The sequence below is a fragment of the Sphaeramia orbicularis genome, chromosome 15, assembly GCF_902148855.1.
Source record: "Sphaeramia orbicularis chromosome 15, fSphaOr1.1, whole genome shotgun sequence".
NCBI classification, from domain to species: domain Eukaryota; kingdom Metazoa; phylum Chordata; class Actinopteri; order Kurtiformes; family Apogonidae; genus Sphaeramia; species Sphaeramia orbicularis.
The window spans coordinates 23517338-23764917 of record NC_043971.1 but is presented as its reverse complement, the minus strand read 5'-3'; the positions used below and the strand labels follow the sequence as shown (position 1 = coordinate 23764917).

The window sequence follows — 247580 nt, the reverse complement described above, 5'->3', positions numbered from 1 at the left end:
CCCTGTATTAATGTGATTTTATGTATTGCTAAATTCTGTTTTCACAAAAGCAAATGTCAGAAATGCCCACCCAACTTTTGTGTTTTCAAAAATGAACTCAAACTGTACATGAAATCCTTAAAATGAATGAAAAGACCCAATGCTTTAAAACTTCACTCTAATTTATGTGACATTCCCCTGGACTCAAATGAACAATGACCTAACCTCCCCTTGCAGACTGATTTTGTTTCTTTTTTCTTTTTTCTCTCTCTTTCTTGAAATTTAATTGTTCCCATTTGTTGCTGATGCACATTCACAATGCCATGTTTGTTATAAGGCACTGTTATACTGTTATTTTTGTATATTTTGTCAATAAATATTTAAAAAAAAAAAAAAAAAAAATTACATGTACATATATTTCATCGGTTTTCCCAACATGCATTTCATCTTAGATCCCTGGAAAGCAGTGCAGAGTTTTGACCTTTCTCCTTTAAACCATCATCATACAGATGCAGAGACAGGCAATAGGTAAAGTTGGCCAGTAAAGAAAAAAAATCTTTATATATTTACTCCACTATATCTCAGAAGTAAATATGGTTGTATTTTTACACTGTTACATTTCTCTCAAAGTCAGATATTTGTTCTTTTTTTAAGATTTTTTTTTTTTTTTCACACTGAGTATCAAAACAAGTTTTACATTCCTGCAGGGGGGCCTCCAGGGATTTGGGGCCTGTGAAAAAAATATCACTTTGGGCCCCACCACTTCAATGTCGCAGACCATGCAAACCCTAAAAGGATTGAGTAAAGGCTTGTAAGTGCTGCATTATGTAATAAAGGTGCAAAATGTAATGTAGTAATTTTTCACCTCATTATGTTGTAACATCGCATTTTGTAATACCACGTAGCATTTTGTACTGAATTGAATTGACTCATCTTATCTTATCTTACCTTACCTTACCTTACCTTACCTTACCTTACCTTACCTTACCTTACTTATGCCTTCCCACATGATTTCATCTCAGTAAATATAAGAATAGCTTTTATTTTACCAAACACGAAACATTTTGGGGAAAAGTTCAAAAAGATAAAACATGTTTTTTGTTCTGAACTTTATCTGGTATCCCTTTGTATAAAATTATATTGTATTTCAAAGCAGCTCCACATCCTGCAAATGAAAATGCAGAAATTGTCACTTACACAATTAAGCTGCAGTATTAATAATATTAATTTGGAATTAATTTGTGATTGACTAAAGTAACAATGGCCAGTGTGAACAAATTTCACACCTACATATCCAAGAATATACAAAAACACTTCTAATTCAGTTGATAATGCTATGTCTTAAGTTTATAGGCTCTACGATTAACAGATGGCTTTCCTGTTGTCTAAATGTGCTAAGTGATGAGCTTTCAATAGCCGACCACACTGACTGTAGAGTATCTGATTTAGAAAACAACTCATTTTAATATTTAAATTGAAGAGGGAGACACTGAAGCTCTCTCCTGTCAGTCACTTTGCCTCCAGCTGTGGCATATAAATGCATCTAAACTAAATTACTTGCCTCTCCACTCTTTTTCAGTTATAATTCTTGCCTTGAATACATGCTTGCTGGGCTGAATACATAATTTAAGGGGAGATGTTTGGGAGCTATATTGGGATTGTTCATAGATGATTGCAGGTTGCACTTACACTACCTGTCACATGAAGTAAAAGTGTGGATAAAGTTTCTGCCTGTGAAAATATATCAATAATGATGAAATACAAAGATACACAAATGTTAATCAAAATGTACTGTATGAGTGCAGATGGGATTGGACACAACTGCATGTGAAAAATGCCAGAGTTGTTTTCTTTTTTTGTTGGCAGATCTTGAAAGTCACTGAAGATTGAACAATACTCAGGAAACATTCATTGGCATGACCTTGCAGTGATAGAGATTGCTCAATACAGGAAATTGATCAACATTTGACCACGATAGAGACCATAAATCACTCACAAATCAGGGGATGGAATGAGTATGCCTTTTATTAACTGGTCAAACACTGTAAATATTCATATAGCCTAATAATATGCCAGTCCTTGGGAAAGCACAGTAGCAGACAGACAGACATCTTTTGGACAGACTGCACTTTCAGTCACTGGGACTGAATATTTGAACAGTTTACCACTCAACAGAAAAGACTCACAATCATATGCCTCCTTCAAATCACAACTTAAACATTGGGTGAAAGAAAACCAAGCCTGGGACGATCAGTAGATTGTCCTCACTGTTGTTTTGTGTGTTTTTATGATGTTTTGCCTTTTGTCAATTGTCTTTCTTGTCACCTGCCTAGGGACTACAGATGGGAATTAGCACTGTTGCTACAATCTGGCATGTTTACTGCTGCAATTGTTGTAGATGTTCATTAATATGCACTGTCCTTAATAAATAAATAAATAAATAAATAAATAAATATAGGAGGCAGAGGATAGTTTTGGTGAAATTTCTGATGGCCAATTTCATGTGGATGTTTTATGTTTGGTTGGAAGAGAGTAAAGTGACCTATGCTATACCCTCACAAAAACTGAAGAAACACTGGTTAAGACCTGCATTTCTCTGACACTGTTGTTAGAAATGAATGTACTTACTCCAGGATATCCTCTTTTTTTTTCTTTAAAGGCAGGAGGGAGCATGTCAAAAACAGCCACAGGGTTCAGTGTGGCTTCTCCATTTGCTTCAGCAAGTATCTGACTGTTTAAAAGCATCTGGATTTGGTAGATGGCCTTTTTTAAATGAAGCTGCAGACTATAGATTCAGTATTAGATTACTGCATCAGATAACCAAATTCTTGTGACATTTTGTTGAATACAGTGCATAGTGTAAGGGGCATTTATAGCATTTGAATGATTCATAAGCTTTAAATTAGTGACAATTGAGCCAAATGTTTCCCCTCTTGATGATACAAAATATGATTTAACGCATTTATGAATGGAATATTGTCCTGACGGGTGGAACCAGAACCTGAGAACTCTGTCAAAATGGTGCTGAATCAATACAGCTATTGCAATAACTAATGAATATGTGATCACAGAGTTCAATAGGGATCACCAGTTTTCTGGCCATTTGGAAGTTAAATGCTACATTATAGATGCTAATAAACAGAAGTGATTATTTTCATTTCCAGGTTCGTGAGACTGCAGCAACTATTCACACCAGCACACTTTTACTGCCTGTCATTATTATCATTATCTCTGCTAATTTGAACATTGTCTTGTCAATGCCACTACCCTGTGGTGCACCATCCTGTAGTTTTATACTTCATCATCCCTGAACCTCCATGTCTTCTATCGCTTTCTTTTTCTCTCCTTTCTTCCACCCTCATTTTCTTTTATCTCATCTACCCTCCTGCACATGCATATCACAATAACAAAATAAAATGTTATCATCGACCATTGCGCTTATCTTCATCAAGGACATTAAGTTTTCATCCATGTCTCTTTATCGGTTTGTTTGGCTCTCAGTAGGTACACAAAGCGACTAAACTTGGTGTGAGAGTAGAGTAGGGTTTTTTTTTTCTCTTCCAACATTATGATTGAGTTATGGGACTATGGGGCCTGCTTAACAAAAACATCCTCAGCATGGTATTGTGTCCATAGTGTTCAAAATGAGTCATTTTCATTCCCATGTACTATTTCAACTTTGCCTTCATTTCTTGAATATCCACAACACAATACCATTTAATGACCAAACAAGTGTGGTTGCAATCAGAGCTCATTTTGTATGCTGCATGCAAAACATTTTAAAACTGTTGACAACATACAACTCACCAGATCAGCATAAGCCTGCGGTCACTGTATTAGTGGACACTCCCTCTGTATGTATGTGGGACATTTAGGCCATAAAATATGCACATAATATGCCTGAAAAAGCTTACAAGGAATAGCTGTGAAAGATCAAGTTACTGAAGTGCTTGAAATCTGCAGAGCTAAAGGGGGTTAAACTTTAAGTATAAGTTAACAGTAATGTATCCCAAACCCTTTAACAAACTACATGTCTTGCTCCTGCTCAGGTTTCTACTCTTTGACTCTTACTCACCCCATTAGAGGGCTAGACATGTGTCTCTTTACAGTACATTGCAGCTTTTGTGTTGCAATGCAACAGCAATGTGTACAGCTGCAACAGCATTCTGATTAAAGCCATGCTACTATTGTGACAGTGGAAAGGTGGGGAGCAGGAGATAAGATGAGCCTGCAGAGGAGCGTCCTCAGTTTAACTGCTTTTACTGCATAACAACACTGTTGCTACCACAGTGACTTGTGTTTTGTTTAAATATGGTGTCTCACTCTTCAGCTCTAGCAACACACTTCTGGTTTTACTGCAACTACAGCAGTTTGTGTACAACCAAGACATATCCCAGCTGTAGTGTGAAAACTCTGGTGAAACTTGATCCACAAACTGCATCTCTGTATAATGGTGACAGATAGCACAGTTGATGACCCACAGACAAATGCTGGCTCCAGTTTCAGCAGTCATGTTGCTGTGTACTGTATGTGGACCTTCGTAAGCACGCAAGAAAAGAAAGACAGACTACGCAGCCTAATTTGGTCTGCGTTTATATTATGCAGTACCTGATTGGTGGCGTGATGAAATAGAAGTTACACACCCACACATACTTAGTGTGGGCATAACCTTTTTGGTAGAACCATGGGAGGGTCTCGTTCATGCTGCTAAGAGACATTTGAGTCATACCAAGACATGCACGCACATGCACACAAGCATGCAAACACACCTCTTTTTATATTCTATTCAATTCATCCATCTGTGACATTGAGATATGACTCAAAGAGAGTATTTAAAAGCTCTGTCTTAAAGAGTTCTTTGTGATCAACTGTGAAAATGATTAACACCAGCAGAGATTATATTTGAAATGCATAAATCTAAATTCATTTGACTTTATCATGGTGATGAATCTGAGTTAAGAGCATTATGTTTGAAAAGTAAGTTGCTTTTCCAACATTCTTCTTTCTGAGGCAGAGATCAGTTCAGTTGGTTCCCTCAGTCCTCGTAGATATACTAAATATGACTTTAATGAGTAAATACTGTTGTGACAATAGCAAAAATAGTCTACATTAAATAATATTATTCTGAGGAATACAGAATTTTAGAGCAAATGTTCGAATAAATCCACACACAGATATTAGGCACTAACTTGAGAATGTGTATGAATGACCAAACTGTGATCTGATTAAAGTAATTTAAAAGTTAAATACAATCATGACAACTCACTAAATAATACAAAGTCTTACACAGAACTTTCCTGACCTATAAAAGTATGTTTCACTTAGCGGCCCCTTCCAGTGTTTATGCTGCTGACACACTATGGGTTCACACCTACTGTAATGGTTCACTAACAGCACTACCGTACTCTAAAGGTTTATGTGAGACAATGGTTAGTAGTGTGGGGCACCACACAAAGATTTGCTTTGTGAATCAATGCAGTCTAGAGGCCTTGAGCAGGTCCTTGTCCATGCCTGTGCATTTGCATTTAAATTGCATCGCCCACACAGTCTGATGCACTGCACCTGAAGACACACTGAAGGCACTGGGATGAGTTTCAGCACAATAACACATTACTACTGTATTTCACAAGCAAACATAAGACGAGTGAGATCAAAAACAAAACATTCCAACCTGGTTTGTGTCTGTTTTTTCTCATGTGTGCATTTCTTATTCCCTAAAGCTCAAATCATGTGGAATGCGAATGTGAATTCCTACAGGGAAAGTTACAAACTGTGTTTTGTCCTTGCAAATTAATTATTCAGCAGCGACTCTATGTTATCTTGTTTCCTTTGACCAACATAGGTGTGGCAGACGCTATTATATGAGTGGCTTGGTCAAAGAGTAAGAACAGGTTACATTCTTGCAAAGGGAGTCTCCTTAACACTCATTAACCAAAGGGACCCATTACCACTGGTATTACTTGCATTTATGTGGTTGACTGATTCTGACATAAACAAAATGCCTTGTACTTGACTGCTTGCCCTCGTACTCTGCCATTTGGCTACAGAAATGCATAGAAATGAATGTACATCAGGAGGTAGCTCGTAGTTTGTAAAAGTAATTGAAGACCAGTTCAATTAGATTTGATCCTGTGGGGACGTTGTCACAAGAGTGAATGAAGGACAGGCTAATATTAGACACATGGACTAAGAGTCTGCCAAGACGTAGCCTAACACAGAGACTTTTAGAAAGTCTTTCATAAGATCCACATTTTTCAAGTGAATATCAGCCTCTTAACTCAAACAGTGGAAATCTTTGAAGTGATGGTACACAATAGCTAAAAGTTCTTTTGACTAATAACAAAAAGCAGAAATTCTACAAAGGGAAAATGTTATTTGTTGAAATAGGACTTTTAAATTATCCAAAAGAGTCATTACAGTTGTTTGCAAAAGGTATTAGTTAAAATCTGCATAAATTTATCTCATATACCCATTGTTTTTACAACTGGGACAAACAGAAAATTTTGTCTTTCTCTTATCAATAATAAAAACCAGTATACCACTGAATATACAATAGCGCTTCCTCTGTAATTTAATACAGCTGTTGTACCTTGTTAATAATTGTATATATGACTCATATCTGTTACAGTTTGGGTCTTAGTCAAGTTTATAATGTCTGCTGATCTTAAAACTGGTGGTGGTGAACTGTTGTTTAATGAATGCAAAATAAAAATAGATTATAGTAGCAGCAGACTAACCAGCAACCAGCATCTTCAAGCTCTCATTACTATAATACATGTAAATATGCTTTTTTTTTTTTTTTTTTGGAATTCATAATATTTTCTTTTTAGTAGTGAATCACTTTAGATCATTTCCTTTGTTAAAGCTTTTCTGCACCCTTGAGATCTATCTTGGGGTTCAGGAATGAATTTGGAATTTCAATCTAATGAATGAAAATATTGCTGTTGCACTCCTAATATGTTACAGCTATACTTGATCTCCCCTATTTGAGAGAAAATTTGGAGTTGTCATTATTTATAAGTTAATATGTTAGTATTTTACAGGTCTGGGCTGCTTGAGATCAAATTGGGTTCTATGTGGCTCCTGAGATGAAATCAGTTTGACACCCCTGGACTATATACTTTATTAGATCACTTCTCTCAGCCCATTAAAGTTTGTATATACACCAAATTGATTATATAAATGTAATAGCAAGCAAGCTACCATACCAAAACAAGGCTGGACAAATAGGGGAGCTACAGGCTATATGTATGTATGTTTATATTTAGAGCTGTATGTGTGTCTGGGGCACCCTGAAAGCTAAATGTTGTGGGCCCTTCCAAGTAATTGTTTGGGGGGGGATGCATGGGGATGCGTTCCATAACTGCTGTAACTACCGTAAGTGGCGTAAACCAAAAGTGAAACTTAAGACGCTTTGGTCATCCAACTCCTAGCTTCTATGCCTCTGTTGTACGCCGGAGATTACACGAAATTTTCACAACTTCTAACTTATATCCACTGGGCCGCCTCCACTGCTCTATGTTTCCCCCTCCACTGCTGGCCCCATGAATTTGTCATGTTTACCCCCCTTTGGCGACATACCATATGTGTGTGCACATTTAGAGCTTTATATACAGTCGCGGGAAAAATTATTAGACCATCAAAAGTCATCAGAAACAATGGTTATGCAATCAAGTACTAACTCCTGTGTGTATCATGTGACTATAACAGACAGAAAAGAAAACATGGAATGCCTTAGAGCACTGTTTTTGTCAGTACAATGCCATAGCTACTGATGCAAGAACTTAAGTGATTTTGGTTATTATCAAGAAAACCATGGAAAACGGCTAGATATCAGCTCTGAAATTAAACTCTTATGAGCTATTTTGTTGTTATCATTATATTTGTCCAAACAAATATACCTTTAGTTGTACCAGGCATTAAAATGAACAAGAAATTGAATAAAACAAGGGGTAGTTTAATAATTTTTTCCATGACTGTATTTTGTAATATTGATCATTTCTTCCCTGCTGCTTTTTCTTATCCTTGCATAGAGCAACTGTAACCACACAGCTTCTTGTGGGATTAATAAGGGCGTTTTCACACAGCGTACTCAAGTCCGTATCCGAGTACGTTGGATCCCCAAGTCCGCTTAATTTTATCCATGTGAATGCGACCGTTCCACGCTTGAGCACCATGCCCAAGTCCAGTTGAGAAGGCAGTCCTGGGTCCGAACTGCCCGTACTGCAGCATGGTACATTGTCATGTGAATGCGATCTGTGGCCAAGTCCGGAAGTGACCTAATCACCATTCCGACAATAGAAGCGACCCAATCACCACGAGAAGATAGATGTCGCTCCTGTTGTCTCCTGAAAAAGCCTCGGATCCATGCAGCATGGGCTGGCCTTAACAACCAAACCTCTAAATGCTTAGTTTTAGTTTAGTTTTAGTTTCTTTATATCTTTTATCTTCTTCACCGTCGAATTCAAATAAATCCAAGACAGGACTCTGCTGCTTTCTCCCAACTTTAGTCTCCATGTTTCCACATAGAGTAGGGACGAGAAGACGCCTAAACGACAAGTGACAAGAAGTGACGGACTGTTAAATATCATATGGTGCCAGCAGCTAAAATTGCTTGAGGGAAATAAATCGATTTCATATCAATCCGACATTGACAAAGATGAAAACAAAGGGAATTTTATCCAGAATTTTTATACATTTTAGTTAGTTTTGTAAACACACAATACAGTTTCAGTTAGTTATCCTTTTTTCTTTTAATTATAGTTTTTATTTATTTCAGTTAACAAAAATGTTTTTACAATTCTAGTTTTCGTCATTTCGTTAGTTTTTGTTAACGATAATGACCTTGGAACGTATCCATGGACGGTACGGACTTGAGTACACTGTGTGAAAACGCCCTAAAGCAGGGGAGTCAAACTCATTTTCTTCCGGGGGCCACATTCAGCCCAGTTTAATCTGAAGTGAGCCGGACCAGTAAAAAAATTGCATGGTAGGCAATAAATGACAACTCCAAATTGTTTTAGTGCAAAAAATAACATTCAGTTATTCCAATATTTACATTTACAAACTATCCAAACAAAAAGAATGTGAATAACCTGAAAAAAAAAGAAATTTGGTAAGAAATATAAATACAATTTAATCAATATTATGCTTCAACTTACCGTTGATACATATGCAAACAATTTGGAGTTGTCATTTATTGCCTACCATGTAATTTTTTTACTGGTCCGGCCCACTTCAGATTAAATTGGGCTGAATGTGGCCCCTGGAAGAAAATGAGTTTGACTCCCCTGCTTTAGGGTGTTTTCACACAGTGTACTCAAGTCCGTACCGTCCATGGATACATTCCAAGGTCATTATCATTAACAAAAACTAACGAAATGACAAAAACTAGAATCAAAGAAAAAAAAAATGGTGTTGTCATTATCTATAGGTTATTATGATATTATTTTTGAGTTTGATGCCCTAACTTGCACTGTGCAAATTCATCCCGCGGGCCTTTGGGGGGCCGGTGTCCTGTCGAGCCACCCTACCTGTCGAGTTGAGCTACCTAGCGCTACTGAGCATGTGCATGCCCCTAAGAGTTTTCACAGTTTAAATGCCCATCAATTTGTGCTACCCCAGCAGAAGTGAGTCATATTTTGTACGTATACTTCTTTTATTGTGCCTTTTGAGTAGTAAGCATGGAAGTAATTATGTGCACGAAAGATAGACATAGAATATTGACGTTAGATGATAATAGCGTAAGGAAGTTCTTATTGTATGATATAGCGTTAAGTACGTGGGTCAGGTGGGTGTTAATGGCATTTAGGTTATTGTTTAAGTTAGTTCAACAGACGCCAATAATGGTAGCCTACCATTTAACTGACTAAATCTATGTTAACAATTCCTGTAAGCAATTACATGTGCACAAAGGATAGATGTAGAATATTGAAGTGAGATGATAATAACGCAAATTATGGTGTTTCTATAGTAGGAGTTTTATTTCATAGAAGTTATAAGCCTGTATAAATATGTTACCTGTAGTGGGAGCTTTATTTGATAGAAGTTATAAGCCTGTCGAAATGAGCTTCCTCTACCCATATTCAGATGAATAAGTAAATAATGGTGTTTTTCTACAGTCGAAGCATTATTTCATTTTCAAATAGGCGTGTCGAAACGTAAGGTAGCATGTTTTGACGGGGTAGCGTCAATCGATGGACGTCGCTGTCGATATAAGCTACTGGTAGCTTACTTCGACGGAGCAGCTCAACTCGACAAAACGCCGGTTTTGGCCCCCGGGCCGCATGTTTCACACCTGTGCCCTAAAGTATTGTGAATCTGAATGATTTAGGAATGGCTGATTTTTGCTCCTGTGGGCCGGATTGGACCCTATGGTGGGCAGGTTTTGGCCCGCGAGCCGCATGTTTGGCACCCCTGATATATAGACCATGTTCTGGTACTTTCATTCTATAAGTAAGAGCAATGGAATTCTGAGAGTTACTGTGTTATGATACTCATATTTTGTTGCTCCCATTAATATTAATCAGATTTTTATATAGTGATGTGTTCAGTGCAGTCCATTCATCTCCTTTAGATTAGCCCGCAAACTGGCTAGCCCGTGTTTCCTCTATGCATACTGGCGCAACACTGGGCATGTGTATGAAACCGTAGTCCATCCCCGCACCCCGCCCACCACCCTCCCTCTTCCCTTCGGTGCGTCTCGGTCCGCCCGCAGCAGTCTCCTTCCCGGCGAGGTTCCACTACAGAGATGGCTGCGAAAGTGTGCAGATCAGTACTCCTGTTGTCCCGGAGCAGCGGAGCGGTGGCCGGCAGCCTCCCCGCACTTGTTGTCTCTTCACAGCGACACCATCAGCACATAAGACCGGTGAGTCCCAGGACGGCTGTGCGTGTACCGGATGGGGGGGGAGAGAGGTGTCGGTCCGGGCTGGACGAGAGAGAGAGAGGGGAAGGTGGAGAGGGAGAGAGAAAGCGGCTGCTGTGGCGGCTGGTGCTGGTGCTGGCTAAGGAAGTAGAGCTAACTAGCCTCAAGATTTTTCCGTTCATGCCTTTTGCTCACATTGTGCTGAACGGAGGGGTGAGGCACGGGATGAGTCATTATATGTTCCCTGATCTGGGCTCTTGTTGGGGTATTTTAAAGATTTGGCTTTAGCTATGCAGTTGTTTTTTTTTTTTTTGTTTTTTTTTTTGGAGCGCCCATGTTCACCCCACTGGCGCTGCCCCGTCGTTTACTGTAACTAGCCTTCATTCACACAATGCCTTAGCCTATTTCTAATCTTTTCCTCTTCTTGCTGCGTCCTTCAACTTTGCTGCTGCTGCTTCTCTAATTGCTTGAGCCCGATCCATTTGAAGGTGATGGATTATTTCAGGATCCGCAGCAGATGTTGGGATTGCATTGAGTAGTATGGGTGTCTTAATTCAGTGTTACTGCAGTAATGATGTAGCCTGTAGCTGGTGGTTGTCTGCAGGTTGTAGTTCCTAGTTGACAGTCCATGACCGATGCTTCCCCCCCTCATCTCTGCGCTCCTCTATGGTGTGTGAAATGCAGAGTCTGCGTGTGGTGGTGCAGCAGAAACTCAGAATAATGAATGTCTGCCCAAAGCTCTAGAGGAAAACTACAGTTATGTGTATGTGTGTGTGTGTGTGTGTGAAGAGAGAGAGGTAGCTGTGCTCTCTGTTTATTCATGCACACACACACACATGAGACTTCACAGAAACATGGAAGCCCACACACTTGAATGATGTCAGACTCTCCAGCCAGCCTGCTGTTTCTCCCCTCCCTGTGGGTGTTTCCCGATTCAGTTGGGAGATCCTGGGTTTTCCTGGAAGCTGATGCAGGTCCTTTACAGAGACACTGTAGCAATAGATGCAGCCTCATGCTTGCAGTAGCAGGAGGGCGATTACAAAAGTGTTACTACAGTATAGTAGTTGCACATCTTGTTCCTGCCGTTGAGACCTGCCGCCTCGCTCAAACTCTGAGCCTTTCCAGCAGCAGACTGAAGTGAGAGAGAGAGAGAGAGAGGTGAAGCACAGGATGGAGTTGAATGCCAAAGAATGAGGAAGTCATTGCAGCTCAGGGCACTACCTTCTAAGTAGCTATGGCTTTTGTGACTGTATTTTTTTTTTTTACCGCACAACCCAGCCCTTTTTTCTTTTTTACCGCACAACCCACCCCTTTTTTCTTTTTCATATACTCTGTGATAATGATCTTCTTTCTTTTGTTTTGATTTTTTTTCCCTTTTCTGTTGTAGTAACACACACTGGGCAGAGGCTTTGTGAGTTAAATGAGGCTCACCTTCATGTCAGACAGGCCGGTCTGGAGGCTAAGCAGCTGTCAGAATAGGAAACACTGGTTCCACATCAGCCTCTGCTGCTGTCACCCACTGTGAGCTATTACATTAGAGCACATTTACCCCCGTGGAGAGGAAATATTCACCCTTCTTCTAAAATAAGTGTAGGTCTATTCAAACTTTAAGTGATTTAACAGGTTGACTTGCATTTCACTGTTTCTCAGCAGAGTGGGCTCTAATAGGTTTTCATTTTATTTCAGTCAGCTCAGGTTGTAGTTTTGTTTGCCTGTCATATTGTGTCTTTATCCATTGAAGCGTAGCTGCTGCAGCTCCTATCGTAGGCCTGTCACTGTGTGACAGCCAAGCTTCTGTATTCATTTGTGAGTCGTTCACTGCGGTGTGGGCACTCTGTTTCTAGAGTTGTCTCTATAAAGCTGCAGTGGGACACATGCTTATGACTTGCCATTAAGCATGTCTGTTTTATGGAATATGTTCTTTAGAAGACAGAAATATTCTGTTTAGAGCTAAATTTGGAGAAATGAATAGGCTAAATATTTTGATTTGTACCCCATCTGTGATGCGTTCATGAACCCAGTGATGCAAAGCAAACTGTGTGTTCCAGAGGCTCACATTTAACCCACAGTGGAGTACTATTGAGTCAGCTGTCATATAAAATACTGCTGTCCTGAAGTGTGGCAGGGGAGTTGAATCATTGTGAATAAACTGTCCCATAAAAAACACTGTAAATCACAAATACGTGCATTTGCATGTAATGCATCTAAAATACAAGGTGAATCTGGGAGTGTCCCACCAACTGAGGTCACATAATGACCCTTGAATTCTTTGTTTCCTTTTAAACCGACATCTTCATTAAAGCTGAGCACTTGGTGACTGTGGTGTAGTTGGGCCAGGGGGTCTAACCCCTCTCCTGCCTTTTAATCCAATCAGTGTAGGAGTAAACTAATTTATCCCTGCTGCTTTCACAGACTCACTGCTCAAGAGTTCTGGATTAGTGAGATAAGAGAGTGACTGCCAGCTTGTGGCTGTTGTCTGCTAGGAAGGTGATAAGATGGTTGAATGATTGATAAACCTGTCCACAGAAGCAGTTTAATTACTATTATTCTGTCCTTTAAACTGGTTATAGATGTTATGTATAATCTTCCATTAACTTGTGTGGCTGGGAGTTGAACTATTGTATGAAGGCAAAAACATTTTGACATCAAATAGTGAGTTGAATGTCACATTAGTTGTCATTTATGGAGATTATGCTCATTAAACTTTTCTTTGTTGGGTTCAGAGTGTGATGATTGACAGGTGTATCACTCTCCTGCTTGGAAAAGATTGTAACTGATGGCATTTCTGTCTTTAGGCCAAATCTGATGATTGCGTCTACTCTCATGTCTGGTAACACTTATTGACATTAATCTTCATAATCTTTTTTCTGTACAGCTGTTGTGATTCATTTTCACTGATACTGGGTTACTGTACACAGATGCTATTTTAATGGCATCAAGGGTTTTCTGTAGTGAGTGGGAAAATTGATTGAAGATTTCCTGAGGGCTTTCATACACTCTGGCTGGACTCTGGGGGGGGATGATATGATAGTATTTCAGATTGTCAAAGGTGTAGTTACAAACATGACTGATGAGTGATCCAGATGTTGCATACACTCCGTATGTTATGCCGTTTTCCTGTTTCTAGTAATAATCTGCATCACTGCTGTTAAGTTACATTCATTAGCATCTGGTATGTAAATAAGACCATCACAAAATGGAAAATAAAAGTCATGAAGAGGCAATGTAAATGGAAGGGGAAGCTGACAAAATAAGCAAAACAATATAATAAGCAATTGAATATTTTACAACATAAAGCGTTTCTAAGCTGTTAGAAAGAAAATAATGCAGTACAACTACATAGTATATTATTTCCAACTGAGCACTTGAACATCTGAGGAGTTCAGTCCACTCCAGGCTGCCCACTTTTCAGTGTTTGAATTAGTTTTCGATAGTGGGCTGCAGAGCAATGGACAGGAAAGAGAGAAGAGACGACAAATCTTGTATTGCCTGGCAGCCTTGTTAGTTCACTGTGCCTCAGCAGCACCCTTTCTTTGGCAGGCCTAACTCTATATACCAAATGACTGCATTTTCACAAATGTGTTTGTCCTTTTTGGAGGTCATCGGTGCAAAGTAAGATCTAGAATTTGTCACAAGCTATGAACCATGTGTGTTTTCACTAGGGCTATGTTGTCATCCCATTATATCCTTTGTTGTGTTGCTAAAGGAGCTTTTGCCTGTGATGTAGCTGTTTGCTGTCCTTTTTAGGCAGGAAATTGGGGTAAAAGGTGAGTGGAGCCTTAAAGTAAACATGTTTATCATATGGTTATTAGGGCAAACAAAAGCTCTTGTCAGGTAATATTAGTATAGACTACACTGAATATTAACCCTCGCAGTCTGATGTTGTGCAATTCAGTGTTCCTGTGGTTCCTAATTCCAAAAAACAAGTTTTACATTTACATAAATGTTCAACAACAGGTGTGAGTTTTTATTCTTCACAAGAAACAGTCTGTCCTAGTTGATGCTAGATTCTTTTTGAGTACTATGATGGAATGACTTGGCTTGGACATAAATCAATACATGTAAATATTATATCTTTCCACACGTTCCCAGCTGTTTACCACACTGTTATCTTGTTGTTTGTCAAGTTGTAATGCCAGCCTGCATAGATATCACTTGTATATCTACAGTACTCATAGCATATAACATACAGCTGTGACTGACTCACATTTGTCACCATTGTCAGCATGTCAAACACAAAGCACAAAGAATGCTTAGAAATGTATGTCTTTAAACTGGTTGAACCTGCTACTCAGTTGGTCATTCACAGTTATTACATAATCACCTTAGTACAGTTATTTTGCATAATCTTGATAACTGTCTTTATTCACCTTTATAAAATAATCTGAAACTAACAGAAATGTAATTTTATGTATAGTCTGTCTGTCTTATTTTTTTTAACAGTTTGAGTTTCTAGTACTTGGCCTCTGACTGCATCAGTACTTGTTTAGCAGGTTTATTTGCCTTCTTTCAGGCAGAGCAGTTCGGTTATGTCTCATTTTTACACCACGCATTGTCCCGCTTTCTAAAGAAAAATGCTTGTTGGCATCTCAAATGAAACAGAGATGGTTCCAGTTACTTCAGCTTCTAAAGAATTACTTCCAATGCAGGGGGCACTCAACCTGACTTGCATAATATCCAATGTCTGCTGTTGTTCAGGATCTGTATGGCTTCAGCACAATGCTATTTAGGCCCATCCCACAGTCATTCTCAGTGTGTACATTTACAATACAATTAGGCTGAATGTCTGTGACTTCGGCTCAACCAGACTTCAGTGCAGTGCTTTTGGTGAAACAAACACAACAAATACAATGCTGTAAGTGCTAACGCTCTTAAAGGTTTTCTAGGAGTGGGTCATTATGCTTCATTTGTCGTATGCTTTATAGTGATAATCACATTAGAACATCTCCTGTCTTTGTCTTTATTGTCTTAAGTAGCGCTGCAGCTGCGGGCACAGCAGCTTCTAATGCAGGTATTTTTACACATGCCACATGAACAGCTGTGAATTTGACATGATACGACTGCATCATTTTTCTAAACCAGGCCTTTTTTTTTTGGAGAATTCATGACCAAGGAGATAAACCCTACTCCCCCTTAGGCTTCACTGTATCTCTAAACATATGCTAATGTGTGTCCTGTTTCCCCTGTGCTTTCTTCCTGTAAAGTCCCTGTGAGTCCATTGCATTACAGCACCTGCTAAGTATTGTAACCTTTTCTCACACTCACCAGCTGTTTGCCCTGTGGTCAAGTGAACTGTCCTGGAAGGTGAATAGGTGCAGAACTGGAGTCTTGCTGGACTATGTTCTGTTTTTATCAAGTCTAGAGGCTGCAGCCCCCATCTGTCTCCTTGTATGTGGAGTGATTATTCTACTTCTTCAGCTCCTTATGATTTACATTATGGCCACACACTTCTGTAATCTGCTGTTTATTATGGAGACGCAGCACCGTTGTAATGGATGAGACAATTGTGAAGGACAAACTTCTCATTAGTACTCTGGATGGGATTTCACCCTTGATGTATTAAATGACTGGTGATCCTCTGCTGTTGTCGTAGAGTAATTAGCTGCTTCACATGTTTCCGTGTGGCCCAGCGTGTCTCCAGTCAAGTCTGAAAAGGACATTAAACTAGGCCAATGTGTGTAATGTGATGATGGATGGAAGCAACGCTTGGTTACCCCCCTCTCATCTCTGGGACGTCTGGCTGGTGGCGTCCTCTGCCAGTAGGGCAGGTGAGAGCGCTGCTAGAACCTGAAGGTCATCAGCAGCACAGGCTCTCGTGCAATCAGGTACGGGACCGGGCTCATTGTTTATGACAGCAAAACAAATCCAGGGTCCAAATGAACATTGTAAATTAGACTGAAGGTCAGCTGGGCTCAAATATGTCAAAGAGTGTTAGACAGTTATGTGAAAGCACTGCTAGACTGACGTGTTGTGTTGTCATTTTGTGCAAGTCTGGACTAGTTTGTCTTCTTCACACTGTGCCATCAGCTGTTTACATGCACAACTCTATTGCAGCATTACAGTAAATATATTACTAAATAGCTGCAATCTCTAAAGAGTTTAACATAATTCTGTTTTTGATCTACCTTTGGATTCTGACTACTTCGTGTTGTTTTTTGGGTTAAACAACATTTTCATTATTTTTAGGCTATATTGTGTTTTTCGTGTAGATTTATATAACATCTTAAAAATTGCATTAAAAGTTTATACCTGCAGTCTAGAGGACATTAAAAGGCTTTAAAATAGGGCCACACATTGGAAAAAGCTGCCATCGAAATGTTATTTTTGTTCAGATATGGATAGATAAAAAAATGCAGGAATTTTCATCAGACAATTTGAGTAGCTCAGCTTGGACAGAATTAATCACACTACAATGACTTTTTGTGGTTTAGTGCATCTGACACAGAAATAGAAATATTACCCATAAAGCTGAAAAATAAGTTTTTACTTTTATTATGATCCTTTTTTAAACTTTTAATGTTAAACACAACTGGTTTCAGTGAAGCAAGTATTTGAGCACTGTTTGCTGCTCTTTTGGAATAATTTTGGAGGAAAATTGGGAGGGAGGAGGGGTTATTCACCATGAAGTCACTATTGACAAAGTACGTTTGTTTTTAATACAGTAAAACAGATAGTCTAGAGCTTTTCATTTTGTAACCAAATCTTCTTTTTCTGTGTCTTTCTCACTCATTTTCAGTCAGTGACCCTGTGATTTTACCAGTGTGTGCATGTGGACATTGTGATGGCAGTGCTGTAAAATATGTTTTCTAGACCTATTTCATTACAAATGGAAAGTGTGTGAATGTGCTATAGTGCTGCTTTCATTTGTACTTTTTTTTTTTTTTTAACTTGTTTTAGAATTCCTTGTGGCGTCCACTAGTGCTGCTTCACTCTCCATTTACATCAGTGATACAATGGAAGAGATGCATTTCTTCCTTGTTTCGAATCGATTTCACTTCATTCACGTTGTGCAGACTTCAGTCTGATTGAACTTTGTCCTCTGAAATAACACAAATCTCCAATGTGGAGCCAATTAGAGAGCAAGGAGGTGGGGCTGACCTCTCCTTCAGGAATTATTGATTGTTTATGCCCTTGTTAGTGGAAGTTCATTGCGAATTAATACGAGCAGCAGCAGTGTAGGAGAAGTGGCTGCGTTGATGGACATTGCTTTTGGGTAGTCCCATCACTTTCATCTTGTGAATGTTGTTTTATCTGTACACAAAGCTCTGCCATGTGGAGACCCTTGAGCATACACAGTCAGTCAGTGAGTGCAGAATGTGATCTTAAGTTAAGTTATCGTCTTAATTAAAACGAAAACAGTAGTCAGATTATTGTGTGTTGAACCATTCTGTTCTGTGTTCCTCCATGCTAATCATCTGTCTCTTCAGTGAAGTGACAAAATAAACAAAAAGAGGGGAAAAAAACAATATGGCATATGGAAAACGACAGCACCATTATTTCCACTTGTGCAGTAAAAGCAGTAATTCAGTAATAGATGGGCAGTACAGAAAAAGGAAATCAGGCATTGTGCGACAGCTGGCACAAGAGCTGCAATTGGCTTAAAACTAAACTGTTAAGCAGCTCTTAATTGGAGCAGGTACCGATTATGTATGAACGAATCCTGTTTTAGTGATGGAGTAATGGCTGGAACGCTGGGTTTGTGTGATGTGAGGATTCCCTCGGCCTCAGGCTCACCTTTCTCACTGAGGGGAAACTGGGTGAGTAGGGCTGCTTCTCATTACTGTTCTCCCATCTCACTGCCAGCACAACTGTAAGGATTATTGCATACATCTAACTACCGAACACCATTTGCTTCAAAATTGGAGTTTTACGCAGAAGGCTGGCACCCTGTTCCCAGCAAAATTAGCAGATCACTGCACAAGTGAAAAATGCTCAGTCAAGTGTTAAACTACTTTTTTTTTTTTTTTTTTTTTGCACAGTAGCACTGCTGCCACTGACTTCACTCAGCACATACTGAAATTTAATGAGCACAAACACTGTATGTTTAAATTAGGTCTATGAGGTACAGGTTGTTACTGAAAAAGAGGTTTTGAAGATCCCTGAAAGCAAATTTTGAGTATGACTCTGCATTTATTTATTTGTTTATTTGTTTACTTACCAAGACATTGATTCTCTCTCAAGGCCATTTATTTAACTGTTATGTTTCTGTCTGTTTCTATGGGATTATTTGTAATTATTTGGACATTTACATGTTTTATTTTGTCTTTGAGCACATCATATTTACTTATTTGCTTAAAATCCTGCTCTTGGTATAGATAATGTTCTGTGTTATTAATAGTTCTATTTAAAAAAAGTAGGGTTTGTAACCACACACCTATGTTTCTATCTTAATGTCCCCATTAAATGAAAATATTAATAAAAAAAAAAGAAAAAAGACTGAATTACTAATGCATGTCTCCAAGTCACTTTTGAGGAACATGTGATACATTATGGCCTATTTCTACTTTATTAGGTTAAAATTTAAACAGACTGGCTTGCAACACTTTTTCAGATGTTGAAGAGAAGCCCTAAAAGGCAAAAACAGCATACAAATTACCAGTGTTGACTGTGTAAGAGGGACCCCTGCAATCTAAACAACACTAATAGCGCTCACTTGTATGCTCATAAGTATTCCTTTTGTTCCATCTTGATCGATGCACAGGGTTAATGGCAGAAGGGCTTGACATTTTCAAGTGTGTTACACCTTTTTTCCCTGGTGATTTGACAATACAAGCCAGCGTGACTTCTGATTAAACTGGTTGAATTCTGATGCAGATGGATGGATGGGGCTGCTCCGCTGGTTAGAAATGTGCATGCATTTCAGAGTTGGGTGCTTCTATGAAACTGGTCCGTAACAACAGGACAGAGAGGCTAAAAATTCAAACCAGATGTAGAATAATGTTATGAAGCAAGTTTGGAAGCACTTTGGGTCTTTTTAAAAAATAAGTATTTACTGAGATAAAAGAGAAACAATTTTTCAGATAAAACTCATTTTTATATTATTTTTATATTATTTTAATACAAAAATCTGCATGTAACACAGTAAAAAGGACACAAAAATTACACGCTACAATTTTTTAAAAATATCTTTTTATTCTCTCATAGGTACATTTTTGGAATCGAACTAATTATACAAGGCAGACTGTTTCACAAAAATGACCACTGTTGCAACATCATTCATGATTTATATGTGTTTAAATGGGCAGGTTCTCATGTATTGCAAATGGACACGATGGGTTACATACAAAACCTCGAATGAGACTGCCGATTCATGAAAAACTTGCATCTCTGGATTAGAAAAACCACTAGGATCGACACATTTAACACAGTGTCTTTATTTATGGTGCTATATAAGACCATTTCAAGCCATGTGGTCCAGGTAAAATCCACTGACACCTAGGTTTTTTTTCATGTTCCAATTTTGGTCCTATTTTTGGCCCCAATATTTGATTAAAAATTCATTAATTTTGGGATGGCTCTGAGCAAGAGAATATTTTTTTGCATTTATCTGAGGTCATCATTAGGTACATCCTGGGGGGAAATATGTCTAAGTTTCTGTTTTATTATTGGGTCTAAAAAGCTGGCAAAGTGCCAGGTACCAAAATGTACCCAGTTTCATAGAAGCACCCAGTTGTAAGTGTGTGCTACAACTTGCTGGTGTTTGGTGTAAGGTTACCAGGGAAATGAGGGTTTGACTGGTCATGGTTAACAGGATCTGTGGAGAGCTCTGACATCATCCTTGTGTCGAGGTCATTGTGGGAGTGTGTGTCGACTTGAGTGGAATTATCTCTCCATGGTGGCTTAGTAAGGCACTGTGCCAAGCAGGACGCTGTTTGTTGTTTCTTTAAGCATCGACTCACATTGTTTCTCTTTACCCTGGGTGGTTGGCATACATTAGTCACAGCTGCCACAATGAGGCTTCTTTAAAGTTGCATCCATATACTGTAATTCTACTCTTTCTACCACATAAATGAAAAAGCCTATCGACATGACATTCTCCTAAAAGGAAATATATGTCAAAGTGAGCATGTCATCATTTTCTCATCATCAAAGCAAGTCTGAAATTATCCTGTGTAGATTTGACTTTTAATAAAAAAAAATATGAATCATTTCTTCCCTTTAAAGACACCTACGGAGTATTGCAGACTGATAAATTGCATTTGTTGTCAGTGTCATATGAATATGCATGATAAACACATCGCAAACAAATATTTTATACGTAATAGATTGCGTTAGACCAATTAGAAACTATAGGCAGAGGTTGCCACTGATAATGTGATTGTGCCACTGAAAATAGTAGTAGATTCAGTTTGTCTTATTTCTGAAGTAAAATATAGTCAGTTTTAGCCAATCATGTCTTTTCAGTATCAACAGTTTTAGTGGTAGAGATGGGAATGATACAGCCGATTAATCAGCTATGCTATTTTTCCTCCAAACTGTTGACCTTTAAAAATCCACTATACATTGATCTCTGCAATGGATAAGAAAAAATATTTTATTTGCATGCATTATTGACTTCTCTTGGCTCAAATTGAAGTTTTAATTGGTCTCATCATGATCTCTTATGCATATTATATGAGTTCTAATAATTATCTGATTGAAGTTGAAGACAAAATACCAGATTAAACAGTGTGGCTACTAGTTTCCCCTTTTTCTTTATCAAATGAACACTTTTTGAATTATGCAATCAGGAAATATATAATTGTCTTGTGTTTTTATCAATGTATATGCCTACTGTGTAGACACACAGTAGCATTTGTAGGAGGTCTTATGGGAACAAATGGATCAGTGTGGTGAACCCTTTTCCCTCTACAAGAAAGTTTGATAGCCTCCTTTCTGCACCAGTGAAGTAATATTTCTACTTGATAAAAAACAGCACCCACACAACACAAATGACAGACATTCTCAGCAGTGGTTGTGAGAAAATAGGGTTTTGTCAAGAGCTGGAGGCAGCCAGCCCATAATTCTGTATGCAGAAAAAATCCCTGGCAATGCATTCACATTCAGAAAGGGACATTTGACCTATCCGATGAAGAAGTGAAAGCCAAGAACTTCAGCTATTTTGGATTTTTATTTATGGATTCAGAACAGATGGCGTGTTACAAGTGCAAGTATTGTGTGTAAAATGTGATGTAAGCAGTGTACCTGAAAGACCCTGACCTGTAGAGCTAATAGGCCTATACATTCTTTAATAATCATTCATTGCAATTCTTAGTGTTATCTAAATGTTGAACACTCTTATCACACATTGTGTATGTTTCTCGTACCTCCAATACTGTTGTGCTATTAATATTTTTACCTCTGGGCCCTGTTTTGTTTTATCTTGTTACTCACAAGAGGATTCCTACTGATAGAAATGTACTTTTGTTTTGATAGCATTTAACACATTTAGCCTGCAACTAATAATGAATATGCTAATAGGATACTCTGAAGGGAAGCTTTAAGGATTTTGTGAGGTGACAGAGGCTTAATCATCAGAGTTTTATAAAAAAAAAAAAGCCAAGGTGGGGTTGAAGGGGTTGTACTCTTTCTACATTAAATTATTGAAATATACCTAGTAGACCTAAACATTTCACCAGAGTTTTCAAAATAAAGTTTCCTGAAGTTATGCTGGAGATACCACTGTATTGGATTGTAGAGATATGAACTAAACCTGTTTACTCTGATGGACGGACAGATTTATGTGACCACTACAGAGAGTAGTGAGTCACTCTGCTGGTCTCCTATGGCCAGGAAAACTCATGCAACAGGGCCTTTGATCAGTGCATCAGAAAGTAATGAAATGGGATGAAAACCACTAAGACTTCTGGAGTCAAAGAAAGTGATAAAAGCTAAAAGCACTGTTGTTTTGACTAAAGCCCTAAATGAACAGAATGGAATTTGATGCTTAAATCTCATCATTTCATTTGATTATGAGGCTTATGAAGGTATAAAGTCATTATGTGATGCTAACATCTTTTCACTGTATGTTGATTGATGGTTCAGACTAAACTGTGACAATTCTGACCTTGCTTGGACAATTCCAGACAGATCTTTATTGCAGCTACTGACAACACAAACCTCACAGAAAGCAGAGGTGATTTGTAGTTTTACTGTGGCTGTTTTCTGTCTAAAAACAGAGCTAAGATAACAGAGCTATAATGTAAACTATCAGCTGATGCAGCACATGAAGATGATAAGACAGTGTTATTTTGATCGACTGTCACAATAACTAGCTATGAGTTTTAGTTTCAATAAGAAAACTTTATGACGATAATACAGATATGTCTAAACAATGACACACATTTTACTCAGTGAGTGATAAAGTCTGTGGCTACATAGCCTTAATTCATTGGTGGTTTTGGTAGCCTTAAGTAGAGCTGGGTAAAAAAGATCGATTTGATAGATTTTGGATCTATTTTATTAAAATTTTGTGTCGGTGAGTAATAGTGGATGAGGAAGGATGGGGAAAACACCTCTGCGGAAGGTCCTCCCGGCCTCAAACATGAACCCACAGTGCGGAGCAACTGGCCGCCCAGACCATCTGGTCGGCGGAGGCTTTCCGAGGCAGGTCGTGGAAGTCAGTCGTTCTAGGAATATTAACTTGGATCCATACTCAGCCATACGTGACAGTAATGCGCCTTTATGCTAGAAGTCACCAGCCATAAAACAGAATAAAGATGATGAAGAAGTCCATTCTGAGCCACAGTAGAAACATGGGAATGTTTCTGTCCCGTTCATTATTTAAGAGCAGATTCAGGTATTTACTGCTAAAATTTCATATTCATTTCCTTTGTATTGTCATTATTTATACCAGTATTGATGTGTGGCATAGCTGTGGTAGTCAAATATTCAGGTTACAGCTCAAAATTGTACTTTGGTATCACTAAATGAATCTGAAGCAATCAATTAATACTGACTCGAATCAATATCAGATTGGATCAGATCGAATCGTGATCAGTCAATTCAGAACCTTATGAATCGAAATTGAATTGATTAAGGAAATTGGCCATGATACCCAGTTCTAGTCTTAAGTGTGTTCTGTTACTCAGTTTCCTTTTGCTGTTGAGAATTTGGAATATCAAAACTACATGTTGCCCCCTTGAATTAATGATCTGTTTCCTAGGTAGAGGTGGATCTTCAATAATAAAAGAAGTTGTATTACAGAGGACACACAGACATAAGAGACTGCTTGACTGAGACTACATGCAATCTGAAAGGTCATGACAAAAAAAAAAACTCCATTGGTCACAAATAGTGAAGTGCATTCATGTGAGATGGGCTTTGCTTGCACCTCCCAGTTTTTGATTTTTGTCCCCTCTTCAGTTTTCCAATAACGGCCTGCTCTGTGTCTGATAAGAGCTGTCTTTTTTTCTGAGTGATGTTTGTGACAACGTAATTACACAACCAGAAGAAGAACTGAGAACTGAGCCTTAACTGAGATTGATCAGACTCAAAGCACATCCAGGGAGTCAATGAGCCCCAGAAAGCAAGACTCTCTGTTCGGCCCGGCGCCCAGTTTGTTTGCAATGTAATTACCTAGATTTGAAGCAGTGCCATGGTAGACACAAACACACAGGGAATTCACCATGGATAAAAGAAACAAAGATGCACACCTCAATGAACTCTAGGCCCTCAAGTCCCATTGTATTAACTGTAATAATAAACTGGACAGTGCAGACCAGTTTTGCATCCTTTATAGGTCAGGATATGCTATTTTTCTGATCTGTGGGTGTGAACAGAATAGTCTTCCTGTTTTCCAGTCACCTCTGTACATTTAACATCTAGTTTTAAATAGACTGGACGGTCTGAACTTTGAGCCTCGTCCTTTTAAATTAACCCCTACATCAAGTGGATCGATGATCGGAGACACACATGAAACAAGCATGACCGATCCAGGGAGCCGTGTTGAGGCTGTGCGTGGCCATGAGAAGAAGAGGGGAGGGGTCAAATATGCAGCAGAGTGGTATTGCAGGGTTAAGACTGTTTTTCGCTGTCTCAGCACTTTGGAACCTCATCCAGTCCTGCCAGTCATTTAATGATATTCTAGACAGTATTTCTATATGGACTATAGGTTTTGACCAGATAATCTTGTTAGAAGGGTATTGCAGAAATGCTGGTAGGCGTGGGAAATATAGCCAAATTATAATATCCCAATTTTTACTGTGTCGCAGACTTTTTAGTATTAATGCAGTATTAATGTTGACTGTGCTGCAGTGTTTCTGAGTTTGGTTTTTGCTTCTTATAAAGCATGTATTCTATTCCTGGGTAGGATTTCTTCACCATGTAAGCAAATTGATGCACTTGTAACCATTTTGTTTATCTGCATGCAACAAAATATCTACTATAGTGGCTTTTCCATTGGACATCTGTGCAAAACTTTACCGATATTTACTAAATGTCGAAAAAACAGAGGTGCGTAATATCGTTTTTTTTCATTAAATCACAAATGAGATGATTTGTTTGTATATTATTGTGAGATGATATGAGAAGTCATTCCATAAACATTGGGACATACATAAATATCATGTTGATTTACAGATATATTCATTAATATTATATATAACCCCTCTATCCCTTACTAAATTAAAAAATGATTCGGTTTCCTGGCGTGTCCACATATACCGCCCCATGTTTTTTAAAAAAAACTCTTCTTCTTCGCTTGTTGTAATGTGTCAACATCTGGGTTTTTTTGTTCACGTGACTCTAGTTCCGGAAAAAGGTCTTTCCGTCGCAGTTTTGCGTGATATACCAATTGCGCTACACCCGAAAAACCACCTCTTGCCAATGCGAAAACTTGTCATCGAAAAATGAGAGTTTGGGCAAAATTGTCTTTTTCCATTCCGAGTTATATTCGTGCAATTTGAGGGTCAGTAGAAAAGCGACTAATGACTTTACTTATGTCAAGTTTAGCTTCTATCAGAGTATTTTGCTAATGATGGAATCAAAAATGTACTCACACATACTGTATGTAATAATTTCCACAATAACATATATCACCGTACTTAGAGTGGAGACTTCTACTATGTAGTCCACTAACCCTCTCCTTCCTCAGTATTACTAAATCACAAATAAGTGTGTTTTCCTCTGTTGTAACTTCAACTCTTCTTTTTTAACCTTCTGATTGTTATCATGATGAGAAAGATCAGCTGTCGTCCACTTTATTTATTTATTTTTACCATCACTCTAATCTCTAAGTTAGGTCTAAGGCTACGTTCAGACAGAAGGTTTTAATGCACAATTCTGATTTTTTGGTGACATCCGATTTCTTTGTATGCTTGTTCATATTACACATTAAATGCGACTTCTATCAGTTTTGAGTATGAACAGAATGCGACCCTGAAGTGACCCACATGTGCAAAAGAATTCCGGACGTAATATGTGACCACACTGGCATGCACTGTGTTTACAGAAGTAAATATGTTTTTCCCACTGCTCCTCCTCCTGGGACGCAGAATTGTGGGGTTGTGTCACATTTCAATGACGTAAAGGTCGGATAAATGCGACCTGGCCATTCAGACTGAAGTCACATTGCAAAATATCAGATACGTATCAGATTTAGGACCACATAAGAAAGTGGCCTGGGTTGGATTTGGAAAAAAAAACATCAGATTTGTGCTGTTCAAACTGTCTTTAACAGATCGGATACAGGTCACATATGGACAAAAAATGGATTTGGGCCACATTTGCCTGCAGTCTGAATGTAGCCTTAGTCTTAAGAAAGTAAAAATTAATTCCAGCCTCAACCCCTTTTAATGGAGCTGCTCTATAATGTTAAAGGTTCACACATGTCCCCTACAGTTCCACCAAGTTTCATTTAAATCGATGCTGTAGTTTTTGTATAAATCCTGCTGACACACAAACAGAACGGTTCATTTCATTTGGTTGAATGTCAAAGGCATCATCTTTACTAACATTAATGTTTGTGTACGCAACTGTTTCATTGAATTGAAAAGGCATAATGGGAATATATGTCAGTAAATGTAATGTGCATACGCTTCCTTAGTATTTTGCTTGCGAGACCTATAAATTACATACTGTGTGTTAAGTGAATTTTCTTTGACACACTGATGCAAAAGAACCCATAAGCCATAAAGGAGCCCAGAGCAGTGATTTATGACGATGTCAAAATGTGACTAGGGATATGTTGCTACTTTATTATAATAGACACAGAAAAGTAGTAAATACAGCATCTTTCATCTTAGATGTTACAAAGCCCAGCTGTACTGTGGCTCAGATAATTTAGTTTTGACATGATCTTATTCTATGACCAATGTTAAAATAACGAATGCTCATATGGTGCGAGCCCATCATGGTCCATTCAAATCCTGTTCATTGACTTCCTGTGTTGTGGATTATGAAAGTCAGTTAGGACTAAAAGGGGCTGATATGAGAGATACAATCTTCTGTCTGCTCAAAGGCACCTCCGGGAAGCAGGGCAGTGAGTAAATTGCTTATGTAAATAGCCCTGCGTCTGTAATCCATTGTTGATGAGGTCTCTGACATGACGGCCACACGCAAAAGAATTTGAGAGATTCTTTTGTTCTCTGGATTAAAAGAGCATTTAACACTTGACTCGTAGCAGCATCTGGGCATTAATCTGTGAAGGTATATTCAATAATAGCAGCAGCAGGCGTACAGATAGGGCAGCGTTCGGGTAAAACAATGGCGACTTGCTGTCTTGTTAATGGTCATCTATAGGGAGTGTGTTTGTTAATGAAAGCTGACAGCTCTAATTGTTGTTCTCGGTCGTTGAGTAACGCCGTGCTGTTTGTAGACGCTCATCTTTATGGCACAACTGCAGTGTGGTATTAATAAGCATGGCATTCGCGTAGGCTAATGCTAATTACCGCTATATGCATGACTGGGGAGGACTCTTCCCTTGAGCTTTGACTGTGTTTTCAGACTGTGGCTGTGACTTTAACAGAAATAAGGTGCAGGGTTTTGTTTTTGTGCTGCTCATTCAGCAGGTTGAGACTGTACTGCAGGTGCGATAGGTATGCAAGAGAAATGAGAAATATGTCCTGTCTTATTTATTTATTTATTTTGCACATGGAAGAAGAAGCTGTTGACCTCAAACGTCTGTAGTTTTATCATCCCCGTTCCATTCACAGACCAGAAACAAGCACATGGCAGTCCCACGACCTTCTGCCAGAGAAGGTTATTGGTGACCCTGCCTCTCGCTGTCTACCTCAGTGTATTTGCATAATGCTGCAGGCCTTGGACCAGTTTGAAACACACACACTTCTCACAGCATCACACACATATTGCCTGTTTGTCTGTTTTTGAGACGGGGGATTGCAAGTCAGTTTTTGTCTTCAAAGCCTTTGATTTGAAATGAAGCTGTGAGGGGAAAAAGACGGGCAGCACAGAGAGGTGGAGATACTAGACATTTCCATTCTCACTATAGTGCTACTCATCCTTTGCCAGCAAGCTTGTGCTTCACGAATCTAAAAATAGGATGGAAGAAATGGTGGAGAGATCTTTGTTGGAGCATGCATTTCCATGGTGACAGTCTGCTGTGTTGGGCTTGTGATGAGTAAATCATTTTATAGGACGAGACTCTGGACTAGTTTAGGTTAAAGTATTTTTTTTCATTCCACATGATGTGCCTGCAGAGTGTTACCATAGCAGTCTGTAAAAGGTAAACTGAAATAAGCTTTCCTTGTGTATCAGTCAGTGTATACCTTTTACTAGGGATGGGAAGCAAGAACCGGTTCTTTTTGAGAACCGGTTCCCAGTAGCTCAGTTCCTTGGTATCGTTTGCCTGCCTGCTTAACAATTCTGCTTATTGACTCCACCTTTGTTGCACATGCGTGATGATGTCACATGCACGGTGCATTGTTTTGGTTTAGTACATAGCCAACATGGTGTTGAGGCAGAAACGCTCCAAAGTATGGCTATGTTTCACATGAAAAAATGACACTATGGCCACTTGTAACACTTGCAAAGCTTCTGTTTCTTCCAAGGGGGGAAATATCTGCAATTCATTTGCAGGAATGTCAGGTGTTTGATATGCTGCTTAGCGATGCTTGTCAATCTCGCAGCAAAGCAAACACCACGGCGTCATCCGGGCCTGGTTTGGGGGGAGGCAACAAATGCCTTGCCCCCTCAAATAAAAGTTTCCAAAGGTAGGGAAAAGGAAAATGAGGTGCATAACAGTGGGAGACATAGAGGAATTAGTAAAGCGTCTTAAGTTTTACATTCACTTTGTACGGTCGTATGGTGTGACCCCCCTCATCGCCACTTCTGTCACCGGCATGTGCCCCCTGGAACCGGGCCCGGCGTCATCTGCTGTTATTATTTGTGCATACTGTGTATTAGGGCTGCACGATTAATCGATTTTAAATCGAAATCGGATTTTTTAATCAGGACGATTTTTAAAAAAGGGAAATCGTAAAATCGATTTCATCTCTCTCGTGCCTGCGGGCCGTGCGCTTGCGGGCTCCCGTAGGCTCCTCCTCCTATCGGTGACAGCGGTCTGTCACAGAACTCCGTGCAATGGCCGGACTTTAAATGTGTTCATGAGCCCGCAGTACTTATAGCACTGTAAGCCGTGGCTTCACGCACGGATCCCGCAACTGAAATAGAACTGCATGCGGATCACTCATCTTCCGTTGTCCCGGATCCGTACCGTACTGTCTTCTTCCGATCCGGGTCCGGGTCTCGGGGTCATCAGCCTCAGCAGAGGAGCCCAGACAGCCCTGTGCCCACACACATCCACCCGCTCCAGGATAGAATCCCTCCAGCGTGTCCTGGGTCAGTCTATTCCACGCACGGATCCCTCAGTTTAAACAGAACCGCATGTGGATCACTTATATTAACCTGGTCCACGCACGCACGCACGCACGACTGATGCCTGTCACTGACTTACATTGGTATCACTTCTGTGGGCCCAGATACCCAGGAAAAAAATAAATAAATAAATAAAATAAAAAAACAACAACAACACACATATATATATATATTAAAAAAAAAAAAAAAATTAATTTAGTCCTCTTACTTGCTAAATTTTTCATTCACAAATGTAAGTTCTGTAACACAAAACCAAATATTATTTATTTTTTGAAAGATGTTGAACTTTATTTAAAGCTGTTAGATAAATCTGGAAACAAAAAGGCTATAAGAAAACATAAGTATTTGCTATGATTTGGACATTGTATTATAGTGTATTCCCCCTGGCAAACTTATGTTATTTTCTTGTTGCATACATTGTTTGTATACTCTATTTCATTCAATAAAGATTTAATTAAGAAAAAATAAACTTCTGTGGGTTCATCACGTGATACCATCACAGATTTGAGGTCAGAGCAGTGCCTTGCATTGTGGGCTGCTCTCGAAAACGACATGCTGACTTCTGTTGTCTTTTGTAGTTTTACCCAAAAATCTAAATCAAAATCGAAAATCGAGTTTTTAGAGGAAAAAATCGGGATTTTTTTTTTTTTGCCAAAATCGTGCAGCCCTACTGTGTATGTTATATTTTCTGTGCAGAGATGGAAATATAAAAGACAGTTAATGCAGCAAACCTGTTTGTACTCTTTTACTCCCTCACCCAATGAGAATTGATAAGAGAATCGATAAGGAATTGGATTGATTAGCAAAATAAATAATGGAATCGGAATCATTAAATTCTTATCAGTTCCTATCCCTACCTTTTACTATAGATGAGTAAAGTTTGATCTTTATCCCTATTAATCATGTCTTCTGCTCCAAAGAAATTACTTACTAACACTTCCTTCATGTTAAATTAAGTAACTGCTTTTGGGTTGATTCTTAATGTAAAAATGTGTATTTTTTTAATAAAGCTCCAGGTTACAGGGTCCATTCTACAATTTACAGCTTTACTTCTTTTCTTCCATAATAATGGGTTTCGTAAACAAGCCAATATCAGTGTAAAAACTGAAACATCCCTAATGGAATTCAGTCATAAATTAAATCATATTTGGACCTTGTGAGTTGGAATTAGTTAGGCAATTAGTGGTGAACGTATATTTCCCTAATGTTAACATCGCTGTCCTCCCACTTTACATGCTGACAATATGTAAAACACATGCATCACTGCCGTTTTCAGCATGCAAAATATGAGTGGAGAGACACACAGATGCAGGTGAAAAACATGTCACAGAGTCTGACTGTTTGTGAACAACCGGCAACTCATGACCCATTGGCAGCCGGTGTGAAGCATGTGAGTGTCTCTATAATTGCACTCCTACTCCATTATGTTACTCTTTAGGCATTTGAAGTCGGTCACATGTCCAGGTTGTGTCAGCTGTATTAAATTATGTGAATGTTTTGGTTTCAGCTGTTTTGTTGTGCAGCTGATGAGGGTAGCAGAGTGTAACAGAGCCATTGATTTAAGAGAGGGTGGGGTTTTCAGTTCCCATGATATTAGATGGAAAAAGTGCTTTCTTTCCCTTTACCAAAAAGCCATTCTTCATGTCTTTATGCATTTTGTTTCTGTTTTTCCACAGATAATATGTATCTGCACTTTTTAGAGGAAGCATTTGTTTTGATAAATATTTGCAAAAGTTTGCATAGCCTCTGGGTGTAGTGATGTCACTGCCAGTGCTTTTGTTCTGGTGTCTTTGGTCAGATAAAGCTCTGCTGAGGAGAGAAATGTGCAAGTAAAAACCTGGTCATATGAAGCCGCTGTACTGAGTTTGTATTGTTTTTGCAGAGACCCTCATGGTCAGTGGTGGCTGCTCATCTTTCAGAGAGGGGAAACTCATTGTTGGCTTACATAAAAAAAAAAATAAAAAAAAAAATCAAGTTATTTAAGCATGAATTCGGCCCTCCGTTCCTTTTTAAGAAAATGGTCAGTGACCTTATTGTACCAAGTAAACAAGAAAATGTTGAAATTATGTTAAATTGAAACAAGGAAGTACAATGAGTGTGTTTTATTTACAGTGCAAGAAATGAACAAGTAATTTTGTAGTGGTTTCTCTCTTGATTTTACAAGCAGAATGCGCAACGGTATTAAACTGAACTCTGTCAAGTGAAGGAGTATATCTCAAAATAGCTGTCCAACGGGATTCAGCCTTTCGACTGATCCTCCAATCAGCACGTGGAATCCTGGCATCCAGCCCAGCCGAGCTCCGCCCACAGCTCCATTCACCCCCAGAGATGCCGAGTGTCCGGGGCAACATTGTGGCATTTATCCAATTACCGTGCAGTTTTGAGGCAATGAAAAAAACTGTACCACTGAGTCCCATTGAAGTGCATGGACGCCGAGCGTCTACGGGCAAATGCATTAACCATAGATCGTATGAGAAAACAGCGCAACAGGAATGTATGAGAAGTGAACATCAAGTCCTTTGATTTGTGATAAAGCTGATTCTGAACAAACTTGCCTGTGAGATGAACATGTTCTAACACATTTGTAGTCAATGAATTGTCAACACAACCGTACATATTTAACCATTTAATTTTTTTTAATTTTAGGGGAAGCCGGGCTTCCCTTGCAGTCTATGAGAAATCACCACTGCTCATGGTGGGCTAGACAGTGTTATCACTCTACACAAAACAGATTTGTTGCAGAATGGAACATCAGTCCTGACCAGCTGACCACAAAGTCTCTTTGAGCATATGGAAAACTTCAGCTGGTACACATCTCTCTAAGACTGATATTTGTTTTCTCTGTGGTAATTTGCCTGCTGTGTATCCCATCTGCAGAAAATGTCCCTGTAATATACTGGGAGAAGACAATTATCTAGTTGTCAGACAAAGGTTACTTAGATATCCCTCAGTGCAGCAGCTGCATGGAGATTAAATGCTTGCCATTTTTATAGACACTCACATCCAGTAGAAGTGTGAAAAATCTCTGTAGTCTTTTGAAAGTACTTTGTAAATCTGACCTCTTGCCGTCATTGATGGAAAAAGTATTTGTGTAGTAATATAGAAAGTTGAGGATCTGATCCTTTGACAGATGCTTAAAGAATCGTTAATGGTTAAATCGTAATCAAATTCTGAGGCCAATAAATCCTCATAATTCACACCTATAATAGCCAGACTGGTTGTGTTTTTCTCCCTCAAGAAAAACAGTTGAGCAGGGAAGAGGCAGAAGAGCTGAGCTTAGCATTAGTGCGGATCAGTAATGTACCTCCAGCTGAGTCTTCAACTCTCTCTGCCAGAACCTTTACAGACCCAGGTCTTGAGGGGAACCCTGGGGAAATCCCAACATGGACATGAACTAGTGGAGAAGGTGAAGGATGGAATGGTGACTTATAGGCTAGTAGGCAATGAGTGGGGGAATATCCTCAGGCAGTGTTTTTAATGTTACATTACATGGAGCTGTCTTGTAAATCCAGGTATTTTACACAGACTTTAGGAGGACATGTCAAAGTCTCTATACCAAAAACTAAAGCTGTAAAATATGTGTGTGTGTCTTGCACAAGGTAGATTTGAGGTGAAAAGAGAAGAGAACTGAGTAAATATACAAGTTTCCGTAGCTTTTTCAGAAGCTTTGGTATTGCTGTTGCCAAGGTAACTCATTGCACACTGAAAATGTCTGTTTTCCATCCAAGTCGAAGGTTATCCATCTCTTTGTCTGTTGTCTTTTGTAATGTGTTACACCTCATCATGGCATCTCTTCCAGCACGATACAACACTGCTGTGCATAGAAAGCTGCCAGGCTACTGCACCGCCCTGCACTCTTTATTTCCTTCCATTCAGTTGGCTCTTTGGAATAAATGTGTAACGCTACGTTGCACAGACAGCGGTATTTTTCATCCCAGTACTGAATTATTGAATTGCCTATGAGGCTTTCTCTCAAATTTATATTTCTTTTGATACAATATTAAATATAAGTTATTATTTTGTCAAATGATTTGAGAAGAGCTGCTGTGGCTTAAAATGTGTCTTCCTATGTGCTTATTTTTCAGAAAACTCTATTAAGTCTTGACATCTTACATATAAAAATACTTTTGGCATCTCTAAGACAGTGGGATTGTCAGAGTATGTTGGGTTCAGCAGCTTTTTGTCAGACTTATGATGACTGTTTACTAAATCCTACTGAAGTAAAAGTGACAGGACCATATTTATAATGAAAAAACAACAACAACAAAACATGTCAGTGTAGGGTGCCATTTCTCTGTGGTTAACAGTTACTGTGTAATGTAATATCATGCGACAGGAAAAGCACATCTTTAACTTACCTTCATAATGTGTTTGAGGTTTTAGTTTCACCAAACTGTGGAAGGGTTTGTTGTTTACTCTCAACTAACCTAAGTGTTAACTAAAGTGTCTAAATTTTAACAAAAGTCATTCATGTAATATAAAAGAAATAAGAGCCGAAGACAAAAATCAACCCTTCACGGAGCTGCTCCACAATAAAAGCTCTGCAGTAATAGACTAATGGAAAACTTTTGATGAGCTGCACCAGCACAAACTGTTGAGTTTGCATTAAAGGTATATAACATAAAGTAGCTCCCAAAGCATATTGCAGGTCAGCACGGTCACTTCCTAATGTTTGGATGCAGTTGAATTCTATAAAAGCTCCCCACAGTGCCATGGATGAACTGTGCTGTAATGAGCCACCGTACGAAGGATATACTGTGGGCGAAAGGACAAGCCTTTTGGTCAAATGGTGCTGAAGGAGGATGTGAATAATCTTTTTTGGCACAAAATCAGTTAAATTGAATCTTTAAAATATAACTGATGTGCTCAGTCAGCCAATAAACAAGATAATAAATAAAAAACGTGCTAGATTGGGAAAGCAATTTAGCATCTGCTGTCAACGATCAGAACATTAGTAGGGGAGTTAACCACGTGGTCTGTGAGAATATTCCTGACTCTGCGTTTCGAATTTCAGAGGTGATAATCATGGACTGGAACCAGTTTAATGTATTTAACAGAGTGCAGTCTTGCATGCTACAGTGATGAATGCTTCTGGGTTGGGCATCACCTTAATTTGACTAAGCGCCAGAATATTCAGTGTTACTTAAAATTAACACTGTGGTAGGTCATTTAAATAATATTAATAATCAGCTAATCATTGTCTAATGTTTTCTCCTTACTGCAAAATGTTTTTTTTTTTATTACCTTAGATCACTGAATAGTCTCTTAAAAACAGTGTTGGAAATCCATGATGATGGTACATGCGTCACAGAGGAGTGTGAGATTTCAGAAATGTTTTCTCAGAATCCAGTCTGTAGTTGCAGAAAGTATTAATCTCCTTTTAAGCAGCCCTGTCCCGTCTTCAACTTGTGCAACGTGCTGCTAACCAACACCAACCGTTCCTGTCACATCACACCCATCCTCACATTCTTTTACTGTGTCCCCATAAAGTATAAATCGACTTCAGCATCATCTCTCACAGCACACAAGGCCTGACAAGGTCTTGGCCCCACATACATCTCCCAATTCCTGCGTCCCTATTCCACAAAAAGGCCACTCAGATCAACTGTCCAACGTCTTTTGTTCATGTCCCAGTACCTCCACATATCAAAGGCTGATTGTATCTGTACTGTTCAGGCTCCATCCTTCTGAAATGGTTGGATTTTTGGGTGGTCAGTCATTCCTAACATAATTATTTTCATCTCAAGTGATTTTTGGGTTTGTTTTATATCAGAATAAAGAAATGGACATATCTTAAGTTCCAAATGGCATTCTTTTCTTTCCTGAATTTATGAATATTCCCGTGGCAGGATGGGAAGCTTTAAGTGACCAGCTGTGACCCAAGGGCTGCCCTATGACATTACTGCATGTCACCGGGTAACACTGATCAATAAATTATCATTGTCATTGTGATTGGAACATTCAAAAGACTGTCTGGAATGAGGTGAATAATAAAAATGATTTAATTAGCATTCATTATGCATGCACTTGAATCAGAAAAAAAGCACAGCCTAAATGACGGCAACCTCCAGATGTAATAGCATCAAATTTGGTGGCTTTTGTTTATTCATCCCAAGTCATATCTTCATTGCATCATATAATGTTATTGCACGTCGCTAATTTTCCTCATATCGTGCAGGTCTGTCATGGTGTCAAATGTAGAAATGCTCAGAGGGGAACTGACAAGTTCTACCCCATGTTAGCCCCAGTTTCACCAGGGACACATGACAGGCCCATAAAAATTTGACTGATGTGGTTGACTAGAGTTACAGAACTGGCAAAGGGCTGGGCTGCTGCAGTGTTGAGAAACTGCCCCCCTTGGCCATCCTCAAGAGAGCAACTCAAACTGACCCAGTGGATATAGGATCAGGGTGACGGTTCCAAAGTCTGAGCAGACTTCACCTGCAGAGACAGTTTGCAGACATGGTGGGTTGGGCTATGTGCTCATGCAGCAGCAGCTGGTTCTAAGCAGATTAGAAAACCACAAATATGTAAACACATGCACATGTATTCAGCTGCCTGTGTAGAATTACTGTGCCACTTACCTTGTTTTGGAGTCCTATAAACAGTCAGTGTAATACATTGCGTAAACACTACATGATAGTATGCGCCGCTGTGTTTTGAGGATTTCAAATGTACTCCTCCCTAATATTATAATTCACTTTGACTATTCATATAGCTTTGTGCCAGTTGGTGCTTCATGCTATTTGTGGCTTTCATTGACGCTGAACGTCGCTGCTTTGTAATGATGGCACACTAATGCACACGCACAGGCCAACAGACATGCAGACGCTCACACTCTGACTGAATTTTCTCCTGTTTGGTCCGTCTTTTCCTCTCTGATGGGTGTTCACTTTGTCTCTCTCATGTACGTGTGCTTCCTCCCCCGCACGCCCACACTCCCACTCTTTGCGCTGCTGATCATCAGCTTTATCTCTATGAGGAAGATGTGTATATGTACAAGATAAAACAAACAACACATTCTAGTGTGTGTGGTTCCCCTTCTGAACATCGGCTGCAATCTTGTCACTGCAGCATGTCTAGCCTTCCTTATTTCTTCATATTCAATTCATTCTTTGCCTGCAGGACTTAATGTCCTTTCTTTTAAAGGTAGATACAATGGCAAGGACTTTAAAGTGTGTTAAACTTTGTGGTGTCTGTTCCGACATTTCCAGGCCATTCTAGCTTTCTAACATACCAGCTATGTTATTGTGGCCTCTCTGTTTGCCCTTCTCAGCTTTACTGGGTAACACCTGGGGCTATAATCAGGGAAATATTTTTAAGTTAGATGTAGGACCTTTCGAGGATGTGTCAGCCTTTGTGCAGTCTGCAGTCCCACCATTGTGTCCTATAGCATCCCCTGCATTCCTGCCTTTGTCTGTTCTCAGTTCCTATAGTCCTTAAGACACCTGGGGATGAAGCTGCTTTGTTGCCGTATTCCATTATGAATGAAGGCACTTTTCAGCCCTCCCATTCATCTCCTCTGCAGCAGGAGACACTGTGCTGTCAACCTCACTTTCTGCACACCCCCAACTTCATGACCCTGTTTATGCACAGTATGTGTGCGCATCCCACATGAACAGCAATTTAATGGTAGATAAGTTGTGCACGTTTGCATCATGTACATGCATGGGTGAGTGCATGTACAAGGGTGATAAATGGCAGAGGCAGACACTGACCATGCCCCCCCTTCCTTCTGTCTAGATTATATTTGTTTGCAGGAACCCTTCACCATGGCTCTGGCAATTTCTTTGTCCAACCCTGCAGCAAAGCACACATATGTGCATCTACACAATGACCGTCCTTGACAGAAAAAGATGGCAATTGGGTTCATTGGTAATGTCACCATCTGTCTATTGTGGTTAGTCTTGTCGTCCTGTGGGTTTGCCTGGGCAGGTTATTCCTGTTCTGTGTATACCTATGTCTTTACATCATGACATCCAGGCAGATTCTGTATGTGGATCAATCCTACTCAGCTGCAAAAGACACTCATTGGCAAGTGGTCACTCAGCCCCCCCCTTTACTCTGCATGTACAGGCAGTGGGTAACAGGGTCTGCTTAATGTGTTGGAAATTTCATTTAACTCTTCTCTTCTTATCTCACTCTCCTCATCTTGCCTCTCTGTGGCCAATGATGTGATTGCCCGCAGCCTCCCCACTTTCTCCTCATCTTACTTCTCCTCCTTGCCTCTCTTCTCCCCGGGGCTGCCTCTGCCTTTGCCCTACTAGTGAGGGAGAATGGGTGAGTGAGTAAGGGTGAGTGAACAAGCCCGACAGAAGGACTGAGACAGCAAGACATCGCCAGATGAGTGTAGCTGAATTTCTGTAACTTAGAGCTGGGTGATAAAACTATCTTGAAATGGGATTGAGATAAAATGGATGTTAATAGCAATGATAAGCTTTGGACTTTTTCCCTCAGTGCAGACAGATCAAATAGCTGATCACAAAGCAGAAATAAATACAACAACAGCCACTCAGCAGTTTTTAACTCAAAGTACACAATTCCTGCTGCTGAGAATTTGTTGAGCTTCAGGCAGGGCCTTAAATCTGAGACTCACCAGTTATAGAGATTTTCTGTTTGCTGTGCAAATGTCAGATGACCATTCACCATGTTGATGGTAAATATATAATTTGAATAAATAGATAATTATGCTAAATCTGTGCAATATTTTGTGTCACTCTTTGGCACTTCTGTCCTGCTTGTAAGTCAGACTGACACACAGAGACAGGACCTTTATGTTGCTTTCAGGCTCACCCTGTACATTACTTTGAATAGCCAAACGTGGTAAACTCAGGAATCTGTCCTTAAATAGGAAAGCTTTAATTTATTCCCCTTTGTTTAAATGTAATGTCCTACATTTGCAGAATATGAGCCCTTTCTCTTCAGGCTTTAGTCATTATCAGGATACTCTTTAAACGGCAGCATTTTCAGACTCTGTATCATTATAAATCCATAGAAAAGTCATTCTGTAACTGTACAATAAATGCCAGTGATTTTAGTTTATGACTCTCACTACTACTAACAGGGAGTCGCGTTTAGAGGAAAGACAAGACAAATGGCATAAAAGACCTCACATCATGCATTGGATGTAGTCAACATGCAATATTAAACAGCAGTGGACATGATGTAGGATATAGTATAGGGAAAGCTGTCCTTCATTCTGCTTTTTTTTCCAAGGTGGTAAGCCGCTTTACCATCTGCTGTGGTGGTTAACTTGTTTAACTGGGAGCAAATTACATTCCCATTAATTAGTCTGCAATCATCCCTCAGCAGGTTCCCTGTTCACCCAGCTGGAGTGATCTAATACTGCATCCATGTTTGAATTTCACACCTGCCCGACCCCTCTGTTATGTTATTTCTTTACCTGAGCAACCTGCTAAAGCCCCGCTCTGGGACAACTTATTTATTAGTTCACCTCTGTGGCCTCTCTCCACATTTAAGGTGACCTAAGTTTCAAGTTGAGGTTTAAAGTATGCAGGAACCATTTAAAGTGTTGCTTTGAGCGTGCTTTAAGCCTTGGTGGAATAATTACCAAATTAACCTTGCAGAAGTGAAATCTGTAATGTGTATTAGTGTCAGTGTTGGGAGGGTTACTTTAAGAATGTGTTTCACTATATGCCCTTAACTGTGTAATTTGTAATGCATTCCAGAGGATTATTTTGAGTGAATATTTAAAGTACTTTGGATTACTTCCATGCTGTTTTTGCAAGTAAGAGTGTGCATTCATTCTCACTATGGATATACTGATAATATTAATGACACAATGGCCAATAGCAAATGCTGTCAGTGTTATTTTCTGTTCATTCATTGTATTTTTGTTGTTATATATAGGCTAATGGAACTGTTTTAAAGTCTTTGAAGTCTTCATCAAACTCAATGGTAGACATTTCTGAAACAAGCCATAGCCTAATATACCGCAATAGGTAAATAACGGTCAGTGCCATCAATAAATTTTTGTTATATGGTGGTAGGTATTTCAGTTGATATTGGCTGATAAAATTGTCCGATGGCTGATGTGTCCCTGAACTACATAGTAGTGGTGCCTGGTGAACTGAAGCGAACCCAACAGTCACTCCAGCACAGCTGTAGAAGTGTAAGCTGTAAGTACTGAATATAGAAATACAACACCAGTTATCCATTTTAGCACACACAACATGAAAATCTAATATTTCCTGATTGTATTTTCTGCTGCATCAAGTTTGAAAGAAAAGGAAAAAATATAAAGATTTTCGATTTCAAAGGTCAATATGAATTTACAGTGCTATAGTAGAACATTTTATTTTCACTATACTTTCCTTTGACTCGCACAAAAACCTTTGGAAATAATAATGGCAGCAAATAGATGCTTTTGTCATCTTTGGAGCACGAAATCAGTGGGAAAAAAATGTAATGTAACCTAATATTAATGTAGGATTGCTCAATGCATTTAATCAAGGTTTTGTTAGAAACCAAGAAAAATTGTTTACCTGCAAGATCAACATTATTCCTCAGCAGACCTTTCTTTCAAAAATAGTGTTTTTCTAGTTATGTGTGGCATATAGTTTTCGTGTGGAAATAATATTCTTGAAACATGTTTTGTCTTCATCAAAATCATATGTCATATATAATACTGGGAAATATTGACCTTTAATTTGTTGGCCTTGTCACCCAGATCTATAATTTGTGAAAATGAATGCATGAATTTATTGTTCAGTTCATCATGTAACTTGCCTGTCAGGAGCTTACTAGAAATACAGAGCTAAAAAAGTGACATTTATGGGGTTTTAGAATATAATAGTATTCAGATTACCCCCAATTTAAATGAGTGCCACTTCACTTGCTTATATTTTGTAGGCTAAATACTAGGGACGTGCACATATAGGCTAATATGTAGTAGATAGCCACAATGGTAAGCTTTGTCAGCATCTTTTTTAAGTCATCGGGTGGGTGGGAGATTATGTTTTACTTCGCCGAGACATGGAACTGATGTGCTACATAAGTTAAGTAAAGTCTAAAAAAGTATTTAATGGTATGCGTCTGGTTTACCCACTCCTTGGTTGGTCTTTTTTTAAAAAAATATATACTGTATATTAGTTTGTTTTGGGTGGAGGGCACATGGTAACATTGACATCATGACTAATCGACTTAAATTCCAACTATTACTTTCTGCCCTGTGGTATCTAGGTTTATTTTTTTCATGTATCAAATTGTCAAGGCTAATCAGGTCTTGAGTAGATGGTGCTGAAAATACACCGTCAGAAACACACCCTCAGTTCTATTTGATTGCACTGTCTTCCACTGAGGTTCACTTAACTTAGCATCAGTGACATCTAAGATTAGTCATTAGCAAATGTGAGCTGTGAGGTATCTTACTTAAGGATATAACTGTGCTCTGGCTGCTTTGCTGATGATCCCCCTTCCAGTAATTAAGGCTTGTGCGGATCATGTCGTTTGAAATGTGGAATGTGCAGAGGTGACAAAATGCTGGATTCTGGCCTTGGCACAGAGCGTGGTGTAAAATCTCCAGTATGTGTGTTTCTGTGGATCAGGTGGCACTCAGGTGTCAGACAGCATGGCTGACAGCATGTGAAGCATGACGGATAAAGAGCTGGTGTGATTGGAGTTGGGGTTGGACCGCTTGCTGTGCACCAGGCAGAGTTTAGGGTTGACATGTCTGTGATGGGTGGAGATTGGTCCCTGAGCAGCCGCTAGCTCATAACACACCGTCCTATAAGTCAATCAGCAAATCAATATGTGGCAGCTAGCAGTCGCTGATTTTCTACTTGTGACAAGAATGGAGCATTTAACGTCTGCACCTCGAAGCTGTTTCACATGATGTAGGTGAACTCAAAGTACATGTTATGGTGTGAAATGGAAGAAATCCTTTCCTCTAGAGATTTTTCTGCATGGTATTACTGAGAATGTAAATGTCAGTGTCAAACTTAATGTACGGTTTCATATTGAGAGAGTTATAGCAATTCTCACAAATACACTATATATATATTTAACTTCTATTTATTCAAGTTGTATGACAACTTTACAAACAGTAAACAAAAAGTAAAAACAGTTGATAACATTAGAACTACAAAGATGCGATATAGATATAATATATGCTTGAGCACACTGAGGTAGTACATTATGTTTGCTCAGTAGCTCATACTGTATAGTAAAATGCAACACATAAGTATGTGAGTTGAGAATATTTATTTCTTTAGAAAGTGAAAAGGAAGACAATCAGAAAAAGCAAAACAAAACAAAAAGTGACAGATATCCTCCATGTTATGTATTCAAGTCCAAATAATACTGCACTCCCAAAAGTTCCAGTGGCTTCCTCCATTTCTGCAGGAAAATATGAGTCATTTTATTAATATCGTGTTCTAGTGTTACTAGGATCACAACTTCTGAGATCAGTGATTTCCACACAGGAATGGAGGGAGGATCTTCTCCAACCCATTTCACCATTATGGCTTTCCTTTCTAGCTTTAAAAGTGACTCCTCATTTTCTTTTAGAAAAGCAGGGACCTTCCCTAGCAGACATAAAAGTGGGTTTACTGGTACCTGTTGACTTATTGCTGTACTAATACTTAAGTATACTGCCTTCCAGAACAGCAGAATTTTTTTTCACATTCCCACAAACAGTGCAACCTAGTACCTACACAAGATTTACATTTGGGACAATGTGCAGAAGTTCCTGTTTCATAATCATTATAGATATATGTAGATATTGGGCACAATACTATGCAATACATTTTAAGGAGTAGAGGATGTCTACGAGAAACAAAAGAAGAGGGAAGAACACACAACTATTGTGCAGGTCACATCTAATTTTGTCGTCCATATTTGTATTCATATTTGTTTAGAATGCACCAGAAAAACTGAAATAATCAATTTATTGCTCAATACAAATCTATGCAAATAACAGATATCAGCTAAACAATACTGACATTGGCTGGAGTCATGTGAAGTTGGTTTGTTGATACAACACACTTTAGAAAAAGTAATGTAGACCAAAGAGCTGTTCTGAGAGATTAAACTAAGACACAACAAAGACATGAATAAGACAAGATACGCAAGTTAATAACAGTAAAGACCATCTCTAGGAAACCACAATACAAGCAGCGATAACAGAGTGAATCGATAAAATACATGTAGAATGTAATCAAATGACATCAAAGTTAAGTTAAACATCTCTCTAATCTTGATTCTGTCTTGTGTCTAGTTGAGTAATGCTAGATAAGAAGCTGGGTTCTGTTTTTTTGTCTTGTTTATTTCATACTTTGCCCATAGTCAGTTCATATGCTGCAGCCAAGAAAGGATTATCAAGTTATGAGCTAGCTGCTGCCGCCCATTGTACCTCTTCATCATGTCCCACTGTAACCTCATTGTGTTCTCTAATAGCAGTAATTTCAGCAAGTCACTACTTGCATCGACAAACACACATCGCATGGATCTTCTACATGTTTGGATAATTGTGACAGCCCTCCTCTGGCATGTTGCTAATGAACTGGAAGAACCGTTAAACCTGCAGTGTTTAATACAAATGTGTGAATATCACCATAAGTTGTGTGAGTTGCCAACACGCGCTGTATACACAACTGGATTTACAGCCAGTGTAAATAACACACCGTGCATGTTATCAGCAGCTCTGAGCCACTTGCTGCTACGTATGACTCTGAAATCCACGAGCAGGATAACAGTTGGAAACGTTTTGTGGCTTTTAAGCTGTTTTGTAAGCAGAAAATACGCCTGTCGTGTCAGTGCTTATTGTGTTGTATTCTCAAAGGGAAGCAACCAGCAGGGGCCATTGTGTCAAGAGATAAGGGGGTATGTTTTGAGAGTGTATACGTTGCATATGATGCTCCACAGTTTGTTGCTGTTGGTATCTAGTGAGAGCAGCTGTCATGCCCTCTGTGGCAATCTAATCAACAGAAATAGATGGGGCCTCACCTTGGTGGGCTGCAGGCTTGGCAGAACGCAGAGGTCACAGAAATCGTCCTCAAAATTACTCATAGGTTGAAACATATAAGGCTAAATGCTCAGATGGACTTTTACTTATGTCTAAAAGGTGTCAGTTCTCATGGGACTGAATATATGACAGGTTTTACTATTGTTTTATTATGTGAGTATGTTGTATATATACTGTGATATCCTCATGTAGTGGCCTGGGCCTTTATTTACCTTAGCTGCAGAACGTACCAGGCCTTTATTTGTTGGAGGCTTATCCCCTTATACACTACTGTTGCACATGTGCCTCAGTTAGGGTTGTAACAATGTCATGGTGTTGCGATTAATTGCGATTTTAAACGTCATGGTTAATTAAAAGCATCTCATAAAATACAGTAGATTAAGAGCGGAACCAAAGATATGCCAATATGTGCTTCCAAAATCAAATCAAATCAAATTTTCTATATATAGTGCCAAATCATAACAAATGTTATCTCATGACACTTTACATATAGAGTTGGTCAGAACCAGACTCTAAGCCATTTCACAGAAAACCCAACAGAATCCTCCAGGAGCAAACGCTTGTGACTGGTGACAGTGGCGAGGAAAAACTTCCCTTTAACAGGCAGAAACCTCGAGCAGACCCAGACTCCTGAAGGATGGCCGTCTGCCTTCCCTGCTTCCAGCACGGAACAAAAGCAACATTACACAACCTGTTGTTATTCCACCTGTGAAAATGACAGAGAAGGAACAGGCTGACCGTCCTGTCTCGGGGGGTGGACGTCTTTCTGAATTGTCTTGACCATAAATATATTTTTGATGTGGGCTCACTTTCCATAGAGTTTGCATTTGCTACCGTCATTTACGCAGCTTCAGGCTACCATTGTCCAACCCATTCACAACACTGTGGCTACATAGCGTTGGTAGAGTAAGGCCATTCTTCTCCATCAGTTCAGACTGTCACACAAGCTTCAGGAGCGTTCACTTATGAATTGATGCAGTAAACATGCTCTGTTTGATCACAAGGCAAACTGCATAAAATAGTCTGACGTGCCTGTAGAGTGGGTCTGGTTATAGGGGGGCCAAGAGGGGACAATGCCCCTTTAAACAAATGTCCTGCCCCTTCCAATGAAAGTTAGCAAAGTTTCAGGTGGTAGGGAAAAGGTAAATGACTTCACAACAGCAGGAGATGTAGAGGAATTAATAACGCATATTAAGTTTCACTTTCACTTTGCATAGGGACATACGGTCATATGGTCTGTACGTACACATTATGAGGTACGCACAGCATGGACCACACCCTGCAAAATAATTGTAGTAATTGTGAAATCACAATTATTTCTCTGATGATAACCATAGCACCAAAATCTCTAATCGTTCCATCTCTAGCCTCAGTATTGCACTGTTTTTGTAATGAGGTGCTGTATCAACAGTCTTTGCAAATCCACATTGTTACCTGGTTATCTATGATCCCTGATGTTCATGGATCAATTTGAATTGCCTGTTTCAGTAATGGTGTTGTTAATTTCATGACACTCTACTGATTTTTGGATTATTTTTGTTTTGTTTGGATTATCAGTTGGAGGAACTGATCAATAGTACCATCAGTAAAAATAATCTATATACTTCACCACTGGAAAATGTGTGCCAATTATGTCTTAATGTCACTAATTTACATCATAACAAATTAACAGTCTCCATTTATTTAGTATCTGCTTGACAACAACACAAGTAATTATTATTTTTTTATATAATTGTGATAAATCAAGGCAGTATGGATTATGTTAGAGGCAGGCCTTTATTGTGATTTCCTCTTTTTATTGTACAAACTGTCATATTTAGTATAAAACCTCACTTTGATCTGCTCACATTTTCAATATTTCTGCAAACACAACTCTTTGTTAACTGTCACAAAAAGCCCTGTAGTGTTTCAGTGGATAGAAACCATTTGATGCTTAACAGAGCTTGTATTGTGTGAATGTTGTTTTCCTATCAAGCTTGTAAAATTCTGCTTTTTTCTACACGTAAACTTATAGTGAAATTGGGTAGTAACACTTGAGACTGATCTAGAAGTGTTGGAAACAGATGGATTATATTATTGAATATAATTTAGCTTGTACAAGTAAACATTGTTCTTTACTGGCAGCACTTTGAATGGCAGCCACCAGACATTTATACACTTTATATTTTACCGGATTATATTTGAAAACCAGCTTTAGTTTCTTTGTGTCGACATCGATGCCAGCTATTATTTGATATTTGGCTTGTAATTGACACTCAGTTTTTATTTGAGGAAATACAGTATGTGTTATTGACTGTGCTACCAAATCTTAGTTGAAAAGGAATACCAAGTTATTTGCAAAAAACCTGCTGTGTTTAATAATAATTCCAGAAATTCACATCAACCGTGTTCGGAAACTGAAAAGACTGACACGTGTACATATTGCAAATATTTTGTGATTTGTTTTTAAATTAATAGTTGATGTGTATTTATATTGTATTTACAACCATTTAATATATGTACTAAAGCATGTTTATTAACTTAAATACATTATTTTGCTTATTACATAGCGCTATACTGCTGTATAGTATCATAACCCCATGTCAAGACACATATATTGGCAGATTATAGCCAATACACAATCTTGGTCACTACTATTACCAATAAACACACAAAGCAACAAATACAGCTTAGATATATACTAGTATATGTTCAGAAGGACAGTTTATCATGTTTTATATGAGCAAATACTTCTGGTACTGAATGTTGCACAGTTATACACGGACGCTGGTATAATGCGGACACACCTTATTCTGGTTCTAATAATAAACTAAAATAACTGATGCAACTGAAGCAAAGGGAAGGCCAGTGACAGTAAGTTAAGCTTGTGTGAGTCAGAAGGGACTTCACTGTTCAGAGCAACTGCTGGTCCAGAGTTTACCTGTCTGCGGGGAGCTCATTATTATGATGAGTGACTGTCATGCCCTTAAAAAATTAAAACAAAAATCTCCAAAGAGCAAAAAGAGCTTAAAGTCATCAGGGTATGTCCAGATGTTGATGTGAATTATTAACGCACATCTGCATTCAGTTATTTTGTGATACTGCCATGGGTAAAATAGGTTAAATGCATTCACTGTTCACCATAAAGTTGGAATTAAATATTTTTACCTTTTCTCATGAAATGATTGTGATAAAATGATTTATTCTAGATAGACAAAGTGTAACTTTAATAATTGCACCTGGTTAAAAATGATCACTGATCTGTATGAATAGGAATAAAAAGAGGAATGTGTCTGGAAAGAAAATTATTCCACCTTTTTTGGCAACAGTGTAATACTATGTTTTGAATAGGAGTGCACTGACACATAGAAGCATATTATTCTGGAACTATGTAACTGCGGCTTGAATTCACTGCCAGAATGAAAATGACTCAGTTTGGTTGCTTGGCAGACGCCTAGCTTCTGTAAATATTCCTCATTACAGTGTCAACAATTTGACAATAGCTGTTCCTCCTCCTCAGTAAAAGACCAGAGGAGATTCTGACACTTTTTATAGTTTTTGGAGTCTTGAACTCAGGCCTCTCCTATGGGTGGATGCAGTATGCCTGACATGTCGTAGATAAGAAACAAGCATTAATCCTATTGCAACATGTTATCAAAGTGCCAAGGTCCAGTGCATATCTTAGTGTTGAAGAAAATGCCTCAAAGTGTTAGTGATATTACACGTTGCTTAAGCTTTAGAGTATGTTCCAGTGTGAGGCTTTGAGGGTGGTCAGGCATCACTCGAGGGAGCTAAGAGTCTGCTCTGATTTAGTGCTGAAAATCCTGTGTCAAACAGCATTATGATCACTGAAAAGTCTGCTTCATAAACTGGCCACAGTACAACCTTTTTAAGAATTAATTTGGCAAGAAGAAACTGAGAGGCGGAGGGGGAAAGAACTGTCATGAATGCTGGTCATAATGGAGCACCTCCACTGTGGCAAGTACACAACAACCAAAAAAAAAATTAAAATTAAAATTAAAATTAAAAATATAAATAAATAAATAAATAAATAAATGAATGAAGTATACATTTTTAATCACATTAATCACAGGGTTAATCCATGTTAATTTTGATAGCCCTAATATATATGTATATATATATATATATATATATATATATATATATATATATATACACACATACAATACAAGGTAAAATCTCTCACATTCATCTGATTGTGGTCCTGGTGTAAAGGTCTGCTCCAGGTGGTGAAACCCCTGATGGTCACAATGCAAGCCCTGTCCTGAACTGTCAAATGTGTTTTACAGAGGCCAAAAGTCATTAAAGGAAAGGTAATTGTGTGTGTAATAACATGTGGCGCCTGTAGATATTTAGTATTCATCCATTCCTAGTGTGAGGCTCAGATAATGAAAAGGACACAGCAGATATGTCATTAGAGAATAACTGAAAAACCACAGGACTCTTTTCACAGACTAGCATGGTGATTACTATTGATTAACGTGTGTTTATAGCTACATTACATGTCAGCTGTTTGCTCGGTCAATGCACACCTGGACAGCTGGACCTGAAGTCTGTGTGTGTATTATCGTCTGCTTCCTGATAAAACCTGCTATGTGACTTTTGGCAAATTTTACAGGAGAAACAAAAAACTGTTTATATAACAGGAAACTGTGAAATATGATTAAAAAAAATATCTGTTCCTTCAATGTTGGTACTTATGATGGAATGTAAACAACTTTCACAGGAGACTGAAATTTGAAGCTATAATAGGGGAGATAGCAGGTTTTTATTCCCAACCAAAAAATGTCACTTAGCAGGTTTATCAGGAAGCTGACGTTACGCATGTTCACTCTGTGCTGGACTGGGCTTCCTCTTTTCCCTTCAGAAGAGGTGGATTTTCCCTAGGTTTGTGGAGGCCTTAGGTCCTGTGATGGCTTTTGTTGTTTGACAAAAAACAGTGCATTTAGAAGATAGTTCTAAGAAACATGAAGTACAATCGGCTTCTTCCCACAAAAAATTCTATTTGGGCAAATCGAGTGTTTTTTCTCCCCTTAGTAGTAGAGAAATCTCAGCATTTTTCAGTTTTCTTATAATGTTAAGGAAAACCCTGGGCAAGAAGAATATACTTATTAGCAACCAAATATTCAGAATGCAATAATTATTGTCCTTCATAACTGTTCCATTCAATAAAGTAAAGTGCAATGCTTTGTTTTCAACGCAGCGTCCTCTCTCTATCAGTGTTCTGAGACATATTGAGGAACTTTTTGTTTTGAGATAATGTGGAGAATTTCAAATTATTTCTCCAATATGTTAATTTTTACTCCAAATACATATTGGTTCTGAGTTAGGGATGCAGTGGTTGCAAAAATATTAGCTCATACCAATATTGAAAATAACATTTTGGCCGATAATCATTACAGATGTTGCTGTTATTTATCTCCCTTTAACAATGAAATCTTTAAAAAGTGTGTATTTTAAAGTCCATCAACTCTTCAATACATTAGCTTTGAATGAATGCTCATTAAATCATGCAAATTTCTGAAAAAAAAACCCTTTATTTTAACAGGACTGATACATGTCTGCTACCACCATATAATACTCTAATAAAATCAGGTATCTCTCTATACTGATGTTCAGCTGACATATTGGTGCATTCATAGTCCAATTATCTTTCTTTTTTTTTTTTCTTTTTTTTTTTTTAAATCAGTAGTGGGAATCAGCCTTGAAAAACACTTGAAATTGACTCTAATTTGTAACTTAATGATTCTGTGTTTTCTGTCCCATCACTCAACACTACATTCTGGGATATGTTTTGGCTTCCTGTAAGTCTGGAAAGGATAAGTATTTAGTCGTGAAACATAAAAAAAACACATTAAAATCAAATTAAAAATGCATCGATTTTACCTAAATTATTTCCATTTCTCACCTGAAAATCATAAGGTTTGGGGCTATTGTAGATAAAAACCACTTTAGAAAATGTGACCTCTATGTTTTTCACATTTAATTATCTTCATTTGCTGTCTTTTACACACCCGGTTGAGCATATCATATTTTGGATCTGAGTAAATCAGGTCTTAAATGTTTCATTTTGCACACCTTTGCCTCTTAAATATGCTGGTAACGGTGCACGGTTTTGTGAAAGTAATCATCACATCTGACCTTTATGCTGCTTCCTCAATACATGCTGCGGAATACGGTTATTAAAAGCAGAGCACAGGCAGATATAGTAGAGGTTTATTAAGTTAGTTTAAACATTCAACATCCATGGTCCAGTATGGGTTATCTATGGCAGTGGTTCTCAACTGATCTGGCTTTGGGACCCACTATCACCCCTCAGTGACAAGCCGTGACCCAAATTGATTAAAGTTATACGTCTTGTATTTACTCAATGAAAAGATGGTGCATTTTGAACCTGAGATAATATGGAATATCATGGTACACAAAAGACAAGTTTAATGATTAACCAAAATGCCCGGCAGGTGGTGAGGCTAAAGAGAGAAATGTTCTCTTAAACACTAAATTAGGTACATTTTAACCAAAACCAAGAAGTATAATCAGTTAAAAATTAAAAGTGCATTCAGTCACTTATTCAAACATTAATCATAAAGCTGACAGCAATCAGAACATTTCAGTAACAGCCATTATCAACACACTTGTTTTCATGCAAAATGAATTCAGTTATTAAAGTGCAACTAGTGTTTGTTATGGAGCCAGAATGATGACTTTGATGTTTGATATTGAAAAGAAAATATTAAAAACGTGTATTGTAAAAAACTATAATGGCATCATAACCAATGCCAATACCTTTTTTGATTCCATTACAATTTTTTACAATATACGTTTTTCAATGCCAATGTTTGTTTTTCAGTTTCAGGGTGTGTTTTCAATGCAAAATTTATTTTCAATTTCAAACATTAAAGTCATCATTTTGGCTCCATAGTTTCTTAGCATTTTTTTTTTTTTTACTCAGGCAAAGACTCACGACCCACTGAAAATGGGTTTGCAAGCTGCTTTTGGTCGCGACCCACCAGTTGAAAATCACTGGTCCATGGGTGCGGTTGTTGTTTTCATTCAGTGTATACAGTCTCGGTGTTTAGATGGAAAAAAGCATCCCTTTTTTATCTCCCATCTTATTTTCCTCAGTGCTGGGAGGCAGGGAACATCTGAGTGTGTACACTAACTTTGAAGGTGAAAGTATTTTAGTCATTCCAGTATACCGTGACCTTCTATCTTACAGCTGCCTACACACACACACACACACACACACACACACACACACACACACACAGCTGAAAACACTCACTCTCAGACCAAACCAGTACCCAAATGCTCACACATCAAAGAAAAGATAGTTTATGTTTTCCCTCTGCACAATACAGCCGGCCCTTGTAAGCCCCTAAATCGTGGATGGTGATAATAACATCGAGCTAATCCTGCTCTAGGTGTGTTGTAGCTGCAGGCTGGTCAGCTCCTTTATCTCAGATTGACACTTCCAAATAGAACCTGCCTCTCACATTTTCCCCTGCAAACACAGGAAGTTTCACGTGATTGTCCTCCTGTGTTACACACTGAACCTCATCGTGCCTGAATTGCAGCAAAAAGGAAATCGTCCTTCCCTGTGACGAGAAGAATGTAAAAAACAACCTCCACTTTCACGGCTCATTATTTTAAGCCTCTTTTTAGCTCATACTGTAAGATCCCTGATGGTGCCTGCTTTGAAAATGGCACCAGCGCTTCTCTTTTCTGTTTGTGTTGAGATCATTGCAGTCGGTCTATTTTGAGCTAATGATGACACACCACACAACTTGTCTCTGTCTGATTGTGTGTTTTCTCTTCAGCAGGAGGTACTGTCTGCTCCTTTCTCCCATCAGACTGTCAGGAGAGCACATGGCCTACGGTCAGCAGCCCACTCCACACTCTTCACCCAGCCTCCCACTGCCCTGTCTCCACAGGTTAGTGTGTTTGTGTCCACAAATATACATGTGTGCATTCTGTCTATTACTAACAGGGTTCTTGCACAGGTCTTGAAAGACTTAAAAAGTATGGAATTTTGGGTGAAAGTCTTTTTAAGTATGTAAAATGTTTCTCTCATAGTCGAATTTTAGAGTATGCTCAAAGGCACATAATTTTGTAAGTAGTGCTGTCAAACGATTAAAATTTGTAATCAGATTAATCACAAGGTTGCTGTGGATTAATTTCAATTAATCACGCTTAACTATCATTCATTTTCAATCTATATTAATCGCGTTTCATTTTGCAGGAGTAAACAGACTCAGGAAAGAAGGAAATATATATGCACTTAATGTGTTTGGTGCAAGCTGGGTGACACGTTAGCCGAAGTGCTAGCAGAATTCTCAACCAATGTATGCTTCATGTTAATGTGGTATTTTAAGCTGGAAGTGCGTCGGTGAAAAGAAAACACCTTCCTGCAGTGTGCATAATACGTTACGTCAGTCGACTGTTTTGTCTTGTTTTTTTTGTTCTCGAATTTCCCGTTGAGAGGGCCAACGGGCTGTTTAGTGTCGTCTGTCTTTATCGGTTGGGTCAACTGCCTAGACGGTAACTCTACTTGGACAAACTGCCTGAAATGCATTGGCAGAGACGTTCAGAATCATTCTGCACTGCAGATGGGTTAATTGCGTTAAAATTTTTAATCAGATTAATCTTGATGATGGGATTAATCTGCGTTAACACGTTAATTTTGACAGCCTTACTTGTAAGATAAGAAATACATGAGGAAAGCATATAAAAAACCTGATATGATTTCGCTAACTGGTCGGTTCTGGAATGATTCTAGTGAAACTTGTTTGTGTGATATCCATGCACTTTTTGGATTTTCATATGTTTTGAAAATGTTTCTATCAGTAAAACATAATTTACTATGAATTATGCATTCATTCATTCATTCATTCATTCATTCATTCATTCAAATATTTATTAAAATGAACTTTTCTACTAAACTCAACAGGTACAATCTCAACCAAAAAAGTAGGCACACAAATATAAAAATACATAAGTCAAAGTACTGGGAGAAAAATAGCAGGTTTGAGAAAGTCTGGAGTTTGTATTTGGATAAAGAGCAATCACCCTGTACAAAAGATCTCAAAGTACAAGATTGACTTATTCTGCACATTATCTGTGGTCTCTAACACAAATCCATATTTATCAGGTCATCCGTGTGTGTGTGTGTGTGTGTGTGTGTGTGTGTGTGTCTACCTCATTGATGTAAAACGCTGTTGCTTTTTTACTATATTGACAACTAGCAGCAGCATCGTCAGCACCTCCCGACACTTTCATCACCCCGCTGCAGTTTTAAAGTCATTTGAAAGGTCAATAAGGAAATTGTTATGTGATCATCACGCCAAGATTTTGGATTGTTTTGGGCATCGGATCAATATAAGCGGACTGAATATTGGCAGTCTTGTAATATGCGTCATTCTGCCTTACGAAGCTGAAATCAGTCTGAGAATATTAACAGCTCCGCTTTAATGGGGAAACATTTATTGGCTTGTGTTTGGATAAAATGCATGAAAAAAATGAACTGTCAGATAGCATGCTCAGGTAGAGGTGTTTACAGATCTGTCGATATGAGCCAGGGCCTACCCTAATAATCCTGATCTCATTTTAACAGGGAATCACCTGTTGTTGTTTGTATTGTTTTCAGTTTACCTGTGATTAACATGCACGGCTTATTTAGTGGGGGCAAATCTGAATGGCTGATGAGGTCACCAGACAACAGCCTTTTGATAAAGCCATTAACACTGGAAATCTATTCAGATGTATTCATGTATCCTATCATTCAAAGCTTCTCCTCTACTGAGCTGGTTTTTGTTGCTGGGACTCAAGTACATGCTACATCTGCTACAAATCAGTACTTTGACATGAATGTATTTGGATTATAAACACCAGTAAGTTCTGTGGTGCCGTGTGCGACAGTGGAGAACAAGCTGTTTCACTGATGTGTAGCTTTGATGTGAAAGCAAACTTGTCAAAAGTGCTACACTGACTCATTCCACCAAGCCGCAGCTCTGTGGGTAATATATAAAACTTTGTTCGTTGTGTATGCACACATAATCATGTTGCAGCTGATATTTGGTGCCACATAGGGGACGTTTTCTTGTTTTGTGTTGTGTTCTACATTAGCAAAGTTGAACAGCAGGCCTGTAGGTTACAATAATAGCTTAATTGACTTGCAGATGTGTAATACACTTTCCTAACTGCCTGGTGCTCATAAGACTTTTGGACTGAATTTGTTATCTGTCAAAATAACAGATGTGATTTTCGGGATCTATTGCTCACTCAGCCTAAAAGTGTGGCATCAATTCATTTCTTCCTCTGTTTTAAGTTTGATTGATTATTGTAATCTGTCTATGGCGTACATTCAGGTATAATCACGAAGAGTTAGATTTATGGGGTTGTTTTTCTGTGCTGTCATATTGCATTAACTGTAATGAAATTTTTTTTTTTTAATTATTCTTTTCTGTCTGCAAATTGCCACAGTTTTTACATATATGTTGAGTAAAGTTTGACTTGATCTAACTTTTAAATAAAATGCCAGGTTTCATTACATTTCCATTTTCCATTAAACATCATTGAATTTCATGAACAGTGCAATTTAAATTTGAGCACATGGAGTCAGTTCTTGTTCGTCTATGTTATGTGTTGGAAACTTCTGCATGTTTCCACATGACACCACAGGGCAAGGTTTCATGTTAGTGTCCTTCAGATAGATCAGGACAAACCACTCATAAGATCCAGTTTTCTCTTACTTGACTTGGCCAGATCTCAACTCTTTACACTTGTCATCACTGCTAGTTTGGACCAGCCAAGATCCAATAAAGAAACACGCATTATGTTAAAAAGATCAGTTCAAGGTTAAGTGTGTACATTTTTCACCAGGAAGTGTGCCTGGCCCACCGACAAGCTTGCAATGGATGAAAATTTTATGATGAGAACAGGATATTTGTTCCTTGAGTGCTTGCAATCCTTCTGCTGTGGATGGCAGTACATTAGCTCATCTCCTCTTCTTTCTGTGTGTGTGTGTGTGTGTGCGTGTGTGTGTGTGTGTATGTGTGTGTGTGTGTGTGTGTGTGTGAATATGTGCATGTGTGCATGGGAGCCAGTGTATGTTTTGTGAGCTTTGTTGTGTTTCTGCATGTGTGTCTGTGTGTCATTGGACTATATGAAATGGAGAAGGCAGGCAGTGGTTTACAGAGTGGGGGGTGGTTGTACGGTGAAAAATGAGCAGTGGCTTCCCTTGGACTGTGTTTACATTGCAGCAGGCCGCTCACAAAGGCATTGGGAGAAGATTGGTGAATGAGAACAGAGGAAATGTATACATTACACACAGTGCTGTGAAGTCAAAACATCATCTGCAGGTCAATGTAGTATAGCAGTGTTCACGACGGGGTGAAACAGCAGAGATGAGAGGGATCCAGTCAATAGTCCCAGGCGTCCCTAACCCTGCCATGTGGCCTCTAGAGGGAGAGCTGTTTGTTCAGAGGGCAGGGGAGGGCGAAGACAGGAGAGGCTCAGCAGGGAGTGTTTACTTTGCCAGGGCATGTTGCCTCTGCTAGAACAGGGTTCTGGATAATGTTGTCATAACTGCAACAGTGGAAGATAAATCAGCAAAATGGTGACAGAAAACAGGAACTCTCATGGAATGAAAATCAGGTTGCATAACTTGTTGGCTTTGCCGGCATGAGCTCAAATGAGCCTTGTTGCATCTTCTGGCATGTATGCACTGAGTTTTTTCCAGGCTACACCTGTTTTTCCATCTCTTTCTTTTTCATTTCCTTGACATCCCTGTCTCTTGCTCCTGCATTGCTGCAGTACAGGCACTTGTCTCCTATTTGGCAGAGCTAGCTCTCCCTCCCTCACTCCCTTGCCTCCTCCCTCTGTATTTTCTTGGCATCCATCAGTTTGGCTGCAGCCTCCCATGAGGCCTGGTGGGTCACGGCTACACACACAGTGTCACATTCTGCAACACTATTCATGTATGGACCTCTCAACCCATCTGTGCCTCTGCTCTTGCAGATGGCAGCCATTGCAATTTAGAAAAGTTGTCAACCGTCACACTGACAGAAATGTGGAAATCTAAATAAAGAGGGAACGGTTTGTTGGTTCCTCTCTGTAAACTGTCCAATACTCAGAATTTATGGTACTTTGTGTGTATTATAGTACACAAGAGTATTCACATATTCAATAAAATAAGACAAGATTGTCAAAGATGTAGTGAATAAAGATGTAGTGAAAGTAGGAACTCTTGACAAGCACTTTGAACCCACTCCAGACTCATGTCTTCACCAAGTCTATGTAGAAGCATCTCTACTTAAACAGCTGTTCTCCTTAAACGTAGACAGGATAGTGATTATTACACTGCTTGAAAGGAAATTCAGTAAAATAACTTATTACACTGAATGTAGTATAATTTAAGTTTAAGTATTTATCTGCTGCAACTTAAGGTGTGGACTTGGACTAAGGATATGAATAGGAGAAGCAGAAATAAGCCTCCAGCTTCAGCTTCTTCCTTTTTCAGTTACAAAATGTGTTAATTTTATGTTTGTTTGTTTTTTAATATGTAGGTGTTTTGTTTTGTTGTTTTTTTTTAATATGTATGTGTTTTGTATTTTGTATTTAACTGAAATAAACATTCATTCATTCATTCAAATCATGAAAAATCATGAAAATAGCATAATTTTAAGGAAAAAATATCTGAATGTCTAATATTCAAGCTCATATTGAGCTAGATTTAATACTGTGTAACAGCAGGTAAAATGCTATGGTGTGCATTATATCCGTGCAGAGGAACTTAATTTTCCTTTCTTTGCTTAATGCAATATAATTTGATTATATCTAAGAATATTTTGCTTCTTTTTAGGGCTGTATGAACATGTCAGGAGATAAGAAAATACTTTCAAGTATTGCACGATTATTGCATCAATTGTGGAAAAACATTGCAAATTATAAATATATTAGAATATATTTACTTGCAAAGATTTCTGGCAGACAGTGATCCATTAATTTTGTGTTGAGTCTAAACCCTGACCTCTCTGCCACAACATTTGAAATTAGCAGCACTGGAACAAATATAAATCCAGATCACATTATTCTGATTGTATGAAAACATACTTTTCCATTTAGATTTTATACATTTGATGGTCTGTTTGTGTATGAAAGTTTTATTATTTTGCTTACAGTGTCTGTAATATATGGAATTGTTAACAGTTGTTTCATGATATGTTATTGTATTATGACACAGCTCTGCTATAACCCATACTCTTTCTGCGTGTCTTTGTAATTGACGCTGTCTAAAGTAATAAAACACTGTGGTTCTCTGGGATTTGGCTGTAAAACTGCAGAATGAACCTTCTACCTCACAAAGTGCAATGTACAGTCTTGTGTCACTTAGGTGACGAGTTGGGAAATGGCCAATTACTTAAAACAATGGCGACTTTTTCATCTAGGAGGCATGTGTGTTATGGTGACGGGGCTAAAAGTAGCTGGTTGTTCTAGTTCAATGACACATGGAACTGTTGGGGCAGATAGCGGACCTCCCTTTTCCCTCCCAAACTAACTGCTTCCTCCTCAAGCACATGCTCCCTCGGACAAGAGTACATCACCGTCTTTGTGTCAGTGTGCACATGTTTCCACTTCTTCCTCTCCTTTTATTGCTTCAAGTCAGCAAATATTTGTCCCACATCATCCATTTACACTGATTGGCCATTCACTGTGTGGAGCAGCTGCACTCAAGCTCGTAACTCAAAAAGACCTATTGTTAGAAAGAAAACCTAGTTTATTCTTGTAACATAATGTGATCATCATCTCATACTCCAATACTGGCCATTTCATATCCATATAACATATAATGATATGACACACTTGTAATTCAGTGAGTAAATACTTGGTGTAAAATGACTAAATGCAAAAACCTGTTTCTTTTTTTTAGTTAAACACACAAGTTAACAACTCATTCAATTATTTGTCTTCTTTGTGGAAACTTTATATTTTCAGTTGCAACCATGAAATAAGATGTAAAATATGTGAAATATAAATATGATGTATAGTATAAATATTTAGAGGTAGAAAGAAAAGCTATACATCTAAACACTGTGTATTTTCTGAACCAAGGTTTGTGCATTTGTTGTGTTTTATACCTTTGTTCCAGTTAGTTTTCTCACTACAATTTTGGAAGCCATTAACATCTTCTGCTGTCTTCGTCGATGCACAGTGTCTCCATTCAGAGCGGTGTTGTATCAGTGTATTGTAATTTTTTCCATGTTCCAATTATTGTTCTTCTACTTCTATTTTTTACAATGATAGTCCTTGATAACTTTCTGTGAACAGTGTGAAAGTCTGAACTCTCTAAAAAGTGTTTCCACATTGTGTATCAACCTGTTTTTAGACCTGTGAAATCATTTGCAATGATATTGAGTCACAGTAAAACAAGCAACGATGCATGACAACAACAGGCAGTGATACAGAGTAGCAAGTGTAAAGTACCTTTAAATTCCCCCCAAAAATTAAACATTAAACAAAATATAAAATACATGCATATAAAACAATTACAACTAGTGCTGCAACAACAAATCAATTAAATCGATCCAAATTGATTCTTAAAAGAGTTGGCAATGAATTCGCAGTCGATTTGTTGGTAGGGGGGTTAGAAAATATCGGTTCTGCAATATATCGCGATATTTCATTTCACAATACTGTATCGATATTAAAAAGTACTGTATCGATATTTTTAGGTATTTATTCAAATGCAGATATGGCGGAGGTTCATTTTTGTTTTTTGTTTTTCTTTATTATTTATATTTTCTTTATTATTATTTAACACCGTTTGATTAAATAATGTTTATTTGAACCATCCGAAAAGCACTTTTTACTGTCTGAGAGTGGCAGATTGTAGTTCCTTTGTTGGGATTGCACAAAATAAATGTTATGATACTAGTTATGAACTAAGAGAAAATGAACAAACAAAAAAATTACCTTCTTAACAGTATCATGATATATCGTGATATATCGTATTGTGATCCTAGTATTGTGAGTTGTATCGTATTGCCAGATTCTTGCCAGTACACACCTCTACTCGTTGGGTCTTGTGTAGTGTAACAGAGGAAAACACAGAACAGCTTAGGCTGAGGTTTCAGGTGCCGGGCAGCCCCGTTCGGCCAAAACTTAGTGCACTGTTTATGTAACAAAACTTGAATATGGAGAAAAAATGGCCAAAATCCCACTTCGCAGTACGTTTTGGCTAAATGGGGCTGCCGTGGCCACTGTGAACATAATGTAAACCTAGCTTAATATAGCCTACATGTCGTGATTTCTTTAGCCTACTAGCTAGTTAGACACTACTGTCATAATTATAATGTTTTCATTCGTCTCCGTTTATCAGGCCACCAGACTAACGTTACCTATCATTGACTGTAACTAATACATGCAACACTAGTTTGATAGCCTATAACCAGAGCTGGTTTAAGACTATATCTTGCTAGTCTCTAGCCATAACAAGTCTAGGTAGTGAACTAGCACTTGCTAACTATACCCGAAGCTATTGCGGAGGTGTAATCACTAGTGACTTGACTGCAGCCTGTTTTGCTTTGGGTTAAATACTGATCTTTGAGAATTGAGTCTTTTGTGTTTAGCTGATGAACCAATTAGTTATTAAAATAATCTACAGATTAATCAATTATTAAAATCATCATTAGTAGCAGCCCTAATTGCAAGGCTCTGAAATTGTGTGTGTGTATGTTGTGTACAATGTAGCATACATGTATTGTGTGTTTTACTTGTCTGTTGAATGAGTACACTGAATTGTACGGTTTTACGTTAACTATGTTGTTTAATGCAGGAACTAAAGCTATGATCTTGCATATTGGCATATATTGTGTTTGTTAATATGCATTGTCCCTTTGGGAAAAAAAATAAACTTCATAGAGGAAGGGAGGTTTAAGATGATGCTACATGAACTGGAACATATTTGATCTGCACCGATACCACTTGATTTAGTCAGACTAAAAAGTAGCTGTTGTTCCCCGCTGTGGTCTGGGGATTTTACACCTGCAACTAGTAAGTCTGTAAGTCTGCACCAAACAAGTGTGTAGGGGGGACCAGTCTGCAGTTTTCCGGTGTGGTTCAGGTTTCTCATACCTAAACCACATGCTTGCAACAAAAATAGCTCCACTTCTTTTTCTCTTGGCCAGTTGAAGTCCTTTTGTATCATGTTCGCTCTCTTTCATGTTTGTTTGTGTTACATTTATGCTCATGGTCTGCCTTCACCCAGGTGTAAGAAAACACTTTGAAATGCTAAAATATCGCAGTACAGAGTGGGATTTGCAACACAATAAAATAAGAAAGCATTAGAGCATAATTTGAAATGATAGTGTGTCACACAGTGAATGTCCTGCTTAAGTGTTGTAAGAAATGTACCTGAAAATCATTGTTGCTTTCTAAGGTGAGATTCATACCCCCACTATAAAATGAATCTGTAGCCAGACTTATTATATATGGTTGTTTGCATTCATTTACACTGACTGTTGCACACAAACGCCTCCTCTTCCCAGAGAAGCCAACGTAATGTGATTGTATATACAGGTTAAGTTACAAGTAAAATACCATAAGTGGATTTGAAGACCCTTGATTTGTCTGGCTCCTCACTGACACTGTTACACTGCACGCTGTAAAAGGAAGCATGTTCGTACAGTTTACCCCAAAGGCTCCAAAAAGGGGCTGATGATCAAAGCTGATGAACACACAGCGGTCGGATAGGACTCACTTTGACTTTACCGTCGACTGATTGTTCTCAACGGTCCCGACTCTTTTCAGTTACGCCGGGGGAAGAATGAGTATTGATGTAGGTTCAGGTTTTTACCTCTTTATAGTGTAGAACAGAGAAGTGGAAGCAGAGGGGAGGAGAAAAAAAGGAAGAACACAGTGCCTATTTCTCAGCACTGCTGTCAATTATTAACTCGGCCGTTAATTAGGATGTTGGTAAGAGCCTTATTTGCTTTGAGTAGCAACACAAAGTAGAAGTCGCCACAGCTGTCGAGTGTCATTTGTCAGCTGATCTGAGTAAATCCGAAATTGGCCTAATCTGCATTTCGCGTGAGTGTAAGGATCCCGCTTTCATTGAGGATTAAATCAGATTATCCTATCGTGGCACAGAGATCAGCAGCACTAGATGCTTGGTATAGATTAAAATTACCTCTAAGGCTTAGATGGCATCACTGAGTCTAATTACATTATTGATCTATTTGTATGTCTTTCTTATTTGATACTTTTTTGCAGATGTTTGTTGCAATAAAATGTCAATTAAAAGAGATTTTGCTTCATGGAGAGATGCTTTTAATGTTGACAGTGTCGTGCTGAGAGTCTGCAGAGTGAGGGCTATAAAGGCGGCCTGAGCTAGGGGAGTTTGCAGGGTTTGACAGAGAGTGTTGATTTATGGTACATTCCTGTCATTGAGGAAAATTTGGTATATAATATAGTACATAAATGCACTTTGCCTTGACTTGGGGCCTTTATAAAATACGGTCTGTATACAGGCATTAGGGATTAACTCTTAAAGACCTAAAACAATGTTTGTGGTGACTTTCAAATGACATTTTCTGTACATTTTTACATATTTATCAGGTTTTAATATAATCTCAGCATTTTGTATTTAAAAAAATCCTTTATGCTCGTAGATCAAATGTACTAATTATGTAGATCTCAAAAGCTCAAAGGTTATGTCAAAACAGAGAAAACTAAGGAAAATATTTAATTAATTAAACATAAAACAAGCATCTATAATCACTGTAATTGCCAGAGTATGTAAGTTTTAGAAGATGATGATGTTTCCATGTTCATTATGGAGCTTCTGAATGCCTAAAAAGACACAACTGATGGCACAGAAAAGTGAGAAACTGCATTTTACCTGAATTATTTCAATGTATTGATAGGATTAGTGGTCTGAAAGTTATTAAACATTTTAGATCAGTATATGTGTTTGGTTCAGTGGCTGTTTAGGTCTTTGAGAAATTACTTAAATAAGAAATTTTTGTGTTTATCATGAAATCAATAAGAATACTGTAGAGAAGCAGATTTTTTTAAAGGACTTTAGGACACATTATGAACACTTTTACCATTGTTACACCTTAAACTTATATTGATTGTACTCTATCTTTTACTCAGTAAGTCATCATCTGTTTGTAAAAGTTTAGCGCTGCAGCCTGGTCATATATCCTACACTACCTGCTGGTCATGGATACACCTTTTCCCTCAGGTGCACTCGGATATCATCACTCAATCATGTTCACAAGAGATGGAAAAATCTATTTAGTAAGTAGGATTTCAATGAGCTTTCTGGCATCCTCTGAGGTACAGACTGGAAGTAGGCAATCCCTATAACATAAATGTACCACTTACAAATGGCTTAGCAACAGAAATCTCCATTTAAATAACTTATACTCTTACATAAATCAACAATTCTGAAAATAGTCTTATAAGCATTATCACACAGTTAGAATATGGTGTTTATGTCAGCTCCTCTTTACCCGCATTGCTGCCTGGATTCGCATAAGGACTAGATTATTTATGTGTGTATAAATGTCGACACTGTTTAATGTCAAAATGATGAGTCCACGAAGAAAACACAGCCTTTGAATTTTAGGAGAGCTAGCATTTACAGTAGACGTCAAAGCAGCTTGGGATATTACCCACTGAACTCCAAAGTTTATTAGTGTGACAGGTCATTTAGGGCTAAGGGGTAACGGCAAAAAAATCCAAACAAGTGGTACCAGGCACAACAAACCCCACCCCTCGCATGTATTATTGCTTATTTTGGTATCAATCCAGCTGAAGTCATCATGTCTATGCGTGTGCTGATGTCAGCATATCAACTGCCTCTATATATGTGACAAGTTTGAAGTAAATTGAAACAAAATTTATGTTTTTGTAGACATTTGAAATTCTGCCCAATGTAAGTAATTGGGAGAAGAAAACATATTCTAAAAATTCATAAAAAATTTGAAGTTGGACCTACTTTTCCCAAACTGTAACCACATCTATTCTTGGTCACTGGCAATCTATAAACCCAATTTGGTATGAGTTCAACCAATTGTTTTGCTGCTACAGACATGTTAAATGTCGCCTATTATAAGTCAATAGGACAAAAAAAAAACATGTAAAAAAAAATCATAAAAAATAGAAACTTTAACCTACTTTCCCCAAGATGTAACCACATCTATTCTGGGTCACTGGCAATCTATAAACCCAAGTTTGTATGAATTCAACCAATAGTTTTGCTGCTACAGACATTTGAAATTTCACCCATTATAAGTAAATGGGACAAAAAAAGATTTAAAAAATTCATAAAAAAATTTAACTTAGACCTACTGTTCCCAAAATGTAATCAAATCTATTCTCGGTCACTGGCAATCTATAAACCCAATTTGGTATGATTTCAACCAATAGTTTTGCTGCTAGAGTGTTAACAATCGAACAAACAAACACAGAAATAAACCAAACCAAAAACAACACCCCTTGCCTCCCCTCGGGGGATGGGGTAACGATGCACAAATTGACAAAATCACTACCATTATGAAGGTCAGGTCTGGTTGCTATGCTTTATTTGTGCCTGTAGCTAGAGTTGTATGCAATTATAACTAGGTATCCATCACTGACACATTTTACAAACAACAGCAATGACACCAGACAAACATGATAAATGATAGAACAAAATACTCCACGGTAAAACTAAGCGCTGCACTAAAATTCATAGAAAAAAAAGAAATCAAATCACCTCTATCTTTCATTAGCGCGTGTCTGTTTTTATTGCATTTTCATATAATGTATTGTCAGAATAGGGCACTGCTCTGAAAGGCAGTGATCACACTCATTTGTAGTAATAGTAGCCCCTGGAGATTAACTTCATGTACATATTGTTAACATCTGTTAAAGATATTTTGCTTTGAGGAACCTGAATCACATGAAGCATATGGGAACAATCCATTAAACAGAGCAGAGCTGCAGCTGAGAGTCTGCGGTGGTAAAGAAGAGGATGATGGGACTTTTTGGTGCCTTTAACTTAGCTTAGGCCGAAGCCTGCAGAGAAGGGAAGAGGAAAATAAGGGGTGGAACAACAGCAGTGTGGGGTCGAGCGGTTTGAGAAGGCCCTTGGGGAAGATGGAGAATCAAATCGCATTGAGGGTGGAAGGAGTCGAGGAGGAGCGGAGGCACAATGGGCAGCATACTGATGATGAGGATTAAGATACTGTGAATGGGAGCGGGAAGACGGAGATACGGAGACTGTGGTTTTGTCAGGGTTTTAGCGGAACTGACTGGCACGCTACGGTTTTAGGTCACAATGCCGTTTAAAGGAAATCAAAGGGCAAAGATGAGAGGAAGAGCTGGAGGCGAAGGGGGACTGTTTTTAACAAAGTCGTCATCAGCCACGCGGTCTGATACGACGCTAACATAAGCTGACTTAATTACATTTTGCAGCAGTATCAGTCTCCTCTGCTGACTTGTGCGGTCTGAGTCAGGGTTGCGTATTTGTCATGAACCTTAGAGCTGGTGAGACAGAACAGTCACATCACATGCTGGCAGGAGGGTATGAGTTGCTGGTTTGGACCCTTTGAGATTTCAAAGCCGGCGCCGTCTGCTTATTTGGCTGCTGTAGCTCCATTCCCTTGACCCTGCAGGTGGGCAGGATGATGGACGGTTCACACACGCTGCTCCACTTTCCACAAACTATGTCCAAAGTCTGTGTGAGAGAAAGCTGCCATACACACAGCCTCACAGAACACGACCTGTGAATATTTGATGCTTGTTGTGAATGGCCCGGAGGCAGGCTGTAGTCGTTATTAACAATCTGACAAATAGGACCTAACAAAAAAAAAAAACTGGATACACTCAGCTTCGATAAAATTGTGTCTTTAAAAGTTGAGATACCCAGTGAACTCTCCTTCACTGAGTTAGCTTTATTTAATTTTAATACTGACAGGATTTTGCATAAAAAAGTTGTAGTGCAGACAGCTATGACTTAACAGAGCAGAAAAATCAGAAATAAGTTCATCTAGAGAACTAGTACGGTTAGGGATAGGAATTGATAAGAATTTAATGAGTCTAATTCCATTATCGATTTTGCTTATCGATCCGATTCCTTATTGATTCTCTTATCGATTTTCACTGGGTGAGGGAATAAAAGTACAAACAGGTTTGTTTGCATTAAGGGTCTTTTATTTTTCCATCTCTGCACAGAAAATAGAACATATACAGCATGCACAAATAATAAGAACGGATGACGCTGAGCCCACTTCAGGGGGGGTACGACCGTACAAAGTGAAAGTGAAACTTTAGATGCTTTACTAATTCCTCTATGTCTCCCGCTGTTGTGCACCTCATTTTCCTTTTCCCGACCTTCAGAAACTTTTATTTGAGGAGGCAGGACGTTTGTACCCCCCCCCAGAACCGGGCCCAGATGATGTCTTAAGTCTTAAATTTGATCATCCCTTAGTGAATACCTTTATTATCCTTAAAATTGATCATTAATCCTTAAATCTCACACTCGAAGGTCTTAAACATTCCACAGACACAATCAATGATATTGGAACATTTGCTTTAGAAATCTTTGTAAGGAATTTGTCAGATTTATAATTAGTATTTTTCAGTGTTTTTTTTTATCATAAAAGAGATGGGAATGTGTCTCCATCAATCATTCATGGGTGGAAGGGTTCAGGTATGAGCTACCGCAGTCTGAACGTCAGTAGCAGAAACATTAGTCATGGAGAAATGTGAATGGAACATAAGCTGGATTCAAACATGGTTAAGACTGGTTCAAGGTACTGTTATTAATGTGAATGTAAAGTCTTGAACGTGATTAAAGATGCATTAAAAAAATGTCTTTAAAGGTCATACATTTGGCTTCTTCAAACCTGCAGTTAATCCTGATCAACTGATTTACTCAGTTTGACTTACAAAAACGAACAAGGATATGCTAATTATCAGATCTTATAGTCACATTTTTATGTTTTTTAGCATTTGTATTTTCACTCAAGATTCAGTAAAATAATTTGTAAATGCTCTACTTTGGGCCTGATGCAGCTGCGTCTCTCAGCTTTTACCACTCTGTAATGTTGAGCAAATGAGAAAAGAAAATGTATTTAGTTAGTTCTTAGCACTCATATTCATTTATTATATTAATAAATTTTGTATAATTCCTCCACTTGTGAAAACGCTATAGTAATACTAATATTGTGCTTTCTTTATTTGATTTGACAGTCAACCCAGATGAAGTTTTATGTGGATGTAAACCCCAAAGCTTTAATATTTACTGTAAATGTATGTCTGTTTTTTTATCGGCTCTGATCGCCTTGGGCACCCAAAGGACAATATGGCAATACAATAAGGACACAATTTATGTCAAACTACATCTCAGATCAACAGTGATGTCTTTATATCCGTAGGGTGAGTGCATTTTTCTGACCGTCTCCACACTTTTTGCAGGATGTATTTTTTTTCTACAACACTGTAGCACAGTTGGTCACATAGGGATTTAGCATTTCTACTTTCTAGGCTGCAGATGTTAATTATTCCTGCTCTGTCCATTAGTCTTCAAATTGCCGACTGAACTGTAGTGGTTATTTTATTTTCTGACAGGGCGAGATTTGTTTTTCTTCATAATTCATGTACATAGAAGATGTAGGAGGCATAGATGTAAAACAGTCAGTGGCCAACTTCAGAAATTACGGTTTAATAATTCAGCAAATTTCATATCATCAGTAATGGTAAGAAAAAACACGAGTGCTTGCCTCCAAGTTGTTTAACATGGCTTTAAATTAATCCAGTGGGACCCACTTGCTAAGTTTAAGGTACATTTGTTTGTAAATGATTCCAACGGAAGACTTGAACTGGAGCAGAAAAGTTTTTCCTTTGGTCAGTACAAGCTTTACAGACATGTAGTATGAAGAAGTCCTGGGGTGGAGGCAGTATTAGGATGTAAAGTAGTAGATTCTGAGCAAATTATACCCAAAGTAGACTTGGATTGGACAAGGTAGACAAAGTTCGCATCCTTAAAAAGTCTTAAAGGAGTGATATTTTGCTTTTTTTAAAAATGGAATTATGCAGTTTAAACCATTTCCCTGTGGTCTGCATAAACTGGAAATGCTATGCTTGGGTCTGAATTCTTCATTAATTCAACTCCACAGGTTCATCTTCAACCCTATTTCTGAGTAATGACACCAGAAAGGTCGTTTTGAGCGCTGGCCCTTTAAATGCAAATGAACCACTTCACTCCCCACCCCTTCCAGGTTGTTGGCTGTGCTGCTCTGTCCCGTTCAACCAACAACTGAACATTTGAGGTAATCGACTCGAAGTTTGGACGTATTTTCAGTATGGACTACAACCACTGCTGCTGACAAACATTTATGTCGTACTCAGAGAAATGTTCGTCAGAAGTCTTGACTTTATATGTGCAAATGTTGTGACGTAACTACTTATAGATGTAACAAATTAAGCAGGAATTGAAACGGGTTGCAGAAATCCACTCAATTTTTGCCAAAATGAATATTAAGATAGCTTTGCAGCACCTAGAGGGTTCAAATTCATATTTTTGGAACTATTAGAGTCCAAATACACAAATAAATGTACCAAAGACTAATAAAAGTGGGTTTAGCAAAATATGACCCCTTTAAAACAGATTGACTTCATTAAGTCAAAAATAAGACAGCAAGTCCTTTAAAATATCTTGAAGACACTGGATTTTTTTCCCCTGATAATAAAACAATAGGTAACACCAGTTTTGTACTGAAAGCTTTTCATATTACAAGAGAATAGCTGAAACAAAAAGTCTTGAAAGTCTTACATGTAACTTGCCATAAGCTGTAGAAACCCTGAGGCAAGACTTGATTCTAAAATAAAACCCACTTTGATTTCTCATTTTTAACCAAGTGGTAAATATCAGGTGTAAAGGAGAGCAAATCATCAGATAAAATACCTCTGATACCGACTCAGTCTCACAGGCATGAAAAGTGGTGATACGTGGTTCAAGTCCTGGTGCTTCTAGCTCAGCCAAGCTGAAAGTGTTAGTTTGCTTCTCCAATAGACTCCCCCACTAAAATGCATTTGCTAGGTCAAGGTAGCAGCTGGTTTGTGAAGATGGCATACGGTGGTCTACATGGTCTCCTAGCATAAGACTGGATAGTCAACGTGAGGCTGTTCTCAATTAAAACCGGCAACAAATAAGTTTATGGGGTAGTCATGTGTACTGTACATCCCAGTATTTGTGAATCAGAAACCATCATTCGAGTACTCATAAAAGTTTATGGATGCAGAGAAAAGACACAATGCTGTAAAATTAATTCATTGTGTACACTTGACCTGTGTGTAACTATGCTCTACATGAGTCAGTTGTTCTGCACAGCCTGCCCTCAGCTATTTCAGCTGTGTCTGGTCCAGTCTGTGACTAGCATTCATTAGCCCAGTTTTAGCTCTGGCATGTCTGCGTGCCATATGTCCATGTGGCGCTACAGCAAATAAAACTCCTGAGAACACATCCAAGAGGGCAGAGACTTACAAATCTTTGGATTTTTCGCATTTCCATCTCCATCTCTACGGACCATCCAGTAATGAAGCTGTAGATGTGCTAGTGCTGCAGATGGATGCAGACTGAGGTTTGTAACACTGCAAATAGATATTTTGTGCAACTTCAACAGGAGCCTTCATGCACTTTGTTTGTCCAAGTTGTGTTCAAGGCATGATAAAGCAGAGGAAAGATTCCCTAATGAGAGAGAGTACTGTCAGTCCTCAACACAAGCATTCCCAGGCTCCGCTCCATAAATAACAGTGGCCCCTTCAGAAGGAATCTACAGTGGTCTGTGAAATAGTGTACACCTCCCTGAATGTCACCTCACATGCACTTGGAGAGCAGAGAAACAAGCGTACTGTTTCAGTGCCCGGTTAGATCTGTATCATGGGAAAATTGTCAAAACATAGACTTTGGTTTTGCCCATTTATGGAGGCAGCTGTCATGTTGAAGGAGTATGAGGTTATTACAGCTTGTCAGTAAACAGGGGGAGCGTGTTTGGAGAATGAGAATGAGAAGATGTTTAACTTTGAAGGAAATCACAGTCAACAATATATTGACCGTAATTTTTTTTATGCTTTAAGTATGTCAAATGGTGAGACAGGGGCTGTAAATAGAACAGAACAGAACAGAACAGAACAGAACAGAATAGAATAGAATAGAATAGAATAGAATAGAATAATTTCATTGTCAATGAAATTAGGAGTGCTACTCCAGTCAGTGCAGCAATATTAACAAAACACCAGTACTACAGAAAATAAGAATAGAGCGAATATTAAATTACAAAAACTAAAAATAAGATAAGAAAATACAATAAAAATGTTACAATTTAACAAGATGTTTGAGTAGGTTCTCGTTTGCCCAGGTCATCATTCGTCTTGGTGGTTCTTCTTGGTTCAACTGGACTGGTTTAGCTCTTTCCAAAGAGTACAATTTGACAAGGTAACATAAGAATAGAGCTTAGTAGAATAAAAATAAAACTGCACAAAATATGAATAGATGCAATTTACAGTATTAACAGTATGTGACAGTATGGGGGGGGGGGGGGGGGGGGGTTGTAAGTGACATCGTCGTGGATGCGTGTGGGTGCGTTAGCGATTACTGTTGTACATCACAACATTATAAACACTCTGGACGTACTCCCCCCTCTCACGAACTGGACTGAAGTCCATTGGGGGGGTGGCATATCATTCGGCACATCACCCCCCACCTCACCCCCCCATCGCAAATTTGTTTTGAGGTGGCAGCAGGTAGCCAATGATAAGGTGAGGGGAGATCACTTTCACTTTCTCACAGTTTTATCTACAGCCCGTCGTACTACTTGTAGAATGAACCCCCCCATCCCACAAATGTTTTCGGGCATGGGCGAGGCACCAGTTGGCTCATGATGCCGTTAGTGGGGTGTGGCTCAAAAAGGGGTTGAGAAACCCTGATGTGAACCAACTTTTTATTGATATCCTATGTATACAACCCATTTTATTTCAGCAAATCTGTCTGAGTATGGGAACAGTTTCCATGCCTGCAGGTGAAACCAAAATGTCACTGTGGAAGTGTCAAACAGTACTTTAAAAACTGCCTCATGATTCCCAGTTCAGATAAAAAGCAACTGTACTCTCTTGAAATTAAAATGTGACTTACAAGAATTGAATTTCTCCACATGTTTTGTCTCCACTGACATTTAATTAGTCTCTCAGCCGAACAGGGAAAAGTTCTGCACATACTTCACCTCATTAAATATTCAAGACTGGGATGACATTACATCATACAACTCCTCAAATCTGTCATGAAGGAATAGAAGTTGAAAGAAAAAGGACTTTTTCAAGAGTGAAATTTTAGTAATATGTGTCAGAACTGTGTGTAGCGGTACCTTTCTGATTATTCTAAAATGCTAGAAGATAGAGAATGTTTCTATTAAATTTCAAGGAAGTCAGTGTCACTTTGTTTCATTACTTGTTTTGATTGACAGTAGCCCGAAAACTAAAATGGCAAAACAATGAGAAGCAGAAAAGCAGCAAAACATTTCATGATTGTAGGTTGAGCTGTCATTTTTTTTCTCTTTGTGATATGTTTATCAAATTACACTTCAGAATATAATATTACAGTATATATTAAGTATTAGCAGAGGAATGCTAAACCATATTTACCTGCAATGTGGATTTAAAGCTGTGATTAGAGTTCAGAAAATCATAATTAGATCAGTTACATCTAACCGTACAATGTTTCTGTATCTGACTCTTTCCTGAGATATGACTCGGGGTCAGATTATCAAAGCATTGCAGGAGCTGAAGCAGGAGATGGAAAAGTGGAGCATCTTGCGCCCTTCAGCACCACCGATGAGAGATAAAGTGGTGATGACCTAGTACTAATGCGTGAATGCTGAACAAGTTTTTTTCAATGTGTATTTTATTAAAAGTGTTCATGAACTTTCAGTCCTGGAGGGAAGCTAATACAAAAACAAAAACATTTTACACCTTTTTAATGGACCTGTTAAAGCTCACACCTAGAAATCATGGCGACTTGACAGTGTATCCTGAGGCCAAACTTGTGTAAAACCTCTGCAGAATATTGCAGTTTATCTGTTGCCCAAAGCTGCTTCAGCAGGAACAAGCAGTGTTTTGTCCACAGAGGACCGCGGTGCTGTTTCAGAGAAACTGAACAGGGGTTTATGTCTCAATTCAAAGCAAGTTCTTTATCTCCTGGTATAATTAACGCATTTTGAGTGATGGTGCCAAAAGCTTTCGGTGATGATGGTGGGAAGAGAGGATAATAAGACTCGAGCCGTGCTTATTCAGCAGCATCGATTGGTGTTTGATACATGTGATGTAAAGGCCTCCACCTTTTCACACTCCTGGGGCTTAATAAGGCCTGGAAGGATCACCAGTAAAACCTGATAACGCGAGGAGTTACAGTACGGGTGTGAGGCAGAATTCACCTCCACTCATGGGATGTGTGTCTATAAATGTCGCTGAGATCTCACTTGTGTTAAAGAAGGAGGAGAACTGTTTAAGTGGAGGGAGGAGAATCAAAACAACAGAGTTCCCACAGACAGAAAAAAAAGAAAAGACATGGAGTTTAATTTTGTTGACAGTAATGAAATGGAAAAAAAAAAAAAATAGTGCTGTCAAACGAGTACAATTTTTAATCAGATTAATCACAGGGTTGCTGTGGATTAATTTTGATTAATCACGATTAAATAACATTCATTTTTAATCTATATGAACTGCATTTCATTTTGCATGAGCAAACAGACTCAAGAAAGAAGGGAATATATATGCACTTAACATGTTGGTCACAAGCTGGGTGACGCCAAAATGCTAGCAGAATCCTCGACTAACGTATACTTCGTGTTAATGTGTTATTTTAAGATGGAAGTGCTTTGGTGAAAAGAAAACTCCTTCCTGCAGAATGTGCATAATACTTTATGTTGGTCGACTGTTCTGGGCCAATGTGCTGTTTAACATCTTCCATCTTTATCAGTTGGATCAACTGTCCATTTGCGCATGCACGATGGTAACTCTTTTTGGAAAAACTGCCCAAAATGCATTGCCAGAGATGCTGCAGATGGGTTAATTACGTAAAAAAATTTTTCATCAGATTAATCATGATGATGGATTAATCAGTGTTCATTTTGACAGCCCTAAAAAAAAAAAAAAAGGAAGAGTAACCCAGTTGGATTTAGACATGCACATTAAGATCTTTTATAAAAGTAAAAAAGTAAATCTGGCCTTCAGATTATCATCGTTGAATCTTAGATGTGTACTTCAACGCATCGTACTGCTTTGTTTTCCTCTTGATGTCATGTGAAGGGCAAGTCTATAATTGTTTAAGAATACATTATGTAGATCAACATTTGTTCTTGTTGTAAATTCAGTGTGCACATCCAGATCATAGCTTCAAAGAAAAGCCATGTTGTTACAGTAAATAATTGAAATTCACAGTAGCATGTTTGCACAATTTCTTTGCATCCTGTGAGGCAGTATTTTTAGTGAAAACCCATTATTGAGTTGATAATACCATTTTAATTGTGTAATAGCGAGTCTGTTGTTCCCCAATGCTTAAAAATCGGTGAACCAAGCAACTTTAAGGCTGTTATGTAATAAAGAACAGTGTGTTTGTAATGGTGCCTGTTGTTTGTGAACCTATGAATGGATAGAGAATGACTGCTGTTACTGTTTAATAATCATACAATTAATTAACTGACATTAACTGAAACAAGGGATGTACTAATTGTTAAATTCTAGGCCGGTACAGATACCAGTCTTTGTGTTTTGTTTCAGCCCTTTCAGGAATGAATCAAACACAGATACACAAGAGTCGTCATTATGAAACCCTATCTGTCTCTCAGTCCTTGCAATCCCCGCTATTCAGTCACACATTAATGAAACAACCTTTGATATAATTCAGATCACCATCGGCCACTGCTATCTGAAAATGTCATCTTATTTGCAGATATGAGGACATTCAGCTGATATATAGCTCAAATAAAACACTTTTGTTCGTGTACTTAAAGGTTGTGAATAGAGATGGAGATTATATAACGGAGCTTTGAAAAGTCATAGAAAAGTTTTGAGATTTTTGTCTGAAAATGTGTGAGCAGAAAAATGAGATGAAAATGCCAGAAGGAGAGTGTGGAGGGGTCCTACGTCTAACTCTGCCAATGGAGGTGAAGGGCTGAATATTGCGTGACCTGCACTGACACAAGCAGCTAGTGCCATCTGGTGTGTGAGCAATTACAGAGGGTCATAGTGTGACCCTCACATCCATGGATATGCAGACTATAGATGTACACATTTTGCATGCAAGTACTGTTTTCAATTTCTGCCCTCCTCATCCTGTAAATGACCCGAGAAGCAAGTCAGAAAGAGCATCGTCCCTTACACAGCTGGGTACAATTGCATTCTTTGAGGAGCAGTGCTGTGAAACACACTGACTCCTAAGCTCAGGAGTGAAAGCCTGCACTGCTCTTTAATAATGCATCAGATTGGAGTGTTGTTGGAAGGTGGGGGTTGTGTCAGGGGTGGGTTAGGTGTGAGGGGTCCTACTGGGCCCTATGAAGCTGTGGTCTGCAGAAACACACGTGTCAGAGAAACAGTTTCATTCGCAGTCAAGATCTTATCCCACGGATTAAGGAAACCATGAGCCGGCATTAATTAATCAAAACATGTCCAGGGTCTGAAAGGCAATTTATTGAAATGGAATGGCAGATTAAGATGGAATTATTTATAGATTGCTGGAGTGGGGTTTTGATGTATGAAATGGCCTAATCAGGCGAAGGTTGTTTTCTCTGTCAACTCTGCATTGCAGTGGAGAGATCAGATTGGTAGAGGCTTTCGTGTGAAGCGTTGTGCTTTGTCACGGTTTCCCTCTCAATGTGTAAGCGGAGATTGCCTAATACTGTGGTGTTCAAGAATGGGACTGCAGATTTCATATCTGTTAATGGCGTTTACCAGGCGGGAAACATAACCGAGAAGAAAGGCGGCATTTTCTTCGTTACATAAGCTCGTCGGTGCTGAGGCGGAAAAAATGACTGATTACTGTCGCACTGTACTCAAATCCACTTTCTTCTGGAGCAATTGCAGAGTGTCCACCTTATCTAGGTATACACATGCCTTTGTCTGCACTTCTGCGGGGACTGAGAACGTGGCTGCATGCAGGGGATTATTATGAGTGCATTGCAATGAGCGCAGCTGTGTTTTTCAACTTGTTAACCCCACAGTGGGGAGATGTGGACTGTGAGGAGCTGAGTGGACAGGAGTCTGCCCTCGGAACAGAGGAGGTGACATGTAGCACAGCAGAGAGATCGAAAACTGAACACATCAGCTATAATGTTCTGGCCCAATGCCCTTTATATACCAGTTGGTAAACTTATATGACATGAATAAGATGTTTTTTGTTCTCGGTCAATACTTTTCTTGTTTCTACTATTGCACATTTACCAAATAATTACATTTTGTTTGTCGAACCGAAGCAACTGAAAATAATGCTGAGACTTATACTGTATTGGAACAGTTCAGTAAATCACACATCTGAATAATAGAAGAAAAGGGGGTCTAATACAACACGCTGTAGACATAATTACATATGTTTTCATTTTTTTATTTGTTAAATTTAATCACATTTTGTTATTGTGAAAAAACACAAAACTGAAGAGATAATTCATTATGTATTCACACAGGTCACAAATTCCATCCCTGCAATTGTCTTGCTTTGCTGCTAACTAATAAAAAAGATTTGGTAAAAAATAAAAATCAGACAAATGGTGCTTTAATACAGCATTAAAAAAATACAAATTACTGCACACACCACTGGATGCCAGTCAGCAGTCTGTTAAATAGCTGTAAGAGCATATCTAAACGAACAACACGAGGACAGCAAAAGCCTTAGGAGTCTCACCAGGTTAATGAATATGAGCATCATCTACAACAGGGTGTTTTCGAATTTAATAGTTCATAAACTGCAGTCCTCATGGCAATAGTCCTTAAAGATGAGTCAGCGAGTGTCACAGTTGATTGCTGGTGATTCCGCAGTTCCGTTCTTTTCACTCTCAGGAAGTAAACTGACAAAATAAAATGTTTTTATACGATTGTCACGATAAAAACATTTCTACTAAGCTGATTGGATTCTAATGAAAGTGAATATTCCATTAATGTTCCTGTTTACACATCGTGTGCATATGCTTATTAATGTCACAGCGGCATGATGTAGCCTATATTCATTCATATTTAATTCTTTATAGATATTGGCAGACACCCAAAAACTTGTTGATTTCCAGTTCTTTCACAATTCCTAAAAGTCTGTGTGTTTCTCCTTCTCACCAAAAATGTTGGCTTTTCTTTTCAACATACATCTCTGTCTTTATAAACTGTTGTGACGATTGTAAATAGGAAAGAGGCTGTTCATCACAAACTGAAGTAAGAACCCTGGTTGAGACATGTATTGTGAAAGTGCTGTTTAAAAACCACGTCTTAAAACACAGTTACGTCCCATATCTAAACCAGAAAGTTCTGTATTTATAATATGGCATAATTCAGAGTATTCAAACAAAATTAGAATATGTGAATTCAAGGGATAATAGTGGAATATAGAGTCTTTGTTTGACTAGTTATCAACCGTTAAATTAATCGATGAAATCATTCGTGGATTATCAAGGAGAAGTTTGATTCCAATTTAGTGTGCAAACATTCTGTGGAGAACAGAATGTTCTGCTTCTTCTACTCTTCTTCCGCAGCATCAGGACCAATACAGGCAGATTTTACAAGTTTCACCCCCTCAAGCAATAAGACTTTTGATCCTACAATGCCTCCCCCCTTCTTTCTTTTCTACACATCCACACAATGCACCTTCTCAGCTTTTTTCATTAAATATCCTATATTAGAACAATGCAATATCACCTGAAAGTACTTGGGTTTGCTGCTATATTGCTGTATAATTGCTGTACAATATGTTATTACAGTTTTATATTATTATTTTTTAAAACCAACTGCACATTTTTTGTGAACATTGACTTCAGTTTATTTGTACATTTTATCCTGTATATGCCATATTTTTATTGTGTGAGCCCAATGGCGAGACATAGTGCATACTAGATGGTGTATGTTTTCAAATGACAGTAAAGTATTCTATTACATCCTTTTTTTTTTTTTATGTCCCTGACACCACTGCCCTCTGATGACACTACACAGCCACGTTTGTTCATTGAAACCAGTTTATGGAATCATGTAATTTGTGTTTGGATCTTCTGCTTTTGAATTACAACTCAAGCAGGTCTGGAATCATATTGATCGGTCCCAGCTTGATTTGTTGCTTGTGGCGACCTCTGTCTGACCCCACCTTCACTTTTGGTAGTTTATCTGTCATGGTAACATAATGGAACACCAGTACCTCTCCATGACCCAACAGACAAAGGCTGGATCAGTTTGATGTCCTTACATTAGCGGGAAAAGATTTGATAAGAAGGTGTAATATGAAGATGAGACTTAAATGTGTGTCATGATGCTGAGGTGGTATATGAACATGGGATGGACTGTATATAGCTGTGTGCTTCAGTGAGTGATGTCATGAATGACTTTGTGTGACTACTTACCTTATCTGCTCTATAGCTGGTAGCCATGGCCCAGGACAGCACATTAGCCCATAGATGGATGCAGTCATTATGTAGATAAATGACAGAGGTTTCCACTGCCCCCAGAAGGCCACCATGAAACGGGAATTATGTCAGCAGCATTATTCCTTAGCACTGGCGCCCACTACGCGCTTTCACACATCATGCTTTTGCAGCGTTCTGCTTTTCCCTATGGTACGTCTGGAGATAAAAGGATGTTTTCAGAGGAAAATGAGATTCATAAACTACTGTCATTCTGTGTTTATTTGTTTTGATCCAACAACAAAGCCGAAAAGGAGCAATACATGCATGCATGCAATACATACTGCACGGTGGGTGGTTATGTAACTGCCTGGAAAACGAGTAGACGTGTTAAGACATCGCAGATTTTGTACGCTCTTAAGGATTTTTGCCACTTGCACCGAGCAAAAAAAAGAGTCCAGTCTCCTCTAGTTTTTTTCTCTGGCGGTACAAGCCTGGCAGTAGTTTCCATCCACCCTCAAAGCTGCTCTGCTAACACTTCATGAATCTGTATGACTGTGCCAGCAGAGGGGGAGGAGGCTAATAAATCTTGCAAATTTCTTCAAATACTTAGTCTGGACTGAAATGAGAACAAGAATGCTATTGTGTTGCTGGAATTTAACACAGCGAAAACCGTTACACTTCGGGGAGAAACTGGGAGTAGAACTGCAGCAGATTTGAACTCAAGTGTTGGCTGGTTATTTACTCCCCATTGTGTATATGATTATTTTGGCACACATTAGTGCACAATTGTAAACTGTCGTGTCGGTGATAATTATTCCACAATATCATAGCTGCAAGAACTCGACTTCACTCGAGACTTAATTAATTGCATTAATTTACAGGAGGGAAAAACAGATAATGGACTGTTATAGTTGATCTGAATACTGAACTAATCACTGCCTAAGTAAATAAAAAAAATACTTTGCTATTAGTACTATTATCTTTATTGTAATGCATTGATAATGCCATGTTGTAACCAAAAAATTGCCATTAGTTTAAGAATAAAACTAGTAATTTACCTGTGAAAGTAGCTCAAGTGTACTGTATATACATGCATTATTTTGTCACATTTTGTTTTTTACTACATAACCATCTGGAACCAAACAAAACAGTCACTATATAAAGAAACTTTGGTCCACAAGTCAAGAGAGTGGCCCCGTTGTATAATTCAGAAAAAGTACAATCTATTAAATTTGGAGAATTGTAGAAACGTCTCCTTTATGAAATTGATAAGTAAATGTTTAAATATTATTCATTTCGACAAATGATCTTAAAATATAACAGTAAAAGAGCTGGTTGTGGAGACTGCAAACAGCAAAATAGCATTTGTTCAGTCTTTTGTCTCAATTAAGGGACCTCAGATCAGGAATATCTTACCAGCAATACAAACATCAACTAATTTAAACGTTTTAATAATGAGCCCAAACTGTAATTCAAACAAACACAGGTCTTTGAACACTGAATCCTAGTGCTGATTTAAGCTGCCATTTAGCTCTTGATGTTGGCCACCATTGAGGCCATTTCTGCCAATACCATTTCTCTAAAATGCCCTAAGGCCTCTGATTAATCAACCAAACTGAATAATGGGTCTTACATGGGACTAATCTCTGGCATCACAATTCATTTCAAATACTATTCACGAGATACAATTCCAAAGCACAGTGATTCATTCATCTTCAATTTAATGCATGTCACTACATGTGCTTTTTCATCAGTTAAAACAATCCAGTCAGTGTTTTCAACAATCAGATTACAACAGTCTGTGATAGATACTAGAGTTCGACTGATGGCGGATTTCTAAAAGCGGAAAAAAACCCCATAACCAATTAACTGGTTGATACCATCTTCACTTCTCTGCACCAGAATTGTAACACTGAAAACACATTATACATTTCTGGAGTGAATTCTTTATCTCTATTAAAAACTGGACAATTGTTGAACTGATCATTCACGTCAAAATAAACTCAATAATCAACAAGTGGTGTCAGGTACAACAAACCCCGCCCCTTGGACATATTGTAGCTTATTTTGGCTTCGATCCAGCTGATGTCATCATGTCTGTGTGTGCTGATGTCGGCATATCAATTGCCTCTATATGTGTGCCAAGTTTGAAATAAATTGAAACGAAATCGATGTTTTTATAGACATTTGAGATTTTGCCCATTATAAGTAAATGGGAGTAAAAAAAAAGATTTAAGAAATTCATAGAAAATGTGAGGTTTGACCAACTTTTCCCAAAATGTAACTACATCTTTTCCGTGTCACTGGCAATCTATAAACCCAATTTGGTATGAATTCAACCAATAGTTTTGCTATTACTGACATTTGAAATTTCGCCCATTATAAGTAAATTGGGAAAAAAAAAAAAGATTTTAAAAATTCATTAAAAATGAGTCAAGTGAATTAAATTAAATGAATTCAGCCAATATTTTTGCTGCTAGAGTGTTAACAAACAAATAAACAGAACCAAAAACAATACCCCTTGCCTCCCTTTCGGCGGGTGGGGTAATAACAATCAAAAATTGTTGAACTGCAACAAACTAATCATATAGAAATTTAGGTAAGAACAAGTGTTTCAATTTCAGTTGAGGCACCCAGTATTAACTAGTTTCCATATCTGCTGTTACTAATAGTGTGTAATATGTCCCATCTGCGCAATACATGTGCCAAACCCATCTCTAATATAAACAACTGTATCTGTTTATTTCAACACCCATATTGGATCCATCTTGGTACATAAACATTGCCAAAACAAACAGATATTCCTCTGCAGAATATATATATATATATATATATGTATATATATATATATATATATATACACACACACGCACATACTACATGCAGAGGTGTGAATATGTACATGATCTGATTATGATCCCTGTATCACACTGCACCTTTTGTATAATTTGTCTTCCTGTAGTTATTACATTATGAAATGTAGTGAGGCTGATACGATATGAAGCCTTACTGTATATTTCCCTTAGTTTATTATATTTATTTTCCTCTCCTACTGCCTCCCCGAATACTCTGCATTAACTACACCGAAAGTGAGATTTCTGTAATTGAAGCAAAATGCACATGTGCACACAAGGGGGTATGATGAAATGCAGAGGGAGTTAAAGCGCAGTGCAGATGAGAATTGAGAGAAGATCAAACCAGTGCATCAGGATTCTATATGAGTAAGACTGAGATGGAGGAGGGAGGGAGGGAGGGAGGGAAGGAGAGATGGAGGGTTAAGGCGAGGGGCAACCCCCCTTTCTAGACGAGGGATTCCTTTACTGCAGTGATCAGCAGTCCCCCTCTCCCTCCTCCCTCCTCCCTCCTCCTCAGCAAGTCTACCCCTCCCCACCTCCATCCATGCTCCCAGCTTTCTTTTTTTACCTCTCTCTCCTCCTCTTCCTCTGTTTCCCTTCATCTCTTTTCCCTCTTTGGTGCCACCATTTCTGCTACACTTGCACATGCACGTTACAGTCGCATTTCAGTGTGGAGGGATGGTCTGCTGCAGGTTACAGTATATGCAGCACATGGTTAGGAACGCAAGCGCACTCGTGACTCACACCGTTTTACTCCAGCCTTCATTTATCTCTATCGCTCCCCTGCTACTGCTCCATTTATCCTCACATTCTCTCTCCTCCTCCATCTCTCCACACCTCCCTCTCTCTCTCTCTCCACGGCTCATCCGTCCATCTTGCCAGCCATGCTCGGTGCCCGCTTCTTTCTTTCTCTCTTCGCCGTATGACATTGATTCCAAGGTTGCTGTGCTATTGACTGCTGCTACGCTGTTAAATATTTCAGGCAGCGTTTCAGTGGCTGTGTGCCGAGGGAGAGGAGGAGGAAGAGAAGGAGGAGGAGGAGGAGGGGGGTGGCTTCACTCTTCACTCAGTCGCTTTGCAACTACCGCTGATAAACAGGCTGGTGAACAGACGGGTGGACACACACATACACATACACTAAGCCACCTGCAAACACACAGAGGTACAATCACAAGAACATGTCACATCAGACGTCATGTGCACAGATGGATATATAAACACTAGGTCTACATTTGCATATGCCTGTGATGCTACCCTGTTTCGAGGGAGCGTGGGTAGGCGCTACTAATGTAGTGGGCATCTCTATGAAATCTTTCCTCTTGGCTGTAACTTCTGAAGATAATGAATGAGGGAAGCAGAGTTGTACTGCAGACTTTGCAGTTATTCCAGACCAGCCAAAATGCCTTTCTCAGCATGTCATCTGATCGGCACCCTAATCACTGTTTGGGTTGTGCTTGGTAACACGGGACAGTAATCAGTATTCTCATTTAGGACACACAAACACTTTTCAGCATGAAGAAACTGCAGCATTCATCCATCTCCGGCTTCTGCCAGAGACATGAATATTGAAGTCTGAAAGCTTCAAAATCCACATGCATATGCACTTGTGTGGTTTTCACTGAGGCTGAGTTTATGGAGGAGTTCGCCGTAGAAGTCCTGCATCACTGCCGCAGTGGAAGCACTAATCTATCATATATTTTCCAGACTTATTTAACTCATTAAACACCATTTGTCACATTTGTAAATGTTTAAACACTGGGAGAAAGTTTTTTTTTTTCTTAAAGTTTTTAATATCTCTGGGGTGATGCAGTGAGAAGAATAGTAAATGCACAGTGAGGCCTCCATCTGGACCCTCGCTGAGCCTCTGTGTGGTGTGGATAATCAGTGTTGCATTGCAGGTGCCTACTTCTCCAGCTGTTCTTTTGTTTTGCCAAGAAAGTCTTTGTAGAAATACAGCAGGGTGGTTCGCTCTATGGCTAAATGATTTCAAGTGTCAGGTCCTGCTGTTGACGCATTCACAGTAATTATTACGATTTTGATCACATTAACCTGAACATTTATCCTTTTTTTCACTGTTTTAATGCTTGTGTCTGACTGGTTTGGATTGTTTTAGAAACAAATTAAGTAGTTTCACCTCCTTCCAAGGTGCATTTTGAACAAAAAAACTGATAAATAGTGAAAACTCCAGCTTTCACATGTATTATATAGAACAACCAAGTCTAACATTAGACCAATATGTTTCATCTTGTGGCCCTCATCAGGATGATGATACATCGATCTAATGTAAATAAACATGTCTATGTACATGCAGTTTAAAGTGCTTGGCAGACGGCTTTGACTGTCTGGATTCGATAGATGCAAAGATGTGACTCTCAGGCGGATTCAGTGACTGACAGCTGTGGCATTTAATCAACAGCCCCTGATTGGCAGCTTTTTGTGTCAGAGCCTCCGTGTAGTAAACTCAGATTAAAGGTGGTTCCACTGCTGGATGTCTCAAATGTGACAAAAAGAGCAGCCTCTTAGTTTAAATAATGAATCAGCCACATGGCAGCTCTTTGACTCTACACCCAAACTTTCACCCAACATACTGTGGTTCAGCTCCCGCAAGAATTTAACATTTTCCTTTCATTTTTTTCACAAATTTTAATATTATTTATAGTTTTGAATCATAATTTTGTTAGATTTCAGTAGGTGTTAGAAAGCCTTTCTTACTGAAGGGTTAACACTCATACAGTAGTATACAACACAAAGAGGTGAAGAGCATCTGCCTCCAAATAAAAGTACTCTAGATACTAGAGATCAACCGGTTTGATCAGTTTGAATGATTAATCAGTTCTGATTAGTCAGAACAATCTGCACTAATTAATCATCAAAATGAGCCTTCTCAAATGGAAATACTCACCATAGTCAAAAGATGGAAACTGCTCCCACCTAGATCTTCACAATTAGTTTGATGTTCATTCTTACATTAATGATTAATTGACTGGAATTTGATGTGTGATTCAGATTTATTTAAGCAATTTATTACGCTGACATAGTGTTTAGTTCAAGATACACCCTGTTTTTAATAAAGTGAAAGTCGTCTATTTGGGACATGCATGATATGTTTTCAGTATCAGCAATTTTTAGGGGCAGGATGATATTGGCAAAATTACTCGGGTATCGGCTTTTTCCCGCGACCCAACTATTGCTATCATATTGACCCAGTCTCAGCCGACCTCTGCTGGATTCTAAAGCTTCCTCTGTTGATGCCTGAATCACAAAGCAACTTTATCAGGGCAGCTTTCTTCTTGTTTCTCTGAAGTTTACTGTTTGCTGACTGCCCACTTTAGACCTGCTGTGAAGGGTAGATGACTGCTACAGTTTAGCTCAGTGCTTCAGATTCATAACGCGTCTGATTGCAGTGACAGCGATCCCTAAATGCACGCTCGCATATACCTGCTGTCCTTTTGCTCTTCTTTTGAGTTCCCAACTCTCAGCACATGGCTTTGTCAAAGAAATCATGAGAGCCTGGAATCTCTGATGCTCTAATTGAACTCAGTGAGGGTCAGCGGTTGCGTGCTTATCATAAATCTAATATTACTACAGCTCTTCTCAGAGAGGGAGTGCCTGCAGTGTAGTCAAATCACGTTGAAAAAAGGAAAGTATGAAAATAGCACCGACGTGCGTTAGTCATATGTTAACATGCTTTATATTTACACATCCAGTTATACAGCACAAAACTGTTGCAAAGAGCCATCATGTACTTGTTAAATACTGGAAGCACAGAAGAAGAGGTCCATTTCATGGGCAGAAGAAGCATAATATGTGCTCAAAACTGAAACATTTAATCAGAAAAAATGTGTTCTTGCCCCCTGGCACTCTCTCTCTTGCTTGATTTCCGATGTGTCATCCTCAGCCTCCCTTTCCTCTCTGAGTAAGTGTAAGGAAACCTGACAGCCCATCTCAAGCCTTAAAAGGCTCCATGGCAGCTCAGCAGAAAAAAAAGTGACGAGCTCTGTAATTTAAAGCATGTGCAGCACATATAGACACTCCTACTTTGCTGTGCTGACACTATACAGTAGCAACAGAAAAGATGAGGGTTTCCCCAAGCCTTGCTTGGCTGATTTCCCTCCTTCCTTCCCTCCCTCCTTCCCTCCCTCCTTCCCTCCCTCCTTCCCTCCCTCCTTCCCTCCCTCTCTCTAACATGAGTGGAGAATTCATACTGAACCACATTGTTGTTCTTTGAGCATGCATTTGACTGCCTTCTTTCTGCGTCTCCCACTTTGGTGTTTTCCTCTAAGTGGTGGTTTCTTTTTCTGTAAACTGGTGTATTTAGAAAGTACAGACTGTGTGTGTGTTTAATGCGTCATTTCTTTATAGAATATTTCCATGAGGAGGAAGCTGCAGTTAGATCTGTGAATCTGTGCTTGTTGGGTGTGGCTGCGTACTGTATGGAAACCTCTCCCTGAGACTGAAACAGAGGACGCCATTTTGTAACTTAATTCTCAAGGAGTCTCACTATTAAATAATTAGCCTAGTAAATGCGACACATTAGGATAGCATGCTGCATTAAAGATCCAGACTTTGAAACAGTAGAAATGTCAGATGGGTGGAAGCTGTATACAAGTGAAATAATCAGGTTGTTGCCCTTTCTGCTCCTGTCTGCAGGTTTGGAAGGGCGCCCCCTCATGGCATGGCCAGAGACTGTTGTGTTCCTCCGCTGCTCCGGAAGGTAAGACTTTTTTCCCCCTGACTTTACATGTTTCACACTTAGTACAGAATAAATACACTGTTGTGGCACCAGCTGTTTATTTCAAGCCATATGAGCTCTGAGGTTAAAGTCAGGGTTTCCCATTTTAGAGAAAACCCCAATTCCAGCATCTGCCCCCGTCCCAGACAAATAACTTTTGCATCAGAGAGGAATCCAACATTGATCAGAAAGCAGACTCTCATTTGGAGTTAACAGCCAGTAGTCATTAATATGGAATCTGTCTCGGGGAAGCAGCTGCTCGTCTGTGTGAGCCACTGAGAGATGGAGAGCTTCAATATAGGGAGGAGAAAAAGGTTGGGGGGACTGAGAGGAACAGAAGCATTGCAGAATATGCTGATTTGATTTTAAAGTGAGCTTTAATAGCCGCATGATTGGAGCAAAGATAGGCGGAGGATATCTGTATCAGTGTGAGATGACAGGATATGAGATGATAGAGGGAGCAGGTGCAGGTAAGGAACACTCCATATAAATGGCATGAGATTTTAAATTGTCACCGTAACAGATAAGGTGGGTCCAAATGAATTGTTTGTACCTGTATATAAATATGCTCGAGTTAATCTTGAAACTGAGCCCGGCTGACGCTGTTGGTACAAGCCGATGATCCTTCACTCCTTGATGTGAGCCCGAGCACAGATCTGCTGATTCACTGCAGTGGTCCCGAGGACGAGGCAGAGGTTGCTGGGTGCAGCAGCAACAAGCCAGCTTGGATCACATCAGCTGTGGGCGCCGCAGTAACACACTGCTCTGTTATTAGGGGTCACTCAGCATGATAATGATATAAGCACTTTATTAGAACCACTATTTGGTTGTCCACTGCTGGGGCTAGATTAGAAACCATTATTTTTATGTTAGAAGAATCAAACTACACTCAGCTCTTTGGATAAACATCCCTATTTTTATTAGCCTGAAAACATAGTAACAACATGTCAAACAGATAAATTGCGATGTGTGCCTCAGTACTTTTTGACTGTCAGTCCCATCACACTAGGATCGTTTAGAAAATTTTTTGGCTTTCAGAAATATCAATAGTTGGCATCAACGTATCGACACAACAGGTCTGTGAAGGAAAGGTTAGCAATATTATACTGTATTGATCCTCTGGACAGTCAATAGTGGGCCTGTTTTGGCAGCAAAGAAGCAAGACTGTATCTGTGTCTGCAATAAGACTGTTAGTCACAGACAAGTGTACGGACCTTAGGTGAAAATCCCATTAAAGGGTCAGTTTATGAGAATAACACTGAAAATTCAACACCAGTTATAAGAAATTAAAACTCAGTGAATATTGTGTGAAGCATCTGCACTAAGGTGTGCTTTTCCCCTGTAGTGATCTGAGTACAGCCATGATTATATTTTTCCCTGTGCTTTTAGCTAACCTGACACTAATTGTAAATTTCTGCTTTGATGCCAAATCAATAGCGTGATAGTAATAAATTCAGTGCCAATACTGAGTTAACATTAGTGTGAATAAATCTAAGCACAGCCTAGGACAGTTGCTGACATGTTGCCAACCTTGCATGAATCGCTGAATAATGTTTCTGAAGCAGGTTTACTCCACAATCTGATTATGTAAATGGCTGCGGAAGTAAAAGGCTGTTTTCTTCAGTTATTGTTTGACTGACAGCAGTGATTTCACACTCAGCCAGAGTCAGATCTAGTGTTGGCAGATGCGGAGGATGATCAATGAGAGACGTAGGAACGTGAAGGAAAGCAGCGTCAAGAGCTGAGTCTGGTTAGAATGCACACTCGCGGCCAGTGCCTCTGCTCCTCATGTTGGACTGAGGACAGACAGGACGCTTCAGTGACTCGTGATGCCTCTCGAGGTACAAAGGGGTATTATGAAATGGCAAAGGCCATAGCTAGCTGGATCGTATGGTACCTTCAGAAGATGTCTCTGCTGCACAATACATTGATGTCTCTAGCATAATGTTAAATTGGATATTTTGATACTGAATTTTTGATTATTTTCAAATAAATTCAACAGATCACCCCTTTAACAATATGCTCAGTTTGAAGACCGTTTATAGTTGGAAAATGTCTCTGCACAAATATCTTGCAGGAGCACTGCATATGGACAGCAGATGGAGTGTGTTGAAAGGAAGGGTTTGGTACCAGGCTTTGGCATCAGAGCTCCTTCTGCTTCAGCTTTAGGTTTGACCTTATCTGACAGGTGCTTCTGCTGCTGCACTGACACCTTCTGGGTTTCTAACCATGCTCTTCTGTATAGTTGACCAGAAATATGCTCTATTTTTGGAGATAAGGCCATTCATATCAGCATAGCCCCAGAATGATGCAGGGTTTTATTGTACTGGTGCACTGTAGACTGAGGAAACCTATAGGCTCAGCTGGTTTTATAGCTTGAGTGTGACATTCACATTTTTATGTAGTGTTATGTACAGTAAATACATACAATTAAATGTAAATGAAGTAAAAGCATGTATGTGCAAAGTATATAAGAAACCTATTAGACAATGGGATTTAGTATATCGACGGATATACACAAGATATTAGGTCAATCAGTCAATCAATCAATCAATTAAATGTATTTATATAGTACCAAATCATAACAAAGTTATCTCATGACACTTTACATATCAATACATATGCTCGAAACCAGACTCTTAAGTCAATTTACAGACACCCAACAGAGTCCTCCAGGAGCAAACACTAGGTTTGTTGCTTTGGCAACATCTCGGTCTCTGCATGAAGATACATTAAAAACTTAGGTTTATACAGATGAAAATGTCAAGTATTTACTGTGATCTCCCCTTGCACTTAAGATGTCTTGAATCATTTGTTTAGGAAAAATAAGATCAGATTTACTACGCTAACCCTATGGTTTAAACACAAAATTGCATTCAACACATTGGATTACTGTTTGTCAGGACATTTTTACCTCCCCCAAGAGGTATTGTGATCACTTTGCTTTGTGTGCGTGCGTGTTTGTTTGTTAGCAAGATAACTCAAACAGTTATGGAGGGATTTTCATGAAATTTCCAGGAAATGTTGATACTGGCACAAGGAAGAAATTATTAAATTTTGGTGGTGATCGGGGGGGGGGGGGGGGGGGGGGGGGGGGGGGGGGCAAGTTATCTTCCTAACAAACAAACAAATGCACTGGAGGCAGATCTGTCTTGGCGGAGGTCTGTGCTCTCTGAGTGCTTTTCTTGTTTCAGTTCTATGCATGTCTTTGCTGTATTTTCTTTGCTATATCTTAATAAAGAAACTGAAAACAAATCTGAATGTTCATTACAACCCTGCACAAATAACATAGATATAGTTGGACTTTTGCTAAGTGTAGTATCTAGTCCATGTTTTAACATACAGATTTTACTGTAGTCATTTCTTGTATGTTATAAACTTTGTATATCCAGACGTGCATATATTTGAAAATAACACATCCCCTTACAGGTAACTTCACTGTTGATGCAGTAGCATTAATTCCATTTCTTTTTTCTGCTTTTGTGACATTTGCCTCCTGTTGTGTCTCTTGTAACCCACCCAGAGGTGACAGTGGTGTATCAGAACGGGCTGCCGGTCATCTCAGTCAGTTTGCCGTCCAGGCGAGAGCGCTGTCAGTTCACCCTCAAGCCTCTCAGCGACTGTGTGGGCGTTTTCCTGCAACAGCTCCAGGCAGAGGACAGAGGCATCGACCGGGTAGCCATCTACTCCATGGGTATGTAGACTACACACGCTTACACACACCCCCATGAGATCCTTTTAACCTAGCAGCAGCTTACATATATACACGTGCTTTAAGGGGGGGTCGTTGTATTTTTATACCTCAAAGTGTTCCCACTGATACGATTGTGTGTCAGAGTTTAATACCACCACATGCTTCATAACATGATTTTTCAGCTGTCGCCCTCCTCAAAGAGTTCATCAAACAAGAACAACCCGCACTTGAAATCTTACCAAGTGCTCCTGCGTTTACCGCTCATGATAATCCGAAAGCAACAAACCTGATTATCAAGAGGGTGAAGGGTGTTTGAAGTGGATACCCATCAGCGCTTCATACCTGACTTACTGCCTCTCTCCCATTTGTTTCCCTCTCTCCAGATGGAGCGAGGGTTGCCTCCTCCACAGGTATAGACATCCTGCTGCTGGATGATTTTAAGCTCGTCATTAATGATACCACACATCTCGTGCGGCCACCGAGGAGAGGTGAGGACCATACTGCTGGAGAGTCTTGGATTGTAATTTAACCTGCTGTGCACGTCAGATTAGTATCTTTAAGATTTACTAACATGATGAATTATCACCTATCCTACTCAAGCTGCCCTTGTATGGTATACTGGTGCCTAAATAATATCAGTCAGAAATGAGACTGTACTAATACTGTATGCTTTTTGTTTTGAATATAACTTTTGCTATGTTAACACCCTGCATGTACACCATGTAGGTGTGTTAAGAGAAATATTTGTACACGTTGCTCAATCTGTTTTTGTTCAGGAACTCTGGTGTTGTGATTTTACATGGACAGAAATGGAGACACACCCACATTTGCTTCCTGATTTGGCCTTATCAGTAACTGCCTACCCTTCTCTGACTTGCCCGTCAATGAGTCATGACCAGAATGTGACCTTCTAGAAAAAAACCCCCCAAGAAATCAGCCTTTACTACCAGCTGTTAATTCAACACGGATGCCACATTACTTGCTATTCTGTTCCTGTTGACTCTTCTAGCAGTTGTTGTGCATTTAAATGTGGGATTTTCTGATGCTACTACTAACTACATTCACTTGCAATACCTCCTGTGGTGTTACCAGCTTCTCTGGTCACGTCATACGCATTTTAAAACACTTGAAAATAATTTTATTCGGCTGTTGCCTGAGTCCTTGCATCACATTTAGGGTCAGTCACAGTAGATAAACAGAAACAATGGTATGTACTAAATACTGTCTCTGTTTGTTCATGTGTGTGTTTGTACATGACTCAGAGCTGCTGCCTCACGAGGAAGCAGAAAGGCTGAATGACGTCAAATTCCTGGTTCAGCAGCTCTACACCACGCTGCGCATCGAGGAACACCAACTCAGCAAAGAACGTGAGCTGATTGGACGACTGGAGGACCTCAACTCTCAACTCCGCCCCCTTGAGAAGGTCCGACAACACACGTGATAATGTGAATGATTTTCTTCTTGGCTGTTCAATTTCTTGTCTCGTGGGGTGATCATATGGCCAAGTGGTTTGGATGCAAATGTCCCAGTTTTTCCCATTTAGCTTTGTCTCAGTTTTCTGTCAAATAAATGAAAAAATACACAAAAATTTATCTTAAATTAACACAACAACTCACAATAGGTTCAATTACGCTTTCGTTATCACTGGCGCTGGCACTATGCAACTTCTGGGTTCGGGAACAAACCCCGACACTAAAGAACTACAAAATTTTACTGCTTTACAGTATATGTCACAAGTGTCACAAGTGTTTGCTCCTGGAGGATTCTGTTGGGTTTCTGTAAATTGGCTTAGAGTCTGGTTTTGACCAACTCTATATGTAAAGTGTCATGAGATAACTTTTGATGTGATTTGGCGCTATATAAATAAAATTTGATTGATTGATTGATTTGATTGGTTTTCCCCTGTAAGTCTCTTTGGAAAAAAGCATCTGCCAAATGCATAAATGTAAATGTAAATATGTCACCGATATGTCACATAATTGATTTTCACATGCAGTGACCGGAGTCTGGCGTTCCAGCTTTTGAGCTTTTACGTTCATTTTTATGGGATAAAGGACATGAGCTCCAGGGGAACGTTTGCTTCCAAAAGGATTTTAAGGACTGTTGTGACATGGCTTTCACCGTGACATGGCTCACATGGACCACAACTCCGAACTTGCCACTGATAGCTTCGGGACCCCCTTCCAAATGAATCGCAGTACTGAAGTAATAGGCAGGGAGGCGGGATATGTCTGTATATTAATGAACGATACTGCAGAACAGATCTGTACACCAGACACTGAACTTTTGTTGGTGTTATTTTTACCTGCCCCAGGAGTTCCCTCTCCAGTTCTAGGGCAAACTGGAGAACCAGAAAAAAACAAACGTCCTGCCCCCTCAAATTAAAGTTTACAAAGTTTCAGGGGGTAGGGAAAAGGTAAATGGGCTTCACAACAGCGGGAGACTTAGAGGAATTAGTAACGCATCTTAAAGTTTCACTTTTAAGTTCTGTGGTGTTACTTTAAATTAAACGCATAAATCTGGTAAGTAGCTGAGTAAGAACCTCTTACTGCCTAAATTTATTTACAATTGTATTAAAAAAAAATCATTATTTTTGTTGTTGTCGAGCATCTGAATATTGTACATACAATAGGTATGATGCAAATGATGCAAAACATTAGGCATAACCATCAGAACTAGTGAAATACTAATTCAAGTAAATTTTCCAGTCTTAGGTATGTATATTATTTTATTAATGCTACTGTTGATCAGTTAATCCAGTCACCAATCCAAACAAAACAAAAATGATCCAAAAATCAATAGAATGTCATGAAATTAATAACACTGAAACAGGTAGTTGAAACTGACCCATGATAACCAAGTAAAATATACATTCACAGAGTGTTAAGCAGCACCTCATTACGGCAACAGTGGAATTCTGAGGCAAATTTCTGAGAATATTCTACAGATTATAAGATGTAATAAGACAAATTTTCCCTGACAATTGGCTCCAAATTCTGAAAGTAGTTCATTCATTCATTCCTTCATGCACTCACTCATTCATTCATTCACTCATTTTGTGATCTGCTTAATCCCTGAGTGTGTCATAGAGCTGCTGTAGCCTATCTGAGCCACCCTCAGAGAACTCCACACATACATCACCCGGCACAGTGAAAGTCATTACAGTGATTGAACACACTTTGGAAATGCTTATTTTTCAGTGTATTATTAAATCAGAGTGTGTTCTTGTATACCTTTGTTTAGCAGGAGTGATTGCTCATGCTTTTTATCCCCCTGGCATATAATGTGGAGGAATATAGCAATCGACATGTTTATCCTTGTAAGCAGAAAAGGTCTTTATTTTTTTAGTAGTTGAACCATTTTTTGCACTTATCTATTTAAACTGAGCGATGACAACAGTTCTGACAGATATGCCTTAATGGTTATGGCCAAGGTTGGGATCTTGGCAAAACAATCAATATTAAATCTTACTCTGCAGGTAAGTGTTTAGAATGATCACAGTTTCTTTTGACACTGTTGATGCACTATTTGATTTTGGGAAATTATTGCCCCTGTTTCTGAAATGGCCTCGCTGACTGTTTCTGTAGGTGAGGGAGGAGTTGAGTAAGAAGGCAGAGCGGCGTACCACCTGGGTGCTGTGGGGCGGCATGGCGTACATGGCCACCCAGTTTGGCATCCTTGCTAGGCTGACCTGGTGGGAATACTCCTGGGATATCATGGAGCCTGTCACCTACTTCATCACCTACGGCACAGCCATGGCCATGTACGCCTACTTTGTGCTTACACGCCAGGTAAGATTGAACAAACCTCATACACAGTGTATACACAGTAGTACATCATCCATATATAGCTTTCATATGTATCTTCTGTTGCTGTTTGTGGTGACATGATACAAAACCTGTGCTGGCACTTTACACTGTACTGGTTATTTCTGGTCATTTCATTGTGATTCATTATGTAACTCAAGTTATTGTGTACTTTTAGGGTTTCCCTAGCATTTGGACTAGCTTTCACGAGTGGGTTTTATTTAATATTTGCAAAACTGGAAATTAATTTACTTCATCTATGAAGAGATTTGCTTGTTTGAGCCGCTGAAGCTGTTTTCAGACCGGCCAGCCCAGTGTCGGAGCCAGTTCCCGCCCCAGTTACACTGGGAACCGAAGTGCTTGCCTACCATTATGTGAGCCTGTGACATGTCATCGATAGAGGGCATTACTTCGCCACCAAAAATAAAGGGGAAAAAAAGGGAGATGTCGTATTGCTACTGTTTTGTCTCTCGACACTTACCGTAGATGTAGTAGGACTGATGTATAATGGGATAGGTTGTAGGAGAAAAACCGCATGTCTGCAAGTGAATGTACAAGTGGCAATGAAGATGACACAGAACCCTCAAAAGATGTTTTTATTTAATGCAACACAGAACTTTACAACTCCGTTTCCCAGCCATTTTCCACACTCATGTTTCTTGTTTTTTTAATTTTTCCACTTATGACCCAGATCAACCTGGTGACGTCTACTCATGTCATCACGGTTCGCTTAGAAAAACCAAGTTTTACTTGGAGCCCGTCGGGAACCGTATTTTCAGTCCCCGAACGCTCTGATTTTTTTGATGTGAACATGTCGGCCGGTTTGAGATTAGGTGTGGGAACTGGCACTGGCACGGTTCTCTATCAGCTTGACAACAACTAAAAAGGTGAAATCCCCTTCCAGTGTTACTCCATGGGACACTATCTCAGAAAATAACTGTGCTGAACTCAGTGGCTAGAGACAAATGATATGTTGATACTGTTTGACTTACGTCAGTATTTACACATAATTATTTTTGTCAGTTCAGAAAAAAATTTAACATGTCAAGAAATTTGCAATTTTTTATAAAACTGTTAAAATACATAAATATAAAGAGTACACACGTAGAAACACAGATGATATCATCTTTACTTGCTCTGTCCACTGTCTGTTCACAGTCATTGTTGAAAGACTTCCAATATAATCCAACTTGTAGTGATTTTACATCTTAGAACTTTTTTACCTCTGTCTCAAAGAAGCAAGGTGAAATATGTCAAGGTAGTGGCTGTCATGTTGGTCATGAATGTCACATGAGACAAAAGACGTAGTCCAATGAGCTGTTTCACACAAAACTGGATGTACTTTAATAATCTTTACCTCAAAGTGTGATTTTACATGTAAAATTATATTTTAAATAGACAAAGATCATATACAGATACAGGTCCAATAGGTGCAAAAATGCTTTGTTTTTGTCAAATATGAACCCTGGTTTTCACAGCATTATAGTACTGTTTTCCAGTTGCTATAGTATTTCCTTTTACAACCTTTTTACGCAAATAAAAGGTTGATGTCATGTCACTACTGCAACATTTGTGTTTGAACTCAGGTTATGCAGAGTCAGTTTATTGTTGGAAGGCACTACAGCAAAAGCCTAAAATGGAGGATACAGAATCAGATAAACTGGTTCCTCTTACAAAGTGTTCCATTTGTGTCTCTTTATCACCTGCAGGAGTATATTTACCCCGACGCTAGAGACAGACAGTATCTGCTGTTCTTCCACAAGGGGGTGAAAAGGACACGCTTCGACATTGAGAAGTACAACAAGCTGAAGGATGATATTGCTGAGGTACAGTTGCTAAGCGAGAACTGGATGTTTCATGATGTAAAATGAGTACTGAAGTCGCACTGGGGATTTACAAGTTTCTCAGTTCAATACTTGGATTTGTAACAGACATCTACACTCTACACAGCCCTAGTTTCATCCTTGCATACATGTTCAGCTGTACCTTCTCTGTGTCCCTGTCCACTTCCTCCAGGTGGAGTTAGATCTGAAGCGTCTTCGGGACCCGCTCCAGCTCCAGCTCCCAGTTCAGCAGCTCACTGGCAGTAAAAATTGATGGGAACAGTGACTCCCCTCCTCTCTATCTCCTACACCACCCCTGTTCCTCTCCCCTTTCTCCTCCTGACTCCCACCCCTCTCTTTTTCCCCTCAATATTTCTCGCTTTCTCTCCCCCTTCCCTACCACACCGAATAATCCCATCCCTTTTTTTGACAGTGGGAGTTTTTTTTTTTTCTTTTTTTCTCTTTTCCTTTTTACTTTCCTGACTGAAAACTCTAGTTTGAATATCAAATGAAATCCGCTGAATGACGAAGGATGGTGAGAATACCGGGAACTGAAAAACTCTCACAGCCAAAGGATGATGTGGTTGATAAAAAGGACAATGGTGATGGAATCAAACTGGCACTATGGATAAGCCTCAAGTCTCTGGAAGGACAGCCTACAGGGAACCCGGAAAAGAGGGAAGTGCTACACTTCTTGACAGTCCAGAATAAGGGACATACAGAGGGGTAGCCACTGTTGAGTGTGTGTGCGGGACTTTCTGAGTACTCTGGGATACCGACCCTGGCCACTCAGCGGGTTGACACAGCAGTGCAGTCTGTTTTCTCTACTTGTCAAACTGTCAACACACACCTGGTTCGAGACGGCTTCAGGGAGAGTCTCTATCCCATACATTAAAGTTTACAAGGAAGCCCTTGCCCCGCCCACTGCGGTGTGCTGCGGCTTGGCTGACTGCTGTTGTACATCAGGAGGATCTTTGACTTCCTGTGGCTAAACTCTGCTGCCTCTCCCTCCCTGGGCCACGCCTCCTCTGGGTGACGGACAGCTGTCCTCTTCAGTGTGACCTTCGTCAGGAGCCTGTCTCAACTTGCAGGATGTAGGCATGACAACAGGCAGCGCGCCTCGTTTCCTCTTCCTGTCGATATCCTGTAGCGGCATGGTCTGCCCATGTATGAGAGTACTACCGACAACAACATCACTGTGTGTTCTTTTATTCCAAAAAAATATTTTGGCACTTTTTATTTTAAAAGCCATAGTATATTTGTTATGAAAAGAATATAAATATATATATGTATACAATCAAATAAACAGACGACCAGAGGCTAGTTTTCTTTCAGTGGGGGGAGGAGCTCTTTATAAACATTTCATTAGCAGCTCATTTACATTTTTGGAAAATCTCCCACCATGAACGACTCCCTGCAACTGTCCAATGCACATTCTGTCACATACGCACACACACGCACATAAGGCATTATACATTCAACTTAACGTTTCATATGTTAGGTGACACAATGCACACAATAGACTAAATAGTCTAAGAAACACACCATATTCTGTCTAAGGGTATATGGGCTTATGGCTATAGCTCCTGAACAGCACCGTCCCTCCTCTGCAGACACTAGTGGGGTAAGCAATGTTGAAAATCAGGGTGAAAAGAGCTTTAATTGGAAATGAACAAAATTTGTGTAGTTCATGTCATGCGCTTCTAACTAAGATGTATAATAACTCCAAATGTGCTGTTGAAATGCTTTTCATATCTAAATGACAAACTCGAAGGCATGTCATGGTTTAAAGCTACAGATGACATGTATGCAGCTGTAGTAGAAAACCCACAGCATAAAGGGGGGAAATGTTTTCCAAATTGACATCAGTTCAATATTTGGATCCAAACCAGTTTTTGTTTTAGAATTAAAAGTATTAATACTCTTGAAGGGATAAAATCAACTCCAGAATACCACATATAATGTGCATTTCAGTATGTGATTTTTAGAAATCTCATGACCTGCAGTAAATGTCATTGATTCGTTGACGTTTTTTCATCCTGAAGTGTAGAGTGTTCTCCTCCCACTGTTGCTGTAATGCCCCCCCTCCCCCTGCTCTCTCGATGGCAAGGCAGGGTAGACTGCATGCTGTGGTATGCCCTCAGTAGAAATTTGTGAATGTGTAGGAGCATTATTGCAATTTTGTACTTAATTGGACACATTTATTTGCCACATCTAGCTCAAGTCTCATCCCCAATCAGTTAACTCAAAGGTTTTGGAAGCCATATATTTATGTTGTCCACTGCTTTGGGACAGTTACTTTAGGAACCTTCCATAAAGCTTTTTGTTCAGGGTGAGGATTGGTGGCCCTTTCTCTTGCTCTCTTTAATGTCTCCAAAAAAAAGGGGGAGTCTCAGAACTGTTTTTTAAATTTCCTTCTAGATCATATCTGCAGAGGGGAAGCACAATGACATGACATCCAGCACATAGACTCTAGTTCAGCATCATCATGTGTGAACAGTTGGCTGAATCCTACTGAAGAGATCCTTGTGTTGAACTGCAAAACGTCTATTTAAATGCATGATTTTAGGTTAAATCCACCCATGCAGATCTCAAAGCAGGATTTAGTCTAATCTGTTATCATGTATGTGTGCCTGTGTGTGTTATCTCCAAAGGAAACGGTGCCTTTAGAATGATCAATAATCTAAACAGTGTCCACAATGTAGCAATCTGGCAAACGGTGAGATTAAGATCGGTGAGTTAATCTCTTATTTGGACTGCAATCCTTCTATGAAAGAAGGCTTTGGGAGTGGTAATCAATGTTGTGTGGATGTATGTATGTGTGGGTGTTTGTTGAATTCAACGATGGGGGCAAAGTGCAAATCACCGCATTCATAAATCCCCCCGTCCCCAATTGCTTGTCAATAGAGGTAAAAATGAACTCCGTCCTCATCCCACTTCACAGCAGTCATTAGCTTTAAATTCCTCTTTTCCTGAGTAGCTAACACACACTGTGTTACACGCATGCACAAAAAAGGGACGGTGTTTCCTTGGAGATGTACTGTGGGAGGTGAGAGTTGAGGCCTGTCTGCAGTCCAATCCTCCCCTCTGCTGTTTCTACACACCACCTCTTTCCTTCATCATCACCTCCTCCTTTTTATCATACCATCCACCATTTATTGCCTTTATATTATCGTTTGTTTTCTCTCGCTTTATTTTCTTAAAAACTAAATATATCAACTATAGGGAACTTTATTATAAAGAGGGTGTTGCATGAATGTATGTTTACATGGGAAAATATGTAAAAAAAAAAATTAATAATAATAAAAAAAGATGATTTATCAAAAAAAAAAAACTGCAAAGATAATTTAAGAACGTTGTTTGTAGAGATTCCTAGTTATAAAGGGCAGCAGACAGGGCTGCCTTTAGGATCTGCCCTGCCAAATCTGACTTAATCCCAGCCAACCAATCTCCATCAAACCCCAGTCCCATCTTTATCTTATTTACTCCCACGAATCGCTTTTCTGAGTGTGCATTTCTACTCCCCGATAAACAGAACAACACCCTCTGTCTTTGGTGCACCTAAAAGAGGCTCTCTGACCTCTTGACCTCAGTCATTAACGTCCTGGATTCGAGTGCAAAGGAAGAGGCGCATACTGTTATCCTGCTGGGGAACACGTCCCATATGGTTTCACTCGTTCTTCTCTCCTGTCCTTTTCACCCACTCTTTGCCTTTTTTTTGTCCAGATGATATAATTCTCCATTGCTCTTTTCTGTTTTGAGTGTGTTCTGTTTTGAAAATGTCGTTCACCTGCACTTAAATACCATATGTTTAAAATGCCTAAAGAGTGAAGCAGAAACATAGGATTGAAATGATCTTGTACTCCATTCTGACCTCTTATTTGTTTTGTTTTTTTCTTGTCTTATTTTCTGTTGACATATGATGCTGTAATGTTGGCAAAAAAGAAAATGTAAAATCCTGTATCATTTATGAAATATGTATAAAAGAGAAATGTAATTCAATTATCAATAAAATCCTTATCCAGTTTTTGGAGCCGGTTTGTCCTGAGCTTTTTCTTCTGCCTCTGAACATGTGATTAACGCAACACATTACACATGTTTACAAGGAGAAGCTTTTTCAAGGTCTTGACCACCTAATCAGTCTTTCCTTGGCCTCCAGCTCTTCCTGTACAGGACATCCCATGAGATAGACCTGTGGGAAAACTCAAACACATTATGACTGTGACTAAATATAATGTCCTTCTGTTGCTGCAAATGTACCTTTTTGTCATTGAAGTTCAGCAAAAATACTTCCTATGTGATCAGGTAAAAATAAATGAATAATTACCTCACGTCTTTTTGACAAATGTTGCATTTTTTTAATCAACAAACCTGCCCATTTTACAAATTATTAGAGTACTCAAATATAGAACAAGGCACAAAATATAACACGAAAAACAGAGCCAAGGATCCTGTAGTCCAATGACATATTTAAAGACATTAATTGACATTCATTTGACCTTTCAAGGTCAACGGTTATGGCACCAAATGAAAGCCCATATGCAACTTCCTATCTATTGCCAATAGGAATTATATCAATATCTTCAACTGTTGAAGCTATAGCACTTTATAATGGGAAAAAAGTTCAATGGGGATTTTTAAAATTTCAAAAATTCATAAAAAATTTAAAAAATCAATATTTCCCAATTCTTTGATTGAAGTTGGTAGACCTGGCTCCAAGGAACCTCTGCTATGAATTTCAATTGATTCTGGCTGACAGTTTGGAGAAAAAGTTTGTACAAATCAGGACATGGGTGACCTTGGGTTTGGCCTTTCAAGGTCACTCAAGGTCAAAGGTCAGGGCACCAAATGAAAGCCCTTATGTGACTTACTATCTGTTGCCAATAGTAATTATATCAATATCTTCAACTGTTTTCAAATTACAGCACTTCGAAATTTTTCCCATCATAAACCAATGGGGATTTTTAAAATTTCAAAAATTCATAAAATATTAAAAAATCAATGTTTCCAAAATATTTCAGAGTCAAACCAACTTGGTAGACCTTGCCCCAAGGAACCTCTGCTATGAATTTTAATTGATTCTGGCTGATGGTTTTGGAGCAGAAATTTCTTGATAAATTGTTTACAGCCGGACAGACAACTGATACTGACAGTCTCCTCCTCCTCTCTGACCTCCTCTCTGCTCCTCCTCTTCCCTGACTTTCTCTCTCCTAATCTCCTCCTCTATTCATGCCCCAGCAAATACATGTTACTGACGTGACTTCTTCCCCGGAGTCTCTGTGCTTTATGTCCTCAGGTTTTCCCTGGATCATCCCTGGATCTGCGGCTGTGGTCCTTCTTCTCTCCTGCCTTCATCATTATCACTCACTTGTCCATATTGGCAAGGCAAGGCAAATGTATTTGTATAGCACAATTCATACACTGGGTAATTCACAGTGCTTTACAAAAATGGAAGAGACGAGTTAAAAACACACAAAACATAATCAATAAAGCATAAATAATAATCAATTAAAATAAAGTAAAATAGAAGAGTGCAGATAGAACACTTAGTTGTTTTATGCACAGTTGTGATAGTGTTTATTATATAGTTACATAGATGGTAGAGGTGTCTATTATTTATACTAACTGTTACAGTAGTAGTACATCCACTCTTAATACTTGTATTTGTAGTAATAGAATTAACAATTATGGACATTTTGTTGTGGTTATTGATAATTATACTAAGACCAGCTGTTATACTTTTTAACAGTTCAAGTTCAGTTTGCTGTGTATCCATAATGTGCCTCCCCCTGGGTCATCGTAAAGGGGGGATAAACATGACAAATTCATGGGGCCCAGCATTCCTGGGGGGCCCATAGAGCGGTGGAGAAGTTGTGAGAATTTCGTGTAAGCTCCGGCATACAACACAGGCATAGAAACTGGGAGCTGGATGTTCAAAGCGTGTTAAGTTTCACTTTCACTTTACACCAGTTACGGTGGTTACACCCCCACATATATATACCCCCCCTACTCTGACAGATACTTTCTTATAGCAAGGGCCCCCAACGTTTAGCTTTCAGGGGGCCCACAATTGCTAGCGGCACCCAGGGTCTCCCCCTACTTTGCCCCTTCTCCCCCTCTCCCCCAGTCTTTCTCTCTCTCTCTTTTTCTCTTCCTTTACCCTCTCTCTTTAACCCCAGCTGGTTAAGGCAGTCATCCATCCCCCAGGAGTCGGGGTCTGCTTCAGGTTTCTGTCTTTTAAAAGGAAGTTTTTCCTCACCACTGAAACCAAGCTCCTGGAAGATTCTGTTGGGTTTCTGTAAATTGGCTTAAGAGTCTGGGTTTGACCAACTCTATACATTCAGAACGCTGCTGCTCGAGTCCTCACTAGAACCAGGAAGTACGACCATATCAGTCCTGTGCTCAGATCTGTGCACTGGCTTCCTGTGTCTCAGAGAATAGACTTTAAAACAGCTCTGCTCGTTTATAAGTCTGCCCATGGTCTAGCACCAAAGTACATCTATGACATGTTGGTCCCATATGAACCATCTCGGACCCTGAGAATCTCAGGGACTGGTCTTCTGCTGGTGCCCAGAGTCAGGACTAAACAGGGTGAAGCTGCATTTCAGTTCAATGCAGCTAAACTCTGGAACAGTCTTCTGATGACGTGAGACAGACCTGTACTGTGACAATGTTTAAGTCCTGGCTGAAAACAGCTCTGTTCAACTGTGCATAGAACAACTAAAAGGGTTCTACCTGCACTCTTCTCTTTTACTTTGTTTTAGTTGATTATTATTTATGTTTTATTGATTATGTTTTAATTGTAATTGTGTGTTTTTAATCTGTCTCTTTTCCATTTTTGTAAAGCATTGTGAATTGCCCTGCGTATGAATTGTGCTACACAAATAAATCTGCCTTGCCTTGCCTATATGTAAAGTGTCATGAAATAACTTTTGTTATGATTTGGCGCTATATAAATAACATTTGATTGATTGACTGATACCAATAGTCCATTAGACCTTCGGGCCGTTGGTCTAAAAATTCAATTACAACACAACAAAAATAAAGGAAAAATATTAAAAATAGTATAGTGAATTTCTTTTTGTGAGTAAGAAAGTTGCATCAGCCGGTGCCTGAGGGGCTTGTCACCAGGAGGCCTAACAGTGTCTTATTTCCAGGAGTAATCACAAAACCGAATGGCATGTTCCACCTCATTTCTTCTAACAACCTTGTGGATTAATGTCTCCAATGATTTAATTACATATGAGAAACAAAAACTGCAAGCGTCAGGTCCATTAAAGCGGATTCTCAAAGAAAACATCCAAGCTTTCTCCATTTTCTGGCCGGGGATGGTGGTCAGGTTAACAAGCAGGATGAGGTCATATTCACTCCACAGCGAGATCTTTTTCTATTCTACATCCTCCTGTCGCCAACAAGTGAAAAATGCTTCAGAGCGACTCTAAGGAGATTAATCAGACTGGTTTAATGCAGCTGGAGATTAGATCATTTCTCATCTTTTCAGACCCTTTAAATCAGAAAGGTGGAGGATGTTGGTGAGAAAGACATGATTTAGGAACACACAAGTATCAAAGTACAAAGTATTGTAAGAAAGAAACACTAGTGTGCCCTTTTTACTTCTTTCTGTATGATTTCTACTTTTAACTTGCAAAACATGTCAAAGCAGCAATTCACACAGTGGAGAAAAGTCACAATAACAGAAGATGCTTAATGACTTAATTAAACACAGTCTACTGCAAAACAAGTAATTACTGGTTATTTAGTCTAAATGAAAATCACAGAGACAGCTCTTATATAAAGTCACCTGAGGCAATAATTGGACAACCTTTAATAAAGAAGAACTGATAGTAGTTAATCAAGTGCAATAATAACTTGGGTGGTTATTTTGTTTATTTATCTAGATCCTTATTCACTTCCGCTACACCAGTTCCTAGTTTTACCAGGATCTACTATCTCAAAATACATATATGTGCTTTGTAGAAAATGCAACTAAACAACAATTAAAAGTGACACCATAACATAGCATGGTAAACAGCAAAATCCCCAAATACTTCATGGATGTGTCATACAGTACAGCTTATTCTCTAAATATGAGAGGCAGTTTTATTTGGATGATGCTCTGAAATTATCTTCTCAAGAGAGGAATTTTGTCATTGGAGTCACTTGAATATACAGGCAGATGGCCACCGAACCCAGAGCCCGCTTCTGTCTGAGGTTTTTCCCTTCTGTAAAAGAAATGTTTCTCTTCATTGTTCACTCGTACTTGTTCCTTTAAGATTTTCCGGGTTTTCTCTTGATATAGTCTTTTTAAGGCCTAGATCTGAATTTTTGAAGAGCCTTCAGATAATCATGCATCATGAATGGTGCTATATACCTTAAACTGAATTAAACTGAACTGAACTTAATTGAATTGAATCGAATCAAATCAAATCAAATCAAATCAAATCAAATCAAATCAAATCAAATCAAATCAAATCAAATCAAATCAAATGATGCATTTAGCCCTCAAAGACCAAAACAAACACCACTGACCAAAAGCATCTACTGATTTAAAGTGTTTCATAACTTTTGATGCCCAATAATTCAGGTAAAATGTTTCTCTGCTTTTCAGCCACATCCGATGTGTCTTATTTCGACGTTCAGAAGCTTCATAGTAACCATGGAAACACCATTAAGTTCTGCAACAATGATTCACTAGTAACTCCTGTAGTTTGACAAATAACAGTGGTTCTAGACCCATGTTTTTATGTTCAGTTAATGTTATATTTTGCTGAAAAAAAAAAAATCAATTTTTCTTGTCTTCAGTTTTCTCTGTTTTGATGTAACCTTTGGATTTAGTCTGTGCTTTTGTGAACATCTACTAAAACTGTTTTTGCGCCGACTTCCAACTTATTTTTTCCTTCTGTTTAACCTTTCCTAATTTATTCATCACCATTTATTATAATATTATCCTCTACGTCTTGATATTTTCCTATATTTAATTTACTGATCATGTACATGTTCATAAGCTCAGGATAAGTTCAAAGGTAACAAGTGGTGCCAGGCACAACAAACTCCACCCCTCGCATGTATTGTAGCTTATTTTGGCATCGATCCAGCTGATGTCATCATGTCTATGTATGTGCTGATGTCAGCATATCAGTTGCTTCTATATATGTGCCAAGTTTGAAGTAAATTGAAACAAAATTGATGTTTTTATAGACACTTGAAATTTTGCCCATTGAAATGAAAAAAAAAAAAAGATTTTAAAAATTCATGAAAAATTTGAACTTTGACCTACGTTTCCCAAAATGTAATGACATCTATTCTGGGTCACTGTCAGTCTATAAGTCCAATATGGTATGGATTTAACCAAGAGTTTGCTGTCTACAGACATGTGAAATTTCACCCATTATAAGTAAATGGATTTTTTTTTAACTCATACAAAATTTGAACTTTTACCCACTGTTCCCAAAATATAATCAGTTCTACACTGCATCACTGGCAACCTATAAACCCAATTTGGTATGAATTAAACCAGTAGTTTTGCTGCTAGAGTGTTAACAAAGAAACAAACAAACTGAACCAAAAACAATACCCCTTGTGTCCCCTTTGGAGGGAGGGGTAACAGTGGGTGTGCTGGGCTTAGGTGGGTTTGAGGACGTGTGTGTGTACAGAGGAGACAGACAACGTACAAACTGAAACAATGAGAGGATGGTCCTCTCACTGGATTTGAGGAGCAAAACATCAATGGGTCAAGGTGAGGCAGATACATGACAACATGACACACAGATAAGAGGTTCCTATAAAGACAGGCCTCCCATGAGGACCAACGACAACAGCTACTCACACACCCCCAGGTCTGACTTTGGATTACATGAAACACAGAAAAAAACACCATAATGCTAATTCTGGTGATAACCCTTCTACTGGAGAAAGTTCTAATAGTGTCAGCTGTCGGTGAGTGTTACATTTTTTACTCTTTGTTTGCGAATACCACTAATCAACACTGATCTTCTGTCAACAATTCCCACAGGTGAATTTTGGAGCATTCTAAATAGTCTGTGGCTTTGTGTTAATTTAAATTAATTTACTACAGGTTGTAATAATTACATTAGTAATGATTTCTCTTTAACGATAGGCTCATTTGTTTCCTCAAACATCTGGACAACACACATTAAACATTAAATGGAACCAGTCACTGATTAAATCTGAGGTACTACTGAATATTTATGACAGTGTGTTAGTGGATTGACTTAAAATAAATTACAGTGTTCGTTTCATATTAATTTAGGGACATGTATGTCACTGTGGGGCTCACACACATTTGCATTTGGTCAGTGTTAGAAATGGATCCATCAAGACTTTGATATACTGGTCTGCAAAAACTCCTGATGGACCCAACATGTGCAGTTTTATGTCTGGTCCTGTGTTTTCAGAACATTTATCTTTAATCTTATTTAGTTAACCCATAACGACCCAGTGCTACTTTTGTGTCAGTTCCCAAATAAATATTTCTCTCTATTTAACCTTTCCTAAGTGATTTATCACCATTTATTCTTTTATTATCCTATATATTTAGCATTTTTTCCAATGTAAATCATGTATTTTCCTATATTTAATTTACTGGTCATATAGATGTTCATAAAAGCTCAGATGAAAGCAGAGGGTTATTGTATTACAATCAATGAGACTGAAGAATAAGTGACATATTTGGTAAAATCTATCATTAACTGAACACAAACCATGTCTCCATCCACTGTCATTGATCCAACTCCATGGGTTTTACTGGTGAATCAATGTTGTAGAACAATGTTTCTCAACGGGTTGGTACTGCCCCCCCCAGGGGCTGTTGGGACATCTTCGGGGGGCGTTTGGAACAAGAAAGCTGGGGGCACTCAGGCACAAATGGGGGGGGAGGCGTTAGTGACTGTTTTGCATTATGACATTATGCATCACTTGCCCCCATGCTCACATACTCCCACCCGGCCTTACACCCCCCCTCCTTAAATATTTGTTTTCGGGGGATGCCAGGTGGCCAATGATGAAGTGAGTGGGGCTTTACCTACTGAGTTATATAACCCACCACAACCAGGTACATCACATTACTTTTAGAATGGCGTACAACCCCCCCCACCCCCACCCCCACCTCACCCCCGTCACAATTTCTTTTTTCGGGGATGGGGGGGCAGCAGGAGGCTCCTGATGTCATTAGAGGGCGTTTGTTCAAAAAGGTTGAGAAACACTGTTGTAGAAGATGACGGTGTTTCCACCGTAACTACGGAGCCTCTGGGTCATATCTGATGACCATGAAAAGATGACAAACTGTATTTTACTTCAGTTATTCACATGTATTGAAAGGATTGATGGATCAACAGGTATTAAACAGTTTACATCAGTAGGCGGTTTTGGTTGCCAGTGGCTGTTTGGGTCGTTATGGGTTAATCTTAAAGTTATTAGTTTTACATGCAAATCAAGCTAATTACTGTCACAGACCCTGGTGTTTTGGATATTACCAGCCTTATTCATTAACCCAAAACTCTGCTGTTCCTTTGCAGCTTTGAGGCACTGACAGCTTCATTTGTAAAGATAAGAATCTGACTCAGGTCAGATGTGGCTCCTCGCTCCCTTAATAGCCATTTTAGTTTATTCTAGCCTGCCCCATCTGGAAGATTTAACGCTCCTATTAGCATATGGCCACATGAGTCAGCTATGTCCTCTGCCCCTCCTGCGTTGCTCAAGCTGGAACATAGTCAGTCAGTCGTATGTCTCCAAAAAGTGTCATTTAAGCTGTCTGTAGATCCAGGCCACGCATTGATCTTAAGGCTTTTATTGGAGCAGCAGTTAGTGACAAGATGGACTACCCATTAGTGGACAGTGGACTATCAGAGGAAATGATATGTGTGGTGTCATTGTGCATTACCATAAAACCAGATTATAAAATAATGCTGTTCAGGTTTTGTGATAACTGTAGTTTTATCACAAAAGAAGTGGTGCCAGGCACAACAAACCCCGTCCCTTGCATGTGTTACAGCTTATTTTCGCATGGATCCAGCTGATGTCATCATGTCTATGCATATGGTGATGTCAGCACATTAACTGCCTCTATATGCACTACAAACAAAAAGTTAAGGATATTTCATTTTTTTGTCTTTTTTTTGTCACTTTTGCCATCTGTAAATAAAACTAAATCTGGTCATTAAAAAAAATGTTTCAATTCCCACAAAAAAAGTAAAAAGTGCTGTGCAAGAATCCCAACTGAAAAAAATACCCCAAAAATTAAAAAAAATATCCTCAACTTTTTGTTTGTAGTGTATGTGCCAAGTGTGAAGTAAACTGAAACAAAATTGATGTTTTTAAGGATATTGGAATTTTTGACCATTATAAGTAAATGGGAGAAGAATTAAAAAAAAAAAAAAAATCAGAATAATTTTTAACTTTGACCTGCTCTTCCAAAAATGTGATGAGATCTATTCTGGGTCACTGGCAATCTATAAACCCAATTTGGTATGAATTCAACCAATAGTTCAGCTGCTAGAGTGTTCATAAAAACAAACAAAGAAACAACCAAAAAAACAAAGACCAAACTGAACCAAAAAACAATACCCCTTGCCCCCCCTTCAGTAGGTGGGGTAATAATTCAATGTATGTGTTTGCTCTGAGGTTGAATAAGAGTAAATGGCTTATTGATCTTTACTTCTGACCTGCATTTGGCCTTTCTTTAGATGCCATGCAATGAATACTATCTGTCCAAGGTACAGGAAAGGGTAAAAGTATTTTTATGTAGCGCAATCCAACTAAATGGAAAACCTTGCGTGCAGGTTATTGTGTCGGTTACAGCTCCTATAAAGTGTTATGCCCTGTCACGTTTCCTGGCATTGTCACTGAAGATGCTTTACTGCAGGATTATCACCATCCTTCTGTTTCTTCTTACCTGCTGATTCTCTGTTTCGCCACCTATGTTTCCTCCGTCCCCTGTGGCTTCTTCTTTACCTTTTGTTTTATATCTTCCTCTTAATTACACTGTTGAAAGGAGAGGCTATTGATTAAGCTGCACTTTGTTTACTCTGCTTGTTCACTTGTTTTCCTTATTCTGCACAATTCGCTTTAGTTGAAAGAGCCACATCTGACAGACCTCGTCGGATAAAGAGTCTTTTGTGGACAGCTCGTTGGCTTTTAGTTCGATTAGAAACGACACTGTTCTCAGTTCATCACTACGATCTAAAGGTTTTATATATTGTCCTTCTCTATCTACAGCTTGACTGAACATTGAACAATTGACTTGGTGTTGAAGGCACTCGAATCATTTGACTCACAAATAAGGAATAATGGGGAAAAGAAAGTGTTTGATTTAGGTTTGTGCTTTCTTTATCCTCTAAATTTTAACCCTTGTTTACTTAATCAACTATTGTGAGGAACATCTTGTTAACTTATTTCTTCTGTCAGTTGAAAAAAAATCATTATTTTAGTTGTTAATTTGCATAACATGTGTGAAAATGAATATATCATCGACAGCACTCGAGGAATTGTGTGGTTGTGTCCTTCTAAATGACAGATGGGGTCTGAAATTAGGAACCGTGACAAACATGAACTCACTCACTAGTTCCATCTATTAAAATGGAATTGGCAGCATCAGGTACTGTTTTTACTGGGGTGTTGCAGGACTCCAGTACATTGGCATTCAAAAATAATAATAATAAACCCACATAAACAGGATATAAACTGACTGACAAAGTCAGGAATTATTATAATGACAGACCAAATCAATTGTGACAAAAAGTTAACTCTGGAGTCTGAGTCGTTATTACTGAGGTTAATACTTTCTGTGCCTAAAACTTAAGGGTCAATAATGTGTTATTACTTTATTTTTTCACCATTCTGAGCACCAATATAATTATTTTCACCCCAACTGTACTCAGGAGGAGGCATATAATAAGGAAATTGATGGAATAGATATTTTCTTTTAGAAAGGAAGTGCAGTTTCTCCCAAAGGTCTATGGTCTTCTCACCCCATAATTGGCTTTTTGAGGTACAATGTGGTTTTATGAGACAGGATGAACTGAATTAGCAACACTAAACTGAGTAGAGAGCTCTGCAAAACCACTGAGGATGCAGAATCAGAGCTGTTTGTATCTACAGATGCAGGAATTCAGAGTGGAGTTCTTCATCTCTTTTTGATGTTTAATGGTGGATGACATCCAGGTGCATTACTGGATCCCACTGTGTTTGAGTGTGAATCACAGTTATTACCTCTTAACTCAAAACCCCCTAGGATGAGGGGTATTCCACTAGTTGCTTTTTCACTGTTAGGTGCCAATAAACATCATACGCTCAACCTTTAAAGGGGTTATATGTAGTATTGATACTCAAAATTATCAACAGCAGGGGGAAGTCACATACCAGAACACATTTATGACCACCAAAACCAACAATGAATCAACACAGTGTCTCCACAGACTGTATCACTCACTGAATAAAGGATGAAGTTCATTGTTTACAGCTGTACTGTGGTAATGTCAAGCTTTCTTTCTCAAACAGAAAACTCATAACTGGTCAAAATATCTTCCCATCGGTTACTGAACCAGCTGATAGTTTACATTATAGCTCTGTTTTTAGATAGAAAACAGTAAAACCACAACTCAGTTCTTTGTGTTGTCCATAGCTGCCCATCATGTGACTTTCTGAATCTGTGGTCAAAGGCCCTGTGGCATTGGTTTTTAACCTTCAGATGCCTGAGTTGTTGTTTTTTTGTTTTTTTTTTTAATATTCAATTTTGATATCAAGATTTCAAAAATCTGTATCTTGGAAGTGGTTTGAGATAAAGGCATACTGTAAGTGAGAAAAATATTGGGTATGACCTAATCTAATTTGCATATTATGACATCATAGGGCAGCAGCCATATTGGAATGAGTAACTTTTAGTAAAATTAAACTTTAAACATATTTACATGAAAGTTTATTTTGTGTTTTTTTGGTCATCTTATCCTGAAAATAATTGAACTTAAACATTTGTAGAAAATAAAATGCAGTACGTTTTAGTAGCTTTTTAGCTTAGCAGCAGAGTAGCCAAATCTGTACTTATCCATCAAAACTAAGACTAAATAAATTTTGCTTACATACTTACTAAACCAGCTCGGAACCACGCCTTTCATACTGGATTTTCTTCTTCACTTTGAATAGAAACAAGCCCTGAAATGGTGTTATGTCATGTCTGCCATCTATAGGTAGGAACAAGACTTGGAGCTATGGTTTGTTTCATTCAGTTATGTTGCTTGTCATAATATTACGACTTTGGCGCTTAAAGGGTTACCCTAAAGAGACCCACAGTGTGACTCATTCTACTGGTCACATAAATCCACTGGACTGTCAATATCCAGGATTTAGTTTATATCACTACAATCCAATACATTGGTGTCTTAAACTTCAGGGCTATTTATTCTAAATACACTGTTGATACATTTAGGTCATATTTGAATATTTTAAAGTAAAAATACATGTTACTCCTTTAACCCATAAAGACCCAGTGTGGGTTCCGTGGCAGTTCCCAAATGAATTTATAACCATTTATTATAATATTATCCCCTGTATTTTGCATTTTTTTTCCAGTGAAAATCATCTATTTTCCTATGTTTAATTCACTGATCATGTAGATGTTCATAAAATCTCAGAGTAAAGTTAAAATTTATTATATCAAAATAGAGAAAACTGCAGAAAAAGTGACTTTTTCAGCAAATTTATCATTAACTGAACATAAATCAAGCATCTCCATCCACCGTCATTGATCCAACTTTATGGGTTTTACTGGTGAATCAATGTTGTAGAAAATGACAGTGTTTCCACAGTAACTACGGAGCCTCTGAACGTCCAAATGTGTCATATCTGATGATCATGAAAAGATGACAAATTGCATTTTACACCAATTATTTACATGGATGGATAGGATTAGTGGATGAACAGTTTAGGTCAGTAGATGCTTTTGGTCGACGGTGGATGTTTGGGTCTTTATGGGTTCACTTTAATATTTTGAAAAAGGTATAAACTGTCGCTTTAAGACATTTCACATTGTACATTTTCAAGTCCCAGTGTAACCCTGTCTAAAACACACATCTAAATGACTCTATTTCCTGAAGATAAACAACCATGCTCTGTTTACTTTTGTGTGCCTCAGTCCTGGACCCCTGCTCTGCATACATTAGCCTGAATGAACCCTGGAGGAACACAGAGTACCATATCAACCAGTCATCTAACGTACCCCTGTGTGACAGTCACGTGTCTGGGGAATGGTACCGCTTCACTGGCATGGCTGGAGATGCCATGCCCACCTTCTGCATCTCTGAAAACTACTGTGGTACGCATGCTCCCATCTGGCTCAATGGCAGCCACCCCCAGCCTCATGATGGCATCGTCACCCTGTCAGTGTGTGCCAGCTTCAATGACAACTGCTGCCAGTGGAACGCCAGTGTGGAAGTGAAGGCTTGCACTGGAGGATACTTTGTGTACCGCCTGCCCAGACCCTCAGTCTGCTTCCATGTGTACTGTGGCCGTGAGTGTCCCATAATGCAACTGATCTTCATTTTCTGGTGTAATGTGACTAAATTTCCATTTTATACAACATTATGCCCCTATCTCATTTCATGTCAAAAGCAAATATTGTAGTTTTTACCACATCACTGTCTATAGGCAGCTTTCATTTTTTTTCAGATAGCAATTTTTCTTTCCATTTTTGTCCTGTGAAAACTACATATCTTCGAATGTGTTGTTTTTTTAATGTTTGTAATAAAGTGAAGGATTAAGTGTTCCTTTATGAGTGGAGAAAATGATCTTTCTCTTTAAGCCAAATAAACCTTTTAAAACCCAATTGGATTAGCTGGAAAATGCATTATCAGAAAGCTGAAAAAAGGCCTGTTTTTCTGAACTTATGAAAAGTGGACTTTTTATTGATATATGGGTGTCCACAGGTGCTTGACATCCTTGAAAATGTTTGAATTTCAATGTTGTGTTTTCAAGGTCTTGAAAGTGCTTGAATTTTTGTTGAAGTGCTTGCAATTCTAACTCTGTGATTTATTTATGTATTTATTTTCAATATTAACTCTCCCAGGTTAGATGTCAAGCCAAAGCTACTAACAGAGAGGTGATACATTAAAAAAAACCCAACAACTTTATGACAAAAAACAAAATTAGTGGGTGATCTCAGGTCAACTCCAGGTACTTTTTTATTTCAATCTTTGTCTCGGTACGAGTGTGCCTGAAGAACAGTAAGTGGTTTCCCTTTTTTTTGGATAAAACTTTGTGTTCTCCTTTAATTTCTAAATTTTTGCTTTTATGAAACACAATTTTAGATGTTTATAGCATAATACAATGTACATCATTGTGATAAAAAGTGAGAAAAATAGTATACTGTATACTGAATATACTGTATATATTCCTGTAGATCTGACCCCAATGATAAGGTGCTGTGCTGGAAAATTTTGAAAATGACCCTTAAAAGTTCTTGAATTTGATAAATATGTATGAACCCTGTGATATATGGCTCTCGTGGGATAGTGATACTACAAATATATGATAATTTTGTAGAATATGATGCTTTGCTATGGGTTAAACTATCCAAACACTTTATAACGTAGTTAAAATGAGCTCAACCTTAACACCTACAGCAGTAAAATGCAGTATACTCTTTAAAGCAGCAGGAATATAAACCCAAAGCATTCTATATAATGATTAAACACTGGCAGGGACCATTTCACTGCAAAATGAATACTTTTAGTTTTCAACCTTTAGGTACATTTTGTTAATAATACATATTTTACAACAAGAACTATTTATAGTGGAGTATGTTTACAGTATGGTATTAGGATTTAAGGCTCTGAATGCTACCCCCACAACTGAAAAATCCAATAATTTTCATCTCTTTATGTTTGCTGCACAGATTTTTATGACATCTGTGATGAGGTGGATTGCAGAGGCCCCAGATGTTCCAAGTCAGACTGTCGCTGTGCTCCTGGAACTGTCCTGGGACCAGATGGACAAACATGCCTGGGTGAGACACAGACAGACAGGCAGGCAGGCAGGCAGGCAGGCAGGCAGGCAGGCAGGCAGGCAGGCAGACAGACAGACAGACAGACAGACAGACAGACAGACAGACAGACAGACAGGAAGACAGGGGACAGATAATTTGTGAAACAGGCAAAGATACACAGCAGAGTGTGGAAGAGGAAATACTGCAGATAGGGGGTTTGTTTCTAAAAAAAAAAACACAACAAAAAAACAATTAATAAGGAAATCAATCATCTTGGAATTCAATTTTCTGTGGCATTGTTCTGGCAAAAACGTGGCTCATATCTCAGAGTGCTCCATTTCAGATAAGCTGTGTACATGCTATTCTCATTCAGTTACCCATGTATTGTGTGGATATTCAGAATACAGACATTCAATATATTAGGATTTTCCAAATATGACAGTTTATTTCTTTATTATGGACACTTTAAGCCTCCATTGTAGTTTTTTTTTTTTTTTTTTTTTTTTATCTCAGCTGATAACAAAGTCTATAGTGCTACTGATTTAGGGCTTTTGATTGTATCACAGTCTTCTCTAGCACACTGACTTCTTTGTATGAATTTATTGTTTTTTTACATCATAAACAGAACTTGTTCTTATTATGCCATTTTATACTTTTACACTTAACACCCATCTGATGTGGGAGTTTAATACAGAGCTTGAAGAAGAAAACAGCTACAGGGGTTGGACAAAATAATGGAAACACCTTCACCTCAAGATGATAATGCCCCAATCCATACAGCTAGAATTGTTAAAGAATGGCATGAGGAACATTCTAATGAAGTTGAGCGTCTCTTATGGCCGGCACAGTCCCCAGACCTCAACATTATTGAGCATTTATGGTCAGTTTTAGAGATTCAAGTAAGACGTCGATTTCCACCGCCATCGTCTCTAAAAGAGTTGGAGGGTATTCTAACTGAAGAATGGCTTAAAATTCCTTTGGAAACAATTCACAAGTTGTATGAATCAATACCTCGGAGAATTGAGGCTGTAATTGCCACAAAAGGCGGACCTACACCATAATAAATTATATTTTGTTGATTTTTTAAGGTGTTTCCATTATTTTGTCCAACCCCTGTATGTATAAAGATAAGTGCAGAAAAAATAACTGCAATGACAGTATTTTTTTTGCATTTGTTGATTCAGTTCAAGGTGGCAGTGTGTGTGTGAGTGTATTTGTATGTGTGTGTGTGTGTGTGTGTGTGTGTGTGTGTGTGTGTGTGTGTGTGTGTGTGTGTGATACACAGGCCGTTACACCTAATGGTGGGTGACAGCCATGCAGTGGGAACCTATCCAACCTGAAAACTGCCATTATCTCATTATTCAGTCATCAGCCAAATCTACCTTAGCCTGTCTCTGAAATGACTCCTTCTCCATCCCCTCACTCTCTCACACTCCTCCTTTCGTACCTCTTTATTTCACCCATCATTATTTCTTACCAGTCCTCTCAGTATTATAAACTGTGTTTTAAGGTCTTTTAAAGTTGATTTATCATCCTTTTCTCTGCAAGACAAAGTGAATTGCCTAGAGGTGATAAACTCCACCCACCTGGTACTAAGTGGATCAAAACTAGACTTATGTGATGATAATATCTGACCCAGGTGTGGTGTGTGTGTCCTGTACTCAGATGTGAACGAGTGTGAAAAAGGCAATGGCGGCTGTGCAGAGCTGTGTGTAAACACCAAAGGGTCCAGGCGGTGTGAGTGTGGGCCAGGTCGTGTACTGGATGAGGATGGACACAACTGTAAAGGTACTCATTTTTATGTTACAGCTGTCTCTGCTGTGTAGTGATAATTAAAGCAAGGGCAGGTACGGTTTGATTTCCACGGGCCTTTTCCTCGTCTTTGATCATACAGAGATGGCAGGCTGTCATGTTAACAGTGGAGGCTGCAGTCATGGCTGCTCCTCGCTGCAGGGCTCCTATCAGTGCCACTGTCCCCGAGGGCTGGAGTTGGGAGAGGACAAACACACATGTCAGGGTGTGTATCCGTTTGTGTGTCTGTGTATATGTGTGAAAGAGAAGCATTTAGTCAGCAGAATGTAGGACACGCTAACAGATATGCAAACTTGAATTCATCTGATACAAGTGGTGTCAGGCACAACAAACCCCGCCCCTCGCACATATTGTAGCTTATCTTGGCATTGATCCACTTTTTCATCCATATTCAATATTTGTTAAATATAAAAACTATATATGTGCGATGGTGACTGATGAAGGAATGAGAGCTATTATAAGATTGTTATGTCTCTCTATGAATGATATTGTACTGCTGTAATTTTCTTTAGTAGAAACAAATATTCATTTTCCATGTGATTTCCCTTTATGATACTTCTATTATATTCCATTTACTTGTGCCTTACTTCTTAGGGTCCTATAAATGTTCTGTTTCGTGGAAAAATTAAAATATCTAAATAAAAAGTTTAAAAATGTGCACAAAATTTCAAAAACAAGCTATCACTTAGATATTCTGCAGAGTGATGTCTAAAATTAATCTTTATATCTCTGCAACATCTTAAGTAAATTGAGTTAAAATTGATGTTTTTATAGCAATTTGAAATTTTGCCCATTATAAGTAAATGGATTTGAAAAATTCATAAAAAAAAAAAAAAAATCACAAAAAAAAAAAAAAGTACTTTGATCTGCTTTTCCCAAAATGTCATGACATCTATTCTGGGTCAATGGCATTCTATAAACCAAATATGGTATGAATTCAACCAATAGTTTTGCTGCTAAAGTGTTAACAAACAAATCAAACCAAAAACAGTATCCCTTGCCTCCCCCTTCAGGGTGCGGGGTAAAAATAATGGAGATGATAAAAATGTAAACATTATGGACTTCTAAGACCAATATTAGTATTTTTTTTAACACATATAGACCCAAACAGCCACAGGTTAAAAAAGCATCTACTGATCTAAAATGTTTAATGTCTGTTGATCCACTAATCCTATCAATACATGTAAATTATTAATGTAAAATGTAGTTTGTCATCTTTTCATGATCATCAGATACGACCCATTCGGACGTTCAAAGGCTCCATAGTGAACATGGAAACACCATCCTCTTCTACAACATTGATTCACCAGTAAAACCCATGGAGTTGGATCAATGACAGTGGATGGAGATGTTTGGATTATGTTCAGTTAATGCTATGTTTTACTGAAAAAGTCCCTTTTTTTTTCAGTTTTCTTTGTTTCTGATATAGTTTCTTATATAGTAACATCTACATGATAAGTAAATTAAATATAGGAAAATACCTGATTTTCATCCTCCTCCCCCCCACAAAAAACAAAAAAACAAAAACACAAAATAGAGAGGATGATATATGATATTATAATACATGGTGATAAATCCCTTAGGTCAAATAGAGAGAAAAATTCATTTGGGAGCGGCCCCAAAAGTGGCTCTGGGTTTTTATGAGTTAAATAACATTTGAGTGTGTTATTCATTGGCACCAGATGATTTTTATTTGCATTGACAAGGAAAACAAATATTTCTGCATCTTATTTTGTTGGAAAACATTCTGTCTGAAAGTGGCTGCAGTCCATTTAATGCTTTTTGTTAAAGATAATTTGATTTCATAGTCTGCTTAACAGCATCTTGTTTTCACCTCATGAAGGCAGCCTAGTACAAAAACTTTGCAAACATACAATTTCACAAATAGACACAGTGTAGAATATTCTTGGGATCCAATTCTCCAATTCTCTCTCTTGTTGCATAAAATATAATAAGTGCGAAGTGTATTTCTGTTCTGGGAATTATGACTAGTAAATGCTGTTATCGTGAAATGGGAAAAAAATGAAAAATAGACAATACTGGTGAGCAAAAATAGTCTCATTATTGCATAACTGGTTTAATATGGCATATTATGCAATGAATGATGGGTGATTTAAAGAACTAATGCCTTAACATGTCAAAATCAATCACCCAAATCTTTCTTCACTGCTTCAGTATTTGGCTTTTTTATGGACTAAACCCACAGAGAGATGTATGGTATCATGTCCAGAGGTATTGGGGCAAGTTTCCATATTATGTATGAGACTATAATATGCATGAATGTGTGACACAGTGTGAATATATTTGTCTCTCTTCATCTTCTTCGCCCTGCAGTACCAGTCCAGTGCGATTCCAGCTCTATAACAGTGTCAGTTCCTAAGGACCTTGTAGGAGGACTGGACCTGTTCCTGTCTAACTCCTCTTGCCGTGGTGTCTCCAATGGCACACACATCAACCTCAGCTTCAGTCTGAAGACCTGCGGCACTGTGGTGGAGGTCAGGCCCACTGTGTAGAAGTTCTGACTGAAAATACAAAGGATTTGGTCTCTGAAGTTAGGGATTATCTTAATTATAAAAGAAACATTTGTACAGAAGTCGAATATAATCCTACTTTTGTGATACTAATACCACACTGTGTGAATTGTAATTTTCTGCAGCTTTTTACATCTACTCAGCTACATCTCATCTGCAAATACTGTACTTTTACTTCATTTGTCTGATACTTTAGTTACTCAAAATAAAACTATCATGGTCTAACTGGAGACGACATTGTGACAAAGCTGTAAATAGACCTATTTTTATGAGCTTCTAACCTTAATAATAATATAACAATCTTTTTTTATAGAGCAGTTTTCTGTACAAAGTGCTTTACAAAGGAAATTGAGCACAAAACAATAAAACTCAGAAGATGAGAGACTTAAGATAGTACATAAAAAGAATAAAATAAAAATTGAGCTCTGATAAAATGAGGATATACCCTCTGGTAAAAGTGCGTTTTAAGACAAGACTTAAAAGTGGACACTGACTCAGCATTTAATAGATCCATGGTTCTAACAGGACAGCAGTTCTACAAACATATGATGATTTTATAGAATATGATGGATTAAACTAGTCAGCAATAAAGTCTCTATACAATTTTAAAAAATGTATTACAAAAGCAATTGATGAGATTCATTAATCAGATTTGTTCTATGTACTCAGTGATGATCAAAGTTGGAGTGGGATCATGTGCAGTTGAATCATTGGTCCATTGCTCTTCAATGAGAGATCAGTTACTGCAAATGTCGACCTTGACCTTTTGACTAAACATGTGGCACCACCTTCAACCAACCATCATTCTCCAGGTAGATGGTGCACCACCACACTGAGGACTGCATGTTGGTGGGTTCCAAAATCAAATATTTCCAGACTGGCGGATTGGAAGGGATGGTCCAATTCCCTAGATACCTAGTTCACCAGATATCCCTCCTCTTGATTTATGTCTATGGGTTTATGTTAACGATATCGTTTATTGCACAAGGACACGGCGAGGACATCAACAACCTGAAGCAAAAGATCACTGATGCCATTAAAACCATCAATGAGGCTATGCTTCAGTGAACATGGCAAGACATCGACTACTGTCTTAATGTGCTTCGCTCAACTAATGGTGCCCATAGAGAGGTGTATTAACCCTTTCATGCATGAATTATGAAAAAAGTATCTAGATTTTTTTTTTTTTTAATTTATTTTATTACTCGAAATTAGGCTAAAGTTGAAATGCATTTTGAATTTTCATTAAAAATATGGTTTTATTAAGAAGATATTTAACCTCCTGAGACCCAGGGAAGTACAAGTTTTGACTTTTTTTTAATTAAATATCCTTCATGGTGGACAGGTTTTTTTGGGGGGTTTTTTGCTCAGGAGGTTAACTTTATGAGAGAGAGCTGTCCAAATTCTAAAACTAAGATGATACTTTTTTTCATACGGTCTATAGAGACTGCCCCCATGTGGTTTGGAGAATATTGCCTTTATAACCCTTTGGAAAGTGAGCTTAACCCTTTCATGCATGAATTGTGAGAACCTGAGTCAAGATTTATTTTTTGAGTGTTTTTATTCCTCCTTAGCCATGAAAAAAACAATGTGATCGAGTTTCTATGGCGTTACAAAAATATCCACACATTTAATTTTTGAAGTAAAGACACGTGTTTAAAACCCAATATCGGAACGTAATATGAAAACAATGAAATAAAAACATTTTTAATGCTGCTAATCTGATGTCTTCTCACATTTTAACATATTCTAATGCTAGTAATTACTCACTTCATGGAGATAATATGCAAAAAAAAAAAAAAACTTTTTGTCTAACAAATACCAATTGATTTACATTCAAACATGTCACTGCAGATCAGGTTTATCAAGAACAACACAGTTACAGTAATGGTATGAATGTCAGTGTATGGGATGATGCATAAGTGTCCACTGTGTTGGCTGATATGGAACTAAAACAACAAAACCCATGAATATACAAGAGAACAGCTGTAGAATAACTGTCCACTGTAGTGACCTATGTATGAAAGGGCTAAACTATGTGTTCACAAATGTGGACATCATGCATGAAAGGGTTAAATGGGGCAAAAAAGAAACTTCCATATCTACTTATAGATCTACTCCACATCTAATTTCCACAGATTTCTCAATTAATTTGCTTTTGTAATAAATTTGTTGAATTCTAAAGTGACTTTATGGACACCCTGTATAACGTAGTTAAAAACAGCTCAACCTTAAACATTCACAAGAGAAAAACACAACATACATATTAAAACAGCAGTAATATTAATCAGATACAACAGTAAAATACCAACAGGGACCTTTTTACTCATGTGTTTTGGTGTTGATATGTACTTAATTACCTCCGCCAAGGAGGTTATGTTTTTGCCAGGGTTTGTTTGTTTGTCTGTTTGTTTGTCTGTCCGTTAGTGTGCAACATAACTCAAAAAGTTATGGACAGATTTTGATGAAATTTTCAGGGTTTGTTGGAAATGGGATAAGGAAGAAATGATTAAATTTTAGTGGTGATCGGGGGTGGGGGGGCCCACGGGGGGGACGCAGACCAGAAAATTTCATCAAAATCTGTCCATAACTTTTTCAGTTATGTTGCACACTAATGGACAGACAAACAAACAAACAGACAGACAAACAAACCCTGGCAAAAACATAACCTCCTTGGCGTGGGGGGGCCCACGGGGGGGGGCACTGATCAGCCTTGGCGGAGGTCTGTGCTCTCCGAGTGCTTCTAGTTCATCTTGTAGAGGAGTATTTTTCAGTGTGGTACTAGTATGCTTTCTTAAATTCTGGTATTATATTGTTGTTGTATATGTATAGTATGGTGTTATTTCTGCTGTTCTGTTGGGTCACCATTGCTTGAAAAATCCACTTAAGTCAGCTGAATTGAATGTTGTCACACCAGGTAACAGATGATAAAATTGTGGGGACCAATCTGGTGACAGGCCTTCCGAAGAGCAGCCCAGGCAGCAGTGGGGATTTGATTGTTCGCACCAGCAAGTTAGTGCTCCCAGTCACCTGTGAGTTCCCCAGAGAATACCAAGTATCTGATGGATACCAGGCAAGTCTGCGCAGCTCAGACCTGGAGCTGGCAGGCCGCAGTGAAGGAGTCTTCCCCTTCTCCCTGGAGCTTTTTAAGAACGCAGAGTTCTCCGAGCCCTACCGCACCCCACCTCAGCTACACCTTCACGACTCGCTCTTCTTCGGGGTGGAGCCCAAGGAAAGAGTGGAGGGTCTCTCTGCGCTGGTGGAGAGCTGCTTTGCCACTCCAGGCCCCAAAGCCGACCAGGCCCTCAAGTATTACCTCATCAAGGACGGGTAAAGAGTATAAAGTTAGTCAGTATTAGCTCTGATCTCAAGCCAACGTGAGCTGCACTTTTTGTTTTAAATGTCTGAGATAAACCACAAAAATGTTAATAAGCAAACAACAAACCCCGCCCCTTGCAAGTATTGTAGTTTATCTTGGCATCGATCCAGCTGATGTCATCATGTCTATGCATGTGGTGATGTCAGCATATCAATGGCCTCTATATATGTGCCAAGTCTGAAGTAAATTAAAACAAAATTGGTGTTTTTATAGACATTTGAAATTTTGCCCATTACACTGGTCTACAAGGAAAATGCTTCCAGAATAAAAGTAATGAAATTTTACCACATGAGAGTCACTGATAAAGAAAAATCAAGTCAAAAATGCTGGTTGGCTAAACTTTCCAAGATACAGCCTTGGGTCAAAATGTGAAACTCAAGAATTAATGAGAGAATGGGTTTGACTCAAAAGGAATATTTGTCTCAGAGCTACAAGATTTACTTCAAAACACTGTCTGCACATTAGAATACATTCACTTTACAGGTTCTATTTAGTAGAAAATTTCTAAAACTATTATATAAATATACATAAACCAATATATATGTGTAATAACACTTAATCATATACCTTGAAAACATCAGCAAACCGGCACTTTTGTCATTTATTTTCCAATTAATCTTATTAAAATACGTAACATTGAGCACATTTAATGTCTGAAGCAAATCATTTCTAAAAAATTGTAGACCAGTGTTATAAGTAAATGGGGGGAAAAAAAGATTAAAAAAATTCATAAACAATTGAAACTTTGACCTGCTTTTCCCAAAATGTAATGACATCTATTCTGAGTCGCTGACAATCTATAAACCCAATTTGGTATGAATTCAACCAATAGTTTTGCTGCTACAGACATTTGAAATTTCACCCATTATAAGTAAATGTGAAAAAAAAAAAAAAGATTCTAACAGTTCATAAAAAATTTGAATTTTGACCTGTTTTTCCCAAAATGTAATGACATCTATTCTGCGTCACTGGCAATCTATAAACCCAATTTGGTATGAATTCAACCAGTAAAGTTACTGCTAGAGTATTAACAAACAAACAAACCGAACCAAATACAAGACCCCTTGCCTCTCCTTTGGGGGTCGGGGTAATGAATGGAATTCTAGTGACCACAAGTTACAAACAATGCAACAATAGTGACTCAGGCTTCACCCTGTTCACTTCAGCTTTCACATTTGCACATTTAATAGGTTTTATGAGAAAAAAAATACCCTCCAGATGGAAATGTAGATTATATGTGTACTGAAAACCAAAATTAACCCTTTCATGCTTGAATTATTATAAAACTGAGTGGGATGATTACTCACAAACAAATAATTGGATTGTTTTGAGTGAGATACATATATTACAGTTGACTATTTGTTGAACAACACAACTTTAGTGATAAATGTTCATTTTTAGCAGAGTGTCCAACAACCTCTTTCCATAACAATAACATATGATTTATTGAGGAAAAGTTAATCTAAAATGTAAGTGTAGTGGGTTTTACACATAAGTGGTAATACCAATTATCAAATAATGCAGAAAAAAACAAAAAAAAAACAAACAATCCCTGTAGTAGATTTGGTTTTGTACTTTGGAGCAGCTGCTTTGGACTAATTATTGCTAATATTGTAGTTTTAACTGAAGTTTCAATGACACTATGCATGAAAAGGTAATTTTTTTTTTTTTCTAGAAATGAACCAATAAGCAATGTTGCGTTCACACAACGTAATCTGTAATGATTCACAAATATTATACTTCGGAAATGTATCTGAATTTTACTACATTCCTTCCTTCACATCAGTTTATGCAAAACTACATTAAAAAAAGAACACTATGGTGATTAACTACTCTGTATGCAACATTAATGCCAGAAATACATGAATTCAGGCCTTTAATAGCCAATGTGTCAGAACGATCAGAGTCAGCCGCTGTACTCGTAAAAACCCTTATCATAAACGACGGTTATAGAACGAGAAATTTCAGCTCCAAGAAATGTCAGATGGAAAAAGCCAGTAGCTGTGCACTTTGATTAATGTGCAGACAAAACAAAAAAAAGTGTTGATAGAAAACTTCAAACACACCACACAACTGCTTTAACATCTGGGGAGCACTCAGTTTTGTTCAACCATTTCTGCTCTTGTATCAGAGTGAGTTTTTCCTCTTGCTTCTCTGTAGACAACAGCACAGCAGGGCTATAATCTATTTTCACGATTTCCCATTAAAAATACAACTGTGTTTCAGGGCCAGGGGGCAGCTAACCTTGATGAAGTGGCTTGTTAGAAATATATATGGATCAGTGACTAGTGTGTGAAGATATCAGCTGCATGTATAACTCTATCCCCCTCTTTAACCTTCTGTTCAGCTGTATCTCAGATGAAACAGTGACACAGTACTCGTCAAAAGACCAGCTCTCTAAGCACTACCAGGTCCCCGTCTTCAAGTTCATTGGCAAGGACAACAAAGTGAGTAAATGGAGCTTGCTGTGAGCCAGCTGGCAAGTGTGTGTGTGTGGGCTTACAGCATGTAGCGTTGCACTATCTATCTTGTATGCATGGGCAGAATACAATGACTATGTGAAGAAGCCATTTTTTGCTCTGTCTGTATGATGTTTTTCATTTTCATTTCTGTTAAAAATACATTTGTTTCCTCTGTTCACAGCAAGTGTTCCTCCACTGTCAGGTGTTAGTATGTGGCGCAGTGGACGCTCGCTGTGCTCAACGTTGTCAGGGACGTGTCCGCAGGGACGTATCAACACGCAAATCTCAGGAGTCCTATACACTGAGTGGAGGCCCTATCTTTATCCAGCCTGAACAATGAAACAACATCAAGTCAAAACACAAATAGCAAGAAAAAAAAATACTAAACAGATCAGCACAACAAGCAAGAGTGCAAACATTTTACAGTCCAAAATGTATTTTACATGAAAGACATGAAGCAATCATTTCATTTTGTTTAATAATTAATTCATCATACATACTTAGAACAAAGCACCCTATTATGCTGTTCCATTTACAGTCAAACATGTACATACAGCTCCAGACAGACTTAAGAGACTGCTCCAAAGGCCCTATTCTGAATTCAACTGAAAACCTCTGTAATGTGATCAGTTTTATGGCATTAACAGCCAACGGCATTGTGAAAATCTAGTGGAGAACATGCCAAGAGGCAGGAAAGCTGTGAGAAAATCAGGATTATTCCAACAAAATATTGATTTCTGAACTCCAAAGTTAAAACTTTTCTTATTAAAAACAACTACAAACTTGCTTCCTTTTCTTTTCCTCCTAGTATTCTTCATTTTGTTGTTCTAACCAGTTGTGATTTTCTGCAAATAAATCCTCTTTTTTATTGGAATTTGGGAGAAATGTTCAGAAGTTTTAAATAAACAAACATAATCATTTTACTCAAACGTTGCTATAAATAGGAAAAGCAGCAGTCTCTTAATCTTTTCCAGAGCTGCTCTTATGTGCTTACAAGTCCATGTTTTTGCTGCTCTCAGTGTCAGTTCTTTAAATGACTGGAACCCTGGTTTGTGTGTCTTTGTCACTTTGCCCGGCAGCACAATTTACTGACATTAAAGTGAATGACATTTCTATTAGAAATCATTCAGAGGAGCTGCAGTTCATTTGTAACAACTACAGCTTGAAGGATGCTTTTCTAGGTCACACTTTCAGGCATTTCTCAGTCTTGATTAGGGTGCCCCGCTTAAAGATTTAGTGGATTTATGAAAGTGCTTTATATTTCATATCACCACTGACACGAGGAACATCCGTAGATGCATTCTGACTCATTTGCTTAGAATAATCGATGGCTGCTGAGCATGTCACACATTCCCATGTGGTGGGAAAGAGATATCAGCGTACTGGGCCTAGAAATTATGCATACTTCACCTCCCTGACAATTGATCTGCAGTTAATCATGCTAGTTAAAGCGTAATTAAGTCTGCATGTATTCATAAAAGAGCAACTAAAAAGGAAATAACTTACACAAACATTAACACAGCAGCTGTAATAAGCATTACATTTACATGACACTGACTTTGGTTTTGGAGCTTGATAAATGTTAAATAACAGCACACAGGGATCCTTTTGCACCATAGCAATTATCTCATGTCTTTTTATGTACAGGAAATTAATGCAGCTATAATATCCTCCCCATCAGGCACTTTGTTTGGAGTTATCAAAGTAATTTATGTTAATGGAGTTACGGACACCGAAAAAAAAAAAAAGAATGTAAAGTATAATATGCATGAACAATCAATGAATAATACTGATGTCATATTCAGATACTGACACTTCACTGCATAAATAAAACTTATTCAATTCCACTTTTGTGTTTTCTGATCATGACTTTTGAACTTCCAGGCTCTGAACCTGCAGAGGACTTGTGAAGTATTTCCACTTCACTCCACTGAATATGAGTTTTAGTCTTGAGACGTTCCCTGTGTTCTGTGTCACAGTTCGTCCTTCTCCTCGTCCTGACAGAAACACGCTGCCCTCTGGCTGTTCATGTAAGGTCTACAGCCAAGCGTCCACACTGTGTTGTAGAGAGCATCTGCCATTGACTCACAGGCTGGCAAGAGAACGCAGAGAAAAAAGGGAAACGAGGAATATAGAGGAGTTCAGGAGGAATAACAAGTTTACAACATGCCCCATCATTTGTAAATATCTCACCTTGAACCTTGGACCCAAAACCCAGACTCTTCTTCAGGTCAGAGCAGATGTCATGTAGACACGAGCGAAACTTAGCGTCGCAGTCGTACTTGCTTGTCCCACAGGTGTCGTAGCATATGTCGAGATGGTTGCAGCACTGTGTCATGGCTGGGATTCCTAAATCAAGCTGTTGAAAGAAAACACTGTATTGCATCAGAACAGGATAGTAAGAAAAACATTAAGTCATACTGATTGTAAATGTGAGCTGTTGGTGTGATAAAAAGGCCACCTACAGCAGCATTCACCTGGAATCCCACCAGAGAGGAGCTGCACCCGTTGGGTTCTGGGAGCTGGTATCCAGGCCGAGGTTGAGGAGGTACTCCTTTAGAAACAGAAGATCCATTAAGACGCTGATACAGGATTCTATATCTCTGTTCTCATGTGGGTTAGTTCACAGATAAGATGTAACTTAGGTTTGAGAACATCTGTATTGATTGTGTAACTGTACAACCATCTCCTGCACTGATAACCAGACAGTCTGACTTAAGTTCAGACAGGCTGAGGAGCAAGAACATGACAAGTAAGGTCAACAATAAGCAGCTGAGACAGCGAATTTACTTTTTATATTTGAGAGTTAAAGAGCAAGAATAGTAATGTGGTAACACAAGGATGAGTATTAAATGTTGACAACATCATAATCATTTGTAAACCTCTAGTGGGCCATTTGTGCTGCTCAAAATTTTGGTTTTCTTGTGGCTATCTGAGCTCAGATTCTAACCAGAGCAAGTCACGCTGAGGCTTTTAGGAGTTAGTGCTGAGTATATTAACCCATAAAGACCCAGTGCTGCTTTTGTGGTAGCTCCCAAATGATTTTCTCTTTATGTTTAATTTTTCTAAAGTTATTTATCACCATTTATTCTAATATTATGCTCAGTATTTTGCATTCATAAGTGAGAATCAGGCATTTCCATATATTTAATTCACTTATTATGTAGATGCCCATAAAAGTTCAAATTAAAGTTGAGGGTTATTATATCAAAAACAGACAAAACAGGAGAAAAAGTGACTTTTTCAGTAAAATATATCACTAACTGAACATAAAAATAAGTGTCTCCATTATCAAACTCCTTGGGTTTTACTGGTGAATCAACGTTGGAGAAGATGCTGGTGTTTCAACGCTCACTACAGAGTCTCTGAACGTCCAAATGGGTCATATCTGATGACCATGAAAAGACGACAGTGCATTTTACACCAATTATTTACATGTATTGATAGGATTAGTGGATGAACAGGTATTTAACTTTTTCTATCGGTAAATGATTTTGGTCACTAGTGGATATTTGGATCTTTTTGGGTTAAATAAATTCAGAATACTGAATCTTACCATATCTACAGCGGTACTCGCAGACACCGTTTCGTCCTCCTACAAGCTCCACAAGAGAGTCAAAGTATCCATGCATAGACTGAAAACTGTTTCTAATTGAGTTTAGGCTCCAACTACTATCATCTTCATTTTTCAGAGGTTGTTTCTGGGTGTCTTCTGTCTCAACCGGCCTGATCTCGTTCCCATCTTCCTCTGAAGGTTGGTCCTGGGCGAGAGCTTCCTCAGCAGGCACATCCTCAGCAGTCCTGTCACTGTCTGTGTCTGTCCCTGCAGCACCATCTGCTACTGGGATGTCCACTTCCACTGTGTCATCTGCTGGCTGGTTATCCATACCGAGTATTTTAGCCAGTAGATTAGATTCCTCTGCTGCAGAATCACCCTCCTGAGGGTCTGCAGCAGCTACACCTTCTTTAAGTGTGTTTTCATCTACAGCGGTGTCGATAACAGCAGCTTGAACCTCCTCCTCTGGTGCCTGAGTGTTATAAAGGCCCAAAGTGGCACATAATCCTGAGGTCGTGCAGAGGAGGAGCAGCACCGCAGTCCGAAGAAGCATTGTGTTGGGATTTTGACGATCCAAGAGCTCCTCACAAGTGTTGTCAACAGTGTGAACAGCGCTTAGATAGTGAGGGACAAAAACATGATCTGCTCCTACTGACTGTCAGCCAGAGAACAGACTTTGGCCTTTGATTAGGTTCTGGCAGACAGCGAGGCAATCTCTCGTGTCAGGGCAAAGGTCAGTCCATATCAATCTAAAGGAACGGTTGGTTTGTTTAATCCACGTAATATTTTCAATCTGTGATTCTTGAGCAGACCAAATTAATGATTTCATTACAAATTTTTTTTTTTATCTGTAAAGCTATAATTGGATTTTTATGACTCAGAAATCACATGGAACTCGAGCCTTGAGAAAAACTCTTCATCTTTAACACTTGATTGCTGACATTTGAGTCTGTGACCTTTATCAAGATATCACAAACTTCAAATGATCTTCACTGTGTTTTGTGAAAGGTCACAGAACTGACACTCTATATGTAAAGTGAAAACTGTTTTAAGGTGGGAGGGTTGGTTAACAGTGGACATCTAAAGTCAAAAATAGACTAATAACTTTTACGATATATTCTTTCAATGTAAATAATGTACTGTGTAAAGAAAATACATGAAGAAAAAGTAAAAGAACAATTAAATGTAATCTAAATCAGACAATAAGGGCTCCTGCTTGTACCAGGCTTTTGGTTTTTCTCATATGTGACTGCTGCCCTCTTGTGTTTAAGGTGTATTTTGCGGCCTCGGTCCAGACTTCATTGCACAAAACAGATGACTACGACAATATTCAGACCTTTTTCCAACGTTTTCCTTCTGAGCTCCAGGCTGTACATGGATAACATGTTACAAATGATTCCATTTCTACCTTAAGGTGCAAATGGAGCATATTAACAAATACTAATTACACGGCTCTGGGCGGCTTAAAAAACATCTGTGAAGTGTCAAATCCACTGCTGTTTTTAGCTACAAAATGACGCCTAACAAAACCTGACACTCTTAATTATGAAACATGGTCGCTTTGCCAGAAACATGTTTATAATTCATGGGTTGAGAGTGCTGATAACAATGAGGCAAAAGTACAAATTTACTACATCAGAGATAAAATGTAGAGAAGAATTTTATGTCCTGGTCTGTCCATTTCACAACAAAAATGGTGAATTATCAGAGATTAAGATGCTAGTAGTTTATAAAATAGCTCATGGCATTCATTTGTAATAAAAGCATGCTTGTGGTTTTGGTCTGTATTAAACTGAAGAGCACCTGTATTCAGCTGCATAATGTTTGTTATACCTATGTGACTATGTTGATTTATGTATACAGTTTATTTAAAGGGGTCATATTTTGTTAAACCCACTTCTATTAGTCTTTGGTACATTTATTTGTGTATCTGAGACCCTAATAGTTCAAAAAGTTTGAATTTGAGCTATCTTTATATTCATTCCAGCAAAAATCGAGTGGATTTCTACAACCCGTTTCAATTCCTGCTTAATTTGTCACTTTTTATAACTAGTTATGTTACGACATTTGCACATATAAGGCCAAGACGTCCGACGAACATTTCTCTTAGTACGCCATAATTGTTTGTCAGCAGCAGTGGTTGTAGTCCATACTGAAAATATGTCCGAACTTTGATCCAATTACCTAAAATGTTCAGTTGTTGGACAAACTCAAGTGGCTGAACAGGACAGTCAATAACCTGGACGGGGTGGGGTCATTTGCATTTAAAGGGCCATCGCTCTAAACGACCTTTCTCGAGTCATTATTCAAAAATGGGGTTGAAGATGGACCTGTGGAGTTGAATTAATGAAGAATTCAGACCCAAGCATAGCATTTACAGTTTATATAGACCACAGGGAAATGTTTTAAAATACATAATCCCATTTAAAAAAGCAAAATATCGCTCCTTTAACATTAAACCTTGTCTGATTCATGCTGTTAAATGTTCACAAGCTGTGAAATCCTCAGGTGTCGATGAAGCTCACAGATCAGACAGTATTTCATCCCATAAGATCCTGGTCGTAAAAACAGACAAAAGAAGGAGTAAAAGTGACCCAGATGTTCTAAAAGTGAATAAAGGTGTAGTGTATATGTACAATGCAGTACGTACCGTCGCATGACTTTGCTTACTTTCTCTCTTTTGAGCACTGTGTTAATCTGATTTTCAAGATCCTTGGGAGATAAAATGTTTAGTTTAGTGTGATTTAATTTAGTTTAGTTTATCCAAGAACATGTACAAAATCATTACAGAGAGGAAAGATGTGTTGCACCAGATTTAGGTACAAGTTAGCTCCTATCTGTGGTCCTTCAGTAGGGAAAGACAAATACAAAACATCCAAATACAGTAGCAGCCAAAAAATAATGTGCAAAAACTCTAATGTAGGAGGAAGAAAGCCAAACCTCCTTACCTTGTTGGTGGTCTTCAGACAGTGATTTGAGGCTATTAGTCTCATTATCTCAGTCTGGAAGCAAACAGAGTATACACTAGTGAGAGATAACATACAGCCAGTCAGTCATTATGGCACAATTTGGACATAAATCACCCTTAAGGAGTGAGTGAGTGGGTGAGACCAGTTTGCTGCCCATTATGCCTCTTATTACACAGTTATTTACTAAAGAAATCAGCTAACAAAAAGGAAGTATTTAGAAATGGATTTACTGATTTGAAAATTATGTTATTGCTTCCACTACAAACAGCCTGTTAGGTTTTACAATAAGATCTGTTTATAGGACAGCAATGGTCTGTTCTATTGAAATACTGGGCCACAGAATGCAATCATTGATTCACCAATGCTGTGGAAAAAGTGGAAGTATTTCTAGTATTTGTATCTGTCACATGTAATCCACCATAAATTTTGTTAAAACTGAGCTGGACTGTTCAGACGCTTGTGTGACCGTGGCAAAATTACAATGATAAGAACCATGAGTCCATCTCCTGGTACCTTTAGGCTCCTGATGCGTCTTTCAGTAGCAGTGGCTGTGGCTGCAGGTACCAGCTTCTCTTGAATCATCTCCTCCAGCTGCTGGATCTCCACCCACATGTTTAACACCTGAAGCCTCTTGGACTGAATGCTGTTATCACCCCCAGTGGTCGTCCCACTGTCTGACAGAGATGCATCTGTCCAAACACACCAGAGTCAGGCATGAATGCACTGTATTGATTGATGATGATACCTCTGTACTTGTACATACGCACCCCTGAAGGCACTGTAAAGTCACATTTGACCACAAAGCTCTCTTTATTCCCTTTTGACATGACAAAGTGATTATTTGTTCAGTCAGTCTACACCAGAAACACAAAATTACTGAGTAAGCACGTGCTCCTCCTCTAACGGGTAATATAAAGCAAGCACTTATTTGTGGTTACCAATGACTATAAATACCAATGTAGGCTCAGAATTTACTCTTCACGTCTTTGTCCTCCGGGCGTAAGACTGCTAGGACGTTCTGTAACACATCTCTGAGTCTGAAGATGCAAGAACACAAGAAAAGCAAACTTATTTCCACTGAAAACAATGCACGTTCAGTATATAACAGACATTAATTTCTTTTATTACTGTTGATTCTCCTCGAGGGTTTTCCTGGCCTCCTGCTCCAGCCAGTGAACTTCTTTTTCTTTTTCTTCCAAATCCACTGACCTCAGTGTTTCACTGCCAGGATTCTCATGCGAAGCATGTGGTAACGGATTGATGAGATAAAGACGATGTCAAAATTTGTCTGTTTTTGTCAGATGTTTCAAAATATTCTGGAGAGAAATACTTGCAAATCTCACACAACTACAAATCTCCTTGATGTACTTTACAGAACAATAACTCACCTTAGGAGACATTTTTTTTTTGCTGTTTTTCATTCTTACACAATAAGAAAAAACACTCCAAATATTTCAGATGTCCCTGAACTAAATCACCACAGCATATGTGGAGTTTTTATTTTTTATTTCACATGTTACATTATACTATTTCTCAGCCTACACAAATATTTGTGTAGTTGGAAAGAAAGTTTGTAACAGGGAATGGAGGTCACATTTATATAAAAGAAAGTGCTTTACCATGTTTTGGAGAGTGGATTGCGACGACATCACGTGGTTGACATACAAATCATATTCTGTCTACAAAACAGAAAAAGGATTTGCATTAGACTGTTCAGGTCATAGTTGGTTACTTCTATTAAATTATGTATTAATTTTATATCTTACATAACACTAGATCTTTTGAGCCAAATGTACTACTATTACAACTACCACAAATAATTTTAACTAGCGTGTTGACCCGTGGGGATCCACGGGTTCTACATGTGATAGTTTGTATGCTGTTGTGTACTCATGCATGCTGTCCAGCAGTCACCACAAAAGTGTTCTGGCCATAGCAAGGTGACTGTAAGGCTACTGTATTCCAAAATTACTAATATCTCCCAAAATATTGGTCCTATCAACTTCCCGTTTTTGCTAATCTTTTCCTTGACCAAATATACAAAAGTATGCCAAACTGCAGCAGTCAGCTCTTTCTGGATTTTGTGTGAATCCCCAGACACACATACACACACAGAGGCTACTTGGCTTCTATAATATAGATTATAAATGGGGGTGCACTATATGTCATGTTTGTAGTGCATGCCAGGTTTTTCTGATATTGCAAAACTAAAACTCACATAGTTCTCATTTTCCAAAATAGTCAGAGGAGTCTGTTAACACAGTTTAATCTGATTTAAGGACAGAGTTTCTTGCTAAATTCAGAATCTGCATGTTCAGTAAACAACCAACAGCAATTGTTAATGTCCCAAATAGAGCTACTTGAGTCACTTAGTGAAAACACCTTATTTTTCATATTCATATCACAATATATGTCTCAGAATTTCCAATATTATAGCCCCAATAATAATAATAATAATAATAATAATAATAATAATAATAATAATAATAATAATAATAATACCAGCGCTTTCACATATCAGCATGTATTGTTTGTTTTTCTTAGCTTTGATTTTAATTGAACTGATGTGCGATCACAAATGAAATGCGTGAAGAAACAGCAAAATTTTGCACCCATTGGAAATATGTATTCACAGTTACAGGATGTGCAAAGCTATAGCGTGCAAAAGACAAACTAAAATGACCCTGGACTGTTCTTATGAATGGGTGGTAATGAAACCGTTGCCCTCTGGTGACCTGCTCCTTGACACATCATAACCAGGTTCCAGTGGTTGCTCTATTTCAGCTCACTGCACCAGGGACTTAATTTCTCTCAGCTCTAATACATCTGATGGCACATGCTAAAAATGTGTTAGAGAGTGAAGAGGAAATGGAAAAACCTTAATTTCCCTCAGGATGCGTCCAAATACTGCAGAGCCTTCACATACATCATCAAAGACGTCACTGAACACCGCAAGCCGGTCTCTGCTGGGCCAGCTCTGCGTTGACAGCTTCTTCAGTTCCTGGACAGCAATATACACACACATTGACATGTTTATCCCAAACACACAGGCAAATGAAATGTGTGTGAGCGTTTGTGAGCAACGAGGACTTCCATGATATGAAATTGCTAAAAATTGACATAGATGTTGGAATATCTTAATGTTTTGGGTAGAGGCAAAGGACATACATGAGAAAATAATTTCCAAATGAATATTAGTGGAACCAAAGCTGTTTTTGTTTGGTTTGTACCCAGAGAAAAAAAATATAATAAAAGGGAACGAGTATTTATAGACCTCAGTCTGCTCACTGCCAGAAAGTGTATGCATTATTTTTTGAAAAAACGTCATAGCCCAGTATTACATATTAGATCAGGCAGATGTTGTCAAGTCTGCCATTAGAAAGGATCACCTACATATGGACATTTGAAGGCATCTGGAACCCCTTCATCCAATATATCAAAGACTTGAAATGGACTGTACAAGTGACTAACGTATATGGAGACTGCAGTTCCTAATCTTGCTTGATACTTGCTGTGTGTGATGTATAATTAGGTTATTTTTTGGCACCTTATGTGTTTCATTATGAAGGACATTTCAAGAGATTGCACTACTTTTTCTTGTTCTGAGAAGGGCTATTTGTTCATTGTTATGGTCATGTTTACAACTAATTTTTACTGTATTTTTACTGTCAAGACAGAACTGTAGAATACTGTGTTGCAGGTTTAGAATTTTGATAAAAAATATTTTTGCAAAAAAAAATAAGACAAAAAAAAAAAAAAACCAACAACTTTGAAATTAGAAAATTTCCTACATTCTTACCCTTTCCAGTTTTCTCTCATGCAATTCTGCAGCATTTATTCCACCCCAAAAGTCCTGCTTGACAGGGTGTTGCTTTATCTTCATCTGGTCTTCTTTAATCGGTGCCTTGTCACTGTGGTTGCGACAAGGCCCTGATGATGAGTTGTGCAACTTTTCTGGGGCCAAGGCATTAGACTTCACTGGCACTGACTTTAAGGAACCAAAATCCTTTTTATTTAAACATGAATCTTCTCCTCTGACAGCCTGGATAGAACAATCAGTGGTATGATCTTGTCTTGACCCTGAGGCTTCAGGCTGGGCCGAAGGAAAGCCAGCAGTGAACTCAGCCGAACCGTCTTTGATTTCTTTTTTCTTTACATAGGCCAGTTCTTTTGCCTGTCTCTGCTGGAGTGTCAGAGGGTTTGAAGTTTTTGGCTGCCTCTGAGACGTCCTCCAGAAACACTGCTCTTTCTCCCTGGGAGGCCGACTGTGGTTCAAGCTGCTGGGCCCCAGATGCCCTGAGGAGTAAGCCAGGATATCAGCCTTCTGACCGGCTTCAGCAGCCAACAGCAGTCTGCGGATATCACTCCCAAAGCACCTCGGCTTTGACTTGCTGCTGATGGACATGGCTATGGGTGCATAACATATTCAAAGTATTGTAAAACTCATCCACATTTCTCTTAATTAAATAGTTTTTTCAAGAATGAGCAATAACTTAAAAAAACAAAACAAAAAACTGACAAAACAGTGAAAAGCCACCATTTGTCATAAATAACACTTATAAAGCCTTCAGGGTTATAATCATGCAAATACAAAACAACAATTTGGCAAAAGACACATGAGATATTCATTCATTCATCTTCTAAACCACTAGATATGGAACTACCTCACCTTTAGGTTGAAGCTATGGATGGGGAAAGAGATGGAAAATTTAAAACTGCTAGCTTACAAATAAAAATGTTATTATTTAAAATGTTTGTACTTAATCATATGTAAATGCCAATGTGAATAGTACACTATTGCCCATAAAGTTGGAATAAAATGTTTTTACCTCTTCTCATGAAATGACTGACTGTATTGTTTCTACTTGATAGATAAAGTGTAACTGGGACTCAGTATGTTATCATTGCACCTGGTCAAATGTGATTACTGATGTGTGTGAACAGGAATTAAAAGAGGAATGTGTCTGAAAACAAATTATTCTAACTTTATGGGCAACAGTGTATATGTTTACTGCTACTTATGTACTCATTTATTTATAGTTTTATTATTTGATTGATTTCTTACTTCCTTTTTCTTCCCCCTTTTCCCTGACTTCCTTTTTTGAAGTCTGTTTGTTTTTTTACTTCTAGTTTTATGGAGTAGTATTTGGACATGATAGGGATACAAAGACCCACACATTGATACTGAGATACTGCACACCTGTGTTGTGTCTGTGGATTGAGGAAACAAATGAGCATTTGATTAACAAATTTATAAAAATAATATTCTGATATGAAAAGGTCAAATTAAGGACTATTCAACTGAATTTCCATAGAAAATCACATGTGGTTTGATTCTTATATCCCCCTGCATTAGTTACATCTGAGTAGTTTGATTTAATATTTCGTATACATTTATGGAACTTATCCAACATTTATTAACTCTCTTCTTCGTAGTAATTTGTAAAGCAGCATGCTAAGAGTCACTAACCACTGGAGTTTGTTTTTTCAACATTACTTTGGTATTTTACGAAACATTTGAGTCACATACTGTATAAGACAAACTATGAGCCCATTAATAGCCTCACCTGTGTGTTTTCTGTATTTTCGTGCAGGATTTCACGCCAGAAGTCCAACTTTCGTCTGATCTGCTTTCGGCCTGACCCTGTTACCATGGAGACCGAGGTGCGTAATGTTTGCGGCGCGTCCCTGTCGGGTGGCAAAAAAAAAAAAAAAAACTGAGCAAAAAGTGAAATTAAAGTAAAACCCACAGGCCGTTAAGTTTTATTGCATTATTCACAGCTGATGCGTTACCAGCTGTACCATGCATTTCCTGTAACTTCTGTTAAGCTGAGTATTAACTGTTCGACCCAAACCAAAGGTGAACCTGAACTACACTACCTGGCACTGCTGGCGTTACTAACGTACTCTTTTCCAGTAATGGGTAATCTAATTATTTACTATTTGAAACGTTACAGTGCCGTTATCGTTACCGACAGTGAAATGTGGCGCAGTATTTTGAACCTTTTTCATGTCCAAACTTTTCCACAGAGGAGGAATTTAAATACATGACACAGCAGCCAGCTCTTACAATGCCTTTTTATTGGTTATAAATTCAGGTATATGTTGGTAAATTTACAAAAACCACTTCACTTTAACAATATGTTTAATTCAAATTTAAATTAGATAAAGATTTATATGGTAAAAAATATGATAAAGATGAAAACGTATTTACCATTGTACGGGAGCAATAAGTTGAAATTAAAATAATTTAAAATTGCATGTTTCCTCTCAACAAAGAGGTGCTCTATTGACAGGTAGTGGTAGATCCAGAAAAAGGCATGCCCCCCCCCGCCTCTCTCTCTCTCTCTCTCCCTCTTTGTCTCTCTCCCTCTCTGTATGTCTCTCTCTCTCCCTCTCTCTGTCTCTCTGTCTGTCTCTCACCCTCTCTCTGTCTTTCCCCCTCCCTCTCTCCCATTATCTCTGTCTGTCTGTCTCTCTCCCTCTCTCTGTCTCTCTCCCTCTCTCTCTGTCTTTCCCCCTCCCTCTCTCCCACTCTCACTGCCTCTCTGTCTCTCCGTCTCTCTCCCTCCCTCTCTCTGTCTTTCCCCCTCCCTCTCTCTCTTTCTCTCTCTCTCCCTCTCTGTCTGTCTGTCTCTCTCTCTCTGTCTCTCTCTCTCCCTCTCTCTCTCTCTCTCTCCCCCTTTACCCTCTCTCTTTCACACCAGCTGGTCCTGGCAGATGACCCTCCTCCAGGAGTCAGGGTCTGCTCAAGGTTTTCTGCCTGTTAAGAGGAATACTCAGCAGTATATGGTTTATATGTTTCCCTTTTACTGAAGAGTTATCATGTTAACTTGTCACAAACTGTTTCTGTAACGTAATATGCCCAATATACCTTTCACATAAGACTATAGAGTCATTATATGTTTGTTGTCTTTTTGAGCCACTGTAAGTGTGACCACTTTCTGTGTGATTTAGTCGACTGTGACTGAATACAGTTTCTTGAAAAATCTAACCAAAAATGAAAGACATCATATGTCAATATACATCCAGAAAATGTTGTTAGTGTCACATATAACTGTTGCTTTGTTTGCAGAACATACTGTGCACTGCGGTCATATTTCACAAAATTGTCTGACATGACTCCCATCAAAAATGTCAGTGGTACCCATGTCCTATTTGTTTTTTTGTACCAAGAATAAGAAGAGGGAGGTTCATCCAGTCAGATATGGGTGAGGGAGGAAATCCAGCGTCACAGAGGGACATAAGCTGGTGCGATAGTGCCCCTCAGAATATTGATCATACTTTATCCAAAGGGACATAGTAGGCGAGATAGTGCGCAGTGCTAACTCTGGCTGGCGAGGGCCTCCCAATGTCGCTTGCGGCTTTAATTTGATTTGATATCCTATTAAGTTTAATTTGATTTATGTGTTTAGGGATGATCTCAACGATACCAAGTCTAAAACAGTGCTATTTTTCCTGGATTTATGAAAGTAAAGTAAAAAAAAAAAAAAAAGTCAGTGAGGCCAGCCTGTTGGTCATCGTGAAACATATATTGATCACCTGATGATCATTTTCATGTTTCTGTCTTTACCTGTTGAAGGACTGTGGTTATAGGGCTGCACACTTTATTCTTATTACTTAGGGCCTACTTGTTTTACTTATGTCACTATAAGTATTATTTGAAAAACACATGCCATTGAGGTCCCAAGTTTAACTCTAATAATAATTGTTGTCTTTATCTGTTATTTTTTCTCTAAAATGTTGCTGAAAAAATTGCGGTCAACAAACTGTCAACTTTAGTGGAAAATCTGGTTACTGCGAGCATCCCATAATCAAACTATCATCTTAATTAGGTTATTCACATAATGAGGTTAACCAATAATAAGGTTGTGCCAATAAACACACAGGAGTTTAACTTACAGTGAAAAATAGAAGACAGAGAAGAGTGAAAGTCTACAGACTAGGACCTGGAACTAAAGAGCAGAGATCAGAGTTAAACTTTAGTGGCACCATAAAATGTCTTACATTGAAGACTATTCAGTGACTTTAAATTATTTGAATTAAAAGAATGCAGTGAAGGATGGATGTAGATTTCTTAGGTTTGTTCACTCATTGAGCCTCAACCTTCCATTAGATAATTAGTGCAGTGATTAATATGTTTCAGCTGCAATAGGTTCACAGTGAGTAGCTTTTCATTTGTAGAACAACCATCAGTTTACCAGAAAGAGTGGACTGTGTTTCAATGGAAAAAGGTCCTGTGATCCAGATTGATCCTGTTCCAGAACGATGGATGCATAACAGAGGTGAAGTGATTACCCATCATGCCTAGTGCTGACAGTACAAGCCTGTGAGTGCAGTGTTATGATCTGGGGTTGATTCAGTTGGTTAGGTTTAGGTTCAACAGCATCAACAGCATTATGTGAGGTCAGCTGACAACCCGGATATACTGAAGGACCAGGGTTCAACATCTGTGGATTTTTTTCTTCCCTGTTGACACACAGTCCAGACCTGAACCCCATTGAGAGTTTTTGGGATGTGCAAAATGTTTGCAGCAGCCAATCTCTCCCATCACCACTACAAGATCTTAGCCAAAAATAAACGCAACTTCGGATAAAAATAAATGTAATGACAAATGTTGTGAATGCTGTCACTGTGAATGTGTTCTATAATCAAATCTCAGGCAGTCCAATGAAATATTGATCAGGCTGTGTATTTTAACATTTAAAATGTTCATTGATGTTCCTAATGTCCCTTTTAGACATTTCAATATCTTTTAAATAACATTATCATCCTTTTGCACACTTTTCACAACTGGGAAAGTGAAAGAGGATACCCACAAAAATGGGAATTGTCTTTCCTTGTGCATTTGTTATAATGAAGGTGGTATATTAGTTTATCTTATTCAACCAGAACCATATATAAGAAACCTTCATCTCTGGGAGAAATAATGTGTTGCACTAGATTTATTTAAAAACTAATTTCCATCTGATCACAACAGGAAAAGCAAAAGGACTGCTGTGTATTTGGGAGGTGTTTCAAAAATAGATAAAAATGACAAATGTAAATGACACCAAACAAACAAGCGCAATACATATCAGTCTAAGCAAGACATAAAAAAATACTTCAAAGCAGCGGTGTGTTTTTAAGGTATTTAATAAAAGTCATTTGGGCTACTGCTCTTACATTTACAGTTGAGACATTCCTCAGTTATTCTGGGTAACAGTAACATGTCTAGACCGTTTTGTTTATCTTTATCTTTGTTTACTTTGTACAAAACAAAAAGGCCAACATTATTTTTCTTTGTATAAAAATATAAGTTAATTTAAATTTAACTCTAATTAAGAAAATAACAATAGTAATAATAGCAATAATAATAATAATCATCAATAATAATAAAGATAAAGATCATAAGCTAAACATAGTGCAGACAATGGGATATAACTGGTGCTGAAAAGTAGAGGGGACAGTGCAGTGTTGTGGACTTCACCATGTTCTCAGGTGGGTTTGAGTGGGAAAAGAGACAGTCAGGGTTTTCTCTTTCACACGCACACATGCACACACACACACGCACGCACACACGCAAACACAAGTGTACACACCCAGTCAGAAAGTGCATGACTGCCACTCAGTTTAGCACCATCAGAGCATACGTCTCAGGCTGTACAAGCTAATTCCTAGATTGTACACAGTATACGCCTATTTCCATATATGCAAAATTATATATAAACTTCAATTTAGGTGCATGCTAATTGTTGCTCTTGGTTGAAGCTTACTGGAAGCAATTCTGAAAAGTAAGACAGAGCACATCATTGCAATTGATGGCTTGCTAACCCATACGCCAACACCAAGGATCTGCCATTAACAAAACATTCATCAAAATGTACATTCACACCATTGGGGCCACAGTACCAGTCGTAAAACAAATTATTTTAGCGGTAATTTCAGTCTTGGACAATTTGTCCTCTGGAATGACAGTTTTAGACAATAAAAGTCTTTTGGAAGATCCTGGAAATCCAAATGTACCCCTCGCATGTGGTGGAAAATGAGCATAAGGGACGGTGGTTTATTTCCTTTGACAAGTCACAGACATGAGGGGAACTTCTGGTACACATCTGCAAAAAGTCTACCAACAATCTCGAGTTGCAGTTGCATGCAAAAAGACATATTATGCAGTTTAGCTTAACAGTTAAGGAAATATGAAGCTGAAAACTGTGATTTCAGGCATGGATCAAAAGAGCTCATCAGCTGAGTCACTGTGGAGGGCATCAGCAGTAAATGTTCAGTGTCATTAATGTTTCATTCTACAGCTTTGAACTTGCAAAGACATGGGCTAATGCTCCAACACGCATATTATGTCAAAAGCAGAAAAACATCCCAGACTGTGCAGACGACTATCTAATTCAACCTTTGCCCATTTTTTTCTTTTTTTTTTTTTGAATTGATACCATTCTTCAGCCTTATCCATGTGATATAAATGAGGGTGCAATCTGGACACTACATAAGGCTACCAACATGAAAAAAAAAAAAAAAAGTGTTATGCTACTGCTAATAAACTGGTTTAATCCGGACAGGACATTTAACCAACTTGTGCAGAATCCTCTTTTTAACTGTTTATTTATGAATGCAGAAATGATTACTGATTGATGAGAGAAACTGAGGCACAGCTCCTCCCAGATTGTAGTGTAAAATAATTTATGATGTGATAGTGGCATGAAAAAAAAAAACTAAGCAGAGTAGAAACACTTTCTATAGTATGTAGTCTTGGCTTTAACTTATTAAAAGTTGCCATTTGTGCATCTTGCTCATTTTTTTTTTTTGTCTCTTTCTCCTTCTAATATTACGATTACTTGTTTGGGATCAGATCTTGTTAAATCAGAAGCTCCAAAGTTGATGTATTATGCAGCAGGTTCCTAAATGCCAGGGGAGGCCGTGGGCAGCACTGCAGGGTCCACTTCAGAGAGAAACATTGTGACTCTCTTGTGACTGTGTTCACAAGTGTTAACATTATCTAACTCCTCTCACAGTTCATCCATGTTTAGTAGAGTATGCTGTGGGGGGTTTCCGCAATTTCTGTGTAGAATAGGCTGTATGTCTTTATTCAAGTACTGCAAAGGATTTTTGCTCAAAAGTAATAAAAAACATTCTAACTCCCACCATCTCAATAAGGTGGCATCACATCATACATCTCTCTACACATTCCTTCTGTCACTGGGAATACCTTTCTGAAGTAGTACACAAATGATAAAACCTACCACAGAAGGCAAACAGTACCATTTTAAAAAGCCTGAACCGACAACAAGATTTCACATATCCTAGCCTGTGAAAGGTTCAGAGTTAAGGCCTCTCAAATACAAGACCACAAAAGATTCAGCTCAAATAAAATAAAATTAAAAAATCATAATAAAATAACAGCTGATAAACAACCAAAACACCACAAGTCCTTTCTACCAAGTGAATTCCCAAGCTGAGTGGACGTAGGGCGATGGGTCCAAGTCCCACCCCATCAGCTGTCTGTCAGTCTCTGGGATCGGTGAAACCGTCAGTGTTGACACCTCCGTCACCTGATGAGGTAACTGTGTGTTTTCAGAGTCAAGTTGAATTTAGCTTTGTCATCTGCTGCTAACACAGGATGCATGTTCTGTTCTCCCCTCTACAAAAGGTCGGTGGCAGGATTCAGAGTGTGTTCCTTTGGTAGGCCAGCAACCCTTTGGTAGTCAGTTATCCACCTTAACTGGGCCTGAATCAGAAGACCTGCTGGCCTCTTTGCTGAACACTATGTCCTTGGCCTCTCCCCTCACGATCTTCTCCCACTGGCCCAGATTCTCCCTGAAAACACAGCATCACAACATTAGGATTCAAGACTACATGTGGGTGCTTTAATACATATAAATTAAAGATGTGCTACTGTAACTAACCTGCAAGGGGTTTATATTTCACTGAATTCCCTTTTCACTGGTATTTTACCACACTGCAAAAATCAAAATCTTATCAAGTGTATTTTTCTCATTTCTAGTCAAAATATCTCATCACACCTAAAATAAGACATAATCACCTAAAGGGTAACTTTTCATGAGATATAAGAACTTATTTTTAGACAATAGATCTTGAAAATCTTATTACTTATTAAATCTTACCAAGATAATTTTCACTTGTTCCACTGGCCTTTTTTTTTGCTTGAATTAAGCAAAAAATAATAATCTTGAATTAAGCAAAAAAAAAAAAAAAAAAATCTGCCAGTGAAAAAAGTGAAATTGTCTTGGTAAATTTCTTGAAACAAGATTTTCAAGATCTATTGTCTAAAAATAAGTTCTTATATCTCACTACAAAGTTACCCTTTAGGTGATTATGTCTTATTTTAAGTGTGATGAGATATTTTGGTATCTTGGTAAGATTTAGATTTTTGCAGTGCAATAGCCCTGTTGTCACCAGAGGAACTTTACCAGGAACTTTAACCCTTTCATGCATAGTGGTCACTACAGTGGACAGTTACTCTACAGCTTTACTCTTGTATATTCATGGGTTCTGTTGTTTTAGTTCCATATCAACCAACACAGTGGACACTTATGCATCATCTCATCAACTCCAATTCATACCATTATTGTAACTTTGCTGTTCTTGTTTGGTTCTTGAGTGGAAATCAATTGTTAATATTTAATTTTTGCATATTATCTCCATGAAGTGAGGAATAACTAGTATTAAAATATGTTAAAATGCGAGAAAACATCAGATTAGCTGCATTAAACATGGTTTCATTTCACTGTTTTCATATCACTTTACGATATTGGGTTTTAAATACACGTTTCTTTGCTTCAAGAAAAAAATTCATGGTGTAGCTGAGTGGACATTTTTGTAACTCCATGAAAAACAGGATGATTTAAAAAAAAAAAAAATCAATCACATTGGTTTTTTTTCATGCCTAAAGAGGAATAAAAACACTCAGAAAAAAAAAATCTTGATTAAGGTTCTCATAATTCATGCATGAAAGGGTTAACTTTACCCAGACTTTTGAAAAACCTTGGCATGTTTTCACTAAAATTACCCAGGTAAAATAAAAAAAAAACTTTCTCTCCACCCCAAACTTTCCCTAAAAAAAAGTTTCTGCTTGGGGACTTTCAGATTGGAAGAACACACGTATGTTCACCCACTACACTGCAAATTATTTGGTCCTTACCAAGATTAAAAAAAAAAAAACTTAGATTTACAAGTGTTAGATAATTTATCTTGTTTTAAGAGTTGATTTCTTATTTTAAGTGTTCATACATTCATGCTTATTTAATTTAAGAAATTTTGTCAAGAGAAAATATCTTGCTGCATGGACAGATATTTCATTTGTTTAAATTATCTTTTTCCTCAGATTTAGTGTTTTTATCTTGTTTTTAGACACCCTTTTTGCAGTGTATGGCCAGTGTCCAGCTGTAAACTTGTTTATTCCATTTCCGACCAGCTTCAAATTGTTTGCGTTTTGATCATTTTAAAAATCAAGCGAAAGAAGAGAAGCTACGAGAAGTGGATGGATGAGGAGGTCCACTGGCTGAATAGGTTCTTCTGAGTGTTGAAAGTTGCTCTTTTGAGTTGACTGTTGTTTGTTTTCATATCCAACTAATTCTGTAAAACCCTGTGAGGCAACCTTGTTGTGTTATAGAGCTCTACAAATAAAACTGAATTGAAGTGAATTGAATTTGACTTGTTCTGTTGTTGTATGCTAAAGTGCGTATTTGCCAAATATGCTCAAAAGAACTCAAAACGACCAATCCTGATTTGAATACATTTCCAAGAACTTTGAGGTGCAGTGGAAACACAAAGCATGCAGATAACCAGGAATTCTTTTACCCAGCTAAATAAGTTCCTGCACTGCAAAAAAGGGGTGTATAAAAACAAGATAAAAACACTAAATTTGAGAAAAAAAGGTACTCAAAACAAGTGAAATATCTGTCCATGCAGCGAGATAATTTCACTTGACAAGATTTCTTGAATTAAGATTGTTAAATCTAGAAATAAGCAAGTTTACATAAGTATGAACACTTAAAATAAGAAATAAACTCTTAACAAGATAAATTATCGAACACTTCAAATCTAAGCTGTTTTTTTAAATTTATTTTTTGATAAGAATTAAATAATTTGCAGTGTGGTAATAAAAACTCTTGGGAATGCTGGTGGAAAAGGGGCTATAATTTTTCTACGTGGTTATACTTATTTTTGTGTCTATGTCTAAGAAATTTCCAGAAATTAACTCTTAACAAGATAAAGTATCTAACACTTCAAATCTAAGCTGTTTTTTTTTTTTTTTAATCTTGATAAGACTCAAATAATTTGTAGTGTGGTAATAAAAACTCTTGGGAATGCTGGTGGAAAAGGGGTTATAATTTTTCTAAGTAGTTATACTTATTTTTGTGTCTATTTCTAAGACTTTTTATTTTGATAAACCGTATTTATGATGTGTGACCACTGACATTTCATTTTCAGCATAAGTAGAGTCATACTATGCTCCTCATTCAGTTTCCAAACCCCATGAGGAGAGGGGTACTGAGAACTTCCTGTACTGGTGTTGATGTGTTTTTACAGAGAATAAATCCCCTAAAGGCAGAAGTTAGCCTCGTCTCATTCTGCAAAACACAGTGTAGAGCTATTAGCAAACCCAAGTGGCAACCCGCACCGATTACACTGTACTGGAAATAACCAGGGCTGTGAACCAAACTTTGATACATTTATGGACCAGACAAAATTGCATACATAATTAATATAGTAATGAAAAATGCTTTGTCTGGCACTGAATGAGGGTTAAGTCCCAGTCAGCTTCAGTATGTAACTAACAGACTGAACAGGTCACAGGTTCATTGCTCACATATATCCATTCACTCTCATTCACACCTACAGGCGATTGAGACCAGTTACTCTATTAAAGTGCATGTTGGACCTAGAGCAGAGATGTCAAACTCATTTTAGTTCAGGGGCCACATTCAGCTATATTTGATCTGAAATGGGCCGAACCAGTAAAATAATAACACAATAATATATAAATAACATCAACTCCAAAATGTTCTCTATGTTTTAGAGTAAGTAAAATTAAACAATGAAAATGTTTACATCTACAAACTATCCTTTCAAACAATGTGAATAACATGAAGAAACTCAAAAAATAAGTGTAATTTTAACAATATTATGCCTCAATTTATCATTTTCACGTGTTCATTATAACTTACAGATCACAGCGGGTCTACAAATACACAAAAGCATTTAATATCAGGGAGAATATTGGTAAAATTGTATGTACTTCTCTTAAAACATTACAGGTTGTTCATATTTGTTCAGGTTCTTCACATTTTTTGTGAAATTATGCTTTATTTTAGTGTAAATACATGAACATATTTACATTTACAAAGAGACAAATTTGGAGTTGAGAGTATTTATAGATTATTATAATTATATTTTACTGGTCTGACCCACTTGAAATTGAATTGGTCTAAATGTGGAACTTGAACTAAAATGATTAATATCTTCAGTGTAATTTTTGCATTTCACAACTTCATCTCAGGGGCCGGACTGGACCCTTTGGTGGGCCGGATTTGGCCCCTGGGCTGCATGTTTGACACCTGTGACCTAGAGGAATGGAGAGAACCTCCACAGTCATGTAACCTCCCTATCCAGATACTGTGGCTTTAAGTTCATACTCAGAGTCTTTTTGATGTGAGCCATTGCACCATGTTTAATTTTTTTTCTGACCTTTTTGTTGAAATGGAATATTAAAGAGAAACATCTTAAGTACTAACCCGTTCATACACTGGATCTACACTACAAAAATCTAAATCTTACCAAGTGTATTTTTCTCATTTCTAGTCAAAATATCTCATCACATTTAAAATAAGACAAAATCACCTAAAGAGTAACTTTTCAGTGAGATATAAGAAGTTATTTTTAGACAATAGAGCTTGAAAATCTTATTTCAAGAAATCTTACCAAGCTTTATTTTTTATTTATTGTTTTGACAGGGACAATGCAGTCAAACATAGTTACAGGTTTGATGTGATGCATATAGAGTTTATAACTAGTGCTAATTCTCAACTCCAGTCCCTGGGTGGATAATTTTCACTTGTTCCATTGGCAGATTTTTTTTTTGTTTACTTCAAGCAAAAAAAAAAAAAAAAAAATCTGCCAAAGGAACAAGTGAAAATTATCTTGGTAAGATTTCTTCAAATAAGATTTTCAAGATCTGTTGTCAAAAATAAGTTCTTATATCTCACTTACAAGTTACTGTTTAGGTGATCATGTCTTATTTTAAGTGTGATGAGATATTTTGACTAGAAATGAGAAAAATACACTTGGTAAGATTTAGATTTTTGCAGTGTATAACAGCATCAAACATTTCTGATTTTGAGAAATAAATGTAAAAGCATTAATCAGACTGTCATCAGTTCAGACAGCATGTTTGAGTCATATTTAATCAGAGTACAGCAGTGACACATCTGAACATTATACAGACTTTGCAAGATCCTAAATCCCTAAGACAGGGCCTTACATTCACAACTTTCAAATAATACAAACAATATAGGATTGATTAATTCATTTTCTGAGTTGCTAAATCTTCGAGTTTGTCTTTGGGAAGCTGGAGTCAATACCCGCTACCAGTGGGTGAAGGCGGGGTACACCCTGGACATGTCACCGGTTCACACAGGACTGACATGTACAGACGAACAACCATTCGTTCACATTCATGAATGATTTAGATTGACAAATTAACCTATTAGGGTGCATGTGTTTGGACGGACGGAGGCAGTCAAGAGAGAACTCCAGTGGATACAGAGGGAACACTGCAAAAACCAAAATCTTACCAAATGTATTTTTCTCATTTCTAGTCAAAATATCTCATCACACTTAAAATAAGACATAATCACCTAAACAGTAACTTTACAGTGAGATATAAGAACTTATTTTTAGATAATAGATTTTATTTCAAGAAATCTTACCAAAATAATTTTCACTTGTTCCATTGGCAGATTTTTTTTGCTTAATTCAAGGTGTGAAGGTCTGGCTCTGAGGTGACATTGGTTATGTTGTGTCTGCCATGGAAAATATTTCTAAATCTATATCTAGCTGTGAGGCCACAGTGTGGTGTCGCCCGACTGTACTGTATATGAACAGGTAAAAAATAAGAAATTTTACCAAGATAATTTTCACTTGTTCCATTAGCAGATTTTGTTGCTTAATTCAATAATTTTTTGCTTAATTCAAGCAAAAAAAATAAAAATAAAAAAAAATCTACCAATGGAACAAGTGAAAATTATCTAGGTAAGATTTCTTGAAATAAGATTTTCAAGATCTGTTGTCTAAAAACAAGTTCTTATATCTCACTGTAAAGTTACTCTTTAGATGATTATATCTTATTTTAAGTGTGATGAGATATTTTGACTAGAAATGAGAAAAAAACACTTCGTAAGATTTTGATTTTTGCAGTGTGTGTCTGCGTCAACAACCTAAATCTCCATTACCGGGATAAAACCATTATTCATTTAATTTTGGGGTAATTCTGGCCTTTAGGTTTTAGTAAACTGATAGACTTTAACAGTTTGATCCCACAAGGTTGTGCATCTGATAATGGAGGAACATAATTGTACATAAAAGTGCAGAGATGAACAAAAAAGCAGTTCAAATGTCATGTCTGGTCACTTTGATTAAAGCAGATGCTACAACAAGCAGCTGGGCTCAATTATGTTCATTCAAACCAGTATCAATACAGTACCATGTCTGTTTTGTTTACATTTCCAGGAAATTTCTTGAAATGTGCACCTTATACACAGACTCCTTATCACACCTAATCTCATTTGTCTGGCCCAGCGCTGCGTCATTTAAAGGCCATCACGTACATCATCTTAACACTTCACACTGCAATCAATTTAAGATGTAAAATCAGCAAACATGGTTAGTCATCAAAACATAGACTGCACCTTCCCTTAAATCTAAAACAAACATACAAAATATACAATAAATGCACAGCCAGATTACCATCATTTTAAGAAACTTACCCTAACATTAACAATAACCACAAGACAAATGCACACATGTGAAGGGTGTCTATGATATACACTTACTTGCAGGCTTTTAGAAGACAATTGGATGGAGGAAAAAGCTCTGCTAGTGTCGTATAACATGGAATTGCGACAGCATTGTAGAATCCCACCTAAAAAAAAATATTGCATCGTAAGACGTTGAGAAAGTTTGATGAATTAATGTCACACAGCACATCTCATGATTAGAATTTCTCTGCTGCCAGTGATGTGCTGATAACAGCTTTATTCATAAACTGGGACCATCAAGTGGGCCTTTTGGGAAGAAATGTACACCCAGAGGCCACAAAGAATCAACTATGTAAAGGGAGAAGTGTGAGGTTTATAGAAGCATACAAGTAGACCTTTTTTTTTTTTTTTAATTTAGTACTAAAATTCAGCTTTTATAGGAGGGTCTGCAGCTGGCAAAACAGGTGTTAGTGTAATATGATAATTAGATTTTTTTGCAACTTGTTCTTTCAGTTTGAGGTTTTTATGTTTGCACAGTCATGGGCTCACATTTATATGCCAGTAACATTATCTATGTTGGCTGAACAGGTTTTTAAAAACATATTTGAAGACACAGTAGCATCACTATTTTCACTACTTTAGCTCAAAATGAATTCATTGTACTTTTTTTTTGCCTTATTACAGAAAATCCTCTCTCCCTGATTATTATACTTAAACTACTATGAGGCTTCATCAATGGGACAAAATACTTATTTGCTTTTCTCAAAATCAGTGTTATTCTATGATTTCTTCTCTTTTTTATTTATTTTTTTCTCCTTATTGACGTATGACATGAGGATGCAGCCAAACTTTCCCCCTTTAAATTTATTTTATACAATTTGAAAGCTAAAATTTTAATTCTAATGCCTGTCTTTGAGGCAGAGAAAAGTGGTGGTCTGAAATAATCAGACAAACAACAGTCACAGCATAAAACGTGCTGGTCTTACTTGGCCTTGGGGAACCTCATCCTTCTTGTCTCTGTCCATCATGGGGATCGGCTGCATCCCAATCTTCTTCATCTCATCTCCCTGTGGAGAAACATAAGACGCAAAGATCTGCAAAAAATCCAAATCTTGTTTCATTCGAATAAACTGTGTAAAAGTGTCCTTTATTTAAAAAATGTGTATGATATCTATAAGCGTTGCAGCTTTAAGAAGTGATAATGGCGGTTTGACCGAATCACTAGAGGCATGACTATGACACTAATACTATTTGAGCTCCAACAGTATCCCACTGTACCTCAGCCCAGAACTCAGCATAGATGTCGTTGGCTGTGTGTCGTGTGATTTGCCATTGCTTGGTAACAGAACACAGGTCACATGCTGTCATCATCAGACCAATCACACAGTCCCTGGAGGGGAGCAAAAACTTGTTAAAGCCATGTGGTAAAACTATTTATGCACCAGGTCCATGTTTCTGCTGTGTGTGATGCTGTGAAACCTGGCATGACCCTGCCCTAACCCGTGTGTCAGCCTGAGGTGCCAGCCTGACCTGTGTGAGTGGTTGTTGAAGTCCAGCGCACCACTGGTGAGCAGTTCTGTCAGTTGCTGGTGGTTATTGAAGTACAGGGCAAGGTCCGTGGCGATGATGGCCTTCCGGATGATCTCCAGCACCTGCTCGTACTCGCTGGAATTCAGGTTGGAAAAAATATTGTGCCCTTCCAGCTATGAGAAACAAAGAGATCAATAAAAAAGCAAAAGCTCCACTTATGAGGCGTTCAGCTCAGCTAGACTCTAACAGGTTGTAAAGCCAAAAGACTTCAGCTTCCTCCATCAGATTCTGGAAACATATACATGAAAGCACTTGAAGTGGGTCAGTAACAAGGAATGGGGGAGTGAGAGTGTCAACCATCTACTAAAATGTTTTTCAGCCTTGGGGTTGCCTGGAATTTCTAGTAATTAATAAAAAAAAGACAAAAAAAAAACTACTAAAGTGGCAAGGTTTCACTGTAAACAGATTGACGTTATTACAATGCAAACTTTGGTGCTGCTGGTGGATAAACACCCCAGGTGAGCCTCTAAATAAGACCCTCTTTCCTCCTCATTTCAATTTAATCCCTTGAACACTGGTTTCAGATGTTTGTGGTGCAAAGAACAGACTGTACCACACAACTTAAAAAGGGAACTGGGAGCAGTTAATGCAGTGTTTTTTAACCTTAGGGTCGGGACCCCCCGTAGGGTTGCCTGGAATTCAAATAGGATTGCTTGAAATTTGTAGTAATTGATAACAATTTTTTTAAAAATTAAAACTTTCTAATAAAAATTTACATTATATAACCTAAATGTTGAGTAAAATTAATGTTTATTTGCAACGTACCATACTAGACTATTACATGATCAAAAACAAATTAATTTTAGCAAAAAAAACGTCTCTGTTTTGAATGTCTGGGGTCGCAAGAAATTTGTGATGTTAAAATGGGGTCACGAGCCAAAAAAGGTTGGGAACCACTGATCTACTACAAACTGGGTGTTAATTTGAGGATTTTAATAGTTGTAGGATGCTTGCATGCAAATTGTGGAGAAGTGTGAAAACTCATCTTCTTCTGTAATAACAAGCTGCAGTTGCTAATAATCCATTCATCTCCTTTGCAAGGTCAGGGGGGTTGGGGGACTGGGCACAAGGCCAGGAACACCTTGACACACACCATTCACAATAAATTCAGAGCCACCACTTAACCTGCATGTCTTTGGACACACTGCACTGAAAGGCCCTGACAGCTGCTATGTTCAGGTGCAGATGCATTTGGTGAAGCAACAACGATAACCACTACACTAATACTGTGGTGCCTTTAGTAAATGTTTGAGAATATGTAAACTAAACTGTATTTTTTCAGTTTCTTTTCAAAGTCCTAAAAACAGAATTTGATCATGACATTTTTATGAAAACACCAGAGGTCAGATTTGTTTTACTTTTTTCCCAACCATGATATAAAGATGATATTCACTGCAAAAATCAAAATCTTACCAAGTGTATTTTTCTCATTTCTAGTCAAAATATCTCACCACACCTAAAATAAGACATAGTCACCTAAAGAGTAACATGTAAGTGAGATATAAAGAACTTATTTTTAGATAAAATCTTATTTCAAGAAATCTTACCCAGATAATTTTCACTTGCTCCACTGGCAGATTTTTTTTGCTTAATTCAAGATTTTTTTTTGCTCAATTCAAGCAAAAAAAAATCTGCAAATGGAACACGTGAAAATTACCTTGGTAAAATTTCTTGAAATAAAATTTTCAAGATCTATTATCTAAAAATAAGTTCTTATATCTCACTGAAAAGTTACTCTTTCAGTGATTATGTCTTATTTTAAGTGTGGTGAGATATTTTGACTAGAAATGAGAAAAATACACTTGGTAAGATTTTGATTTTTTCCAGTGTTATCATTTCATCTTTGCTGATGGAACCACGACATTTTTTTAAGCCACTTCTGATTTATAGTTCTGTTGTCTAAATAGAAAATAGCAACATTTATCTTTTATAGGATGTAAAAACCTACATAACAGGATACATTAACATTAATTTGTAATTGTAACATTTGTATCCCCACTTTTTGCCCTGTTGTCACAGTCTTGAAAGCCTAACTTCCTGCTAAATATTAGTACTTATCAGATAGCAATGTCTATGTAAGGTTCTGCATAGTGGAGCTCTACCTGCAGGATGGAGACAGTCTGGGAGAAGTGGTGCTGCTCCATGGTGGAGGTGGAGTAAAGAGCTGCTAGTGGATGGTCAAACTTCTGCAGGTATGCGTTGCTGTAACCCCGATGGTCCAGATCATGGCACAGACAAGCGATTAACAGGCCTTTCTTCTGTAAACCATTGAGGATAGACAGGAAAAGGAATTATAGAAGACCAAACAGGTTGATCTTTTTGTGTGAAATTCAAACCCAACAAGGAGCAAACCTCAAGGTCTGTGAAGATCTCAGAGGTTTTCTGTAGGATGGCATACATGCAGTGTGCCACCGTCACTGCGTGCTTCCAGTTGTGGTAGGGCACACGGCGGTAGTTCTTTCGTACGGACATGGTGAACCGACACAGCTTCTCTAGCTCAAAGCTGCACATGGGAAAAATTAATTAACATATGCATCATGTAAAGCTTTGACAAAGTGCAAACATGAATATTATCATAGGCCTGTACCTGTTTTTTCCACAGGAGTTATGAACCATGTAGATGAAGACAGCAGGCCAGATCTCCTCAAAGGGATTAATATCAAAGTGGAACCTGGAGGATAAGACGGTATAAGAGTCCTAAATTAGCATGTACAGCACACCTGGGAGGGAGGAGAGGAGAGACAGATCAGGCAAAATCTTAGGTTTGGAGGTATTAAACTGACAGGCCACCATCCAGAAGTCACTCCTTTTCCTGCATGTCCTTTTAGCTGAAAACCCTCCTCATTCAGGGTCTGGACTCTGTCATTGTTCCCTTCACAGACACAGCCAGGTCCACAGGTATGTCAGCAGAAACAGTGAGCAGCTAAATACTTAAAAACAAGGCCATGAAGTATCCTGAAGGCTAATCAAACACCAGAGAGGGGCACTCACGTTTCTATCTCTTTATAAATGGGTGCAGGGAGGTTGAGCTGGGTAAGGGTCTTCCATTCCTCTGATGTGCAGATGCTGTGATAAGACAGTTTTTCCATGGTCACTCTGTAAATGCATTCAGAATGCCGGATCCTGTGGTACATCTAGAAATCACAGAGAAGACGTGTGCTTTTAAACTGTCACAGGAGACACCGAACACTGTAATTTTTGTTATATAGATAAAAATGGAAATGGCTCAATCGTTTGTTGAATTGAAGTATTACAGTTACTTCCACCATGTACAAATGAAGTCTATCCACAAGAGACCTGTTTATTACTCAAGACTACAACTAGGAGGGAAAAAAAGTTTAGACAGACAGACAGACAGACAGACAGACAGACAGACAGACAGACAGACAGACAGACAGACAGACAGACAGACAGACAGACAGATAGATAGATAGATAGATAGATAGATAGATAGATAGATAGATAGATAGATAGATAGATAGATAGATAGATAGATAGATAGATAGATAGATAGATAGATAGATAGATAGATAGATAGATAGCAAAAACGTCTTATTCTATTAAAACTGATACTTAACCTTACAGCTTAAAGCACAGGTGTCAAACATGCGGCCCGGGGGCCAAATCCGGCCCGCCAAAGGGTCCAGTCCGGCCCCTCAGATGAATTTGTGAAATGCAAAAATTACACTGAAGATATTAACAGTCAAGGATGTTAAAATCATTTTAGGTCAATTCAATCTAAAGTGGGTCAGACCAGTAAAATACTAACATAATAGTCAATAAATAATAAAAAACAATTTTTTTCTCCTTTGTTTTAATGTAAAAACAGTAAAATTACACAAATGTTTACATTTACAGACTAGCCCTTTACAAAAAATGTGAATGACCTGAACAAAAATGTCTTAAGTATGTGAAATTTTAACAATATTCTGCCTGTTATTCAATGTCGTGTGTATTTGTAGACCCACTGTGATCTGCAAGTTGTGATTCACATTTATAAATGATAAACTAAGGCGTAATATTGTTAAAATTGCAATTATTTTTCTGAAGAACTTTCAGGTTGTTCATATTTGTTCATGTTATGTTCAAGTGCAGTTCGTACATGTAAACATTTTCATTAAGGAATTTTGCTTTTTTCACTCAAAAACATAGAGAAAACATTGGAGTTGACATTATTTATCAGTTCTTATCCTGTGACTTATATTATTTTACTAGTCTGGCCCACTTCAGATCATATTAGGCTGAATGTGGCCCCTGAACTAAAATGAATTGGATATCCCTGCCTTAAAGCCTTCGCTCCATAGACTCTACCACCTGCCCTGGACCCTGTTCCAGAAAGGTTTAAGGTTTAACAGCATCTTAAGTCTGATGTGAACCCTGAACTCTGAGTTATTAAAACCTAAGATGTGAAACTCAGTGTTTTCAGTTCAGACCAGAACAGCTGATCAGGGTTAGTTCAGTCCACTCACAGTTTGTTAGCAGTGCTTGGTGAAAGGAAATAAATCATAATCAAATGAGCTGAGAGAAATGATGATTCACCATGTTCAAAGCAAGGTTATTATTGTTAACGAAAACTAACAAAAAAGCGAAAACTAGAATTTAAAAAACATTTTCGTTAACTGAAATAAATAAAAACTATAATAAAAAGAAAAAATGATAACTAACTGAAACTGTATTGTGTGCATACAAAACTAACTAAAACCTATAAAAATGATGGATAAAATTCCCTTCGTTTTTGTCTTTATCAATGTCGGATTGATATGACATCGATTTATTTCGCTCAAGCAGTTTTAGCTGCCGGCACCATACGGCACTTCACGATCTGTCACTTCTCGTCACTTGTCATTTAGAGTCGGCTTCTTGTCCCCACTTGACCTGGCAACATGGAGACTAAAGTTGGTAGAAAGCAGCAGAGTCCTGTATGGGATTTATTTGAATATGACGACGAGGAAGATAAAAGAAAAACTAAAACTAATACTAAAACTAAACCAAAACTAAGCATTTAGAAAAAAAAACAAAAACTAATAATAACTAGCAAACCTGCTCTAAAAACTAATTAAAACTAACTGAATTAGAGAAAAAAAGTTAAAACTAAATAAAACTAAACTATAAGGAAAAATCCAAAACTATTGTAACTTTGGTTCAAAAGGAGGAGCTGCCATGTAAATTCAGTTTAAGTAAAAATATGTGATTTATCTTAGAAAAAAACCTTTCAGGTGTAATGAGGAAAGAGGTTGGTCTAGTTAGAAAAATCAAGTTATTCACTGCTGGACGTTCATTCATCGTTTGCCAAAGATTTCCAAAGTGGATTATAATTTTTTGTATGGTCTGACAAGAACCAACGTAAGTTAATTTTCCCTCAGTGTAACTCTGCACGTCATGACAGAGATGATTCACTGATGATAGACCTGTAGACATAGTGTTCTTTTATCATATTTAAACAGATTTAAGGTGCGTTTAGTAAAACCTTCCTTGTAAGTTAACAGTCCTGACAAGCTGTGTGTGTTACATGAGCTTGTTACTATGTTAGTATTTTTTATTTATTTATTTATTTTTTTTAAATCTACTCACCTAAAAGAATGAAAATGGGCAGGTTTTATTCAGCCCTGAGTGTAAATCTCAGATAGTATATTTTGTTTATAACATGGGTATCACTGTCAAGAAATGAACAGTTTATTTTTGTTTGTTGTCTTTTGTCGTTTTCATATGGGTATTATTGTTATGAAATTTTATTTGTGTTTTTTTATATGGATATTATTGTATGGAAGGGACAGAGTTTATTTTTTACTTTTTTATGTGGATATTTGTGTTATGAAATGGACAGAATTTATTCTTGTTTCTTTATATGGGTATTATTGTCAAGAAATGGACAGAGTTTATTTTTGTTTTGTTCCCTTTAGTTTTTTTCCCATATGGGCATTATTGTTATGAAAAGGACAGAGATTATTTTTCACTTTTTTATATGGATATTTGTGTTATGAAATGGACATAATTAATTTTTGTTTTTTTATATGGGTATTATTGTCATGAAACGGATAGAGTTTATTTTTGTTTTTTAATAGGTGTATTATTGTTATGAATTGGACAGAGTTTATTTGTGTTTTATAAGGGTATTATTGTATGCAAGGGACAGACTTTATTTTTTACTTTTTTCTATGGATATTTGTGTTATGAAATGGGCAGAATTTATTTTGTTTTTTTGTATGTGTATTATTGTCATGAAAAGGACAGTTTATTTTTGTTTTTTATATGGTTATGGTTATGATTGGACATAGTTTATTTTTGATAAGTATGTTACTGCTAAGAAATGACAGTTTATTTTTGTGAAATATTGTTACGAAACGGATAGTGTGCTTTTGTTTTTGGTATGTGTATTATTGTTATGAAATGGACAGAGTTTATTTTTGTTTTTAATAGGTATATTATTGTCATGAAAAGGACAGGGTTTATTTTGTTTCTTTTTTTTTAATATGTATATCATTGTTATGAAATGGACAGAATTTATTTTAGTTTTTTTATATGGGTATTATTGTCATGAAATGGACAGAGTTTATTTTTCTTTTTGATATGTGCACTATTACCGCTATGAAAAGGACAGAGTTCAGTTTAATGTGAAATGCTGCTGCAAAATTTTGGATTTGTACATGAATAATGAAATAAGTCATTTTTTCGTTTTCTGATTGTGGATTCTCAATTGAATATGAAAAGAACGAATGATACACAGATTTCTATCCTGATATGCACAGCAATTTTGTGTTTTTTTGCACAGTCAGAATTTAGTCTGATATGTGAAGATTTTTGAGTTACTTAGGGAATCTGACATAAGAATTTAGGATCGGTGAAGGATGGGGTAAGTCGGCAGGAGATTATAAATTAAACTTCATCCCGTTCCTTTTTGAATGTTTGACTTTCTTTTATATAACTCTTTTGTTGTTTGATTTTAACCCTTTCATGCATACTGGTCACTACAGTGGACAGCTATTCTACAGCTTTTCTCTTGTATATTCATGGATTTTGTTGTTCTTTTCGTTTTTTTTTTAAATTTTATTTATTTTTTTTTTTTTACACATATCTTTATTAAAGTTTTAAGACACTACATATCTTTTCTGACATGAATTGGTAACATTATGTAGATCTCTCCTGAGCACAAACCCCCTGAATCACAAACTCTCCCCATAGTTTTCACACAATTTATCAGTAAATACATGTTTCTGTGCATCAAAAATTAAACATGTGGTGTCCAGCTGAGTGGACATTTTTGCAACTTCATGAAAAATAGGTTCATAAGAATTTTTTTTTCATTATATATTTTTTTTTTAAAATGTATTTTTTAAATTATTTTTATTTTATTTATTTATTTTAATTTATTTTTTAGAAGAAAATTTTCAATGGCATTGTTTTTTTCATACCTACAGAGGAATTTAAAACACTCAGGAAAAAATTTTGATTAAGGTTCTCATAATTCGTGCATGAAAGGGTTAATGCAATATTCGAAATAAACAAACAAACAAACAAACAAAATCCCTCAGGTCTAATGTGTGAATGTCTTGGGTTACGTTATCTGTTCGAGAGCAGAGACTATCTTCTTGTAGAATTGGTAACTGCAACCATCAGCCCCTTTTCAATGTCCCAAAGTGAAGCTGATCTCCCTCTGTTAAACTCTAATGAAGGTGCGGATCATGGAGGTGTCTACGCCATTGGATACTGTCATGGATCTGTATGAATGAGGAAATGAAGCGGCCAATGAGAGAGTTCTGTCAGACAGCAGGAAGGAGGCGTCCGATAAACTGAAGGTTTGATGATTAAAACCTGTCACTGAGCAGGTCAGGATCAGAGCAAGTTACTGCAGGAACCGACTCTGTGAAACTGGAAACTGTTTTTTTCTCCTTTTAGGGTTTGGACTAAGCCTGGTTTCTGTAACAGGGCCCACACTGCAAAAAGTGATCGCCATCATTCCCTCCTTTCACTCTGGTCTCTTCTCTAACATGATCAGATATGTGTTTGATTAGTGATTAGATTTGATTAGATCAGTTTCAGATGGTTATTGTGATGATATATAACACAGGTGTCAAACACGTGGCCTGGGGGCCATATCTGGCCCACCAAAGGGATCAATCCGGCCCCTGGGATGAATTTGTGAAATGCAAAAATGACATTGAAGACATTAGCAATCAAGGATGTTAAGATCCTTTTAGGTCATTTCAATCTAAAAATAATCAGACCAGTAAAATACCGTCATAATAACATAATAATATAAATTATGAAAACTGCAAATTTTTCTCTTTGTTTTAGTGTAAAAATGTCATATTATACAAGAATGTTTACATTTACAGACTAGCCTTTTACAAAAAATGTGAATATCTGAAATCTCTTAAGAGAAGTATGTGGAATTTTAATAATATTCTCCCTGTTATTAACTGTTTTGTGTATTTGTAGATCCACTGTGATCTCTAAGTTGTGATGCACATGTATGAATAATAAACTAAGGCGTAATATTGTTAAAATTGCACTTATTTTTCTTAAGAATTTTCAGGTTGTTCATGTTTGTTCATGCTATGTTTGAGTACAGTTCGTAGATGTAAACATTTTCATTACGGAATTTTACTTTTTTTTACTCAAACGTTATTATCCTATTATTTATATTACTTTAGTGGTCTGGCCCACTTTATATCGTATTAGGCTGAATGTGGCCCCTGAACTAAAATGAGTTTGACACCCCTGATATAAAATGATACGTCGATTATGATTCGATTGATTATAAGGTTGTTGTTGTGTTGCTTGTGTTTTGTTATTTTTCCTGCACTGCAAAAATCTAAATCTTACCAAGTGTATTTTTCTCATTTCTAGTCAAAATATCTCATCACACTTAAGATAAGACATAATTACTTAAAGAGTAACTTTTCAGTGAGATATAGGAACTTATTTTTATACAATAGCACTTGAAAATTTTATTTAAAAAAAAACTTACCAAGATAATTTCCACTTGTTCCATTGGCAGATTTTTTTTGTTTGTTTGTTGTCTTAATTCAAGATTTTTTTGCTTAATTCAAGCAAAAAAAAATAAATCTGCCATTCGAACAAGGGAAAATTATCTTGGTAAGATTTGTTGAAATAAGATTTTCAAGATCTATTGTCTGAAAATAAGTTCTTATATCTCACTGAAAAGTTACTCTTTAAGTGATTATGTCTTATTTTAAGTGTGATGAGATATTTTGACAAGAAATGAGAAAAATACACTTGGTAAGATTTAGATTTTTGCAGTGCAGGAAAAATAAAACACAAGCAACACAACAACAACCTTATAATCAATCAAATCATAATCAGTTTATCATTTTATATCATCACAATAACCATCTGAAACTGATCAAATCTAATCAATAATCAAACACATATCTGATCATGTTAGAGAAGCGGCCAGAGTTAAAGGAGGGAATGATGGCGATCAAGAATGAAATAGTTTCATATGATACAGACCCTTTAACAAACGTCATATATTCTATTTCTATCCGAGCTTCTGTCAATCAAGGCTTTCCTTATAAGAACTACAAATAAATACAACTTAAATACAATGAAAACTAACCTTAATCAAAACCAAAATTGGCAGAAAATTGAAATGGCTGTAAATTTAACTCCAGTCTGTTGCATATTTTAGTTAGGTGTCTTCAGAAAGTGTCTCCACATCTGGTTTGTATCCCTGTCCCTTCTCCAGACAAGCAGGAATCAGAGAGTCAGGTACAGGCGCCAAGTCTCACACCTTCCACCGTAAATCACCATAAATCAGGAGCAGACCTGAGTGTGTTTCCTCGAGACGTAAGGCATAAATTACAGCTAAACATAAATCCTGTCAGTGGACGGATGCAGACTGCTTGTCTTAAAATATTAACATGCCTCATCAATTTTAAAACCAACTTTGTGACGCTGCTCCTGCGTAAGTTTGTCGCACGAGATGGTGAGTCAGGCCCCACAGAGAGGACAGGCTTTGACAGAGAGACCACACAAAACGCAAGCTCTAACAGTTATGATTCATGAAATTACTGTGCCTTCCATGTAGGGGATAATTATCACTGCCAACAATACAAAAAAATACATAATTATTCATATTTCGGGTCAATGCAAAAATGAAATGGAGGTTGTTGGCACTAGATCTGCTGTGAGCGGTAGTTCATGGTGGTGATAAGTCGATGACGTCAAAGCTGTCCAATTTTCCGAAATAATGCACACCATCCTGCCAGTCCGAATTAAATTTTAATGCCATGATGAGTTATGTAATCTTATATAATGTACCAACGCTGCAAAAGATCAAGACCTGGTTTGTGTGGAAGGATACTAAAACAAAGAGTAGAAAAACACAGTGGTGGAAAAAAGTTTTTGTTCATCCCATGCATTTGTGATATATTGCATTAAACTCTATCTCACTGAACTCTGCCAAGTATTGTTTCATTCTCCAAACCCACATGCTCCCTTCTGCACATGCACTGCTCCATCAAGGTCAAAACTGGATCTTTCAGCAAGATAATGAAACACATCCAGGGTGTGACATGTTGAAACTATTAAGAATTTAGTTTTGTTCGTTGTTTCTTGTTAACAATAAACTAGAAAAAAAAACAAACGAAATCATTTGCATTTGTTTTGTGTCTGTCTGTAACTTTTGAAACACAAAAAAGACTTTTTGGCAAATATTACATGGTAATATTTGAGATTGTGTAAAATTTTAAAGGTATTTGAAAACTTTTTTTGCACTGTCAAACTCATTTTAGTTCAGCCCAATATGATCTGAAGTGGGCCGGACCTGTAAAATAATAACATACTAATATATAAAAAACGTCAACTCCAAACTGTTCTGTACATTTAAGAGTGAAAAAAGTAAAATTCCATGTACAATTATGAATTCCAATTATAAAAACATTTACATTTACAAACTATCCTTTAAAAAATGTAAATAATCTGAGCAACCCATAACAAACCAAAATTTATTAAGAAAAATAAGTGCAATAGTCTCAGTTCATCATTTACACATGTGCATTACAACTTATAGATCACAGTGGATCTACAAATACACAAAACATTTAGTAACAGGCAGAAAATTGATAAAATTGCACTTGTTTTTCTTAATAGTGATGTGTGGATCGATACTGAAATATCGATATCTCCAATACCAGATCTTTACACTCTAGAATCGATTCAGAAATCAAAAATATCGATACTTTTGATACTTCAGTCATTTGAGGCAATGTGTATCAGGAACACGTTGGAAAGTAGCTAAACTATTGAGCTCTTGTCCAAATGATACGCAATTGGTGGGAACTACTTCTTCTTCCGCCTGGGTAGGTGTGTACTGCGTCACGCTTCTCAGTCAGTCTGTACTGAGCAAAAAACAGAACAGGCTAAAGAGGAAAACAGTTAATATGATGATGTTCCTCAACAAAAACGTGAGAATGAAAGAAAGTGTCAGTGTTGGATGTTTTTGTTGAAGTGTTAGACGTTCAGTATTTTTACATTTCATCTTCACACGTTTATGTAACGTGAATTAATATGTAAGTTTTGATTTTTATAATAGTTCTTAATAATTAAACAATAATTATTCTCATGTCTTGTATTCTTTATGAAGTTATGATTTGAAATACCAATTTTTTTTTTTTTTTCAGATTTTACAGACATTAAGTATATTTGTACAAAGTATCGGTATCGGATCGGTATCACTGATACCAACCTGAATTTTACTCAGTATCAGATCGGAAAGGAAATCCGTGGTATTCAACATCACTGTTTCTTAAGGCATTTCAGATTGTTCATATTTGTTCAGGGTATTCACATTTTTTGTAAAAGGATAGTATGTAATTCCCCTTTTTTTTAATGTTTATTATGATAGTATTTAACTGATCTGACCCACTTAAAAATCTAATTGGGCTGAATGTGGCCCCTGAACTAAAATGATAAATGCTTAATATCTTAAATGTAATTTTGGCATTTCACAAATTCATCCCACTGGCAGGAGTAGACAGTTTGGCGGGCCGGTTTGTTTGACACATGTGCGCTACAGTATGTCTGAACATCAATAAGCATTACTCACATTTGCACAGTGTAAGGCCAGAGCACAAAAGACAGCAAACATCTTAAAGTTGTTCTCATCGGTTTTAGTGAAGGCACTTCCGCTTAGCTTGTTCACCATCTGCACCACACCTATAACAGTTCCCCTGCTGACGATGGGCATGCACAGGATGTTCCGTGTGGTGTAGCCGGTTTTGAGGTCCACCTCCCTGTTAGAAAACGCATAAAGAATACAGTGTTAGTCTGTCATTAATCATTTTATGAGTTTATACTGCAAAATATACAAGTGAAGCATGTTTAAGCCTCAGTTTCTGGTGTATACTTAAATCTAGAGAAAAATGAGGAGGAGTGTGAACGAAGTTTATACCCCATGAAGCAGAATTATCAAGAAAATGTCAAAATTTGTTAAATGAAAATGAAAATAAGTAGATGTCATGGAAAAGATGGCTTCTTGCGGTGTCTGTTAGAGGTTACCGGTTAAACCGTGGGTCTGCATAGGCATCTGGGATATTTAAAACTTCCCCTGTCCGAGCCACTTGACCAGCTATTCCCTTGTCTATAGAAAACCTAGAGGGAAAGAAGAAAGAAGATCAAAAATATTAAAATCTAAAACCTAACAATTTCCCCTTTTTTTGTCATATTAAGACTCTATTACTGTAGGCTTTATAGGTCAGTGTTTACTATTAAATACGACGGGCATGTTTTCTTGATGCATTCTCTGACTGAAGTTTATTAGAACAACACAAATATTATCAAAATTAAATGAATGTAAAGATTAAGGAACTCTGCATGAAAAGGGGTGAATCTTACACACCTAATTTCTTTGGTTTTCCTAAAGACAGGTTTGCCTTCTTTCTCCTCCCCAATATCGAACAGGTCGGAGTACAGTTCTTTGTTGTTGTGATCTACCTGGAAGAGTGCGCACCTGTCCGCATTCACCAGGTTTTTTGCATATATCTGCAATTACACCAGAACCAGACCTTTATTAACATGAAAGATGGTGGAAATCAAATGGAAAAAAATATATATACCAACATGACTTAAAATTTAATTTTCGATTATACATAAGACCTGAAATTGAATTACTGTATGTCAGGTATCTTTAGCTGTGTCTTTAGAATGAAACATTTCAACAAACAGAAATAAGCCACAGACAGTAAAACTACAGCACAGGTCATCCCAGTTCATTTGAGCAATTGAACCAGATGACTTGAATGACCTGATATGACACCACGATCACAAAGCAACAGAATACATACAAACAGAGAGGTGGGTTTAAGTAAAATAAACAGAAGAATTGTGTTTTGCACTCATCCAGATCGCATTTGTTTCATATTTGTTTCATATTTTATAATCTATTACATGCTGTAATCCGTAAATAATCCATAAATAATCAATAAATAGCTTTTCATTATTCTTCTGTGTCTTTCTCTGGATAGTGCGAGTCTTTATCAGGACGCATCAGAAGCACCCATCAGTTACTGAACTGGCCTGTGTGTATCTGTTTTACAGCAGCATTAGTAATGTCATTAAACACATATCTAACACACACTCCCAGGATGTGCAGCTTTGAAGACAATGTGAATGAACACATACTTGCAGAAATCACACTCACCATAATATGTTCAAGTAGAGAATCTATTGCCACAATGTTATCAAAGTATGTTCTGTGCGAAAAGAAGAAATGGCGCATTGAGATGTTTGACAAATGGGAAGCTCAGATGACGTTCACATTCAAGACATGAAAGCTAAGTTGCCTAAAGTTTCTGGCTCACATGAGCACATATCATTTACATTATATCTGAATTAATGTAAGTCCAAAATATGAGGTTTATATGGTAATACTACAGTCTTTTTACTAGCATTAATTTAAAGAACTGACCCAAAAACTGACAAGTGCTCTTACTTTGACACATCTAGTAGAAAGTCATTGAGTTCAGTCTGTTTGGCGAGGCCTCTGCACACCTAGAAACAAAAAAAACCAACAGGTCACGACCCGGCATACAGAGACATTTCCCACAGAGCACGCGCAAATATCCTCAACGTACTGTAAACAAATCCACTCGCAGTCTACACACTTAACTGCGGACCATCATCATGTGTGTCAGTAACAACAGAGTGTTTTGCAGTGAGCGTTTAACCCAGGAGTGCTGCAGTTCTGCACCCCTCACCGAAGTTCAGAGGTCCACTGTGGCCAGCGCTGCAGTGGGACGCTGCTTCTCTGAGGTGTTATGCTATCTGTACATATAAAAACAGCACTGGGGCGTAATGACATCCTCAGGGAGCTGTTTGCTGAATCTATGGCTTAGTTGATTGGACTGAGCCCAGTGACAACCCAGTTCCTGTACACAGTGGACTTCCCCATGAAAAAACACCAAAGCAGAACCAGTACAAACAAAGTCACTCAAGATCATAATAATTGGGACAGGCAGACTTCGGTGATGTGTTACACCACATTACACCCGCATTGTTGTGTAGCTCCAGATTAAACCCGCTTAGGAGTTTGCTCACCTGTACTTGATGAATGGCGACCGATGCCCATGCTAAATTAGCTGTTGCAACCTGGAAAAAAACAAAAATAGGGTTAGTTTCTAAGAACAGTATAACTTTTAGCTTTTTTTTTAAAAAATCATGTTCAAAGCAAATAGAAACTCTCTGCTGCTTAATATTCAACGCAAATTTGAAAAAAGGAAAAGTCACATCCTCAAAAAACCAAGATTCAAGACGAGGATGATGGAAGGTTGTATCTGTGTGAAAGGAATCAACTTATGGAGCAACTTAAATGATGAAACAAAGACAATCAAATCTAAAATGTTGAGTAAATATGACAAAATGGACAGAGTTTATTTTTGATATGTATATTACTGCTCAGAAATGGGCAGTTTATTTTAATTTGTGTGTTATTGTTATGAAACGGGTAGTTTATTTTGGTTTTTGATACGGGTCTTGTTATGAAATGGACAGAGTTTGTTTTTGTTTTGATATTTGTATTATTACTGCTACGAAAGGAACAGAGTTTATTTTGATGTGAAATGCTGTTGCGAAATGGACAGAGTCTATCGTTCCATGTATCATTCGTTCTTTTCATATTCGATTGAGAATCCACAATCGGAAAATGAAAGAAATGAGTTGTTTCATTATTCATGTACAAATCAAAAATCAAAAAACTAGTGGTTTTTCATTCTTTTCATTGTATGCACAAATTAAAAATTGGAAATAAGCAAATGTACCAAATGTGGGGTTTCATGTTGACATTTTTGATATCTGATTTGGTATGACCTGGAAGTTACCGACTTCTTCATGTGTTGAGCTGGACAGTTGTTGGTTTGCTAGTATTCTGTCTAAAGCATTCTACGGTACTGGACAATTTCTTGCTATTCAGAGGCAGCAAACACGTTACTCTTAAGGAGGACAACATGATAACTGAAAAAAATGAGCAGGATCTTGCAGGTATTGTTGTTTTGTCTAATACAGTGAGGCCATGGTAGCCAATCTAAGTAGAAGCCACTTCACGTAACATACGAGGAAGTCAGTAACTTCCGGGTCACACCAAATCGGACATCAAAAATGTCAACATGAAACCCAACATTTGGTCCATTTGCTTATTTCCAATTTTTAATTTGTGCATAAAATCGAAACAATGAAAAACAACTTGTTTTTTGATTTTGGATTTGTACATGAATAATGAAATAAGTCATTTTTTCGTTTTCTGATTGTGGATTCTCAATTGAATATGAAAAGAACGAATGATACACAGATTTCTATCCTTGATATGTATACCATTTTTGTGTTTTGTGCTTAGTCAGAGTTTAGTCTGTTATGTGTAGGATGTTTGAGTTACTTATGGGATCTGACATGGGAATTTAGGGGAGGTAGAAGGATGGGGTAAGGGGGAGGGAGATTATAAATTAAACTTCATCCCGCTCCTTTTTGAATGTTTTCCTTTCTTTTTATATAAATCTTTTAGTTGTTTGGTTTTAATGCTATGCTATATTCAAAATAAACAAACAAACAAACAACCTTCTTCCAGGTTTTCTTTTGCATATTTCAACATTTTCATTTGGAGCCTTATAAAATGCAGTTTGTAGTCCAGCTGTTCCACTTTATCATATTCACCCTATTGAACATTATTGACATGTTTACCCTTTCATACATGAATTATGAGAAATTATCCATATTTTTTAAGTTTTAGTTGAAAAATTATGCATTGAAAAACTTTGAAAGTCCTAAAATATAAAAAAAAAAAAAATTCAAAGACTGTGCAGCAATGTTATAGTGCTTTTGTAATTTCAGAACATTGTACAACATTGTAACTAATTGCTGATTTAAGTGCATGTTTTTTCATAGTAACTGTGACAAACTACAGTTATTTTTATTTGTTAATTTAACGTAATGTAACTGATACACTGATGGATACAAACAATGGCTCATACACTATAACAGTGTATAACACAAAATTGAACACTGCAAAACTCTGTTGTTCTTTCCATTTACAAGCAGTGTTTTACCACTTGTAGTCCTTTATTCAGATTATTGTTTTGGATTGGTGGCCTGCACATTTACCGTTTCCATAACTTATTCTGCCGCAATCAGTGAGATTTCTCTTATAAACCCATTGCACAGTATAACACAGTTGACTAACAAAGTGAGCACTAATATTTCTAAAGTCACATACAGATCTCAATGACAACTACTTGATATTTAATCAAGGATTCTATGATATGAAGTGCAATTTTAAATACGCTACGACACAGGGTACATGACTCATAAAATCAGTTTGAGCCATCATTCATGTATTTTATGTAACATCCTGACTTCTTTCACTCCTATTTTACTGTACGTATTGGGACACCTTGCGGAAAAGCCTTTAGCGACAGTAACACAGTGTTATTATCTGAGCCCACACAGCTACAGAGAACTTAAACAGATCTAGATTAAGGTGAATACCAGGCTAACTGTCGTTCTGTGAGCCTTGCTCCAGCCTCCCACTCTTGGTGTGTTGTGTCTGGGTCAGACTGACCTCCTGGTGGCTGAGGTTGAAGGGCTCCTTGCCCCAGTGCCGTTGCAGCTCCAGGATGGCAATGAGGTCCCCGATGGCAGTGAGGATGGGGAGGCACAGGACAGAGTGAACGTGGATCCCTGAGTCCTGCCCTGTGCCGTCGGGGAAGCGCTCGTCCTGCAATGCACAAGTCAGAAATGGTAAACCAAGTAAAAGAAGATGTAGGAAATTAGTGCTAAGTTACTCTTAAATGTTTTCTTAAATAATCTCATTAAACATGCTTTTCACATTTAACTTTAATTTTCCATCTAATACTGACCTATGGGGGGGCTGAAAAGTTCATAGCCTGATGAAGAAGGAGTTATTCCACAGCATTGAAACTTGGCATACATTATATTCAACCTTTCCTGATACTAACTGCATGGTTTCCTTCCAGATAAACCCACAGTGGATAAATAATTTAGGACTCATCCTCTGTAAGCAACCATGTCAGCGTGAATGTCCTTGGGGGCTAACCCCTTTTTCTGCAGACATTTGATAAGACCACGGTGCCACGGATGGTTCACAAAATATCTCTGGTACTACTTTCCAAAGTCCTAAATTATTTATCCAGTGTGGGTTTATCTGCAAGGAAACCATGCAGTTAGTATCAGGAGAGGTTGAATTTAATGTATGCACAGTTTCATTGCTGTGGAATAACTCCTTCTTAGTCAGGCTATGAACTTTTCAGCCCCTCCTCGTATGTTTAACAAGTAACAAGCAAAAAAAATACTGGTTTGATCTAATATCCCAGCAGACGAACCCAATAATTCTTCTATTTTAATGTGACCACAAAGGTAATTGTGTTGTTCTTGCTTCTAATACGCACAACTTGCCAACATGTCTTCTTTGTAGTTAAAATTTTATTTCTAAGTTTGTTTTCTAAGTAATTTGTTTTAGATTAGTGTTAAGTTACTCTGTATTTTTCTTAAATAATCTCATTAAACATGGTTTTTACATTTAACTTTGTCTTAATAAGGTTTTCCACCTAATACTGAGATATGTTTAACGAGTAACAAGCAAAAACCTAATGGTTTGATCTATATTTCAGCAGAGGAACCCAATAATTTTTCTATTTTAATGTGACCACAAAGATAATTGTGTTGTTCTTGTTTCTAATAAGCACAACTTGCCTACATGTCTTTTTCTAGTTTAAATTTTATTTTGAAGTTTTTGAAGCTGAAATTTTCAACTTCAAAAACTAAACAATTATAAATCCAAGACAATTTGGTTATGTTTGAACATATTTGCCTTTTTTATTGATAATTTTTCAGTGCAGTATTTATGAACAAAGCTGGTTTAAATAATATAAATGTAAAAACAAACATCAGATTTTTTTTTACAGGACAAACATGCATTAAGTTGAAGATGTGTTTACAACTACTTATTTATTTCACTAGATTCCATACATAATTATACTTTTTTATTATAAAACATAAATGGAAGTGGATAATGTGTTGAACATGCAAATATTCAAATATATAAAGAGACATATGCTGTTGACATGTAATCAAGTTGTGCTTATTACAAGTAACAAAACTCTATTATTTATGTATTATTCAATTAACTGCTGGAATATAAAACAAACTATTGCTTTGTCTTGTTACTGGTTCAACTGGCTCAATGTTAGGTGGAAAACGTGCTTGGACGACTCTGTCTAAACACATGCATTAACAGTGTATCTAATATTGAACATAAGATGCTGAACTATTAAAAATGTAGCAAGTACTAACAATTTATTTCTGATTACTGTTAATTTTATATTCATTTTTAGCTTTTTGTCATCTTAAACCTTCTGACTCTAGTTACAGAGTGGATTTAAGGACATTAACCTCCACTGTTCTGAATCCTTCTATCATTTATCCATGCTGTACAATGACTACTGTGCATAAAACACTGTACGGCACAAACTTCAAGCCTTACCCCCATGATGTCCTCTACTAGCAGTGTTTTGCGAGTCTTGGCAACATGAGCGGCAATGGTTGTCCCAAATGCAATGGGGCCGGAGGGGATGAGGCTTGGAGGGCCATCCTTGGCCCCCGTTGGAGTGAACAAACATAAACTCTGTGAAGAGGCATTGAAAGACAGCAAGAGAAAAAGAAATAAACATTACTGTGTATGTTCACATGGTAAATTTCAGTTTGTCTGGTTGTTTTCTGCACTTACATTGTTGCATTCTCCCAAGAAGTAAAGTGCAAATCCATCGGCTTTCGTTGCTGTAGATGAGAGACATTAAATGACCGTAAGTGAAATAAATTAAGACAGTACTGCGATGTCTCACATTATATTTTTAGTACATGTTCATACTGCATCAAGATTCAGTTTAACTTTATGGACTCACATTGTAGGAAATTTGGCTTGGACTTCCATTCATGCTGTGTCCATAAAAGACACTCTTTGTACATAAAATATGCGCTTAAAAAACTACAGGGATCAAGAAAAATAACCAAATAGAGGAGTAAAACTTACACTGAAAAACCTATAATACAGAGAATGTAAAAATACTACAACTGAAAATCGGCAAATCGCTAAGTGACAGGTGCATGTATCTGAAAGGAGGAGCGTAACACTGAGACATTATGGTTACAAAATAAAAACAATCTATGAACAATGTCCTACATAACAACAAGGACACTGTGACCGAGGGCTTTGACTTCTATCCAGATCATCCCATTCCCAGTCCTCCTCTCCAGTCCCATTTCATCCTGATATATAGGTCATGTTATCATACAAAGTGACAACAGAGAGAGACTGTTGGCCACTGACAGATGAGCAAGGTAATGAGTAATGTGCTTTGGGTGAATTCATGCTTTTTTTAAGCATGGTTTGGTTTATTGATGTTCTATTACAGTTAGGAAACAAAACATCACAACAGTTTTTATTGTGACTGGAGCAGCAGATAGGTGCAAATTGAGCAAAAATTTCACACATATTATTGGAAAATAGTACTGACGATATCAAGTCCAAAACAACTTCTTTTTTTTATTTTTATTTTTTATACAAACATTTGTCGTAGCATAGTAGGTCTTTTCATTTCCAGATAATGATACATATCAAAATTTGCAAAATTTTCTGTAAATTCATGATCAAGTTATAATGTTGTTCCCAAATGAATTTTTCTCTATATTTAACCATCCTTAAGTGATTTAACAGCATTTATTGTAATATTGTCTTTCGCATTTTGTGTTTTTTTTCAATGAAATCAGGTATTTTCCTACATTTCATTTTCTAATCATGTAGATATTCATAAAACCTCAAAGTAAAGTTGAGGATTGTTATAGCAAAAATAAAGAAAACTGAAGAAAAAGTGACTTTTTCAGCAAAATCTATCGTTAATTGAACATAAACCCAGTGTCTCCATCCACTGTCATTGATCCAACTCAATGGGTTTTACTGGGGAATCAATGTTATAGAAGATGACAGTGTTTCTGCGTTCACTACAAAGCCTCTGAACGTCCAAATGGGTCATATCTGATGACCATGAAAAGATGACAAACTGCATTTTACACTAATTATTTACATGGATTAGTGGATCAACAGGTATTAAACCATTTATATCAGTAGACGATTTTGGCTGATGGTGGATGTCTGGGTCTTTATGGGTTAATGCAAACTTCCTGCCTCTATGTAGAACAAAATATCATTGACCCAACAAAATGAGCCTGTATAGCTCCTGTTTAATTTTATTTTCTCTTAAAACCTCATGCTGTCAATTTTTAATGAGAGTACAACATATTGGAGGGAAAAAGTGGCTACAACCAGATGCACCACAACTTGAAGATTGGTTGAAAGCAATCTATGACCTCTATGTTATGGAGAAACTGTCCTTTTCATTAAAAGTAAAGCAGGATAAATTTATGGAAATGTGGTCAAAATGGATTGTATATATCACCCCACTGAGGCCAGATTTAACTTAACTGGAAATGACAAGTTATATTTGTACTGGTTGAATGTAATGGAGCTGAAACTTGTGTGGATTTTGAAATAAGAATAGTGAAAATATGGGGGAAAATCTGACATCTTTTTGTTCTAATGTATGTTATTTAACAAATAAAACAAAAAAAAAGGGAAGACTTATTTTAAGAGGAGTTGTTTTTTTTTTCTAAACAGAGAACTTATATCCTCCTGAGACCCCGCAATGCATTTTTGTCCTCTGTAGGGGACAAGAGTTTCACAGTTTTATTGAAAAAAAAAAACAAAAAAACAAAAAAAACGCTGTCCACTGCAAAGGACATTCCATAAATTTTTTTAATGGCATGTAAAAAAACTGTTGCATTGTGCTTTTTCCAATAAAGGCAATTATTTATTGTTTAAAAAAAAGCCAAAACTTGCACTTTCCTGGGTCTCAAGAGGATATGGAATGTGTTTATGTTAAATTTCATGTTTTACCATTGTTGATTTTTTTTTAGACACTGGGGCACCAATAAGGGGGGGTAAACATGACAAATTCATGGGGCCCAGTATGTGTGGGGGGCCCATAGAGCAGTGGAGGGGGCCCAGTGGATATAGGCTAGAAGCTGTGAAAATTATGTGTAAAATCCACTCTATAAGAGAGGTGTAGAAGACGGGAGGTGAACATTGAAAGCATGTTAAGTTTTGTTTTTGTTTACACGGTATTGTAAGCGATGTTGTCTATGGACCTCAACCCCACATACATTAACACATTACTACACCCCCGGGTCAACAATGATTATGCTTTCATGGGGCCCATAATTGGTAGCTGCAGCCTGCGCCCCCAGACATGACACTCAGACATGATATACAAATGTGCTCAGTTGTTGTTTTTTTGTTTTACTCTGTTGTAAAGTATTTTCCCAAATGAAAACGCAAAATTATAAAATAAAATGTTAAAAAAACAAAACAAAACAAAAAAACGTGCTGTCATTGCTATATTCAGTGGGATACAACCTGAAGTTGGAAGGATCAGTAAAATGAAATGTTTTTACTTTAACCTGTTTTAATGATGTTGCATAACAATGATGTTGTTTTACTCTGTTGTAAAGTATTTTCCCAAATGAAAACACAAAATTGTAAAAAAAATGTAAAAAAACAACAACAAAAAAAAAAAACCTGCTGTCATTGCTATATTCAGTGGGATACAAGCTGAAGTTGGAAGGATCAGTAAAGTGAAATGTTTTTCCTTTTACCTGCTTTAATGATGTTGCACAACTCATAGAGCAGGAGTTTGTTGTCTCCTCCAGTGTCCAGGCGCTGCTCCATGTAGCTGTTGAGTTCGTACACCACACCCTGCATATTTGTGTCCTGGTACTGCTGGACACAAGACACACAAAAATGACAAATCCGTCCTCTCACATAAACACGTGTGTTCAGTTTCAAAATTCAGCAGCTGCTACGACAATAAAAACATGTGACAACCTGAGTTTGTGTGACTGCACCACTGAGCCATTAACAAAAATACACAGTTTGTGTGTGTGTGTGTGTGTGTTTTTTTTTAATGAATGGGGATTATCCTCCTGTCATTCACAAAGTCAGAGCCATTCATCACCACATCAGCCTCCACCCCACCCATACACGCCTCTTTACCGCCGCATTTCTAGCCCAGGGATCCCCTTCCGCACTCCGGAGAGAAGGCCACCAGAGCCCCACTGACTCTGATTAGAGAACCCTGGAAAGCTTTACTGCTCAGACGCAGCTTAAAAGTGTGTTATGTAAGACACAGACCTCCTGCCTCGTACAGGGCCAGAAAGCTGTCTATGTGTGCACCTGGAGTCAGGGTGGGGATGTGACGGCAGGAAGGGCTGTGTATGAGACAGCCTACCCCACAGGACACCTTTAACACATACTGTATGTGCTTCCACAAATAGATGACGCACTGAGGGGTCAAGGGGACTCAATCCAGTGCCAGGAGCCACTCAGACTACTGAACCCCAACTCCTATGGGGGTTAGGATGACAAAGGTGTGAAGATACATTTAACACAGAGGAGGTAAATGATGCAAAATGGCTCACGCACCTGACGAAAGCAACAAATTAATATTATTTTTAATCAACTGTAACTTTCTGGCCTTAAAACTCACATAGGCTGAACTTTTTTCTTCATAGCTACAGCTCAGAATTATTATAATTAATCAAAGTATAAATGTATTGTAGTTATTTTGTTTGTTTATTTCTTTTCATTGCATTGGGCTGTTGTATTATACTGTATGTCCCGTTTGTGTGTATATGAGGGCGTGAATGGTGTAATATTAATGTAAATAATCAAAACTGTAATGTAATATAGAGGAGACCCCAGGAAGACGAGCAACTGATGTTTCATTTGCTAATGGGGATCAAAATAAATGAAATGAAATGAAAGTTAAAAGGTAAAACTTGCAGTGACAAAAATAAATAAAGTGTAGTACAACTGAAGATTTTCCCTTCAACTGGCACTACAATGGCTTTTCATGATATGTTACCTTTAATTACAATGGTTGGTAAATCATTTTGATTTTGATATCATGCAGTCTTTCATCCAGCCTTTTTCAGTTTCTATAAATAACAACATTCCTCATAATACCAGTAAAAACTAAGTAAAACTGAACTAAAACTGGTCAGTTCCCCAAATTAGTGACTAAAACTAAAGTGAAATCAGAAACCAAACTGAAAGGTTAAATAAAAAAAAAAATAACTGAATGTATTAAAACTATAATAACCTTACTCTATGCTAAATAGTAAAAGTAGAAGTAAAACCAGATAATACTTGTTATATTGGAATCAAAAGGACAAGTTGCACTTCTGGGAAAAATATTGTGCAAAGACCAATAAAATTATAGGTAGCATAATTAATCTGTATGTTCCTCATATACACAAGAACATTTTACAGATAACTGAATGTATTAACCCTTTATCTCCAGACATGTCTGTGGTGAGCCTTCTGAATGTATGATTTATTTTAATTATTCATAAAAATTCAACCATTTGCTCAATAAAAAAAACTTTCAAAATGTGCTGATAGAATAGACCTTGTGTTTTCCATAGATATCTGAGCATGCTCAGTGCAACCCCTGCCACCTGTGCAATGGAGGGTAAAGCACAGATCAGTGAGTGAGACTGACTCGATATAAAAATAGAGTTTTTTAAATAAGATTTTTACACAGTTTTCCTTGTCGTGTTTTGTTTATGTTGTTTGCAGTGTTCTCATGATTTTTTTTCTTTTCTTTTTTACTGCGTTTTTCCGAGTTTTGACCATGGAACTGCTTTTTGGAGTTCAACCAGATGCCAAAAAGCAATGTCTCAGGGGTTAAAGAGTTAAGGATTGCAGCAGAAAACGAAGGTATGTATTCACACAACAAGGGCAAAGCCTAAATGGAATAAGAAGGAACAATATGCCATGTAACATATAAATGAAGCAAAAACCTACCCTACTGACTTCTTTCGCTGATGTGTCATCTGTGAACACAAACAAAAAAAAATAATCAGACAGTTAACAACAGCCTGCAGTAAAAGGAGCTTGATTATGTTTTGGGTGATGATCAAAACAGAAGAATAATACCATCAGAAGTACAATTAACATCTTAATGACTATTTTCTGTGTTTTATTTGTGTATTTAACCTTTAATTAACCATAAAAAACATAAATTAACCCATAAAGATCCAGTGCTACTTTTGTAGCAGTTCCCAAATGATTTTTTTCCCCTCAATTTGTAACTTTTCTTAAGTGATTTATCACCATTTATTCTAATATTACGCTCAGTATTTTGCATTATTAAGTGAAAATCAGGTATTTTCCTATATTTAACTTATGGATCATGATTGATATCCATAAAAGCTCAAATTATAGTTGAATGTTATTATATGAAAAACAGAGAAAGCAGAGGAAAAAGTGACTTTTTCAGTAAAATATATCATTAACTGAACATAAAAACAACCGTCCCCTTCCTCTGTCATTGATCAAACTCCATGGGTTTTACTGGTGAATCAATGTTGTAGAAGATGACGGTGTTTCCACGTTCACTATGGAGCCTCTGAACGTCCAAATGGGTCATATCTGATGACCATTAATAGACGACAAACTGTATTGTACACCAATTATTTACATGGATTGATAGGATTAGTGGATCAACAGGTATTAAACAGGTTAGATCAGTAGATGGTGGATCTTTGGGTCTTTATGGGTTAAGGGAGACCTCATACATACAATATTTTATTTCTAGAATTAAAAAATACAACCCATTAAAACAGCAATGGCTATACAGACACGAGACAAAAAACAGGGTAGCAATAGCAGTTCGACTAGTTAGTTGCATGGCTTTTTTTCCTCCCAATGATATAAACTGTCTATGTGACAAGCAGATACAACATATGACTGAAAAATACATCTAGTTCTTTATGTGATTAAGACTTTTACTATTAGCAGAGTATTTATTATATGCTAATTCTGTGTAATATGCAAATGCTCACTGTTACTGCTGAAAAAGAGCATATGATCTGAAAGCTAAAAAGCAACACACAAATCTGGCATGTGTGTTTGAAAGCTGGGTGGACACTCTGCTGCACTGTGGGTGGATATGTGTGCACCGATGGCAACAACACCACAAGCAGCAAGTAAGCAAAACCATATGTCGACCTTACGTATTAATAACGAACGGATACTTCAAAAGCTCTTAATGTAGTTAAATTATGCTCCTTTTAAAACAGAATTTAGTGAGGTATTAATTTAACTTGACAAGTGCAAAATTTTGTGGCCTCGGGTGCAAATTCCTGGTGTGATTTGAGGCTGTTGGAGAGACAGTAGACATATGACTATTGTCTTTGGACGTGCATGCTGAAGTATGTGATAATAATGAAGGCTGTGGCCAATCACAACAGTTTCTGGACTCGTACTCTGGGAGTGGGTCTGGGAGTGCTGCTTAGGATGAAAATAAAACCATTCACACAACTCAAGCAGCTCTTCATTACGCACAGGTCAACACCACACATAACAGTCACTGCTCTGATCTGATAACTTTTAATGTGATCAGACCTAGAAAAAAGCTCTGTGGATTTCAGAAACGTCAACTGGGACGCTCACTCATGCTCATCCTCTTTTGAAACTAAACTCTTTGTACATGTGAAGAAAGAAATTACAGCCAGCTACGTTGTTTGTTGTTTTAAACATTCCTCCAGTATGCTATGAGTTTCCTAACTTAGCCATGAGAGCTATTTTAGAGTGAACCCCTGGCCAGGCGTGACGTCAATCAGAGGACAGAGAGCTGCACTTGAAAAAAGCTTCAAACCCCTTAGAAAAAGAGAAAACACAACTTTTTCATACGGATCCTTTTTTTTAATAACTTGTAGAGACCAAGAATAGTCAGACGGTTCCCATTTGATGTTCACATTTCACAAAGACAGCATTGCCTGTTAGACAGAGGCCTGCATTTTTTTTAGTTTAACATTATGTATTTTAAAACAAATACTTATTGATATAGTAATAAAGGTCACTCTTAGATCAACTGCTATAACCAAGGCTATAATAGTTACCTCTGCCAGGAGGTATTGTGATCGCTTTGCTTTGTGTGTTTGCGTGCGTGTGTGTTTGTTTGTTAGCAAGATAACTCAAAAAGTTATGGATGGATTTTCATGAAATTTTCAGGAAATGTTGATACTGGCACAAGGAAGAAATGATTACATTTTGGTGGTAATTGGGGGTGGGGGGGCCACGGGGGCCCACTGATCTGCCATGGCGGAGGTCTGCGCTCTCCGAGTGCTTTTCTTGTTTTACTTTGTTTTTGTTTGAGCAGGTTTGCTGTTTTCTGTTAATGTATTATTTATTCTTCAAAGATGCTTACTGTAGGTTTAGTTTTTGTTACTTTTTTGCAATATGTGGGACTATCACGAGCAAGATTAAAAAGGTCAGAAAGTGTATTAATCTGTTCACTTAGTTTTAATAGAGAAAACTACTATACTTGATTATTCCGCCCCCTGAAGGGGAGGCAAGGGGAATTGTTTTGGTTCAGTTTGTTTGTTTGTTAACACTCCTGCAGCAAAACTATTGGTTGAATTCATACCAAATTTAATTTACAGATTACCAGTAACCCAGAATAGATGTGGTTATATTTTGGGAAAAGTAAGTCACAGTGAAAATTTTTTTATGAATTTTTTAAAATCTTTTTTTCTCCCATTTATTTATAATAGGCAAAGTTTCACATGTCAATAAAAACATCAATTTTGTTTCAATTAACTTCAAACTTGGCACATGTATAGAGGCAATTGATATGCTGACATCACCACATGCATAGATATGATGACATAAGCTGGATCGATGCCAAAATAAGCTACAATACATGCGAGGGGCGGGGTTTGTTGTGCCTGGCACCACTTGTTTTATTAATGATTAATGACTGGCTGTATCTACAGTATTTTGGACACCAGAATAAGTAATTAAAAGTTAACTGCTTCACATACAGATGGGCATAAATAGGAGTCACTGCTGGATATGATGTTTACTTTTACCATCAGTCTGTCAAGGTTTTTAGATCATTTTTTTTCCACACTAACAGCCTCGTGTAAGTTAAAAATTACACAAATGACTGAAATAATAGATGACTTCTGCAGTTACTACAAATTACCAGAGTTCTACAGGAAGCTCTGCTCCTGTATGGATAGTACTTTTACCACGTCTGTTAAAATAAAAGTCTGACATCAAATAAGCTGCACTTCTTCCCACCCCTTTTCAGACATGTAAATGAAACTATCGTACTGTTTTTCTAAGATTGTCTTGATTGTTGATTTTTGTATTATTTTTATGTTTTGCTTGTTCACATATGTGTTAAATTTCATAGCATGTTTGGAATAAATCACTAAATCACAAAAATCACAAACTGCATGTAAAGCTTTTTTTTTTTTTTTTTCAGCAACCCACTTCTGGTTATGACCACCATATTTAAGTAAACACAGAAAAAGATGTTTCCACAAATATTTTATGATAATATTTGAGATGGCATACAATTTAAAGGGGGTCCAAAAACTTTTCTCCACTAGTGTATATATGTGAAATACACACTAGTGTTTGCAGTGCTGTAGCATCTTATATCCCCTACTGTTCAACAGTCCTACAGGAAATCGTCACCAGGCAGTGTTTGTTGCATGATAGGAACAGTTACAGTTTGCCAAAACATCTCTGTCAGGATCTCATGTGCAACAGTCCCATTGGGCCCACTGGCGTTAGCTGTTAGGAACACTACGCTCCACATCCACAGTGTGCGAGGCCCGGACAGTGAGAGGAAACCGCTGTGTTTGGAAGGAAGATGAAATGCAAAGCAAGAGGTTTTTGTCAAATCAAAGAGACGAACTGAGATGGACATCTTTAAAGTGAGCATTCCCTCATTCAGGACATGCAGGTCCACCATAATCCTTCTATTCTTGGTTTCCTGGAAACATCATTATGATGACAAGATGAAATGGTTGTTTAGTTCTAATGTATATAAATTAGCATTATTTGTTTGTAAAGCCTGGAAAAAGCAGTACATGTGTTTGTTTAAATAGGTTAGTATTTTGTTTTGTTCATATCTATTGTGCCTATTGTCTGGTGTTTGATTTTTGGTTTGTGTTTTTGGTGTCTTATAAGCCCATGTAAAAGAAGGGTTGGGCATGTTTTTTTATGCAAGACACAATAATGAAAACATTCATTCATTCATTCATTCATCAAAATAGGTTGACCATAAGTTGTTTTTGTTTCTTGCTGAAAAAATGAATAGATGGCTCAATCTTCCACAGACATCACCTGTAATGTGGAATCGGAGGTGATGTATTTTGAAAATATAAAATGACAATTTGCCTGTCCCAGTTTACAACATAACAACAATAATCTTTGTTTCATCAGGTTTGTGCCAAGGGACAAACCTTTAGCTATCCCCCCTGGGGGTTTTGGGAAGCTGTGTGTGCAGGTGCATCGCTGTCACCTTATGATGGGTCAAGCCATCAGCGCAGCAAAGAGACCTGCACGCTGCTCTAATGTCATCCCATATTTTCAGGGACCTCCTGTGCTTTTAGTAAACATCAGAGAAGAGGGCCAACATGTTCTTATACAATATAATAAATACCAAGTCTCAGCCATCATTGAAGACAACTGTCTAAGAACTCCTGAACTCAACTGACCACATCCAGTAACGTCATCACATTAACTAGTCACAACCTCAATCATTAGGCGTTTCAGATGTTACTAGGATCCACAGCTTGAGGATCTAGATTATTTCTCAGAACCTGCAACCCAATCTAATTCTTATATTTTTTTAATGGAATATTAACTAAATATATTTGGTTTGGCTTGGATAGTTGGGTGCTTCTATAAAAACAGGACATGGGGGCTAAAAATTCAAATCAAATGTAGACTAATGTTATGAAGCAAGTTTGGAAGTGCATTGGGTCTATTTTAAAAATAAATATTTGCTGAGATAAAAGAGAAACTATTTTTCAGATAAAACAAATTTTTGTATTATTTTTATACAAGAATCTGCATGTAACACGGTAAAAAGGACATGAAAATTACTCGCTACTATTTTTTCAAATATCTTTTTATTCTCTCACAGGTACATTTTGGGAATGGAACCAGTTATGCAAGGCAGAGTTTTTCACAAAAATTACCGATGTTGCAAAATCATTCGCAATTTATTTGTGTTTAAATGAGCAGGCTCTGCATATAACATGATGAGTTACACACAAAACCTGGAATAAAAAACCTGCATGTCTGGATTAGAAAAACCACTAGGATCATTAAATTTAACACAGTGTCTTTATTCATAGTGGTATATATGACTATTTCAAGTGATGTTTTCATGATAAAATGCACTGACACCTAGGTAGCTTTTCCTGTCCCAATTTTGGTCCTATTTTTGGCCCCAATATTTTATAAAAAAAAAATTCATTCATTTTGGGATGGCTCAGAGCAAGAGTATAGTTTTTTTGCATTTATCTGAGGTCATCATTAGGTACATCCTGGGAGGAAATATGTCAAAATTTGTCTTTTACTATTGGGTCCAAAAAGCTGCCAAAGTGCCAGGTACCAAAATGAACCCAGTTTGATAGAAGCACCCAGTTGGATATTTATTCAGGCACTTCGTACCATAATCATTTGTAAGGAGACAGGACAGAAACAAGGGCAGGTAGAGGGGAACTAAATGTAACAAATGTCGCCCACAGTGGGAATCAAACCACATAAGTTATGCTTCCTGATTGACACTGATAAATATCCAATAACCTTGTCTCTCAGAAATAACATTTACACATACAATTTGTACTAAATGTTATTTTAACCACTTTACTTAAGCAGTTCAGTGACATGAATTGACAACATTTCAAAGCAACAAAACTTTCAATGCTGAACGTAACTGACAGACAACATAGATTTCATGCAAAAAAAAAAAAGGATTGGTACTAAATTCAAGGTTTTTCATTGCTACATATATAATTGTATACTGTGATAAATATCATTGCTATTACTACATTACATATATTACTTCAGAGTGAGTTTCACTTAATATTACTTAATTTTATTTTATTTTCTTTATCATTATACCTTTAGATTTTGGAAATATATGTCATTTCAAACCACAAGTAACTCTCACTCAACAAGAAAAATCAGCCTTTAAACTTAAAATAAATATTGACTTGATATTTATCATGATAATATTTTAAATCAACAGGAAGGTGAAGTCTTACAACTCAACCTACTACTGTAGATGTGATAAGTCCCAGTATTTTTGTCCATATAGTGTACTTCATTCTGCCAAAAGAGCTACAGCTCGATTTACACTTTCCACCTGATTTTATTTACTGAACTGATTTATTAATTGTTATTAAACGATGCCAGGACTTGGCTCAGTATATAAAACATCCCTAAAGATGAGACTCAAGCAATTTTTTTATGACATGATTTTAAATGTTTATTGATATTTAAACCAACCCTAATCCAAGTTATTTGGGGTTACAATACATACTCCAGTATCTGATGGCAAAGTTAAGAGTTTTTAATATATTGAGGAAAGACAAAGATGATGTGAATCCTTCAATGAAAAATAGCAGCAAAAAAGAAAGGAAATGATTGTTTTTGAAGCAAAACATAGTGTATGTAGCATTACATTTATGACAAAATGTATTTGGGTTGGCAGGGTACTTATACTGGCAGATCCTTTCTGAGACTATTCAGATGCAGACCAGAGTTAAGACAAAAGACCATTCTGGTCTGAGAGAGAAAAACATCTCACAGACAGCAAACAGAAAAATCTAATTCATTATGACGTCAGACAGGAAAAACCCTGCTGTTTATGTGTTGTAATCTTTTTTCTTCATTTACAGTATATGACAAAAAGGCAAAAGCATTTTTGGGAAATGTATCCATGCAGATTATTTGCACACATTAATGTCTTGGTGTGTAATGTAAGCTTTCATGTCAGTGTGAAAGTATTCGTGCTGCATAAAAAAGGAACATTGTTATAAATTTCTGCAGAAACAAAAAGGTTCTTCATAAAATCTGTCATGTGGATTTTGCAACAAGGAATCACAAGGAAGGTTTATATATCCAAGGCTAAAAAAAAAAAGACTCCTTGGATATTCACTAAGCTGCAGATTCAGCAACATGTGTTGAGGCTCTCAGCTGGTGTAAATAGCTTTCATGTTAATACATCTTCTGAACATACTAAGGATGTTAAAATACCATGTTTTCGGAATAAAATAGACAATAGAGACACATGGCTTTTCTCTGGAGTAGGTGTAAAAAGTTTGTGTGCTGAAATTAGATGTTCACGTAACAAAATGACATGCAGCAGTTCAGGCCAATATTAAGAAGTAAACAAGATCTGCTGCCGCTTTGGTAAACACTCCATTAAACCAGTTTGTGAAAAAACAAACTGAAAGTGGAGCAAATAATGAAAACACAACATTTCTGCCAAACAATTTAGATTATAAATTCTTCTGCAAACCCATGCAGCTTTACGCAACAATGTCAGATTTATTTCTGAAAAGCACAAAGGAAGAGCCATGTCGTATCTATAACCTAAAACCTGTATCAAAGTACCACCACATCAGTAGAAGTACACAGAGGTCCCTGTGGAACTGTTTGATGAGACACGGTGATAAATGATTTGAAGCACCCAGAAGATATCAGCAGCCCAGGGTGAGGCCTTTCACCGAGGGAAAAATCCCTCAGTCAGCTGGGTCTAATGTGCACGATACTTGACGGGCGCTTTATTGATCTGCCGCCACAGATACACAGTCTCCCACAGGGCGGTCAGCTAGCAGTGACTCAGCGGTCAATATGTGTTGACCTAGTGGTCGTCCTGCATCGACCTGCTCCATGGAGGACATGCAGCTGCCAAAAGCTGCAGTCTTCTACTTCTGTGCCATACTCCCTGCACTGCTCACCTACACACACTGTCCTCCACTGGATTCTTTACTTTTATGTTTTCTCTCTTAGAACTGAAATCAAGTCTCACCGATTCTCCTTTAGGATTACAAACCATGCAGTTGTTGTGCATTTAAGGTAATTATCAAAAATCGATGGACTTAAATGATTCAGTTTGGAAAGAATTAATTATTGAGGAATGACTGAGGTTATTTAGTAGGGAGTGCATCTGCATCTAAAATAAGAACTTAAACACTCAACTGTCAGAATCAATGCCTCAAACACAAAAGCAAGAGAGTAATGTGATTACAATGAAGGGGTTTGGGAGGGAAATTAGGAAGGTTCATTTACTGTGACCCATCATGAAGAAGAAAGTAACAGTAAAAGTACCTGTTTCTGGTCAACACTCTCCTTTTTGAAAAATTCCATGCAATTGGTGATACTTGTCTTTTTGTCACAGTCTTAGTTTTCTGTATTTTAATCCTGTTCTTTGCTCTTTTTCAGATTGTTGAGTTCATTGGCCTCGTTGCACGTTATCATGATGCTACGACTACACGTGCACATTTCACTGACCATGCTAAAATGTTATGTTATTCTTGGATCATATTTTTGCTTTTAAGATGTGATAGTTTTGGCTGCACTTCAGACTAGATTCCTGATAAACTGCTTAATCTCTTTGCATTTAAAACTACCATTGTGTGGGGGCCTCCTCCTCCTCCCCCCTATGAAAAGCCCTGCAGGTGAGACAGCTCTCTTATCACAGTAGCTGGGTATGAGGTTCTGCAACACAAGCACATCTTTGTCTGCCTGCGACTGCCATCCGAACACAGCTGAGAAACAGTGTCAGCTGCTTGTAGCTCGACCCAACTCTTGCCCTGTGGACAACAGGCCAGAAAGGCCAGAGACTCACTCACACCTCTACCTCAAAGCTCTTCACTACCAGTCACACAGATATCCAACCTGTGGATGCTCAAAATTGCCCATAAAAGTAAAGCTGGGTGGTGTACACACACATGGTAATATACAATCTGATACATCTCAATCTTTTCTGAAGTGAGTAACATTTTCAGTCATGAGCCAAAGATGAGCACAAGAAATCCCAATAACAGTTTACAGTGATTCTATATTACACAAACTCCTGTAGGTTAAAGTGAGGGTAACAGAACTTTAAATGCCGATGATAAATATTAACCGTTCGGCGAGTTCCAAGTGATTTTTTTCTCTACATTGAACCTTTCCTGGGTGATTTATCGCAATTTACTGTATGTCATATTCTCCTCTGCATTTGGCCTTTTAAAGTGAAAATCAGATATTTTCTATTTATAGATATACTTATCATGTGGATGTTCACCAAAGCTCAGCGTGAATTCAGAGATTATTATATCAAATCAGAGCAAAGAGAAGAAAAAGTGACTTTCTCAGCAATTGAATGTAAAAGCAGAAAATCTATAAAAACTGTTGAACATGGAATTTAATGGTGAATCAATTGCTTAACTCGTTAGTGGTTAAAAAGTGATTGAAGATTTTAGGTCAGTAGATGCTGTTTAGGTCTTTAAAGGGTTAAACAGACTTAAAAACACTCTCTAGCCCAATACCATTAACACTACCCATTTTATGGAGCTTGTATTTGTGCGAAGGAGCAAGAAAAACATGTCTGATCTCATGATATTTAGTACTAAATGTTTGCAAAGTCAATTTTTACTACATCATTGGTATTTTTGATGTAGTGTCAACATACATAACTTACATAAAAGAAGACAAGATGCTACAGTTATATATATATATATATATATATTTATATATAAAAATGATAGCAACTATACTAATAGATTACACTACAAACTTTACTCCGCTTTCATACCACATCTTTGCATCAGAAAAATGTTCGAGTTGCAAATCTTTAGACAGTCTGCCAGAGACAACCCTTACATATACACTGCAGTGTGTGTGCACGCATTGCAGAAGGCATAGATGAGTGATGAGGGGCCTCTGGATGGGAGCAGCAGAGGGTTTGGGATTCATTAATTACTCCATGAAAGCGTGTGGTGTGTGAAGTAAACATTGCCAGTGGGACTTTGGTCAAGAGAGGTGTGATGGTCAAATGACATCAGCAGGGCTCCCAGGAAAAAAAAAAGCATTCAGCTCATTGTGCTTAGTGACAAGCTGCTATAGAACTAGACCTGCACCATATATGAGGAAAATCTACAATGTACACAGTTTTAATGTAGCGTGATGGGAGTATGACCTGTGATCAACACCAAGCTTCTTATGACGTTTTGATAGTAATGAGAATATTATGGTTTCATAAGTTTAATTATACCAGATGTAGTACAAAATGATAAATGGATTACTTAATTAACTAAAGGTATAGGTTTTTCACATTGGAAACAGTAGTTTTTTTTGTTTGTTTTTTGTTTTCATTCTTTGTTTATTTGGAAAAGCAGGTCATACAAAACTTCCCTTTCAGGTACATTTCACTAGCCACACATCAAATATGAATGAAGATGCTAATCCAAGTTTTTTAGAAGAATATAGAACAAATAAAAAATAAAAAAGTTGGCAGGAGGAGAGGGCTTACTCCGCTTCTTCATCAACACGTTAAGACACAATAAGGTGTGTATGTTTGCATTAACCTAAACTAAAATGTATATCATATAAATGTTATGACATGACGGAAGTATTCAGTTCACATTAATTTCAAATTTTACATAGTTTGTCCATTTTGACTAAATAGTGAAAAAAAATTCCCTTTGAGGTTTAAAACAAAATGTCAACATCTCCAGAATGTAAATATCCTGTACGATATCGATCCATTCTTCCGTTGTGGGTGCTTCAGGCTTTAACCATTTTCTAGTGATAGTCTTTTTGCTTGCTGCCAAAAGCATTAACAACATTTTTTTTTTTTATCTTTCAGAGTCCAGTTCTCACATGAAATATCTCCTAAGTACAGGGTTTCACATTTATAAGGAATTTTTTTCAGTAAAAATGTTAGTTAAATGTTCACATAGCTGCTGTCAGAATGGTTTGATCACTGGACAAGGAAAGAGTAGTTTTTATCAAAACTGAACTCACTCAGTGCACAAAAACTGACATCTCACTGGAAACAAATCTGAAACGTCAATAAATAAATAATATCCCTTGGCATCAAAATTGAGTTAAGTGTAGACAGCATGGCATTAGACAGTATCAGTCTGTTTCTCTGCCCTCTGTAGCATTTAATTTTGTTTATTACCCATGTCCTATATAACTTAGATCTAAGTTATGATGAAAATATATTGATCTGCTCAGAAACACATCAGTATCACAAACTAGCATCTGTTAAAGCTAAAGCCAATATTTAAAGAATGAAGCAATGGATTAAGACAAAAAACAGTCATTCAGTTGTTCAGTTATGGTAGCAAAGCACATTTCAAATATTATTGCACAGAAGATTCATTGCACAAACAACGGTGCAAATGTGAATGCTTTTTCTGGAAACAGTGACACAACTTTCACATAAACACTCACTCGAGTGTGTACAGACAAAGTGATTTATGTAATCCAGTGTTGTCCATCACATGATAAGTGAGAACGAGACTGGCTGCAGGGACCGCTTCCAGGAAGTGCTGGTTATCTCAGTGACGATCACATGATGAAAGGTCCTGCCGCAGTAGCACTTAAATAGAATACAAAACCTGATCTCTCCCTGGAATATTAGACACATTCTTAAAACAAATTAGCTTTTATCATGAAGTAAATATTGAACACTTTAAAACAACAAAGGTGGAAATGTGTTTAAATTTGGAAATTAAAGACACTGATAGCAGCCATCGTCCCAACAGAGTGATGATTAAGCCTGCGTGAATCTGTCAGCGCTCGAAGTTTGAGTGGATGAATCCACTGAAAGGTAGACGCAGAGAGGCTTCAAAGTGGTACCCAAGAGTCTGTTCACAGTGGTCTAACAGGGGAAGTGGACTAAGAGTGATTGTGCTGATGATGTGATGCAAAGATCAACCTCAAGACAGACGTGCAGCATAATGAGAGAGCAGTCAGACTGATTGCTGATGTTTTCATTTCAAATGCACACAGCTCAAACACTAAGCTAGAGGTAATGCATGAGGTTTGTATTACCTGTAGGGCAGTGGTTCCCAACATTTTTTGGCTCATGACACCATTTTAACATCACACATTTCTGGCAACCCCAGACATTCAAAATGGAGACATTTTTTTGCTGAAATTAATTTGTTTTTGGTCATGTAATAGTTTGCTATATTATGTTGCAAATAAACATTAATTTTAGACGACATTTAGTCTATATAATGTATATTATTCTGGACGGAGGCAGAAAAGCCAAGTGTAGATTACTGCACGAAGTGAGAATTTTGTTTTCCTTGGTCAGGATATGTACAGTCAGTCCAGCTTGGATTTACAAGGCTGACAATTAATACTGAACAAACAATAACTCAAACTATGAATTATGAAAGAGCTGCAGCATCTGAAACCGACCACAATGAACATTTGAAAGATAAACAGTACCACAGTGCTTCAGTTTCAGCTTCAGAGTTTATCATGTATTTTATGGATTGGGATTATCTCTCTCAACTCACCATATATTTTTTATTAGTAAGTTTTTAAAAATTTTTATCAATTACCAGAAATTTCAGGCAACCCCATTTGAATTCCAGGCGACCCCACGTGGGGTCCCGACCCCAAGGTTGAAAAACACTGCTGTAGGGGTACACAGACTGAAGCGCTTTTACTTTCAACATTAATTTTAGACATGTTCATTTCTTGTGATTCTGGGACCTTAAAAAGTCTGATGCAACAACAGAATTTACAAAATATTGGACAAAAACCCTTGGTGGCGTTACCTGTCAGTTAATCAAAAGCATAAAGTTGGGAAATTTTGGCTGTCCATTCTGTTTTTTTGGGAAAAAAGTGGTGACGTGGAGGTGTAATGGTTAGCATTTAAAAGGTTTCGGGTCAATTCCCTGTTCCCTGTCCTTACTGTGTTAGGTTTGCTTGTCCCCCATGCTGCACAGGTTTCCTCCAGTTTCCCCCAGCATTAAAAAAGGGGAAATATACAATAATATATACTTCTCTCAGTGCCCTTGTCCAAAGTACTCATGAAGATATAAAGTTGGTCCCAGGAACTCCTTCAATGTGTAAAATGCTAATGCTAATGCTAGATTCTGTGTGTATTAGGATGGGTAAAATAAAGAAACCACATTTCCCTATGGGGATAATAGAGTGAGTTAGCACATCAACTAACAGTGTCATGTTAAAAGCCAACTTATACCTCTTACTTAATAAATATTAGTTATTTTTGCTAGCAGGAAATTCCAACATTACATAATGTATAAACCCACAAATTAGCACCAGCTAGCTAGCTGACAGACTTTGTAATCCTGTAAGACTAAATACTAACATTAACAAATGTAGCTAAGTCACTCTAACAGGCTTGGTTTTGTGATTAGGGACTAAGAAACTTTATGACAGAATAATGTAACAGGCTCATAAGTGTAAATCCTTATGTTTTACGTAATAAACAGGAGCTTAAATGTTTGACTCATCAGCTGAGTTCTCTGTCAGTCAAACTCCACACATAGCTCTAATCCACCCCTCACTCCAAGTGGCAATGACCCGAAATTATTTTCAGCTTCAAGTAAAATGAGTGTATTAAATAAGTATAAAAATTCACTCCCTATACAGTTAGCCGCAACAACTAAAGCCATTTTTGTCTGGCCACCACACAGTTGTCACAGAAAAACTCTGGTTGTCAGTGTAAATATAAAAAGTATACAGAATGACAACATTAACAAGATAAAATTGTGATTTATATCCATATTGGTATCTTGTGTTTTTTCCCTCTGTCATTTATGTTTTTTTTCTCCAGCCCTCGTTCTACTGTCCTGGCAGTCAGTGGTTTCTTGCACATCCGGACAGCTTGGAAATCTGAAACTCTCTTGAAACATGCCATTTATCATCATGGCTGTTGTTAGTGTTACTTTACTGCTTTACATAATGCAGGACAGATTTTACACATCAGTTTGCTACTTATAAAAATGTGGCAGTATGACAGACTAACTGGTTTTCCTGTTGTGGTGAATTAAATTGAAACCAGGGCCTGTTTGAATCACAGATAAGATGATCAAAATTGGTAAAAGATGCTTTAAAATCATCAACAGGAATGTTATTTATTTATTTGTACAACGAGCTAAATTTGCACTAAAAGAGTTCTGGAAATGATCAAATCTTCAAAAAAAGAGGAGGCAACGCTAGTATTTATTTTCATGATAAAACTGATGAAAAATAGAGAAGCAGAGCCTCAAATTGCTCGCCTTTTTGTGGAGTTTGCTCAACGATAAAGTTGTGTGAATCAGCATTTTTCAGTGCTGAATTCATGTACTCTGACCTCAGCTGCATGGGTGAAATTAGTAATTTCTATTTGGCGCAGCAAGTTTGATTCATGTGATGGCCATCATTCGGTACCACACAACCTGAGGGCACACAGACACTCCAACAGAAAGCTGCTTAAAACTCTGAAGTCTGCGTCTCTGCATAGCAGCACTGAGCGCTACTGTCTGTAGACCTCATGTAGAAAGCAGGCCTAAAATGTGACAAATCCATCCTCCGCCAGTTTCCCCCTTTACTTCAACACACCCACACCCTGAGCCAGCACCCCCCCACGCACACACCAACACCACAGTCTCCACCCCTCCCCTGGGCCCCCTTCAGCCGGCTGCATGTCTCTGGAGGTCGCCTCTGACGTCAGCAGCTCGACCGGGCAGAGTGCCAGCCCTGTGGGCCCTTGATGGATGCGGTTGGTCTGAGAAACAGTCCGCTGTGTGTGGAGTGCACGGCACAGACTCAGCTCGGCCCGCACAAACACATCTAATGACCCGTAAACACCCGACAAGCCCGTTCCCTCTCCCTTTCTTCTGTCTATCACACACACTGACGATTAAAGGAGACACATGTGAAGATGAGTGATTTGTACTGCAAATGGTCGGGATAATAAACAGAAGCCACAGAGGCACACTCATACTCTAGTTATCCTCCGCTCTTTCAAGAACGCTTTTACTTTTTCAGAGCAATAAAAGCAAAAGACTGAGTCTGTATTTGTGGTTGACTAGTCAGGAGCGCATGTGGGATTATGTGAGCTAAAAAATACAAACATTCAACCAAAGAAAAACATGACAGAAATTACAACTCTGCATGAATACACTGAAATCCGCTGATCCAATCACTATGTTTGAGTGATCCAGAAAACTGCAATGTGTGTGTGTGCATGTGTGTGTTCCTGTGTGTGTTTGTCATTGTGCGTTTGTGTGGGTGTGGATATACCTGCAGGCCTGCTGCTGGTCTTCCTCTTCAGCCATCTGTCCAACGTCTCTGCGCTCACACTCTCCAACACAAAGTCGTCCAGCATCTGCGGATGCAGCGAGAGGTAGGCCTTCACTTTCTCATCTGTCAAGCCTGAAGAACAAACACAAAACTTATTTTACTTCACTTGCTACACATAACTGTCAAATAACCAGCTGATGATTTTCTTCCTTGATAAGTTTATTGGTTGTCTGTAAAATGTTATTGAATTGTAAAAATTGTTGTCAAATGTCTTGTTTGGTCCAAAATCTAAACATATTCAATTCACTATTATAGCAGTACATAAATACGCAAATTTAACTGATTTAAAAAAAAAAAAAAAAATTACTGAATTAACTTAAATTAAATCTAATAGTTGCAGCTACTTGATTAAATAATCATTGTAGCTTTAGTTATTAAAAAGCAAAATATTAAAATAAAAATACTTTAAATCTATGACATTTTTCTATTTTTGTTCTTCACTTCTTATTCTATTGATTTTCTTGTAATTACATCCACTGTTCTTATTTTGTTGTTTTATCAGCTATAGTGAAAAAGATCCCTCTACCTCAAAATGTTCTGAGATTAAATAAATGGTTGAATGAAGCAAATTAATATCCCAAAATTGTAGAAATTATTATCAATAAGGTTAGAATAAGAGCAACATGATCTAAAGGGATGGAAATAACATCTCACGTCTCTGTGTGTCAACATGTGTATCACACTGCCACAGGCCCACAGTGTTCCCGACAGTCACCCAAACAAATGCACACGCTAGAAACAGCTGAAGGTCATCTCTTTCTCCCTTTCAGCGATGTGAGTATGGCAGCAGCGCCTAGGTTCCAGCTAAAGCCCTCAGATAGCCAGACTAGCTCACTTATGTTTACTGTAAAGCTGCGTCTCCAGGGATAGGAGCCCCCAACAGAGGCAGCTGGATAAAGGAGGACTCGATTGTGCTTAATAGGCAATTAGGTTCTTGAGAGCTCACTAAGTGCTGCTGTTTACTGTCTTTGTTGTCAGGGAAAAAAGCCATTTGCCAGACCATCATTGAAGGAAAGTTGTTTTTAATACACCCGCTGGCGTCTGCACGGTTCAACTGAGAGGCCTTCATGATGCACTAGGAAACCATCATGTTTAGGTCATTCACGCAAATGGAGTGTGTGTCTAAAAACAAAGACTTGTTACTGTCTAAAAAAGAAGACATGGGACATCATCTCATCATCGCTCTCAAATGGCCACCGACATGAAATGCAACAAAAAAGTAAAAAAAAAAAAAAAAAAAAAAAAAAAAAATTTCACCCTAGTTGTGAATTTTGTTTTCATGATATGGATGATAGTAACTGAATCTTTTAGCGGATAATCCTTAGAAGACTGTCGAATTCTCACAGCCGTGATCATTTTTATACCGCTTTCTCACGAAATGTCTGGTTATCAACCGCATCTGTGTAGACTCCCTTCAAGAATGAATCACAGGGGGACATGCAGCTGGAAGGCATGTGTTCTACCATCAGACACACACATACATACACACAGAAATATTACTAAGTAGGGTGTCCGTCTGAAATAATGCATGAATGTCAAGGTAGGGAGAGTTGTGGACAACAATACATCACTTAGAGACCAAACACGGAGGGTGGCTCAGACCTGAGTGTTATACTGTACTAGCTGACAAAATAAAACCAGATGCAACCAGATTCCATGTCAGGTAAGAAAAGTGTTTAAACGTTTAAGAAACAACTTCTGTCGACTCTATGCAACTTTGCAGTCCAAGTGGATGCGCTCCTGACTGGATGAGCATCCACCTATGACCTTTGATCTATTCCCCCAGAACACATCATTTGATCTTCATTTGAGCGATGGATCATCTGCTCGCTGTGTATTTGTGAGTCTGTGTGTTGAGCAGACTTGTGGTTGCAGGCAAATAAGGCAAACAGAGGTGGGGGTAAGTTGGAGGGGACGCTGTGGTCTGACGCTGTCCAGACACGAGACACAGCTCTTCAGGAGCGGAACGCCTCACGAGACTCCTGGCCAGCTCTGACGCACATCGGCAGAATATAGCTTAATAAATCAGAGAAAGTTAAGGGGGGTAGAGGGTGCTGCAGGGGACAAAAAGACACGCAGAGAGAAGTAAAATGGGAGCACTGCAAAAGACCCTTACGACTTTGTCCTATTTGTAACACAAAGAAGGCACTGTAATTAGCGATACTAAAAAAACATAAAAAAACAAGGACACTGTATGAATTTATGAATACAACTTTTGTGCGTGCAAATTCTGAAAATTATTCAGCTATCATATGTGTGTGCACCATTAAAAATAGTCAAAATGTCCTATTTCCTTGGGGTATTAAAAAAAAAAAGAACGCTGATAAGAATTTGTAGTGGGCATAAACTAGTGGATAATACAGCACTGTGATGTGATGGAGCTGCATGTAACTCACATTTTACTGCAATAATTAAAACACTGGGCTTTGTCAAGCATCAATGGCAAAGTAAGAAAAGGATATAAATAAAGCCAGTTTATTTCTGACCTCTTGGTTAAGCCTTTTTTTGCTTTAGCAGACTGAAAAAGAGTAATGTAAAATAAAAATGTGACTGTTCAAAAGTCTAGGTAGCATAATATACTGTATTTTTTTTTAATCTTATTGGTTTTGGCTCTGAAAAGTTTGTATTTGACTCCCAGGCTTAAGTCTATTTGTACAAATGTATTTTAAAATATAGTTTATTAAAGAAAGATCATTTTTGAAGGCGTGAATTGAACTCAGCGGTTTTGGTGTGATAAGTGTTTGCAGCAGAAGAACAGTATGTGCAAGATCATGTCCTTATAAACTACAGTGACTATATTAACATGTCACCTGAGACAGTCTGGATCATTTCATGTTTTTAATGCTTTTTGTAAAATAGGGATCTAAGAACTACCGAGAAATACGCTACATCCCGCTTTAGTTCAATTCAAAATAGTTAACAACACAAATTCATTATGTTCATGCATTGTTTTTGAGATTTTACGGGATTAACTGACAAAAACTAAATTGGATGTGGCAATATATATGACATTAAAAGAAAGTCTTCATTTTGTGGGGTTTTTCAGTGTAGATGTTCTCTAGAATTAATGTAAAACAGTAGAAATTCAGAGTTTATTTTACATATTTGCACTACATTTTGAGTTTAAATGAAAGTAAAAAAGTTATATCTGATTAATTCATTTCATTCCTATATAGAGAAATGGAATGACAATAAACCCTTGACTTGAATATATAATACAAATACAACCATGTCATTTATTTTTACAGTTTAGAGATGGCAAAAAGACAAATATGTTCAGGATTGAACAGTAACAGCAATTTTAAAAAGAAAAAGTCTAAAATGTAAATGCCGTCAGTCTCTATAGAAGACGCCAGAGGAATGACTAGTTTGACCCAGCTGCCACTGTTGCTGCATGACGGTGAACGATCACACTTTCTGCAGACCGTTAGACATTTGTGCTACTTTCTGCCAGCCTTACAGACTTTTCTTCTCAAGTCTTTGGAGCTGCAGCTCAACCTAATATGACCGCAGTGACACTCAGAGCCACGGAATATACGTCAGTGTCCTGGGCCTGCAACTACAGAGGCTAATCAAAGGTGCAGCCAGATCTGTCCCACATGCTGTGGTCCAGAATGGTTAACCCCACTGAGAACCACATGTGTTCACTTAATCAGCAGAGAAAGAGAGAGAGAGAGAAAGAGCGAAGGCTGCTGTGGTAAAAGCAAGGGCTTGGTCACTGCTTTAACCAGATTTTGTTTTTATTTTGTCTTAACTTATCTTCTACACACTGGGACAGCTGCTGCACAAGACAATGTATTACCAACCAGTTTGATTATCAAACACAGATATATGCCCCCAGAAAAGTGCTCTTTAAAAAGGAACATATAGGTATCAGACAAATATGACAAATGCTTGTAAAATATCTTTCTAATAAAAGCTTGTTACCTTTGTGTCAGAAGTGTTAGATCTTTTTTTTTTCTTTTTGAGAGAAATGCGTCTACACTGTATACAAACAGAATAAAATACAGATGACAAAAAACACATTTCATTTATCATATTTTAAGATTGACAAGTGAGCTTCAACTTTTTTGTCACAGCAGGTAGACTTTGATTTATACATTGAGGACACAGACCCACTGACATGAACTTAACATGTTACAGCTTAAATGAGTCAAATGAGGTTGTTCATTTACATGAATGTATAGACAGGAAGCAGTTAGTTGTGCAGTGTGTTTGTAAGTGACTGAAGCCAAGTTGGCTGAGATTTGGGAGCCTGACTCAGACTTGAGTTTCCTGTGTAAAAGCTGAAGTCTGAGTTCGTGCAGTGAGATATTGTTGCATAACACTTATCTTAACTAACTACAGCCACCACACCCTGGGACTGGGAAAGGAAGGCCAAGCCAGTCACAGTCTGCCTGTATCTCTGCAGCGTCGTATAAGTTTCAATATGAGTGCGCTCCTGTTTGACAGGGAATGCATTTTACAGACAGCACAGGCTGGGACTCAGCACTGGGTCATCACCAATGCATGGCATTAATGTGGAATGTCAGGCATGAAAACATCCTTAAAAGGCTTCAGAACAGTAAATTCTTGTGAGTTACGATGCAAGTTTATGTGCAGTTTTATTAAGGAAATCAGGAAATCAATTAGGCATGGTCTGATTTTATATGGAAAAGTAAATGGCTTGTAAAGTTGCTGTAAACTGCAAGTAATTTACTCCATCATATAATAAAATGTGCTTTTAATAATATTTTAAATGTTTTGATTTGGTACATCAACTTGAAGGTACTGATAACGTCTTGGATACAGTCATCATAATGAGACATTTTGCAGGTCAAGATTGATCAATGGCACACAGGAGGGAAGGCCCCAGAGTATTTCTGACATCACATTTCTTTATATGAAGCTCCTTCAGAGAATAGGAAAAGAAACCACTGTAAAATAAGGCCTCATTTCAGTCTGTATCCACAAGTCTGTCCTTATTGTACCATTTACTTTTCATTTGATCTAAGCCTTTTCAAGTCACTTTTTGTTTCCTATCCACACTTCAAATGAGCCTTGAGGCACAGGCATGATGATCAGATTCATCTTCAACTTCTAATAAATTTGAGGCCATTTGGTTTAAAATATATATTTCTTATGTCCTTTCAATGATACTTTTCATTTTTTGCATTTTTGTTTTTAACAGATACAGTTTTTGAAGACTAAAGATTATATTGTCTGGTTACTTGTTTTGTCCATCTAACACTTTTTAAATATATACAAAACCAAAAGCAAATACATCCTGAAGAACAATTAATACATAGTATAAACTTACTTCCAACTGCCTGTAGTATCATTACTTTTCCCTGATGTATCTGTATTTACAGCAGAATTTTTTTTTATTTTTTTTTTTATGTGGTCTTATAATTTCTTACATTTTGCATTACTACATAGATGTGATACAGGGAGGGTTAAAATTTTAATATAGATGAAAAAATAATTACAGTGTGTGTGTGTGTGTGTGGGGGGGGGGGGGGGGGGGGTGTTTGCCCTGAGTTTAGCCTGTCAGGTACATTCATTGTGCAATTCCATACAAGCTCTTTGATTAAAATAACTAGCTTAAGTGTGTGAGCATAGACAAGCTAGATACTATTGTTGATTTTGTGCAAGTTAACTGATGCAATTTTATCTCACCTGGGCTTCAAATACGGTGACTATTTTTCAAGCTGCCAGTATTTAAAGCAGGAAAAGAGAGATTGGCAAAATTAGCAAGAAACCAAAACAGTTGGGGATTGGATAGGGGCACAATCTGCAATTAAATTAGTTTATTTAAGGTGGATTCTGAATAGAATAAAAATCCCAAAAATCCAGGAACTCTCTTTTTTTAATGAAGAAAAATTATTATCAAGCCACAACCATGCTAACCCAATTAACGACTCTGACATGTTTTAGCATCACTCCATCACCAGGAAGACAAAAATATGGTTATATGGTTGAAAATGCATCCATTTGTGCTACAGTAATATCAGAAAGGACAGCTACAGACATTTAAAAAATTACTTAAACTGTAATAAGTTCCCATACAGATTAATTTAAAGCGCTGCCAATAAACAGCCACTGACTATCATATCTACATCACTCATCTCTATTCACAATAAAGCAGTAAACTATCAGCGTGATAAGTGTAACTGTGTGTCTTCACTATGCCTGTCAAATGTCAAATGGCAACGTCAGTAGCAGAGGTTGACCCCAGCAGTGCCGATGTTTAGTGAGCAAGATGTTCCTCCTCTGCAACACATAGATGAAAAATGCCCATAAGAGAAAAAGGGAAAAGACCACTTCTCTTGAAGCACACTCCTTCTGGCAGAGAGTCAAGGGCAAGCTGCCAAGGTACTACTTTTCACTTTCCTGACATGAGGCTGAGGCAGGAAAGGGGTGGGGGGGTGGGGGGGGGGGGCTGTGGGGTGTGTGCGTCAGCAGGTCCGCCTGGGACTCCCTTGCCAGGAGGTGGGAAGAGCATGTGGTTCTTATCTTATCTATGAGGGCTGGAGCACAGCGTCCAACACTGACATTCAGTGAGCAGCGAAGAAGGAGAAAGAGCCAACACCGAAGATGAAAACGCTCTGACTCCTCTCCCACTGCTCACCTCATTAATTCATTGAGCCTCTGCCGGTGAAACAGGCTTTGTGCATCTGTACAGGTGAACACACACACACACGTACACACAGCTGTATGCTAACCCCACATTCCAAAGCAGGCAGGAGTCAGGTGAATGGAAGGACGACATCAAGTGGAAGTCAATGAAAAGGTGTGACAATAGGAAAATGCTGTGTTACAGAACCTGGACTTAATTCATTTAATAAATTGAGTTTTCACTTTATCAGGGTTCTCCCAGGTTTCTACAAGTTAAATTTAAGACTTTTTATGACCTTTTTAAGACTATTTAGAATAGAATTTAATGCCCATTTCACAGCCTATTTCATGGCCATACTGGAAAAATTTGTGAATCCTAGAATTTAGGAAAATGTATTTTTTTATTCCAATATCTTGATTCCCACCATTCTAAGTCATTTCTCACCACTGACTGCAAATCTAGTGATAATTGGTTCCTAATTTCAGTACAAATTGTTGGATTGGAATGGGTGAAACTGAGTAGACTAACATTACTTTCTTTGCAGTTTGGACATTTAACAGACACATTTAAACACAAAACAGAAAACAAGTTTAGAGCAACATAACTTAAGACCTACCATATCAAATTTAATACCTTTGAAAGACCTTTTTTAAGGTATTAAATGCAGATTTGTAAATTCAAGACTTTTAAGACTTTTTAAGACCCTGTGGGAACCCAGTTTATGGATGACGCTTTTTCAATATTTCTTTCTTAAGAAAGATTAAAAATGCAACCTGTTGCTTTGCTCACATTCATACATTCACACTGACAATATATGTTGCATGTGATGCTTGTTATTGTTGTTGATGTTTAATATTGAAGAAAAATCACACACTATATGTGTATACGTGTGTACATGTGTTTATATGTATATCTATTTTATCTATTTTTTTGTGAGTTATGTCTTGGTTAATGTCTTGGCATATGTATGTGTGTATGTTTAAATTTCTTGTCTATAGTGACAGACATATTGATTTACATCTGCTTTTCAATAAAAAAAAAAGAAAAATCACACACTTGTGACAAAAAAAATTGTTACTCATGTTTTGGCTTGACAGGAAAAAAATTCTGGATCTTATTAAAGGTTCAATCTGCAGGCAACCAAGAAAATGTACAGATCACAATTATTAAATAAAAACTGTCACATTAAAACTAAAATTTAAATAATATCACTGTTAAAACTGGGCCATTCATGGTCAGCTGTGTTGCTCAGTGGACCCTGTAGACGTCCTGGAGGTGTACATAATTTTTTTAAAGGGAAGAAACCATGACAAATGAAGAAATAAAAGAGTGGATTGTGATTCTATCCTTTGGCGCAATCATTCAAGCCTAGTCCAGTGTGTAATATTTGGTGGTATCTAGTCGTCTTGTGTTTTGTTGGTCTGTGTTAGGATTTTTGGCTGAGGGGAAATTAAGTCTCAGCCACAGTTAAATGCATTAGGTGACGGTAATGCACGTTAGAGCTGGATGCCACCTGTCATAGAAAAGAGGAAGAGGAAGAAACAAGGCAGGGCTTCATGTTCAGGTAACGAAAACATGATAATATTTATGTTATCACACACTAAACAAAAACACAAATCTTATCTCCAACTTCTGTAATTATCTCCCTAAATCTCGCACACACTGAACCTTTAACTTTTGGTCGTATTGATAAGCCCACCTTTAACTGCAGTCCCACTCCTTCCACAGACACGCCCCCACCTGGTGAAAACAAACACCACTGCACAAACATGCAAGCTCACACCTCACATTCGAGAGAGAGAGAAAGAGAGAGGGGGAGATTTCCATGGAAATGTAATTTGCATTATTTCCACCTCCATGGTCCAGGTCATTAGACGTAAAGGGTAAGGGCTATAAATGGCAAACTGAGATGTAGATAAGGCATGTCCCTTGATCCAAGGCCTTAATTGTGTGGTCACACAGGCAAGCACTGCCACTCTGCAGACAAATCAGGTCAACCTTCACCTTCGACTCACTTCAAGCTATAAACTCTGATTATCACAAAACTTCCTTATGCATTTTCATCACTGAGAGGAAAGTGAACAACAGCCAGGAGTGGTAGATCACACCGCCTATGACACCGCTGATAATGAGCTTTAGCTGTACGGCTAGAGTTGCTGCTTTGGAGTCAGCATCTTACCCAAACCAGTGATTTGATGTAGTGCTGCATCTGTCCCCCTAGAGCCACATCAATGATAGGGGTCATGTTCCCGAGTCCACATCTGGACTGATGCTGAACTCTGCAGAGGGCCAGTGGGGACCCAGTAATGAGAACCACAGATCTGCATCTCTTCCAGTGCCGTGTTCTTTTATGAGCCTTGACACAAGGACAAGTTGTAAAGAAATCTACATGCATGTGGCCTTTTCCCATTCCCTCAGATACCAACCCACGACAAGTTGACAAAGGGTCAACGGACGTCTTGAGAAGAAAACCATCTATTCGACTGCTCTAATCATGCACTATGCCCTGGCACTGCTCCAACCCTGCATAGAGCTTGATATAAAGGGTTCAAACTGCATGACAAGCTTATTTTCTTTGGCATGAATTTCCTGAGAGTCTGAAAAAACAGTGAAGTCAAATAACAAAGAGAAATGATTTGGTATATACACAGCCAACTGCTAAAAAGTTTAGCCAATCAAATGTCAACCGTACATTAATTTTCATATTAAAAATCAAAGAACTACTTGGATCAAGCACTTTTAGTTTATTAAGTGATGAGGCTGGGAGGCGACTTCGCTGTGAGAGAAAAGGCATGTGGCCAGGCAGGAAATGTCCAGCATGAGTACTTCCTGCCTGACAATGCTGCCTTCTTGACAAAGTTAAGCAATTTGTTGACAGCCAATTGGGTCTGAAAATGCCTGAGAGATCACATTAAGAATGACCCAGACTGACCCACAATACTGACTAGAAATATCAACAAACAGTAGAATGCTCACACACATGTGTACGGGCCTCCAAATTGAGGCTACGAACTACAACCTATGATATCCAAGAACAATTTCATTGCTCGGAATTATATGTGTGATCCCAGTTACTTGTTGTCTTTACAAACCAGAGTCTGTTTCTCAAGGGAAAACTGGGTTTGCTGGACAGTCCGGCGACCAATCCCATCTCAGAAAAGACAAACAATGAGAGAAGGATAAACATACCATTAGTTACCACACACACAATTTTCTCTGTGTACTGTCTGTACATTTAAAGTCATATTTCACTCATTTCTGTCTAAAACTGAATACTATATGTGGACACTGACCAAAAAAATGTCACATGTTTGTGTTTTTGTCACTGTCAAAAGGCCTCGCATAGAGAATAATCTAATTATTCTTTGATCCCTAATCAGAGCGAAACACGCAGTAAAAAGGAAACATGGTGTGTCAAGTTAATCCTACATTTAACCCAGATTAACTGACAGCTGTACATTTTAAAAACCGACATGAATGTGAGTCACACTGCTAACAAATGCACAACTATAATGAAAGTGGAAGCGGGCATTTGGAGATGAACTTCATCTAAGGTCAGCATGTTTGACACTGAGGCACAAAGACACATAAATAAAACATAAGCCTGAGCACCTGCGGCAATCTAAGGTACAGGATTTTAACAACTGCAGCCACAAAGACCAACTCGTGTTTAATGAATCAAAAACGGTGGGAGCTTCCTGAAAACTGAAATTCTTGCCCTTTTTTGGTAAGTATGAGGGTGGGATACCTCCATACTGTACCTCAAAAATACATTCCATGACTGCAGTTTACTGCTATGTGTGTGCTTTGGCATCACTCACTATCCAGGCCCCAAAGTGCTAAACTTGTTATTACAGGGTTCCCACTAAAGGTCAGTCGAGGTGCCACTGAAACAACTGGAATCTCTGACAGAATGATGTTCATGTGGCAAACAGAAAGTGTAAATTACAAGAATGGAAAAAATAAACTACAATAATTCCTGCCATTTTTGAGAGATATATATTTTTTTTTATCAAAGTAGATAAAACAGTAAAAATGTAACATAAATGAAACAGTTACCATGTATTATAGGAAAATATTACATTTTAGTTGAAAAATGTGTTCATTTAAGTTACCAAAAAAAAAAAAAAAAAAAAACAGCACAGGACAGAACTATTTTTTCTTACCCTAGCAGCAGCCATATTTTAAATAATGTTCTTACTTTTAAAAGACACCAAATATGAAATATATTTACCCTTTAATGAGACAACAAATTTCCTAACAAGCAAAAGACTGATAAAATGCAATATACTGGATAACACTAATTATTTATCAAAGCTACAAAAGGAATGGCCACACTATAAATTTCTGTCATAAAAAATACAATTTCTAATAAGAATATAAATCTACAATGCTTTTTTTTTTTTTTTTTTTTTTGCAGGGATATTCTGAGAGGTTTTTGTCCGTGTATAAACAGAAGCACACTTTCTGTCGTCACTGCTGTATTCGTCGCTTCGGTTGGCTTTTTGATGCCATGTACTGCAGCACTGCTGACTGTCCCCTCCGTGACAGACCGGCCAACTCCAATCCGAGACGCGATTTGCAGAAACACACTTTGCATTATTGAAAATGACTGTGGACGCACACATTTTCCGAATTGCAGAGCTGCCTGATCCCTCTCTAATGAAGTCCCCACCCATCTAGTTTAGAGACCAGGCTGTCTGTCATTCATAAAGTTGGAGACAAATGGGCAAATAACGCACGCCTGCAGGATCAGTAGAAACATCCGAGATTTGCGCATGTGGCTGTCCAAACAAGTCAAACTGGCTCCTATATTAGCAATAAAAGTTGTTTAATTCAATATAACTACTAGTAAAAAAAAAATACATACTTGCACCCAGGAAACAGTCCGTTAACCTTCTGAAACAGCTTGTTGAAGACGGACCATCTTCCATGTCGGATTGCGAGCGCTAAAGGAGAGAGGAGCCACGGAGAAAAGTGCGCCTCTGCAGCTGCAACTTCGTGCGTCTGGCAAAACCAAACTATTCCAGGACGCTTTTGAGGTGATGATGTCCTCAATGCCTGAAGCTGTGCACGGTTAGGAAGGGCAAGAGCAGTGCGCTGCCCACCCTCCCTCCTCCACCACAGCGCTATGACCCAGCACCGCTGGCCGAGGTGAAGCTACAGTCGGTCCGCCTCCTCGGCGTGGTGGCTCCGCTGTGGATGTGCAGCAGACTGGGGGAGCAGAGACGACGACGCATAGAGAGGGAGATGGGAGTAAACACACACACACACACACACACACACACACACACACACACACACACACACACACGGGTGGCGAGAGGGGGGTGGAACAGTAGCGCGCCAGTGTTAAGTCAACCTCAACAACCAAGCGCACATTCCAGTGACGCTTTCAAAATAAAAGGTGCATGGAGTGACTGCGCTTTGGAGACCATGGAGTACTGCGTCAAAGTGAACAGAACGTCACATCATGGAGACCAATGGTGGATTAAGCTTTTTATCTGGAATATAACAGATCGCACCTCCAGATATAATCATCTATGGCTGGTGTTGGTTAATAAATACATTTGTCAGTTTCACCAGACACTCCCAATATTAAATATACAATGTGTCTATGTGAAATCTGTACATTTTCTACTGACTCTCAAAGCTTTAACCACACATCCTATTTTTATTAAAGCATCCACTGCGCCACAGACACTGAAAATGATCAAATATATGCGTTGTCTTTTTAATAGTAGTTTTCTGTATTCGGAATATTTAACGCTGAAAAAAATATTGCATTCCGGTGTTTTTTTTCTGGAATATTGGGTGAATTGACGCGTCTGGGAAACGCACTCCTGACGCTGCTGAACTGCTGTTCCTGTTCCTGAATTTGGCTGCGTAAAAGGGGCAGAGCCTGCGATCTCCAGAGACACGCTGCTGTTTCCTGAGCCAGGACTTGGTCAAGGAGGAGACGGCGACAGCCCCCAAATTTACAGCCTGGTAGAGCAAGGCAGTGGAGCGTCAACAGAAGCCAGCGTTTTCATTGTTATTTATTATAATTATATTTCTTTCTTTTTTTTTTTTTTTTTTTTTAATTTCATACTGTCATCGAGGTACCTTTTAAGCAAGGCGCCAAATTCCGTTACGCACATTAGGTGTCAGGGTTCATCTCGACCGCAGTAAATACAGAGTCAAAGCTGCAAAAAAGATAAAACAGAGACTTCATCTGCAGTAGAGGAGAGGGTATTATCAAATAAAATTTATGAATGGCTTGTGACCAACAGGCAGCTCCATTCAGAATAGCATTCCACATGCCACCTGTGTCCAGTGATGAAAACTGTAGTATTTCAGTCATGGCGCTGCATTGGAAGGTTTTATTTCATGCTTTGTACATAAAAAGTGAATTGGAGCCAGTGAACAGAGAGATACATTAAATACGAACCATCCCATAGTCTAATTTGTGCCTTGTCAATATTACATTCTGAACTATATACACCTATTTTATCTTTTTACTTCAAATATCTGCAGAAACGTGCAAATGTAACATTTACTACAGTATACTGATTAACCCTTTCATGCATAGTGGTCACTACAGTGGACAGCTATTCTCCAGCTGTTCTCTTGTATATTTATGGATTTTATTGTTTTAGTTCCACCTTAGCCGACACAGTGGATCATCCCATACACTGACATTCAAACCATTACTGTAACTTTGCTGTTCTTGATAAACCTGATCTACAGTGACATGTTTGAGTGTAAATCAATTGCTTGTTATTATTATTAGACTGTAATTAACAGTTTTTTAAAATTATTTATTTATTTTTTGGCGTATTATCTCCATAAAGTGAGTAATACCTAGCATTAGAGTATGTTAAAATGACAAAACATCAGATTAAAAAAAAAAAAAAATCATAGTTTTCACACAATATGTCAGTAAATACATGTTTCGTTGTCAGGTCTGCCATCAAAATGTAATTCAATAAAACTCATAATAAACATAGTAGAATGTCAAGGAGAGCCTCATTGAAGTTTCCCTTGGCAAAGCAAATTTGTTCAGCACAAAAAGGCAGCCAGATTACCATTCTGCTGTTAGGATGCTGGACAAGACAGGTTAAAAAAAAAAAAAAAATTATTCCATAGTTTTCACACAGTATGTCAGTAAAAACATGTTTCTTTGATTCAAAAATCAAATGCATGGTGTCCGGCTGAGTGGACATTTTTGCAACTCCATGAAAAATAGGTTCATTAAAAAAAAAAAAAAATTCAATGGCATTGTTTTTTTCATGCCTAAAGAGAAATTAAAACACTCAGGAAAAAAATCTTGATTAAGGTTCTCATAACTCATGCATGAAAAGGTTAATTTGACCTCATAATATATCATTCATACGTTCATAGTTTATAATGTAAAAATGTTGCTTTAAATTGGCACAATAAAATAAAACAAAGCAATGTATTACATTATTTGAGCAAATCTGTGAAACCAGCAAATGAAATGTTTTGGGATGCTCAGCAGAGAGGATAAGAATTTACAACAGATATAATCCCCTAATGGCATCTAATGTCACAGTGGTAATAAGAAATGCATTTATTTGATCTAATTAGCCTCAAATTTAGGTCAACCAGATTAACATTGTCTTCAGTGACTGAAGAGCAATATGGGCAGAAGACAGTGCAAAATTCTGAATAATTATACCACATCTAACAGTGTCAAACCCACAAGAGCTACTACATTATATATTTAGGATTAGGACGTGCCACCTGAAAGATGTGGAAATGATTTGACTTTTCTTGTGAATTCTAAAGGGTTCTCTATCAGGTTGAACTCTTTCTGACCTCTGTGAAGACACATTTTCTGTAGGTGCTGTTAAGTGTACGGTACTTTCCTTTAAAAAGAAAGAAATTATTCATCTCTGGGACATCTGTGAAACAAACCAGCAAGACCACGAAATCAACTGACGCCATAAATCACCAAAGTACACACAGCATGGCAAAGATCTTAACCCTTTATAGGGCACTCATAGAAATACTCTGTAATTCAAATTTTCAACCTTAGTGTGTTATTGGGGGACATAACAAGACTTATAACAAGAATTTTTTTTTATTGTTATATAGAAAATCAAGGTCAGTGAAGTTACCATATTTGGTTTCGTACCCATAAGAGGCAAATAAAAATATATACATACAAGAAATAAGTATTAAAAATACAAGAAAAACACATGTAATGTGAAAGTAACATTAGAACATTAAAACAACACTTTAAGAGCATTACAACAACATAAGTGCTGATCCAGACACCAGTCCACATCCACATGATCCCTTTGAACATCATTCCTTACATTAGTACCATTACTACATGGTACCTAACAAAGCAGGTACACTCATTGTTCATGCAGAGGTGGACCTTACAGACCCTGTAGACCACATTGGACCTGAGATTGTTGCCTCACTGTAACTGTTGCTGTTACTGTCTTGTAATATATTCAGAAATTACCAAAAATAGTCACTTGCTTGATAAAGGGTTAATTCAGACTAAATTCAAAATAACCAACGTGAATATAAATTATATTTGTGTAAACTGGTAATTCAATTTTTCTGCGGGCACTTTGGGTGAGGGTCCTGCATCAAGTTCCAAATGAAGTGAGCTCCCTATCTTAACAACCTTTACAGATTTGTGCCTCTTATCAGCGCTCCGTGCACTTAAACAGCTCTGAGTTTGCAACATGATACAGCATCAACTGTGTCAGGCTCCCTCACGGCTGAATGAGGTGCATGAACTGAGGTTACGTCAGAATGCGTGTTATCAATCACTGACATTCCAACACTCTGGAGCAGCTGGGCCTTTCAGAGGTCATGTATAACATAACGTATTCTCTCTGACACACTCGGTCGCTTTTTTCTTCATTTTAACCAGGTGACGTTAGCGTTAAATGAAGTAGAAGCAACATGCATCTTTCAGAAACAACACATGTAAAATTAAATGAGCATGAGCTTTTCATTTTGTATTTTACAACCACTGCTGCAGTTCATAGATACAATATTTGCCAAAATCAACATTTTCAGTCGCCTAAAGGTGTCACATCAAGAGCTCAATTTTGTATAAGGTATAGAGTTAATTGTTGTTAATTGTGGAGCCAATTTTCACATGTAATTGGAAATAGCACATCAGAGATATCCTTTAAGAAATATTTAAGGAAATCAGTTATGATATCGCATTGAAATATATATATGTTATTATATTGTCTTTGTTTTTTTTAATGAATTCTAAATGTGTATGGACTATGGAAGTCTCATGTTTTTTATAATGTTTCTGTATTTACAAGGTGGAGGCTTTAAAGAAGCTATTGTAGGCTTTCTGCCTCTCCCTGCACCTTTACTGTTTTATTATGTCTTTGATTAATATTATGTATATGTGCAATATAAATCAATTTCTTAAAAAAAGTTAATAACAAGAAAAGCACTCAGAGAGCGCAGACCTCCGCCAAAACAGATCTGCCCCCCCCCCCAATCACCACCAAAATTTTATCATTTCTTCCTTGTGCCAGTATCAACATTTCCTGACAATTTCATGAAAATCCGTCCATAACTTTTTTGAGTTATCTTGCTAACAAACAAACAAACAAACAAACAAACAAACAAACAAACAAACAAACAAACGCAAACACATAAAGCAAAGTGATCACAATACCTCCTGGTGGAGGTAAAAATGATGCTGCCATTTTTAAGTGTAACAGGTTAAATAAATCATCCATCTGATTGTGTAAAATGCTAATATTCTTCTGTATTTTTGGATGTTCAGGGACTGGAAAGTGAATATTTGATGATGCGAAAGTTAAATAAATTGTACATGAAACATTTCACATGCAACAGATTCTGTTTTTTTGGGGGGGGAGGGGGCAGATTATTTAGACATAATTTTGATCAGAAAGCTGGTATAAAAACCTATTTTTGTGTAATGCCTTTGAAGGTAAGGATGTCCGTAAAAGCTACCTAAATTCTACCTAAAATGTAACACAAGTAAAAAACAAAAGAGCAAAGAGAGCTCTGGCAGCTCCTTCAAGGCTCACCACTCCTTCATTTCAAGTAGTTTATATATGGAAATTTAGACAGAAAACAAACACTTTAAAAATGTTCACTGCCGAGTTCATGACTGGAGGTTTATGAGCTTACGTGAGACGGTTATGGATGAAGAATTTATAGAAAAATGTGGTAGATCACAAGGGGTGCCACAACTCTGTCTGTGACCCATAAGTGAACTCGAATGATATAATGATGATGATATAAACCCTGCAACATAACATTTTGTGTACATAACTGTTTTGTCAAATGTTTGAAGGATGATCATATACAGTTCACCTCTAATTTTAACATAAGTATAAAAGTCAAATATGAGTTGGGCTATAATACAATATTTTTCCTCAAATACACATTCTGTAATTTTTTTTTTTTTTTTACCTTTGTGCACAAATTTCAACTTAGTGTGTTATTGGGGGACATAACAAAACTTATAACAAGAATTTTTTTTATTGTTATATAGAAAATCAAGGTCAGTGAAGTTACCATATTTGGTTCCTTACCCATAAGAAGCAAAAATATATATATATATGTGTACAAGAAATAAATATTAAAAATACAATAAAAACACACTTAATGTGCACACTATAATATTTTATACACAGCTTTAATGTAGTTTGTGTCACATAAGAGTCTCAGTTCATGTAAATTGTTGGAAAAGTACACAAAAGCAAAAAGGAAACCTAGAGCTGTCACATGTTTCCTGTACTATTTTAAGTGCACAAAGCAACCTGCATTTTGTTAGGAGCACATTGTTGTTGGTTGCCAGGGAGCTGCCTGGTATCTGTAGTGGACAAGTAGAGGACTAGTTAAACAGCTCACCTCTCTAAGAATAGTATTAAAGAAGTTTACAGTTACTCTAATTTCTTAATAATATTTGTAATATCTGGTTCTTCATGACTCAGTGTTGGTGCCAGTGGCTGACATAAATTTGTGCATTAATTAAAATCCATTCTGTGAGGATAATGCACATAAAATCTACATCACCATATCTTTTTTTTCTGGCTATTTGTCTGCAGTTGAATAAATGAACTAAGTACCACAACCCAAGAAAACCTTAAAATGTCTGCCAGGGCTCTCTCTGGCTTGATCTGTATCAATTTGGACAAGCATTGCACACTCTTTTCTCTGTCAACATTATCTGCCACCAAATCCCATATCCATCTGTGAATAGATAGCATGTGTGTACAGAGAAATTTATGGAAATCAAAAAAGGTGATGATGAAAGAAGTTGAAATCTCCTCTGTCTTAATATGGGATGTGTGTCACATGACGCCGAAGGTTCTTATAGCAGTTGCTGAAAGAGTAGCTTTACTATTGTGCGCTGGGGAATCAACAGCTGACTGAGGAGTGAAGTGGTCGGCAGCCATGCTTAACTGTTCGTTCGTCTCGGCTGTTTTTAGCAAATATCCTCCTGATGACTACGGCCTCTGTCTCCCAACACGAGCTGCCCATCTTCAGATGTGTGTGCTTGTTCACATGCAGCCTTACCCCCTACCCCCACATTACAGCCCTCATCCACTTAAGCACATTTCTGATTCAAGGCACTGTATGAGCCTTTTGCAGACTGCACACACACACACACACACACACACACTAGATATAAGTGAAACATTTACAGATCACATGCAAGCACACGCAAACATGAACACATAAACACACGCAGGAGCATACTTACATCCACATAAGCACACATACATGCGCACACATCACATGCGGCAGACACACACCACAGAGACTTCCAGTCCCCTCCCCCCAACTGAATAGTCTGTTCTGACAATCCACAGGACAGCCGGAGCATTGACGTCAGAGGCAGGCCCATGAAAATACAGGGTCCCTGGGGGGCTGAGGGAGTTATGCACATCTTCACAGCTTGGCTCATAACTAGTTCAACAACCAATGAGCATATTACTGCCTCTGTTTACTCTGATTTGTTGGAAAATGCAATAATAAAAAAATTACTTCTACATTTACACAAAGTCTGGCATGCACAAATTTGCATGTGACTGCAATGCGGATCATCTCAAACATGACGTCAATGGACGTCACTGCACCGTGATCCATTAGGACAAATGTGAGATAGGTGCATAATTTAGGTTAATGGAAATACAAATCACAGCACATCATTACCTGTCCTCTGTCGTATTAGTAAGTGCCATTTTGAATAACTGTTGTCAGATTGTAGTATATTAAACATGCCCAGAGGAAAGGTTTGTTGCTCACTCAGACAGCCCCAGGGGGAGAGATGACATCTTTGTTTATCGCTCAATGTTCTGAGTGTCTATCTTTTTTTTCGTCTTCTAAGACATTATTAGGACATCAGAGCCATTAATCTCATTGTTTTCTGCCTCCCTCTTCCTTTCACCTTTTGTGAGACTGTCTATGACAAATTATGTAATATAGTTGTTGTGTGTCGGTCTGTAACCAGATATGTGTTGCCATGGCCTGGGTTGTAAAAAATAAAAAAAATCCTTGAACACGCCAGCCAGAAAGACACCAAAAAATACATCTAATTCAGTGTGAGCTTGAACGAGTGGAAGGCTCCGTACAAAAATGATATGAGGCAATGTTAGTTAGAGACAAGAGAAAATTATACTGAACAAGTGTCATCCTGTATAATGTGTGAAGATAGTATATATAACAGGATAAATACACATTAAATACTGCCATTTTCTAAACACTCTATCAGTAACTGAATGTACAAGTAATACTAGAATGTGCTGCAAATTATAATGAAGAGGTTAATTTAAAACAAACTGTAGCAGATTATATGCACAACATAAATTACTTTGAGTTTGTTATTCAAAAAAAAAAAGCTAAGATGAAGACCTTAATTTTCCTCTTTTCACTTTCTTCTTACTGCACTACTCCAAGAAGAGGAAGAAGAAAACATATATGGACACCATTATATACGTTACCACTTAAACAGTATATGATAACACTGTGAATTAAAAGACATGATATTATACAATAATAATAATCCAACATCTCACATTTGCCCACTGGAAACTTTGAATGATTTTCCATTTGCTATTTATTAAATTAATATCACCTCAAGACACAGAGAATACAAGTGGTGCCAGGCACAACAAACCCCACCCGTCGCACGTATTTTAACTTATTTTGGCATCAATCCAGCTGATGTCATCATGTCTATGCATATGCTGATGTCAGCATATCATTTGCCTCTACATATGTACCAAGTTTGAAGTAAATTGAAACAAAATCAATGTTTTAATAGACATTTGAAATTTCGCTCATTACAAGTAAATGGGAGAAAAAAAGCTTTAAACTAGAAGCACTTGGAGAGCGCAGACCTCCGCCAAGGCAGATCAGAGCCCCGGATTTGGATGAAAATTTCAGGAAATGTTGATATTGGCACAAGGAACAAATGATTAAATTTTGGTGGTGATCGGGGGTGGGGGTGGGTGGCACTGATCTGCCTTGACGGAGATCTGCGCTGTCTTTTCTAGAAAAGCACTCGTAGAGCGCAGAGGTAAAAACACATAACCTCCTTGGTGGAGGTAAAAATTCATAAAACAATTTTAACTTTGAACAACTTTTCCCATGATGTAATCATATCTATTTTTGGTCACTGGCAACCTATAAACCCAGTTTGGTATGAATTCAACCAGTAGCTTTGCTGCTACAGACATGTGAAATTTTGCCCATTATCAGTAAATAGGGGAAAAAAAGATTTTAAAAATTCATAAAATTTTTTTAACTTTGACCTTCTGTTCCCAAAATGTAATCAGATCTATTCTGTGTCACTGGTAATCTATAAACCCAATTTGGTATGATTTCAACCAATAGTTCTACTGCTAGAGTGTTAACAAAGAAACTAACAAATAAACAAACCAACCGAACCAAAAACAATACCCCTTTCCTTACCTTCGGGGGGCAGAGTTTTAAGTGAAACACTAACACTGACACTAAAAAGGCCAAAAATGATGTAGTTTGAAGGAGCATCAGGCTGGTCTGTCAAGCAGCTGCTGATCCAAACACCATCCTTTGAGATCCTTGAGCCTTCCATCTCCTCTGAGAGGGACACATGCAGCACCTTGTCAGTAGTTCTGTAGTCTAAAGTCTACAAATTTTGCCTAGAAACCGACAGCACTCACGGATTTCATTAAGTGTCTTTGGGGTCTTCCTTCCACGATGAGGGCTTGTACAAGGATTTAAAATCTAGGGTACTAGACCTGGAACAGACAAATACTGATGTCTTTGCAGCATTGTCACATCAGTTCTACACATAGTGGGGACAAAGTTGTCTCCCAAAGAGTAAACGTCCACTAATAATTCAGCAAGCCTCCATGTTCCTTCAGACGAGCCTTTGCACTGGGTTGTCAACAGGAAACAGGCTGATCTGGTGTGAGTTGCCTTTTATGGACTCGCTGACAGTAACAACATCCTAGAGGAACCCAAGGAGGATCATGGTCTCAAATTCAGTCTGAGTAGAAATGCCATTTGTCTCTATGGCCTGTGTGATATAGGAGTCTTTTGTCTGCTACGCTTCCTCTACACTTCACCATCGTACCGTCTGCAGATCCCTTTGCAGCAGGACTCAACCACGGTCTGTCTTCTGCAGGACCTCAACAGTTGCAAGGACTCAAAATTATTTAACTGTGAGCTGTCTGGTCACTGAGGGAAATGTGCATCAGTCTCATTGTACTGACTAACAGGATAATCCAGACTAATTTACAACAAAACACACAGTCTGGTCCAGCCTGGTCCAGGGTGGACACTCTTTGATTTTCTGGCTACAGTTTTTCTGTGAGAGCTTGTTTAATTGGTCCCTCTGAAAAGCTGACATTGAAGTATTCTGTTTCTGGCAATATTAAATAGGTCATTTCATAGTCAAAGAAAGCACAATGATTTAGTCAGTGCTTTAAAGGAGATCAAAACCATCTAACAATAGAAACAAGACTTTATTTACTAAAAATTGTTTCTGGCACCAAATGCGCTGATGCACTATGCACTCCTGAGATGTTAAAAAAAGGTCTTCCTGTCAAAGAAATGTATCTGTATTAGGATAAAAGTTTACATGTCAATATAACTACTTGACATAATGCAGCAGAAAATATAAGAAACAGATTACACAGAAGATGTATAAAATATATATAAAGAAAAAAAAAACTGTCATAATTTATTCTGTTTCTTGTGTTAAAATCAAACATATATGTCCAAATTAAAAGTACAGCTTTACACTGTAAATAGTGTATTTTATAATATCTACAAATGGCAACCTCATTATGATTCTAAATGATTAATTCCTCAATCCCTACAGAAAAATTATTCAAAAGCCCTTTTCACTTTATCTTTAGGGAGGTCAAAGGTCAAAGGTTGACATCCTTTAAGCAGATACACAGTGTCTAAAGCATCACTGTACCGTGAAGCAGGTCACTTAGCTACAAAAGGTTTGCAAGGCAAGCACTCGGAGCGGAGAGGCACACTCCGACTGCAAAATGAACATTCGTAAATTCAGAAAGCACTGACAGAATTCCTCTCTGTGAATTCTAAGCATCAAAACATTCAGACATACTGTTAGCTGGGACTGTGAACCCAATCAAATAGACAAATAAAAAACAACTACATTATCATTTCATCTCAGGAGACAATGAAAAAAAAAACAAAGGTTCCACTTCACTGATATCTTCCTTATAGCTGAAACAAATTCAGATAATTTTTATAATCTAGTTTTTGTTACTTATATTATTTACAAGCAAATGATAAAATATTAACTGAGATGGTTAATCATGGCATAAAATTGTAACAGGGAGAATAAAGACCTATATTTACAGTACTGATTGTAAGAAATGTAACTTACTCTGACCAGTATTTTCTTTTCATATGAACTTTTTCACAATGTGACTCTGTTTAACAAGACTACTAAGAAAACATAATGACACGATCCATTATAAACATACGTCTTTGTACAAATCAACAGTTTTAATGCAGCAGTTGAGTGAAACAGCAGAAGCCGTCTTACGCTTACGCACCACATGCTGACAAATTTAATGTGACCGTATAACACCTCTAATGCTCTCAGTACCTCACTGTGATTCCGACCTCATACTGCACAATTAAATTCAAAAAGGAAAGAGGATTAACATGGATAATATGGTGCGAAATAAATGAAAGCAATGTTGATAAGTTTTCTATCAATGCATGGGAGAAAACAGAGAAAGCGTATTTAGACAGGCAGTGCAGATATGGGATGTGGAGCTGTGTGTAACGCTGCAGTGAGGGAGCTGCAGACAGCACATGAATAAAAAAAAACATTTAAATGGGTGAAGAAAAAAACGTGATGAAAGAAGTGTGCAGAGTGGGGGAAAGGGTGGGGGGTGTATCTGCGTCAGAGCTGGAGCCAATGAAGTCAGAGATAGGGCAGGCTCGAGCGGGAGATGCTGTTAGTGCCAATAAAATATTATGGCAGTAACAGAAATATGGCACTTCTAATATTTTGTGCATGAATTGATTAAATATGTATTTTCTTCAGTGCAGCGATATTTTATAATAAAATCATAAAAATTTGGGTAACGCTGAACAATAAACTGCACTACTTGCTTAACAAATGCAAATTCACAAGAGCTCTATATTTCTCTGGCACATAGATCCCAGTGTTTACACACAAACACACACTGATACACACTGCATGCATCACTCACACATGCAAATCCTGGTTATTTAGATTAGCAGGCAGTGTTTCTGTTGGCACCACTTCTGACCTAGATTATCACATCCGTAATTCTAGAGGATGATTATGATGATGAGCATGTGGTCAGAGGTCTTTTGGGAGGGGGGGGGGGGCCTACTGGCTTTGCTGACGTTACACACATGTAAAAGGCTTCGCTGTGAAATCTTATAAAAAAACCACAGGTTAAACAGGTCAAATGTGTGTCTTTAGATGTGCACATGAAAGTGGGTGGAAACATGTGAGCATGTGTTGCACACTCACACACATTTATGCACATGACTGCAAATATTATATAACGAAAAGTCAGTGATGAAAACATCAAAACTGTATTTAATGTTCTAGCAAATGTGGAAAAATATATCCAGAACTCTTTTTCCAAAACCTACAAAACAGTCGATACTGGACATTCAAACATAATGCTATAATCTGGAATAGTGGCTACGTCATTAGTGCTTTCACAATAATGAAATATATTGTGATTAACAAAGCCTGCTACTGAAATCTACAAATAAATTACTGATGCCAGGTATCAATAGAATTCATGTACCTGGCAAAGACATCTTCAACAGAGCAAGTGTCAAATCTCAAAAGATGAAAAATAATGTCAAAATACTGATGGAAATATGATATTTCTGTTTGTGTGGCTCATGCAAATATGAAATGTTTTTTAAATTATATTTCTGTCTTATATTTTGTGATGTTCTATTTGCACCATGTGTGGTGATTTTGCCGTATCTGTGGGCTACACCATGATTCATTTTTTTCTTTTTTCTCAGACACTGTTAGAACAACGTGAGCAGCAGCTGCAGCTCTGCTGGCGGCAGATACTATAGATGATGACGCAAGCAGGAGACATGAGCCATGACCTCATCAGCTCCCCATCAAACCGTCACTCCACTCCGAACCTCACACATAGACGCACTAACGAGCTGTTACAGACTCCGCAAAATGCAAACAAAACCAACCCCACTCTCCATGCTGCACAATGCTGCTCAACCTCGGTTGGCTTAACAAAAGCGTGCTGATCTCTCTGCTGACATGCTAACACCTGGAACTGAATGTTCTGGTCCAATTGGAGGCCATTTAATCACCAAACACATAGTTGGATCATTACTTAGAGTTGAGTGATGACACACGGCCCATCACTGTGCATGTCACATTGTCTTAGTCTTTTCCATTCCTGTCTACGCTGTTTAAATTCAACCAAAAGTTACTTAAAGTTGTTATTATTTACCATGATTATAAAGACACATAATTCAGTGTAAAACTGAACATGTTCAATCTGATTCAATCAGTTTGAATAATTGACTGTTAATTACAGGATAACCATAAAATATACACAAATATAATTTTCATGTTTAGTGAGATTTACAATAATAAAATAAATAAATAAATAATTAAATGCCAAAATTACATTTTCCCCATTAAATTCATAATGTGAGAAACTTCATGGGAAAATAATCCCACAGAGAATGTAGTTGTGTGAGTTGATTACTTTTTTTTTTTTTTTTTTTTTTTTTTAGAATTACTTAAAAAATTAAATAAAAGAAACACTGAACTTCACATTGATCTCAAAGAATTTGAGGAGTGGCTGTGAGGACGAGCGGTAGCTGGCTGCCTGCAGCCCTCATCAGAAGCCAAACAAAGTCAGTATGAATCATAGGTGAGAAATACGGGTGCTGACGTACAGGCCTGTCAATCTCTCTGCACACCAGACATCAGAACAGGCCAAGACGGCCGAACAGCCAGACGTCAGGTCTGCCTGTTTACTGATAACACATGGACATGTGGACACAGTCCATTCATGAAAACACACACACACACACACACACACACACACACACACACACACACACACACACACACGCCCTTGTTCCTTATTTACACTGCTACTTGGAAATTTAATAGTCATGTAATCATTACAGTAATGTAATGTTTCAAAGTTATTTTTTGTTTATTTATTTATTTGTATTTATCAGCAAATCCACTGAAGTATGACAACCTTTAAAGTATCGCATAAACCTGCAATTTTGAGGATTGATTCAACATTCAACAACATTTATGCACAAAGAGAGAAAATTAAATGTCTTCATTCAGAGTTACTATTTTGTCTGCACAACAGTGAGTTTCTTTGATGAAACTCCCTACATGCCATCTTTATACTTTACCCCCACCTAGTGTCTGCCTGTCCATCTCTGAAAACACTAATAAAAACATTATCAAAGTATGAAGAGGGTAATGGTGAACATTTACTGTAAATATAACTATGTACAAAAACATAACCATGAGACCAAATCATCTGTATATTTGTCATTATGTTGATTTGTACTTTGATGACTTGCAGTTCTCATCAGGACCACTAAGTGGTGTGCTTGTCCAAGTTGATCTTGTTCCAAAGTCTGCAGCTATGGCCCTCAAAGCATGAAGCTTTCAGCTGCTGTAAATCATCACTGAGAAGAATGTAAATAAAAAATACCGTATTAGTGGATAAGATTAGCAGATAAAAGTTGTGTGTGTCATCATGTGTGTGAGTCTGCATGTGGTTTCTACTCTAAGTGAGCAGAGCTGACGTGGCATCACCAAAGTGCCATGCAGCCCTTTGAGCTTCTGCTGGACATCCACAGTCTTTCAGCGTTATGGGCAAAAAGCCAAACTAAAGAGACACACATGGTGCACTGCTGGAAAGCTATGCCGACATATGACGCTGAGCTGCTCTTTATTTTAATCCGTGAGGACAAACCCCTCCACAACATCTAAAACAACAGTTCCCATCTGTTTAGTGAACACAGAAATGACAAGAAAATTCTGATTGGCCTCAACCATACTGACTTCATGTTTCTTTAGAACAAGCTTTTCTTATATCTGTACGTGGAAACCATTTTCTAATCTTACAAAAGTACTAGTGCCATCATTGTTACCTTCGATGATAATATAGCTTTAAATTGATCTGATGTGGGAACACAAGGTCAAACTCTTACCTCTATATTTTAGTATTTTTTAAGAAGATCCAGACATGTGACAAATTAAAGGAAAATATATCCAATATATATCCAATATAATGTGTCATTTTAAGTTGTTGGAACACCCTCTATTGAAGGGAAGCACCATTTCTCAATGAGATATTCTCTATGTGGTGTTTACTTCATGATGGTGGAGAACACTGTCTAACATGTCGGTTCAAAACCTCTCATCAGTGCTCAGCTGGTTTATTTGGGAGCTAGTGACTGTGAAGGCAAAAATATACAAGACTGTCATCCTGAAACAGATCACTCCCATCAGGTTTTCCATTTGCACACAAAGGGTGAGATCTTTCAAACGATCATGCACCTTTTGTGGATGTAAATCTAGTGCAAATGAGTAAAAAAAATACTGTGTGTAAGTGACAAAGCTCCTGTTAAGGGTGGAATTCACTGCAAACCGTGGTGCTACAACTGCTGCATGCATGGTGTGTGTAAATATGCACTGTCTCTTTTGGAGTTCAGAGATGCTATAACACACATCCATCTGTTTCTACAAAATCACACACACACACACATACACACACACATATATATATATATATATATATATATATATATATATATATATATATATATATATATATATATATATATATATATATATATATATTCTATGGAACGTAAGTTTATTTTAAGAGTGTGACAGTGAACAAACAGGTTTCACACAATCCTGGATTACACTAAAAGCTATATCCTATTTTGATGGATATTTCAGTTGACATTATAGACATTATAAACATTATAAACGTAAAATACAATAGAAGAATGAACATTAAGTTGATTGTGGAAAACTGTATGTACTTCTACTTGCTAAAAACACACAGTCTGATGGTTTTTTTTGTTTGTTTTTTGGTTTTATGCTGTTTCTGCAGTTTTCAATCAGTGTGCTGAAATGCAGAGAAACATTTGAAGCACACAAAACTCTGGCAAAATTGTATTTAGGTGCAAGCCTTTATTGCTGTGTTTGTACCAGTATGTCATTGGTGGAAACTCTTGTAAAATCTATGCGAAACAGGGCAGATTATGGGAACACATACTGCACAATTCTCCATGCAATTACTCTGACATATATTGTCATTTCTGCCACAGGAGTCTTATCAAAAACAATAACTAATAAAAATGTAGAAGTAATAGGTGATAGAGTGTAGGTGTTGTTTTCTTTACCGTTGCTGATGAAAATCTATTTGACATCATTTATAGACAAAATACTGCAATGAAGTTACATTAAGGGACATATATGTGTTTTGTGCTTTCATTCCAATGAAACACACTCAAGTAAAAACAGTGATGGAGGCACTGACAGTTGACCAGACCAAACTAGTAAAATTGTTTGAAAAATGTATATAAAGTGCAGAATCCAAAATACATGACAGGCCTGGTCATATTTAAATGTTTTAATGTGGAAATGTAATTTATAAGCTGCAGAAGCTGAAACCAGAATGTGAAAATACACCCCTTCCTTCTGCAGCTTTCTCCTCTCAGTCCAAATCTAAATATTAAATACAAATACTAATATACTAATGCTGTTTAATGCCAATGTGGAAAAGGGATGAACAGTTTCCATGTTGAGTCACCAGTTTTCCATCACATCTGAACTGACTCTAATCAGTGATCAGTAATTACAGCTGCAAGAATGTATTTAATCCCCTACTTGTCTGCATCATGGATTAGATTTTCTACAACCTGAAAACAATCCACAGAGGTGAACACAATCTTTGATACCCCACCCCCAGAAGGGAAGGCAAGGGGTATTGTTTTTGGTTTGGTTTGACTGTTTGATTGTTAACACTCTAGCAGCAAAACTATTACTTGAGTTTATAAATTGCCAGTGACCCAGAATAGATGTGGTTACATTATGGGAAAAGTAGGTCAAAGGTAAAATTTTCTATGCATTTTTAAAATATATGTTCTTCTCCCATTTACTTATAATGGGCGAAATTTCAAATGTCTATAAAAACATCAATTATATTTCAATTTACTTCAAACTTGATACATATATATATATATAGAGGCAATTGATATGCTGACATTAGCACACACATAGACATGATGACATCAGCTGGATTGATGCCAAAATAAGATACAATACATGCGAGGGATGGGGTTTGCTGTGTCTGGTGCCACTTATTTTTAGTTGAATTACAATATGCTGGAAGGCAGTTATGGAATTTTTACTCGACAATGCCCTCAAAACTACCAAGCACTGCATGCATTTGTCATGCATCTGTATATAAGGTATTTAAGCCTAAAAATGTATTGCTTTTGTTTTACTCATGATCCTTTCTTCACAGTAATATTTACAGTGACCTTTTGAACTATGAACAATAAATTATTAAGGTCTCTTCAATACCCTCTATTCTATTTACCTGTATTTCACTGTATTATGTCATTCCAAACTATTTGTGCATCTTTACATTCAGATAACATTTGGTAACATTAAAATTAGTAATAGATGAAAAAATCATTTCAAGCTCATTGTAGTACAGTTATAGCTGGTGTTCAGCAATGATGGTGTGTGGTGTGTGTGTGTGTGTGTGTGTGTGTGTGTGTGTGTGGGGGGGGGGGGGGGCGCACAGAGTGGCCCTGAAATGGACCAGTTCAGAAAGCGCACCATGAAACAAGACAAAAAACACTTTGTGCAGCTGATATGAATCTCTATACTCCTATTTCTACACCTCCTCTTGTGGCCTCACCATGGACGTCTGAGAGAACAAAAACTATGTCCATGAGAAAATATGAGCTGTGGTGACAAAGAATGGACCAGAGACAGTGGACACTTGTAGTAAAAGGTGCCAGTCATCTGATTTCCTTCATAATGTATAAGTATATTTTGACTTGATTGCATTTTTGTAACATTAGACATTTTGTTTGAATAAATAATTGGAAAACAACATTACTCAGCTTGATTTCATTGTATAAGATAATTCTTTAAAGGGGTTAAATGTAGTATTGATATTCCAAACTCTCAACAGAAGTGGGAAGTCACGTACCAGAATATGCTTATGACAACCAAAACCGAAAATGAGTCAGAGCTATGTATCCACAGACTGTACTCACTGAATAAAGAATAAAGAGAATTGTTTACACACATTGATGTTGTTGGATCATTATCTTTTCTTCTCAGTTATTTTGACAGTTGATGTCTCCTTATCTCTAACTTATCTCTAACTCTCTTTTAGACAGAAAACAGCCACAGTAAAACCACAAATCACCTTTGTTTTCTGTATAGTTTGTGTTGTCAAAAGCTCCAAGAAAGTCTGTTTGGAATCATCAAAACAAGGTCAGAACTGTCAAAGTTTAGTCTGAACCATGGACCAACAAACGGCAACTTAACAAAGACAACATCACATAATCCCTTTATACCTTCATAAGCCTCATAATCAAAACCACCTATGTAGATGAAACACTGCAATATGTGCGTCTAACTTTTATGACTGTCGCTTTCTTTGACTATTGTTTCTTGATGGTTCTCATCCCATCTTGTCACTTTCTGACACTTTGGTCAAAGAATCCATGATGTTAGTTTTCCTCACCAAGGGAGACCCACAGAATGACATTGGCATCTTTAGTATAGAGGTCTTTATTTCTAATAACCCTAAAGTTAATTTTAGGCAATTTTTAAATATTTGAAAGTAGAAATAGTACCTATAGCCCGCTGTAAGTTGTTTACAGTAGCTGTTAAATGAGTGCAGGTGTGATGTGAAACTGTTCTCCTAGATAAATGATCTGAAGTTTTAAATGCTTTCTGTATCTGATTACTAAAAAAAGAGATGTTTGCCCTACTGTTCCATCTTAAAAAAGATCAATTAATTATTCATTAGTGCATGTTTCTGTTCCTTTACATGTAATTGGATTGTAAATAATCAAATGAACTGTTGCCAATTTCTAAATTGTGCAGAAAGTCTACTTCTGATTTAAGTGTGCTTTTATTTTGAGTACCAAAGTACTGCAAATCTGCAGCAGAATGTTCAGGATGGCAGAGTCTTGAGTGGGAGGGATTCAGTGGGTGTGTACCCCCTAAGTAGTCACAGATGCTAGGCACAGTTGGAGAAGGAAGCGCCCGGCTCTCCTTCCGTATTAGCCAAGGGAAACTCTCATTTGGGCGTGGGACCAAAAAGATAGCAAGCCAAAGACTGTGATGCAAACAGGTCACATCTTCAGTGCAAACAAACAAGTCACAAGCCTCAAGAAGCCTGGTGTGTGTTATGTCTCTGATAAGTCTGAGAAAACAAACACCATGAAAAATACACACTCTCTCTCTTTTTATTCTGTTACAACTCAACACTGATTTATTTGCCTCCACTTTAATAAAACGGAGGAGAAATTGAGTTTTTGTTTGTGGTTTCTATGGCAATAAAATGTCACAAATGGATAATCCCATTTCATTAAAATTAGGTTACACCAAACCAACAGACCTAATCAACTCCAAGATCTCTGTTTACTCTGGTTCATTCATTCATTCATTCATTCATTCATTCATTCATTTATGGTCAAATTATCATTTTACTTTGACCACTGCTTGGGTGTAAATTAAGTCTGACCCTTCAGTGCCATTCATTTTGGGGATATTAACGGTGAGTTTGTGAATTAAAAGACTTTAATATTTCTTGGGTAATTAAGTCAAGACTTGCTGTGATACTTGCTGTTTCTGCTGCTGATAAAATAATACAAACCAAAATACATCCGAGAGGATACAAAACCACACAGGCCTGCAAAAGACTTCACTTCATCTGTGTATGACAGTAACCTGGGGCACTGTTGGTCAGTGGTCGTGTGTGTGCAGGTCGACGTCATACTGTCAGTGCAGTGAGGCTTTGACTGTCACACTCGATCTTCTCATTCAGTCTGAGTAGCTACTGTAATCTGTTAATATTTGTATCGAAGTAAAAATGGTAAAGTAATGCAACAGAGCTGGGCTAGGTATTGTGATCCAGGTGTAGAGAGTTGCAAAGACATACACCTTCAAGTCCACGCTTGAGTTAAAGCGGTCATATTTTGCTAACTTTTTGCCACTTTCATTAGTCTTTGGTACATTTGTTTGTGTATTTGGACTCTAATAGTTCAAAAAGTGTGAATTTGAACCTTCTAGGTGCTGCAAAGCTATCTTTATATTCATTTCGGCAAAAATCAAGTGGATTTCAACACCCATTTTAATTCCTGCTTAATTTGTTACGTCTATAACTAGTTACGTCACGACATTTGCACATATAAGGTCAAGACTTCCAATGAACATTTCTCCAAGTGCGCCATAATTGTTTGTCAGCAGCAGCAGTTGTAGTCCATACTGAAAATATGTCCAAACTTTGAGCCGATTACCTAAAATGTTCAATTGTTGATTGAACGGGACAGAGCTGCACAGCCAACAACCTGGAGGGGGTGGAGCGTGAAGTGGCTCATGTGCATTTAAAGGGCCAGCGCTCAAAACGACCTTTCTGGTGTCATTACTCAGAAATAGGGTTGAAGATGGACCTGTGGAGTTGAATTAATGAAGAATTCAGACCCAAGCATTGCATTTACAGTTTATGTAGACCACAGGGAAATGTTTTAAAATGCATAATTCCATTTAAAAAAGCAAAATATCACTCCTGTAACAGATGTCCCTGATAAATGCAAAGTTAAACTGTTTGTCTAACCTGTATTCACAGAACTGTAAAGATCGGTTGAAACATCTTAAAGTCATAAAGAGTTTGGAACAGCTGCCAAAGCAACAACATGAACTTTCAACAACACCTTCCCATGTAGATCCTGCTTCACAATAAAACATATTTTAAGAAAAGGGGAGTTCTATTGACTGAAATGCTATAGAAGGCTTTTAATTTGGAAGGATTACAGGAAGTATGGCTTGTATTAAGAGTAAAACTGAGCTTCCACTGATTTTTCAAACACTATTTCATTGATTCTGCACTTGCACACAGCAGAATCATGCCAAGTTTCAGATTTTCAATATGCACTATACCTGCCAAGTTTCATAAAAAAATGATTTGTGAGTTCTAGTGCATTGTAACACAGAAACACACATGGACAGAGGCTCGTAATTTCAATACCCTGTTTGCCCTCTGCGTGCAAGGTAAACATTTGCAGTAAGGGTGGGAGAGTAACTCACATCACACTGCCCACGATAAAGTGGTATCACAATATAACGATTCTGCAGTGCATGATACATTGCAAGACAATCATCTACGATATGTCACAGAAAGAAAAAAAAACCCCCCAATGGTGAATGGTAGGAATTATGTACTTATTCATGGCTTTGTGGTTTTAATTCAACTGAATCTGATGACTATTTCTGCTGCTAATATATAAAGAGGAAGCATTACCTAATTGCAGACATTGGCTTCAACTCTTGGAAACTGTAAAGGATGTTAATTGAGGAAATAAGGAGTAGTCACAGCCTTAGATAACGTGTGTGACACTGTGATGTAAAAGATACGTCACACACATACAATGAAGGCATGGCTCTCTGCTTGAAGGTGACACTGTTCTTGGCCTTGAACGTAAAACTAATCATGTTTTTCCAGAATAGTTATAGCTACAGTCATGAAGGTATATCAAATGCTTCCTGGGTCTGGATTAAGTTTTAAGTAGACGTGAAACATCGGATAGTATCAGTGTGGTTTATTTTCTTTATTCTTAACCCATAAAGAACCAAACATCCACCACCAACTAAAACCATCTACTGATCTAAACTGTTTAATACCTGTAGATCCACCAAATCTTATCAATATATGTAAATAATTGGTGTAAAATACAGTTTGTCATCTTTTCATGGCCATCAGATATGACCCATTTGGACATTACCGTTGAAACACCGTCATCTTCTACAACACTGATTCACCAGTAAAACTGATGAAGTTGGATCAATGACAGTGGATGGAAATACTTGGTTTATGTTCAGTTAATGATATATTTGACTAAAAAAGTCACTTTTTCCTTAGTTTTCTCTGTTTTTGATATAATAACCCTTAACTTTAATCTGAGCTTTTATGAACATCTACATGATCAGTAAATTAAATATAGGAAAATACGTGACTTTCACTGACAAAAGCAAAGTAAAAAAGATAATATTACAATAAATGGTAATAAATTACTTCAGAGAGGTTCAATAGAGAGGAACAAAATGATTTGGGAGCTGCCACAAAAGAAGCACTGGGTCTTTATGGGTTAAGGTAGTGCTGAGTATTGCAGTAAAATGTGTCTTTCATTTGGATTTATCAGAAAACTAGATTATTTCACATTCAGTCAAAAGCCAAAGCCATCTTGAAACAAATCAGCTGATGATGTCACTTGGTGGGCTCATCTCTGCTCTTCACTTGTTCACCAGTAGGGGTTACTGAAGTAAGCACATGATTGTTGAGATAACTGTAGGTCATAACTCACATCATATGTCATTGTAACATACTTCAAGGATCCAAGGAACTTTATTGTCATACTTGCACACATTTACATGAGATGGGATGAAATTTGGTACCCGAGGTCCCAGATTTAACGCAATAAAATCTCTCTCTATATATAAACAATATATACATAAAAAAGACCTTTGTAAAATAATAATAATAATAATAATAATAATAATAATAATAATAATAAAAGACCTATGTATAAAAACACATGTGCATGTGCAAAATGTGAGGAGAGGAAGTCTGATTGGGCACTGGCCTGCACATAATACTATGAAGTAGAGTCTAAAGTGTTCATTGTGCAGGGATGAAGGGTATCTGGTGTTGTGTGTGTGTGTGTGTGTGTGTGGGGGGGGGGGGGGGGGGGTAGTGTTAGGGCTACAGAACACCATGGGAGTTCAGCAGTCTAACAGCTTCCGGAAAGAAGCTGTTTCTCAGCCTGGTGGTCCTGGTGCTCACAATACTACAGTGAAATGACATTAAATAGTTATTGTTTTCCATTTTAAAAATCTACATTGGACATCAGAGGGTTAACGTTTTTCTGTCCTTATATCCATCCTTCCTTCCATACTTTCTTCTTCCTTCCTTCCTGATTCTGTCTTTCCAGATTCTGTTCTATCTTGAAATGATCCTTCCTTTAAATGCTTCTATCCATCCACTCTTCCTTGCTTCCTTCCATTCTTTCCTTCAGTCTTCTCCATGCAGTTCTATCACAGGCTGCATGTATTTAACCTCACAAAAACAGTCTACTAACAGCATGTAATCTGATCAAGCAGCATCCGGTCCCTTTAGATAATCTGAACCTGATCTGCTCAGACCTGTCACATAAACTATAATCATATTCAATGCAGTATCGCTGTAGTATTATGAGTATATTATATTGTCATATAATGTGAGTTATGACTTACTGCTATAGTAACTCAGAAACAGAGATGAACCCACTGAGTGACATCATCAGCTAGCTAGTTTAAAGATGGCTGCCCCCTGCTGATGACAGAGTGTAAAACAGTGAAACAATGTAATTTCAATTTTTTATTGTAGTGCCAAATATTACCCGGGATACAAAGAAAATAAACTACAGTAAAATTATTTACTATTTCAGGTCCTCTTTAACAGTAGGAATGCAGTCATGAACGTGAATATTAGAGTTCAACATCATCCTACCCCACCCCCCCAAAAACTGTTGACATTGAAAACGCATTATGTATGACTGATATGGAGTATTTTCACTTTACAATCAAGGTAATAAGTGCGTACAAAATCTGAATCACTAAACATCCAACTTAAAGCAATAAATTAAAGAGGGAATCGACATCAAACTAACTAAAAATAATCTAAATGGGAGTGATATTTGTCTTTTGAGGTACATATGATTTTCCTTCAAGGTCAATAATCCCATTTGAGAAGCCTAATATTAGTCATCAACCACTATAGGCCCCAACTGCAGGCAAATGTTGTATTGATGCCGATTTATCGTCAACACTGATTGGTGTATCTCTAATGAATATGCAAACTCATCATTATCAGAGTTCAACATCATCCTGCCCCACCCCCCAGAGACGCTGACATTGAAAACACATTATGTATGACTGAAATGGACTATTTTCATTTTACATTCGAGCTAATGAGTGCCTACAAAATCTGAATCACTAAACATCAAACTTAAAGCAATAAATTAATGAGGGAATCAACATCAAATTAACTGAACTGTACTAAATGAGAGTGGTATTTGTCTTTTGTACATATTATGTACATATTATTTTCCTTCGAGGTCAATAATCCTATTTGAGAAGCCTAATATTAACCATCAATCCCTACAGGCCCCAACTTTATGCAAATGTTGTATTGACGCCGATTTATCATCAAGACTGATTGGTTTATCTCTAACGAATATGCAAACTCATAATATCAGACTATACTTCATGTGACTTCATATAACAGGACAAACTTGGCTTATACTTTATTGTTTTCTATCTAATGATAAGGCAACAATTTGCCTCAAATTTTACACTGAGTAACTGATCATCCTGATGACTGGATTAACACATCCACATACCCCAAGGTGTATAATCTCAACACAACCTCTAACAACAATGTAGGTTGGCGCTTAGTTCAGTGTCTTTTGTTAAGTTGACATGTGTAACTCTAGGAGATGCAATGACATCGACCAGTTACAACCAAACTGAGGGCCCATTAGCATGCTGGGCCCCAGGCTCCTGGAGATCCACCAGCTATTTTTCTTGAGAATCCACAGAGTGCTTATCAACCATTAAACTGAAACCAAACTCATCTACTTCAACAATAATCCCACAGCACGTACTTTATCTACAGTTTGTTCTCCAGTTTTTTAAACAGGTCTTACGCTACACCCTCAAAAATAGAGGTACCAGCTTGTACTTAAAAGGGTACAAATGCTTGTCGCTGGGGGGTGTACTTTTTTGAGAGACATTTCTGTACCCTTTCGAAATGGTCCATTTTTGTACCTTAAGTACTTTACATAGAAAGAAAACTCTCATATAGTTGATAATGCCATGATGTTTAAAGTTTGAACCGGTGGCCTAATTGAGAAAAAAAAAAAACAAAAAACGGCATAGGCAAGCTACGACATCAAGACATGGAGGTGTGAATGAAAACTTGATCAAACAGAGATTATGGCAATAATCAAAGGTTCTAATAAGATAAATAAATTATTAGGCTATTATCATTGAGCAAATTGGGCTATTAAATTAAAACACAAAATATTATTAAAAATAATATAGAGTAATTACAGTATGATATATAATAAATAATGTGCTAAGCCTAATGTTTGAACTATAATTAGTCCTACTGTTCAGTTCTCCTAGCCTATAGCCTTTTCTCATGGTCTACACACATTTTTTAATGCTGCAGGGTTCCTTATAGTACAAATTTGTACTTTACATAACTTTGGACCCTTTTTCATAGTCTAAAGGTGCAATTCTGGCCTCCTAAAGATCAATATTGTACTTTTGAGAGAACATTCTTAAAAAAATGTACTTATAGGTACATAAATGTTCTGATCTTGTACCACTATTTTTGAGAGTGTACCGGTCAGCCTGAGTTCAGCCACAGTTCACACTTTTGCTTCTGTCTGTAGCTGAAAGTGTAGATTATAAGAAGGAAGAAACAACATGGTTTCCACAAATTGGAATACTTTAATATCTAGGAGGTTTGGAAGAGGTTGTTATAAGAACATGATTATTTCTATGTAAATGTTCATAATTGCTGATCCATAGATCCTGTGCATCTCAAGAGCATCCTCAGTTCTTGATGTCTTGACTTTGCAGTAAAATCATTCCTATTATTCCCTGTTCTTTACATCTTTCAGAGGCTGAGGATATCACTCATCCGCCCTAGCCAACGGTTGAACTTGTAATCTTTGTGATGTCTTATACTTACTAGCTTTTCTGAGTCCTACCTTCATCACTGCATCCAGCTGCCGGGGATTCCTCAAAGTCCTGGTCGTCAGGACTTTTGCGTTTCTTCGACATTTGCTGCTCCCTATTGGAATGATGGATTTATCCACCGCTGAACTGATATCTGCTGATAACGTGAGACACCTTCAACCAGCGGGATACAAAACACATACAACAGTCTGGGGGAGGCGAGAAGAGAAATGCGAATAAATCTCAGTGCCGTTCATTCAGATCCCTTCTCTATATGTCCTCTTTCCAGTGTGCGGTGTGCGCAAGCATGCGGTGTACAGCCGAGCATCTGGAGACACAGCCAGGCACTGAGCCGGTCAGCTCCTGATTCCCACCGTAATCTTACAAGATGTGTCTCCGCGGACAGTCAGGGGCTTATTTCTCTTGACAAATCAGAAATATTTGCAGCTGAAGTGATTTGTCGATCACGTGTGTGCCGGATTATGCTGAAGCCCGCTCCGATGGATGGATATTACGCACTGACGGCAACTTGTTGATCCGCGTCTTTATGGGGAAAAAAAGTGGTTTCCGTCACTCCGGATGGTTTTATTCTGGGTTTTCAAAAATCAGTGTAGATTTTCGGCGCTGTATAAGGCGTTTTGCTTGAATGGATCTCGGCGACGTCAGACTACAAGTCTAATCAGGCATGGATGACGCACAGCCGACACAACGGGAACTCTTGGGTATCTTGAAGAGTATAGGCCAATGTAAACTGAGATTATCTGGACGTGGTCTGCCTGCTAAAGTACACCAAAGCATGTGTCCTTTTGGCAACATTTGAGCTGCTCACTAAGTTGCGGGTAGAAAATGCTCCCCGGCAACATCTGTGAAGAGTCCTCCAGAGTGTAGAATTGGAGACAGTGTACTACAGAAGTGGTTTGGGGGGAGTTCACGGCACAATACCTTCTCTTTTAAAACACCATCAGTCCAGCGGCGATTAGAAAATACTCTATTTGTCTTTGACAGTTCTTGCGCAAAACCTCCTAATCCAAGTGCCAGTGTAACATAAATCGAACAAACACGCATTGTGTTATGTGGACCCGTCTTTGGCGAAAATGTCTGCTTTCACTTCACTGTGCTGGAGCCACAGAGCAACTTGAGAATAAGCTGTGAATAAATGCAGCAGGAGGATCGTGGTGTTGCGCGTACTACAGAGGAGACAATGACGCCACCGGTCTGGCTTTTACAAATTGCTTGATGGTAGTTTTCCCCTCCGGTCGATCCGGTTCTGAGTGCCAGAGAATAAAAAAAAATCTGCACTCTTCTTTCACTAGAGCAACAAAGGGCTGTGCGTGCTTGGGGAGTTTTAGGAGATAGCCAATTGGATAAAACTAGACAGACCCTCTTAGATTATCAGCGACTTCTACTTTCACACAATGCTTTTCCTTTCAGGAAAGTCACAGATGGGTGCCTGACACCAGTTGTTGCAAAAGCTCCCCCCCGATCCTCCTCCTTTCATTCTCTCATATACTGATTTATTTATGAACACTCCCGGGTCAGAGGATCATATTCCATTTACTACATCTGGTTTAGATTTCTAGTGCAGCACCTATAATGTTTCCCCAAATGTGTCACTTGGATGTCAGGGCAAATAGTTGTAAAATTCAAAAGCAAAAAGAGGCGGTGGGTTGTACATTAGTGCGCACATCCGCGGCGGTTTCTTGCAAAGAGTTACACTTGCATTCGTGCCAATGACGCTGGTATTTCGTGGTATTTTCTGAAGGCAAACACGCCTTTCTCTCCCCCGTCTCTCCAGCTCTCCCCCCTCCCCTCCCTCATTCACTGCAGCTACTGACGTCAAGACATGCTTGCGTCAATGCTCCCTGCTTTGACAGAGAGGGTTTTTTTCATTGGGATCATAATGGGATTATTAGGCTTAGAGAAATACACTCCCTTCATGGCTTTTTAGATTTTTTTGAGAGATGTCCCATTATTCTCTCTGGCTTTTCATAAAGACGTGGTACATGTAATTAGCAAATTACAAAGATAGAGTGATTGTACAATGAAATATTCCTTTATATGCTGATAATGCTCAGAATTATCAATTCAAATAATAATCAATGGCACAGACTGATGTATGGAGGAATTAAAATCTTGAAGTATTTCAGGCAAATATACAATAATATGCACAATACATCTATGCACACACATTTATCTGGGCTTGAATGCATCCTGGATTTCTGGTCAAATACATTCAACTCAACACAGATGCAATATCTACACACACACACACACACACACACACACACACACACACACACACACACACACACACACACACACACACACACACACACACACCACGCAGAATATCCATATATAATCGACATACAGTTACATAGATACAGATAATGTGATAGAAAACAAACAGAAGAAAATATTTAATGCTGATACACCCATCAGCTCATAAGTAGCTTAATCAGAATATGTGAGAGTGTGAAAATGCAAAGGTATTAACTGATCTATGCAACTGTATTTTTATTTACCATTTAATGATCTTCAGTTACAGTATCTATCAGACTACTATCTGTGATTAGAATATTTTAGAACACTTTTCTTTTCTATTATATCTCTTCATTTATTTATTTATTTTTCCAGAGGTCACCCCTCGGTGATCTTGCAAACCTCCATGGAAAAACTAAAGTAATGATCTAGTAATGTATTGTAACTAATATGGGTATGCATATCATCCCACTATATTCTAATAAAAACCATGGTTACAGTATAAGTATATCAATCCTCTGTGTTCAGAAAGCAGGTTAGGGTAAATATATTTAATATCATCCTCTCATGGAGCTTTTGTTTAGTCAGGGGTGAATGTACGGGGAGCCAAGGGGAGGCAGTGACCCCACCACTGTAGAGTCTACCCCTAACTTTTATATTGTCAAAACTGTACAAACCACCACTATGCCCATAATTTTCACAAAGCATTGAAGCAAATTGTAAATGGACCAAAAGTAATAAATATAGTGTTTGATTCTGCCCCTCCTCTGCATTTCAGAGGCAATTATTGTATTTATTTATTTATTTTGTTTTATTTGCAGTGGAATTTTCATTTTGGTATTAATTATAATTTTACAAACTGCACAGTTTTGTTGAAACATTGGTTTTGTGCCTTTATAACTCTCGGCTGTTTTTATTAGTATTAGTGTGTTGATACTGGCCATTAAGTGACATTAGGTTTGTTGTTATTTAATGTTTTGTTGGATCCATTTATATATCATACCTAGGGATTCCCAAGTACCTTTATCGCATATTACACTGTGAAAACATTATGCCCCCCTTTTTGTCATCCCACTTAAAGATTTCTAGATCATGGTTGTGCTTTGAACAGAACTGTAGAATTGAGGTTTAATACACACATGATATTCATGTATTGGACGTCATTTAAATATATTCTAGTTCATGCATTCATAATGTGTAAAACACATAATCCTAAAACTAAAGGAGGTGATCTAGTTCTGCAAACATTTTAAAACTGACTTGTATATAAACTTCATCACTCACAGATCTCAAGGATTATTGATTGATTTATAAAACTCCACAATATAAGTTTTCATTCTCACTGAGCTGCACAAAATTATTACTACCAACTATATCTTATATGTGTCACACAACTTTAATCTCAGCCTTGGGCGTTAATCCTCACTTGTTTGCACACATTTATAAGCCTTTGAAAGGAAAACACAGTTGTAGATTTAGATATAGAGAGCTTTCTGTTGAGCTAACACAGAGATGCTCAAGCAGAAACATCAGTGAATCAGATAGATGTGCTTTTGATTCAGTAGATTAGATGGCTGTTCCTTCCTGTCATTCTGTGGCTGTTTCTTGTATAAGGAGGACGCTGTCCTTATACATCGTCCTTGATCTTCGGAGCTGAATGGACTCTTGTGTACGTTGGCTGGCCTTGCTTCACTTCAGCTATCATGTCTTCCTTACAGCTCAGCTCATGGAGTCTGTGCTTTGTACATGTCTTAATCTTTAAACTACCCTAAATATCTAAGTATCAAAATAATATGATTCCTAACTAATATTAAAGCTATAAAACATACAGCACGATTTCAGTTTTGTATGAATGAATGGGATCAAAATTTCCATATTCATGCAATTTGTTGAAACTGGTAAGTTTCCTGTTAATTACCCCGCCCCCTGAAGGGAAAGCAGTGGTATTGTTTTTGGTTTGGTTTGTTACCTCTGCCAGGAGGTACTGTGATCGCTTTGCTTTGTGTGTTTGTCTGTGTGCATGTGTGTTTGTTTGTTCATTAGCAAGATAACTCAAAAAGTTATGGATGGATTTTCATGAAATTTTCAGGAAATGTTGATACTGGCACAAGGAAGAAAATATTAAATTTTGGTGGTGATTGGGGGTTGAGGGGGGTGGGGGTGGGGCCTTGGGGGCCCACTGATCTGCCTTGGCGGAGGTCTGCGCTCTCCAAGTGCTTTTCTTGTTTGTTTGTTTGTTAACACTCTAGCAACAAAACCATTGGTTGGGTTTATAGATTGCCAGTAACCCAGAATAGATGTCATTACGTTTTACAAAATGTAGGTCAAAGTTTCAATTTTTTATAAATTTTTTAAAGTCTTATTTTTCCTATTTACTTATAATGGGTGGAATTTCACGTCTGTGGCAGCAAAACTATTGGTTGAATTCATACCAAATTTGGTTTATAGATTCCCAGTAAACCAAAATAGACGTGGTTACATTTTGAGGAAAGTTGGTCATAGTTCAAATTTTTTATTAATTTTTATGGATTTTTTCAATCTTACAATGGGCAAAATTTCAAATGTCTATGAAAACATCAATTTTGTTTCAATTTACTTCAAACTTGGCACATATATAGAGGCAGTTGATATGCTGACATCAGCAAATGCATAGACATGATGACATCAGCTGAATTAATGCCAAAATAAGATACAATATGTGCGAGGGGTGGGGTTTGTTGTGCCTGGCGCCACTTATTTAAAATGTAAAGAACAAAAACTGTGTTTTAACATTCGGTTCAAATCATGAAAGGAGTATTAAAGTGTACCTATAGTCATCAGTATTGAGTTTATTTCTTTGACAAAGAAAGTACATGCAAAACAGCTTTAAGTTCCAATTTGCTCCTACAGCTCAAGTCAGCTGAGGCATTAGGTTTGATATCTGCAGGAGACTATAAGTGTTGTACAAAGTCAGTATTTGAAGTCTCTGCTTTTGGTTTTGGCAGTCCAACTAATGGTGAGAGATCTTCAGTTAAAGTGTAACAGCTCTACAAAATGTGCAGTTGCTAACCAGTTTCAGAGACAACACTGGGCAGAAACCACTTTCATGTTATCCTTGTCAAAGATGTCAGCTGACAGTGCCCTAAGGTTATTTTCATGTCATTCCAATACTAGCATGGCTTCACACATTTTTCCCACCTAATTAACAAATTGCACGTCTGGGCTTGTGCTATGACAGGATGGTGTGTCAGAGCTCTCTGAACATGTACAAGGAGCTAAAGCATGGAAGTGAGTACACTACACTTTTTGCAATTAAAATAAGTGTCCTGGTCTCTACGCTTCATTTTGTTGGTAAGCAGATTCCTACAATAGAGCTTTATGTTTAAAAGATGTGAAATATTTTTATATAATTTTTTAAAAATTTTGAATATAAAAAAAAAAAAAAAAAAACCAAGGAAAAAAAATACATCAGCTGTAGCACTTTAAAGCCAAGTAAGTGTATGCTATATGCAAAACAAACACGGCGTAGTTAAACTGAGTGTAACATGAGCTTGTATTTGACATCTTTGAGTATTTGGCTGTGTCGTAGCATGTGTAGCAAATATCTGAGAAGGAGATGTGAATGACACAGGATGAGGAGGGTATAGTTCTTACTCTGACATCTACACAAAGTATATACAGTCCTAAGAATCATTGAGATGTACTGTGAATTATTTTAATTAGTCATTTTCTTGTGGGAACTACATTGATGAAGGAGGCAGGAGGTTTGAGCGTAAGTAGCTAACACCAAAGTAAATATAGTTCATTGGAGGTTATTACCCAAAGGAGAGGCAAGGGGTACTGTTTTTGGGTTTGGTTTGTTTGTTGAATTCATACCAAATTTGATTTATAGATTGCCAGTGACCCAGAATAGATGTCATTATATTACTGGAAAAGTAGGTCAAAGTTTCAATTTCAATTTTTTTAATGATTTTTTTTAAATCTTTTTTTTTTTTTTCCCCATTTACTTACAAGGGACAAAATTTCACATGTCTGTGGCAGCAAAACTATTGCTTGAATTCAAACCAAACTGACTTCATAGATTGCCAGTGACCCAGAATGGATCTCATTACATTTTGGGAACAGTAGGTCAAAGTTAAAATTTTTTTAGGAATTATAAAAATCTTCCCATTTACTTATAATGGGTGAAATATGTGCGAGGGCTGGGGTTTGTTGTTCCTGGCATCACTTGTTTAAAATGCTACCTGTACAAAATAATATATATTATGGTGATAATAACTTTAAAAACATGAATCAAAGTTGCCTTTACAAAACATGGAATTTGGTATTTCTGCAAAAACTGAGAATGTGCCAACTAATTTTCTTCTCTAAAAGAACTGAAATGCATTCACAGAGTGGTCCTCGTGTTGCTGTGCAGGTCTGCAGGCCACTCGATTTGACTTTGTGAAATCTTTAATTTTAAGACATGCTCCTTGGAGGATAGACCATCTGATGAGAACAGTCTCTTCCAGGATTACAATCCTCTCATCCACAGAGCACATGGAAATGTTTGACGAGTTTGAAAGTGATGTGCAGTGTGTGTCATTTGCTATGACCTCCACAGTCATCAAATGTCAATTAACCAAGTTGAAAACGTGGGAGATTTTTGTCAGACACATTAGTCAGTACAAATCAGGGAATATCTATCGGAACACTACAAAAACGGCCTGTACAAAAATAAGAAAATTAAAGTCATTATTGGGTTAAACTGTCTTATTTCAAGTAAAACAAATGGTTCCAGGTGCAACAAACCCCGCCCCTCGCACATATTGGATCTTACTTTGGCATCAATCCAGCTGATGTCATCATGTCTATGTGTGTGCTGATGTCAACATATCAATTGCCTCTATAAATGTGCCAAGTTTGAAGGAAACTGAAACAAAATTTATATTTTATAGACATTTGAAATTTTGCTCTTTATAAGTAAATGGGAGAATTTTTTTTTTTTTTTTAATTCATAAAAAATTAGAACTTTGACCTACTTTCCCCAAAATGTAATGACATCTATCCTGGGTCACTGGCAATCTATAAACCCAATCTGGTATGAATTCAACCAATAGTTTTGCTGCTAGAGCAAACAAACTGAAACAAAAACAATACCCCTTACCTCCCCTTCAGGGGCGGGGTAATTCTGTGCCAGTGCAGAAAGAAAATACAAAAATAAGAAAATATTAAATTCAACATAATGCTAAATTCTTAATTTAAGCAGAATATACTTGTTTCAAACCTTCATAGTAAGATTGTTTTTATCTATGGCGTATATATATATATATATATATATATATATATATATATATATGTATGTGTGTATGTATGTATGTATATATATATGGTCTTATGAAGATGTAATGACTCAATAGATATGTATTTATAGGCAAAACTGCATAAAACTACTAAATATTTCTTAAGGGTAAACAGTACTGTGTCCTCCATATTCATCCCCCAACAATGGAGCTCATTTTGTCATAAACGTAACTTAAGATTAGTTGTAATATCTAAGTGAGGTAGCTCAAGATGAAAATTCTTGGAACAATTCAGATAAAATTAACAAGATTAAGTCTGAATAAGTAAATAAATCTAAAAACTGATCTGTCAAGATAACTATTTCAAATTGAAGTCAGTTTATCAAAGTCAGATATCCTTTTTTGCAGTGAAAAATGTGGATCATCCTTCCAGTAGACTTCTGAGTCCAGTAGAGTCAATAAAGCTGTTCTGGAAACATGTAGTGGTCAACACCTTTTATGATTCCATTTTCATTTCATCTGTCATCTGTGTTAGAATAAAGTATGTGAACCAGGAAATGTGGTTATATCCTGTTTATTGGGAGTGCTTCGACAGCAAAGACGTTTCCTATTGCTGTCTAAGGAATCAGTACTTACTGCAGAGAAGGAAAAGTACACTGTGACAAAAGTGACTTTTAAAAATTGGTAGGATCTTCTTGTAAAGGCAGTTTGTGATTAAACAGAATGATTGCTTTGGTCTGAACTTCTCTCGCTGATTAACACACATAGAGCAGAATAGTTTGAAATAAACAACAGGAAGTGGAACATGTTCAAACTCTTAATAGAAAGAGCAAACAGCCACTAAGATTAAGGGTTATCTTTAATTATTTTTTACTGTGTAACATCTGCATGGTAGAATGCTGATATTAGAACCCTTTTCACTTTATATATAAAATAATCAGGAACAATAATAAAAAAATAATGAGGCAAGAGCATCACTGTAGTACAAAAAGCATTATTTATGTATTTACACTTGTTTTCTTATTTACACTATAAACATTTCAACTATAACCGTTGCTTACTGTTGTAAATATCACCGAGTTATGCTTAATATAAGCAGGTTAAAACATATTGCTATTTATAAACACTTCTTACTATGCAGAACAGAAATTTCATATAAACATACTGGAACAATTAACCAGAGAAAAACAAACTTCCATTTTGTGGTTTCTTAAGGAGGTAAAAACATAGTACTTCTAATAAACAAAACTAAGGCACTTTCACCGAAGACTGAGGTTAAAAACTCCAAAACCTTCACAAAGCATGAGTTTCCTGAATGTGAAGATCTTTAACTTAACTAAAACTGAAAGGGATATTTTTACTTAATTCAGAAACAAATCTTTATGGGTTGATTTTACTTTTAAGTTACAGTAGGTCAAACATCCTGTAGAGACGGCAAAAGACTCTTCCTGATTCTGTTGTGGTTTTAAGGTGTCTTTTTAATCAAAGGGACGGTGGGGTGACAGGAGTCCAGGCTGAGGGTAATCGGCCGTGTGGGGTGGTGTCATACGGAGCTGTGTCATGCACATCTGTGGCTGTGGCGCTGTCGTACATGGGGGAACCAGAGGGGGGCACTGTGACGGAGTGAGGCAGACTGGGGTAGTGACTGCTGGACCCTCGAAGAAACTGGGAGCTCAAGCCATTGTTTATGCCTCCAGTTTGGGACACTGGGGTTAGAGGTGAGTTACTCACAGACCACAGACTGGTGTACTGGCTGTACCGGGAACAAAGACAGAGGTTTGTTTACTTCCTCTACTTGGGAAATTTGAAAAGTGCTGCAATATTTTAATATACTTTTTTATTATGTTAAACCACTTGGTAAAGTATTTATGCAATTTGAGGAAATGCAAATTGCAGCTGAATGAAGCTAAGATGCACATGAAGTGAAAAACACATACCCTGAGTTTGTGCCAGATGTAGAGTTATGGCTCATGGGCATCATGGTGGAGTGTGTTGGCATCGGTAGACTGGACCAGTTATCGTGGCTGGAGAGCATCGACAGACAGGCCGAAGAGTTATCAGAGTAACCAGCTGAAATAAAGATCAGATATAATTGTGAGAATAGACAAATGATGCTCATTACAACTGATGCCTCATGACTCCCTCCTCTGTCATCAGGGATGGCCAAATGTGTGAATATTCTATCCATACATTCCTTGTCTGAAGCCTGACAATTTACGGCTCTGTGACTCCACTCACACAAAAGGCAGAGGAATGTAAAACATTCCCCACACAGTAGCATTTGTTTGCGTTTCTTGTTAATAGCTCAGGAGGAAGTGGTGTGATTCCTGGTTGTATGACACTGAGGGTGGAGGGTACTCACTGGGTGAGTTGGTCCGATGGGTGTAAGGGCTGGTGTAGGGAGTGGAGCGGTGATTCCTCAGGGTGGAGTAGCGCTCACAGCCATGGGATGGTGAAAGGGAGATGGGGTTCCCAAACTGGCTGTGAGGACTAGCAGGAGGGCAGAGGGAGCCTGAACCAGGGATAAACCAGCCACCTACTGGCTCATCAGAGCAGGAAAAACAGGATACACAAACAGCAAAGAAGAGATTATATCAAGGTTCAAGGTGACTTTATTAATACCCATAGGTAGATTTGTTCTGAAGTCTGGAGAGGGCATCTCAAATGTTATACACGCACAAAAAAACCCCCAAAACATTAAAACTACAGGACACATACAGGGTAAGAGGACAGATTAAAAACAGCACAGACAAAAGACATGGACAGATACTCCCAGCAGCTCACTGATCATGGTTAAAACAGACTAGAAACAAATACATTAAAAATAAATAAATAAATAAAAGTAAAAGGTATCAGATGAGTAAAAAAAAAAAGGTAAATACTTACACTGAGAGTAGGTTGATTGCTGGTTTTCACTAGAGTCTTCTCTTGTGTCTTTATTATCACTTCTACAGGACAAGAGAATAAAGGATGTTTCTGACATGCCAATAAACTAATATTTCATTCATTTTGAGGAATATTGTAAAATACATGTATTGTTACCTCTCTTTTGCATCTAGGAAGGCTTTGGCGAAAGGATTGTACTTGATTTTGAGCGCAGTTATCTAAAATCCAAACACAGAAACAGAAAAAAAAACATTATTAAAGTGTTTTTTCCATCAATAGAGGCTCAAACAAAATGCAGTGCGTATTTTACGCACACATTTTACGCGCGCATAAAATGTTATGATGTTAAATATAGTCAAATGAATTGTTAAACACTTCAAAATTTAGCATATACTTTAATGCCAACCTCCTCGTTTTGGTACGCTGTTACTGCAATAAACTGTGTCTCCGGGAAAGAGTGGCTGGTGATCATCCTCCTTGGGCCCCCAACACGTACAATATGGATACGTGGCTCGTATTTATGTAAGGAATTTAACATGATCTGAAAAACAAAAAGTAGAGGATTGTGGAAAAATCAAGAAATGTACATATCAAAAGAAAATCAATGCGACGTCCACCTCTCCGTACCTGTCCTCCACCATTGAGTTTATTGGTAAGTTTGACTTTACTAAAAGACACAGGGGCTTTCATCCAGTGCGCACCGAAGTTTGGAGAGTCCGGATGGATGTAAACACAGCTGGGAGTTTGGGGCTCCGGCTTCCCTCCTGGAACCCACTCCCCGTTCACATATTTCCACCTGTGGTTGTCCGCAGATACGAAGTCCAGCAAAAAGGAATACATGGCGTTTGGGTCCAATCCGGATACATTCACTTTCAGTACAGGAAACATGCGCCTTGATGAAAAGAATAAGAAAACACGTAATTATCTATCTATCTATCTATCTATCTATCTATCTATCTATCTATCTATCTATCTATCTATCTATCTAGTTTTCCATCTCACCTGCCATTCTTTGTCACGATCATTTCATTTGTAAGATCCTTAAATTTCTGCCACAGCTCGTTCTCATCCAGAGACACCTTCAGTTCTCTCTCCGTGGGGTCGCCTTTCTCGCTGCCGGCTTGAAGTTCGGTTTCCACCGCACTCAGGAGATGGTCCACTCGGTACTGACTGACCTTTCCGGGACACTCACCGGCGCCTGTGGCCATTCTATCCAACAGCTCCAGGACTGGGTATTTTCTAATCTGAAGATTTACTTAAAATAACACTCGTGCAGAATGTCTTTGTTATTATTATTATTATTATGTTTTTTTTTATCGTGTTGTTATCACTGGAAGCAGAAGGTCTTGCTGTAACAACACCTCCTAAATATATATAGGCTGAAGAGGCGCTCTGTGTCAGGATGGGTGTTTGGAGCAGAGATGGTTGGTTGGTTCACCTCCTCTTTGATCTTTGCGGGCTTGTCCACTATTGGCTCGGAGCGCAGCCATATTATTGAGGTCCACAGGATGACTGTGTATTGAATAAAGCCGTTTAACCTATTTTATTGCATCAACCTGTAAATACTGACACTTAGATCAAAGCCACACCTGCAGAAACCACAGACTCACTATGATCCGTCTTTTCAGCTCAGAGAAAGTTTAGATTTAACTCCATATTGTTTCAGATTTGGTGAACTGGGAGTGTTTTTTTATGCTCCACTCCTTCCCAGGTTTTGAGGAAAAATTAGCCAAGATAAATAACTGTTTTTGTTGACTTAGTCATATTCTTAGAGAATTAATTAATAAATAAAAAACTGCAATAAGCAAACTATTACCAAACAACCGACTGCAAAAAGAACAAAGTGCTTAAATGAAAACTTTTTTATATATCTGCTAAAAATCTTTAGTTCTGTTCATTTCAAATGTGCAATAAAACAAAAGTAATCCTACTTAGTACTTAGAAATAAAACAGATTGCAAGAAAACACGAAAAAATGTATATATTCATATGTGTAAATGTGTATATATGACTTCATTCGCACATTTGAAAAGGAGTGGGGGGAAGCATGTAAGTATAAAAAAATCTACAAATACACAGAATTTTCATTCAAAACATTTAGATATTACTTAATCACTTTACTGCACAATATGAAAAGAATCAAAAGAAACTAAAATGTGTAAAACTGATTTTTAATATGAATTAAAAGTTTTTTCTTGTACACTTCACATGCTTTCACATGATAGTAGTAATGGTAGCACACATTCTACAGTTGTGTACAAACGTTTTAGGAATTACATGAGTTTTGTTGCCTAAGTTTTTGATGTGTTTCTTAGGTACATTGAAGAACAATTAGAAGCAATATATGGGTTTCAAAGACTTTTAATCACATTTAAGCAGAGAAACCATTTGTAAAATTCCCAAAACTCTTTGCTACAATTGTAGATTAAAAGGATTCCCTTGTAGTATCCTCAGCACTCTGTCTTAATCTGTATAGTTTCTCTAAAGCTTCACTCCAAGATCAATGATCTGAAAACAACACAAGAAATGTGTCTATATGATGGAATATTATCAGTACCTACACATAATAAGAGTTGTATGTTTGGAATCACTTAACCTCCACATGCTTTTGTTGATACACATCTTCAGTGGATAAAGGATCAGGTGTTTTATGGCAGCTCACAGCGGCATCCCAAACCACAGACTCAAAACATTGGCCTCTGCCAAGAAAACACCCACACATGCCAGGTGATAATCAGTGTTTTGCATCAAGCACAAAACAAATAAAGAAGTGATTTTGTTTCTTTCACTTTGCAGAGGACTTTCTGTTGGGCTGTTGACAGTTTGGAGGTGGGTTATTGTGAACACTTCTTAGTTGTTTCGGAAAGGTGGGAGCAGAGCGGTTGGATTGGCTTGTCTTCTTTTGATTGGCGTCAATGCCTGGAAGCAACTATGGAAGAAGAACAGCGGAAAAGATAACTCAGTTTATAAACGTATGAAATGATTTACATCCGGTCATAGCCGCGCAGCAGTGTCATGCTCAGAAATAACCACTGTAATTCTATTTGCCGTAAACTGTTGCCATGGTTGCTTTCAAAAAAACAAACTTTAAAAAGCAGATAGTGTGTAGCAGCGACGTGTAAGCTTCCATAGAGCTTGTGTTGTGTTGTGGTTCGTTTGTGTTACTAACCAAATCTTGGATGCCTCGGCCCTCCAGCCAGCACAGTGAGTCTACATCTCTGTCCAGCAGTCTGGACCAGAGTTCACAGCAAGCAGAGAAAAACAAACCCTACTCAGGTTAAAGAGAACCTGAAGCATTTCTTCTACACAGTTCTGATCTCCTTTCTCCTCCCTGAGTCTGAATACTGATAAAAACAAACTGCAAAGCTCAAAGATAAACGTTAAATCATGTTGTCTCAGAAGTTGATGTTTTAATACAAATCTGGAAGGAATTTTATTTAATTTCTTGTATTTTTCTGCCTTTTTTTTTAAACGATTACCAACCTTTGAGAAAAGGCCATGTTGGTGAGACACTGGTCATACATTTTCCTCAGTTGTTTCAGGTAAATCTCCACTTTCCTGCTCAACTTTGGAACAGTCTGGATGTGGAGAAAGTAGGAAACATGACTAATTTCCTCTCTGTTGTTTTAACCCATAAAGACCCAGTGCTACTTTTGTGGCAGTTCCCAAATGAATTTTTCCGTTTCTACCGTTCTTAACTAATTTATCCCCTTTTTTTTTTTTTTTTTTTTTTTTTTAATATTATCCTCTGAATTTTGCATTTTTTGGTATAAATCATGTATTTTCCTATATTCATTTCACATATCATGTAGCTGTTCATGAAAACTTAAAAGTAAATTAAAAGTTAATTATAGCAAAACAGAGAAAAATGAAGACGTTAGCAGAAAGATACTGCTAACTGAATGTAAAAACAAGTGTGTCCACCCACTGTCATTCATCCAACTCCATGAGTTTTACTGGTGAATCAGTGTTGTAGAAGATGACAGTGTTTCCATGTTCACTACGGAGCCTCTGAACGTCCAAATGGGTCATATCTGATGACCATGAAAAGATGACAAACTGTATTTTACACCAATTATTTACATGTATTGATAGGATTAGTGGATCAACAGGTATTAAACAGTTTCAGTCAGTAGATGGTTTGTGTCACTGGTGGCTGTTTGAGTCTCTGTGGGTTAAGCTACCACACACACTGTAGCTCTAAAAGCTGTAACTTATTGCCTGACCTACCCAATCAGGCATCTTGCTCTGGAAGTTCCTCATAAAGTTTGGCTGGAGGGTTGCAAATGTGGCAGCTTTCATCTGTGGGTGGCACATATTACATTCATTTATCATTTCCTTACCCATTAATCATTTCGTAATTTAAAAAGAACTGTATACGAGCTGAGGTAACTGTGGTGTAAAACCCAGAGGTGTCACAGCCAGTGTCATTTCCCACAGTCCTAGTGTCCCATTTGGCGCCTGTCTCTCCTCCTTTAACACCCACCCAGTGCTGTCATACTGGGCCACTTCCTGATGAGGGACCACGACGCTGTGAATTAATGTTATTGATCTATACGGTGGTATATGGTCTCACAAGCCCCCCCTCCCCCTTCCACCCCCATGTTCTCTTAAAGGTTAAAAGTGACACAGGTGTAACTCAAATACACAAAGGGGAACACATTCAAGTCTGGATTCACTTTGCTTTTCTTCTTTTAAAGCCTTCAGCACCTCAGTGCCTTTGTATGTGTTAACCCATTTACAACAATTCACATTCAGTGCATTTTACATGATTACATTAGAATATGACAAACTTAAATAACAAAGATAATAAAGAACCCATATGGCAAGAGCTGAAAAATATATTAAATATGAAAATAACATATTTAGTTTGTAAAAGACTTGATAGTCCCTTTTTTATAATATAACTAAATGATAAAAACAAACCTTATAAATAGTATTAGAAAAAAGTAAAACAAACAATATAAACCAAACAAATATGAATCATTCAAATGAGCTAAAACAAGAACAATTAGTTGTAAAATATGGTCATATTAAAAACAAGAATTGCCTCAGAGACACAAATAATGCATCTTAACCTTTTTCTACATGTTTGACTATGTTACAGGTGCAGATGAGTCAAACTTGGTTTTCCAGAATCAGTGAAAACAGGCGGTTCATGCAACATAATATAATCATTGAATGTGTTTAATGGGTGCCCATATTAAAAGATAGTCAAACAGCGATGTATGGAAGTAAAAGACCTATAAATGCTTTATACATAAGTAAAATCCAAGGTTTATTTTAGGTTTTTAGAAGGAGAGAAGGCTGTTGATATCACCAGTTAAATCTTAGAGCAAAGTCATAAACAGCATCCAGTGGTTTAAATGTTACAGCTGATTCTCCTTCTCTCTTCCCCCTTTCTTCTCTTTCCCCCTGTTTCTTCCTGTCAGATCTGACATCAAGATGTGGTTCAAAAAAACCCAAAATAAAGACAGTGGAATATCAAGGGGAGCCTTCTATACTTTATGCAGTTCCCCTTGGCAAAGCAAATGTGTTCAGCGCAACATGGCAGCCAGACCACCATTCTGCTGTTATGATGCTTGACAAGATAAGTAAAAAAAATAAAACAAGTGGTGCCAGGCACACATATATTGTAGCTTATTTTGTCATCAATCCAGCTGATGTCATTATGCCTCTATATATGCGCCAAGTTTGAAGTAAATTGAAACAAAATAGACATTTGAAATTTCGCGCATTATAGGTAAATAGGAGGCAAAAAAAGACTGAAAAAAATTCTAAAAAATTTACACTTTGACCTATTTTTTCCAAAATGTAATGACAGCTATTCTGCATCACTGGCAATCTCTAAACCAAATTTGGTGTGAATTCAACCAATAGTGTTGCTGCTACAGACATTTGAAATTTAACCCATAATAAACAAATGAGGAAAAAAAAGATTTTAAAAATTCATGAAAAATTTTAACTTTGACTTACTGTTCCCAAAATGTAATTAGATCTATTCTGGATTACTGGCAATCTATAAACTAAATATGGTATGAATTCAATCAATAGTTTTGCTGCTAGAGTGTTAACAAAGAAACAAAGAAACAAACACACAAACCGAACCAAAAACAATACTCCTTGCCTCTCCTTTGGGGGGCAGGGTAATAAATGTTGCGTTATATCACCATAATTCCAAACTGATAAAAACTTTGCCTCAATAATTATCTTCCAACAAATGCAGTGGAAAACACAGTATTATCCTGTAACTGTTATTCACATATATGAGTCTTTGAAATAAATCTGGTGCATGAAGTTACAGAAGACCAGGACAGTCAAATACATTTTATGCAACACCATAATGTGTACTTTTACTCACAAAAATATACATTACTACTATTATTTTTGTGTATTAAGTAGTCAGAAAAAAAAAAAAAAGGTGGGGCTGATAGATCATCTTTACCTGAATGAGAGAATCAAAAACTAAGCTGTAACTAAAGAAAAAACAAACGAACCCATTGATTAAGATGGTAGAACTGGGTAAGCACATGCAGGGTGTTTATTTAAGGGTACTGTTTGTGTCCTGCTGTTCTCATTTCACTACAGTTCCCACACGTATGTACTTCCAAAATACACATACGGATGGATACGATCAAGATTTCCACTTGTGTGCCAGGCCTGCGTGTCAGCACTGGATTGGAGACGTCAGTGCAGATGGAGTTGAGCTCAGTCAGTCCTACGCCTGCCCGCTGACTTTGACCGGTCCTGTCTGACCACTGTTTGCCTTCCCCTGCTCTCCCTCCAGCCAGGCTCATCCTGTGTTTGCTCAAGTCCATTTTGTCACAGAGGTGAGAGAAAAATGAGTCCTGCATGCTTGTCTGTGTATGCTCATCTCAGCACCTGAGCATAACCTCAACCCAGTGGTGTCACTAGACTGAGGTTTCACCTGTTTTTCTCCTGAGCTCAGATAAATATTGAAGCATTCTATTTCAATATGCCTTAATGGCAATGTTTCTGCAGCGGGGTGAGTTTTTAAGAGTGAGTCAAAATGTCACAAAGACTTAATCCTTTAACAATAACAATCTCTCCTGCGCTACAATTTGCCCTTTACAGTATTCAAATTATTGTAACTCCTGAACCCTTTGCACTATCCACAAAATTCAAAAGGCATCAGAGAGCTGAGATCCTGAGCTTTCCAGCACTATATAACACTTTACAACAGTAATGTGGAACCCACCTTATTACAAGTATAAAAGAACTATTTCAGAGACTTCCACACAGGCTAAAAAATGCCTGGAAATAACAAAAACTATGAAGCCATAATATGGATACTGAATGTTCAAGACCAAAATGCATGTTTGAGCCGATGCAAGATAGTTGAAAATGTATTTCTGCAATCTCAGAGAGTTTCGTTATGGACAATTACAGTTGTTTCTGATAATAAATATGCTAAAAACTTCGTCTGTTTTTTTTTTTTTCTTTTTTACTAAATCACACTGTTTTAAGCATTTATTATTTATAATAATGATAATTAATGGCCAGACATTGAAAGTTAAGCTCTTCTTGAAAACAAAGGTGTAAAAGACCTGGCAAAAAAGACATTTTCTAACACTTTCATTACGAAGAAAACCTGAGGACATCTAGGTGGCCTGTTTTAATGGTAGTCTTAAAAGGGTTAAATATACTTGCAATAAAAACAATAATGTGAAAAATGACACATGACGCACTGCCATCCATAAGTAAAATTGCATATTTAGTCTGGTAATTGGCCCTGGTAAATGTGTGGTAAAGACACATTGGAGGGTGTGTGTGTACGTATGTGCATATCTGTGTATAATTATGAATAATTAATAACTGAACTCAGGAAAAGGGTGGCACTAAAGAAATGTATACTTTTTCCCACTCCACTTTTATTTCTTATGTAAATATGTATATAATCTGTATACTTATTATACTTATTATTTTTGTATTGTTTTCTGCATGCACATTTTCTCATCTTATCTTATCTTTTCTTAGCTTAGCTTAGTTTAGCTTATTTTATCTCTTTCAAATACATGGACAGACGGCATTTGTTGTTTTCTATTTGTATATTTCTAATTTCTTTATTGATTGATTGATGAATTGATTGAAACCTTCTTCTTCCTGCTTGTTTTAAATAAATTACTTAATTGCTAATTATGTACTTAACATCCCATGTAGAACAAGCCATGATACATCAATTACTCATTATTTGATGTATTGTCCAGCTCTTAAAATAATCAAACATATGCACAAACAAAGGGAAAACTAATTTACTATATATGCACTGTGGATCTGAACATATTCCTTCAGTGTTAATGCTGTTTTCAGCTGAGCGGTCACTGCTCCAGGTGTGTTTGCTTCTCACTACCCTTGTTAAGTGGGATTACCCCTGTGGTTTTGACACTAACCTTGGGAAACATTTGCTCAAAATCATCCCTCGCCAAACTGCCACTGAAAATCTGTCCAGAACTGGATACTTTTGGTAACAACCTAAACACACAGACACACAATCACATAATATCTGAGTATCTGTATCTGAGAAAGCTAAGTTGAATGGATACTGAGCAAAGTCCTTGAAAACATGTAAAAAACTCCTCAGTGTCAGGTCAGATTGCTTGCTGCTGTGATGTGTGATCTGCACACAAAATGTCAGGTTGTTAATATATTCCTAATGGTGTGCAACTTCTCAAGAGTAGCCATAGTGTGGTGCAACTCACACCCAATAACACTGCGCACTCCGGTGACAACACACTTTGTCTGCTGGGTGCAAACTGGCTCCGGAGAGCACTCCTGAGCAAGGCAGCGTTTACTCACAGGACAGTGCAGCAGGTAACAGATCTATACAAACCCCACAAGCTGCACAGGATACAGATAGAGGTGAGAGGATGTAATAGACTGTATGTGCTATATACGTAACTGGTGACACAATAGAAGCTTAAATATGAAAATCACTGAGTTAAAAAGCACTTCAGCAGGATTTTCAAAGCGGAAACAGACTCATACGGCCTCCTCTCATGTACATTTTCCTTCATTGATGGCAATTTATACTAATAGACATGATACGTTCTGGTCAATCTAATTTTGCAGACCTGTAATGCATACTTGTAAAATTCAACATGTTGAAGAGACCATGACCAGATGGCCGCAAAGATAGCAAATTACTGCCTCCACTGTCCAATAAATCATAGCAGCTACTAATAAACATATAAATAGACACAAAGCGAGACAGATTGGATGAATTGGCTCATTACGAAGCATAACCAAGACCTGCTCCAAACTCTGGCTTCAGCTCTAATTACTTTTATTTTGGGTATTTCTCATGGATGTGGGGAATGCGCTTATGGCAAAGCTGAGGTGGGGGCATAGAGGGCCGCTGTCTTGTCGTGTTTGTCCATGGAGTGGTGAGATTTCACACTGATGGAAGACTTGTCAGCACTGAACTTCACTAGCCTTCTTACCAGGTTCCTAATGTCCCAAAGCCAGAGTGCTGTTCACAGTGGCAGCTTCTTACAAACATTATACACGTTGCGACTAAACAGAGTTCAGGCCTAATTAACAACAAGAGGGACAGCGACCGACACTGTTCTGTTATACATTCACAATAAGTAAACACAAAGAGCTGTGGGTTACATGACCACAACAAAAATGGAGACTGGTAACTCTATATTTGGACAGACTACCTAATATTTCAATGGCAAAATGAAATCCACTTTAATTCTTTTTAAATCACAAATTAAATACTACAAATACTAAACTCTGTGGGCAGATTTTAAAAGTCAACCTTTAAATCAGTAGTTGATTTTTGCAGTCACACATCTACATAGTGTAATGTTACTTTGAGTTAATGTTGAGACAGTGGCAGAGAACTTGTGCAATAAAGAACTATATTAAATCTAATATATGAAATGTCCCTGAAACAGTACTTTCTGCTCAACACCACAGAAAAATCACAAATCATATTATAGCTGAAATATGTTTAATATCATGCACTGTAAAATAAATAAATAAACAAATAAATAAATCCTGTTGTTTTTGTGGAAAAAAAACTGTCAGCTGTGATTACCAGAACAGTACTGTAAAAAAACACATCAAACTGTAAACATGTAGATTTAACATTTTAAACATATATATTTAACATTGGATTTTGGTGATGTTTGCATATTTAAAATGTTAAATATACTTTTTTGTTATTACTTTTTTTATAAAAAATAAAAAATAAGGCATGAAAATGACTGTTATTTCAACATTATGGTCTTGCAATTAAATGACCCCATATCATTTTTAAATTTACAGTTTTATTTTCTCAAAGCAATAGAAATATATAATTTCTACATACAAATCTAGTTTTGTTAACATACTCTTCCTGTAAAAACTACAGCTATATTTGATTTAAATCTTTTCAAATAGACAACTTTCCATTGAATTTTCACTTACAGTTTTTTATGTCACAATTTTACAACATTTTGGTGTTAATTCTACAGTCACTTTTTACAGTGTAGATGTTATTTGCGTATCATATGAGTGAAACCACAACAGGCTCTCAGATAATCTCTGGATGTTTTAGTAAATGAAGCAGTGATTGCCTGGAAGCCCATAAAACTTTAGAAGACAAGAAACTTTCCAAACACTTTGACATCTGCTCACGGCGCTGGCATGAAGTGACACCACTGGCCCAATTGCTACATCTCTTTTGTAGAAGACATAATTACTGCGTTTTCCCCTGGATGATGTTTGAGCGGCCATCCGAAGAAGTGAGCACCACAACAGAGAGTTCAGACTATGTTTGGTCGTCTCACTTCTGTGTGAGTAATAAGCTGTTTCCTTCAGGAGGGTCCGCACTAAACAAGCTTCCAATGTTTGTCCTGGAAAGCAGCGCAAACACAGATCCACACAAAATAGACCAGAGGCCACTGCAGCTGGGTGCCCACCCTCCAACAAAGTTAAGTGTTTAAGTCTTTAAATTATTTGACCAACATTTTGGTACCAGATGAAGGCCACTGATGAACACCTACAAACATACATGGAAATTGCAGAACTGCCTGTGCAAGAGAAAAAGCCATGTGATTTTATCCCATAAAGACCCAGTGTCACTTTTCCGGCAGTTCCCAAATGAATTTTTTTCTCTATTTAACTTTTCTTAAGCAATTTATCGCCACTTATTATAATTTTATCCTCTGTATTTTGCATATCTTCAATAAAAATCTAGTAATTTCCCAAATTTAATTGACTGATCGTGTAGATGTTCATAAAAGCTCAAATTAAAGTTAATTTTCTTAATATCAGAAACAGAGAAAAATGAAGAAAATGAGACTTTTTCAACAAAATATATCATTAACTGAACATAAACTCAGTGTCTCCATTCACTGTCATTGATCCAACTCTATGGGTTTTACTGGTGAGCAAATGTTGTCGAAGATGGCGGTGTTTCCACGGTAACTTACAGAGCCTCTGAACGGCCAAATGGGTTATATCTGATGACCATGAAAAGATGAATAATTGAATTTTATATCAATTATTTACATGGATTGATAGGATTAGTGAGTCTAAAGTTATTAAACGTTTTATATTGGTAGATTATTTTGGTTGCCGGTGATTGTTTGGGTCTTTATGGGTTATGCAAAACATAGAAAATTCATTAAAATTGTAGACACACCTTGAAATGGTCAAATACACACTCAGGGGGTCCAAAAAACTCTTCTACTCTATTTGGAACCCAGTAATGTTCTTTATTAATACACTAAAAACTCTCCCTGATAACTCATGAACTCATGAGTTTGAAGCTAGATCATGTGGGACAACACGTGTCGTTACGCAGCCCAACACAACCTCATTGCTCTCAAATCTGGCTCATAGACCAACTCTACTCTCTTTTTATTTTTGTTTAATCATTCATGCCTGATGAGTGTCATACCTACTAATATTATTGCTTTTATTTGTTTATTTATTTATTTAATCTCAAATTGGGATGCATTACCTGGGACTTGTAGTGTGGGGGAGTGGGATGCGGTGGGAACTGTATATATGTTATGTGGAAAATCCAAAAGTATAGTTTTTTCTTGTATGACTGTCACTTTTTTTCCCTTTGATTCCAATAAAAAGAATGTTTTAACCTCCTAAGACCCAGGATTTTTTTTTTTTTATTAAATAAGTGCCTATATTGGAAACATCATGATGCAACAGTTTTTTCAGATAAAGTTTTTAAAATTTTTATAGAATGTCCTTGGTGGTGGACAGTTTTCTTTTCTTTATTTTTTATATAAAGTTGTGAAGCTCTTGTCCACAAATGTGGACAGAAAACCCATAGCTGGGTCTTAGGAGGTTAAAAAAAACTATTGTAGATACACATACATTGTAAAGAGAAAAATGGGATTCACACTTAGAGAAGTGCAGTCTGAGAACTACGTTGGGGAGTGGTCTTTATGTTCTGTCTCTTTGGTGATGCAGTGACGTTTGGGAGATGTCTTGGACTGAGTCACTCGATTAACTGATGGTTTATTGTTGAGCACTGTTCATTTTTGCATTGGAAGAAAATATAATATTCAAATGTGAAAAATACTAGAAATCAGAAAGAGACAGAAAAGAGAAAGAAGAGTCAAAAGACCATCGTGATCAGAGGTGTTAATGTGGACTACTCAATTATTAGACCACCCTTGCTTTCTTCAGTTTCTTGTTCATTTTAATGCCTGGTACAACTAAAGGTGCACTTGTTTGGATGAATATAATGATAACAACAAAAATGGTTC

The 247580-nt window shown here is 37.7% G+C and overlaps 6 protein-coding genes across 10 annotated transcripts; 2 read left to right on the top strand and 4 right to left on the bottom strand.

Moving 5' to 3' along the window:
• The first annotated feature begins 10686 nt into the window (after nucleotides 1–10686).
• mcu (mitochondrial calcium uniporter) lies at nucleotides 10687–97216 on the top strand. Of its 2 annotated transcripts, none has more exons than XM_030156868.1 (9): nucleotides 10687–10846; nucleotides 51464–51574; nucleotides 83779–83842; nucleotides 87384–87554; nucleotides 87938–88042; nucleotides 88817–88977; nucleotides 91142–91345; nucleotides 93070–93186; nucleotides 93377–97216. In XM_030156868.1, the coding sequence occupies exons 1-9, from the start codon at nucleotides 10730–10732 to the stop codon at nucleotides 93455–93457; spliced, it is 1131 nt and encodes a 376-aa protein (XP_030012728.1). In that variant the 5' UTR covers nucleotides 10687–10729; the 3' UTR covers nucleotides 93458–97216. The 2 variants fall into 2 exon arrangements, with proteins under 2 accessions (XP_030012728.1, XP_030012727.1); XM_030156867.1 differs by having other exon boundaries at nucleotides 51461–51574.
• Nucleotides 97217–103042: 5826 nt separating this feature from the next.
• Nucleotides 103043–121701, top strand: oit3 (oncoprotein induced transcript 3). Its single transcript, XM_030156859.1, has 9 exons — nucleotides 103043–103119; nucleotides 109328–109702; nucleotides 111086–111196; nucleotides 112841–112963; nucleotides 113070–113192; nucleotides 115322–115482; nucleotides 118436–118848; nucleotides 121245–121344; nucleotides 121541–121701. Exons 1-9 carry the CDS (start codon nucleotides 103062–103064, stop codon nucleotides 121697–121699), a joined length of 1623 nt encoding a protein of 540 aa, XP_030012719.1. The 5' UTR covers nucleotides 103043–103061; the 3' UTR covers nucleotides 121700–121701.
• A 1631-nt stretch (nucleotides 121702–123332) lies between these two features.
• Nucleotides 123333–125468, bottom strand: pla2g12b (phospholipase A2, group XIIB). Its single transcript, XM_030156640.1, has 4 exons — nucleotides 124916–125468; nucleotides 123825–123913; nucleotides 123553–123718; nucleotides 123333–123451 (listed from the first exon to the last, which is right to left on the bottom strand). The coding sequence occupies exons 1-4, from the start codon at nucleotides 125466–125468 to the stop codon at nucleotides 123333–123335; spliced, it is 927 nt and encodes a 308-aa protein (XP_030012500.1).
• A 1698-nt stretch (nucleotides 125469–127166) lies between these two features.
• On the bottom strand, nucleotides 127167–132289 carry LOC115434602 (uncharacterized protein C6orf118-like). The gene is made up of 9 exons (XM_030156639.1): nucleotides 131684–132289; nucleotides 130763–130885; nucleotides 129511–129563; nucleotides 129013–129144; nucleotides 128860–128921; nucleotides 128398–128573; nucleotides 127864–127917; nucleotides 127566–127627; nucleotides 127167–127470 (listed from the first exon to the last, which is right to left on the bottom strand). The coding sequence occupies exons 1-9, from the start codon at nucleotides 132287–132289 to the stop codon at nucleotides 127437–127439; spliced, it is 1302 nt and encodes a 433-aa protein (XP_030012499.1). The 3' UTR covers nucleotides 127167–127436.
• A 4714-nt stretch (nucleotides 132290–137003) lies between these two features.
• pde10a (phosphodiesterase 10A) lies at nucleotides 137004–225544 on the bottom strand. Of its 4 annotated transcripts, XM_030156047.1 has the most exons (23): nucleotides 224459–225543; nucleotides 198720–199063; nucleotides 187192–187323; nucleotides 171910–171938; nucleotides 169698–169821; nucleotides 166717–166766; nucleotides 166474–166614; nucleotides 164533–164688; nucleotides 162024–162074; nucleotides 161419–161477; nucleotides 161128–161179; nucleotides 160327–160469; nucleotides 159987–160079; nucleotides 159535–159721; nucleotides 150456–150598; nucleotides 150052–150135; nucleotides 149817–149967; nucleotides 149567–149722; nucleotides 147405–147577; nucleotides 147153–147264; nucleotides 146861–146941; nucleotides 145950–146038; nucleotides 137004–139692 (listed from the first exon to the last, which is right to left on the bottom strand). In XM_030156047.1, the coding sequence occupies exons 2-23, from the start codon at nucleotides 198781–198783 to the stop codon at nucleotides 139581–139583; spliced, it is 2382 nt and encodes a 793-aa protein (XP_030011907.1). In that variant the 5' UTR covers nucleotides 198784–199063; nucleotides 224459–225543; the 3' UTR covers nucleotides 137004–139580. The 4 variants fall into 4 exon arrangements, with proteins under 4 accessions (XP_030011907.1, XP_030011905.1, XP_030011906.1 ...); XM_030156045.1 differs by lacking the exon at nucleotides 198720–199063 and having other exon boundaries at nucleotides 224459–225544; XM_030156046.1 differs by lacking the exon at nucleotides 198720–199063 and having other exon boundaries at nucleotides 147405–147574; nucleotides 224459–225544.
• Nucleotides 225545–233095: 7551 nt separating this feature from the next.
• Nucleotides 233096–236043, bottom strand: tbxtb (T-box transcription factor Tb). The gene is made up of 8 exons (XM_030156290.1): nucleotides 235838–236043; nucleotides 235463–235727; nucleotides 235242–235376; nucleotides 234992–235053; nucleotides 234836–234897; nucleotides 234312–234488; nucleotides 233887–234019; nucleotides 233096–233702 (listed from the first exon to the last, which is right to left on the bottom strand). The coding sequence occupies exons 1-8, from the start codon at nucleotides 236041–236043 to the stop codon at nucleotides 233432–233434; spliced, it is 1311 nt and encodes a 436-aa protein (XP_030012150.1). The 3' UTR covers nucleotides 233096–233431.
• Nucleotides 236044–247580: the final 11537 nt, after the last annotated feature.

Excerpts from the sequence above, each read along its gene's own strand:
- pde10a (XM_030156045.1), bottom strand. The coding sequence starts at position 224,531 with ATGTCGAAGAAACGCAAAAGTCCTGACGACCAGGACTTTGAGGAATCC. Across the intron at positions 149,968-150,051 it reads AACTCCTGTGGAAAAAACAG|CTTTGAGCTAGAGAAGCTGT; the intron begins GTACAGGCCTAT and ends TCCCATGTGCAG. Across the intron at positions 146,039-146,860 it reads ATGAGGTTCCCCAAGGCCAA|GTGGGATTCTACAATGCTGT; the intron begins GTAAGACCAGCA and ends ATTTTTTTTTAG.
- oit3 (XM_030156859.1), top strand. The coding sequence starts at position 103,062 with ATGCTAATTCTGGTGATAACCCTTCTACTGGAGAAAGTTCTAATAGTG. Across the intron at positions 113,193-115,321 it reads GGACAAACACACATGTCAGG|TACCAGTCCAGTGCGATTCC; the intron begins GTGTGTATCCGT and ends TTCGCCCTGCAG. Across the intron at positions 121,345-121,540 it reads TCATTGGCAAGGACAACAAA|CAAGTGTTCCTCCACTGTCA; the intron begins GTGAGTAAATGG and ends CTCTGTTCACAG.
- mcu (XM_030156867.1), top strand. The coding sequence starts at position 10,730 with ATGGCTGCGAAAGTGTGCAGATCAGTACTCCTGTTGTCCCGGAGCAGC. Across the intron at positions 87,555-87,937 it reads GGTAGCCATCTACTCCATGG|ATGGAGCGAGGGTTGCCTCC; the intron begins GTATGTAGACTA and ends CCCTCTCTCCAG. Across the intron at positions 91,346-93,069 it reads ACTTTGTGCTTACACGCCAG|GAGTATATTTACCCCGACGC; the intron begins GTAAGATTGAAC and ends TATCACCTGCAG.
- tbxtb (XM_030156290.1), bottom strand. The coding sequence starts at position 236,043 with ATGGCCACAGGCGCCGGTGAGTGTCCCGGAAAGGTCAGTCAGTACCGA. Across the intron at positions 234,489-234,835 it reads GCAATCAACCTACTCTCAGT|TAGGTGGCTGGTTTATCCCT; the intron begins GTAAGTATTTAC and ends CTGATGAGCCAG. Across the intron at positions 233,703-233,886 it reads ACATCTGGCACAAACTCAGG|CCAGTACACCAGTCTGTGGT; the intron begins GTATGTGTTTTT and ends TTCCCGGTACAG.
- pla2g12b (XM_030156640.1), bottom strand. The coding sequence starts at position 125,468 with ATGCTTCTTCGGACTGCGGTGCTGCTCCTCCTCTGCACGACCTCAGGA. Across the intron at positions 123,914-124,915 it reads CGAGTACCGCTGTAGATATG|GAGTACCTCCTCAACCTCGG; the intron begins GTAAGATTCAGT and ends CTGTTTCTAAAG. Across the intron at positions 123,719-123,824 it reads GATTCCAGGTGAATGCTGCT|CTTGATTTAGGAATCCCAGC; the intron begins GTAGGTGGCCTT and ends TTCTTTCAACAG.
- LOC115434602 (XM_030156639.1), bottom strand. The coding sequence starts at position 132,289 with ATGTCCATCAGCAGCAAGTCAAAGCCGAGGTGCTTTGGGAGTGATATC. Across the intron at positions 130,886-131,683 it reads ATGAGAGAAAACTGGAAAGG|GAACTGAAGAAGCTGTCAAC; the intron begins GTAAGAATGTAG and ends ATTGCTGTCCAG. Across the intron at positions 127,918-128,397 it reads GACGCATCAGGAGCCTAAAG|ACTGAGATAATGAGACTAAT; the intron begins GTACCAGGAGAT and ends GTTTGCTTCCAG.